General features: G+C 43.8%; 2 protein-coding genes across 2 annotated transcripts; one reads left to right on the top strand and one right to left on the bottom strand.

Annotated features, from left to right (window-relative positions):
- Positions 1-15,948: 15,948 nt before the first annotated feature.
- LYAR (Ly1 antibody reactive) lies at positions 15,949-129,372 on the bottom strand. Its single transcript, XM_069202889.1, has 9 exons — positions 129,270-129,372; positions 118,412-118,605; positions 117,479-117,593; positions 111,741-111,848; positions 105,812-105,895; positions 99,546-99,957; positions 83,869-83,958; positions 76,404-76,489; positions 15,949-16,766 (listed from the first exon to the last, which is right to left on the bottom strand). Exons 2-9 carry the CDS (start codon positions 118,531-118,533, stop codon positions 16,632-16,634), a joined length of 1,152 nt encoding a protein of 383 aa, XP_069058990.1. The 5' UTR covers positions 118,534-118,605; positions 129,270-129,372; the 3' UTR covers positions 15,949-16,631.
- Positions 129,321-212,886, top strand: ZBTB49 (zinc finger and BTB domain containing 49). Its single transcript, XM_069202878.1, has 8 exons — positions 129,321-129,431; positions 152,448-152,620; positions 152,850-153,940; positions 160,673-160,719; positions 171,813-171,886; positions 178,403-178,485; positions 186,480-186,641; positions 212,093-212,886. Exons 2-8 carry the CDS (start codon positions 152,469-152,471, stop codon positions 212,638-212,640), a joined length of 2,157 nt encoding a protein of 718 aa, XP_069058979.1. The 5' UTR covers positions 129,321-129,431; positions 152,448-152,468; the 3' UTR covers positions 212,641-212,886.
- The last annotated feature ends 75,472 nt before the right edge of the window (positions 212,887-288,358 follow it).

The following is a 288,358-nucleotide window of genomic DNA, read 5'->3' on the forward strand; positions in this document are numbered from 1 at the left end:
ACGGTGTAGAAGACCGCCATCATCCTCGCTGCCCAGGAGGCCACCGCCAGCCCAATCGTCACTGGCCAGGAGGCCACCGCCAGAGTCACTGCCCAGGAGGCCAGCCCAATCGTCACTGGCCAAGAGGCCACCGCCAGAGTCACTGCCCAGGAGGTCAGCCCAATCGTCACTGGCCAGGAGGCCACCGCCAGAGTCACTGCCCAGGAGGCCAGCCCAATCCGCATTGGCCAGGAGGCCACCGCCAGAGTCGCTGCCCAGGAGACCAGACCAAACGTCACTGGCCGGGGGGCCACCGCCAGCCATAGCCCAGCTGCCCAGGAGGGCCCCGGCAGCCACAGCCCAGCTGTCCAATGAAGGACCGCCAGCCCCAGCCTAGCTGGGCAATGAAGGTCTGCCTTGGCAAGCACCGCTGGACAGGCCAGGGACCGCTGAACAAGGCAAAGACTGCCATGGCAAGCACCGCTGAACAGGGCAAGCACCACTGAACAGGTCAGAAACTGCAAACTCAAGCACCGCTGAACAGGGCAAAGACCGCCATGGCAAGCACCGCAGAACAGGGCAAGCACCGCTGAACAGGTCAGAAACTGCAAACTCAAGCACCGCTGAACAGGGCAAAGACCTCAATGGCAAGCACCGCTGAACAGGGCAAGCACCGCTGAACAGGTCAGAAACTGCAAACTCAAGCACCGCTGAACAGGGCAAAGACCGCCAACTCAAGCACCGCTAGCCCATGAGCGGCAGGGGCAGTGACGCAACTGGGACCGTCACGGGGTGATGCACTCTGGGCACCAGTCCCCCTCCAGAAGCAGTGGAGACATACATCCACTCCGTCTGTCCTTAACAGGATGAAGCACTCTGGGCACCAGTCCCCCTCCAGAACCAGTGGAGACATGCATCCACTTGAGAGACTGTGGCTTTGCACTCCCCAGGACGGTACAGTGGGCAAACCACCCACTGTATAGACTTGAGAGACTGTGGTTTTGCACTCCCCAGGATGGTACAGTGGGCAAGCCACCCACTGTAGAGACTTGAGAGACTGTGGCTTTGCACTCCCCAGGATGGTACAGTGGGCAAGCCACCCACTGTAGAGACTTGAGAGACTGTGGCTTTGCACACCCCAGGATGGTACAGTGGGCAAGCCACCCACTGTAGAGACTTGAGAGACTGTGGCTTTGCACTCCCCAGGATGGTACAGTGGGCAAGCCACCCACTGTAGAGACTTGAGAGACTGTGGCTTTGCGCTCCCCAGGATACATCAATGGGCATGGAGCCCCCTCGTGGATCTGGCATGGTGCACTCATCCGGCTGAGGTGCCCCCCCCCTTCCCTTCCCCCTGAGGTGCCTGTTGTATTTCTATCTGATGCCCCTGCAGTGTTCTCTCCGTTTTGATCAGGTATGTAGTGTGGGCCTCGCCCATGCATTTTGGGCCCAGTGGTCCATGGACAATGAATGGTGCATTACCTGCAGTACTACTCGTGGTGTATATTTTGTTTAATGTGTGTATGTATATATATATATATATATATATGTATGTATGTATATATTTGGTTACTGTATTTTGATATATTACAGTGGTTCCACTCATTTCCTTTGGTCTTTGCATTCTTCCAGGGGGAGGGGGTGTTGGGGGTTGTTACTGTAATGTTTGGATATGCATTGGTGTGTGTGTTGTAGTGGGTGAGGGTCGGGTGGGGGTTGGGGTGTTGGTTGTGTGTGTCCCTGTGTTTTTCCCTCCCCTATGTCGTAGGTGCAGTACTCACCATTATCTTCGCCGCCAGCATTGATGATCCTCGTATAGGAGCAGGAAGACTAGTGCAGGAAGAATATGGAGTTCCGGCTCCATGGTGTCGTCGTTCCTCGTGTAGTGTGTAGAGGTGAGCGTTTTCCCTTTGAAATGGCTGTTTCTGCTGTGTTTTTATCTGCGGTGAATCCGCCCCGGAAAAGGTGGCCGATTGGTAGGTTGTGATACTGTGGGCGGTACTTTGTCTTCCGCCTGTCTGTTGGCGGTGACCGCCAAGCTGTTTGTCTGTACCGCCTTGGCGGTCGGCGTGTTAAAGTGGCTGTCTTTGTTGGCGGTTTCCGCCACGGTCGTAATTCCAATTCTTTTTACCGCCAGCCTGTTGGCGGTCTCACTGCCGCTTTAACACCGTCCGCCAGGGTTGTAATGACCCCCTTAGTCTATTCAGAAATCACACTGGTTATAATTTGGATTCCACTCATTTTAGTGCAAAACTCTAACGCAAATTGCAAAGGTTCAAAAAACATAAAAATTGCATATATAGGTAATTAAAAAGAGATTCAGTACATGGGATAAACCTCAAATCATTTCAGTGATAAATTGGACTATAATGATTGATTCTCTAATATCGCCTAAAAGACACGCAAGTGGGTTACAAATTGTTAAAGAGATGTATTTGTGATGATTCACTGTGTTGTCTCCTGAAACCTGTTTGGTATACGAGATGCGACACACAAACTTTGTAGGCATATATTCATTATCCCTACAATGTAAATAGCCTCACATCATTGTAGTTAAGTCGTATAACACCGTATTTTCACCATTCCCCATTGCAAGTAGGAGGAAAATGGTGTTTACATATGTGCTAGCAGACAGAGGTTAAACCCCCATTTTCCATTTCCACCTTGGGGTATAGCTACTGTTCAGTGCCCATGACTGTGGCCTGATGTAAAGACAGGCTGACGGCCACACAATTCCTCTTTATGAGAGCAATCCTCCCCACTACACATAGCCTTCATCCATGTGTAGTAAGGGTTGGCTGCAATCCCTGTGGTTAAAACTAATGCCCAACCCACCTTCTCGGTCTGCTTTGGGTTAAATGCAGTGGGAGTTGCGGGCACAGCGATCAACGCATCATGTCCTCAATGCAAATGCACAGTGGTTATTATCCACAGGACCTGATCTCAACTCACCATGCACTCAACCCCTACTGCCTACAGCATTTGACCATACACACTCATTTTAAGGCCAACCACTGCTATGCAAGGCCCTCAGCTATAAGTAAAATATATTGGTTGTACAGTATAATCTAGAGCCATGTCCTTCACCAAACCCCCATGCTGAACAGTTTTCAGCTGTGTACAGCAGTTGTTGGCAGTCTACTCTAGTCTGTGGCTCTCCAGCCATTTCAATGGGACCCGTCACAGGCTTGAAAGGCCTTTATCATGAACCCAAGTGCTGGAGGCATTTAACATAAATCCACTTATGGTTCTATGGATCGAAGGATTGAGACTTAGATCTGCAAATCCAAAAGAAAAAGGGCCTTTTATATTTTGGGGTGGGATCTGCCGATTTGGGACCCCACACCATCCCTAAGAATCCCTGCCTACGCATGAGCCCGAGTCACCTATTTTCAAGATGCAAACTTCAATGTCTGGCATTCTGGAATGTTCACAACTAAAATTGTGGTGAAAAAATGGGATATTGGTTGGAAGTGAGGGTGGTGGTGACCCCTGCTCAAGCAATAGCCACAATCCCTGTCATGGTGAACCACAAAATAAACTAAATTCACCTGTGCTTTGCTTCCATAAAAGCAGTCAGGCTTAACCTAGAGGAAATGTGTAAGTATTTGTGCAGTGCACAAAAAGTAATAAAGTCAAACCACAACACATGAAAAATCCCACATCAATTTAGAGAAATAGAGTAAACTTTAATGAGCTATTTGACACCAAAATGACAAAAATGCACTCAGTAAAACCAGAGATTTGCAATGTTAAAGATTTCAGGTAAGGACATTGCCTAAAAGCACTAAGCACCACTCCTGGCTATCAGGTTACACAAGACCAAATAAAAGTCAGGTCGGCTGCAATGAAGCACAGACCAGAGATCAGGTTATTCCCATTGAGTTACCTCCAAAGTCCAGCGGAAAGTTACATTTGTAGTGGAAGGGACCATGAGAAGCAGGGAGAGAACTGTGGATGGTTGTCAATATAGCATGAGCAACAGGTTGGGCATTGTAGACAGTCATCACTGTAGTGTGAAGATCTTGTCGGGTGTTGCAGACAGTCCTTGCTAGAGTTTTACATTGGTTGTCAAAGTGAGCTATCCATGCAGCACAGATCTAACACTGACAAGCATTGTTGGCAGTTGCTGTGGTGTGAAGGGTCAGGTTTACTGAAGCTTTGCGGTGGCATGTGGTGTGGGTGGCAAGAGCGTGCAAAGAGCCCAAAACTTCAGGATTTCTCCTTATTTTTGGAGAGGAGCTTAACTGATGCCACTTCAAGGGCCCAGGTCCAGAGGGGCACCTCATGGATTTCAGGACCTCACTCCAGCAGAGGCCAGCAGGGCTCAGGCAGGTCCAGTCGCAGGTGTAGGCAGCAGGTAAACTGGGCAGTTGCAAGGAGCCTCTGGACCTTGTTATGTCCCCGTAGCTCAAAACAGGTCAGTCAGCTGACCCTTGGTGCCACTTTAGCCTGGGATGAAGGGTGCAGGTCCAGTCTTCTCAGCAAGCAGAGGAGCAGCAGAATAGCAAAGTAGCAGGACAGCAGAGTGGCAGTCATTCTGTAGCAAAGCAGCACAGTAGACATCCTCTGTAGTATCCACAAGCCAATGAGTGTACTGAAGAGCTAGACTGACTGCCCTATTTTTAAACCTGGTGTCTCCTTTGAAGTAGAAGTTCCTAGAATATTCCCTTTAAAGTGCTTGAGGTTTTCTGCTTCTCCTGTCATGGCTCCAATCCGGCTGCATGAACAATGCAGGAATGACAAGTCTTGTGTGGAGGCAGAGCACAGCCTATGCATTGCATGTGGGGCTGCGCCCAGCACCGCCTCCACCATCCTGGGAGTTGATGGCCCATAAAGGAATACCTAATCCCTCTATTGTGTGGCTGTTTGGGAGGAATAAACAAAGTCCAACTTCCAACTACACCCAGTCATGTGACTCAGATGCCAAACATGACATGCTTTCCTGTTCCCAATCAAATGTTAGTGTTTATTATATGTAACAAGGCAACCCAATATTATCCTATGGAAGATGTAGGTCTCACAGTAGTGAAAAATTAATTTAGGAGTTTTTCACTTACAAGGCATATAAAACTTAAAAGTACATGTCCGATCTTTTACTTACAATGCATCCTGCCCTACGGGCTACATAAGGTCTACCGGGGTGACATATAAGCAAAAACAAAAAGATGTTTAAGGCATGGCAAGGGGGTTATATTGCCAAGTCAAATTGGCAGTTGAAAACTGCATTCAGGCTACAATGGCAGTCTTGGGACATATTGCAATGGGCTACTTAAGTGGGTGGCACAATAACTGCTGCAGGCCCAATAGCAGCATTTAATTTGTAGGCCCTGGGTATAATGTATACTACCACACAAGGGACTTATAAGTAAATTAAATATTTCAATCAGGTGTAAGACAATTTTACTATGTTTCAAGGAGAGTAAAAGCACTTTAGAACTGGATGGCACTGGCAAAATGCACAGATTCTTAAGGCTAACCAAAACAAATTCAGCAAAAGTAGGAGGGGTGAATGCAAAATATTTGCGGAAGACAACCCTAGGTCTGACAGGTCTCACAATCATGCTTACTTAAAGCTGAGGGGCAATCATAAGTAGCACTTGTGTAATGCTGTGAGTGCAGGACTTAACAGTGCCCTATGGAGCAAAAGCAATTAGTATCTTGTATGAGTTATGTACTGAAGAAACACGACAGAGTACACATTTCTAAGCATACTTGCCCAAACGTCAATTGCGTGCAATGTTTTACTTCATAGAAAAATGAAAACATTATTTGTGGGTAAAAAAAGACAAATTTACTTTTGGCCACAGCTTGTGCCAATTTTCATGTGTCACTAAAATTCCTTGAAAGGTCCGGTGGTGCTATTTTAGTTGATTGGACTTTGTGTGGAATCCTATGGTTTATTTTGCTGTGACAGATGTTTGAACCCACTCTAATAACCCCTTCATCCTGTGCATTATTTGCCATCTGTTCCATGCCACTGCCACTCAGGATGTTGTCCACACTATATGAAAGTAGACACACTGCCCAGGATTGTCACATGTGTGTTGCCACTCCTATCAATCACCAGCATAGTCAACCCTGTCTTTATGCTGGCTCCTCAAAAGCTGTGAGCATATGCACCATTTGAGTGGCAGGTTTCAGCAGGATGTGAGGATGGGATCAGGGATCTAGTGCAGGATTAGAGGAACTGCTGGATTCAAGGGTCGAGCAGCCTATAAAAAGGCTCACCAAGGGCATAGCCACGTGCTTTGCTTTTCTCCCTGTTGAAAAGACGGCTCAGCTCTTCACATCTATTCCTGGTTCCAGTCGAGATGGTCTTCAAGTCAGATGCTAAGAATGTCTTCCAAGAAGTTTTCTGTTTGTGGTGCTTCTTCAAATTCCTGCAGCAATGTCACCTCAAAATCTTTCCTTGCATCATTGGAATTATTCACCCTCTCCTAGCACTGTCCTAAGTGGCCTCAGGTTAGTCATAGTGATAGTGAGTTAGATATTGGGTGTTTGGTCTGCGGGACTCCTGTTGGGCCCTTGTGTTGTCCGTTCACCTAGATGCTGAGAATCTGTCATGCCCTCAAAGCTGTGCTGTAACAATTGTCTCTTGAGACTCTGCAATGACATGTTTCTGTTGAATCTCTAACATTTTGGAGTATTAACAAATGCTAATCTGGAAAAAGCCAGGTCTCATGACAAATCTTTTGGCTCTAACAAGATAAAAGCATTGTGCCATGGGTATGTTGAATGTTTACTAGAGTTTATCTAGAGCATGTCTCTTTTCTTGTATTTTCAAGGAGATGGTCATTTCCCACAGCAACATCTGGAGATCCAGATCAGTGGTGACTTGAGATTGCATTCCAACCCCGTTACATTCCACCTTTGTATCAATTATCTGGTAATTGGGTACCATGCAACTCAAAGACATTTAGTAACTCTTATCAACTTTTCATGTACAACAGTCTTTTGCGTTTGAAAGTTTATAGACTGATCCACTTGAACCTCTTTGCATCTCAAAGTGCTACTTTGTGTCAGCCTGAATCTAACTAACATTTGGTAAATCTGATCCTATTTTTATGGTGGAAAAATGGCTAAAATCTTGGTCTAAGCTAGTAGTGGAGCCTTTAGTTAATGAGCGCTTATGATGTGCATAAAATCCGACACAAAAATATGGATATTGTATCTGTTGTTGAAACACAGCAAAACCCTTGGTCTGGCCATGCTGTCCTTGAAGCATCTCCTTCTCACTTCGAACTAACTCAGCTATGCTACTTGCCGATAAAAGAGAACATGATTTAGCTTTTATGCCAAGGGTTGCTGTCAAAATACTTTGTCTTCCTTTAAGTAGGTGTAGAGCCTATTAGGTTGATAATTCAAGAGCTTGCAAAGGAATGGCTCTTTGGTAGGGATGAGACTAGGGCTCAGTACAGTACTCCTAGTTTTATTTTGTGGGAGACAAAAATCATATGAACGTTTATTTTATTTTCTGATTGTGAGTTGTATTTTCCATAGTGTATTTATCTATGACAGGCCTATATGTGTGTGTTATATTGGTGAATGTTTCAGCACCATTCAGAACTGAAGCTTCCTATAATGTCATAATTGTGATGTTGGAGCTGGTGCTTAGGTGAAGGAGAATGTTGATCATTTTAGGAAAGAGGTGAGAGAGTTGAAGAGAGAGGATGTTTGTCACATTCTAGTTTTTCTGTTTGACGTAGGTCCCACGTAGTGCCATTGAGTTATGAGAGACTAGAATGTTAGGGATGTCATGAAATGCAAGACACATGAAGCAAGAAAACAAGGTTACATGACGTGTGAGACATTCACTCCTGCATAGTGCCATTCATTCAGGATAGAGGGGGATTAGAATGAAATGGGATGTCACCATGCAATGTAAGGCTGCCAAGGCATGGGAATGAGAGAGTGACATTACCTCCTATACTGTCTCCCCCTGGTCCATTATTTCTCAATCCATTACTTGCAACAGTTCCATCTATTAACTCTTGGTCATGAATTAACATATAACCGTTACAAGTATCTCCATAAGCATCTCTACAATCTCTCCTCCCTCTTCAATGTCAATCAAACAAAATTTAGCCACCCTGAGCAAATTCCATTTCTGACCATTGGTCAAGACTATGTGCCAATTATATACTTCTTTAACATGCAACAGTCCACAACATTTGCTCAGGTAACTCCTGAAGCGCCCTGACTTTATTTCGAGCCAATCTTCTGGATTGATTTTTATTATTAGCATTCATGGTTTCAACATTATCATCTACTGTCCTTTCTGTACCATCAATCAATTCTCTTACCCAAGACGGTGTCAGCTTAGGAACAGGTTTTCTTTCCCACATGACATAAAATGGTACTCTCTTTGGGAAGTATTTTCTGTGGTGCGAGAGACCCACACCAAATCAGAAATCACATCTTCAATATCCAAATTATTGACAAAGGCTAATTCTAATGCACCCTTAACCATACGGTTGGCTCTTTCCACAATCCCACTGGCCTGAGGATTGTTGAGTGCCGTACAAGTATGTTTGATGCCAGTCATTTAAAAAAACTTCGCATTTCATGAGAAGATGAGTGCCAGTGTCAGTTATTAGTACAGCATGCTTTCTTCTTTAAAAACACTGCGTAAGATATGTATAGTCATGTTCGCAGTAATGTCTGAAATTAATTGCGCAGTTAACCACCTGGAAAGAACGTCAACTAACACCACACCAAACATATTGTCATTACTTATCCCTGCCATGGAACCAATTAAATCGAGACAAACAGTATGCCATGCTTGACCAGGATCACAAATACTGGTGAAACATTTTTGAGTCCCACTCTCAATCTCTTCTCACACTCTTTGCATTCTACACAACATTCAACCCAAATTTATATCTCACTATCCATGCCTAGCCACCAAAACTCCATTTGCAGCCTTTTCTTTGTTAGTATCTGACCGAGGTGTCCTTCGTAGGCAATATCAAACAATATCTTCAGAACAGGAAAGGGTGGGACAATCTTATCACCTCGCATTATGATCTTTCCGGCTACTATAGACATTTCATCTATCACTTTGTTGAATGACCTCAAAGGACCAGACAGAGTACTTTCTCTTCTTGCCCCTTTTTCTACTAAAACCTGTACTTTCTTTAAGACTTCATCCTTTTCCATGGCACAGGACCATTCTGACCTATCAATAGCTCCATGGCGCTAAAGAATCACCTCTTCAACACTAGCAACTGCTCCTTCTCTTCCACACTTATTTACCCCTTTCTCGTCTACATTCTTCCAATACAATGGCAGCCGTGATAAACAATCTGCTTGTGTATTTCTCCACCCTGGGATGTACTCAACTTTGTAAGTGTACTCTTGAAGTTTTGAAGCTAATCTCACAAGTCTTGCTGAGCCTTTTCCTGCTCTACCCAGAGGCAACATTTTTACCAAGGGTGTATGATCAGTACGAAGAGTAATTCTGTGTCCCCAAACATACGTTCTAAAATATTCCACGCTCCAAGTTGCTGCCAGAGTTTCTTTCTGTATTACAAAATAATGACGTTCAACAGCAGTTAAGGAACGCAAGGCGAATGCAAAGGTTCTTTCAGAGGAACCGATCCCTTGAGATAATGCAGCCAGATGCCAACATCACTGTCATCAACGGTTACAATTTTTTCTTTTTCTTTTACATCAAATGGTGCTAGTATGCCTGCTTCATATATGTCTTTCCTAATATTGTTAGAACACTTTTGTTGATCATCACCGCATGAATACATCATTCCCTTCCTTATAAGTACTTTAAGATTTTCAGTCTTGCTAGTAATATTTTCTACAAAGTTAGAGTAGTTCTCAATTAAATTAAAGAAAGATAGTTTTCGATCCTTATTTGGAGGTGTAGGTGCTGATTTAATTGCTTCAAGTAAATCTCTTTTAGGGCTTACTCCTTCTGAAGACAGTGTATGCCCTAAATACTCCACCTCTGTCACAATAAATTAACATTTTTCTTTACGCAATGTCAAACCAAACTCAGCTAATGTACTCAATGCCTCTTTCGAGGCCTTGTTGTGACTACTCACACTGTCTCCAAAACATCATCTTAGAAAAAAAAATACATTCTCTAAACCTTCAACTACCTCATTTACCATCCTCTGGAAGACACTGACCACAGATGGCAAACCAAATGGCATCCTTGTGAACTGGAAGGTGCCTTCCATGGTAATGAATGCTGTCAATGGTTTAGAGAAGAATCATCAAGCCGAATTTGGTGATACACATGCCCCAAGTCTAATTGGAAAAATACTTTCCTCCCTTCAACAACAAGACTAACTCATTGATATTTGGCAATGTGAATGTATCTGCAATTATATTTTGATTAGGACTTCTCAAGTCTACACAAAAACGTAACTTGCCATCTGCTTTCTCTGTGATCATAACTGGAGAGATCCATGCTGACATTTTTACGAGCTCAATAATCCAATTTGTCAGCATCTCCTCCAACATTTTTTATTAACCTTTCCTCTTATCTTAGTAGGAACCCTTCTGACTTTATGCTGAACAGATACTGCATCATGTTTTCATTTTATTTTGTGTACCTTCCCCCTCAGCTGTCCTAGTTCCTCTTTAAACACTTCATGGTCCCCTTTCAATATGTCTTCCACTGATAACTACTCCACTACCATTACTTGCTCTACTGCATGCAGATCGATTTTTATACACAAATCATACTGGTGAAACCACCTCAGTATTAGTGGTCCTGATTCTGCCACATAAACTTTACCTTTGACACATCTGTCTTTGAATTGGATGTCTGTGTTCATATACCCTAAGACATGTATCTGTTCTCCCTGATAGCCTCCTGGACTTATATCTTTAGGCAACAATCTTACATTTGGCCACTCTTTACTAAACATATTTTTGGGAATAATGGTGTACAATGACCATGAGTCCACCATTAAATCTATCTTCCTGCCTTTAACAATAAAATACGCACTGGGTCTCTTCCTTCTCTTATCCTCATTGTTAGCATACGTTATACTTTGTAGCTCAGTACTAAAACCATTGACATATAAAACTCTGTCAAGTCCTGGATCACTATCAAAAGATATTTCTTCTGTTATCGCTGCAACCTTGCTTTTGCCCACCTCTGTACACATCTTAGCAAAATGACATTTACGGCCACAATGTCTACATTCCTTTCCAATAGCACAACTTTTTTTTTTTGTCTGAAGTGTGATATATGCTCCCACACTTTCCATACATCCTACTGTTGGTTTTATTGTCATAGTTTCTATTTCCCTGGAAAGATCTTCCTCTGAAATTTCCTTTGTCAGTTGTTGCCATGTCTTCATCAACTTTGACCACAGTTGAGGTTTCATTATCTGCCTTGATATCTCTGTTACTATCTCTATGTTCCATCTCCTTCGTACAGTCTCCCGATTGCTCGACTATTTTTGCAATTACGATAATATCCCTGAGAGAAGGATTTTTTGCAGCCCACAAATATTCTTGTGTTTTCCTGCTTCTACATTGAACAATGAGCTGGTCTCCTGTCATAGCTCCAAATCTGCATTTAAGATATAGCTCTTGAAGTCTTGCTACAAAGTCATCTATAGATTCACTCACCTTCTGGGGTGGAGTATAAAATCTGTACCTCCTCATCACCACATTTGTCTCTTTAGCAAACCTCATTCCTAACCTTTTGCATGCTTCCAAATATACGTCCTCAATAGGTTGACTTTCACTGTCTTCAGAACTAGCAAAATATTTAATTATATGCTGACCCTCTTTTTACTAGGGCACTTAAAAGGATAGCTTGTTTCCTGCTTGGTCTAAAGCCTTAACCGTCCATAGCTTCCAAGTAATTATCAAATATTTCCACCCACTCATCCCATTCAATAGCTGGAACTCCTGTTTGAGATAGAAAACACAAAGGTGGTGAAATTGTGGTGATATCCATGTTAAGATGTTATGAAAAACCAGAATAAAAGAAATCTGTAATTTGTCCTTCCTCAGTTTTCTTCTTTAAAAAACAAAAAAATAAGAAATTAAACATTCACTGCGCAAACACGTTTTGTGGATATAACATACTGCTGAAATGGTTGAGGTCTTTTGTAATAAAAACACTATCTTTCCTTAAGGCCACACTTCACCATAAATAAAATGAACGGCTTCTACTTTAATGAGGCTCCTCGAGTGAAACTTGATGTGCTGTTCCTCTCTTTTAATATAAAATGTTTGCCAAGCAAGAAGTGTGCTGTTTGTTTCAAGGATGAACAGCTTTCCCTTTAATTGAGCCTGTCGAGTGATACTTTACCTTTAATACCATAAATGGCCTCCTCTTTAAATGAGGCTCATCAAGTGGAGAATGTGCCTCCTCCCCTTCAATCTCTGAAACGAGTGAAGAATGTGCTGATCATTCTGTCACAAACACATTGCTGGACACACTGCTTATAAGTATACAAAGGTAAATAAAATTTAACTTACCAATCTGCTTCATGCTTTTAACATGCTGCCTAGTGCTTCTGATGTTCGTGAGGGTGTGATAGCATTGGTTCACACCATCAGCTAACAGGAGGGAAATCTCAGTCAAATATGTAGCGCAAAGCACATTTAATATATAAACTTGCTGTGCAGAGTTTGAATCGTTATACGTTGCAGCCCTTATCTAATGATTGGCAATACTTAGGTTCTCCTCCACGAGTAAAGAGTCAATGTTTTCGCCTTGCTGTCGCTCATTGACAAATTTATGTTGTGAATTACAAGTTCCTTCACCATGCAATCAATAGAAATGTCTTTATTTAAAGACAACTCTTCACGTTGTGGTATCCCTCTCGACCAGCTGGCAGCAACTGCCACTTGGGCTAGAGCACAAGAGCAACGCCGCAACAGAACATTAAATGCACAACATTCTTGCCATAATGAATGGTCACTCTGAATAAGTGACTCAAGATTATAACAAAAATTCAGGTGTGTATAGAATATGACACACATCTAGAGGGCACATCTATTTAATATAAGGCAAGTAAGGATGATTTACTTACACCACTACTGTTTGACAGGCTGGAGACCAGGAGTTGCCGAGTGAAGACAAAGTTGCCACCATATTAGCAATGTAAGGGTATCTCATTGGAGTTACTCTCATTTGAGCGCTACCTCAAACCTCTCTTAGGCCTATCCTGAGATTGGTTCTTAGTAAGTCTCTAAAATACAAAATATTCTTCAGTTAACCACACTCCCTTCTTCAATATGAGTGTTGTGGGTTGAATGGTAGACCCAGCAATAAATTGTAAACATATGAACTAGCATATTTTGAAGCCCTGCAGTAACAGTTATTTCAGATCTTTCCAGATACACAGAGAACAATAAGGTAGAAGTGGGGAAAGTCGAATGAGGAATATATTGGATGACAGCTGGTTAAGAGTAGCCATAGCACCGCAGAGCCGAAAGGGGAGGTATCCAGTTATTTTGGTTGCTATCCAACCTTGTGGAAACAAGCTTGAATGTGCCTTCATTGGAGGCTTTTCGTAATGTCCTTACAACATATTTTATGGCTAAAATACACAATATCAGAGATCAGTTAGCAAACGTCATTCAAACAGCTTTCTCCTCATGTTTGCATAATCTAAACAATCTTTCCAAAAATAATTTGAAAGGGACAGTAAAAGTATCCTCTTCATTTAAATCATAATTACACCTGATCCCTACCCAGTACACTTATTTAAATCGAAAGGGAGCCACAGTGTGTCCATCATGCTAAAATGTTATTGAAGAAATTTATTTGGAGGAAGCACTCCAAAGTCTGATGTGGAGCAGATACAGTTCACTATAAAGTATTTCAAATTATAAGTAGTGTCACTTCAATCCAGTTCTTAAGATGCAAGAATTACCTCAAAACAATTTTCTAAAGTTGATAAATTGGTTTATTAAGTTGTTTTATCAGTCATAAAACCAATATTAGCCTGTCCAACACGTTTCGTTCCAATCAGAATCTCATCAGGGCTTAGTATTTTCTATGAAAGTCATGGTATTGGCTATCTAATGGCCCTTGTAATATGTTTCACTGACATTTAATATTCCTTCTTCAGTTTAATTATTCGTAAAGCTAAAAAAAAATGTGAAGTACTAGTTTCCCATTAAAGAAATGTATACTAGTGAATCTTGAGCAATCCAGATTAATGATGTGACCTATCTGACCTCTAGACACTGTCATAAGAGTAAACTGTTGGACTTCTTTGGAGGACTTGCTGAATATGAAAGGGGGCCCCATCACACAAATGTCCTAAGGAAATTGAAGTATAGATATGTAATAGACATGGAGAGTTTCAATCCATGCGGTCTAATTACGGAGGAGGAACTATGGATACCCTTGAAGTCAGTCTCTTATGTAAAGGTCTCTTCAGGGACACCTGACAGATGGACATCCCTTCCTCCTTCCATCTCCTCACATAAACTCCTCTCTTTCCCTCTAAGACGTAGATGAAAGAAAAACATTCTAATCAGGATGTTGCAGGGGTTGCACTAGGAGGTTAGACCACATGATGACATTCACTGTGCAAACATCCTCATTCGTACACATGGGACAATAATAATATAAAAGGCCACAGGCCTTCAGTAATTCCTATAAATAATGTCCTAACACTCAACCAAGAGTTAGAACCTCTGAATAAATGTTCAAAATTATATTTAGTCAAATTTATGGCTTTTCTCATAAGTACACCTACTTACTACACATGCAGTTTGAGGAGCAGACACATATCAAAATACCCTTGCTCTAAGGGACTCCGAGATTCTATTCATCAGTCCTACTGGGGGTTGGAAGGACCTGCTTTCACAAATACATGAATTTATCATTTTATTCAGTCCAACAAAGGAATTATTTTTATTTCACAGATATGAAGGGGGATTTCAAGTGCAATTATTTATTTTGCAATACTGCACACCTTCTATCATTCACTGTCTACAGACTACAAGAGACTATGGGCTGTCTAGTTGCTACACATATATCTTGAGTTCTATCACATGGGTTCATTATACTGTTTTATTCCTAATCTGATCAAAAGGAGAAAGCATACTTCAAATTCCAACCGATTCATTAGCATTTTTCTTTTTTCTCCATTTAATCGCATTAGTGCAGTGGAACAGAAATGTACGCAGAAGTGCCATCCTCCTAAAAATGTAAATAGTCTTACTGCTCTCCTTGGAGAGTGATTTGGGGATTTTCCCCCAGGCTGGCACCCAGAGTGTATTTATTTAGCCCAAGAGCACAGCACTGCAAACCCGTTCCTCAGAAAGAAATGTCCAGGAGAGGTCAAGCTAAGCACGTACACCGGTGGATGTCAAATTGCTGGCAAAAGAGGGCAGCTGGTTACAGAGTGTTGTTTTGTGGTGGAGGCGAAAGAGGGATTTCCTGGGTCTGACTTTTGCTCAGGTTTACCCAATTTTGGGGAGGGAGTGGGGTTATTTCTTTGGTCTGACCTGCACTCAGGTTTACCAGATGGCTATAAAAAAGCGTGTCCTTCCACATACCAAGGAGAGACATTCCCAGTTAGAAGATGGGAGTTGGGAAGGTGAGCATACAAGTACATACACTGGAATGGCTCAAGTGGCTGTGGTGTAGGAGGTGAAGAAGACTGATTACATGGCATAACACAACACAATAAGGTCCGAAATCAAGCTTAAGCATCACAACTTATGATTAGTTAACACACATACCCATGGTGTTTAAAACTGAAGATTACAACTTTGCATTTATTTTAAAATAAATGTATATGTGAAAGTGACTGTGTATATGGTGGTGACATGGATCATACGTGAACGGCACCAAAAATAAACCAGAAGAAACCCCAACTAGTCAAATGTGTCTGTTAAGTTTCCCATACAATTTTTAAAAATTGAATTATTCGGCTCTTGTGGTATTGAGTTTAATATAAAAATCTATTAGCCTACAGTATATGATGATCCAACATTAAAGGAAAACAAGACATCTTTTATAAACAACCATTTATTATTTTAAGTGTTCAAATGATTTGATGATTATGGTAACATAACTTCAAGCAACTTTGACTTACATAGAACACGGGATATGGGACATACCTTTTCCATTCACACGACAAATTGCCCCCAATTCTCATCCCAACCAACCTCCAGTTAAGATTAAAAAAAAAAATCTTTGTTTATGCAACAATGACCAAAGAGCTATCCAGTTGGTTTAATAAGAATGAAGGAATGGAGCGAGGTGTGAGAAACTGCTCAGTAGTATCTTTCTGCTCATATTTAAAACATTGATTTGTGTTACAGTAGCACTTTTGTCATTTGTCACATATGGAGGGACGAAAGCGCTTGAAGTCAAAGATAACCTCTCCACATGCTGCTAGTGCTGTACAAAGTATGAAAATTATATACTTAGTCATCTTCAGAAGAACTCTGATTACTAAAACAATGAGAAGAGAACCATGAGAAGTCCAGACTGATGATTTTAGGATGAACTGTGGTTTCTTTTAACAAGTTGTGTTGCATATGATTTTAGCAAATACAGTAATTTTAAGAAAAAATATAAAAGTCTCAAAAAACTGAGATACCCATGCCAGCTCACGTGCCTCCCTTCTATACAATAGAGTAATTTAAGCACTCTAGCACGGAGTAGAGTTCCTATTATTGCTTTATCATTTCTATCTTACAAGCTTTACTTTCTCCTTTAAAATCCTAAATTTAGGATTACAATTAATTTTCTTCTTGAATGTAACAAGAATATCATCTTCAGATTTATGATGTTCAGTAACGACGGAATAATACTCAGCCAGCACCTGGAAACAAACAGAGGGAGAGAGTGAATCAGCATCATTCAACTGCCTTTTGAAGCTCTTAGTTTCACAATATTGGCACAAATCTAGCCCTTCGTTCAGACAATTTTCTGTATCAGGTGTCCACATTCACACTTAGAATATAGTTACTGAAACAAAAGAACACTGGTAAGGAAAACAAGAACCAATTGCAGATAAAAAAAATAACCACAACCCCCCCGCACCAAAATTCTTGTTTTGCTCCTCTCGTTTCAATTGTTCCTCTTAAACAGCGCACACAGAAATCATTCAAAAACACATTTCCTTGTCCACATCTTTGTGTCAGCACAGTGACTGTTGGTTCTTTGACATCTACGGTAAGAGTTATGAATTTATAGAGTGCCTAATATAAGCACACTAGCACTCTAAGAACAAAGAGGATTGAGCACGTCTACAGCATCAAGAATACCAAATCATAATGGCCAAACACACAAGTTACTTTTCTATGTCTACATGTTGAAAGTTACGCAGACATTGTGCCAGAGAAGAGGGGACAGATGGGGAGACAGGGCTATTCTATTCACCAATTTTATAAAGTATATCTGACAAGTTAAGTGAGTGAATTGCTAAACCTTACTGGGAAAGTTTGGGAAACAGAATTTTTTTCTAAAACTCTAAAACATATGACATTAGCCACTTTTCTGAGGCATAAATGCAGCGTATTCCAAAGCTTAGGGGCGAGATAGGTAAAAGACCAACCTCCAAACCTGACTCTTTATTGTGGGGACAGCAAGCAATTCAAGGTTGTTTGATCTCCGGTCCCTACTGGCACAGAAGGTAATTGCCAAACGCTGCAGAATGGATGGACCAGCATTGTGCTTTGCCTTATGCAAAATGCATAATGCTTTAAAGTTTACTCTGTCACTTATTGGAAGCCAGTGGAGATTTATGAGCGCCGCCCCTGATGACTCTGACACGGGCCGCAGCATGGATGATTTGAAGCTTTTTTTTTTTTTTAAATCACAGCTTTTCGACTTACCAAATAAATGAAGTTGCCATAATCGAGGCGAGAAAGGGTCAGACCTTGAATTTGTGATTCCATCGGGAGCCATATTAATGCCTTTTTCAAAGATCTCAAGAGGCCCAAAGCAGCTACCAGCCACCTTTTTCGCATGTGAGGCCATGGTCAACTGTTTATCTAAGACCATCCCTAGGCTTTTTACTTCTACTTTTGGGGAGGTCTTCCTCCTAATAACAATGGGCAGGTAATCTGTTCCAAAAGTATTGGATTCTGCCCTAGTACCAGGGCCTCGGTTTCTGCAACGTTCAGCTTTATACGGCTGTCTTTCAACCACTTGGACACCTTCTTTAGGCATCTATTTAGACTTAGGGATGATGAAACTACCTCTGGTGACAATGTAACAACCAGCTGTGTGTCATTCGCATAATACACCATCTTGAAGCCATAAGAGCAGATATCATCTGCTAAAGGGCAGACATAAATGTTAAACAACATGGGGCTCAGGGACGAACCCTGTGGGACTCTACACTTCAGTTGATAGCTGGACGAAAGGAAAGGTCCTTCGCTAACCTGGAAGCTACGGTTTTCCAAGAATGAGGCCATCCATATGCACACCTTCCCTGTGATGCCTACCTCTTCCAGTCTCTCCAAACGAATAGCTTATAACTGCATAACTGAAGGGTCTGAATTATGAGGAAAACCAAAATGCCTACATTCCTTATGCTTATACTGCAGCAGCTTCTGTCATACACATAGGATGATGTCCATGTATGCTGAGTTAAGGCAGCTACAGTATCTAGCTCTTCGTGCTAGCCTTGGTGGGGATTTGTGTACCCAAAGCATCTGTTTTGTAGATAATGTTAAGAGAAATACAATTTTGTAAAACCAAAGTCACTATTCTATAGAACAAATTGTACAATCCTGTCTGGCAGACACCAAAGTAATGACAATCTTCTCTAGTCTTCTCCTGTCTTCCCGTGGGCTAGTGTGAATACCGTCAGTGTGGCCAGTATAGCTGTGAAAATTGAATGAATTAGCTAGAACTAGACTGTTTAGGTACTTAGTACGCACTTTAAAGTAAGGGTGACTTGCAAGAATCTTGAGGTACACCACTTTTCACTCATGGATAATTGACTATTCCAAATTATTGCACAACTGTACGATAGAAACGAAAAAAAAAAAGCAGAGTGCTGTCCATCCCCGACACTTCCATCCACTCTTCCAATAAAAGTAGAGTGGCTGAGCATGCTGAAATCAATGCCAACCCAAGGAGGTTAGCATAGAGAAACTTGTTTCTTTAATCATCTGAAGTCTACAGGTGCTAGTGAAAGCAGTTGTGCACAATTGTCTAGACTTTGCTTCCATCCTGTCACCTATTCAGTTGACCTTTAGTTCATTACATGGAACATAAACAGCTCCTTTAGTTTTCTAGGATAAGATGTGATATGGTGATAAAGAACCTGCATCACTCCTTATAATGCTGAATCTTTCTCTGGGCTTTGACACAGTTGACCATGGTATTTGTTTGCCCTGTTTGTTCACCATGATGGTGGGGCCTCAGATTAAACTATCAAATGAATTCAACACTTCTAAACAACAGGGGGCAGCAGGTAAAACTGGATCCTTTTTTTTTAATCTGTTCACAGTTTTTCTTGTATGCTTCGAAATACCAAAGGGGAAGCTTTGTCCCACACGGTCGTTATTGTAGACCCCTATTTGACTGAACTAGGTTTGCCAAGCTGTAATCAAATCACTAGCCAGATCTATCTTGGTTTATCTAAAAATATCTAGAATTGTGAGGAAATGGAGAATTTGTTTTGAGATGTAAAGCAAAGATTCCACCTCAAGCCATTGAAAATGCATTCCCCCATGATCCCAGCTGGTGAAGTTAGCTTGCGTAGTATTGGCATTTGGTGTTTGAAGGGCTCATTAAGAGGTTGTGATTGGGTTTCCCCCACTGAAAGAATATGTGGTGTACTATCTGCTGATCCAGCTCCCACTCATGACAGACTGATTTTAATCTACTTAGAGTGTCTACTATCTTGTTTTGCTTCCCTAGGACGTGTTCTGCTCGAAAATGCACCCTATGCGTTATAGCCCATTTCCAGATCTCTAGTGCTTCTCGGAAGAGGAGAAGGGACCTTGTGCCCCCCTGTTGAGGTAATGCACTGTGGTGGTAGATTCTCAGCTTTGAAGGGTAAATGACCTGCTTTTAGCTTTAAGAGGTGGTTATGTACACTCCGAAGAGGTGCTTGCCACTTGCCGTTGATCTGTAGGTCTTGTAGGAATGCTCCCCATCCTTCGAGTGAAGCATCTGTGATGATGACCCATGGAGATAACTGCAGTAGGAAGGAGAGGCCGACTGACTGATCTTGACCTGATCATCGAAGCTTCCTGTGGCTTGGATCCAATGGAGGTTTAATTGTTCTTGGAGGGGTCGCATTTTCTTTCTGCAGATGGGTACTAGAGGGATGCATGAAGACATCATCCCTAATAACTACTTTTAAAGGCATACTGAAATGTATTTTCTTTTTTTTAACTGATTTTGCCAAGGGAATTGGTTTCTGCTGTCTCTTTGTTGAGGGGCAAGCTATATTGGATGCAGTGACTAGACTTGCCCCCAAGAAGGTTATAGTCCACGAGGGTTGAGGATTCAACTTTTTAGTGATGGTTAGGCCCAATTTGTTGAGTAGGGTAATACACCTTCTTGCTGACTTCTGTACTGCTTGGAAGGAGTTTGCCTTGACCAGCCAATTGTCCAAATATGGAAAGACTTGGTGTTTCTTTTTTCTTTTTTTTTTTTAAGAATGCCGCCCAGGTGCTAGGCACTTGGTAAATATTCTGGGGTCTGATTTCAAACCGAATGGAAGAACTTGACATTGGTAGTAGCTGACGCCTACTGTAAACCCTGAGGAACTGTGTGTGGGAAGGGTGGATTGGGAAATGAAAATATGCACCCTGCAGATCTAGGGTGGAAAGATAATCTACATGGTTTACGCAAAGAAGGATGTTTTGTAGAGTTATCATTCGGAATGATTGTTTCTTCAGATGGATGTTTAAGTCTCTGAGATGGAGGATATGTCATCAGTCCTATTTTGTGTGAATGAGGAAGAATCTGGAGCAGAATCCTTTCTGCCACTGTGAAGGTGGAACTTTCTCTACCGCCCCTTTCAGAAGCATCTTGTTGACTTCTCATTTGAGGTAATGGAGAAATTTGGGAATAGATTTGTGAGGAGGATTGTGAGGTTGCTTCTGAACAATCTCTAAAGTGTATCTGAACTGTATCAGGTCCAAGACCACTGGTCTGATGTTATGGTTTGCCACTGCTGGAGAAACGAAGAAACCTTGCCCCTTCTAGTCTGAAGCATGAAGGAAAGAGGGTAGCCGGAGCATTAGATAGATCATGATCGGCAAGTTGATTCCTTTCCTTGACGAGCCTGTTGTACCCTAGGTGCCGGTCTGCCATACGCTGCTTGTGGAGGTTGTCTCTGACTGTATTGGGGACGAAACTGTAGGAAGGTGGACGTGTACGAAGAGCATCTGTACTGTTCAGAACCTCCCCTATATGATGGCATCCCACATCCTCTGGTACCATGAAAGGAAGCCTTTCTGAATTGTAGTGCCTGGAGGGGCCTCATCCACATGTTTCCTAAACAAAGCTTGTCTGTCAAAGGATAGATTTAAGATCTTATTCTGCACCTCTGGCCGAAAAGACGTGGCCTTTAACCAACCCTGTCTTCTAAGCAAGCTGTCGAAATGCAGTAGTGGCAATAGCCACTGCGTAGACGATAGCTTCTGCCGCTGCCTGCTCTCCTTCTTGCAAGATCTTTCTTGCTTCCAGTTTGTTTTTCTCTCATATGGGGGTGATGTCAGCCCATGACTGCCTGTCATATCTATCTAGTATCAATAAAGAGTTAGCTGCCCTGACAGTTAGACTTGACAGTGAGGAAAAGCGCTTGCCAATATTGTCAAACCATCACCTTATCGGGAGGCGCTGAAATCGGTGTGTTTTTTTTGGATCTTCCTTGGGCCGCTTGGGCGATAACTGAATCTGGGTGTGGATGACCAGTTAGGGAGGCTGGAGCATCTTCCAGGGCTATACATTTCTTATCAAGGCACGGAAGCAGTGCGGTGACTGTCGTCTGATTTTGTATGACTTTCAAATCTTCAGCCCATATATGACTAGCCATACGTATGGAGTGAACACTCTTTTGGAATGGTTCTTTAAAGTCATATAAAAACCAATCCATTTGTTTGGATTGCATTGGGAGTGCAAATCTTTTGAAGCTCTTTTTAGTAAATTATGAAAGCCTCTGATATCCTCAGGAGGCAAATTCACTTTCGTAGGCAAGGGAGATGACAGAGTGGTAATTACATAGTCTCATTCCGTATGATCATCCTGCACTTCACCTTCCTCATGCTCCTCATCTGAGGTGACTGTGCCATGTAGTAAAGTTGTCGCAGGTGTGTGAACTGCTGTTAGGGATAAGATTGTAGGCCTCTGCAGCTGCGTGGTTGGTTGAGGTGCTGGGGATCTAACAGGTGTGGTTGGCTCAGGTGCCGCCTCTTTGGTGGGTGGGAATCTCTTTCTTTAATCTGAAAGCATAACCTGTAGATCAGAGATTAGGGAGCTTGACATAAATACCATCCCCTTCTGGTACGGCTGTTCTTGGGAGATGAAATATTGTGGGTCATACTCATCATAAAATTCTTCATCATCATCATCCTGGCATTTGACATTTAACTGAGAGGGACTATGTGATGTGCCATATGGTCCTTCAACATTGGAGTTGTCACATGCTTTGAGTAGGTGAACTGGTATAAGGGGAGTTACCTTACTAGGAGAAGTATGTTCCGGGGTCAACGTCACCATTTCTTGCCCTTTTGGTCTTTTTGCAATCATCAACAGGGTCGTCGAAAGGGTAGAAATTGGCATCGTCGGCGGTATAGATTGAATTGTGCTCTTCGTCGGTGGAGTACCCGCCGTCGACAATGATGGGTAGACTCTTAACGATGATGGCTTAGTGTCTGACATTGTCGATGATGTCATCGTTGGAAATGAGGCAGACTTCGACTGGGAGGAAATAGTTACGGTCAGCTTTGACATTGATGGAGTTGTGTAAGTATTGGTTGACGACAACGCCTTCGATGGTAGAGAAGTCGTTAACGAAGGTATCGTCACGGGTGGGATTCTCGTAAACGGCTTGTCGACGAGTGGAGCTGAGGAAGGTTTCTTGAAGGTATGTGTAACCTTAATAGGTGGTGTAGGAGACTCAGAGGCTGATTTTGTTAGCCCTTTCAGAAGATGTACAATGCTCTTGCCTCTATTTAGATGTTTGAGAGGTGAATCCGTGAGGAGATGCATCAGGGCTGTGGCCTTTGTAAGACCCGAGTTGGTTTTTGAGGAGAATCTAGTACTTTGAGATATGTCACTCTTGAGATCTCCTGGAAGATGATGAGGTTCCTCACTATCAGAGTCCGAAAGTGGGTGTTTTCCAGATTTATTTTTTTGCAGCCAAAGCAGCAGCCTTCCTTCCCTGTCCTTTAAGGTTTTGGAGGAAAATTTACGACATACCTTGTAGTTGTTGGATGAATGATCCGGGTAGAGGAAGTATAGACAATTCTGGTGTGGGTCATCAGAATGTAACCTCTTTTTACCACAAGTTTTACAGGGTCTGAATCGACTCTTCTTTTCCTTGTCAGACTTGAAGGCAGCTGTCTGTTAAGATGTAGTTGTAAATCCTAAAGGTATAACCTTTATAAATAAAGGAGAAATGTGACTAAAGTCTTCTGAAGTTTCAAAATAGAGAAAAGCTGAGCAGAGCTCAGTGGAAACTCCCTAGCACGATGTGCGGTAGAAAATCTGAGGGACCGGAACCTCTTTCAGGAGCGTTCTAGAGGGTGATGTCACCTGAATGGTGGACTCTCCACATTAGTCCTTTTAAAAATAAAAATAAAACAAACTGATAGAATACTAAACTGATGGGCCTAGGGCCATTTAGGTTTAGCTCTATCTACACTACTTTGTAAAGGTATGTCAGGAACAAGGCTGTGCGCCGTCCAGGTCCCGCCCGAAACTCGCTGCGCGGATTTACGGCACTTCATGCGAACCACTTGTCATCCCTTCTTATTCTAAAAGTGGTCATCAGCGTCATCTGCCCTGTAGTAAAGCTCATGAAGCTGCAGGGTCAGGACATTGGTGGACAAGATGCACTTGCCAGTGCCATTCTATGAAGGGACTACAATTCCCATGTTTTTAGAGGCAGCAGCCATCTTGGGGTGTGGGAGGCCTATAAAGCTCAGCCACACCCAAGCACATTGCTCACTATTTTGAAGACTTTGATGCAGTCAGACCTCGTGGGGTTCCTCTGAAGAAGAGCAGATTTCCTGCATGGCAGATTGACAGCAACTCTGAGTATCCTTGTTTCCATGGTGAATTCAGATAAGAGTAGGTCGTACTCGTAGTGGTAAGGTCTTGATGAGTCCAATCTTGAAGGGAGTTGATACTTTCAAAGGTAAAGCGCCCATCAGCACAACGAGCAAAGCGTTTTCAGTTTAAAGAGTAAAGCGGCCAAGGCGCGACGATCAAAGCGATTCGGAGAACAGAAGTAAAGCGCTCCTTAGCACGGCAATCAAAGCGCTTCAGGCCACACACATGAGTAAAGCTCTCTTGGCACGGCAATCAAAACGCTTCAGTCCACATGAGTAAAGGGCCCTTGGCACGGCAATCAAAGCGCTTCAGTCCACAGGAGTAAAGCGCCCTTGGCACGGCAATCAAAGCGCTTCAGTCCACATGAGTAAAAACGCCCTTGGCACGGCAATCAAAGCGCTTCAGTCCACATGAGTAAAAACGCCCTTGGCACAACAATCAAAGTGATTCAGGTTACATGAGTAAAGCGCCCTTTAGCATAATGAGCGTAGCGCTTCAGACAAGTCAAGTAAAAGCGCTTTCTGGTATAATAATCAAAGTGCTTCATGAACAATAAACAAGGCGCTTCTGCCCAACGAATAAATCGCTTCAAGTTCAACATCCAGCCCATGCACCTGCACCCAAACACAGCAGACTGACACCTCTTACAACCACTCCCTCTTCCTCCACTCCCAAACCTTCACCCTCTTCCTGCCCCAGTGTTCCTAAGAAGCTTTTCCTCTCCGTCGTTGACCTCTTCCTTAACCCCCCCACCCCGTCCTTCACGTTGGGCCAGGATGGGCAGAACCCAGGCCAGCACCTCAGCCACCCAGTCCACAGCCACTGTAGTTTCGGTAGCTATGCAGGTGTGAGAGGCTCTAAGGAGACACCCATCATCACTGGCAGTGTGCCTGCACAAGCTGCCAAGGGCAAGGAGGCACCACCACATGGCAAGGAGGCACCACCACACGGCAAGGAGGCACCACCACACGGCAAGGAGGCACCACCACACGGCAAGGAGGCACCACCACACGGCAAGGGCAAAGGGCCTGCCCCTGCAGGCAGGAGGGACAGGAGGCCTGGTGCTGTGACAGAATCTGAGCCCACAAAACCAACCATGGCGCTTCATCTGTTGGAAGCTTCAGGGGAAGGGATGTAGCCTCCCCCACCACTGGCAGCACTGACACCAGCACCACAGCCAGCACCGCCATCAGCACCGCCACCCGCACCACTGCCAGCAGCAGCAGCCCCAGTGGGCAGCCGTCCGAGGCTACAGGGGACGGGCAGGATCTTCCCTCTACCACTGCTAGCACCGCCAGCAGCCCCTGTGGGCAGCCGTCCGAGGCTGCAGGGGATGGGCAGGAGCCTCCCCCCCACCACTGGCATCCCAGACACCAGCCCTGCCACTGCCACCACTGAGCAGCCGTCACCGCCGGCGGGCAGTGTTTAGTCCTGCCTCCATGGACTGTAGTGCATCCTGGCACCTGCAAATCCTATGGGTGTGACACACAGGTGAGAGACTGTGACCTGGCACTCCAAAAGATCTGCATCACAGGGCACCAGGCCGCCTCCAGAATCAGTGAAAGAAGGCATCTACTCACTGCATCCTTGCCAGGATGAAGCACACTGGGCACAAGGCCCCCTCCAGAACCAGTGGAAGAAGGCATCCACTCACCGCATCCTTGCCAGGATGAAGCACACTGAGCACAAGGCCCCCTCCAGAACCAGCGGAAGAAAGCATCCACTCACCGCATCCTTGCCAAGTTGAAGCACACTGGGCACAAGGCCCCCTCCAGAACCAGTGGAAGAAGGCATCCACTCACCGCATCCTTGCCAGGATGAAGCACACTGGGCACAAGGCCCCCTCCAGAACCAGTGGGCAAACCACCCACTAGAGAGACTGTGGCTTTGCACTCCCCAGGACCAAGCAGTGGGCAAACCACCCACTAAAAAGACTGTGGCTTTGCACTCCCCAGGACCAAGCAGTGGGCAAACCACTCACTAGAGAGACTGTGGCCTTCCACTCCCCAGGACCAAGCAGTGGGTATGTTGCCCCCTCCAGGACAAGTGGCGCTGTACCATCTTCCGGCTGAGGTGCCACCCCCCCCCCCCCCCATTCCCGGTCCCCCTGAGGTGCCTGTGTATTTTCGACCTGATGCCCCAGCAGTGTTCTCTCTGTGTTGATGCAGGAGTCAGATGGGGCCTTGGCCTATGTGATAAGGCCCTGTGGCCCACGGACATTATGGACTGGGAAGTGTCCCTCCATTTGTAGATCTGTAAATACTGTTTTGAATTTAGAGGATGTTTTTCTGGATTTTTATCTTATTACACTCATGTTATTCACTTCCTTTTGTCCTTGCATTATTCCTGAGGGGTAGGGATGAATATGTAATGTTACTGCATCTGTTTGTGTGTATGGTGTTGGGGGTGGGGTGTTGCATGTGTGTGTCACTCTCTTTTTCCTCCCCCCTGCACTGTGTGCTAGGCAGCAGTACTCACCGTGGCCATCGTCACCGGCGTTATATTCCTGGTGTAGGACGAGGTAGAAAAGCATGGGGAAGATCTGCAGTTCGGGCTCCATGGCATCGTGGTTGTTCCCCGAGTCTCCAGAGGTGAGTCCTTTGACTTCTGTGTTCTGTTTCCGCCTTGCTTCTGTTGTCGTTGGTACCGCCCCAGAAAAGGTGGCAGATAGGTCTCTTGTAATACAGTGGGGGGAACCTTGTCTTCTGCCTGACTGTTGGGGGTTACCGCCGCAGTGCTTGTTGCTACCGCTGTGGCGGTCGGTGTGTTAGAGTGGCTGTCTGTGTTGGCGGTTTCCGCCGTGGTCATAATTCCATTTCTTTTACCGCTGCTTTATCACCAACCACCAGGGTCGTAATGAGGGCCTTAATGTTTAATCCTCCGTTTTCAACGTTCCAAAATGTGCTGCTTATGGACTCTGTATTTGGACTTTGGGCAGGGTCCACAGAACAGTGCCATTTCTTTAACGAGAGTAGTTCCTGAGCCTCACCATTGGAACTACTCACCCCTCCAATTATGTAATTAACAAGACAAACTATGGAACTGAAAAGCATGTTTTTTAAATTAATCTCGGCCTCCTGCTTGTGACGAATTGTGAGATCTTGGTAAAGACTTTTGGAGCAAATTCCTTTGCTCTTTTTTTTTTTTAGATATAAAAAACTTCAATAATACAAAAATAGGCATGCAAGTCAACAGAACACCCAGTCTCAGAGTTCACTCACTAAAATATTGTATAGCGAGAAAGTTATGAATCTTGAAACAAGGAGTCCTGCACTGTGGTGTTAGTACTTCTGCTTCACCAAATTGTTTGAATATAAACAAATCATACCCTTCCTATGCCTTTGTCCCTTTAAATGCAATTATGTGATAAAGGTGGGCGAGCCACTGAAGGCACAAGCCAGATGCCTTGGTCCGAATCAGCTCTCTAGGATCTTTGAATCCAAAATGGGCTGAGCCTCTGTGTGGCTTTTGTCTATCGCCTAAGATCTAACATCTTGCACCAAGATTTAAAGAGAAATCATTAACTTGTGCTGTAAGGAGGGAGACGGAGAAAGAAAGAAAAAGGAAAATCCCATCTAGTGGCTCAATTGCACAATGTGAAACCAGAAAACCTGAGATAAATCCCGGACTCCCTACGTGCCCAAATTGTGTTATCCAAGGTAACAATTTTTTATACCCTTTTTCCTCCTTTTTCTTCATTATCACATAAGGCAAGCACCCTGAAACACATAGTGGCACCCATCTCCAGTACAAACCCAGTGTTGTGGAACTCATTCACTAAAGACAAAAGCTCTAAATCATTATTTTAAACTGTCAGGTAATTATTAGACCAGTGCCAACAAATGTGTTAGAAATGGTGAGCACTACATAAATGCTGCCAGTCAGTCAAAAGGGATGCCAGTTATTTGGGCAGTCATTTTTGGGTCATATTTTAACAGGGTTTTTCCCCATTTTTCCCCATTTTTTTTATAACAAGAGACCTTCCGGCACTTCTTGAGATCTTAAGAAAATATAACTGACCAGATGATGATAATATTAATGAACAGGGTCAGTTTACCAATATTTTCACAATAAACTTGTATAAGTAAAAAAAAAAAAGATGTTTCACTAATGATATCACTTTGTCTGTTGATATGCTGTAGAAGATGATGATGACTGGTGGTTTAAGCAGCGATTCTTTATCTTTTTTCGATATCCAGTTTATTTTTAAAATGTACCGTTTTCTTGGAGTAATAGTGCTGTTGAGTATTACACCAGTGGTTCCCAACCTGTGGTCCGTGAAGCCTCCTAAGGGGGCACGTGACTGCTTAGAAAATTTAATATTGTTAACAGGTTAGGTTCCCAGATTTCAGTAATGACTTGTTGGGGGGGGGGGGGGGGGGGGGGCGCGGGGTCGGGGGGTCCCTGGATTCCAACAATGATTCAGTCGAGGTCCCCGGGTTCCATTACTGGTAAAGTGGGGGTCTACAGAAGTCAAAAGGTTGGGAACCACTGTATTACACCATCAACCTTTTGCCCTCTATCAGGTGGGTGGCTAGAGCAACAAGCTGTTTATACCAGAGTAGGTCTTTGGTTGGGTTTTTCACATTCTCAATGTTGTCTGAAAGCAAATGCTTCTCTTATATAATCAGATTTCAGCTTATTTACCACCGCCAGGCTGTTCCAAGATTGTTCTTTTCATCATTAATTTTCTTGTTTTCCAACTACTCCTTTTCTGCCCATCAAAAACAAGTGATGTTGTTTCTATCCGTTGCTGTTCCTACTTATCTTTTATTTGAGCCTATTTTATGTTATGTATGTGCAGTGGATTTTCATGCTTCAAATTATTCTGTAGCAAGGCTTGCTTCAAAAGATATGGTTGTGAGATCCTGCCAATCAAATACTATAATTCAGGCTTTGCCAGAATCTAGGTTAAGTCAATATATCTGTTGGGGAGATTGATTTGCTTCGTGGAAACACCATCTTCTCCCTGAACTATAATGGGCCTCCTACATTGATACATTTGGGGATGGATCAGGGACCTATATCTTTTTTGCTGTGGAAGGGTAGTCGGCATTGTCCTGTACTGTTATTCCGTGTAGTACGACTTTGATGAATGAAAAGAAGGCACCATTTTTGAGTGTGTAAATGTTCTTAGTCTGGTCAATCTTGGGTCCAAACAAATGTTAATATTGAAAGAGCGTTGTCAGTGATGTTGACTTAGTGGCATCACTGGATATCCACCAGCAGGCCAGACCATGGATATAGGCCATGAGCCTTGTAGCAGATGATAATGTGAACTGGCCAACCAACAATTCTGAACCATCACCTGGCCTCTGATTGGGTCAGTTCTTGATCAGAAGCTGGAAGCACTCACCCTCAGCAAGACTAAAGTGTAACTGACTGGTTTATCTTTCTACAAGTTCCTGAGCATCTGACCTGAATCAATTGGCAGCTGCCTCAAACCCACCCCTTGCAGCAAGATGTTTTACTTTTAGAGCACATCAATTACTAAGACATAGTAAACAAAAACTGATGCTGGGTACCGGGGAACCAATCAGCAGAATAAAAAGGGTTTCTGAGCTTTCCTAGAGACCAGATAAGATCCAGACAATCAGAGTTCCAACTGTAGATCGTATGATAACTGTGGACACATCAACTTGATAGCCAAACGGTTCACACTTAATGTTTGGTATTTTGAAGAGGAGCAGGTTACCGTAGGAGAGGTTTGTGTTAGAACATAAGGTGTAAACCAGCAACTAAGCACAGACGAAGCAGGTTCATGAAAGGTCCAATACAACAAAAGCAAGCACTTAAATTCAATTCTCTGTTCTACAGTTTTCATTGTCTACAATTCAGGGTTGCCCTTTTTCAAACACAACTAGACATCTGCATCTTAAACCTGCTAGTACCTGCAAAAGCAGTGAGTTCCATGTATAGCCCTGTGCAGTAATCTATCCTGATTAACATGCATGCTTCCACAACAGTGGCATGTTAATCCTGATGAAGGAAATGTAATGCACTTTTGCAAAGGTACAGTACAAAAAAGACAAGTGATGCCGATAGCATTAATTTATGTAATCAGAGTGAAGTCCAGATAAAACTGGATATCCAGCTTCAGAGCCATTTGATGCTCAAGCTGATGTAGTCTCAATGCTTCTTTCAACGACACCTACTGAAACAAAATGTCCTCCTCAGCCTTACTACCCTACGCCACAGGTAGTCAATGCCTTTATCCGGTGTTGCCCTGACTGAGTGCACCAGGCCCAAAATACCTCCGCCTACCTGCACATTACAGGGTCTGCACAAATAAAACCAGCCTCTCAAACCATAGTTTCTCTGCTGGTGAGTATACCACTTCTGTTTTATGCGTTTAGTAACATTTTCTCCAAAAGTACCATTGTTTCCCATCAACTAAGCTTGGGGAAGATTAGCCTTCATGCAATACCATCAAGAATCGCAACCTAGCCAACTAAACAAGCAACTCTCTGTGAGACACGGTCAAGGAAGTCAAAACATAAGCCTTTTCTCAGCAGTGCAATAAAACTTGGCAGTATGCTCTAAAAATAAAATAGAACACAATACTTGCTAGCCATATCAGCAGTGCCCCTATCTCATTTGTACTTGTGGTGTATGATCAGAGGCACTGCCCACTTAATCCCACAAAGTATACTGGCAGCATATCACATTCTTGTCGAATGTACGGTCACATAAAGTATAACAGAAAGAAAATCTCATTATTATTTGGGGGTTGATGCCTTTCTAACTGCTCTTCATATTACCCATGCATCATGATCATGAACACAGTTACCAGATGTTGGTCACTAGAGCTTGGACTTTCTGTAATCAGACAACTTACACTGCTTGCAGCATTCTTCAGCTGCGCCAGTGCTCTTGAGACAATAAAACTGGTGGCTTACCTGCCATCAAAAGCAATGTGCTATCAAACTGCGGGCCTGCTCGACTATGAAAGAAGGTCCAGAATAACACCAGGCACCAATATTGTATTTAATTAAACTTACAAAAGCTACTCCTTTCTTCAGATGCAAGATCCTACTCATAACTTTCTTCTCAATCAGACAACGATTTTGTCACCATAGACTAAATATTTGTCAGTGCTGTTGGCATAGCACCTCTAGTGAAGTTCTAACAACAATAAGTAGAAGTGGAGGTGACAACTACCTTTTCATTCTTTGTACAGCAGGTATCACAAAGAACTCAGAAAGGAATCCTAGTATAATAAATAAATGTAAGAAATGGTGACTTAATGGAGGGCAACTACTTTTTGATTCCATAGCACAACTGGCCTTGGCCATGACAGTACCACCACAGCCACTAAAGCATCTATTGTAATGGTGACAATCTTTGCGCTTTTCTGTTTATATGCCCCATTACCTTTTATACATCCATTTATCTAAGTGCACCTTTTTTCATTGTAAATGTGCTGTATTTTGTACTGATTGCACATGTATAATACATAATATTTGCTTTATTACAATTTAATCACATCAATTATTCACACACAATATTCTATGGGTATTTTTAATGTATAGTAATTCACATGTGTGAGAATAGGTGTGAGAAGCTGTATCTCGGAGTGAGATTGGCTGTCAGAGTGTCTGGGTGTGAGAGTGCATTGCTTCAGCAAGCATGGAGCTGCTTTAACAGCAGCTCCATGCTTGCCGAAGTATTTCATAGTTGCCCCCTGCAAGCATATCAAACAGCAGAGTGTTTGCTGTGGCTATGGCTTGGTGGCAGCTGCAACGATGCAGCCAAGCCGCAGCAAACAGCTATGAACCTGGGGGTAGGCACCCCAGGGCTTAGCACGAGCTGGCCCTGAGGGGGAGTGGCGGTCCCCAGGGCCATCGGTGGCTCCACGAGGAGGCCACGCAGCCCGCCTCCAACATTATGGCCCGGGGGAGGTGGTGGTCCCCGGGACCCGCTTTCCATATTATTGTTTGCCCCAGGGAGGTGGAGATCCGCGGGGCTGCGGGAAATTAGCCCAGTGAAGTCATTTATTTTTTAACTGTGATGCAGTTAGACATTGCCCCGAGAAGTGGTGGTCACTATATGCTCCTGCTATATCCTATCAGTAAGGAAGTAAGGTTACGAGGTTAACCACATCATGGGGTACAATGGACGGGTTGTAAGGAATTTCGTAGCAGTATAGCAAGCAATTTGGACTAAATTGCGTTGATAAGCCCTGAAGAGACTGTTTCGAAACACGTGTTGGCTTTCCACATGTATGCAAGATCTGATGCTCTACAACTTTCGGATGTTCTTTGCTGTGTGTCTGTGGCATTGGATGTTCAACGAAACTTCAAGAAATATACAATAAAGAAAATTGGCATTTACATATGAACTAATGCATAAGGACTGATATTTTTTCCTCAGATGAACCGGAGTGTGCATAATTTATATAACCTATGCCGGTAGGGTACCAGCACATTATATATATATATATATATATATATATATATATATATATATATATATATATATAGCATTGGGCGGAGAGGAATCTCCAACGTTCTTGAAGATTTAGTTTGTGCGGGCTGGGCGGCATATATGCTCAGCAGTGTACGTATTTTCTGCACTAGATTAGGACACTGATTTGAACAGTATACATATGGAAAATGTCACTTACCCAGTGTACATCTGTTCATGGCATGTTCCGCTGCAGATTCACATGCTTTGCATATACTTCTGCAATCTAGTGTTGGGCTAGGAGTGTTACAAGTTGTTTTTCTTCGAAGACGTGTTTTCGAGTCACGGGATCGAGTGACTCCTCCTCTTCGGCTCCATTGTGCATGGGCATCGGCTCCATGTTAGATTGTTTTCCAGCAGAGGGTAAGGTAGGAGTGATAGAGTATAAAGAAAAGAGATGTCCATGCTAATGGAATGTTAAATATATATATATCTACATATGTACAAATGTTAACAAACGACTACAGGCTGCCGGGGAGGTTGGAGGGTGCATGTGAATCTGCAGCGGAATATGCCACGAACAGATGTACACTGGATAAGTGAAATTTTCAGTTCGATGGCATGTGTAGCTGCAGATACACATGCTGTGCATAGACTACAAAGCAGTTTGTCCTCCCTTAAAAGCGGTGGCTAGCCTGCAGGAGTTAAAGTTGTATGAAATAATGTTCTGAGTACAGCTTGACCTACTGTGGCTTGCCGTGTTGCTAAAACATCTAGTCAGTAGTGTTTAGTAAATGTATGTGGTGTCGACCAAGTAGCTGCTTTACATATTTCAGCCATTGGTATATTTCCCAAAAAAGCCATTGTAGCACCTTTTTTCCTTGTGGAATGCGCTTTAGGAGTAACTAAGAGTAGTCTTTTGGCTTTAACGTAGCATGTTTGGATGCATCTTACTATCCATCTTGCTATTCCTTGTTTTGAAATGGGGTTACGAGTATGAGGTTTTTGAAAGGCCACAAACAGCCGTTTAGTTTTTCTGAAAGGTGTGTTCTATCTATATAGTACATTAGTGCTCTTTTAATGTCTAAAGTATGTAGAGCTCCTTCTACCACAGAATCTGGCTGTGGGAAGAAGACTGGTAGTTCCACAGTTTGTTTAATCTGAAAAGGTGATACCACTTTTGGTAGAAATTTAGGGTTAGTTCGTAACACAACTTTATGTTTGTGTACTTGTATGAACGGATCTTCAATAGTGAAAGCTTGAATTTCACTGACTCTTCCCAATGATGTAATTGCGACTAGGAAGGCAACCTTCCATGTTAAGAGTTGCATTTGACATGAGTGCATAGGTTCAAATGGTGGGCCAATAAGTCTCGTAAGCACTATGTTTAAATTCCAATAAGGAACTGGAGATGTTCTGGGTGGAATGATGTGTTTTAAGGCTTCCATGAAGGCTTTGATAACAGGAACTTTAAATAAAGAGCTATGCTGTACATTTTGCAAATATGCTGAAATTGCAGTAAGGTGTATTTTTATAGAAGAGAATGCTAAATTTGATTTTTGTAAATGAAGTAAATAGCATACAATATCTTGTAATGATGCTTTAAGAGGGGCAATCTGCTTAGATTGACAGTAATATACAAATCTTTTCCATTTGTTAGCATAGCACTGTCTAGTAGTGGGTTTTCTTGCTTGCTTAATCACTTCCATACATTCTGATGGGAGCTGTAAATACCCAGATTCTATGACGTCAGGAGCCAAATCGCCAGATTGAGTGTGTTGGGATTTGGGTGCCTGATCTGCCCTTTGTTTTGTGTCAACAGGTCTGGTCTGTTTGGGAGCTTGGAGTGTGGTACTACTGAGAGTAGTAACAATGTTGTGTACCACGGTTGACGTGCCCACGTTGGTGCTATGAGTATCATATTGAGTGTGTTTTGACGCAATTTGTTTCACCCCACCACTGCTTGTCCATGTATTCTCTCCCCTACCCATGATACTAAGACCACTTCCGGTCCACTGAACAATCACGACAACGATGCTCCTTCCATCTTGCAGGCACATTGCCCACCAAACCAAGTGCTGCTGCCTAGGCCTGCAAGCACTTCCTGGATCAGGACCAGGCCAGTTCCAACAGAGGAACATCACCAACCACCGCAAGCCTCACGGGAAAACATTGGTATCACCCCATCTCTCCTCACTCAACCTCATCTGCCAGACCAACCCCCGACAGCCAACCTTACAAACCCCAGGCATTTAGACAGGATAATTCAGCCACAATCCGGGGTATGACTTGTTTCATGGAACGTGGCAGGTTTGAAATCTATTCTTCCCTTGCCATCCTTCTCCTCCTTTATTGACGAACATGACATATGTCTCCTCCAAGAAACATGGTCACTCGTCCCACTTTTCCGAACAGGCTACACAAATTTCCACATCCCCGCTGTGGCCAGCACGAGAGGCAGACCCTCAGGGGGTCTGACCATCTGGATCAAAACATCACTCAGCTGCCATATATCACAGCTACCTACTGTCTCTCCCGACCTGTTAGGCATTCGTCTATCCTTTGGGCCTGACTCTGTGGTGAACATCTTTAAAATCTACACTAGAGGGGTCAGGGGGGGGTCAAGTCTCCAAAACCCTCTGCGCCCTCTTACAAAATTATCCCCGCCACCACAAAACCATTGTGGCTGGGGACTTCAACGTCACATTCGAACCTCTTGACTGGGATGATCTCAGGTCCACCCACGAGGAAGATCAAGCCTGGTCTATCCCCGCCCTGTCAATCCCACCCATCAAGAGATGGACGCCGGTCGCTATTCAGGTCAAATCACTGACCATGGAGTTTGGGCTCAGGGCGCTAAATGGCAGAACCAATTCAGACACCAATGGCAGTCATACGTACAATAAAACCAACCACACCAGCAGAATCGACTATTGTCTATTCGATATAAGACTATGGCCTCTAGTCATCGACATGACGATCATCGAAAGGACTGAAAGTGATCACAACCCTCTCTCTGTCCACACATTAGCTCCAGGTAATCTCCCAGCCACGTCCAACTCCGCAGCTGTAGCACCCGAGGGCATTAGCCTGGCCAACAATAAAAGACACTTAAAATGGGACAAGGTCGTGGCTCGGCCCGCACTCATCAACGCTGCCAATAACACCCTAAAATCCACACTAATGGGCCTAGAGGCAGGTTCTGCAATTCCCCACCAGGAAATAAGTTCAATCCACACCTTCTGCTTTAAGGATATCGCAGCTCACTTCTCAGTACCTCCAGCCCACGACGACAAACGACCCATAGGTAGGCACCGCTGGTTCAACAAAACGTGTCGGTCCCTAAACAAGCGCCTAGTTCAAGCCATTAAATCCAAGGACCCCACCGCCATCCGTGTAGCTAGGAAGTCCTATAAATCTGCAATACGCGTAGCCAAGCGTGATCAAGATAACAAATGGTGGACAGCACTCAGCGATGCTGTGCGCGAGAGGAACCATAGTCTGTTCTGGTCCCTGGCAGAGCGAGGCCCAGAAACTAGTGGTTTGGACATCACAACCAACATTGCCCCAAGAGACTGGATAGTTCACTTTAGTAGTCTGTACTCCCCTGATCATGATAGCCCCATCCCTGTTCATACGGGCCCCCACCTAAATCTCTCATTAGCACCCACCACCGCAGCACCCCTGTTGTTTTCCCAAAGCGATATAACCTACTCTCTAAGCACCTTAAAATGCGGCAGGGCCCCTGGATCAGACTGCATCCCAGCAGACCTGTTCTCAACAGACCTAGCATCCTGGTCAAGATACCTCACCATTCTAGCTAACGCAATAGCATCTGGGGCGCCAATCCCCGAGTCTTGGAAAGTGGCTATTGTTATTCCAATCTTTAAAAAGGGCGACAGATCACTTCCCTGCAACTACAGACCTATTAGCCTAATTGACTGTGTCCAAAAAGTCTTCTGCCACTGCCTCCTAGGAAAGATCGAAGTATGGATGACTGACCGCGATATCCTTAGCCCCCTCCAAGCCGGTTTCCGAAAGAAGATTTCCACCACTGACCAAGCCCTCAGATTCCTATTATTATATTGGAAAATAGTGTACATTGGTAAAGGCAGCCTTTATGTAGCTTTTGTGGACCTCAAATCTGCTTTTGACCTAGTACCTTGCAATAAACTTTGGGCCACTCTCTCTCGGATGGGAATCCCAGAGCACATTCTTGCCATTTTGATACGACTCCACAACTACGCACAAGTTAGGTGGGGCAACAAGGGCCAACTAACTGATAGAATCCACGTTTCCCGGGGTGTGCGGCAAGGGTGCGTACTTGCCCCGACCCTCTTTTCCCTGTATATCAATGAAATTGTCCCCTCCCTCCTCAGACTGCAGGCTGACGCACCCTCACTTGGCACACAAAAAATCCCAGTCTTACTTTTTGCCGATGACACTCTTCTGATATCCAAGACCCCTAGTGGTCTAAGGAAACTCCTTGCGTGCTTCGAGCATTTCTGCTCATCACAGGGACTCGAAATCAACGCCTCGAAAACAAAACTAATGACCCTTAATCCCCACAGATCTTTTAAAGGGAAGTTTACTCTGGAGGGCTCCTCACTTGAGAAGGTGGGCATTTTCAGCTACCTGGGCATAACATTCACTGACAACATGTCCTGGAAGCCACACATAGGAAAACAAGCCCTAAAACTAAGACAAACAATAGGGACTCTACTAAAAAATTTCCACCTCTCACACACAAAACCAATTCGCCCAGCATTACAGTTATACGAGGCACAGGCCGTTTCCTCAGCGCTTTACGGGGCTGAACTTTGGGGCTATACCAAAACCCAAGACTTAACCACCGCTGAAAACAACTTCCTAAGAAACCTTGTGTCCCTTCCGCTAAGCACCCCACTGTTCCCTCTCTTCAAGGATCTCGGCATCAAACGCATTGGTCACAAAGCCCGCCTGCGACCCCTGCTGTACTGGCGGCGTCTCTGGACCATTCCGGAGCTCGACATCTTCACCGAAGCTCTACAGGTCATCCTAAAAGCCGACCATCTTCACAGAATCCCCTGGCTACGATGCATCAAGGATCAACTGTACTCACTCGGGCTCGATGATCTCTGGAACTCACCAGCCACGTCAGTCTTTCCCTCGAAAAGCAAACTAAAGGAACTATACTGGCAAATGGCCAACCACGAAGACACGAGGGCTGCACTGCACACTACACTATCTTGTGACTTTGCCAACCTAAAAGAGTCATGTAAGTACGAAGCTTTCTGGGACCTAATCACGGCCCCAAGGGAAAGGAAACTGTACTTCCAGCTCCGCATTGGAACACTCCCATTAAGACTTTTCACCAGTAGCTGGTCACACAATGAATCAACCGCATGCCCCGCCTGCAAAGCCCCCGTCGAGAATCTCCCTCACCTCTTTTTTGCTTGCCCCGCGTACACCGCCCCCCGTAGGAAATGGCTGGCCCCGGCATGCAGACTACTGGGAGTCCGCTGCTCTGCGCTAGCTCTGCGAATCCTTATATCAGACACCAGGCCAACGCTAGTGATCGCTATCGCCAAATTCCTCGGAGCTGGTTGGCTTGTCAGAGGGAAAACTCTTATGGATAAAGACTCTAAATAAGACTGTCTCAACATCCTGCGCAGCGCATTTTATTTTATTCCATTTTTATTCCACTTTTATTTCACTTTTTCCATTTTTCTCTCATCTTTTACTCCCTTTTTATCATTATATTTACCTGTAATTTTGATTATGTGTATTTATTTGTATTTATTACTGCTCGCGCTTTTTTGGCTCTTGTAGCCGCAATAAAGCTCTTTTGAATTGACTACAAATGGAATGAGTGGGAAAGCGTAAGCAAATATCCCTGACCAATTGATCCATAGAGCACTGCCCTTGGATAGGGGATGTGGGTGGATGCGAAGTGTTTGGCATTTTGCGTTTTTGCTTGTGGTGAACAGATCTATGTTTGGTGTTCCCCATTGGTGAAAGTATTTTTGAAGTACTTGAGGGTGAATCTCCCACTCGTGTGTTTGTTTATGATTTCTGCTGAGAACATCTGCCAATTCGTTGTGTATGCCTGGAATGTATTGTGCTACCAGGTGAATTTGGTTGTGTATTGCCCATTTCCACATTTTTTGAGCTAGAAGGGGGCTCCCTGCTTGTTTAGGTAATACATGGTGGTCATGTTGTCTGTTTTGATCAGGCCATTCTTCTGAGTGAGAAGAGGCTGAAAAGCTTTGAGTGCTAGGAAGACAGCTAACAACTCTAAGTGATTTATGTGTAGCTGTTTGTGTTGGGCATCCCACTGTCCTTGTATGTTGTGATTGGCTGGGGAGCTCACCTCAACAATCATTGATACATCTGTTGTAATTATGGTTTGAGGCATAGGGTCTTGAAATGGCCGCCCTTTGTTTAGATTTGTGGAATTCCACCACTGAAGGGACATGTATGTTTGGTGGTCTATCAAAACTATAGCGGTCATTATGAATATGGTGGTAAAGACCGCCGTGGCGGCGGCGAACAGAATCCCTCCGGCGCGGGCGAACGGAAACCCGCCATATAATGAACAAAAAAACCCAAGCCTGCCAAACATTCCCACACCACCACTCCCCGCCAGGACTCTGTCGGCGGGAATCCCGGCCCACCCCACCCCGCCACTGCCAAGCACACCCACAACCCGCCCTCCAAATAATGATGCACAAATCGACTCAGCGGACAGTGGAGGTCGGTCGACCATTGGCGGCTGCGACAGCCACAGGCGGCAAGTGGGCCCAACAGCAACCAGAGCACACATTGGCTAGGCTTAGCACCCACACACCTGACACACATCCAGAACACCATAAAACACCCCCAGACACACCCCACCATCCCTTGCAAGGAAACCACGACCAGAAGACAGGGAGCACCAGAGCCAGACAGAGAACGCCAGCAGACAGGACACACATCGAGAACCACACAGGAGCACCCAAACCCTGTACCCAGTCCCGACGCCATCCACCACCCTCACCATGCCCCCCCAAAAAAAATCCACGCTTCACCGAAAGGACCATGGTGGACGAGATCTTAAAAGTGGAGCCACAAATATTCGGCTCCGAGGTGCAGCACACACCCATCAACCGGAAAATGGAGCTGTGGCAGACCACTGTCAACAGGGTGAATGCAGTGGGACACCATCCACGCACCCGGGACGACATCCGGAAGAGATGGAACAACCTGTGGGGGAAGGTCCTGGCCATGGCATCCAGGCACCACATCGCCGTGCAGAAGACTGGGGGAGGGCCGCCACCCACACCACCCGACTACACAGACTGGGAGGAGAAGGTACTCGCCATCCTACACCCAGTGGGACTCACAGGAGGAATGGACTCGGGTAAGTCGTCTACATCTACCCCATATGCACCATACCTGTAATGCATGCACCACCCCACCATACCCACACCCACCTAGACCCACACCCCACCCAGCCATTACCCACAACATCCACCACCCTGCATCCCCCACAACTCACTACCAGGCCCACATCACTCCCGCTGTGCACGGCCACCCACCCCTGTACATACCAACAATGGAATAACCACCACCACAATGTAACCCCACCACTGACACTAAATGCAATGCCCAACTCACAGAGGCACCCTGGAAGGCCACTGAAAGGCCACTGAAAGGCACACCAGCACAAAATAGCACAGTTCTGTACACTTCAAACCCTCAGTAACATACATTTCTATGTTCCCCAACAGGCACCGCCACCCATGCAACCCTAATGGTGGGGACAAGGAGTGCCACAGCACCCCAGGGAGACAGAGGCACATCACAGGACACTGGTGAAATATACCTGGACAGTGATGAGCAGGCAGGCCCCTCACACAGCCCTAGATGCACACCAAGCAGCAGTCCCACCCAGGAAACCACGGTCACCACTCACACCCAGTAAAGAACAGCAGGCCAGGGGAGGCGTACCCACACCAGTGGACCCAGGGCACAAAAAGGTGTGACACAGCAACAGAGGCCACAGTCACCCACCCCCAACATGCAGGAAGACGAGGGCCCCAGTATTAGTGGCACATCCAGACCTGCGCAGGGGACACAGGCACAGGGGGCCAGGGCAATGTCAAGTACCCCAGTGGGTCAGGGGACAGGGCACCGGATAGATGCAGCAGCCCAGTACGTCATTGCAGAGGTATTGGGGGCCTACCAACATACCCAAGACAGGTTGGCACAGATTCTAACCACCCTGGAGCAAAGTCAGAGGATGCAGCTGGAACAACACCAACAGGCCATGGAGCAGTGGAAAGAACACAATGCCACAATGGCCACCATTGCTGGAGGACTGCTGCAGTTGGTAAACAAACCCTCAGACACCCACACCGGACAAGAGGCCCCCACAACAGCCCTGGACAACCAGCAACAGATGACCCAAGCAGCAGAAACTGCACAGGAAATACCCTCCCAGGAATCACGAGGCCCAACCATGCCACCCCAAGAAGCTGCACAGCAGGCGCCCAAACGGAGTCTCAGGCCAAGATATGGCACTGGAAACCCAGCAAAGAACTAGCCCCCCTCAAACAATTGACACTGCTACTACTGCCAATCAACCATCACACCCATTCACCAACTGCACTTAGCTGAGGGCTAAATAAAGTAGTCAACTACAAATAGGACCCACCTATGACAACAAACAGGCCTGCCACCAAGTCGGCTTTGAGGACACCCAACCATTACGACTTCCATCACTGTACATAGCACATTCCACTGTATTCCACCAATGAACAACTTATCTCACCTTTAACACTGCCCCCTGTCTTCATTGTTGAATAGAGTGGAGTAAGGATGCAACAGGCAGGGATCAACTTTATTAGCAAATTGTGCATGGTGGTGGTAAAGTGTATTCCAAAATAGTGAAGAAGGCAAAGCATTTATTGGCTGTCTGTACAATGCTGAAGAGGTCCATGTCTCACATATCATGTCCAATTCCCCTTAGAGGACATGGCACACTCACAGTATCATTCACTAACCACATAGACAGACTGAAGTCCCACACAGTTATTGGAAGTAGAGCTGTATCAGTTGGTTTCTGGAATTTACATCTTCCCCTTCCTCATCCTCATCCTCACCTCTCTGAGGTAACTGATCAGGACCTATAGCATCCTCCACCTCCAAAAGGGGGATTGAATGTCTCACTGCCACGCTGTGCAGCATGCAGCAGGCCACCACTATTCTACATACCTTATCAGGGCCATAGGCTAGGGAACCCCCAGAGATATGTAGGCACTGGAATCTAGCCTTCAGGACAGGAGACCTGTAGTACGCTCTAACACCCTCCTAGTATATCCATGGGCCTCATTGTATTTCCTCTCTGCATTCATCCTGAAATTCCTCACTGGTGTCAGGAGCCAACACAAGTTTGGATAGTCAGAATCATATAGAGAAATGGTCAATACAGAGTAGTCATGGGAATGTCCTTAGTCAGACAGGCTGGTTTTCTGCAATGTGTCAGTTAGTGGCAGGCACACTTACCTATGATACACCCTCTGTCCTTTTGTAGTTGTTCCATCTTTTGTGGCACACTACTGTTCCTCAAAACAAATGAATCATGGACAGAACCCGGAAACATGGCATTCATATGGGATATGTACTGGTCTGCAGTACATACCAATTGGATGTTCATGGAGTGAAAGTTCTTCCTGTTTCTGTACACCTGTTCACTCACTCTTGGGGGGATTATGGGAATGTGGGTTCCATTGATGGCACCAATAACATGGGGAATGTTTGCAAAGGCATAGAAGTCAGACTTGATGGCAGGGAGGTCAGCACTTTGGGGGAATCGCACATAGGATTGCAGATGTTGTACAAATGCATTCAGAAATCTGGTCAGTACCAGGCTGAACATTGGCTGTGAGAAACCAGCACCCATGCCCACTGTAAAGAAATGGCTCCCTGTTGCAGTTACCCCCCACTTTTTGCCTGATACTGATGCTGACTTGACTGAGAAGTGTGCTGGGACCCTGCTAACCAGGCCCCAGCACCAGTGTTCTTTCACCTAAAATGTACCATTGTCTCCACAATTGGCACAACCCTGGCACCCAGGTAAGTCCCTTGTAACTGGTACCCCTGGTACCAAGGGCCCTGATGCCAGGAAAGGTCTCTAAGGGCTGCAGCATATCTTATGCCACCCTGGGGACCCCTCACTCAGCACAGACACACTGCTTGCCAGCTTGTGTGTGCTAGTGGGGATAAAATGACTAAGTCGACATGGCACTCCCCTCAGGGTGCCATGCCAACTTCACACTGCCTGTGGCATAGGTAAGTCATCCCTCTAGCAGGCCTTACAGGCCTAAGGCAGGGTGCACTATACCACAGGTGAGGGCATAGGTGCATGAGCACTATGCCCCTACAGTGTCTAAGCAAAACATTAGACATTGTAAGTGCAGGGTAGCCATAAGAATAAATGGTCTGGGAGTCTGTCAAAAACGAACTCCACAGCTCCATAATGGCTACACTGAATACTGGGAAGTTTAGTATCAAACTTCTCAGAATAATAAACCCACACTGATGCCAGTGTTGGATTTATTACAAAATGCACACAGAGGGTATCTTAGAGATGCCCCCTGTATTTTACCCAATTGTTCAGTGCAGGACTGACTGGTCTGTGCCAGCCTGCTGCCGAGAGACGAGTTTCTGACCCCATGCGGTGAGAGCCTTTGTGCTCTCTGAGGACAGAAACAAAGCCTGCTCTGGGTGGAGGTGCTTCACACCTCCCCCCTGCAGGAACTGTAACACCTAGCAGTGAGCTTCAAAGGCTCAAGCTTCGTGTTACAATGCCCCAGGGCACTCCAGCTAGTGGAGATGCCTGCCCCCCTGGACACAGCCCCCACTTTTGGCGGCAAGTCCAGGAGTGATAATGAGAAAAACAAGGAGTCGTCACTGGCCAGTCAGGACAGTCCCTAAGGTGTCCTGAGCTGAGGTGACTCTGACTTTTAGAAATCCTCCATCTTGCAGATGGAGGATTCCCCCAATAGGATTAGGGATGTGCCCCCCTCCCCTCAGGGTGGAGGCACAAAGAGGGTGTAGCCACCCTCAAGGACAGTAGCCATTGGCTACTGCCCTCCCAGACCTAAACACACCCCTAAATTGAGTATTTAGGGGCTCCCCAGAACCTAGGAAATTAGATTCCTGCAGCTTAAAGAAGAAGTAGACTGCTGAGCTGAAAAACCCTGCAGAGAAGAAGAAGACACCAACTGCTTTGGCCCCAGCCCTACCGGCCTGTCTCCCTCCTTCAGAAGAAAACTGCTCCAGCGACGCTTTCCCCGGGACCAGCGACCTCTGAATCCTCAGAGGACTGCCCTGCTTCCAAAAGACCAAGAAACTCCTGAGAACAGCGGCCCTGTTCAACAAAGACTGCAACTTTGTATCCAGAGGAGCAGATTTAAAGACCCCTGCAATCCCCGCAAGAAGCGTGAGACTTGCAACACTGCACCCGGCGACCCCGACTCGACTGGTGAAGAAACAACACCTCAGGGAGGACCCTCCGGCGACTCCGAGACTGTGAGTAACCAAAGTTGTCCCCCCTGGGCCCCCACAGAGACGCCTGCAGAGGGAATCCCGAGGCTCCCCCTGACCGCGAATGCCTGACTCTGAAATCCCGACGACTGGAAAAGACCCTGCACCCGCAGCCCCCAGGACCTGAAGGATCGGAACTCCAGTGCACGAGTGACCCCCAGGAGGCCCTCTCCCTTGCCCAGGTGGTGGCTACCCCGAGGAGCCCCCCCCTTGCCTGCATCGCTGAAGAGACCCCTTGGTCTCTCATTGAAATCTATTGGAAACCCGACGCTTGTTTGCACACTGCACCCGGCCGCCCCCGCGCTGCTGACGGTGTACTTTTTGTGTGGACTTGTGTCCCCCCCGGTGCCCTACAAAACCCCCCTGGTCTGCCCTCCGAAGACGCGGGTACTTACCTGCTGGCAGACTGGAACCGGGGCACCCCCTTCTCCATTGAAGCCTATGTGTTTTGGGCACCACTTTGAACTCTGCACCTGACCGGCCCTGAGCTGCTGGTGTGGTAACTTTGGGGTTGCTCTGAACCCCCAACGGTGGGCTACCTTGGACCCAAACTTGAACCCCGTAGGTGATTTACTTACCTGCAAGAACTAACAAACTCTTACTCCCCCTAGGAACTGTGAAAATTGCACTGTGTCTAGTTTTAAAATAGCTATATGTGAATTATTTGAAAAGTATATATGCTATTGTGATTATTCAAAGTTCCTAAAGTACCTACCTGCAATACCTTTCATTTAAAGTATTACATGTAAAATTTGAACCAGTGGTTCTTAAAATAAACTAAGAAAATATATTTTTCTATAACAAAAACCTATTGGCCTGGAATTGTCTCCGAGTGTGTGTTCCTCATTTATTGCTTGTGTATGTACAACAAATGCTTAACACTACTCCTTTGATAAGCCTACTGCTCGACCACACTACCACAAAATAGAGCATTAGTATTATCTCTTTTTGCCACTATCTTACCTCTAAGGGGAACCCTTGGACTCTGTGCATACTATTCCTTACTTTGAAATAGTGCATACAGAGCCAACTTCCTACATTGGTGGATCAGCGGTGGGGTACAAGACTTTGCATTTGCCTGACTACTCAGCCAATACCTGATCACACGACAAATTCCAAAAATTGTCATTAGAAATTGATTTTTGCAATTTGAGCTATTTTTCTAAATTTTAAAAAGTCCTGCTAGGGCCTTGTGTTAGTCCCTGTTAGCATTTCGTTTAGAGTTTAAAAGTTTTGTGAAAGTTTGAATTAGGTTCTAGAAATAGTTTTAGATTCTTAAAAAGTATTCCAACTTTTAGAAACATAATGTCTGGTGCAGAAGAGAATGTGAGGGAACTCGACCTCACACCTTACCTCCATCTTAAGATGAGGGAGCTAAGGTCTCTCTGCAAAATAAAGAAAATCCCAGTTGGCTTAAGACCCTCCAAACAACAGCTCCAGGAGCTGCTGGCAGAGTTTGAAAAAGCCAACCCCTCCGAGAATGACCTCACAGAGGGGGAAGATAGTGACTTGGAGGAGAATTCCCCCCTTCCAGTCCTAATTAGGGAGATCAGGGACCCTCAATCCCTGACTCCAAACATAATAGTCAGAGATGCTGCTTCCCTCACAGGAGGGGCCAGCACCTCTGGAATCACTGAGGATAGCCTCAGTGAAGATGACCTCCTGCTAGTTAGGATGGCCAAAAGATTGGCTTTGGAGAGACAGCTCCTAGCCATAGAAAGGGAAAGACAAGAGATGGGTTTTGGTCCCATCCATGGTGGCAGCAACTTAAATAGGGTCAGAGATTCTCCTGACATGTTGAAAATCCCTAAAGGGATTGTGACTAAATATGAAGATGGTGACGACATCACCAAATGGTTCACAGCTTTTGAGAGGGCTTGTGCAACCAGAAAAGTAAACAGATCTCACTGGGGTGCTCTCCTTTGGAAAGTGTAGGGATAGACTACTCACACTCTCTGGAAAAGATGCAGAATCCTATGACCTCATGAAGGGTACCCTTATTGAGGGCTTTGGATTCTCCACTGAGGAGTACAGGATTAGGTTCAGGGGGGCTCAAAAATCCTCAAGCCAGACCTGGGTTGATTTTGTAGACTACTCAGTGAAAACACTGGATGGTTGGGTAACTGGAAATGAAGCGCATGACTATGTTGGGCTTTATAATTTGTTTATGAAAGAACACATTTTATGTAACTGCTTCAATGAAAAGTTGCATCAGTATCTGGTAGACCTAGGTCCAATTTCTCCCCAAGAATTGGGAAAGAAGGCAGACCACTGGGTCAAGACTAGGGTAACCAAAACTTCCACTGGGGGTTACCAAAAGAAAGGGGTTACAAAACCTCCTCAGGAGAAAGTGGGTGACACTAGAAACAAAGAAAAAGAGTCCTCTGTAGGCCCCCAAAAACCAGACCAGGTGAGTGGGCCCCGAGACACAACCCAAAACAAAGGTGGGTACCAGGGTAAGAACTGGGATGCCACTAAGGCATGGTGCCATAACTGTAGACAGACAGGGCACCACACCAAGGACACTTCTTGTCCCAAAAACAAACCCCCTAGCAAAATCCCAGGGGTGACCAGTGTAGACATTGGGGATGACTCCTCAGATGAGGAGGTCTTCATAGCCTTCAACTGGAAAAAGGGCCCAACAGGTGAGTTGGAGATTCCGGAGGGAAGTAGACACTTCCACCACCTACTGGTGAATGGAATCCCAGCCACTGCCCTGAGAGACACTTGTGCCAGTCACACTATTGTGCATGACAGGCTGGTGTTCTCAAACCAGTACATCCCAGGTGAGACTGCCAGAGTAAGAGTTAGCCCAGACAGGGTCACTGATAGGCCTGTGGCTTTTGTGCCCATAGAAGTGGGTGGTACTTTTAGCTGGAGAAGGGTGGTAGTCAGTACAGACCTCCCCCTTGATTGTCTCCTTGGAAATGACTACCCAGAGGTTAGTCAGAGCCCAAGAGAGGAACTGGTCCAGTGCCAGTCCTTTCCCAAGGATTCTGGAGGTCCTGCCCCTGCAGTAACTGCAAGTAGGCCCCAGAATAGAAAGAAAGGAAAACAGAGTAGGAAAGGTGGACAACCTTTAGCCAAGGTTCCAGCAAGCCAGGGAGATTCTGCTCCAGTAGGGGAGAACTCCAAAAATGGCACTGTTAAAGTCCAACCTGACCCACAAGAAGTCCTGGCTAGTCAGGCAACTGTTAAGCCTGAGTGGGTGGCTCCTCAGCTAACAGAAGAAAGAGTGGGAGAAGGGTGTTTACTACAAGATGTGGTAACCCCCCACTCTAATACAGCAGACAGGCACCCTGAACCCAAAGAAGCCTGTAACTTAGCCCCTTCCCTTGTAGGTGAAGAGCTAAAGGTGTGGTTCTAGGCACTGACAGCTGTCAGTGGCCTCTGCTGGGTGTTAGCCTTTATGGCTGCACTATCCTTGGCATGGTGGTCTGACCCGATGCCAAATAGCAAGTTAGGCCCCCTGACCCTGTTGGTCATGGTGGGGTTACTCCAGCTCTGGGTAACCTCTTTGGGTAAGCTAGGGGTGACCCTGGCTAAAATAAGATTAGCAGAGGTGGATACCTCTAACCCCAAAATAGAGAGAATGGGTGGAGACATTAAAAGCACAGACAAGAGGCAGTTAAGATTAGGTCCTATCACTGTGGAAGTAGGTCAGTTCCCCAGAGGGAATGACCTGAACAGGAGGATGTAAGGCAGAGTAGGCCCTGCAACAAACCAGCCTATTTCCTCTACTCTTCCTCGCCTGACAGACTAGGAAGACTCTCCCAGCTTTGGCTGAGTCTCCTGGCCTGTGGGCTGGGGGGGGGGGGCTTGTGTAAAGAAATGGCTCCCTGTTGCAGTTACCCCCCACTTTTTGCCTGATACTGATGCTGACTTGACTGAGAAGTGTGCTGGGACCCTGCTAACCAGGCCCCAGCACCAGTGTTCTTTCACCTAAAATGTACCATTGTCTCCACCTTGCCAGCTTGTGTGTGCTAGTGGGGATAAAATGACTAAGTCGACAAGGCACTCCCCTCAGGGTGCCATGCCAACCTCACACTGCCTGTGGCATAGGTAAGTCACCCCTCTAGCAGGCCTTACAGCCATAAGGCAGGGTGCACTATACCACAGGTGAGGGCATAGGTGCATGAGCACTATGCCCCTACAGAGTCTACAGGGAGTGCAGAATTATTAGGCAAGTTGTATTTTTGAGGATTAATTTTATTATTGAACAACAACCATGTTCTCAATGAACCCAAAAAACTCATTAATATCAAAGCTGAATATTTTTGGAAGTAGTTTTTAGTTTGTTTTTAGTTTTAGCTATGTTAGGGGGATATCTGTGTGTGCAGGTGACTATTACTGTGCATAATTATTAGGCAACTTAACAAAAAACAAATATATACCCATTTCAATTATTTATTATTACCAGTGAAACCAATATAACATCTCAACATTCACAAATATACATTTCTGACATTCAAAAACAAAACAAAAACAAATCAGTGACCAATATAGCCACCTTTCTTTGCAAGGACACTCAAAAGCCTGCCATCCATGGATTCTGTCAGTGTTTTGATCTGTTCACCATCAACATTGCGTGCAGCAGCAACCACAGCCTCCCAGACACTGTTCAGAGAGGTGTACTGTTTTCCCTCCTTGTAAATCTCACATTTGATGATGGACCACAGGTTCTCAATGGGGTTCAGATCAGGTGAACAAGGAGGCCATGTCATTAGATTTCCTTCTTTTATACCCTTTCTTGCCAGCCACGCTGTGGAGTACTTGGACGCGTGTGATGGAGCATTGCCCTGCATGAAAATCATGTTTTTCTTGAAGGATGCAGACTTCTTCCTGTACCACTGCTTGAAGAAGGTGTCTTCCAGGAACTGGCAGTAGGACTGGGAGTTGAGCTTGACTCCATCCTCAACCCGAAAAGGCCCCACAAGCTCATCTTTGATGATACCAGCCCAAACCAGTACTCCACCTCCACCTTGCTGGCGTCTGAGTCGGACTGGAGCTCTCTGCCCTTTACCAATCCAGCCACGGGCCCATCCATCTGGCCCATCAAGACTCACTCTCATTTCATCAGTCCATAAAACCTTTGAAAAATCAGTCTTGAGATATTTCTTGGCCCAGTCTTGACGTTTCAGCTTGTGTGTCTTGTTCAGTGGTGGTCGTCTTTCAGCCTTTCTTACCTTGGCCATGTCTCTGAGTATTGCACACCTTGTGCTTTTGGGCACTCCAGTGATGTTGCAGCTCTGAAATATGGCCAAACTGGTGGCAAGTGGCATCGTGGCAGCTGCACGCTTGACTTTTCTCAGTTCATGGGCAGTTATTTTGCGCCTTGGTTTTTCCACACGCTTCTTGCGACCCTGTTGACTATTTTGAATGAAACGCTTAATTGTTCGATGATCACGCTTCAGAAGCTTTGCAATTTGAAGAGTGCTGCATCCCTCTGCAATATATCTCACTATTTTTGACTTTTCTGAGCCTGTCAAGTCCTTCTTTTGACCCATTTTGCCAAAGGAAAGGAAGTTGCCTAATAATTATGCACACCTGATATAGGGTGTTGATGTCATTAGACCACACCCCTTCTCATTACAGAGATGCACATCACCTAATATGCTTAATTGGTAGTAGGCTTTCGAGCCTATACAGCTTGGAGTAAGACAACATGCATAAAGAGGATGATGTGGTCAAAATACTAATTTGCCTAATAATTCTGCACTCCCTGTAAGCAAAACATTAGACATTGTAAGTGCAGGGTAGCCATAAGAATATATGGTCTGGGAGTCTGTCAAAAACGAACTCCACAGCTCCATAATGGCTACACTGAATACTGGGAAGTTTAGTATCAAACTTCTCAGAATAATAAACCCACACTGATGCCAGTGTTGGATTTATTAACAAATGCACACAGAGGGTATCTTAGAGATGCCCCCTGTATTTTACCCAATTGTTCAGTGCAGGACTGACTGGTCTGTGCCAGCCTGCTGCCGAGAGACGAGTTTCTGACCCCATGCGGTGAGAGCCTTTGTGCTCTCTGAGGACAGAAACAAAGCCTGCTCTGGGTGGAGGTGCTTCACACCTCCCCCCTGCAGGAACTGTAACACCTAGCAGTGAGCTTCAAAGGCTCAAGCTTTGTGTTACAATTCCCCAGAGCACTCCAGCTAGTGGAGATGCCCGCCCCCTGGACACAGCCCCCACTTTTGGCGGCAAGTCCAGGAGAGATAATGAGAAAAACAAGGAGGAGTCACTGGCCAGTCAGGACAGCCCCTAAGGTGTCCTGAGCTGAGGTGACTCTGACTTTTAGAAATCCTCCATCTTGCAGATGGAGGATTCCCCCAATAGGATTAGGGATGTGCCCCCCTCCCCTCAGGGAGGAGGCACAAAGAGGGTGTAGCCACCCTCAAGGACAGTAGCTATTGGCTACTGCCCTCCCAGACCTAAACACACCCCTAAATTGAGTATTTAGGGGCTCCCCAGAACCTAGGAAATTAGATTCCTGCAACTTAAAGAAGAAGAGGACTGCTGAGCTGAAAAACCCTGCAGAGAAGAAGAAGACACCAACTGCTTTGGCCCCAGCCCTACCGGCCTGTCTCCCTCCTTCAGAAGAAAACTGCTCCAGCGACGCTTTCCCCGGGACCAGCGACCTCTGAATCCTCAGAGGACTGCCCTGCTTCCAAAAGACCAAGAAACTCCAGAGAACAGCAGCCCTGTTCAACAAAGACTGCAACTTTGTATCCAGAGGAGCAGATTTAAAGACCCCTGCAATCCCCGCAAGAAGCGTGAGGCTTACAACACTGCACCCGGCGACCCCGACTCGACTGGTGAAGAAACAACACCACAGGGAGGACCCTCCGGCGACTCTGAGACTGTGAGTAACCAAAGTTGTCCCCCCTGAGCCCCCACAGCGATGCCTGCAGAGGGAATCCTGAGGCTCCCCCTGACCGCGACTGCCTGAAATCCCGACGCCTGGAAAAGACCCTGCACCCGCAGCCCCCAGGACCTGAAGGATCGGAACTCCAGTGCAGGAGTGACCCCCAGGAGGCCCTCTCCCTTGCCCAGGTGGTGGCTACCCCGAGGAGCCCCCCCCTTGCCTGCCTGCATCGCTGAAGAGACCCCTTGGTCTCTCATTGAAATCTATTGGAAACCCGACGCTTGTTTGCACACTGCACCCGGCCGCCCCCGCGCTGCTGAGGGTGTACTTTTTGTGTGGACTTATGTCCCCCCCGGTGCCCTACAAAACCCCCCTGGTCTGCCCTCCGAAGACGCGGGTACTTACCTGCTGGCAGACTGGAACCGGGGCACCCCCTTCTCCATTGAAGCCTATGTGTTTTGGGCACCACTTTGAACTCTGCACCTGACCGGCCCTGAGCTGCTGGTGTGGTAACTTTGGGGTTGCTCTGAACCCCCAACGGTGGGCTACCTTGGACCCAAACTTGAACCCCGTAGGTGATTTACTTACCTGCAAGAACTAACAAACTCTTACTCCCCCTAGGAACTGTGAAAATTGCACTGTCTAGTTTTAAAATAGCTATATGTGAATTATTTGAAAAGTATATATGCTATTGTGATTATTCAAAGTTCCTAAAGTACCTACCTGCAATACCTTTCATTTAAAGTATTACATGTAAAATTTGAACCTGTGGTTCTTAAAATAAACTAAGAAAATATATTTTTCTATACAAAAACCTATTGGCCTGGAATTGTCTCCGAGTGTGTGTTCCTCATTTATTGCTTGTGTATGTACAACAAATGCTTAACACTACTCCTTTGATAAGCCTACTGCTCGACCACACTACCACAAAATAGAGCATTAGTATTATCTCTTTTTGCCACTATCTTACCTATAATGGGAACCCTTGGACTCTGTGCATACTATTCCTTACTTTGAAATAGTGCATACAGAGCCAACTTCCTACACCCACTGTCACTTGAAAAGAGCCTGTGGCCAGGAAATGGAGTGCGGAGCGTGCACCTCAGTTGGAATAGCATGCTGATTACGATTTCCGGGAGTCAGTGCAGGATCCAGTAATGCACATAGGTCCTGAATAGTTGCACATGTGAGTCTGTAAGTGATAATGATCTGACGCTCCACCATGGTCCCAATATCCACAAGTGGCCTGTACACAGATGGTGCTCTTCCTCGCCACAAGTGTCGGTACCTGTGAAGGTTAGGAACAAGGAGTCATGTGCACACATACACTGGCATATTTGCTAAACACATTCACTGCATTCTTCATAATTGTGTGTACAATAACTGCAACCTGACAGATGTACATTGACATCACTAAGAGGGAACGGAGTCAATCATGTGTGCTTATATACTCTATGGATAGAGACATAGGTGATTCATATGTCTAGTAGGCCCAGCATTGTGAGTAAATTGAATTTCAAGATGCGTAGGTGTTGGCAAAATGTCTGCCCAATGTAGTTCTGCCCCTTCGTTGTGGAAGTGACCTAAGACCGCTAGCGGTTGACGTCACAGCGTACGGCGGTGTTGACCGCTTTTCGCACCCTCATTGTATAACATGGATGCTAGTTAGAAATCCAGGCGTATCATGATCGCCGCCGGCAGTGACGGTGCATACCGCCGCGGAACGTACGCGCGTTCGTCTTCGTGTGCTCACTTGACTCCCTGATCCTGTGCAGACAAGTACTCCACTCTGTGTACTGCTGTGGCCTGCCTCTGGCTATGGATGTTCCACGTGGTGCAGGGGAAAGGGCCCCGGCCTTCACCCAGGAAGAACTGGAGAAACTGGTGGAAGGGGTCCTGCCCCTGTACGGCAGACTCTACGGCCGACCAGAGGTACAGGTGAGTCCGGGTTTGGGGGGCACTGTGTGTGTAATGGATGGAGTGGATGACTCAGATGTGTGTCCTGCGTGCCACTGTCCAGCCTATCTGGGAGTACTGTCTGTCCTATGTCTGACAATCTGGCAGCTGTTGCCATCGTGCAAGTGCCTGACCTTTGTGTTTCATTTCTGTGTCTCCCTACTAGGTCAGCGCCCACCAGAAGAGGGCACATTGGCATTCCATCGCCAAGGAGGTACGGACCCTGGGGGTCTACAACCGGCAGAGCACCCACTGTCGTAAGAGGTGGGAGGACCTGTGGCACTGGGTGCGGAAGATCACTGAGGCCCAGCTGGGGAAGTCCTCCCAACGTGGAAGGGGTTCCCATTGGGCACTGACCCCCCTCATGAGAAGGTTCCTGGCGGTGGCGTACCCAGACCTGGATGGGCGCTTGAAGGCTGCACAGCAGTCACAAGGGGGTGAGTACTCACAGCCCACACTTCAGCCTGGAAGGATGAGTGTGTGTGCGCGATAGGGCTCACGGTGCTTAGAGCAGGGTTTTTGATTGGTGTCCAGCTACTGTCTGCTCCCCAAAGGGTGTAGGGGTGCCCCTGTCAGGCTTCACCTACCTCAGCTCAAATACAAGTCCTGGATATGGGTGTGGGTCAGTACACTGCTCAGTAGTCAGGGCCATGGTCATGGGCCTAGTGCAGGGTGCTGCCTGTTGTGTGTGTCTGCTGGGTAGGTGTATGTCTGGCCATTGTGTATCAGCATTCAGCTATTTACAAGTGTCTCTCCTGTTTTGTCTCCCCATCCCTGTTCTCTTGTGTTTGTCTGGTACAGCATCAACATCAGGCGAGGGCGCTGAGGCACCAGCAAGTGGGGAGGCAGCGGCCCACGGATCCTCCGAGGCAGAGACAACGGACGCCCAGGGGACCAGTGGGTGGGAGGGCAAGGGGACTTCCACTGGGGAGGCTACTACCACAGGGGGGTAGTGACTCTGAAACCTCCTCCGATGGGGGTCCTCTGGCGGTGGCGGACACTAGTGGACAAACCACTACCATGGGATCTTCCGCCACACCCATACCATCAGCACCCTCCCTTCTGCTCCCCACCTAGTTGACTGTGCCCGCCCACCCCGGAAGGTGAGCGTCTCCTTCACCCCAGGCACCTCCTTCCCTGCCCCAGTCAGAACTGTTGCCCTCACAGAGGAGGCTATTGATTGCCTGAGAACCATGTCTGTAGGGCAGCCAACCATTGTCAATGCCATCCAGGGGCTAGCATCAGAGGTGCAGCAGACAAATGCCTGTCTGGATGGCATTCACGGTGCCCTGTCTGGCCTACAGAGATCTTTTCAGGCTCTGGCCTCCTCTTTGACGGCAGCCAGTTTCCATGGCCATTTCGTCCCCCCTCCAACCTCCTCTACCCCTTCCAGCACTCCACTCCCTTCACCCGTCCAAGGCACACATTTAGACACGCAGTCAAGCACGTCAACACACAAGAAGCACACTTCCAAACACAAGCACCACACATCCCTCCACAAGCATTCACACAGCAAACAGACACCTGCACACACAACGTCAACTACCCCCAGTGTTCCCGCCTCTTCCGCCTCCCTGTAGGTCCCCTGTATATGCACACCCTCATGCACTGCACCTTCACTCACTGTCACTGCTCCTCTACCTGCACTCACCACAATAGCAGACAGCCATACATGCACCCTGTAAAGAAATGGCTCCCTGTTGCAGTTACCCCCCACTTTTTGCCTGATACTGATGCTGACTTGACTGAGAAGTGTGCTGGGACCCTGCTAACCAGGCCCCAGCACCAGTGTTCCTTCACCTAAAATGTACCATTGTATCCACAATTGGCACACCCTGGCATTCAGATAAGTCCCTTGTAACTGGTACTTCTAGTACCAAGGGCCCTGATGCCAAGAAAGGTCTCTAAGGGCTGCAGCATGTCTTATGCCACCCTAGAGACCCCTCACTCAGCACAGACACACTGCTTACAAGCCTGTGTGTGCTGGTGAGAACAAAATGAGTAAGTCGACATGGCACTCCCCTCAGGGCGCCATGCCAGCCTCTCACTGCCTATGCAGTATAGGTAAGACACCCCTCTAGCAGGCCTTACAGCCCTAAGGCAGGGTGCACTATACCATAGGTGAGGGTACCAGTGCATGAGCACTGTGCCCCTACAGTGTCTAAGCAAAACCTTAGACATTGTAAGTGCAGGGTAGCCATAAGAGTATATGGTCTGGGAGTCTGTTTTACACGAACTCCACAGCACCATAATGGCTACACTGAAAACTGGGAAGTTTGGTATCAAACTTCTCAGCACAATAAATGCACACTGATGCCAGTGTACATCTTATTGTAAAATACACCCCAGAGGGCACCTTAGAGGTGCCCCCTGAAACTTAACCGACTATCTGTGTAGGCTGACTAGTTTTAGCAGCCTGCCACAAACCGAGACATGTTGCTGGCCCCATGGGGAGAGTGCCTTTGTCACTCTGAGGCCAGTAACAAAGCCTGCACTGGGTGGAGATGCTAACACCTCTCCCAGGCAGGAATTGTCACACCTGGCGGTGAGCCTCAAAGGCTCACCTCCTTTGTGCCAACCCAGCAGGACACTCCAGCTAGTGGAGTTGCCCGCCCCCTCCGGCCAGGCCCCACTTTTGGCGGCAAGGCCGGAGAAAATAATGAGAATAACAAGGAGGAGTCACTGGCCAGTCAGGACAGCCCCTAAGGTGTCCTGAGCTGAGGTGACTCTGACTTTTAGAAATCCTCCATCTTGCAGATGGAGGATTCCCCCAATAGGGTTAGGATTGTGACCCCCTCCCCTTGGGAGGAGGCACAAAGAGGGTGTACCCACCCTCAGGGCTAGTAGCCATTGGCTACTAACCCCCCAGACCTAAACACGCCCTTAAACTTAGTATTTAAGGGCTACCCTGAACCCTAGAAAGTTAGATTCCTGCAACAAGAAGAAGGACTGCCCAGCTGAAAACCCCTGCAGCGGAAGACCAGAAGACGACAACTGCCTTGGCTCCAGAAACTCACCGGCCTGTCTCCTGCCTTCCAAAGATCCTGCTCCAGCGACGCCTTCCAAAGGGACCAGCGACCTCGACATCCTCTGAGGACTGCCCCTGCTTCGAAAAGACAAGAAACTCCCGAGGACAGCGGACCTGCTCCAAGAAAAGCTGCAACTTTGTTTCCAGCAGCTTTAAAGAACCCTGCAAGCTCCCCGCAAGAAGCGTGAGACTTGCAACACTGCACCCGGCGACCCCGACTCGGCTGGTGGAGATCCGACACCTCAGGAGGGACCCCAGGACTACTCTGATACTGTGAGTACCAAAACCTGTCCCCCCTGAGCCCCCACAGCGCCGCCTGCAGAGGGAAACCCGAGGCTTCCCCTGACCGCGACTCTTTGAACCTAAAGTCCCGACGCCTGGGAGAGACCCTGCACCCGCAGCCCCCAGGACCTGAAGGACCGGACTTTCACTGGAGGAGTGACCCCCAGGAGTCCCTCTCCCTTGACCAAGTGGAGGTTTCCCCGAGGAACCCCCCCCTTGCCTGCCTGCAGCGCTGAAGAGATCCCGAGATCTCTCATAGACTAACATTGCGAACCCGACGCTTGTTTCTACACTGCACCCGGCCGCCCCCGCGCCGCTGAGGGTGAAATTTCTGTGTGGACCTGTGTCCCCCCCGGTGCCCTACAAAACCCCCCTGGTCTGCCCTCCGAAGACGCGGGTACTTACCTGCAAGCAGACCGGAACCGGGGCACCCCCTTCTCTCCATTCTAGCCTATGTGTTTTGGGCACCACTTTGAACTCTGCACCTGACCGGCCCTGAGCTGCTGGTGTGGTGACTTTGGGGTTGCTCTGAACCCCCAACGGTGGGCTACCTTGGACCAAGAACTGAACCCTGTAAGTGTCCTACTTACCTGGTAAAACTAACAAAAACTTACCTCCCCCAGGAACTGTGAAAATTGCACTAAGTGTCCACTTTTAAAACAGCTATTTGTCAACAACTTGAAAAGTATACATGCAATTTTGATGATTTGAAGTTCCTAAAGTACTTACCTGCAATACCTTTCGAATGAGATATTACATGTAGAATTTGAACCTGTGGTTCTTAAAATAAACTAAGAAAAGATATTTTTCTATATAAAAACCTATTGGCTGGATTTGTCTCTGAGTGTGTGTACCTCATTTATTGTCTTGTGTATGTACAACAAATGCTTAACACTACTCCTTGGATAAGCCTACTGCTCGACCACACTACCACAAAATAGAGCATTAGTATTATCTATTTTTACCACTATTTTACCTCTAAGGGGAACCCTTGGACTCTGTGCATGCTATTCCTTACTTTGAAATAGCACATACAGAGCCAACTTCCTACATTGGTGGATCAGCGGTGGGGTACAAGACTTTGCATTTGCTGGACTACTCAGCCAATACCTGATCACACGACAAATTCCAAAATTGTCATTAGAAATTCATTTTTGCAATTTGAAAAGTTTTCTAAATTCTTAAAAGACCTGCTAGGGCCTTGTGTTAGATCCTGGTTAGCATTTCTTTTAGAGTTTAAAAGTTTGTAAAAGTTTGAATTAGATTCTAGAACCAGTTGTAGATTCTTAAAAAGTATTCCAACTTTTAGAAGCAAAATGTCTAGCACAGATGTGACTGTGGTGGAACTCGACACCACACCTTACCTCCATCTTAAGATGAGGGAGCTAAGGTCACTCTGTAAAATAAAGAAAATAACAATGGGCCCCAAACCTACCAAAATACAGCTCCAGGAGCTTTTGGCAGAGTTTGAAAAGGCCAACCCCTCTGAGGGTGGCAACTCAGAGGAAGAGGATAGTGACTTGGAGGAAAATTCCCCCCTACCAGTCCTATCTAGGGAGAACAGGGTCCCTCAAACCCTGACTCCAAAAATAATAGTCAGAGATGCTGGTTCCCTCACAGGAGAGACCAACACCTCTGAAATCACTGAGGATAACTCCAGTGAAGATGACCCCCTGTTAGCCAGGATGGTCAAAAGATTGGCTTTGGAAAAGCAGCTCCTAGCCATAGAAAGGGAAAGAAAAGAGATGGGCCTAGGTCCCATCGATGGTGGCAGCAACTTAAATAGGGTCAGAGATTCTCCTGACATCCTAAAAATCCCCAAAGGGATTGTAACAAAATATGAAGATGGTGATGACATCACCAAATGGTTCACAGCTTTTGAGAGGGCTTGTGTAACCAGAAAAGTAAACAGATCTCACTGGGGTGCTCTCCTTTGGGAAATGTTCACTGGAAAGTGTAGGGATAGACTCCTCACACTCTCTGGAAAAGATGCAGAATCTTATGACCTCATGAAGGGTACCCTGATTGAGGGCTTTGGATTCTCCACTGAGGAGTATAGAATTAGATTCAGGGGGGCTCAAAAATCCTCGAGCCAGACCTGGGTTGATTTTGTAGACTACTCAGTAAAAACACTAGATGGTTGGTTAACTGGAAATGAAGTGTGTGACTATGTTGGGCTTTATAATTTGTTTATGAAAGAACACATTTTAAGTAACTGCTTCAATGAAAAATTGCATCAGTATCTGGTAGACCTAGGTCCAATTTCTCCCCAAGAATTGGGAAAGAAGGCAGACCACTGGGTCAAGACTAGGGTAACCAAAACTTCCACTGGGGGTGACCAAAAGAAAGGGGTTACAAAAACTCCCCAGGAGAAAGTGGGTGACACTAGAAACAAAGAAAAAGAGTCCTCTGTAGGCCCCCAAAAACCAGAACAGGTGGGTGGGCCCCAAGACACAACCCAAAACAAAGGTGGGTACCAGGGTAAGAACTGGGATGCCACTAAGGCATGGTGCCACAACTGTAAACAGTCTGGGCACCACACCAAGGACACTTCTTGTCCCAAAAACAAACCCCAGAACAAAATTCCAGGGGTAACCAGTGTAGCCATGGGAGATGACTCCTCAGATGAGGAGGTCTTCATAGCCTTCAACTGGAAACAGGGCCCAACAGGTGAGTTGGAGATTCCAGAGGGAAGTAGACACTTCCACCACCTACTGGTGAATGGAATCCCAACCACTGCCCTGAGAGACACTTGTGCCAGTCACACTATTGTGCATGACAGGCTGGTGCTCTCGAACCAGTACATCCCAGGTGAGACTGCCAGGGTAAGAGTTAGCCTAGACAGGGTCACTAAGAGGCCTGTGGCTTTAGTGCCCATAGAAGTGGGTGGCACTCTTAGCTGGAGAAGGGTAGTAGTCAGTACAGACCTCCCCCTTGATTGTCTCCTTGGAAATGACTACCCAGAGGTTAGTCAGAGCCCAAGAGAGGAACTGGTCCAGTGCCAGTCCTCTCCCAAGGATTCTGGAAATCCTGCCTCTGCAGTAAATGCAAGCAGGCCCCAGAAGAAGAAGAAAAGAAAACAGAGTAGGAGGGGTGGACAACCTTTAGCCAAGGTTACAGCAAGCCAGGGAGATTCTGCTCCAGTAGGGGAGAACTCCAAAAATGGCCCTGATAAAGTCCAACCTGACCCACAAGAAGTCCTGGCTAGTCAGGCAACTGTTAAACCTGAGTGGGTGGCTCCTCAGCCAACAGAAGAAAGAGTGGAAGAAGGGTGTTTACTACAAGATGTGGTAACCCCCCACTCCAATACAGCAGACAGGCAGCCTGAACCCAAAGAAGCCTGTAACTTAGCCCCTTCCCTTTTAGGTGAAGAGCTAAAGGTGTGGTTCTGGGCACTGACAGCTGTCAGTGGCCTCTGCTGGGTGTTAGCCTTTATGGCTGCACTATCCTTAGCATGGTGGTCTGACCCCATGCCAAATAGCAAGTTAGGCCCCCTGACCCTATTGGTCATGGTGGGGTTACTCCAGCTCTGGGTAACCTCTCTGGGTAAGCTAGGGGTGACCCTGGCCAAGATAAGGTTAGCAGAGGTGGACACCTCTAAGACCAAAATAGAAAGAATGGGTGGAGACATTGAAGAGGCAGACAAGAGGCAATTCAGACTAGGTCCTATCACTGTGGAAGTGGGTCAGTTCCCCAAAGGGAATGACCTGAACAGAAGGATGTAAGGCAGAGTAGGCCCTGCAACTAACCAGCCTATTTCTCCTACTCTTCCTCGCCTGACAGACTAGGAAGACTCTCCCAGCTTGGGCTGAGTCTCCTGGCCTGTAGGCTGGGGGGGGGCTTGTGTAAAGAAATGGCTCCCTGTTGCAGTTACCCCCCACTTTTTGCCTGATACTGATGCTGACTTGACTGAGAAGTGTGCTGGGACCCTGCTAACCAGGCCCCAGCACCAGTGTTCCTTCACCTAAAATGTACCATTGTATCCACAATTGGCACACCCTGGCATTCAGATAAGTCCCTTGTAACTGGTACTTCTAGTACCAAGGGCCCTGATGCCAAGAAAGGTCTCTAAGGGCTGCAGCATGTCGCCACCCTGGAGACCCCTCACTCAGCACAGACACACTGCTTACAAGCCTGTGTGTGCTGGTGAGAACAAAATGAGTAAGTCGACATGGCACTCCCCTCAGGGCGCCATGCCAGCCTCTCACTGCCTATGCAGTATAGGTAAGACACCCCTCTAGCAGGCCTTACAGCCCTAAGGCAGGGTGCACTATACCATAGGTGAGGGTACCAGTGCATGAGCACTGTGCCCCTACAGTGTCTAAGCAAAACCTTAGACATTGTAAGTGCAGGGTAGCCATAAGAGTATATGGTCTGGGAGTCTGTTTTACACGAACTCCACAGCACCATAATGGCTACACTGAAAACTGGGAAGTTTGGTATCAAACTTCTCAGCACAATAAATGCACACTGATGCCAGTGTACATCTTATTGTAAAATACACCCCAGAGGGCACCTTAGAGGTGCCCCCTGAAACTTAACCGACTATCTGTGTAGGCTGACTAGTTTTAGCAGCCTGCCACAAACCGAGACATGTTGCTGGCCCCATGGGGAGAGTGCCTTTGTCACTCTGAGGCCAGTAACAAAGCCTGCACTGGGTGGAGATGCTAACACCTCTCCCAGGCAGGAATTGTCACACCTGGCGGTGAGCCTCAAAGGCTCACCTCCTTTGTGCCAACCCAGCAGGACACTCCAGCTAGTGGAGTTGCCCGCCCCCTCCGGCCAGGCCCCACTTTTGGCGGCAAGGCCGGAGAAAATAATGAGAATAACAAGGAGGAGTCACTGGCCAGTCAGGACAGCCCCTAAGGTGTCCTGAGCTGAGGTGACTCTGACTTTTAGAAATCCTCCATCTTGCAGATGGAGGATTCCCCCAATAGGGTTAGGATTGTGACCCCCTCCCCTTGGGAGGAGGCACAAAGAGGGTGTACCCACCCTCAGGGCTAGTAGCCATTGGCTACTAACCCCCCAGACCTAAACACGCCCTTAAACTTAGTATTTAAGGGCTACCCTGAACCCTAGAAAGTTAGATTCCTGCAACAAGAAGAAGGACTGCCCAGCTGAAAACCCCTGCAGCGGAAGACCAGAAGACGACAACTGCCTTGGCTCCAGAAACTCACCGGCCTGTCTCCTGCCTTCCAAAGATCCTGCTCCAGCGACGCCTTCCAAAGGGACCAGCGACCTCGACATCCTCTGAGGACTGCCCCTGCTTCGAAAAGACAAGAAACTCCCGAGGACAGCGGACCTGCTCCAAGAAAAGCTGCAACTTTGTTTCCAGCAGCTTTAAAGAACCCTGCAAGCTCCCCGCAAGAAGCGTGAGACTTGCAACACTGCACCCGGCGACCCCGACTCGGCTGGTGGAGATCCGACACCTCAGGAGGGACCCCAGGACTACTCTGATACTGTGAGTACCAAAACCTGTCCCCCCTGAGCCCCCACAGCGCCGCCTGCAGAGGGAAACCCGAGGCTTCCCCTGACCGCGACTCTTTGAACCTAAAGTCCCGACGCCTGGGAGAGACCCTGCACCCGCAGCCCCCAGGACCTGAAGGACCGGACTTTCACTGGAGGAGTGACCCCCAGGAGTCCCTCTCCCTTGACCAAGTGGAGGTTTCCCCGAGGAACCCCCCCCTTGCCTGCCTGCAGCGCTGAAGAGATCCCGAGATCTCTCATAGACTAACATTGCGAACCCGACGCTTGTTTCTACACTGCACCCGGCCGCCCCCGCGCCGCTGAGGGTGAAATTTCTGTGTGGACCTGTGTCCCCCCCGGTGCCCTACAAAACCCCCCTGGTCTGCCCTCCGAAGACGCGGGTACTTACCTGCAAGCAGACCGGAACCGGGGCACCCCCTTCTCTCCATTCTAGCCTATGTGTTTTGGGCACCACTTTGAACTCTGCACCTGACCGGCCCTGAGCTGCTGGTGTGGTGACTTTGGGGTTGCTCTGAACCCCCAACGGTGGGCTACCTTGGACCAAGAACTGAACCCTGTAAGTGTCCTACTTACCTGGTAAAACTAACAAAAACTTACCTCCCCCAGGAACTGTGAAAATTGCACTAAGTGTCCACTTTTAAAACAGCTATTTGTCAACAACTTGAAAAGTATACATGCAATTTTGATGATTTGAAGTTCCTAAAGTACTTACCTGCAATACCTTTCGAATGAGATATTACATGTAGAATTTGAACCTGTGGTTCTTAAAATAAACTAAGAAAAGATATTTTTCTATATAAAAACCTATTGGCTGGATTTGTCTCTGAGTGTGTGTACCTCATTTATTGTCTTGTGTATGTACAACAAATGCTTAACACTACTCCTTGGATAAGCCTACTGCTCGACCACACTACCACAAAATAGAGCATTAGTATTATCTATTTTTACCACTATTTTACCTCTAAGGGGAACCCTTGGACTCTGTGCATGCTATTCCTTACTTTGAAATAGCACATACAGAGCCAACTTCCTACATTGGTGGATCAGCGGTGGGGTACAAGACTTTGCATTTGCTGGACTACTCAGCCAATACCTGATCACACGACAAATTCCAAAATTGTCATTAGAAATTCATTTTTGCAATTTGAAAAGTTTTCTAAATTCTTAAAAGACCTGCTAGGGCCTTGTGTTAGATCCTGGTTAGCATTTCTTTTAGAGTTTAAAAGTTTGTAAAAGTTTGAATTAGATTCTAGAACCAGTTGTAGATTCTTAAAAAGTATTCCAACTTTTAGAAGCAAAATGTCTAGCACAGATGTGACTGTGGTGGAACTCGACACCACACCTTACCTCCATCTTAAGATGAGGGAGCTAAGGTCACTCTGTAAAATAAAGAAAATAACAATGGGCCCCAAACCTACCAAAATACAGCTCCAGGAGCTTTTGGCAGAGTTTGAAAAGGCCAACCCCTCTGAGGGTGGCAACTCAGAGGAAGAGGATAGTGACTTGGAGGAAAATTCCCCCCTACCAGTCCTATCTAGGGAGAACAGGGTCCCTCAAACCCTGACTCCAAAAATAATAGTCAGAGATGCTGGTTCCCTCACAGGAGAGACCAACACCTCTGAAATCACTGAGGATAACTCCAGTGAAGATGACCCCCTGTTAGCCAGGATGGTCAAAAGATTGGCTTTGGAAAAGCAGCTCCTAGCCATAGAAAGGGAAAGAAAAGAGATGGGCCTAGGTCCCATCGATGGTGGCAGCAACTTAAATAGGGTCAGAGATTCTCCTGACATCCTAAAAATCCCCAAAGGGATTGTAACAAAATATGAAGATGGTGATGACATCACCAAATGGTTCACAGCTTTTGAGAGGGCTTGTGTAACCAGAAAAGTAAACAGATCTCACTGGGGTGCTCTCCTTTGGGAAATGTTCACTGGAAAGTGTAGGGATAGACTCCTCACACTCTCTGGAAAAGATGCAGAATCTTATGACCTCATGAAGGGTACCCTGATTGAGGGCTTTGGATTCTCCACTGAGGAGTATAGAATTAGATTCAGGGGGGCTCAAAAATCCTCGAGCCAGACCTGGGTTGATTTTGTAGACTACTCAGTAAAAACACTAGATGGTTGGTTAACTGGAAATGAAGTGTGTGACTATGTTGGGCTTTATAATTTGTTTATGAAAGAACACATTTTAAGTAACTGCTTCAATGAAAAATTGCATCAGTATCTGGTAGACCTAGGTCCAATTTCTCCCCAAGAATTGGGAAAGAAGGCAGACCACTGGGTCAAGACTAGGGTAACCAAAACTTCCACTGGGGGTGACCAAAAGAAAGGGGTTACAAAAACTCCCCAGGAGAAAGTGGGTGACACTAGAAACAAAGAAAAAGAGTCCTCTGTAGGCCCCCAAAAACCAGAACAGGTGGGTGGGCCCCAAGACACAACCCAAAACAAAGGTGGGTACCAGGGTAAGAACTGGGATGCCACTAAGGCATGGTGCCACAACTGTAAACAGTCTGGGCACCACACCAAGGACACTTCTTGTCCCAAAAACAAACCCCAGAACAAAATTCCAGGGGTAACCAGTGTAGCCATGGGAGATGACTCCTCAGATGAGGAGGTCTTCATAGCCTTCAACTGGAAACAGGGCCCAACAGGTGAGTTGGAGATTCCAGAGGGAAGTAGACACTTCCACCACCTACTGGTGAATGGAATCCCAACCACTGCCCTGAGAGACACTTGTGCCAGTCACACTATTGTGCATGACAGGCTGGTGCTCTCGAACCAGTACATCCCAGGTGAGACTGCCAGGGTAAGAGTTAGCCTAGACAGGGTCACTAAGAGGCCTGTGGCTTTAGTGCCCATAGAAGTGGGTGGCACTCTTAGCTGGAGAAGGGTAGTAGTCAGTACAGACCTCCCCCTTGATTGTCTCCTTGGAAATGACTACCCAGAGGTTAGTCAGAGCCCAAGAGAGGAACTGGTCCAGTGCCAGTCCTCTCCCAAGGATTCTGGAAATCCTGCCTCTGCAGTAAATGCAAGCAGGCCCCAGAAGAAGAAGAAAAGAAAACAGAGTAGGAGGGGTGGACAACCTTTAGCCAAGGTTACAGCAAGCCAGGGAGATTCTGCTCCAGTAGGGGAGAACTCCAAAAATGGCCCTGATAAAGTCCAACCTGACCCACAAGAAGTCCTGGCTAGTCAGGCAACTGTTAAACCTGAGTGGGTGGCTCCTCAGCCAACAGAAGAAAGAGTGGAAGAAGGGTGTTTACTACAAGATGTGGTAACCCCCCACTCCAATACAGCAGACAGGCAGCCTGAACCCAAAGAAGCCTGTAACTTAGCCCCTTCCCTTTTAGGTGAAGAGCTAAAGGTGTGGTTCTGGGCACTGACAGCTGTCAGTGGCCTCTGCTGGGTGTTAGCCTTTATGGCTGCACTATCCTTAGCATGGTGGTCTGACCCCATGCCAAATAGCAAGTTAGGCCCCCTGACCCTATTGGTCATGGTGGGGTTACTCCAGCTCTGGGTAACCTCTCTGGGTAAGCTAGGGGTGACCCTGGCCAAGATAAGGTTAGCAGAGGTGGACACCTCTAAGACCAAAATAGAAAGAATGGGTGGAGACATTGAAGAGGCAGACAAGAGGCAATTCAGACTAGGTCCTATCACTGTGGAAGTGGGTCAGTTCCCCAAAGGGAATGACCTGAACAGAAGGATGTAAGGCAGAGTAGGCCCTGCAACTAACCAGCCTATTTCTCCTACTCTTCCTCGCCTGACAGACTAGGAAGACTCTCCCAGCTTGGGCTGAGTCTCCTGGCCTGTAGGCTGGGGGGGGGCTTGTGTAAAGAAATGGCTCCCTGTTGCAGTTACCCCCCACTTTTTGCCTGATACTGATGCTGACTTGACTGAGAAGTGTGCTGGGACCCTGCTAACCAGGCCCCAGCACCAGTGTTCCTTCACCTAAAATGTACCATTGTATCCACAATTGGCACACCCTGGCATTCAGATAAGTCCCTTGTAACTGGTACTTCTAGTACCAAGGGCCCTGATGCCAAGAAAGGTCTCTAAGGGCTGCAGCATGTCGCCACCCTGGAGACCCCTCACTCAGCACAGACACACTGCTTACAAGCCTGTGTGTGCTGGTGAGAACAAAATGAGTAAGTCGACATGGCACTCCCCTCAGGGCGCCATGCCAGCCTCTCACTGCCTATGCAGTATAGGTAAGACACCCCTCTAGCAGGCCTTACAGCCCTAAGGCAGGGTGCACTATACCATAGGTGAGGGTACCAGTGCATGAGCACTGTGCCCCTACAGTGTCTAAGCAAAACCTTAGACATTGTAAGTGCAGGGTAGCCATAAGAGTATATGGTCTGGGAGTCTGTTTTACACGAACTCCACAGCACCATAATGGCTACACTGAAAACTGGGAAGTTTGGTATCAAACTTCTCAGCACAATAAATGCACACTGATGCCAGTGTACATCTTATTGTAAAATACACCCCAGAGGGCACCTTAGAGGTGCCCCCTGAAACTTAACCGACTATCTGTGTAGGCTGACTAGTTTTAGCAGCCTGCCACAAACCGAGACATGTTGCTGGCCCCATGGGGAGAGTGCCTTTGTCACTCTGAGGCCAGTAACAAAGCCTGCACTGGGTGGAGATGCTAACACCTCTCCCAGGCAGGAATTGTCACACCTGGCGGTGAGCCTCAAAGGCTCACCTCCTTTGTGCCAACCCAGCAGGACACTCCAGCTAGTGGAGTTGCCCGCCCCCTCCGGCCAGGCCCCACTTTTGGCGGCAAGGCCGGAGAAAATAATGAGAATAACAAGGAGGAGTCACTGGCCAGTCAGGACAGCCCCTAAGGTGTCCTGAGCTGAGGTGACTCTGACTTTTAGAAATCCTCCATCTTGCAGATGGAGGATTCCCCCAATAGGGTTAGGATTGTGACCCCCTCCCCTTGGGAGGAGGCACAAAGAGGGTGTACCCACCCTCAGGGCTAGTAGCCATTGGCTACTAACCCCCCAGACCTAAACACGCCCTTAAACTTAGTATTTAAGGGCTACCCTGAACCCTAGAAAGTTAGATTCCTGCAACAAGAAGAAGGACTGCCCAGCTGAAAACCCCTGCAGCGGAAGACCAGAAGACGACAACTGCCTTGGCTCCAGAAACTCACCGGCCTGTCTCCTGCCTTCCAAAGATCCTGCTCCAGCGACGCCTTCCAAAGGGACCAGCGACCTCGACATCCTCTGAGGACTGCCCCTGCTTCGAAAAGACAAGAAACTCCCGAGGACAGCGGACCTGCTCCAAGAAAAGCTGCAACTTTGTTTCCAGCAGCTTTAAAGAACCCTGCAAGCTCCCCGCAAGAAGCGTGAGACTTGCAACACTGCACCCGGCGACCCCGACTCGGCTGGTGGAGATCCGACACCTCAGGAGGGACCCCAGGACTACTCTGATACTGTGAGTACCAAAACCTGTCCCCCCTGAGCCCCCACAGCGCCGCCTGCAGAGGGAAACCCGAGGCTTCCCCTGACCGCGACTCTTTGAACCTAAAGTCCCGACGCCTGGGAGAGACCCTGCACCCGCAGCCCCCAGGACCTGAAGGACCGGACTTTCACTGGAGGAGTGACCCCCAGGAGTCCCTCTCCCTTGACCAAGTGGAGGTTTCCCCGAGGAACCCCCCCCTTGCCTGCCTGCAGCGCTGAAGAGATCCCGAGATCTCTCATAGACTAACATTGCGAACCCGACGCTTGTTTCTACACTGCACCCGGCCGCCCCCGCGCCGCTGAGGGTGAAATTTCTGTGTGGACCTGTGTCCCCCCCGGTGCCCTACAAAACCCCCCTGGTCTGCCCTCCGAAGACGCGGGTACTTACCTGCAAGCAGACCGGAACCGGGGCACCCCCTTCTCTCCATTCTAGCCTATGTGTTTTGGGCACCACTTTGAACTCTGCACCTGACCGGCCCTGAGCTGCTGGTGTGGTGACTTTGGGGTTGCTCTGAACCCCCAACGGTGGGCTACCTTGGACCAAGAACTGAACCCTGTAAGTGTCCTACTTACCTGGTAAAACTAACAAAAACTTACCTCCCCCAGGAACTGTGAAAATTGCACTAAGTGTCCACTTTTAAAACAGCTATTTGTCAACAACTTGAAAAGTATACATGCAATTTTGATGATTTGAAGTTCCTAAAGTACTTACCTGCAATACCTTTCGAATGAGATATTACATGTAGAATTTGAACCTGTGGTTCTTAAAATAAACTAAGAAAAGATATTTTTCTATATAAAATCCTATTGGCTGGATTTGTCTCTGAGTGTGTGTACCTCATTTATTGTCTTGTGTATGTACAACAAATGCTTAACACTACTCCTTGGATAAGCCTACTGCTCGACCACACTACCACAAAATAGAGCATTAGTATTATCTATTTTTACCACTATTTTACCTCTAAGGGGAACCCTTGGACTCTGTGCATGCTATTCCTTACTTTGAAATAGCACATACAGAGCCAACTTCCTACACACCCCCATTCACCACACCTGCACTCACCACCTCCTCTGTAGTTGACACATGTGACACACTCACCCGACTTGCTGACACCCACCCAACATACATCCACACTAGCTGTCTGTTTTCTCCCACTGTGTCCACACCCACACCTCCCAAAACACAAACGCAGCAAGACACCCACCCATCAGACATCCACCACAGCATACTGAGCAGTCACCGGCACCCACTACACGCACACCTACACCCCATACATCAACTCCCTCTGCCTCCACTCCCACGTCCACCCCAATTGCTCCCCAGAAAACGTTTCCTCTCCTGTGCAGACCCGTTGGAACCCACTGGCCCACCCAGTCTTGTCCCGAAACGTGTCCACCTCTTTGCCCTTTCCGCACCTTCCACCTCGCAGCCCACCCCAGTCCAGCCTTCCCATTCCTGTGTGCCTTCTCCAGTGAAGAAGAAGTCCCGCTCGGAGCCTAAGGAATCCACAGCTCCACCCGAGCCAAAAAGCCCCCACCCCCTTCAAATGAGAAGCCCACCCCCCCCAACCTCCTCCCGTATGTCAAGTCCCAAGATCACCCTCCCACCCCCCATAACGTGAGGTGCCTGGATCCCCCTATGGTGCCCCGTTTGTTGAGTACCCAGCACTTGTGGGAGTCAGGTGTGGCCAGTTGTGGCCAAGGACAATAGACTTTTTATGGACTGGCCATTAGCCCTGTTTGCATTATATAGCTCACTGAGTGAGTTAATAAAGTTTCTGTGTGGCCTGTGTTTGGGCTGCACGCAGTTCCACCCTGGTGTTTGTTTAAATGATTTATGTGTATGGGGCTATTGTATGTCCTATGGCCAAGTTGCAGTGGCCTCCGGTCGTGTACGTCCCTCTTGGTGTGGGATGTCTAACTAGTGCTGCTGGGAATGGTTGAGGGGGCGTAGCGGGGTGGGTGTAGTGGGTGGGTATGTAAGTTTGCCCTTTCCTCACTTGTGTCGTAGGTTGCGGTACTTACCGTCGTCTTCGTCGGCGGTCTCAGTTGTGTATTTATATGTCAAGGAACAAGGCGGGCATGATCTGCAGCTCTCTGTCCATGGCACGTTTTGTGGACCTCCGGTGAGTGTTTCCTTCTATTTGTTTCATTTCCGCCTGGCTTTGTGTGGCGGTGGTTCCCGCACCGGAACTGTCGGCGGAATGGTGGTTCATAATTTGATGGGCGGGTTGGGCCTTTCCGACGGCCTGTGGGCAGACTCTGCTGTCGTCAGCAGGACTCCTTTCCTGGCGGTGGGTGATGCAAGTGATGCGTGAGTTTCGTTTGGTTCATTATTTGGTGGTCCGGACCGCTCCTCTGTTGGGGGTTTCTACCACCACCGCTGGCGGTGCGGAACGGACCGCCATGTTCATAATAAGGGCCTATATCTTGAAGCTGACCCTGTGCCTGTGACCACTGTTGTGCAAGGCACTGTTGTAAGGGCTGCATGTTTAGTCTTGCATGTAGAACAACTGCAATACATGATGCCATCATTCCTAACATTTTCATGACAAATCTGACAGTGTACTGTATCTGTGTAATTATATTTTGGAATGCTTGTATTCTCTGAGTATTTGGACTTGCTAGCGCTTTTTGAGTGTTTAGCATTGCCCCTAAATACTGTTGTATTTGTGCAGGTTGTAGTTGCGACTTTAGGTAATTTGAGAACCCTAGAGTGTGCAGCGGTTGCATTACATAATGCGCATGGTTTTGACACTGCGTATGACTGTTTGATTTTAACAACTCATCATCTAGATATGGAACAACATGTATATGTTGTCTTCTTAGGTAGGTTGCGACTACCGCTAGGCACTTTGTGAATACCCATAGAGCTGTTGTTATTCTGAAGGGTAACACTTTGAACTGATAGTGCTTTGCTTGAATGACAAACCTGAGATATTTTCTGTGCGCCGGATGGATGAGTATATGAAAATACGCATCCTTGAGGTCTAGTGTTGCCATGAAATCGTGTTTTTGAAGTAGTGGGATAACATCCTGGAGAGTTACCATGTGAAAGTGTTCTGACAAGATGTAAAGATTGAGGGACCCGAGATCTAATATTGGACTTAAGGTGCCATCTTTTATGGGAATGAGGAAATACAGTGAGTAAACTCCTGTCGCTACTTGATTTTGTGGCATGGATTCTATTGCTTGTTTGAGTAATAGAGATTTGACTTCTTCCTGTAACAGCCTGATGTGTTTTGTGGATAGTTTGTGTGGCTTTGGTGGAATGTTTGGAAGAGTTTGTATCAATTCTAGGCAATAGCCATTGCAGATAATAGATAATACCAAATTGTCTGTGGTAATATTTTGCCAATTGGTGTGGAACTTTTCCAGTCTCCCTCCCACCGGGGTGTGGAGTGAAAGGGAATGAAACAAGTCACTGTATACTGTGTTGTGAGGAGTGTTTAGGTGTTTGATATTTCCCTCTACCTCTGGGGTACTGGCCTCTATATGTGCTTTTAAAACCACCTCGTTGGTATGGAAGTTGGTAGGCCGGTTTTGGCTGCAATTTGGATGCCTCTGCAGTTTGAGCCCTAAATCCACCTCTAAATTGGTGTTTCTGAAATGATCCCCTGTATTGTGTGGTGTATAGTGCACCAAATTGCTTTTGCGGTGTCTGAATCCTTACGCAATGTTTCAATTGCAGTGTCCACCTCTGGGTCGAAAAGCTGTTTTTTGTTGAACGTCATATTCAACACTGCTTTTGGATTTCGGGTTTGAACCCGGAGGACCTGAGCCATGCATGCCTCCTGATTGTTACAGCAGTGTTGACGCGCCTGGCAGTTGTGTCTGCTGAGTCTAGGGCAGACCTAATTTGGTTATTGGTGATGGCTTGCACTTCCTCCACTATCTGCTGTGCCCTCGTTTGGTGTTCCTTGGGGAGATGCTGAATTATATCTTTCATCTCATCCCAATGGGCCCTGTCGTATCTAGCCAACAACGCCTGTGAGTTGGCTATTTTCCATTGGTTAGCTGCCAGGGATGCCACTCTCTTCCCTGCAGCATTAACTTTTCTACTCTCTTTGTCTGGTGGGGGTGCATCAACTGACGACTGAGTTTGCCCTCTTCCTGGCAGCGTTTTACCACTACTGAGTCTGGAGGGAGTTGCTGAGTTATATAGACAGGATCAGAGGGAGGTGGCTTGTATTTTTTCCTCTACCCTGGGAGTTATTATTCTTGCTTTGACAGGCTTGCTAAATATTTGATCAGCATGTTTTAGCATGCCCGGGAGCATAGGGAGCGACTGGTATGTTGTGTAGCTAGTACTTGATTGTACCCTGTACTATCCTCAGGTGGTGAAGGCTTAGAGGGATAGCAGTCTGGGTCGTTATCGGGAATGGGATCTGGATCATAAAGATCCCATGGGTCTCAATTATCTTGCTGCGAGTCAAAGGAATGTGATGGTGACTGCATTGTTGTAGGACTGGTAGGAGGAGAGATATGCAGGTGTGGAGAGTGAGGAGGAGAATGAGAAGGAGAAAATTGAGGAGGTGGTGGTCTCTCCTTTGTCTTTGGCACTTTAACTAGAGGCTGTGCAGTGCCCAATTCCTCCTGAAAGGCTCATTTCCTCTTAGGTTTTAGAGGAGGTGCTGTTAAGATTCTGCCAGTTTCCTTATGGATATGAATCCTAGCTTGCCTTCCGTCCATTACTTCCAGTATTTGCTGTATTTGGGAGTCCTCCTCAGAAGTTTTATGGCTTTGAGTGTTTTAGAAAGTCCATGCTCCCCTGTGTAACCTGCTGTTTTTGGCTCCGAATCTGGCTTTTTCAGTATTGAAAAAGATGGCGTTGTGAATGGTCTCTGCTCCGAAAGAGATTTCCGACATTTCGACTCGGACGAGCGGTGTTTGTTGGAGTCGGAGACAGAGCTTTTGGTCGACTCCAATGGCTTCGGAGGAGTGGCCTTTTTTGGTGCTGAACTGGGGGTTTGGTCAACGGGTGTCTTCTTTCGGTTCGAGCCATGGCCTTCTGGCAGTGGCGTCCTCAAGGCCTTATATTTCGGTTTAGATGGTACAGGGGCAGGCGTCCTCACATGCTGTCCTGCCGTGACTGATCTATCTTCCTTGGATTCCTGGTCGGATCCTCGAACGGAGACTGCGGTCTGCATGATCTCTTCCTCCTCGACGTTGAGATGTTCAGAGCTCTTTGACGCCATCTCGAGCCCTCGTGCTCTTCTTTCCTAAAGTGTCTTTTTTGATTGGAAGGATCGGCAGGCCTCGCAATTTTCTCCCAATGTTCTGGGGAAAGGCAAAGATTACAGACGTGGTGAGGTGTTGGTCTGTATAATGGAATTTGGCGTGGCACCGAGGACAGAATCGGAATGGAGTCCGATCCATGAGGCTTCCACGCGGTCGGCCCGAAGGGCAAGTTGAGATGTCTGACGGTACCAAAGTATCGATAGAAGATGTAACGCAATCGATACAATACCGTCAAAAAATGAAGCGTTTTAAAAGCTTTCCCGAATCGAACTATTTGAGCGAAAGGAAACACGTCCGAACCAGATGGCGAAAAGAAAACAATCTAACATGGAGTCGATGCCCATGCGTAATGGAGCCGAACAGGAGGAGTCACTTGATCCTGTGACTCGAAAACACTTCTTTGAAGAAAAACAACTTGTAACACTGTAACAGCTGGGGACCTAATCTGTTATTATTTAAATTTCTAAGCACTCACGGACCCCCTGCAAAGGCTTCTCTGACCTCCAGGGGTCCCCGGACCACAGGTTGGGAACCACTGGCCTCGGGACATAAAACTGGGTGGTATTTGCACAAGTTGCAAAACAAGTTTCACCAAGTTCCCTTTCACCACATGCAGAGCCTGCAGGAATTTGTCACTGTCATCACTAAAAATGAAATTTTCACGAACACCATAGAATGACTACAAGTGTTAGGTCAATTAAAGGGCTGTGCTTTTGTTTGTGAGCTTGTCCCATTGAATACTATATTTTCCCATCTACTGTTGTTTACAGTGTGGCTAATGGTGGTGGGGTGGTGGGTGTTGGGAGGGTAGCGGGTGTGAGGTTAGGCATTTGGTGATATGCCTATATCAATGGTGTATGATGCTATATACTCTGAGGAGTGACTGAGCTGTCTGAAAGGGGTTGTTTTTCGAATGTTAACTGTAGGTCCAGAGATGTACCTAAGGTCACTCAAAGGGGTAGAGTTTCCCCTCGATAAATAGGAGCTTCAGAGACTACTTTGACAAGGTTTTAAGGGCCTTATATTTTTTCCTTTTTAGGGGTGGAAGCACTCTGATTCATTCACCATTTGTACCAACATAATAACAAGATATTAAGTTACAAGTCACTGTTAATTTAGTATATTTTGTCAGAACCACGTTCAGGGCAATATTTAAAGTCTGATGCCACATTTTTCAAGGACAGTACTTCAAGCTCAAATCCTGCGACATGAAAAAGGAACAAAGAACAGAGATGTGGCAATACCGTATGGGCAGCCAATGGAGTTATCAATTCTAGTTGACATGGTATACTGACACATTTGATGGCCTCTAGACTGGAGCGGCACGTAAAAAACATGTTTCTAGATTTCCAGATTGTGTCTAGCATGTCCATCCCATTAACTAAAGGTTGGTTAGAAACTGAAGGCATTCATATAACAATATAAAAATATATATAACCCCTCACACCTCCTAAACTTTGATTGCTCACTTTCTCTATCTGCATAGTCAAATGATCACAGTAAACATTTTAGTTACCCAACTGGAATGCAACAGTACAGGTGGTCCATCAGTGGTGAAATGAACAACAGTACCAACACAAGATACCCCTTAGTAAACACTGGCTGCCCCAAGACTTCATAGAATGTCCTAACAATGCCACTGTGGACACCAGATCAGAGGGGATTCTATTATAGCCTTACAGCCCGTCATAGTGGGCTGTACCGGTCAGTAAAGGCCCGCTCCAGCAGGTATAGCCAAACTACTGAGGGTTATAAAGCTACTAGAACATTCCGCCACTAGAGGGCAGAAGGTTCTAGCAAATAAAACAAAGATCTCACTGAGCCAAAGGGGGTTAAAATCCCCTCAGGCTCCGTGAGGTCTTTGATCAATGTTCTAATATTCCATAAAACCAGGAAAACATGAGGCATACATTTATGGAGGTGAGCTGGAAGAGAGATATAACATAATCGCAGCAGTTGTCTGTCTTAGGGAAGATGCATTCTTGTCAACATAAGGTAAAGATTGGGATGCCAGTTAGGAGGATATTTAGGTATGTGAAAAAGTTGTGGTTTTAGAAGGCATTGGTGTTGGTCTGTAAACTGCATACTAATTTCTTGTGAAATTTCCCATTTTCCCCATCCCACAGCTCCCGCCTGGTCTCTACAACAGTCTTTACAGATCCTGGCTCACATGTAAACTGTTATATTTGATATAAAGAATGACATGGTAGCAGGAATGTAATGATGACACTATGGGAATGCATAGGAGAGAGGTGGAAGAGGAGTGAAGCAATCCAGTGTTCAACTGGGTTCATCAATTGTTTAAATTGTGGAATGTAATAACCTTCTTCTGGCCATTTAATGTAGAAATACATTTGCCTTGTGATTAAAAGGAAACCTTGTTAGATGCTCTGTGTAACGCACGCTGTGCTATGTCCTGCTTGAGGGGTAATACACAATGAAACCATGATGCTTTTTAGATACAAAAAAAAATCTCTTTTGTTTCCAAATTAATATCAAGACAATTCAGTTGAGAACCAAAATTGCTGCTCAGAAATAGTGCCTCAATGTAGGAGCTCCTAATTACTCCATGAGAAAAAATATTTTACGACGAAGTCAGAAATAGAGGGAATTGAATAACAGGAATGAGAAGAGTATACTATTGAGCAATAATGAACCGCTGCACCAAAAGACCTATTGGTAGGTATCCATTTGCAAATGCCCTCCACCTGTCAAAGTGCTTTGGGTCATAAGTTTCTGGACCAAAGAGTTGATTCATGTGCAATTAATTGGCCTGACGTCTCTCTCCAACGTCTGAAGTAGCAGACTCTACCAAGGTGTCAGAGTCTGCTAGAGCTGAACCTCTGCGACCAACTCTGGCGCTGAAGCCAGCTTGGGAGTGAGTTGAGATAAGAAAAAGGATAGTTAAGTATGAATCCTGTACCAAGTGACATAGTTTAATGGAGTCAACAGTACAATGTCCCATAAGGTGAGGTGGCTGACGGAACGGTGTCAGGGAACAAAACCAGGTTCAACCAAGGTAAAGATAAATTCTTCTGAGATTTGCGCTCTGGGTTTTCCTCACTGTTGGACTGCTGTCTGCGTCTTCACTAAACAAAACAAACACCCAAGGTGAACTGTGTTCATCACCTTTCTCCTGCACTGAACATTGTTGCTTTAACTTGCCTCAGGGTGCCCCAAAGCGAAGGCAAGGTAATCAACAGGCCAATAAAGGAGGATTAGCCGTTTCTTTGGGAAGAAATACTGAAAGGTATATGGTGAAAGTGTTCCTTCTTAAGAAATTCCCCAGATGTTTGAAGCTTTGTGGAACCTATGGTTTTTCAATTAAACACATATCTATCTAGAATCAGATTTATCAAGTGCCGGTAAACATTTGAAAGCTAAGGAGAAAAATGCATTTCGTCAAAGCTGAAGTGTGTCAACAGACAATTACATGAAAATGAAAGCATACAAGCTACGTACATGTTTAAATCATGTGCAGTGAACACGTGGTAAGCCTAGAGACAAAAGCAGTAAGGATACAAAATGATGCCAGAACAGCCTATCTCCTTATTTTTATATATTTGTATGTATATGCAGAGCTACTTCTTATACGTATAGAAAGATACATCTTGAGCCCTGAAATTAGGATAAGGAAAATGTACCATGCAGAGATGCAGTAAAGTCTTAATTAGGTACAGGCATACTAACAGTAGTATGCTGTCAATATTAAGAAGCAAGCTCATTCGTCTCTACATTTCACTAGAAAGGCACAATCCTAGAGGCAGGGCGTTCAGAACTCTCACCTATGTATCTTTTACTGAGTATTTTCTATAAACAGAACATTAACAACCAACATAAAACAACCAGACCAGCTGCAGTTTCAAATATAATTAGAAACAGCACAAAAGAACCATACCTTTTTCCGGAGTTTTTTAATACTCATTTCATTTTCTGGAGCTTCTTTTAATAAAGCTTTGATAGTTCCCTTCCAGTTAAATTTAACTGAAATGCAAAAATACAAGACACAATGCTGTAATAACATTTCAGTGGAAAAATAAACCTTTTCGGAACATAATTGGAGGTGCAAACACAAAATGTATCATTTTAAAGGAGTAGCATAACTGCATAGGTATGGTCGATGTAAAGAAATGGCTCCCTGTTGCAGTTACCCCCCACTTTTTGCCTGATACTGATGCTGACTTGACTGAGAAGTGTGCTGGGACCCTGCTAACCAGGCCCCAGCACCAGTGTTCTTTCACCTAAAATGTACCATTGTCTCTGGTCCCTTGTAACTGGTACCCCTGGTACAAGGGCCCTGATGCCAGGGAAGGTCTCTAAGGGCTGCAGCATGTCTTATGCCACCCTAGGGACCCCTCACTCAGCACAGACGCAATGCTTGCCAGCTTGTGTGTGCTGGTGGGGAGAAAATGACTAAGTCGATATGGCACTCCCCTCAGGGTGCCATGCCAACCTCACATTGCCTATGGCATAGGTAAGTCACCCCTCTAGCAGGCCTTACAGCCCTAAGGCAGGGTGCACTATACCACAGGTGAGGGCATAGGTGCATGAGCACTATGCCCCTACAGTGTCTAAGCAAAACCTTAGACATTGTAAGTGCAGGGTAGCCATAAGACTATATGGTCTGGGAGTCTGTCAAAAACGAACTCCACAGCTCCATAATGGCTACACTGAATACTGGGAAGTTTAGTATCAAACTTCTCAGAATAATAAACCCACACTGATGCCAGTGTTGGATTTATTGAAAAATGCACACAGAGTGCATCTTAGAGATGCCCCCTGTATTTTACCCAATTGTTCAGTGCAGGACTGACTGGTCTGTGCCAGCCTGCTGCTGAGAGACGAGTTTCTGGCCCCATGTGGTGAGGGCCTTTGTGCTCTCTGAGGACAGAAACAAAAGCCTGCTCTGGGTGGAGGTGCTTCACACCTCCCCCCTGCAGGAACTGTAACACCTAGCAGTGAGCCTCAAAGGCTCAGGCTTCGTGTTACAATGCCCCAGGGCACTCCAGCTAGTGGAGATGCCCGCCCCCTGGACACAGCCCCCACTTTTGGCGGCAAGTCCAGGAGAGATAATGAGAAAAACAAGGAGAAGTCACTGGCCAGTCAGGACAGCCCCTAAGGTGTCCTCAGCTGAGGTGACTCTGACTTTTAGAAATCCTCCATCTTGCAGATGGAGGATTCCCCCAATAGGAATAGGGATGTGCCCCCCTCCCCTCAGGGAGGAGGCACAAAGAGGGTGTAGCCACCCTAAAGGACAGTAGCCATTGGCTACTGCCCTCCCAGACCTAAACACACCCCTAAATTCAGTATTTAGGGGCTCCCCAGAACCTAGGAACTCAGATTCCTGCAACCTAGGAAGAAGAGGACTGCTGAGCTGAAAAACCCTGCAGAGAAGACGGAGACACCAACTGCTTTGGCCCCAGCTCTACCGGCCTGTCTCCCACCTTTGGAAGAAAACTGCTCCAGCGACGCTTTCCCCAGGACCAGCGACCTCTGAATCCTCAGAGGACTGCCCTGCTCTAGAAGGACCAAGAAACTCCAGAGGACAGCGTCCCTGTTCACCCAAGACTGCAACTTTGTTTCAAAGGAGCAACTTTAAAACTGCATTTCCCGACAGAAGCGTGAGACTTGCAACTCTGCACCCGACGCCCCCGGCTCGACTTGTGGAGAAACAACACTTCAGGGAGGACTCCCCGGCGACTCCGAGACTGTGAGTAACCAAAGTTGTCCCCCCTGAACCCCCACAGCGACACCTGCAGAGGGAATCCCAAGGCTCCCCCTGACCGCGACTGCCTGACTCCCAGATCCCGACACCTGGAAAAGACCCTGCACCCGCAGCCCCCAGGACCTGAAAGATCGGAACTGCAGTGCAGGAGTGACCCCCAGGAGGCCCTCTCCCTTGCCCAGGTGGTGGCTACCCCGAGGAGCCCCCCCCCCCCCCCCCCAGCCTGCATCGCTGAAGAGACCCCCTGGTCTGCCATTGATTCCAATAGAAAACCCGACGTGTGTTTGCACACTGCACCCGGCCTCCCCCGTGCTGCTGAGGGTGTACTTCCTGTGCTAACTTGTGTGTCCCCCGGTGCCCTACAAAACCCCCCTGGTCTGCCCTCCGAAGACGCGGGTACTTACCTGCTGGCAGACTGGAACCGGGACACCCCCTTCTCCATTGAAGCCTATGCGTTTTGGGCACCACTTTGAACTCTGCACCTGACCGGCCCTGAGCTGCTGGTGAGGTAACTTTGGGGTTGCTCTGAACCCCCAACGGTGGGCTACCTTGGACCCAAACTTGAACCCCGTGGGTGGTTTACTTACCTGCAAGAACTAACAATTACTTACCTCCCCTAGGAACTGTGAAAATTGCACTGTGTCTAGTTTTAAAATAGCTATATGTGTTTTATTTGAAAAGTATATATGCTATTGGGATTATTCAAAGTTCCTAAAGTACTTACCTGCAATACCTTTCATGCAAAGTATTACATGTAGAATTTGAACCCGTGGTTCTTAAAATAAACTAAGAAAAGCTATTTTTCTATACAAAAACCTATTGGCCTGGAATTGTCTCTGAGTGCGTGTTCCTCATTTATTGCCTGTGTGTATGTACAACAAATGCTTAACACTACTCCTTGGATAAGCCTACTGCTCGACCACACTACCACAAAATAGAGCATTAGTATTATCTCTTTTTGCCACTATCTTACCTCTAAGGGGAACCCTTGGACTCTGTGCATACTATTCCTTACTTTGAAATAGTGCATACAGAGCCAACGTCCTACAGTCGAGATGCAGAATAACAAAACAAACCCAATTATGTACATTCTAGGGAACTACTATAGAGGGAACTGTTTAAATTGGCCTTGGACAAAGAATATTAAGGACCCTCCAAACCCAACTTAACCTCTAAGGTTCACTTATCAGCATCACTTTATGTGTTAGATAAATTATTTTTTCAGAGTCATTAAAGGTGGCGCAGCTCTGTAAATAGATCAATACGAAGTAGACCATGATTAATCTCTCATTTATCAGAATTATAGATGTTTTTCTTATTTATAGTCAGATGCGGTAAATCCACGTTTTAAGACACGTTACCTATATTTTTTGTTAATACACCACTAAAGAACAGAGCCATCAAAACACTTTTGTCTCTCTTGTGATGTTTAATAGTAACATGTCTGAATTAGAGTGGTCACATTAAAAGTTTTAGGTTTCAAGGCTGTTTAATGTGGTTCTATTCACATTTGCAAGAGAAATTGTTAAACGCATTTGGAGTAGGGTAGAAGGAACAACCGATTAGATGTGTTTTGGGCTCTGTGTGGTTCATGTGGTCATCAGAGTAAAGGATTCTTCCTAGTTTGAAGGGATTAATTTGTTTTTGGAATGGGCTGAGGTTTTTACATACTGTGCTCTGTGGACACAGTTAACAACGACTCATTAGGGTATGTTTCTGTTCAAAATTATTCTCTTTTGGACATGGTTCTCAGTTTATTTACAGACATTAGTTAAATGTGCAATGTGTAATGGGTCTTCTCAAGATACAGTGATTGCAGCACAAACAGCTGATTTCATATCAGGGTTTCTGAGTACACACACCAGACAGACTATCCCTAAATCTCACCAGAGAAATTACAAATACTCAGAATGTCTGCCTTGATATACACCCCTGCTGCCTACAACTTTAAAAAAGAGGAGCTGTCTGGAAACAGGAATGACTTCCAAAATGATGTCTTATACACATCCCTGTTGTCATTTGGTGATGCCACTCCTTTCAAGTGTGAAAAATATGCTGTCCACGCTATGGCTATTAATATAAGCCCTGAATATTGCATACTTTTCCCTACATAGTCCTCAAAACAATGTATTGTTTCTCTTAAAAAGTAAAGATGTTCTAAAGCTGCAACTCACAGAGATGTCTGACCAGGACAAGGACTTTTGAAGACCCAGGCCCCTTCCCAGACTCCCCTCTTAAAATAATAGTATGCAAAGACCTGCTCAGAAAGACAAGGAACCAAAGTCCATCCAGAAAAGAATAGTTTACCTGACCTGGAAGGCAGGAGCAAGGTCCAAAGACATTATATCTGTCTGGAGTATGACTTGAGTAACAGAATTAAGCCTTGAGCCTTGATGTGCTTAACTGTTCATGACCAAATGTGATATTTACTTCATCTATGGGAGGAAAAATGTGTTGGTACCTGTTGGAAATGGCTCTTTTTGCAGGGTTTTCCTCAAACCTATTGCAACTGACCACTTATTTTTTATCCTGTGCTGAATTTAGTTTTTGCTGGCTTTAGGAATCTAGGCACTTTACCATTGCTGACCAGTGCTAAAGTGAACGTACTCTCTGCCTAAATGGTATTGGTGATTGGCTTAACCATGATTTGCATATCTGATCTACCAGAAGGTCCCAATATAGTGCACAAGGAGAACCCAGGTCCTATAGAGCAAATGCTACTAGTGTGCCTGCAGCACTGATTGTGACACCCACAAGTGTAGCTCTGCAAACTTGTCTCAGGCCTGCCATTGCAATGTCTATGTGTGCAGCTTTAAACTGTCATTTCGACCTGGCAAGTGCACCAACTTGCCAGGCCCAAAAGCTTCCCTTTTACTATATGTACGTTGTTTTTTTCCTCACTCTCCTTGGCCACCAACTTCCTAAATCAGTGGTTCCCAACTGGTTTCCTTCTGTGGACCCCCATTTTATCAGTATTGGAACTCAGTTAATCTCCATTGAATCATTACTGCAATGTGGGAACCCCTCCCAACCAAGTCATTACTGGAAGCGGGGACTCCAGCCTAAGCACTGTCAATTATTTGAACCACAAAACAATACACAAAAAAAGACAAAAACAAGCATTCCATCAAACACATACACAAATGATTTCACATTTTATTTAATTTGTAAACAGTTATAAATAAAAATAATAATTTTAATAAGAAGGTTGGAGCTTTTTTCAATTCAATTGAAGCCACACACCGTTTATTCTATAATCTGTTTGATGCACCGCCAAAGTCTTCAACTTTTTACGGAAGGAAAGTTCAGAGTTCTCTAGGTGGAGTTCTAGTGGGAGGGAATTCCATAGATTACCTGCTTTAAAAGCAAAAGACCTGCCTCCCCATCTTGCTTTCTGACCACGACAGATGTTAATCAAGGAAGCAGATGAGGATCTAAGTGATCTTTGGGGAATTTATAGGGTTACAATCAGCCTAAGAAAGGCCGGACCCTTTTTATGAAGTGCCTGGTGAATGAAACAAATGGCTTTAAAGTTGATACTTTGTTCAATGGGAAGCCAATGGAGAGAGGCCAGGGCTTTTTTGGCAGAATAGCCCATCAGTAGGCGGGCAGCAGCATTTTGTGCCACCTGCAGTCTCTTTAAGACATAGGATGGAGAGCTCATAAATAAAAAAACATTCCCATAGTCCAGGCGTGACAATATGAGAGCCTGAACGATAAGCCTTTTAGCCATGAAGGGGAGGAATGTAAACATTTTCCAGAAAGTCCTCAAAAGATTGGAACAGGTGGTAGCACGTTTTTTCATGTGACATTCCATCGTAAGACAGAAGTCCAGCCAAAAGCCTAAACTTTTTATATTATCTTTCATTAAGCAGGCAAGGTATATACAATAAAAAGGGCTGACCTATGGTTTGCTGTGGAATTATATAGTTATGTACTTCCATGTGCAACAGTTATGGCTCACAAAAATACTAAAACCATAATACGCAGAGGTCAGCAACACATTGTAGCTTATACCTCTTATATTCACATAAGACAAATTTGCTATGAGGTTTGCCCATCACCAGCACTGTACAGCCAAAAAAACAAACATAACCAAATGAACAGACATAGAATACCTGAAGAGATCTGTCACACATTAATGGACAGTTTGCTAGATTTTAATATAGTTAATTTACCGCAGGTCCCAGATAGCTATACAATCTGTCTGTTTTATACATCTCTCAAAGAGAGTCCGATATGGGATGATAATAAAAAGTGTCCATCCCAACAGATCCAGCTAAGCAGACAATAGTATATGAAATACAAAAAGGGGACCTGCAAAGCTACCAACATGCTAAAACCAAAAAACTGTGCATCTGCCTCCTACAGTTCATCATCCAACACACTGCTCACACTGCTACGTGCTTTATTCCATAACACAATAACCGCATTTCGGTGGTCATTGCTCACGGCATGGAAACACTTCATATGTAGGATCAAAACTAAAAAAATAAAAACAAAATCCTTCCAACTACACACCCTACACTTGTAGTGTGCTGCTTGTGTAGGCAAGCACTGCAGCGTCCCATACAGGAGTAGTTAGATCACAAGTCAATTTTGTGGTATGAGGTCAACATTTCTGAATTATAAGGAACTAATCATTAGGGTTTGTTCTTTGAGGCAAATACATTTTTTGGTTGGGCTAGAAAAACTACTTATTTACTATGCTTGCTTCCTTTAAGTAACCACACCTCAAAATTAGGAGTATTGTGTATCTATCTGCCAATAATGAGAGATTTTAGTTTAAGTCGTCATCACTCACCAAGAGTCCTGCTACAATTGACAATACAGTTGAAAGTGATGGTTGGAGACACACTATTTAATAAAAGTAATTAGTAATTAATCCAAGTACAAATAGCTGATTCCATTCAGTCTTTTAGCCTGTCTATAAAATTACAGATAGGGTCTAACCAAATAATTATTCACCCCATGCATAAAAAGTAATAGTGCAGGCCAAACTGATTGGCCATCCACCTTCAGAAATGGAACACCAGCAACTACAGACACGTTTTAACCTTGCTGATCTTACATGTGTTCCTAATTAGAGGTAACATGGCCTAACAATTCATGCCCCACAAGCAATTTTATGTATCTGCACTACTCCAAAGGGTAATGATCATGTCACAAAAACAAGCACTAGAATTAACGAATGTTTAGTGGCTAATAGATATTTAATATTCACATGGGCACCTGTCTAACGTGCATTTTGTGTGCCCAATTCCATATTCTATAGACGCGAAAATATGTTGCACTCTCAATTCAAAAATTCAAAGTGTTATGTGCAACAGTTTCACAGACACAGGTGGACATGGAATAAAACTCTTTTTGGTTCTCGATGTACAATGTAATTAGTATTCACATCTGGATATTTCTTTGACAGTGGAAAACATCTCTGGTATGAAAAAACAATGCGCTGACAGAAAAACAAGACAGAATAGCATTCTGTGTGTCACTATTCCCAACTTCTTCATGCCATTTTACATTTAAAAATGCACACATCCAGATGTATTACTTAGATAGGGATGTGGTGTATTTGTTACTGAGAGTTGAACAATCACATTGAAGTAAGTTTCCCCAGTCAAATAGATGAAAGTACCTTTCACTGTGCTCTCATCTGCAACATCATTCTCCTCCACTTCGGGACTAAGGCCATTTTCATTTTTCTTTAGCTTGTTATGAGGCTCACCTAAGATTTTAAAAATATAATTCCATTTCTAACCATATCATAGATAAAAATTAGTTTTCAAACATCACATACAAAACAAAGAAATTATTGAAGACAAATGCTTTCACTAAAATGCTTTTTTTTTTTGGTCACACCTGTGGCTGCGCATGAGCTGCTAGCGCTCTCTCTTGCAAGAGATACTGGTTACTAGAAGGCACTGGAGCCCGCCCATAACTTGCCATTTGTGGGCTTCACTGTCGCGCTCATTTGCTGCTTCTTAATTGGGCAGTGTGTGGCGGCTTCACTTCCTCTTATTTAGTCGGGAGCATGGACCACATACTGATTACTTCATCTTGAATGGTGTCCTTCCACTGCTGACAGTATTATTGAAAAAATATTTTTCTTTCTAGCTAGCTAGCTGAGTAGGGCGCAGTGAAAGCTTAATCCAGCATGGTGGTACTGGATTTTGAACTCAAATTGACTATGATAATTTAAACATGAACAATAAACTCTAAAGTTCGATCAGAGTGGTATCTTAAAACAATAAAAGTATCTATTTACAAACAATCATGAAAATAATATCATCTTCTGTTGATATAAGACTTAATTATTGTCAGTTACACAGAATGGTAGTAATATGGATTCCTATGGTCAACATAATCCTATGGAGGCAGGTTGTTTTTATTTATTGTAAGAGGTTTTTTGTAGGGCACACAAGGCACAATGTGAAACATCCACCGAAGCAGCAATATTAACATTGTTGATAAATACTAGTTAAGCAATATCTTTGCATTTGAATGTCATGGATCAAATCCATAAAACTCAGGTAGACCCCTAGGTCATCAATATCTCTGACATGGGTGACATGAACTGAACATTATATAAACAGAGTTATCAGGACCAAAGGTCAATTTAAGAATATCCCAGGTTCCAGACTTGATCTGGTAAATTTTCTGAGCAATGTTCAACAAGTGCAGACACGCTGCTTGGTAAGGACTCCACACCTCCCCAGAAATGATGGAGCAGAGAAGCATTTAAGTGCCAAACCTGTGCACTGAATCCAGTTTCTGATTTTACTCCTTCTGCGACCTCAGATACTGAGCACCACAAACCAAGTGCAGCATGGCAAAATCTAACTTGGAACCTTATCATGATGTTAGGGAGTCCACTCCATAGAATGGGTGGGGAGATTGGAGGGAAGTTAGGTGTCTGCTTTTATTTCCCAAAGGTAAATAACTTGTTCTTCTGAAGGATACTTCTAACCACAGAATACTCACCTTAAGAATGTATACCATGGCAGTACCTCCCAAAGGTGGAGGGACTAGGGAGTGGGCTGCTGGAAATGGCCCCCATTCGGCAGGGTTTCCACTGTCCTTTTGGCCTCTTTCAATTCTATGATCCTGTGCTGAACTTTCTTTTTCCTGGCTTCAGGACTCTGGGAACTTTACCACTGCTGACCAGTGCTAAAGTGCAAGTGCTCTCCGTCTAAAATAGTACTGGTAATTGGTTCATCCATGATTGGCATATTTGATTTACTAGTAAGTACCTAGTACAGAGAATCATGTGCTCCCAAGGCCTGTAAATCAATTGCTACTAGTGAGCCTGTAGTATTGATTGTGACAGTCACATGAGTAGCCCTGTGAGCATGTCTCAGACTTGTCACTGTAATGTCTGTGTGGGCAGTGTGGAACTGCCAGCTCGACCTAGCAAATGTACCCACTTGCCAGGCCCAAACCTTTCCTTTTAATACAAGTTAGTAACCCCTAAGGTAGGTCAAAGGCAGCCGCATGGGCAGGGTGCAGTGAATTTTAAAGGTAGGACATGTAACGGGGTGTTTTATATGTACTGATAGTGAAATACTGCTGATTTTGATTTTCACTATTGCAAGGCCTATCTGTCCCATAGGTTAACATGGGGATTGCCTTGAAATATCTTTAAAAGTAAGCTCCCCTTGGGAGCAGATAGAGATGTGGAGTTTGGGATCTCTGAACTCACAATTTAAAAATATATCTTTTGGTGTAGTTGTCTTTTTAAATTGGAAGTTTTAAACTGCTACTTTTAGAAAGTGGGCATTTTCTTGCTTACCCATTCTGTGCCTCTGTCTGGCTGTGGAATACACATCTGGGTCAAGATGACAGTTGGGCTGTTTGTGAATTCACTCTAGACAGTCACACAAAGGGAGCTGAGATATGTCCTGTATGATGAGTCTTATTCAAAATGAGTGGTGGAAGGAACTGACACTTCCACCTGAATAGTGCTGTGCCTGTTCTTATACAAAGCAGACTCCAACCCCCACAAACAGCGTATGGGGCCAGTACAGAGAAAGGCAGGGTCTTGTGCACTACAACAACTTTTCTTTGAAGTTTGCCTACTTCAAAGGCAGAAACGAGTATTGGGCCTCAGAGACCACAACTTCCAAACACTTCTGGGCTGAGGACATTCTGCCAGGGAGAAGAGCTGGATGCTGTAGGAGAAATTGCCACTCTGCCTGTTGCTTTGCTGTGCTGGCGTCCTCGTCTGTCCTAGGAGTGAAAGGACTGGACTCTGCTTTCTACATCGTGCTTTCCAAGGGTCTCCGAGGGCTTGCACAGAGATTACCTCCTGTTAAGAAGTCTCAGTGACATCAAAGACTTCATCTGCCAGTGCCTAGGCTCATCTGCTGAGAGTCCTGAGACTTGCCAAGTGGTGCCAAATCCAGACCCTGGGGCCCTTGGATCTGGAAGCTGGTGACCTGAAGAAAAATCCACGCACTGGCTGTTGCGGCAGAAAAATCAACGCAGCGCCATTCTCGCGGGTGCAGATTAACTACATCTCCTGCTTCAGTATGGATTCATCTTTGGTGTGCATCTGCCTTTTCTATGCATCACTCCTGGGCGTCATTTTGTTAATCGACCTGCACCGCAGTATCGCCTTTCCTGCGAGGAAAAGAATCAATGCATCGCCAACCCAGTAGGAAAAGAATTGACGCATGCTTGCTTTTCTGATGCATCACATCCTCTGTGGCCCGCATCATCTTTGTTTTTGACGTATCCAAGGTACACTGTTAAAAGGATACAACCACTGTTTCTTCAGGATTAAGACTCTTTTAGTCCTTAAAAAGTGATATCTCTACTTGTGTATGTTGGATGGCAAAAGGATAATAGTTTGAAGATAAGTCAAGCTGATAAATTTATCATTGTAGTTATGAATTGCAGAGACTATGAACATGAGATTTATACGTAATTGGAGGATACCACTTGCTACGAGAAAGTGCTGCATAATCCTATTTTTGCACCTACAAGCATAGTGAATAAATGTTTGAAGATGTGGTATAATAAAAGCCTAATGGATGAAGATAAATATATGTATTTACAGGTGGAACGTCTTCTGTACCCCGGTTTATATACTCTGCCTAAATTTCATAAAGACTTGCCTTTCCATCTTTGTAGATCTATAGTATTTGGTACATGAGGACCAATTGAAAGAAAATCGGAGTTTGTTGATGTATTTTTACAACCCTTTGTATTGAACCTTCCATCATTTATAAAAGATACTAAACACATATTGAGTTTGTGGAGTGATGTCCAATAGAACCCCAGTATGATTATGGTCACATTAGATGTTGTTGAAATATATACCAGTATAAGACATGACTTAGGTTTGCATGCACTAAGACATTTCCTTCACAGAAGATAAGCTAGCTTATGGGAGCATACTGAAATGCTTCTAGCTATGGTGGATTTGATTTTGCAGAATACTTTTTTTCTGTTTAAGAAGGAGTGGTACAGACAAAAACAGGGGGTGGCTATGGGCTTGAGGTTCTCTCTTTCTTACGCAAACCTCTTAATGGTGTGGCTGGAGGAAAAGTGGCTCTGAGGTCCAGGATGTGCCTGGTGGAACAAGTCCATTTTATATTGGGGTCGATATATTGATGAATGTTTCATGATTTGGACAGGAAATATAAGTGAATTAATGGAATTTTGTGAATATCTCAACATGAATGATGCAAATATTAGATTTAATTACCAATACAGTCAAACGAGTATAGTTTTTTTGTATATGGAATTATTCACTGTAGATAGTTATACAAAGCAGATTATATTGTGAAGCAACTTCCCGTAATGCCATTCTGCATGCATCAAGTGCACACCAGAGACATCTGATTAGGTCAATACCATTTGGGGAGATGTTGCGTGCCAGGCGCAATTGTAATATGGACATAGATTTTCATACATGTATCATGGATATGGGTACCCATTTTGTTGAAAGAGATTATCGAGCACAAGATATAGAACTGGCACACAACAAAGCTCTTAAAATATCAAGGAATGACACATTAAAAGTTACCCAGAAGAGGGTAAAAGATAGGTACAATTCCCTGTTAGGCATACTTTATACCGGAGGTGAAAAAAAGCCATGTAGATCATGTGCCGATTCTGAAATATTTTTGGGGAGACTAAGGAGGATTACGATTCAAGTGAGAATGTGAGTCAAGGTCTTAGCCTCGAATTTTCTAGGGACTTTTTTCCTAATTGTGTCCATCAACTTGTAAGAGTGTACACATATGTATCATATTCTAGTCACTGTTCTATGTATTTTAGTTTATTGATTTTTACATGTCATGGATGTTTTCATTCACCTATCTTTGGATAATTCGGGTTCCCAGAAATTATTCACTATGTTTCATTTATTTCTCTACAAATGTTAGTTCAATTCAACACATTATCAATGTTTTCATTTACATATTTTTATAAAAATCTGGTTCCCACACAGGCATTGGTGCAGTAATGTAACAAGTTGGAGTTTTTTTTTTTAAAGAATTATCCTGTATAAGTAATGTTGCTGGACGTTCAATAGTAATTTTGCTTGTGCACTTTTAAGCTGAGGTACTTTTTTATTCATTTTGCAGAGGATATGAATTGTTGGTTTAAGCTAGGTCTAAGAAATTGTATTAGACCATACTAGCTCGTAGCAAGATAGTAATATGGGGACCATGAATGGTCTCGGTTCTTCACGGTCGAGGGATTGTCCCCCTTCTCTTTTCATAATTAACTTTGTAAGCTAAGTGATGGTGTCACGGCACCGGTTTGGGACGCCAGATACTGCGCTCCCAGAGAGCGTACTCGCTGTACTATATGCTACCTAATACGGTGAGTAGGGCTGAGATGATGTTTGATTTTGGGGGTAACATGCAAATATACTATATCAAGTTTTCATCTCTCCCATTCAGGATCTCATCCACCCAGTGGTGCTTTGCCACAGTAATGTGCCCGGTGGTGGAGATTCTCAGGGATCGAGGCGTCCGCCTCATCGTCTACCTGGACAATCTTCTCCTGATCGAGCAGTCCCTGCAGGTTCTGTTCTCACATCTCCAAATGGCGGTTTCTTGCCGAGTCTCTCAGCTTCATTATCAACTGGCCAAAGACTGTCCTCACACCTACCCAAACACTGGTGTTCTTAGGCTTTGTGGTGGACTCGATCCCAGTCACGCTCAGCATAACCTTGCGGAAAATGAACAAAATCAGACATGAGTTGCGACACTTGATGGTCAAAACTTTTTTGTCCTCAACCCAAGCCATTTTCCCAGGGCTGTTTCACTACCGTGCCCTGCAGCGCCTCATGGTTGTCAATTTGCGGAAAGGACTCAAGTATTCATAGGTGGTCCCCGTAACAGACGGCGCACAAAAGGACATACAGTGGTGGCTTGCTCACTTAGAGGCATGAGACGGCTGAGCGATATTTGGCTCCCTCCATGACCTGTCATAGAGCCTGATGCCAGTGGCTTAGGATGGGGGGCGGGGAGGGGTTCAAGGGCGATGTGGTGCCTTCTCCACCGGAGGACCATGGTCTGCTCAAGAAAAATACATGCATGTCAACTGCCTCGAACTCCTAGCAGGTTCGTTCTCGAAATGTTGGACCAAGAACAAGGAAAATGCTGGGCACTGCTCAAGGTGGACAATGTTCCGGCAGTACAATATATAAATCACCTGAGGGCACCTGCTCCAGGGCCCTTTCAGATCTGGCCAGATCCTTCTGGGATTATTGCCTCTCGAACCAGGTCTCGGTGAGGGTGGAACACCCCCCGGGGTATCCAACCAGGTCACTGATTGGCACTCCCGACACAAGGTCTCTGGCAGCTGCATCCGAAACTCTTTCAGGCTCTTCAATTCTGATGGGGCCCATGCTCAGTGGACCTGTTTCGTTGCGCCTGGATCACCAATTACCCAGGTACTTCAGCTGGAGGCCAGACCCCAAAGCGACTGCCACAGACACTTTTCAACAGAACTAGCCCCTGGAACAGGGGCATGCCTTTCCCCCATTTGCCAAGATAACTTGCCTCGGCCCAGGTGCAGAGACAACAGGCGGATCTGGTGATGATTACTCCAATCTGGAAATCACAAGTCTGGTATCCGGTTCTACTGCAACTTTCTTGGGATTTTCCAATCCCTTTATCCCCTCCTTCTGGATCTCCTCAGAGATCCCGATGGGAATCCCATCCTCTAGTGCAGGAGAAATCCCTATCGCTTATGGCTTGGAGCATTACAGGGAACACTCAAAAGTCCTAGGAATTTAGGGGCCTGCTGCAGGACTCCTCTCCAAGGTATGGGCGGACAGCATCATTAAACGCTATCGATCAGTGTGATCTCGATGACTGGGCTGGTGTCACCGGTGATACTCGAATCCGGTGAGGGCGGAAGTTGCCATATTGTGAATTTTCTGGCTAATATACCTTTGGAATTATCGCCTATGGAATGCTTAACACCTTCAGGTCTGCAATCTCGGTGGGACATATGCCGGTGGGTGATCATCGGGTAGGAGAACATCCTCTAGTGAGGAAACTTATGAGAGGTATCCTCTTAGCTCCTTCTCCAGGAACCTAGCTACTCAGCATTGTGGGATGTCAACCAGGTACTTTAGGCCTCATTCCGAGTGTGGAGGTCTGAGGCCTGCCACACTAGCGTTAATGTGTTAACTCAGTGCCGCCTGGCTGATTACAACCTTGTGCTCTGCCAGCCTTTTCATAGGATATACAACCACCCCTCCCTCCCCCCACCCTGCCCCTAACCTGTCGTAATGCACGCTGTCTGACCCACGGGAACGCGTATTGCAATGTTCTGTAGCACACCTGGGGAGGGGTTCTTGGACCGGGGGAGGGATAGAGAGAATGCCACCATGCCATGGCGGTGGTGTCCTCCCCTCGAGTTTGGTGGTACCAAGGTGGGGCAGCCAAACTCATAATGAGGGGCTTAATCTATTTGTGTTTATTTCTGGCCAATAAGTATCTTTCTCGCAAGAAACTTTCAGCCAAACTGGCCACCCTGCTGTGCCTCATCTCTTGCAGAAGAGTATTGGGTGTTCAGGCGCTAGACATTACCAGTAGAATATTCACTGTGGATGGGGTTACTTTCCACATTTTTAAAACAAACCAAATGTAATTCACAGGTGGTATCTTATCCTTTTTTTCCAGATTCCCAGAAGTTAAGATTGGTCAGATGTATTAAATGTTATGAAGCCATGATGGCAGATATCCGCCCCCATGGGGAGTGGAAATTGTTGGTCACCCTCAAGAAACCTTTTCATGCATTTCTCTCACTGAACATTGCTAGGTGGGTGATGCAAGAAGCGGGCTATGATACCATCTGTTTTTGGGGCCCATTGCCTCAAAGGCGTTCTCTCTTGGGGCTTGTCTGGAGGATATCCTCAGTGTGGTGGATTGGTCTTCAGACTCAAACCTCCAAGAGGCTTTAATTCAAACCAGTTCCTAATATGGCATCGTTCGTGGTGGGGAAACTCTTGACTCCGGCCCGACATAGAATTAAAAATTTACTAAGTATCGCAACGGAAAGTTTAAATTCTTTTAAGGACATTGAGGCGATGATTAACCCACCCATTCTGGCATGCCTAGACCCACCCTGGGGGACCACTTTCGTAAAGGTGAGGATAAATCGCATGACATTTTTTAAATAATAGTTATATATTTGCCTCTACTGGATTACTGTTTTATTTGTTGATGATTGTTACATTACTCAAATCCTATTATGTTGCTGCGGGTATTGAAAGTCATAGCAGTATGTTCTTTTCATTCAGAATCTGAAGAGTCCAAGCAAGAATGAAGACGTGGTTTGTTGATTTCGGTCACCGAAAGAAAGAGGGGGTGGCAACAGCGACAAAGGACTATCTGAGGGCCATGGACAATTGATTGGCTGTTTATTTACTGTTGATCTCTCCCAAGTGGTTATGAGAAATGTAGTTTGTTGTTTCATTGGCGTCTGGAATAAAGTGGTGAAGAAAGCAAAGCATAATCCTCGCTCCGTGTCCTTAATAGAATTGAAAGTTTCCCTTACTATGTCTAAGAAATGTTTCATTGTAGCCTAGATGTTTGCTCACAAAGATTGACAGCAAGGCACCAAAAGAAGAGTCAAAAGATCTTGAAGAGCAAAGTACAATGCCAGCTGTCTTAACCAGCTTTAGTAGGAAGATGTTTTTTGAGATTTTGAGGATAAATGTACATAACTTTTTTTCAGTTGAATACCTTATGTGCGGTTCAGGGTGTGGCTAAGCAATGTCATGTGTTAGAAATTCAATGATATGAACAAATCACTGGCATTGCCATGGTTTATTAATAGAATGAATCTCATGTAAGCCTTTCAACAAATTGACTACAGAATTAGCTGTGTGAATCCTAGATCACCCAGGGACATGAATAGCATTGGAGTAGCAGAGTCAGAAGTAATTTCCAACCAAAGGCTGAAGTCCAAAAGCAGTAGGGAGCCAGGGAACCAAAAGATAAATTCACTGAGGGGTTCCAAAAACTTGCAGATCTGCACAGATTTTATCCCAGGTGACAAGAACATATAATAACTGATGCTGTGCAAGTAAGACTACGATGTAAAATATGGGTCAAAACTTCTAACCCATCTTTGTTTGTCAAGTAATGATGGATATTTGATATATAATATAGTTGAGAAGCTACTTGTAAAGGGGAATACAGAAAAGTAAAAACGACACACCTCTCACTATCAGGCCTTAAATATATCAGAGCTATCCCCCAGGTTAGACACATTTTATGGGTTATGAAAGATTGAAAACCCACTGGAAGAATTAAAGTTTTTTTTCTATTGCAAATTCAAGCAAAGTTATCTGAGAGCCTTGAAGTCCATGGTTATTCATTGATGTCCATTTCAAACAAGGGTCGTGGATGTTTGAGACAATAAGACAAGGAGCCAACACGGGTTTCACCCCCTGTGGTGTGTCTACCTGGGGCTTTTTCAAGGCTAGTGAATGTAATCACAATAACTCCAATATTGGGTACACTTATTGTTGGTCATTATATTCAATCAGAAGCAAGAGCTGTAGTCTGGCGTTGCTGGCAGTTGAAAGAGATACTGCAAGCTTGTGTTACTGTCTCTTCAGTAGGGTTTTTTGGTCAGAAAGACGGTAGTACTAGTTTGTGAATGCTCTACAGAATGTGACGGATAGCCTACACCGAAGTCAAAGAGACACTGTAGAGGTACAGTTACGCTAAACCTCAAGACTGTTACACCCGCAGCTTCTGTAATACCAGCGGCAAAAATCCAATAGCAAATCCTTTTCTCCCTCCAACACAGAACCCTCTTCAACCAACCGGGCATCTGGTGATCAGGCAGAAGGAATGCCCACTAGACACTAGGGATTTTTTTTTTTTTGTTTATTTGGTTACGGGGAAGGGGCCCCTTAGGCAAGGGTCGCTTCCCTTAGGGGGGCATATTATCTATGGCCATTTCTAATATTTTTAGGATGATCTGGGGCAGAAACCACTGGAACGCAAGGGATGTGTGTGCCCAAGGGGGCGCCTATTTTCTTTTTAGGCCCATCTGCCCCAAGTGGTGCAGAAGTCAGTTAGGCACCAGGGATAGTGTGCGTGTGTTATTTGTTTGGGGGGGAGGGTGTGGCCCCTTGGGCAAGGGTCACGGTCCCTTGGGGAACATATTATATATGGCCATTTCGGGGGGGTCGTCGGCATAGAACTGTTGCCAATGTCTGAGATCAGCCTATTTTTGTTTAGGCCCATCTGCATATATATATATATTTATTTTGTTTGGGGGGGGGGTAGCCCCGTGGGCAATGGTAATATTATTTATGGGCATTTCTGCCCCCCTTGCAGACAGATCGGCCTATTATTTTTCGGCTGAGGGGGCAGAAGCCACGAAGACACCAGGGATTGTTTTAGTTTTGGTGTGGTGTGGGCTGCCGCTTGGGCAAGAGTTGGGGCACAGAACTGGTGGCCATTTCTGCCCACCCCCAACCCCCCTATTTTATGAAGGTCCATCTGCCCCCAAGGGGGGGGGGGGTTTAGGGGGGAGGGAGCAGAATCCACTTAGGCACCAGGGAACATTTCTAAATGCTTGGGGGTGTTTGTCAACTGGCGAAGTATTGCATTTGTGATTATAACAGTTTATTTCTCCTTTTTGTTCTAGTTCAAAGCTTTTGCTTCCTTTGTTGTGGCTCCTTGCAGTTTTGGCAGTGGTTGACCTGCTGTTTATATAGTTGCATATTTTAGGTAAGTAAAACAATTTACTCCAAAGGGGTATTGTTGCCATGCATGAATGACATGTTTGTAGGTGATATACTAAATGCAGGATTGTGTGTGAAATTGACCTTAGATTGGTGCACAAGAATATTTGTCTTGCCTTATGCCTAATTTGTTTTTCTTTTTAGTGGAATATCATTGGTGATTGCTGTGTCTGTGCTGAGAAGTTGCTGATGAGTCTAGCTTTTTCAGGCAAGTGAGTGGTATAGTTTTTGAGTACATAACTCTTTGTGATAAAGACACACTTTGTTTATGACTTATCTTACACAGTGGTGGTTTTTGGTGGTGCATTTGTCCAGTTACTTTTAGTATGAAGGATCATGGCTGGCCGCATGATGACCGCTCAGCAGGTTGTTGGTATGCTTTTTGAATCATTGTCTGATCATCATTATGAGACTGACTGCATCTGAGGCAGAGAAGGAAGTGAGAAATTCTGCCAGTGAAGGAATCTTGGATGATGAAGCCACTCTCAGTGCAGATAAATGGACTGTTTTAGAGGACGACACTGATGTGCCAATAGTGCAGCAACCTGGAACTGAAAGGATTTCCATTGGAAGACCTGAACTCTGGGTTGCCCCAAACATGGAGCAGACAGATTTGCTTGCCTTTACTGATCTCCCGGGGTGGGGAGTCAATACGGAAAACGTTTTGCCCTTCAATTTCTTTCAGTTATTTATAGACAATGTATTTTAGGAAGAGATTGTTGAGCAGACTAAATTGTATGCGAAGCAGTATGTGAGGGACAATGCTGCCAGACTTAGGCCACACTCTAGAGCTACCCAGTGGATTCCCACAAATTTGGACGAGATGAAAAAGTTCTTGGGTTTGACTTTTTTGATGGGGTTGATAAGGAAGCCGTCACTGGCTTCTTATTGGTCTACTAGCCCCTTAATGGCAACGGCTATATTTCCTGCAACCATGAGTTGTAATCGGTATTTGCTTCTTCTTCGGATGTTGCATTTTGTTGACAATGCTTTAGCCTGGCCACGAGATCACCCTGATTTCTGACAGCCTTTTTAAGATTTGGCCTGTTCTAGATTATTTTGTAGATCAGTTTTCAGAGGTCTATGTTCCAGGCAAAGAAATAGCTGTGGACGTGTCTTTGGTCCTGTTCAAGGGGCACTTGGTTTTTAGGCCGTACATTCTTAGCAAGATTGGACGGGATAGAATTAAAATGTATATGCTGTCTGAAAGTAGTACAGGATGTGTGTATAATTTACGGGTCTACACTGGCAGGGATTCCAATATTGACCCCCCCCGTTTCCACCCACTTTTTGAGTTAGTGAGAAAATTGTGTGGGAACTTGGAAGACGACTGTTTAACAAAGGTCACTATTTGTACGTAGATAACTTCTACACTGGAGTGCAGTTGTTCAAGGAATTATTTAGAGTGGACACTGTTGCTTGTGGCACAATCCGTTCAAACCGAAAAGGCTATCCAAGGGAGCTTGTCTGTAAAAGACTCGATAGGGGACAGTGAAGTGCCTTGCAGAATGATGAGTTGCTGGCTCTGAAATTTACAGCCAGGAGGGATGTCTACATGCTAACTACCATCCATGATGAGAGTACTTCCCCCGTGATTGTTTGGGGTCAGATTGCCGAAGTGCGCAAACCTGTGTGCATTTTAGATTATAATAATTACATGGCCGGTGTAGATAGAGTTGATCAGAGGTTAGAACCTTACACTGCTGTTCTTAAGTCTTACGTATGGGAAAAGAAGTTAGCGATTTACCTGTTCCACTTGGCAACTTTAAATGCTTTTATTGTGTTCAAGGAAAGTTCTCCAGAGTCAAAGATTTGTGAAATTTCATGAGTCAGTGATAGAGAGCCTTATTGTGGTGGAACTGGCATGAGTTCCTAGAGAAGCAGTGGTGGAGGATGTGGCTAGATTGAAAGATCGCCACTTTGCTGAGCACATTACTCCCAAGACCAAAAAAGACTTTCCAGCTAAGAAATGTATAGACTGCTCAAAGGGGTATCTGGAGGGAGACTCGTATATACTGCCCAGATTGTCCTTCAAATCCTGGGCTATGTGTGGGTGGCTTTTTTAGGAGTTACCCACTCAAAAAAATTATTGGAAACTACCATGAGCGTAAACTGCCTGTTTGATATTTTCATATGTTCAGTTTCATGGTTGGCATTACGGTCATGTATTGTTAGTTTTTTTCATTGTAGTGTTGCACTTATTTTTTATTAGTTAGTGGTTTCTTTGTTGTTTAAAAAACAAAACAAAAAGTGATGGCGGTGTGCGTGGAGTGGTGCTTTGCTGGCGGTGTGTATGGAGTGGCGCTAGGCTGGCGGTGTGCGTGGAGTGGCGCTTGGCCAGTCCACACACTCCCATCAGCTGGTGTGATTGCTGTATCAGGCATGTGGGCGTATGAACGTGATGAGCCCTTGAATGGCGCTGTATGTCGATGCAAGTGTTATAATGTGCTGGGCCCGCATCTGGAGGCGTGAATGGTCTTGTGCATGTCATGTATGAAAGGTGTGGGAATGGACTGTAAAGCGGTTGGTGCCTTGTCGCGGCTTAACAGCTCACAAGCTGTGAGTCATTGGTTCCGTTTTTTGGCCTTTCAGTTGTTAACAGTGCATTTCATTTTAGTGAAATCTCTTGTTAATAACATTTGATCTACTGAACCATCACTCACCCTCATGCCAAATCCATTCAGTATGTGTGGTAAAATTACAAAACCTGCTCCGCTGTAATCAGGCGTCGCAGCACACCAACTTGGTTGGTGAGTGGGTGAAGGGTCTTTTTAACCTAACCTAAGTGCGTTTCTTTTCACAATTTAGTGTTGTGAACATCACAGAAGGATGTGGATACTTCAAAATGGTCTATTACAAAACCACCTGTTTCTGCGGGGTGAGGCTACCCAGCTGCAGCAGTCATCTAGAAAAACCTACCAAACCCAGACACTTAAAAAAAAAAAAAAGTCACCTGGTGGAGCCCAGGGAGGTGTGGCCTGCGTGGATCACTCAACATTTTCTTACCCATACTCCATGCAAACCTCAAAATCTGCTTAAAAGAGCGTATTTTCCTCACTTTTCTTTGTAGGGTCACCGTGCTGGCACAAATGTCCTACCACCCAGTGTTCCCCTCAGTTTTCCAAGTGAAATGATACCTCACTTGTGTGGGTACCCAAAGCAGAGTCAGCCTAAAAATGTATTTAAAACAAATTGGGCTCATCAACTTGCTGTGCTATCCCCTCAATCTCTACACGTCTTTGGCCTTTTCCTGTTGCAGGCGCCTGGGCCACCCACACAAGTGAGGTATAATTTTTTATAGGAAGACCTGGGGTAACCCTGGCTAGAAGGAAGTTAGTGTCTCCCCTCAGACTCCAGAACTTTCCATCACCAAAATCTGAGGAAAAAGGTTTTTTTTGTGCTAAATTTCGAGGTTTGCAAAAGATCTGGGTAACAGAACCTGGTGATAGCCCCACAAGTCACCCCATCCTGGATTCCCCTAGGTGTCTATCTTTGAAAAATGCACAGGTTTGTTAGGTTTTCCTAGGTGCCGGCTGAGCTAGAGGCCAAAATCCACAGCTAGACACTTTTCCAAAAACATGCCAGATTTCAATGTAAAAATGTGATGTGTCCATGTTGCGTTTCCTGTCGCGGGCATTAGACCTACCCACAAAAGTGAGCTACCATTTTTAATCGGGGGGACCTGCGGAAACACTGAATAGAAGAACAGTGTTATTGCACCTTGTCTTTCTCTAAACTTTGTCCTTCCAAATGTAAGACAGTGTGTAAAAAAAGACAGCTTTTTGAGAACTGCCCTGCAATTTACATGCTAGTATGGGGACCCCGGAATTCAGAGATGTGCAAATAACCACTGTTTCTCAACACCTTATCTTGTGCTCATTTTGGAAATACAAAGGTTTCCTTGATATCTATTTTTTTACTCTTTATATTTTTACCAAATAAATTGCTATATACCCAGTATACAAAGAAAACCCATTGAAGGGTGCACCTCATTTATTGGCTCTGGCTACCTAGGGTTCTTGATGAACCCACAAGCCCTATATGCCCCCACACAAATTAGAGTCTAGCAGACATAACTGTATATTGCTTTTGAAAATCTGAGACGGAAGGAAAAACCTAATAAAATGAGGGGAGAAATGGCTGGGTTTTTTTCACCTCAATTTCAATATTATTTTTATTTCAACTGTTATTTTCTGTAGGAAAACCTGTAGGATCTACCCAAATGCCCCCTTTCTGAATTCAGAATTTTGTCTACTTTTCAGAAATGGTTAACTGGCTAGGATCCGGCATTGGTTTCACACCCATTTTTGTCACAAACTGGAAGGAGGCTAAAAGCACAAAAAATAGTGAAAATGGGGTATGTCCCAGTAAAATGCCACAATTATGTTGAAAAATGTGCTTTTCAGATTCTGAAAGCTAGGAAGATGGTGATTTCAGCACCGAAACCCTTTGTTGATGCACTTTTCAGGGGAAAAAACCACAAGCCTTGTTCTGCAGCCCTTTTTTCACATTGTAAAAAAAAAAAAAGAAAGTGCTGTAGTTTGGCTAATTCCTTGGTCTCCTCCAGGGGAACCCACAAACTCTGGATACCTCTAGAATCCCTAGGATGTTGGAAAAATAGAACGCAAATTTGGCATGGGTAGCTTATGTGAACAAAAGGTTATGAGGGCCTAAACACGAACTGCTCCAAATAGCCAAAAAAAGGCTCGGCACAGGAGGGGAAGAGGCCTGGCAGTGAAGGGGTTAAGATAAGGGAAGGGACTGCAGACATAAACAGGGCTCTCCCTAGAGATTAAAACATTTTACCTGCATATCGCCAGTAACTGCATGTACACAGAGCTTGTGAAGGAGAAAATGTCTTCATGTACAGATGCGCAGCGTGCATGTTCGCGGACAAAGGTGATCACATGAAAGACAAAAATTTACTCCAGATTGTCTTCTTATGGATTACTTACTGCAGTGGTGGCTGGAATAAGCGGTGGTGCAACATGTGACATGAAGAAATTATACAAAATGGGTTGGTTTCACAACAAGCTTGTACTAAAGCCTCTTACAAACAATAGCAAATACAATACCTTCAGACGTGCAGTGTATTCTTTTCTTGAGATTGTCCTTGGTCTTCTTATACTCTGTTGTTTCAATGTTATGGCCATTCTCAGTCACTTCCACATTCAGACTGCTCTCCTTGCCATGCTTTCTTTTCTTTTTTTTGTTTTCCTTTCGATTGCACTCAGTAACTTCTTGCGGTTCCTCTTCTTCAACAGTTTCTTCAATTTCATGCCTACGCCTTTTGTCTTTTTTAATTTGAACATTATCCTGCAAAATGTCTCCTTTTAATTCTTTTTTCTCTTTCTTATTGTTTTTCTGCCTTTCTTCTTTGCGTTCCCTCTTACTCTTCTTCTCAGGACCTTCAGAAGTCTCTTCATTCAGTTCAACAGGGGGTGGTTCTATTTTAGTGGGCTGTTGTTCCTGGGGATTTACATTGTTCTTTGGAAGGAAAGCATCAAGTTACATGTTATTAAACTACTAGAAGATGTTTGTCAAATCACAATATGTAAACTATCTGTTATATGTTACTGTGACCATTTTTAAATGTTCTCATTTTTCAGAGAAATTAAACTTAAAGGTGATGGACTACTGAAACTTATCAATTTAGCAACTTTGTCTTTGCTTACCTGACAAAGCCGTCCTGGCTATACAATCTCTTTGATCAGATTGAAGGAAAATAAATACATAACAAAATTAAAAGGAAGAAGATACCAAGAAAGGACCCACTACATCAAGGTCATGCCACCCATGCTTGCTTAGCCTCGCCTATGTCGGTTCCTATTCTCCCTTAAAGGCAATCAAAAGGAGCAGAGATATACATTAGCTATCCTCTTCGTAATCCACTCAATGGACAACTGCTAAGCATAAATCATGGTGCGTTTAGATATCTCCTGTGTACAAAGGAACTAGCCAAAAATAAAATCTTAGCACGAGGAGACCAAACTAGACATCAATTCCCGAAGCAACATTTAAACACCTTATCTCTGACATTTAACTGTGTCGGTAACGCCACTGATGCAACCATAAAACATCACTCCAATAACATTAGAATTAAATTCCAAACAGGCAAGTGTATAAGCCTCAAAAACAAGCTCCAGGATCCTTAATAGAGCACACAATCTGGTGCAGCGATACCATATTTGCAAAAAAAAAACTACTGTCTAATTACAATGAATGTTAATTCCACCTTAACTATTGTTCACCTAAACGTATGCCACACCACAATGTGTCCTTCATGTCTGAGCTGACCAGGTAGGATAGGATAAAAACATACTCTGATCCCACACACTGCTATCCTTCCATTAGTAACCATTTCATGTTGCTGGCCCAACAACATTGTATACATATGATCAATCTATTAATGTGGATCATATTAAGGAAGAGGTATAATTTAAGGAGTAGTAATTGTCATGAAAAATATGATATTCTTTCATCATCCTAGATTCAACACTAGACCATAATGGAGGATTCTCCAGCACTAAAATGCGGGGCTAGGAGGGGTGAATTAGGACTATATCACAAGGTTCAATCAAATAATCTGCGCTGCAGTCAGATTAAACTATACAGAACTTCCAAGGTTCATGTGTGCCTTGAATGATCATCCTGCAGATTTCCTTAGTATGATTGCTATATGAGGTTAAACGAACTTCCAATGTTAAAAGCTGCCCAGTACCTTCGAGGTTTGAGAGTCCAAGCATACAAATATCAATGTAAAACTAGATGAGACACAATATACAAGTTAAACGGGTGCAAGAACTGGGTGGGAGAAGAAAGGGGCGTGAGGGATTGTATGTGGTAATGGGGTAAAGGATGTGTGTACAGATTACTGGGTAGTTTCATAACAAAGGAATTTTTTTTCCCCTTTAATTTGTGATGTGCTATCCTAGTCTTCAAGGTTAATGTATATCATTTTCAATTACAGTCATCTTAGAGAAGCAAGGCTTTCAAGACAGAACACACAAGGCAGTAGCTGTGAAGGAGATGGTGCATACTCAATTGTTAGAAAGTGAGCACATAAACATGAGGTGAAGGAGATAAATCAAAGCTTAATCTATTGAGGATGTCAAATACTGAATGCCTGGAATGAAACAAATGGGATTTTTTTAGGTTACTTTGGGTTGAAGGGAACTTTAGGTTAAGAAGAAAATTAAATGCTGAAGGAAACTTGTTTTCATATTTCTTCTCTCACTTCTTTATAAATTTACAGGTTCAACTGTATGCTATATTTTAATTCTGAAACAAAGTGATCACTTCTTACTCTTCATGAAGGACCTACTCAGAAGCTGTATGGTTGTGATAAGATATCGTTCAATCAAGCAATTAGTTAAGGAGTAGGTATATTTCCATAATCTGCTGCTCAGCAGAATTAACAGTGCTTTGGGAGGCCTGTAAGAAAAGGAGTGCACGGTTCAAAGTGTGACGTTTTGACTTAGTCAACATTTCTCTGGTGTGACAGCTGATCTCTGTATAGACAACACCTTTGTGTTTGAGCCTACTAATTGGTCTGGATACAAATTCAGTATTTCAACATACAGGAACCACAAGTATTTTTTCCTTTATTCACCTGGCATTGCAGTGCATAGCAGTAACCTAAAACACATTTATACCAAATTTATGAAGAAACAGCATACAATTATTCAAAAGAAACCTTGATCCTACAAATTTAGCACAGCACTGCAGTGACTCAATTACTGTTTACAAAATACAACAGTAGAGCAAGTCATCTTATGTATTAAGAGAAGCATCACTGATTGGCAAGAAAAAGCTGAATACTAGCACTTCAAAGCAACTGCTCACAATATCACTGAAGCGCCATAACCTAAAGATTCAAGTAGCACTCCAGAGACAGCTGCTTCTAAAGTGTCAGTCATAGAGCCGCTCCTTCACATGCAGTCCCAATACTTCGTAAGTAGAGGCAGTCATAAATTATTTGAACAACAAAACTCAAGCTTCAGATAAAAAGACCTAGATTTTATATAGTGTTTAATGTCAAATGTATCTGTGTAACTACAGTAAGTAACTCAATTTGATGGTGGTAAATTAATCAACCTTGAAAGAATGAAAGGATGAGTTTGCATTGCTGGTATTCAAACTTATTATCTGCACATCACACCAGATGTTAGCAGAGGGATCTTGCTGGCAGAATAGTCTACATTCACAAGGAGTGAAGCCTTCATGTACATTCTTTAAAAAAGTGAACATTTCTATCCCTCAAGACAGTTCACTGAGTGCTGAAAAGAAAAGATTTAATTAGCAGTCAGTAGACAGATTTGTTTTTTTTAAATAACATCTATTTCTACCTCCCTGAATCAGGTCATACTAAAACCCCTATAATAACTACACTCAAAAGTCATTATTAACTTTTGGTATATAGCCTTCTAAACCAGGATTCCTAATCTATCTGCTGCATCTTTAATTAATTGCACATAGCTAAATAAAATCAACACTTTTTCAATCATGGTGTATGGTGCATACCTCTTTTTTTTTTTAGTCCTCATTCAACCCCGCTTACTGAGCCACCTCTTAGTTCCTGTAACCTTCTGACCCTCTAACTAAGAGAGAGACTCTAGCCAGGGGATGCACCCTTGTATCTCCCAGTCTGCCTAGGCAAACCTGCCGGAGCATCAAACGGTGACTAATCATTGGACAAAAGAGAGAAAATAACCAGATCAATTTCACATAGTCTCAAAGTAGCAGATATTAACAGAAAAACAGATTCAAACTACTCCCTCCCATTTTAATAATGATGACCACAGTTCTGCGTTTCTCTTATAGCCCTGCGTATTTAAATCCATATTCGCCGCCCGGAGAGCTGCATTAAGCCAATCTGTATAGCTGAGGGAGCGCCTTCATCCAATTTTTGCAAATTTCGTTCCTGCCCAGCACAATTACGTAAAACAAAAATGTACGATCAGCTTTATTCACCCTGCTCCATATACCCTTCTTCCTGTAACTGCCCAAATATAATCAGTGGGAGTGATACATTAATTTTCCAGCCTAGCATAGATAATATTGCCACAAAAACCTCCTCCCAAAACAACCGAATAGCAGGGCAATCCAAGAACATATGTATATCCGTTGCTCCTAGCCTGCCACATTTTGGGCATTTAGTCACCTCCACCTTCTTAAACTTGGCAAGTTTTGCCGGTGATATATACGCTCTGTGTAGAGTATAAAGATGGTTTTTCCTTAATGGGGCAGGCTTCACTACTTCATACAGAGTCACAAACAACTTCTTCCACCATAACCCAATCTTGTCGCCTGACATCGTCTTGCCCCATAAATTGTTTGGTAGGACAAAATTCTCATCCAGAGTTTCTAATATTTCCCAATACCAAACCGCCAACCTCTTCACAGGTACCGAGCCCGTCAGCTCTAAAAAAGAATCCTCCAAAACATTTACCACTCCCAATCCCCCCTTAATTTCTTTTTCCCACTCTCTTATCTGTAAATATTTTAACCTGGACAGAGATCCATCCGTTATCCTTACCAATTCATACCATAAAAGTAAAGTACCCTCTCGCGAAAGCTCACCCCACCTTTCCACACCTGCCCTTTTGAGTGGTAATGCTAAGATATCTTGACAGCATTCTGGGGTGCCAGGGGAATCCCAGATAGGGGCCTGATAGCTGTAATAGTGTGCACCCAACCGTCATCTCAACTGATACCAGCTCCTTGCCAATCCTTGCAACACTTTTAATGTAACTTTTTTGAAAGATTTAGGGTCGCCGAATTTGAATAGAAAAGACTTTGAGGCCCCTTTCACAGATGAAACCATTGCATTATACATTCTGCCCACTGCTGAACCGTCTGGGCACAGAAACAACATCCTTGAGTTCTTAAACAAGAAAGCCCACGCATAATATGTCAAATCAGGTAGAGCCAGTCCTCCCTTTTCCCTTCTTCTGCATAGTTTTTTCCATGATATCCTCGGACCCTTTGAATTCCAAATAAAACTACTAATCGCCTGCTGCATTTTATCCAGGTATCCCTTATGCATTGCCAAAGGTATAGGTGCAAACACAAAATTCCATTTGGGGAGAATAAACATCTTAATTAAATTTATCCTCCCGAGAATCGTCAAAGGGAGATATGCCCATTTTTGTAGCATAGCTTTACATTCACCTAATAACTTTCGTGCATTCCTTTCCACTAAATCCTTCAGATTTTGGGTCACTAAAATGCCCAGGTACCGTATTTCCTGCTTATTTGATATTGACCCTACTTCCATATTCCACTGCATAGTTTCTGTTTTCCCCACATTAATCCGATACCCTGATATCCTTCCAAATTGTTCGGCGAGATCTTTAACTGTGTTAAAAGCTAAAGGCAGGTTATTAGTATATATCAGTAAATCGTCAGCATATAAAGAGATTTTCTTTTCCCAACCCTTGCAGCAAAAGGGGGAGATAAGAGGGTTTTGTCTGATTTTTCTAGCAAACGGTTCAATATACAAATTAAACAATATAGGCGACACGTGGCAACCCTGCCTAGTACCTCTTGAAATTGTAATGGGGTCGGTAAGTTTCCCATTCACCAGAATCTTGGCACGTGGTGATGTATAGATCTGGTCAATAACCCCACAAAACTTGGATCCTAAGTTGGCGGTGCATACCTCTTTTGTTAAAATATAGAATGCTAACTCATTAAAGATATTTCACTTTAAACAAAACAGGCTTCTTTTATAATCCACATACATTTGGAAGCCTGACAGAGGGAAATATCACTGACACATTTATTTCCATGCTAGATTAACTTAAAGCCACACAAAGAGGTTCAGTGACTTCAAAACAACTATCACCATACCTGGAAGGAAAGTGGGTTTTTTAGTTGTTTAAGGCTGCAAAAAACTCAAATAACAGAAACCTAGACTCCAGCTCAGAGGATCAAAGCTGGGGCCAAATTTAGTAGCACAAGTCCCAATTTACTACTAGTACTGTTAGGGTAATTTAAGCACCTTTATCTTTATTCCACATTAGATAAAACACAAAACATCTGTGTACTTTAAGAGACTTTTGTATCGCCTTTGTAAAGTCTGGGTAACACAACTAAGATAATGAGTGTAGCCATAAGCCATTTTTGGTCACTTAATTCTCCCTACCATCAACCCTGTGGTGGATTTCAAACAACAAAGATAAAGTGGTGCACTGTTTCTTTTATATAGAGGACAAACTAGAAAATAGTTTACTATAAAGCAGCATTAAGCATTTTATGCTTAACATTAATTACATCTCAGTTGAGGAGTGCCTCTGAACATTTCTGCACAATATAGAGAATTCAAACAATTACTTACACTGCTGTTTGCTTCTGAAAAAATCTCCCACACCTTCTCCTGTGTGGCTTGATCATAAATTTTCAAACTGTTCTTCATCCAGTTCTGCCAAAAGAAAATACGTCTGTGAAGCTGACACTGCACACTGGCTTATATTGACTACATAACAGAAAACAATATACCAAAATGAATATACCTGCACTTGGCATAAAGATACAAAACATTTCCAGACTTCCAGGATTATATGACCAGATTGTCTTCATAAATAGTTTTCTTTGGGTACATTTTATTTAAAGTTTTCCCTCTAAAATAAAAACACTATTCTTTCAAGTCCACTGATCTATGTTTCATTATTTTATTTCCTTCTAAAGTGTCAATGCACCCATCAGTATTACAGTGATTTACATAGAACTAATGCTAACATATACTAGGATATGTGTACAACAGCAACAGTGGAGAGTTAGAAAAAACCCTTAATCTTGAAAGATTATGTGGGATCGAACTGTTTAGCAAGAACTTGCATCACCCACAATAAAGATAATGTCACAGCAATGTTATTCCTTGTAGGAAGAGAAATGTACCTTTATTGCTGTTTAGGAAACTATGCTTAACGTCACTTAAGTGTCAATGTTAGCTCTACGATAAGAAATGCAATTACTCTGCAGCTAGTTCAGTCTCTTCTCAGGAACACCGTAGATTCGAGAGAGGTCCACATCTGAATGAAATGCTGCAGTCAAAGTGCAGCATCTGATACTTCTGGTCATGATCGTGATTCGAATTCTAACTCATCTGCTGATGGAAGTAGCGCACAGGACTAAAAGTAGGTAAAGTTTTGGGTAGGGACTGCACAGACCTCATCCGAATCAGGCAGCAGTCACTAATAGCCTTCTTCCATACCAGTCAGGGAAACAGTGCCAGGTGTTAAGGTGGTGAAAATCCCCAGTAAATGATGCGCATGGGTCCTTACGTCCTAAGGGCTACACTAAATGATATAAAGTCAAAGTAATGCAGCATGGGCAGAGACAGACAAGCTCTTACAACAGGAAGTAGTGCTGCCTGCAGGACACACCGATGCAACAATTAAGTGTGGAAATACACAGATTTCTCACTAAGGATCAGACTGCTCACCAGTAGAAGAAAGATGAAGCTGGTCAACAGTGCTGCTAAACAACACAGGCCCTCAGGCCTTCATAGCACTACTAAACAAAATAAAGTCAACATACTGAAGCATGAGCAGAGGCCATATGGGCCCCCACAAATGGGACGGTTTTGCTTCCAGGAGTCAGGCACAACAATGAAGGGAAGAGGCCACCATGACCTCTAGCTAGGGATCAGTGCACTCACCAGAGTAACACAGATGCAGCGGTAAGTGTGAAGGCACAAAGGCTCTCACACATTAGTGATTCTCACTTGCTGAACTCAGTGCAACTGCACCCTCTCAGGACTCTAAGTCTCTAATTTATGTCTCTGAACTTCCACCTCATACTAGTGCACAGAGATGCTGGACTTAAATCTCTAGTGTATATTAGGCTAGGTCTGCACATACCAGGTGCAACATCAGCAAGTCTTGTTCTCAGACCTGGTGTATAGTTCCTAACCTAATACAGGAGATTTTCTAAGATGTTGCCTCTAGTTCCAGCCTGCTAATTTAGAGGTGTACCAAGCTTTTTCAGGCAATATGGTAAACAATATTTAGAACAAAAGTTTCCGTTTGCATGCAGTACAGGGCAGCAGGCCTCCACCTGACTGGCCACTCAGATTCGAAGTGGTAGGAGACTACAAGACTAGACAAATTCAAGGTTCAAGGGCTCTCTTGTGTTGATTCGAAAACATCACATTAAAAGAATGAATAAATAGATCAAACATTAATTAAAGAAATAAATAAACATACAAATTAAAATCTGACCCTAGAGAACAGTTATTCTCTGAGCTAAATAAAGTGTGTGCATAAAATGATCAATTACATACATAATCACATACATGCTGAACTTACCAACTAACAGAAACTGTGTCCTTAAGGATAGGTTATGATTTATTCTGGGTGAGCCCACTGCACCTCTGGAGGCATCTATGTGCCAATGGGGACAGCCTTACTGAAGATAGATGTAAGTGAACTGATCTGAGGTGTATATACGGGGGGGTTGAGTTGCTCCACACCGGGGGACCTGAGAAGTGAAATGAGCAATCTGCATGGCTGTGCTGGGTCCTTATGACCCTGCCTAACTGGAGAGTGTCAGACTGTAAAGACCCGTTGATACTATACTGCCTAAAGTGCTCTCAAACACAAGGCTTTGCTATTTCATAGAACACAGTCTGCACTAGACACAGTGCTTTTGAGCTGTTCCTCTGCTGGAAAGGCATCCCATAGAAGGTATGTGTGGCTTAAGAGAAGTGATCTTTCTTAAGGTGCTAAAAGGCTTCACATAGCCAAGTTATAATGTTGCAACAGTCAATTCTTGAAACAACACAGGCCCAAACTACTTTGTCATGAGGTTCTTATTAAAGAAAGTCTACAATTTTTTCAGGGCACTTTAAGGCGTAAAAAGCACGATGTAAAAACTGCATTCACTTGTATTTTCAAGACAAGCTCCCTCTCGAGGATAACTCCCAGCCCAAGAGATTTGATCTTAGTTGTGCCAGAGGAGAATCACCAAGGGAGGAGTGAGGCGAGGTGGCGAGGGAGCCACAGTCAAATACAGTTTTTCCTTGGGTATTGTCCTTGCCTACTAACATAAGGTCTCTTTTATTAGTGTTTAGACCCAAGTCTGAACCACTAACCGGAATTCTGTTAAATTAGTGGATGATCAGGGTACTTGGTGATCAAGCAACAGAATCAGTTATGTGTAATCTGCATAACACAATACAAAATAGACATGATTAGTGATGATTATGATTAGTTGAATCAAAGCATGCAGATGTACTTTGAAAGCATTATTGAGGTATGGATCCCTGCAAAACTCCAATTCTTGGACCGATAAGGTAGAAGAGCCAACGTAAGAACTGCCTTAGAAAAAGGAGGTACACCGTGATTCTACCAGTCCTCTGATTCCTAGCTCTCTAAGGCAGGTCAGAAGAACAGGATGATCTACTGTGGTCAAAAGAAAGAAATAAACAACTGACACAAAGACTGTTAAGCCATGCCTCTATCCCTCAAGCTTTTTTTTTTTTTTTTTAACAGACCAAATTACTTATCATTTCATTAATTTATTTTTCCACTATTGAAGTGGGAGAACCAAGAACCTGACATTAGGGATATCTACACACTACGATCAAATATGAAGCACAACAACAAGTAAGACATGGAATCAACTTTAAGCCAATTCATGCATCTACTACAGCTATAATTGTGGCTCTAGCAATCATCTTAACAGGAGATCAGAGAGGCACAAAAAAATAATAATAATAAACACAACCGAAAAAAAGCGAGCCATGGTTGCCTAGTGACTTCATCTCCCTATTTGTAAAGAAAGATTTAAACTGGTCAAGCAGAGAAAAATTCCAGAAATGATCTTTTCTGATAAATACAACGGACAATTCCTCATCATTCTGTAAGCCTCAGCTTAGTTCTGATAATGGGAGACTTTAAATTGAGGGTAGGTTAGCCCAACTCTAAATATGTTCTTGGAATCTTGGGAAAAAAATTCTACATTTGGGTTTCGGCCACGTTGTAAATGTCCCAAAGCACACACAAAGGAGGGTCACAAACACACACACACACACACTATTCTATCACTTTGTGGAAAGTGCAAAACTAAGAGTACATCTACACAGATGGCCTGATCATTCCTTAATATTTTTTCAGGTAACAACCAACAATGCACCAATCTAGCTCTCAAAGGAAGTTGAACAAACATCCATCTAAATTGGCACTCTCTCAGTAAACCAAAAATCAGGAATTACACTACCCGATAAGTAGTTCAACACAAAATGAACTGAACTAAAAAGAAGAACCTGACAGCTGGTGCAAGGAAAGTGAAAGGCATCAACTACGGAGGACAAGACAATCTGCAAGAAGTTCAGGAGGGGCTTCCATTTAAAGGTATGTCAGATGAAATACACCAATAAGCCATCACAAGCATCTTCAAAGAATTAACAACACCAGAAGTGTGCAAAATAAACCCCTGTCCCTCCTTAAACTAAAGTAATGACCTACGGTCAATCTTAGAACGTAAGCCTCTAAAATTAAGGAGAACATCAGGTCTACACTGTCCCATCCCTTTCACACTACTGTCAAGACATGTCACTCCCACTATTTAAACTTGTGGATTAGGAAGAGGTATTGAGAATAGCATTGAAACCCCCCCCACAGATGTAAGCAAGTCATCAGACCCTTACGCATAAGCCTGTAAGCAACAATTCACCACAACTTTCAACCAGGATTTCCAGAATGTTTTGTCCCTAAATTAAACAGGCTATTATTGCAGTTTGAAAGAGTCGTCAATAGCAGACCCAAAGCTTTGGTCATCTACCACCTCATTCAACAGCTTGCATTTGGGCAGCAGAAACTGTGAAAAAGAAGTTAAAAACAACAACAACAAAAAAGTGAAGCAAAACCATCTTCTGCTTGATCATTAACAAGAGTTCAGAACCTCAAGATTCAAAAAAATCTGTTAATTTATTAACACTACAGTGGAAATCCTTATACAAAAGGATGACAATCTATGTCTGTTCTGATAAGTTCAGCCTCACAGCTGCATCTGACACAACTGATCATATAATCTCTTTCCACAGGCATCATTAGGAGAACTCCAGATTGGAATAGTCCCTTCCTCCTTTAATGTGGTCACAGAGTACAAACTGGGGGTCACATCATCTCCTACGAAGAATAAGATGGCTCAGAATTCTATTACTCTTCACCTTATACATGCAACCATTGGCCCACCTCCTAGAAAAACAAGGAGTACAATTGCAAATGCATGCTATTAGACCAAGATAAGTATTAAATTACAGGAGAGCAAGTAAAAATGCCCACCACTAAAATTACTAAGCTTCCATCAATCCTTTGGGTGTGTCACTGCATGATCACAGTGGAAGTAGTCAGTAATGGGAAGAGTCTTGAGCTTTGTTCAGCAGTAGACTCAAAAACATGTAGAGTATCTGCTATATGACATGGATCTACTGCACATATAAACACACAGGGTAAGTCAGAATCGGGAGCAGGATGTCAAATGGGCACTACCAAATTACTGATATTAGTATCTTAATAAAACACCCTTTAGTGTATGATGTTTTCAGTGAATGTTTTTGGTTATGATGTTTTCAGTGAATGTGTTTTTGGGATAATTTAGTTTAAAGGTTTCAGTACAGGGGTACACCATTGTATATGGACGTTGGTGATTACTGGAGGCAGGGTATGGCCAAATGCCACATCGTGCCTACAATCCTCAAACTCCAAGTACTCACAAAGCATCAGGTACAGGACACAATGCATGGCATTGGGTCTATACACTTTCATTAATGACTTGCCTTTAGCCATGACTTGTAGACACTGGGAGCAGGGCTACCACTTGCATGTACTTGCCCAACCTCCATAATGTAGGTTATGGTATGTGGCCCCTTGCCATGCTGTGATCCTAGCATCCCACAATCAATATACACAACCTTCTGATATGCCCTTTGCTAATTTCCACCCCTAGGCCCCCACCCAAACAACCCATCACCTCCAAAAAAAAAAAAAAAAACAGGATGTTATGCCAAAGGCTGTTACCCATTTCTTCTAAACTGATATTTCTTTTAATTCCCCCTGGCAGTGATTTGGTCTTTGTCACAATTTCATAATCCCCTACAGAACAGTAGGGGATTGGGGGGGGGGGGGGGGGCGGTGTTGGGAGGAGAATGTTGAGGGGAGAACTGAGCCTTGCACTTAAGCCTAATATGGTTTTAATTAGCTTTGCTGAATTTGAAAATGATCAGAAAAGTAACAAGTTTTAAATGCAATGAGATAGCATACCTGAAATTTTGTTCTCTTCCTGGGAATATTGTCATAAGTACTCATTTGATTTAAAATGTCCCTCAGCTTTGGACTAATGTTAGACTTTTTCATGAGTTCATGGACTTTCTACAGGATAAACAACAAAAAATAGTTAGTTTAGTGGTTCAAGAAAATGCAATTCACAACAAAAACAGGATGTTTATAGAGGTATTTCAAGTACGAGGAGGCACTTTGGCCACTTTCTTTCAGTGGTTTATCATCACTGCCTTAAGCAAGCGACCCAAAGTAGTCATGGTGCTATTAATAAATCATCAAGATCAGTCAGTGACTCCGCCTCCCTACTCAGACACTACTCTCAAGAATTCAAAAGGCCTTCTGGCTCATCGCACATTGCAGATCTCTGGTTTATAGTGTGTCAGAAATGGTTTAAACATGGTCTTTAATTAAACACCTTGCCCCTATTGCAGGGTACAATATCATATATGTGACTCAGAGAACAGTCTCCAATGTATTTGATGGTGGTATGGGGCTCCTCATTTTACATATAAGGTATGGCACAAACCAGGACATTTGAAACACCAACGCACCACTCTAGTCAGGGCAAGTAAGTTACATACCAAATATAACCTGCGCTCACCCCGGGTAACTTGGCACAGAGCAGTCAGGCTTATCCTCAGAGGTCATGTGTCAAGCGTTTGTGCAGCACACTATCACCTGTGACACAATAAATACACCACACAGGATTTTATATATATATATATATATATATATATATATATATATATATATATATATATATATATATATATATATATACACACACACAGAGAGAGAGAGAGAGAGAGAGAGATCTCACACAACCCAAGACATCACAGAACATACATTTTGTGCAAGGAGTAGCAAGCTATTCATCATACTGATAATGAGAGAATGGCGATGATGTACATTAGACAGTACCTTGCAACTTAAGGGCAAGGTCATATAACCAAACTGTGTGAATCTTAGGCACTAAGCGTATGAAGTAACTGCTATAATAGGAGCCTGGACCCTAATAGTGCAAGAATCTACACAAACTGCACTGCACATCAGGAACTACTAAGGCCAGGCAATGCATCATGCTATGGAAGTCACAGGAACACAGACCATAACATTGGCATATGGGATGCATCACACAAATCACCATAAACATTTACGGGGTGCCAGGACACCTGCCCTTCTACCAGGTACAATTCAGTAATATTTGTTTGCAACCCTTCTGGGCAACGATCTGGCTGTAACAACTGAACAAAGTTGAGCACACAATAACTGGTGCTGTTGACTGGGTTATGGCAGCAGCAATGGAATAAGTGGCCCTCACCAAAACTAGGCCAAATGGCAGCAGGGACCCTGGGGCCGCACAAACAAGGGCTGGCGCATCCTTCAGGACAAGTGTGGTAGTTGAATTTGTGGCGTCATGTATAAATGTACCTGTTAGGGAGCAGACGGCGCTGTGCATCTTTTATAGGGATTACGGTACTTCTGTGCAAGTCTTCACAGAGACAACCCCCCTCGTTCCCTTGAGGGTGTTGATGTGGTGGGCTACTATTCAAATATGAAGTGACCCATGGGCCCAGCCCAAGGTGAGGAAATGCAGGGGAGAGGAAATGCGCTGCCAGTGGTAGTGGGAGGACCTCTTCTCAAAGGTTTGCGGCCCGGGCTGCAGCTGCGATAATTCCTATGGGCAGGGAGCTCAGAGTGCGATGGTTCCTGGAGGCAGAGAGCCTCCACGTCATCCAGGACACCAAGTGACGCAGGCAGGGTTCCTGATCCGGGGCACAGATTCCCCCATCGGGAGGAGTCCAGCCATGCGAACAAGGTAAGCTCCTAACCCTGTCTAACTCTGTGCCTGGGCTAATGGAGTGGGCCCCGCAATTCTATGAACACAGGCGGATCTGGGGCACAGAGCAAGCTCTTGATAGCAATTCTGGCGAGGGGTTCCCGGCTCAGAAAAATGGCCCATCAGCTGAAAGGGAAGGGCACACTTAGCTAAGGTGGACACGGCACTAGTAGTGGGTGAGGCCGCACTTGCGAGCCTGATAGCTTAAAGTTGACCAGCGCTGCTCACGTGCTGAGGAAAAGATGACGACGAATCACCAGATTGTTAATGTCACAAGCCAGGCATCCAAGCCCTGGGAGAGCACTTGAGATTGGAGACACAAGAGGTGCAGAAAGCAGGTAGACCAGCAGTCTTTGTGGGTGATCTCTCCTGGTAGTTCCACAGGGCCTAGTGCAAGCCAAGTCGGGGGAAGGGCCAGGGCAAGCAATCCTAGTGAGTCCTTTAAGCCACCCAGCAGCAGCAGGTGGCAGGTCAACAAGAAAAGAACAGTCCAGATGAGTCCTTTGTGAAGTCAAGCAGTCCCTCTGGCAGGGGTTCGGTCCCACTTTCTAAAGTGCTCTCCTTGTCGGGGGCAGAGCCCCTTTTACTTATACTCAAAAATGCATTTGTTCGGGGGAGGGGGGGTGGGGGTGGTAACTTTTTCAAGCCAAACACAACACCCTTTCAAACCCAGCCCTGTCTCCAGACATCAGTAGGGGGTAATCAGTCCATTGTGTGAGGGCAGGACACAGCCTATTCACATGTAATGTGTGAACAACCCTCCCTCTCCCCAGCCCAGGAAGACTATTGATATGCAGATGCCTCTTCTGTCACACCCAGCCCTTTTTTGTGTGATGGCTGTCTGGAAAGAATGCACCAAGTGGAGCCGTCAGTCTGCCCCAGGCATGGATTGGAGTCAGGCTGCAAAAGCACTAGAGTTATAAGCACAGAGAAATGCCCACTTTCTAAAAGTGGCATTTCTTCAATAGTAATAACAATTCCACCTACACTAATAAACAGGATTTTTCACTACCATTTTAAACATACTAAACATGTCCCGCTATTCCTCATAGATCAGAAGATACCCCTTAGACATATGTCAGGGCATTTTCAATGCAATACTATGAGAGAAGCAGTACTCACAAAAGTGAGAAACTAAATAGGCTGTTTGTCACTACTAGGGCATGTAGTACATAAAGACGTATGTCCTGCCTTTTACATAGACAGTACCCTGCTCATAGGGCTATCTAAGGTCTACCTTAGAAGTGTAGGAAAAGGGGAGTTTAGGCCTTGGCAAGTAGTTTGACTTGCAAAGTCAGTGGCAGTAAACTGCGCATGCAGGCCCCGCTGTGGCAGGCCTGAGACATGTTTGAAAGACTACTGTGGGTGGCGCAATCCGCCCTGCAGGCCCACTAGTAGCAATTAATTTACAGGCCCTAGGTATACGTTATACTATTTTACAAGGGACTTATAGGTAAATTTATTAAGCCAAACATGGGTAAACCAATTTTACCAAGTTGTAGGGTGGTAAAGTGCCCAGAGTACTAAAGCCAAAAAAAGAGGGTCAGAAAAATAGAAAGGAAAAAGGCAAAGGGTTTGGGTATAAACCTACAGAAAGGGCCATTTTTTTAACACCAAACTTGATAACCTTTTTCACAATCATAATATTTATATTTTGTGTAGTGAAGGATTTTACCAGCCTTTAACAGCAGCGTACAGTGGAAAGAAGCTGTGAAAAGCTCACTCACAAAAATAACATACAACTATAGGAGCATCAATACAACCCTCCATTTACCCACACAGAAAATGCCCTGCAGTCAGTCAAAAAGCAGACATGAAACTTACACTGAACAGTTGCAACAAAAGCAGCAACAGTGGAAATATCCCTTGTTCAATTCTGAACTCGCATAAGGGATATCAAAGTGAGTAAACAACATGGCTTAGTCATGTAGAAAGTTAAAGCAATTTTAGTGTAGACATGCAGGGGTGTAAAATTCCAACAGCCCGACGCCCAGGATACATTGTTTGGGGTCAAGGACAACAAGTTCTCAGATTTATTTTGTCCTTGGGACAAGAGGGCCCAACCCCTTGCAGCACACACCTTTTGGCTGCCAATTTACAGTACCACCTTATGGAGCAGGGTAGTGAATTATTTGTAGTTGAGGTAATATTTGGGTCCATATATAATGCTGTTGGAACGTGTAGTTATGGTTTATTAATGCTAAGACTTTATTAATAGTGTGAGCACTCTAACTAAATGTTGTAAACTCGAAGTGCACTACTGACAGTGGCTACATATAATGCTCCCAGAATGTTCTCTGATTAAATGCAAATATATGCAAAAGCTTGAAAAAACGATTGACAATTCTTTGCTTAAAAAATAAAATGTTCACAAAAAATGCAATTAAGGGAAAAAAAAACATTTTGCTCAACTACTGTGAATTTTTAGGTACCATTTCTTTGGAGCATCGTTTGGTAAAATGCGTTGATGCATGCTATTGTTTCAAAAAATTATAATGGAAAGTTAGTGTAAACAGTTTCAACAAGATTATGGGACACTGGTGGTCAGTCTTTCAGCTTTGTCAATGCGTGTCTTGTTTTGACATGGCATTAGTAAAACTTTATTGTTGTGGGAGCTGCTGTCCCCTCACCATTGTAACGAATATTAGCAAAAATCAAAAATATTTTTTGGTTTAAAAACGGACACATTGTCATAGTAGTTCCTGACACTGAACAAACCTACTTTATGTGCCTATATGCTCCTTGTGAAAGAGCAGATTAGGATCCTTCACAGTGAAGCCAGCGGACAGATGGAAAGAGAGAACATTTTAATAAAAACAAAAGGCCTTGGTTAACACCAGACCTATCCAGGGGCCCAATTCTTAAATAAAGTCACAAAAGTGCACCCATGGTGTAGGTCTTTGCATTAGTGCAGATTTACGTATTTATGAATTTACAAGAATTTGCAGAAGTAGACCATGAAATCGTACTCCTAGGAATATTTGTGAACTCTATCTTAGCACGAGCGAACATGGATGTGTAGATGTATTCATGAGAAAAACTGTTCAGCATTTACAAGTTCACCTTCCCTCCAACCACTTTTTTTCCCGAACCCTGGAAGAAGTTTTACTTATGACCCTTGACAGGAGTCAGTTTCCAGCCTTTCTCAGTATGGGAAATTAGAGAAGAGCTGATGAAAATCTTTAAAACATGCAAGTTAGTCGACTTGCATAGACTCAAAGGGGCATTCCAACCCTGGAACTATTGCTTACCACTGGCAGTTTGATGGAAAGGTGGCAAAATAAGGGCATTTCTAGTGTTCAAGCCCTACTATAGTATTAGCCCTGCATAATCAGAGGTGATTATCAGAGCTCTTTTACAATGAGATTGTTGCCATAATTTGTCACTGCACTACATGTCACCAAAGGGACAAGTAGATTTATGAAGCAATTTTTCCCATTGACAAGTAGATATTTTATTAAATTCCATACCCCTGACGTGAAGAGATACAAACCTGTAGAAAAGAAAATGTTACAAATGTACTTTGTATACATCGCTACTAAGGCTTCACCTAGAACAGTGTGTATATTTAGGAAGTGCTCTGCTGCAGCCTTGTATCGTGCTTGTTTCTGAACCTGCATATGCAGGCTAGTTTCAAGGCAAAATAAATATCTGTCTGATTGACAGAGACCTGCTGTCATGGTCGTGAAGTTACGAAAACCTGAAATGCAGGATCACAATCATTTTGCAAGATTGTAGTGTGGCAGGGTTCATGACACGATTAAGTCACAACTTGCCTGGCGTCAACCAGGTGTAAGTTTAATGTTGGAATGTGCAAATATTTGGCCTGCTATTTATATGTATATTACAATACCTATTGTTATGAACCACACTGTCTCACCTCAATCCATTGCAGCTGTTTCACCTCCCCTTTGTTAGCTTTTGCTTCGAAGCCCTTACCACCATATTTCTGATCTTCACTTATGCATTTTAAATGAAGCTTAAAATCATCACCCCTTGAAAAAGAAAAAAAGAAAAATACACAAGTTACATAATTATTAGAAACTAAAATCGGAAAACTAACAGCCAAGAAAACAGGGCAGAATAACACCCCAGATTAAAGGTCGAGGAGCTACATTTAACTGTTCACTGATTAGTGCTTTTTAGGATTAAAAGAAAAAAAGGGAGGTCACTATGTCATCAGGGATGTGCTGCTTAAATCAGTGGGCAACAACAGCTCTGAGCAACAAGGATGAGCTCTATCGTCTAAATAAGCTTTAAAGCGGGCTTCGAAAACTAATTACCTTTATATTTAAATTAATTAAAACAATCATATTTAAAGAAGTGGTTTGAAAATGAGGAACAGACATGAAAACGACATTTATAGCCCTCTAACAACTACATTTAAATAAAATACAGACAAAATTAGTAGAAAAGTGCCTGTAGCGTAGAATGTTTAAATTTTATACTGCTGGCTATCCGAATATCACAAGATTTTGAAATTTCTCAAGGAGTCTGGGGAATTTATTTGGCTGGAAAAGTCTTCATTCTCCAGGACCCTGGGACAAATCTAGCTTTACAAGCTTTTGTGCTGCAGAGGAAAAAATTAGTTCATAAACACCATACTTGGAGCTATGCCCCTGAAGGATGGACCTGTGATGAATGAGAGTATTACATCTATAAACAGCGTACCTCACACCCATGAGTAATTTTTAGATGATCGAACTAGGAGAAAAAAATGTACTGAGCTTTGGATCCTATCAGTCTAGATAAAGTTGTCTGGGGCTCTACATAGCTTCATTTTTAACAACAAAAGAACGTTGTAAGCACTTACCAAAAGTCTTTGCCACAATCAATACAAGAAACGGATGTACTTCTTCGGCATACATTTAAGTGCTTTTCCATTTGCACTTTCTTCAAAGATTCCCCGCAGGCATTGCAAGTGAAAAACACCATTTTGGAGATGTACTCAAACTAGAAGATTCTCCTGAAAAACAGCTGCCTATCTACAATCATTTAGCATTATTCCTGTAAGAGAAAGGAAAGTTTTGGTTTGCCCTGCTTTAGTCATAGAATGTCATTAATAAAAACGATGTATGACAGGATTATTTAAAATCAAGGAGGAAGGATTCACAGGACCAAAAGTGTGACCATGCAATGTTAACCATCTGAGTTACATGTTACGGTAAATAAATGTCACATGAATACGACGTACAATAGAAGTAAAAGCAGAGGTAATGCAAAAAGCTTAAGGGAATCACATATGAAATCAGGGGACCTACAAAGAAGCAAGAACCATCACAGTGGCTGAACAACTACCTACCTAAGACAGCCCGTGCAAGGCGTCAAGGCAAAGTCACTCTATAAATCACCAGTGGAAAAGGAGTAAATCAGAGAGTAAACCTTCTTCACTTTGCATAAAAATCCGAAACATCCCAACTCACAACAGGCTAGCACCATTAGCTTTTCAAGAAGTATCTTATTGACTTAACAAGGGCATCCTCCTAATTCCTGCTTTCCCTGGCCCAACATAATTTTCCCACTTTCCTATTACTATTTTACTCTAAGTGATTTGTTTTTTCTCAGTCTAGGGTTTAGTTACAGATGCCATTTTGCTATGCACAACACTATTTTCTTTCCTGGATCAGAAATAGCACAAATTCTTAGCACACGTTGCACAAGAAAATGCCACATTATTTAATCAGCTAATACTAAAACAATTAAGTAACAGGTCAAGTCAAGAAAAACTTTATTTCGGCCAGACAGGCCATACAAGTCAGCATACATTACTACAAAATAATACAGATAAAATTAAAACGTCAACAAATATAATTTAAATTCATTTGTCAATATATCACACATATCCACAAATAACTTAAAAATAGCAACCTAAAACATTATTTCATAAAATTGCTATAATAGGTAAAAGACAGAATTGCAGCGCTATAAGCCTAGAGACATATAAATAAATTATTGAATGTCAGATACAACACAAATCACAAAAGTGCAAGTGCGATCAACAGGTTTCCCCCAGAAACAGTTTATTTATCAAGACTTTTTCTGGCTTTTACAGCAGAGCAAGTAAAACAGTAGATAGCGGCACTGACTAGATCTGTTTGCAGCAGCCGATGGTAAGTCATTGCATCCTTACAATGCCTAATATTTAAGGCCACAAGGAGTGGAATTCATATACTCCTTCTCTGCTCATGATATAGTTCACAGAAGAAAACCATGTGTAGCTGTGATTGAGGCATATAGGAATCACATGGACATAGTATTAGCTCTTTAGAAGAATACACATTTGACGGATAAGCCACCAAAGATAAGCCAAACATAACTGAAACCTAACTAAATAATATCTATGGTGCTGTGGCACCCTTAGTAGGTATGGCTCAACTTTGGGGGTCGCACAGAGATGGAGGTAAGCCACCACCATCCCCTTACCTTGTTCATAATTCCACCTTTCTTCCTTTAGCCAAACTGCTAATTCACCCTTAACCCCTGAGCTGACCAGTTAGTTCACGGACCGTGTGTTTGTAATTAATTAGGATCAGCTGATGATACCAAGAGTTTCCCTCACAATTATAAGCCATTTACATATGTATATCCCATCAAGATGTAAACAATCTAGGATCAGGGATTGGGTTAATGCTACTTTGGGCCTATTCCACACTGAAAGCCACAGTGCTATATGGGCCAGCTTTACCTTGTCCTCCAGAAATGGGAGACCTAATTCCTTGTGAACTATGGCGGCAGGTATACCGCCAGGGAGTGACAACAGTTTTTTAAGAGATTTGTTCTCACTTACCTGTAGAGAGAACATATCAATATACCCCCACACACCCGCACCACATGTGAAAATAGGAGTGGGCCTGGCTTGATAAATAGTAATAAATGTTTCAAGTGGAATAGATCCTATCCTAATCTAAAGGCAAACCTTTGTAAGGATGCCACCCCCTTCTCATACTGTGTAATCGGAACAGATTTGAGGTGGCCATATTTACCTCTATTGCCGAAAGGCACCCCTGAGTAAGAAAATGTGGACACACATTTAAGGTGAGTGTCCCCGATATGGAAAGGGGGCAATTCTGCTTTTTGGACATCTGCAGACCATTGCACCGGATTTCCCCCTAATTAAGGGAGATGCCCAGGGTGGACTTCAAATCGACAAAATTACCTATAAATTTCCGGAGGCTCCTACCAGTCCATGCCATAAGGACACAATCACCAGCGTAGAGAAGAACAGGTTGATGACATGTTCTTATCTTTTGTTTTGCTATGGAGAGAGAGTATGTCTCAACTGTCACTAAACAATCCTCCAAATCATTGATATAAAAACTAAAAAGAAAGAGAACCAAAACGCAGTCCTGCCTGACCCCCTTTCCAATCTCAGTGTAAGGAGTACACTCCCCATTGGGCCCATATCTAACCCTAGCTTCAACTTCACAATGCAATTGTGCCGAAAGATGAACTACTAAAGCATTTGCCCCTCAGTTAACCAACATCTCCCATAGTTTGCTCCTAATAACATTGTTGAATACTTCACTGAGGTCCATAAACACTAGGTAGAGACATCCCTCCCTGGCGCTTACAAACTTCACCACCAGCAGATGAGTATCCTCGTATGATAACGAACCGCCTTACAGAAAGTAGTTTAGAAGCACTCAATGAATTGATAGTAAATTATCCAAACCTTACAATGGAGGAAGATCCAAAAGATATATTTAAAGGTTATAATAGGGGTATTGCGTTAATGGTGGACTGCCTAAAAACTAAATTAAAAATACTGCAAGAGGGAAAGATGAAGGGAGAATTATATAAGATTAATAGCAGCAAAGTATGGTATAACTGGGAATGTAGGTGTAAAAAGCAAAAGATGTGAAGATTAGAAAGGGAATATAGGAAAAGACCCTCTACTGACACATAAGTGAAGCTCTGTTAGGCAAAACAAAGTTATAAAACTTTTAGAAGACAGAGGAAACGGGAATATATTAGCAAAAATTAGGATACAATGATTGAAATGATAAGAACACGGAATATCAGGGGCGTCTGGCAGTTAGTAAGGGAGGGGAAAATGTCAGAAACCATGCGGTGTTTGGTTGGAGAAGAGGATTGGTATAAATATTTGTCTATTGTATATAAAGGCACAGATGCTGAGGAAGGATGTGGTGTCACTAGGAAGACTGGTGAAAACACAAGATTAGCTTTTGCCCCACAAAAAATAAAAGAAACTATCGTAGCACTTAAATTAACTAAAGCGGCTGGCCCAGACAATCTCCCAGCAGTAATAATCCTTGATAACGGCTGTTTCCCAGAAAACTGGAAGGGTGCCATGATAAGACTGATTCATAAAAAGGAGGACCCAATACAACCAAAAAATTATCGGCAGATAAGCCTATTAGACGTAGGTGAAAAGGTATTCACAAAGATACTGCTGGGGCTAATCAAAGAATGGGCAGAGGAAAATGATCTGATACCAGTAGAAAAAGGCGGATTTAAGGAAGTGCACTCGACAATTGACCACTGCTTTAGTCTGTGGTCATTAGCAAAAAAAAAAAATCAATTGAAATGCGCAGAAGCCTGTTTTGCTGCTTTGTGGACTTTCGCGCCGCATTTGATTTGGTAGATAGGAAATTGCTATGGGACATGCTAAGACAGTTAGGGATTGATTTAGACTTGTTATTTCTCCTTCAGGGTCTGCATTCACAAAATTGGGCCCAAGTAATTTTAGACACGAGTGGTTCACTTTCAAAAAAGATCCCCATAAAGACTGGCCTGCGCCAAGGTTGTGTGTTGGCGCCAATATTATTTACATTATTTCTGTCAGACTTGCCTGGGGTGTTGCAGGGAGTTAAAGGCTTAAGTCCAAAAATGGATGGCGTACATGTTTCCTGCCTATTATATGCTGACAATCTAGTGATAATGGATATGACGGAGTTAAGGCTACAAAGGAAATTAGAGGTGTTCCACTCCTATTGGCAAAGGGAAAAAAATGGTAGTAAACATGGATAAAACGAAAATAATGTCTATAGGGAAAGAGAAGAGCGAATTTACTTATCTGTTGGGAGGAGAAAAAATAGAGAAGGTAAAAAAGTATAAATATCTAGGCATGTGGTTTGATTCACATTTGAGATGGAAAGATCATATTGAAGCCCTAAAAAATAAAGCTTTATCATCAGTCTGGGGATTGAAACAATTTAGTAGCAAATATGGGGGTCCTTCCCTCCAGCCGGTTATTTCTGCTTTTAATGCCATGGTACGTCCCCAGTTTCAATACGGGGTGGAAGTTCTAAAACTCTCAGGGAAACTAAATTGGGAGACAGAAGAAAGCATTTGCGTAAAGCATATGCTATTGTTACCTCCCTCAAGTATGTTACAAGCTATAAGAGCAGAATGTCAAATGACGGCGTGGACTTACCAGGGACTGCAAGCTGCGCTGAAGTTTTGGTTAAGCATAAGAGATGAGGGAACTTGTAAGATTGCGAGATTGTGTAAAAAAGAAATAATAACAAGCAAGTTGTATTTGGCGTTACAAGTGAAAGGACGGTTAGAGAAGATCTGCGTTCTCTTAGGCCTACCCGGTAAGCAGTGGCATGGTGTACAAATTCCGAAACAAATTTTCCGAACAATAGTGAAGGTAAGGGCAAGAGAAATAGATCCAAAGTATTTGGAGGGTGAAATTTCAACTCAGGCTATGGTAGGGGGATGGAGGAACCCGGAAACTTTCCCCTATTTAGAGGCTCTACCTAACCAAAGACTAAGGGACACAGTGTTACAGTTCCGAATTGGGTTGAACCCAGTCGATAGGGACCCCAAAGCAAAAGCAATTTTCAAGGATACCCAGGGCCTATGTACATGTGGCTTACAACAGACATTTAGCAGACAAAACCTACTTTTGGATTGTTATTGATTTTTAAGAGGTGCCTAAGAAGTTTTTAAAACAAATTTTTAAAGAATATAATATTATTAATCTGGATCAAGCACTTCGGTTACTAATAGATATGAGATTTTTTAAGATAACCTGTGCGCTAGGCCAATTTCTAATAGGTTTAAGAGGGGTTTTAACTGAACTTAGAGGGCCTGGTGTAATGTAGGGAGTAAAGGCCAATAAAGAGTTTGAAATGGTTTAAACTGATTATTTTAAAATTACATTGGTTGATGGTAATATTGAAAATTTGCCACATTTTAAAGAGACGTGAAGCAAAATGTAGAGCACTTTATATTGGAAAATTGCACTTTATGTCACTGTAAGGATCTGAGTCTCATTAGAATTGTATGTGGGATAATTTGGATGACACGCTGCACTTTAAAGGATTGGTAGGAAATGAAATTGGTGAATAGTTGAAATAATTTAATGAATTATGTAAGTAGAGTTGGTTAATAAGAATCAATTAATTATGATTATAATTATTGCACAAAGAGTGATAGGTGTGATCTTGTTTACAGAACAGAAAGAAGTCGACATGTTGGTCTCTGTGGTGGTTAGTGAGACCATCTTCAGGACAATGCTTAGAAAAACAATGAAAAAGCCCCCAATAAATCTGAGTTTTTTTTTATGTATGCCTCAAAATAGCATTGAGAATATGAAGTCTTATCAATACTGCAAATATGGAAACACATATAGTAGTTGTCCAATTCTACGTTCTCAGCATAGTCAATCAGACTACATTTTCTTGATTCATTAACATACAGATTCAAGAAGAACTTATGTATGAAATCCAAAGATTCATGTTGTTTTGGGCAATATAGAAAAAGCTGTGAACGTATGTTATTTAGAGCATTTTTCTATATCTACTTTAAGTGCAGAAAAGTCTCAAAAAGGAGTGCAGTAGCTTGGTCCAAGAGGTTCATAGCTGTACAGGAAACGGAAAGATAGGGAAATGGGGGTTCAGTAGAACCATGGGTTGGGGGCTCAACTGAATCTTTATGATAATATTTTTGAAAGTGGTAACAGATACTAGGTCAAAGAGAAAAAAAAAAAAAGGTGGACAAGTTAACTAAAAGTAAACAAAAGAGTGTAAAAAACAATGCTAAACAGGGAAGAGCAACCTAGTTTACCTCAGTTCCCAAATCGTGTTAATCAGAAAAGGGCAGCTGTGGCCTGCAGTTCTCGGATAGCGGAGGAAAAATGCACAATCTGAATGCATCTTTGGTGGCTAATAATGCTGCACAGTGAGCTTTAGTACACGTAGTGTACTTAGGCCATACAAGAAGATAGTGTGCCAAGTCCACATGCACTTATGGCCAAGGTGGACATACTGAAATTGGGCAGTATACCCTTGAAAGAGTGGAAGGACATGATTCAGCATGAAATGAGGAATACACTGAAAACCCATTCCACAAACTAAGTGCAGCTTCTGTATGCAGAGACAGCATATTAAGTTTAGATATACTGCAAGTAGTGAAGTAAAACATTTAGGTAATGAATAATCAACATGTTTGTGCTGGTGTTTATTAGAGTTGTGCTGGGGTTTATTTGAGGTGTGCAATGTACAATTAATATCTAAGCATTACAATTAGTGCTAGTTGGCGGCCATAAGAAGAACTATTTACACAGTTTAGGTTCATTTAGGACCATGGTGGTCATATTAAATGACGATAGAACACCCATTGGAAAACTTGAGAGATGTTATTTACTATGAAATTTGAAAGTAAATGGCATACCTTCCAAACAGATGCAAAACTGAAATAAAATAATAATAAGGCATCAAACAAGACAACCCATGATAATACCATGTTTAAGCAAGTTATACTAAAAGCAATGAAGCTAAGCAATGTATTTATACTAGAAGCAACGAAGTTAAACAATGTGCACAGAGTAACAAATACATTTAAAGTATTACATTTAAGTAACCTGTACTAAATGTAATAAAGTAATACAATTTACACAGTGAACATTTAATTCATTAAACACAAAGTGTTAATTAACTGAAGACATGCTCTATGTTTTATAGGTGTAGCTAGTCAGATTGGTACGTAGAAATTGTATTAACTCCCCACAGTAGTAAACAGGATAAAGTAAGGTTGTCTCATTATGGCTCAATTGAGTAAGCACATAGACAAATATTGCTTCTACCTCTTACTGTGAGTAACAGTAATATAGATTAATCACTAATAATGGAATATGCTGCTCCCTCCAGACAGAAGCTTATCAGTGCGGACAGGGAAACAGAATTCAAGTCTGCATTAGTGGGAGCATTTCGAAGCTTCCATCCGCTGGGAGCAGACTTGGGCCCTCATTATGACTTTGTCAGATGGAAATGCCCGTCCGCCAAAGCTGTGCGGTCAGAAAACTGCCAGTGCAAGGACTTGACCGCGAGGGCTATTAAGAGATCCTCGCTGGATCGGCGGGTAGAAACAGAGTTTAATAGAGACGGCGGCCATGTTGAGGTGCATTTGGTGCAGCAGCCAAGCAGACAGTGAAAAGTGCGACTGGGCTACACATGGGGCCCCCTGCACTGCCCATGCCAAGTGCATGGGCAGTGCAGGGGCCCCCATGGGGCCTCCAGCACCTCATCTCGGCTAACTTTTACATGGCGGCTGCCATGTAAAAGTCGGCGGAGAGGGGACTTGTAATCCTCAGTGCAGCGCTGCCCTGGCAGATTAAGCCTGCCGGTTCCGCCAGGCCATCGAAAAGTGGCAGTGCTGGTGGTCCAACCTTGGTGCATTCGCCACATTCGTAATGTGGAGGCCTGACTGCTGCATTGGCAGCAGTCCAACTGCCACTGAGAGTTTGGCTGCCCCAGACCACCAGACTCATAGTGAGGGGCTTGGTGTTTTCTGCCTGATCCGTTTTGGGCACAGAAAATACTGTGGCCCACTGGCGGGCTCCCTGAGACACAGTATGTGAGCCAGTCCTGGGAGATAGGGTCCCCAGGACCATTAAAGGCTCAGGGAGTATGTTGCGTCCCCAACCCCCTAACAAATACAGTGGGCCCTGGGGGTGGGGTCCCAGGGTCTGAAACGGCCTTTGGTGGAGTCGCTTCCCCCCATAAAATAAAACAAAGATGTTTTTGGCCACAGGTGGGGTCCCTAAGTGACCCCACAATCAAGGCCTAGGGGTCAAGGTATCATGCCCCCTTATGTCTGTTTTTTTTAGGGTTTTTTTGTGTTAAGGGCTAGGGACGCAAGCTGCCACCACTTCCAGGTTGAGGTGGTGGCAGCCAGCCAGATCAGTTTGAGATCTGTCAGCTCTGCAGATCCTCTGCGGCATGATATATACATTTTGTTATAACTTTAATTTCTCAAAAACAACAGATTTAAACCAAAAACAAAAAGCGCTTTTTCTGGACCTGGATCTAGCCTTCTGTTAAGTTTGGTATAAATCCGTTCAGCCATTTTGACTATAGCGGTGCCTAAGTTCCTATGATAAATATAAAAGAAAAAAAGCATTTCGGTGAGCCCCCCCCCCGTGATGGATCACGCTTGATAGTTTGCCATGTGCAAACTAGTCAAAAAGTAGCCTTTTTTGGAACGTTTTTTGGGGGCCAAAGTTACTAGCAACACAAAAAATGCAATTCCTCGAAACACATTATCCAGTGGCAATAACCATTGGGTGAAAAAAAATATGTAAATACATATTTGGATTTTAAGCGATCAACCAGGCTACTCTTCACTACACGAGCAACACTGATGGCTTGAGAGGGAGCAATGACACCTCCTCCCCTGTTACAAACATACCAAAATATATTTCAGTAGTTATGAAAGTGCATTTTGTAATTTTGTGTGATGAAAAAAGATTTCAACAGGATGAAAACAAACAAGAACACTTTACCTGGCAATATGCAAATAACAAATATATTTGCTGAGACCAAATTTCCACAGATTGTTTATATGCCTTATATGCACACCTGCCTTCCAAATCGAGATATGCAAGTTAATCATCGCTCAATGGGCTTTATCGAAATTGTACAATATCATTAATTGCCACCAAATGAAGTCAGAGCTAAAAGAACAATTGTGAAAATAGGCAGAAAGTAATTGCACCACATTATGGAGTTTGGCAAGTCAGACATATATAAAGAAAGCAATACAATTCTGCTTAAGGCGGGTAACTGACAATCTGATGAACGTATTTATTGATTGAACCCGCAAAGGTACCCAGTCGTTTGTGAATGCAATTTTACTAATATTTCTGAAATTCTATAAAATATGCCACAAATACAGAGGTTAGCCCAGGTCGAAGAACGATTTTCATGCATAAAAGGTATAGAAAGATCAATAAATGATTCATACAGTTCGTGGTGCTCTAAGGATACACATCAATCAGCTATCAATTTTAATACCAAGGCTTTACCAAGTGACGAAATTATTAGTACGATAACACTACAAAAAATATTCATGCCCAGCAAGTAGAGAAATCTAATATACAGAACCTAGAACGCATCCAGGGCCTGGAACTTTTGAGGTTTTACGTTCTAGTTTAAGTTTGGGGATTTATAAAGCCCACGGCTACTCGTGAATGTGTCCCGGCGGTTCGCGAATGGCATATTATATCAATTATTATATTATATGGGGAGTTGAACGACAACAATGCATATAGAGTAAGTAACAGCTCAAATTTCTTTTGCATAGAACATAAAGGATGCTTATATAAATCAGCAACAAAAAAAAAGCCTTCAGCTCTTCAACAGTAGGTATTTCTTAGAAATCATTTTAGCCGTAGAACAGGCGTCAGTATGCCAAGACAGCACCATAACCCAATTAAGGTCTTAGGAGTTGTAGATCAACTTTACTCTTCTTCAGTTATTTTCCAAAGCCCCTTTTACTGGTAGCCTAAAGTACAGAACGTTAGTGTTTTTTAAAATGTTATTACTAGGCAGTTATTCCCAAAGACCACCCGTGATGTAATCAGCGAAAGAATGTATACCATTTTGGATTCAAACCACCACCGGCCACTTTTACTGTTTAATTCTAAGTGAACAATGGCTTCTAGAAGACGTTAACTCAACCTTATGAAAACATACTGTACACGACTGTTAGTGACACCCGAGTACCACTACAATCTGGAAAACACGGAGTTGATTGGGCTCCAAAGAAAATAAAAACAAGTTTATTCTGATCGTTAAGATACGTGGTCCCGTTCGCCATATTGCTGGTAACTTCAAATATATAATATGCTACAAACCCATAATCGATCACAGAATTACTATCGCTATAAGGCCGAACAATTCAACTGTAGAACTGTTCGACAGCGCCGCGCAAACATCTCCCTGGTACACTTTTGAAAAGTTGGCAGACATAAAGCAGTGGCACTGCACCTACAGCACGCAAAGAGCGTGCGGAGTTCGTGCTCTGTTCTGGGACATTTTCGCACAAGTATCGATAAGTATCAAGCCACAGAGAGGAAGCAAGCGAACAGCTGACTTTATAGGGACGGTGGTTTGGCGACTGGGTGTCTCCATGCCACCGGGACTCAAATTTTCATTCTGGACTAGGCTTCCCCAATATCGTATTCTGGGAGTTGTAGTCAATTGAGCCTCAGACTAACGCGCATAGGAATGGCGAACTTTAAAAAGCAAAGTCCAGAAATTGAAAACTGGGTCATCCGGCCATGCTATTCCCCGAAGCTCCAAGTTGGGGAGGCTGGGGGTCGCAGCATGCTTCAGTAGATTCCTATGGGCAGCAAAGCACGGGGCTCCTTTTGAGCTGTGATATGCCATGTCTTTCTTCCGGGATAAGTTAATACTCACACGCGTGTCTCTTCACGAGCTGCACACAGACCAAAGCATTTCAAACGCTACGTTGGCAGAAAGCGGAAGTGACATTTTGGAGACACCGGAAGTAAACAGTGATGGGACTGAAGCCGAACTGTACGTAGTAGCGGATCCGGAGTTGAGGTGAAACTAGGAAATGTGAGTTGGGGGGATGGTTGGCTCCTGCGAGAAACGGAACTAATACTCGCGCATGTCTCAGTGTACACTGTTTTGTGTTATCCAGTGTGTATCAGAAAACTGGGTTTTATTGGTTTGCGTTATGTGACTGTACATGCTGTCATTTTGGATTTTGAAAGATTTATGTGGTAAAGGGAGATGCTTGCTCACACAGTCAACAAAATGTATGGTTGCGTATAATGGACATATGGTGTGTTGGAACTGCAGGAGGATGTACATTAGCATAATAAAAAGGCAGATGGAGTCCAGCGTACATGACACATTTTCTAATATCAACCGTTCCACTTGAAGTCCCAGTGTATCAGTTTGGCTAAAGTAATGTAATTCTTCGTAACTAAAACCCTGCCCAGGGTCGGGCAGTTAATTATTTTAACATGAATACACGCTATGTGAGGTGGGGGTGGTTCTAAAACCGGTTGTTAACACAACAGTTTTATATTCTAAGCTTCTCTTTTGGGAACCAAGCACGAGAACACTTTTCTATAGGGGCACGTTCAGCTCCTGCAAATTAATATCACAAAGGATGGGATTTAAAGGTAATTAACATTATAAAGGCCACATATCGCTTGATGGGTGCCCTCGTGCTGGGCAACGAGATGTTTAGGCATCCCCCATTGTTTTAAAAAACTGTTACTTTCCGTTTATTGGCACTGGACTCCGAATATCTGATGCCCCCTCTCCACACCGCCCCCCCCCGCCTTATTTGACTGATAACATTTGAACTATTGCATGGAAAGAAAGTAGCACATTATTTTTTGTCTATTCGCCAGGCTGATTTTTCTGTTTGCTTCAAGCTACCTTCAATGACTTGAAGTCCTCTCATAAAACTTCAAGCACTGTCACATAAACCCGAGCCTGCGAAGGGGTTTTGGTATAGCGGAGTTACGGCATTTGTTGCACAAATGTATGCGGTCACGCGACAGTAATGTTATACCATTGTGTAAAGTGGTGTAGTTCGTTTCTTAAACCGTGTTGTGTGTTACGTATAAGCGTGAAAAGTAAATTACACATTTCGAGGAGTGCCCTCTGTCATTCAAATAGCGTATGATAACATAATTGACAGTTGAATTTGTTAAGTCTTTTTAAGGTGAAGAAGTTTAATTACAGGCATTGATTAACAGCGCATGTACAGAGCGCTGGTAGCTTCATCAGCACAAAGAATAAGTACTAGACATGGGACAGTAGCAGGGGGAACAGAACACTGTTCTTTCAGAAGCATAGAAGAGACAAAACGCAGGCATCACTAGTGAATGCTTCCATTATTCACAGAACTGGTACGCTGGAACAGGGCCACTGGAATTATGCACTGCTGACGTTTATTTCAAACAATTACGGATTTACCGCATAATCCATCATCTGCATAAACTGCTCATTTTAATCAAAACATGTTTCTAGTTTATACTGATCAAAAGTTACTATAAACGTTGTAACGTGTTCACATGCAGTGAAAGGCCATTCATAAAGTTTAAATGGTCATTTTTCATTAGCTAATTTCTATATTTAGTTGTTAAATTGACACTAATGAGGTGAAATCTTTGACCAGGCAGTATTACCATGTGTAAAAATAACAAAACAATAAATTATTATTATCTAAAAATGTGCCGTATTATGTAACATAATTTGTAATTTCTTGTTGCATAATTTAGTCAATCTTGCTAGATAATTTGGTGCTCCCCTGCCACGTAATTCAAGTGGCCCTGTGCTCAAGCAGCAGCAGCAGAAATAAACACTTCTCTCTCACTGAACAGGTACAGCTGAGACTGCAGTAGTGGAAGTTTCCCTTCTTCATAGGCAGGTGCAGGGAAGGCGGTCAATGTAAGCTTTCCTTCCTTACAGAGCATGCATTACTTGATGTACGTTTCACTACCTCTCTGGATACTAATATATTTGACACTAATAGTGCAAACATCCGTTCATCACGGAACAGGTACTGCTTTACAGCACCAAAACAAGCTTTCCTACGTCACAGAAATCCCTCAAAGTTGGGGTTAAGGATTGGCAGAGGTAGTTGCACTCCTGTGACTTACCGTCCTCTGTAGCATCTGGTTAATTTTTTTGAAGCCTATAATGATTGAGCCAAACTGAATGAATGAATAAAATAAATCTTTATTTGAATGATTATTTAAAACCTTTGCAAAACACAATACATGAAAATTATTAAGACTGCTACAAATCTTAAAATTACAATTCATCATAAAAAGCTATGTCCGTCTCGACATCTATCATCACACCTTTACCTGAAGCTCTCTTAGACTAGAATAAACTTAAATCACAGAGCATGGTGCTTGTTATAAGATGCTATGTGGCATGAAGATCATCTTTAAAAACTATAAAATGCAGACTCCTTACTGTACATGTTAATAACGCATTGCCTAAAATTCCATGAGTCTTCTGAGATTATAGAATCAGGGTTCAATTCAAAAAGCTTGTTAGAAAGTGTTGTATGGGTGGAAGCCGCTATGTGTATGAAATGTAAGATGCCTGTGAAACATAAGTGAAAATTGTTTGTTGCATGAATGCTGAAAATTATTACCTAAAACGAAGTCTAATAACTATACAGGAAAGTATAGAGTGAGGAAGTATATAACAATATATATAAAAAAATCTCTAAGACTTTAAAATGGGAACACAGGTGCCCTACAATGCAATATCTGCCTCCGTTCGGCTTCTCCATTTAATGGCAGTGTCCAGATGTTCAGGCACTACCTCCGGTCTCATGAGTAAGTGCTAGTAGAGCGAGCAGTTGTCCTCCTTGAAACTAATCTGGGGCAACATTTGGTGGGATACGTCAGCCACTTCGTTACTAACGTTGCTTCATGTGCTTCCTCCCCCTTTTTGATTTCTGTACATTTGTGGACATGTGCTAGCAGTAGATTTTTTTCTCATGATGATGAAAAATTTCCTGAAGCGGGCTAGCTCTATGGGAATCTCAGCAGTAATATGTATTTAGCGGCTTCTTTACATGTCCTTAGGCCATGTTTCAGAAAAAGAGATTTTAAAAGTCGGCACCTCTCTGAGACCAATCCTGTGCTGCATCATATTAAATGACTAATGGATTCGATATGATAGTTGCATAGAATACATTCCCGAGAGTGACCCCACATGACTTACAACTGCATCTAAATTCCCAGGCAGTTAGTGTTACGAGCTGCATATGTAAAATGCTCTGAAAAGTCTGAACTCCCAGGGCTGCGTTCATATACGGCTGGAGGTTGGCAGAGCTATACGACTCAACTAAGCCCCCTACCCTCCCTAATTTCCCGGAATATGGCAATGTCCCTTTCTCTGAAGATTTGCATGCCATGATCTTTCAATATCTTTTTCAGGTTGACTTTCGATATTCAGGGATCCGATGAATACGTGGGGACTAGAAAACAAAAAAAAAATCCTCGGCTTGCCTGAGGTAGATGGCCCAGCTACTAGAAGGCAGTAGATGGCCTTGTGGTCTTAACATGTGATGATCTCAGTTGGTATTCTGTGAAGAAAGTTTCTAGGGCGCATCTCAAGAAATCTCTGGGGAGACTCGCAACCTGTCCAAGATGTCGGGTGTTGAAATCTCCAGCAAATAAAAGTTCATGATCCGGGTACTCGTATACATATTCCTTTAGTGTAGACAAGATTGACTTAAGCTTTGTCGGTTTGGTTTCTCAGTTTGGATTTATTTATAAATTTATAATCACTATGGATATTAGTTTTTTGATCAGGGCAAAACCGTATATGGTTATTGCATGGACATCGCTGGTTGATTTCTCCCAGGGGACTAATTTCACCGCTTGATCTAATTTGACTTATGTTGCGAGACCACCCATGTGTCTTCCGAACAAGTTTTTCTTTTTTGTGGGAGTTTGAGTGTTTGCGAAACCTGCTACGGTTTGTGGTTCCTTCATCCAGGTTTCCTCGAAGCACAGAATATCTGAGTTTTTTAAAGAAATCCTAAATTTTAGGGCTTGCAATAGTAGAGGCCAGCCCTGCCACATTCCAACTGATAACCTTGATCACTTTGTCTGAGTTAGTGTGTGGGGGTCCCAGTCTTCCAGGAGTCCCTCAAATTCAAAGATTTTATTAAACATGCCCTGGTTAGTCCAAGATGTTAATGTAGATTCTCCTGGGCAAATCCATAGATATTTGTTGAAATTTACTGTTAGAAGGTCCCCTGAAGTAAGGATCGGTAGTGATGGTATGTGGTGCAATAATCTCAAGATGTTTGACCTGTTAAGTATATCCCAGGGGCCCTGTGATGCATATGAGGAGAGAATATTTTTGTTGGCTGTTCACCAGTTTCCTTACTGTTTGTACTGTTTGTGTTTGAGGTCCCCTGGTACACCCACTATATGTAGTGGGATGTTCTGGTTGGGGTGGTGTGTGCAGATATTTGCTGTCTGTGCCCTCTGCTTCAAGCATCCACCTGAGCAAACTCTGTTGCTTCTGTACGTGCAGAGATTTCTTAATTGGACTTCCACTCAACTCTTTTTTCACTTAGGCTAGCTTCCCGGAGATATTCCTCTTGTCTCCCTTCCTGTTCCAGTCTATTTGTTTGATTGCTGGGACCTTGTGTGGATACTTCCTGGAGTTGATGACAAGTTGCAGACTCGTCATGACCTTTCTAATATATATTTCATACAATTTGGGAGCATCATCTTTTACATATAAGAGAGTCTCTGCTCCTTAATCCATGAGATGTTCCTCCTGTCGTCTAGGGCCAGCTGATGGATCGGGGGCTGCTTCTTGTTGACATCCCCTTCTGTGGAGACCTCACCTCCCTCAACCATGGCCAATTGCTCTAGGCCCATCTCAACTTCTATCTCGCAGGTCAATGGAGCTGCTTGTTCTCCTATTGAAGTTGAGTTGTCCTTTACTGTTTTGTGAGCGTTTGGTCAGTGTCCACTTTGTATTTTTTCGGCCCTGCATTAGAGCGATCTTCCATGTTTATGTCCTTATGAGACTTTTCCTTCTCTTCCCCAGCCTGATTGGTTACTATACTAGTGTGTTCCTGGGCAACGGTTTCATGTGTCACGTTTGATTGCGGTCTCTGCAGGAAGATTGGATGGGTCTCAATCTGCCCAGATACCTGCTGGTGATTCCCAATACCGCTCTGTCTATTATTTCTTTTTTATTTTGTGACTTTAAGTGTTTTTTTCAACTTCTTTTTTCTGTCGTCTTGTTAGTTGTGATTGATGCTTGGTCCTGAGATAATGCTTGCACGGTAACTTGTGGTTTGCGTCAAAGTCTTGCTCTTCTATACTGTTTACAGGCGCATTGGTAACTACAGAAGGCTGCACTTCTAGGGGTTTCGCTGTTTGTTGCATATTGTTTGGTTCCATCTTCCTCTTCTGTAAGCGCGGTTGGACCTTTGAAGGGTGACTCAAAAGGCCCAATCTCTTGCTGGTTTTCCTCTGCTCCTTTGCCAGGTATTTTGTTGTAGTTTCCGGCAGCTGCTTTGCAGTGCTGAATAATACTAGTTAGTAAATCTGGCAGGGTCGCTAGTTTATCTATTATTTCGTCATTTCATGACCCCACTGCCACCTTGTCCTCTCTCCAGCTATGATCCCAGTTATCTAGTTTCCCACAAAGCGCATTCAGTTTGCACTCTAAGGTTAATACGCTTTGGACTAGCATGTGGGTTAATGTTAGATGGATCTCCATTTTGTGTGACTGCCAAGTTAAGGCTTTGACTGCAGCTAAAAAGAAAGCATTAATGGTCTCTATGATGTTATCTGATCTGACCACATCTTCCCTTTCCTTGTTGGGGAGATATTGGGGTGAATTTTCCTCCTGGGGACTCTTGGTCCCTTTCCAGGTACTTGATGCACCCATGTTTGTTTCTCGCAGTGGCCAATCATCTTGCTATATTATGGTTGGCCATTCCAGTGGCCATTCCCATGAAGCTTTAAAAAAAACCTTGTAGTGGGGTGGAGCAAGCTTGTCCATTGTCTGTGGGTTCATTTGCCTGAACCACCTCTATTTGTGGTTGCGTCTGCTGGTGGAGCTTAACCACTATTTCCCTGTTGTTTTCACTTGGAGGTTCCATCTTCCTTTGTCCTGGTTCTGGATTGACTCTCCCTCTGATAGATGCTGGTCCTGATGTCTCAAGCTCGTACTCAAAGCTCACCGGGTGCATATTGCCTCCTTTAGCTCCCATGCAAATCACGTTTTTACTATTGTTTTTGTCGTTGTTTTTACCGTTAGGGCTATTCCAGCTCTCTCTCAAGGCAGTGTCTACCAATTCAACCAGCTCTCCAATTATTGAGGAGCCCATACCAAAGCTTGCCGCACAGATGACGAAGTCCTGCTCTTGCTCCTGCTCCTGTTATTGTTTGTGCTCAGTTCGTTTTGGCCTTGGTACTGGGCAATACTCCAGTAATGGGGATGGAAGAATAACTGGTGCCTGTGGAGCGGGGACATCCATGGATGACACGGGTTCCCCCTCTTCATCTCCCTCTTCGTCTCCTTATCCTACCCAGCTTCTTGCTCTTGTAAGGTAGTTATGGATGTAGATTATCTTAGAGCTAGAAGCCTTCCACTCAAGGACAGTCTTGCGGACCATTAGAGTTTTGTTTTCATCTACTAGCAGCTGCCTGCCATAGCACTCAGTTCGTTTTCATCTCCTTCATGGTGCTTCATTCCTATTGGTTCTACTGTGCTCACAGTGCGCCTAGTAGAGCTCAGGAACTGAAGAGGGGGATATCACTTTATCAAACTGCGTGAACTGCACTGGACGTTTGCTGGAGTGGGTTGAGCGCCGCCACACCCAACCTGGGGGAGGGGGAAGGGTGGGAGCATAAGCACACTACCCACTGTAACCTGTTGTTGCTTGCTGTTTTCCCCAATTTTTTGTGCCCTTCGCCCTTTGCCTAGGCCGCAGTCTCAGCCACATATTTGACGTTGATCGTAGGTTTCTTGGTTTTCTGTTATCGCTAATAATTACTGCCCTTGCCTGCGCTCCTTGTAATTCAATGTTGTTATTGGCAGGGGGCTGTACAGGGTCCCTTCCCCGGCTCAGTAGGTCTCACTGAGCTAGTGAAGTGTATTGAGGTCAGTCTGGCTAACTGACAGACTCCTGCTTGTCAATGTTTCAATCTCTTTTCAGCCTTTCAGAGTCTTTTTCCGAGGGTCTTTCCCAGAAACAGACAAGTGGGCAAGCAGGCAGGCAAGGCAAGGCAAGGCAAGAGAGACTGGCAGGAAGGGATACGCGGGAATAAGCAGAGATAAATGTACACGCGGGGAACTCACTGCATCTCATCAGGTCTTTGATATCTTTCTGATGTAACTGTTGCTCACACCATTATGACCTCTGTGCCTCCATGCTGCCCCTGCACTGCTCCTCTCTGATCTCTCCAGATCTCCCCCCCGCCTCGAGCCCAGCGTGACACCGGCCTATTCGGCGATGGTGCTGGGGCTTTAGTCAGCTGCGGTTGGCGGTCGGAGGTTGGCAGTTGGTAGTCGCGGAATGCGCTCCGGCATTTCCTGGCGTTGGGAGCCATGCATACTCGCTGCTGAGTGCTTGCTCTTGCTGCTTGCTTGCTCGCCCCACCCCAAACTACGTCTGCTACGTCCGACTGATAGTCTGTGAATGCAACCAAGTGTCTGTCGTCCAAGGGACTAATTGTGTCTACTGATGTGCTCAGAGTATGGAGCCAAACTGAAAAACTAGGTATAATAAGATTTAATGTGGAAAACAGAAGCTTCAGGGTGGGGCATGCTGTAAGTATGATCCACACAGGTCACTATTTCTAAGCACCACAGGTCACTATTTCTAAGCACTAAAACATCACTCCCATAATTCCCACCCCTTACTACCTTTAGTGATTGTCTTTCCTACGAATGATTAGCATTCATTGTATTTTCACGAATAAAATACTAAGACCCATATAATGCCAGTTAATAGAACTAATCTTCCAGCCTTAGGCTTATTTTCGTTCGGGTGACTCACTGAAAGTGAATCATGGCTACAATTTTCCAAGGGTATTGGGTTGGTAACCTAAGTCACAAGAGAGCATCACTGCCTCCTTGGGAACAATCATCTGGTATCAGGAAGGTTGTCCCATTTGAGATGTAAGTTGCTTTGCACACAACAACACTTACATTTGTGAAGTGCCTGGAAAGGTTTATTTGTGAGTTCTGGTTCTTAGGATCAGAGGGATGCAGCACTTTTAAAAGGGTGAGAGTGATAAACAATTGGTCTGACCACACATTCAAGTGTATTGATGTGCCATTGGCATCAGTGTTATGTGTAAAGATTAAATTGCAAGTTATGCCCATCTGGATGAGTTGGATTTAGGACTACTTGTTTTGGAGAAAGACGGAAGCACGTTTGATTGTGGTCTGATCATAGGCTGAAGTCACTCATGATAAAAATTTTCTTCTTTACTGTATGGAAACGTACTGTTTGAGTTTGAATCTCTTGAGAGGAGCACCGTGCTGTGGCCAGAGCTTTCGCCATAGAGCACTGCAGCAATGAAAGAAATGCTTTGGTCGATTGCAAAGCTTGTAACAATGCTTCCAAAGGAGGGTAACTCCATAGGTCATGGTTTAGCAAGGTGAGATTTGCACTAGAATAAGACTACCCTCCCCTTTCAATTTCTTCCTTTTGTTTCTGTAGATGATCCTAAAACTCACAAGAAGGATATGTTGATGTAGGTGACAACTGTCACCATATGTCAGTGGGCTTCATTTATTAGGTCAAGAATGTCTATGGCATGCCTATGAGCAGAATGATGAACCCCATCTTTAGAGTGCTTCCTGATCTCATTAAGGCAATTGGATTTTTTGGGAGTGGCCTTGTGAGTCTGGTTGGAGTATTCCACTATATCAAGTCTCTCAAGATGGGTGTACAGGGCACTAGTAATTTTCTCAGAATAAGATTGAGATTGGCAAGAGTTTTTACTGCAAGAGGCACTTTGGATGTTAATGTGTAGGGTTGGTTGTGGCAGTTGACTTGCATAGATTGTGTGCAGTGACGGTATCTGGGGAATGTAGGTTGTGGGTTAGCAGTATGGGAGACGGGAGTTCGTCCTCAACCACTCAGACAATCTTAGATAGGGTTCAACTCTGATGATACTTCTGAGTTTCCTGCTTAAAGTGTCAAAGGGTGAGAGTTTTTTTTAGTTTTAGCTTGCATCATAACTGTTCTTGTTGAGTAAACGTTGATTGTAATTTTTTCCACGATAATGGAAAGAAGCTGCACATCAAGCTGTCTTAGATATTTTTATTTCTCCCAATGAGGATTACAGTGTGCAATACTAATGACCACACTTCAGATCACCATGCATGGAATAGAAAGCACATCTTTGTTATTCTAGGATTTATGCTTTTATATTAGATAATAAGCAGTTTTCCTGAAAGGATCTCATGATGGCATTTGTATGAAACCTTTTTTTGGGCATTTTGGGACAGCGTAGTTTGGAAACAGATGATGGTGAACCTTTATGGACAATTCTTTTGTGTGAGCTAACTGGTTTCCACATTGTTCTGTCAGTGGGGTTTTAACTGATGCTCTGTGGTTGTTTTGTAGGAAAGTGTGCTGAGGCAGGTGGGTGTGTGAGGTGTTGAACAGTAGTGTTTCTGTTGTGTGACACTGAACCTTCATTTTGTTGTGTTTATTCTCTGGCCTACTCGCAAGGTCGACTTATAAACTAGCAGTGGTAACTTGGGTGTGTTGAGCACTCTAAGTAGCATGTGTTACTACTGATTATAGTTGTGGCATTCAGATTTTCAGACTTAATGGATAGAAACATGAGATTACTTGCAAACGTATTTTTACATATAGCATTTGGTTGTCTGTTTTGCTGTGAAGTTCAATCATTTTATTTATTTGTATGTGTTGTTTATGGTACCCTCTCCTTTTGGAGTCAGTGATCATACTGCCTGTTGCTGTGGAGATCCAATACGCCTCTCATTAGTATGTAAGATGGAAATGGCATTTCAAATATGGCTGTCGCTGTGATGAGATGGGGGAAAAAAAGTAATCCGAACGGTGAATGGTAATTAGGTCCAGGGCAAACAGTTTCAGCTGCATAGTTGACGTCTCTTGCAATTTCCTTCAGAGAAACCAATGGACTGCAAACGTTTTTGTCTGATTTTGAAAATGAAAGCAAAATGAAATTAAAAAACATATTTTTCAAGCATGGAGAGAATTTTGGCTCTTGGCATCGTCTTAACAGTAGAGGGCAGTAAAGTTAGCACTCCCAAATTGTCTTACAAGTGAATGCTGCTTAATGCGTCTGACATTTTGACTTCTATTCTACTAACTAAGAACTGTTGCACATAATCTGAGGCTCCTTGGTTTGATGCATCTACATGGGGCATTTTAAACCTTTTTTGTCTCTCCTCCGTTTCTGAAAATGTGTTACACCTGTGTTTGATTTCTAACATATTAAACTTGCCAAATCAGCGCATCACTCCTTGATTTTTGCTTTATGGTAACTGTAGGAAGTGTGTTGCTATCTTGTATAAACTGCTATCTTGTAATTCCTCATGGTGATGAAATATTTTGCTCCTAGGTTTCAGCATACTGTATAATAATTGCTGAAGGTGAACCCTGTGTGCCTCTTTCTTTTTGTGGAATCTTTAAAAGCTATATCATTCTGTTTCTCCTAGGTCTCTGCTTTATGATTGCTGTAGAAAATGACTTACTCCTCAGTGTCCATCTCTAACTTCTAAATCCCAGTTATTGAAATCTTGTTTTTCTTTTTCGCATCACATACTGTATTGCTTTTCATTGCCTCGCTCGTCATGTGACATTGGAATGCGTGAAACACAAACTCCTTCAAAACATTCGTACTAGCCTTTGTGTTCATTCTTTCTCTTACAGTACTGCCAAGTTGGGATGATCTTTTTTTAAAGTCTTTTTACCTTAAAGAAATGTATTATCGATTCCCAGTGTGCAAAGCTTAGGGTTTCGGAGAAGACCCTAACAGGGATGACTTTTTCCAGTCTTCGGATTCATTGCACATTTTACACAGTATTTGTACCCAGTCATTGCACATCTTCTTTTATATTATTTCTGTACCTTTCAAATCTTTTCAAATAATATTTCCACGTCTAAAGCCTGCTTTTATTTAGCTAATCACAAAGAGTTGATTCTTATCCACCCACATTATTCTTGCAGCTGGCACGGAGTCTTGTCTCATGCAGTAATTTTATGTGTTCGAATACTCTGTGCTCCCTTGTAATCTTCTGTTCTCTCTTTTCATTTGATTTCAACTTCCTAATGACACACTACAGAGTTATCTGAGTTGAAACTGTATTCTGTAAGCGTATCAATTCACTTTCTACAGAGCATTGTTTGTATCCGAGTCTAGACGTTATTTTGAAGCAATATAAATAGCGATGAACTATACATAAATATTAGTTTTGTGTTAACATAATTTTAACTGAAATTAAATAGGTGCACTATATACTTACTGACCAACAACAATAAAAGCATTGTTAAAAATGAAGGTTGTTTTATATTTTACATTAGTTCTACAGTTGTTGCCATTTCTAAGCTTTGAAAATCACAATTTTTACTACTACCCAATATAACCGGAGCCCACTTGATTGACTACAGAAGAATGGAAGGCTTACTGGAATTCGAGTTTGAGACATTCATACCATCCAGTTGTTACCAGTGAGCAATTCATTCTTTGAACCAGCTTTCTGTTTTCAATTGAACAGAAATTTATCGCTGCAAGTCCTTAGGTGGCAATGGGTAAACCAAAACATATATAAAAAACAGAAAAAAACAAAGGTTAAAGCAATGTCATAGTTAAATGAATTTGTCAGTGTCAACATTAACACTTTGAACTAAAAAAAAAAAAAACACAGAAATTGACCAGGTATACGTAGCAGTGCTAACTATAACTTGCACCCCGCCATGCACTGCTTATGACCTCACATAGAAATAGTTCATAAAACATTACTTTTGTTTATACAGACCAAACTTAAATGACACACATTAGACATTCTAAAGTTAGAGTTATACCTTAACTTTCTAATGTTCCACCACATTTAAACTACTATAACTTTTTTCTGTTCAAACCAAACTTAAAGTACACAAAAATTTAAGAATTACATAAAAAAAAAAACCTTTGTTTCAGTTTTACTAAACACAGCAGTTATTGTATGATCATGATTAACGTCACACCTTAAGCAATACATGGGAAAGTACACACCCAAACATTCAGCATTCACCTGCAATGACAGTTTCCCTCCACGGTGTGGGTTATCCTCCCACACATGATGCTTGTACCGTTCTCTAGAGATGGGACAGAGTTGCACCCTGCTTGGGGTCAGTATTGGTGTCCACATTGTCAGCTGAGTTGTCACTTTTCTTTGTCTCTGTGGCGGCATGGTGATCTAAACAATCTATCATGTAGATCTCACCAGATAATGTGCTTCTCATCTACTTTGTCGTCCCCCCTGCTGACTTTATATGGACCTCCTCTGCTAGTGACCATTCCGCTATGTTCCTGTGCCATTGTTCTATCTCAGGGGCCTGCTGACCCATCCAAGTGATATCCACCTTACTCCTGGTCAGCGCATCCCTTTGTCCTTTTAACGTTGCCAAGCAAGTAGCAGTGGGACATGTGCTCAATATTTAGGTGTATAACCTGTACTAATTCGTCCACCACTTGAGTCCAGATTTTCCACACTGCCCAGCAGTTCCAGGCCAAATGTAGGAAGCCCGCCCTCCCTGTGCCACAACGTGGGCAGTTAACCGGTCAAGCATGTGTCATGCGATGAAACTCTCTAGGGGTCAAATAAGTTCTGTGTAGGAAGTTATAATGTACCAGCTTGAAGTGAGCATTGCTGAAGACTAATTAAGTAACTTCGCAGACGCGTGCCCAGTCTCAGTAATGTGATCAGATGCCTACCTGTCCTGCAAGACAGCAGGATCCCCAGAGTGTGGGTGGTCCCTGGCATGGCGGAGTAGGATGGGCAGGTCTGCCTGGCCACCTCGGCCAAACCTGCGTGATGTAGGAAATGCCCTGGGCCCAGAGTGAATTTGGCACAATTTTCTTCAAACGTAATAACGTTTTCTCCAGGGTTTGCGTCCCCGAGTTGATCACAACCACTGTCCCTCCAGACCTGGAAGAACATATTTGCCATCCTTTTTCTGATCGGCATTAACGTCCATACCATTAGATCTCGATGCAATGGAGCACGTTTTAGTACTGCCACAACAAATAGTTGCCATAGTATTTCTGTCTGTCGCACTACATAGGGTATGTCTTTTGAAATCCTGCACCCTACATCAACTATTCTGGGAGACGGTCTACTTCCAACATTCCTGCCTGCAGGCACCTTTCCCACCTGTCTTCCACGACCATCCATCGTGCTCCGTGCTGCAGGCGCGCAGCGTAATAGTATAGGACCAGTCGTGGCACCTCCAGGCCCACTCTCCATAGGGCCTAGTTAGCATTGCAAAGGCCACCCTACTGTGTCTGCCCGCCCACTGTCAGATTGGGACCAGTTGTCGGAACACTCTTGCTGGGAGGAGGCATAGCAAGAGTGTATTGATATCTGATTGTATTTAGAGTGGTGTGCCATGAGTGGAGTGTTGTTGAGTATAGTGTCATAGAGTGGAGTACAGTCAGTCAGTCAAAGTTTCTCTATTTAGGCTCTTCGGCCATTAAAGAGCATAATAGAAACACAATACATAAAACTGTGACAATAAAACAATACAATTTAGTGAAAATAATTCTGAAGTAAAATTCATTCAAAATCCTAAGATAAAATTCTAGTATATACAATTAATAAACAGAAACAATCAATTAAAGAAACAGATTCCTAATAATTCATAATAGTAGTGCCCTCCTTCATTACAGTATACAATGGGCAGGCCATTCTGTCTCAAAATTAATCCTATAAATACCTTACTGTTTAGTGATAACAGGCAGCTCTTAATAAAGTGACAGTGCTTTGCTTTAGAACCTAGCAATGAGGGTATGCTGAAGAACCCTTCCCCCCTCTTACTCCTGTGTATAGCATCTTTAACAATTAGGTAATAATAAGAACAAGATTTAATCTAGGTTAATCTTTCCATCTCTACTTAAAATACAATTGTAACATTTTAAATATTTAAAAAATATTTTTATAACCCGCCCTGCTAAATCATGCAATGCTACATTATATCATAGGACAATCGTTCTCACCCTTCCCCCAGGTTCCGCTAGCTATAATTTGATGTGTCGGGCCTGCCTAGCTCTGAGGTCATTTATATTTATTATGAGCATGTCTTATCACATAAGCAGTTTGTAGAGTGTTGTTGATTGAAGGAGAGTTTTGTGGAATGAAGCGTTGTTCAGTGGGGTAGAGAAGAGTGGCCTAGCGTACAATTGATTAAGTTTCATAGAGTAGAGTGATGTGTAGTGAAGTGGAGTTGTGTGCCACAGAGTGGAGTACAGAGCTGTAGGGTGGAGTAGGATGTTATGGAGTGCGGTGTCCTATGGTACATTGGAGTGGCGTGTCATAGAGTGGCGTGCCTTACAGTGCATCTGCATAGAGTGGAGTAACTTTTCCTACAGTGGAGTGTCATGCAGTGGCATGTCATAGAGTGGAGTAGCATGTTGTAGAGTGTCTTAGAGTGGAGTGGTGTATCTTGGATTGGTGGGTCATACAATGGTGTGTCGTAGAGTATCTTAGAGTGGAGGTACGTAGAGTGGAGTGATATGTTGTGGAGAGGCATGTCATTGAGTGTCATAGAGTAGAATGGAGTATTAGAGCAGATTAGTGTGTCATTGAGTCAAGTAGAGTGTTATTGAGTGGAGAAGAGTGTTATCGACTAGTATGTCGTACAGTTGAGTGGCATATGGTGGATTAAAATGTGATGGAGTAGCATAAAGTGTCCGAGTGGAGGGTGGTGTTTAGAGTCACAGAGAGGAGTGAAGGGGCATTGAGTGGAGCAGAACGTTGTAGATTTGATTGTCGTGAAGTGGTGTACAGTAGAGTGAAGTGGTGGGCTGTAAAGTGATGTGCTCTAGTGTTTTAGAGTGCAGTAGGATGTAGTGGAGTAAAATGGCGTAGAGTGGAATAGTGTGCCATAGAGTGGAATAGAGTGTCGTACAGTGCAGTAGAGTGACCTAGAATGGCATACAGTGGAGTAGAATGTTGTAGAGGGGCATATAGTGTAGTAGAGTGCTGTGGAGTGGTATAGACTGGAATAGAGTGTCATAGAGTGGAGTGGTGTGTCATAGAGAGGAGTATAATGGAATCAAGGTCATGGATTGGAGTAGAATTGTTGTGGAGTGGCATGTTGGAGAGTGCCTTAGAGTATCATGTTGTATAGTGGATGAGAGTAGACTGGCTTGGAGCAGAGAAGAGTGCTGTAGAGTAGATTGGTGTGTTGTGAAGTAGAGTGGAGGGTCATAAAGTAGGTAGAAAGTTGTATAGTGGAGAGGCGTAGAGAGGAGTGGCGTGTCATGTAGTGCCGTGTGTTTGAGGGGAGTGGCATGTCATAGGGTGGAAGAGCATAGTGGAATGGCGTGTCCTAGAGTGGTGTGTCCTAGATGGAGTGGCATAGGGTGGCTTGTTGTAGAGTAGAAGGGAATATAGTGGAGAGTGACATGTTGAGGAGCGACATGACATAGAGTGGAGTACAGTGGCCTAGTGTGGAGTACAGTGTTGTGGGTTGTCGTGGAGTGGTGTGTTCTAAAGTGTGGAGTGGTGTAGAGTGAAGTGGCATAGAGTGGAGTAATGTGTCATATAAAGTACAGTGGAGTAAATTGCCATAGAGTGGAGTGGCGTGTTGTACGGTTATACAGAATTGGGATTTTTAATTCTTAAGATCTAAAACTGGATTGTAACTGTTGGAAAATTCTTATCCCAATTGCTAAATCACACAGTCAGAAATTGGCTTATCATTTGGGAGGGTGTACCCCTGCAATCTCAATAAACATACACAGGTTCAGTCTGCCCTCTATTCAAGCAGGGACCCTCACTCTAGTCAGGGCAAGGTAGATGCACGCTTAGATAACCCCACACACACCTTGGTAGCTTGGCACAAGCAGTCAGGCTTATCTCAAAGGCAATGTGTAAAGTATTTGTACCAAAACACACAATAATACAGTGAAAGTACTAAAAAATGGACACCACACCAGTTTAGAAAAATAGCAGGGGCGGCTCCTCCGTTAGCGCGGAGGAGCGTCAGCACCCCGCCAGCAGCAGCAACTGCTAACCTTTTCAAGAAAACAATACTAAACAGTGTTTATTGTTTTATTGAAAAGTGGCAGGGCCACAGGCTGTGACAAGCACTTGAGGGAAGTGCACAGAGCACTCCTCTCAGAGAGCATGTGTGTTTGGCTGGCCGTCTCAGGCCAGCCAAACACACATGCACAGTGGGCTCTCTCTCGCCCAGCAACAGAGTTGCTGGGCTGGAGCAAGCCCACACAGGCTCCCAGTCTTCCTGGGATCACCCTGGCTGGGCGCTCCCAGCCAGTCATGACGCTGCTTTGAGCAGCGTCAGGATTGGCGAAGGGCAGGCTGGGAGCCTGTGCCTGCAGAGGAGCAGATGGTGCAGCGGCAACGACAGCGAGTGTTTTTTTTAAGTTACGTTTTATAGTTTTATTCCCGACTACGCCCCCCCCGTCCTGCACGCCGACCCACCCCTTCTGCTGGTCGCAAGCCGCGACTGAAAAATAGGCAATATTTATCTAAATCAAACAAGACCAAAATGATAAAAATTCAACATACACAAGTCAAGAGATGAATTTTTAAAAGAATAAGAGTCTTACTCCATAGTAAACAATGGAAACATTGATTTTACACAAAGTACCTGGTTTGCGCCAAAAATAAAGCCGCACAGGGAGCGTGCGTCAAAAAAGTCAGCAATGCGTCAATGCCTTACCCATGATTGAGGCCGTGCGTCATTTATTCTCCGGTCGGATCGGTGATGCACTGTTTTTCTCTCTCCCACCCCCACCCCCAAGAGAGCGACGTGTCGATTTTTGGACGGGCACCTTGGATCCGCCCAGGCCTGCGTTGATTTTTGACACCCAGAGATGATGCGTGAGAAATCCGGTTGCACAATGTTGGAAAACCGCACTGCGTGAGGTTTGTGTCGTTATCAGCAGCCGCGATGCGTAGATCTCCCAGCCGCGATGCAGATGGAGTGTAGATTTTATCCGCAAAGCAGGTGTTGCATCGTTTTTCAGCCCCGTTGCTGGTGGTGCATCAAAAATGTTCCCGCACTGTGTTCTGTGCGGGTATTTCAATCCTTGTTCTGCCAACTTCACCTCTCAGGGGCCCAGGAACTGGATAGAGGACCACTTGGCAGGGGAGGAGTCTCAGCAGAGAGTCCAGGTTTTGGCAGAAGAAGTGTTTGATGGCCCTGGACTGGATGGATGGACTTACAAACAGAAGGCAAGCTCAGTCCAAGCCCTTGGAGAGTCTTCACAAGCAGGAATATACCACAAAGTCCTGTCTCCGTCCTCTTTCAGGCAGAAGCAGCACCTGCAGGCCAACCCAGAAAAACACAGTCACAGGCAAAGGGGCAGTACTCTTCCTCCAGGTCTTCAGCTCTTCACCTTGACAGAGGTTCCTCTTGAATCCAGAAGTAATCTTGAAGTAATCTAAAAAGCTGGGGTTTTGGGTCCACTACTTATACCCCTTTCTGCTTTTGAAGTAGGCAAATTCAAAGGAACGTCTCTGTTGTTCACAAGACCCAGCCTTGCGAAGGCCTGGCCCCAGACACCCACCAGGTGGTTGGAGACTGCATTGTGTGAGGGCAGGCACAGCTCATTCAGGTGTAAGTGACCACTCCTCCCTCGACTCTAGCTCAGATCACTCTCAGGATATGCAGGCTACACCCCAGCTACCTTTGCGTTAATGTCTAGAGGGGATTCACAAACAGCCCAACTGTCAGTCTGACCCAGACAGGGAACACACAAGCAGGTAGTCACAGAATGGTATAAGCAAGAAAATGCCCACTTTCTAAAAGTGACATTTTCAAACAGACAATTTAAAAATCAACTTTACCAAAAGACGTATTTTTAAATTGTGAGTTTAGAGACCCCAAACTCCAAATCTCTATCTGCTCTCAAAGGGAAACTTCACTTTAAGAAAATTTAAAGGCAGCCCCATGTTAATCTATGTGAGAGATAGGCCTTGCAGCAGTGAAAACCGAATTTGGCAGTATTTTACTGTTAGGACATGTAAAAAGCATCTGTACATGTCCCAACTTTAACATACACTGCACCCTGCCCATGGGGTTACCTAGGGCCTACCTTAGGGGTGCCTTACATGTATGAAAAGGGAAGGTTTGGGCCTGGCAAGTGGGTACAGTAGCCAGGTCGAATTGTCAGGTTAAAACTGCACACACATACACTGCAGTGGCAGGTCTGGCCCATGTTTACAGGGCTACTCATGTGGGTGGCACAACCAGTGCTGCAGGCCCACTAGTAGCCTTAGATTTACATGCCCTAAGAACCTCTAGTGCACTTTATTCGGGACTTACTAGTAAATCAAAAATGCCAATCGTGACAAAGCCAATTACACATACAATTTACACATAGGGAACACTTGCACTTTAGCACTGATCAGCAGTTGTAAAATGCCCAGAGTAACAAAAACAGCAAAAACAGAGTCCAGCACACAGCATCAGACTGGGAAGCAGAGGCAAACAGTTAGAGGAGACCATGCCAAGGATGCCAGGTCGAACAGTAAAAATGCCACTAACAACAGGAAATGCCTAGGTAAGTGCTTGCTTAGTTCAAGTAGTAACAACAATTTTAAATTAAAGAGCACAACACAATACATTTCCCAAACTAATCTAGGAAAATAGAGAGAAATTTGGTTAGCAAAAAGACGCTAAGATCATCAAAATAGGTTAAAGAAAACCAGAGATATGGATTGTAAAGCTTTAGGGCAAAAAGTGTCAATCAAACTCACTGAAGGCTGGTTTGATCCTTTAATTGAAAAGTCACATATCCATACCAGGAACAAGACTAACTTTCCCAAACCTTTTATCCTTTTCAAGAGGATCATGCAGTTTCTCTGGGATGCACTTTATACGTGAAACCACAACGCAAATCGCCACCTATGTAATATTACCATTCTCTCAAACAGTGCATTGTGGGAAGTTGGGGTAGCTAATCTAACATAAGTGCTCTCCTTTTACCGTAACATTCAACATCATCTGTGATTGGAGGTTTCAATATGAAAATATTCCCTATTTCAGACAATCTGTTCAATCCTTTCTTTTTTTTGTCCTTAATCACAGGATTATCTGGGCTTACAAAATGACCTCAACATTATTGCTCCTTTAAAACTTTAACATTTTAGGACAGTCCATTTTAGATCTGAGTTCGTATGATTCTCCTCCAGGAAATCTTTCATCATGGTTGCGCTCAGTGTTTTGCACCTTATTCTCGAGTTATGTTGGCCATTTAGTTTTCTGACCCCCTGATTTGTTTACCTATGCTTTCCCGCACTGGCATAACACACAGTACACACCATTTTTAGTTTTGCATGTGGTGAATTTAGAGTGTTTTATACTCTTATTGTATTAGAATTCTTCCCCTTCCACTGCACCTGCAAAGGTAGAACAGTTTCCACTTTTGTGATGTCATCTAACTGTTGGGATTCCAAGGAAATTCCACTTTTCACCTTTTGTACCCTTCTAGTTTTGTTGGACCAAACTAGGCTATGTTTGATATTATGATTCCTTCTTAATGCAAACAATGGTTGATTCTTGAAGTGTTCTAGTCTTGAGACAGTGTTCCAGGTTTTTGTCGATGATGGTCTTAATTTATTGCCCTATTAAAAGGTGTAACACATCCCAAGCAGTTATATCTTTATTGACTTCAAGAATGAGAATCTGTTAATGAGAGGTGTACCAAGTGCATTTCATTGTCCATTCAAGTAACTTTATGGGCTATTGGGGCTCTTTTGGGGCTTTGACAAGTCTACTTGCATTACTGAAATAGTCTTCAACACAACTAGGCATGTGTGTATATGTATGCTAACATGGGGTAATAATACTCACTAGGATTTGTATCCTTTTATGTCGCACTTGTAGTATCATACAACCTAGAACACAGCCCTGACGTAGACCTTCAGTATAATTAGAGGCCCTCATAAGAAAGGTCAGAACGTGTCGGCATACACACAAAGTTGAGAAGAGTGTGGCAGTGTGTTGGATGGTCCCTGAATGGTAGCACTCCTGCCAAAGCAAGGAAGGGACTATAAGAAATTGCACTACCAAACTAAAAGGACCACTTTTTTCTGTTGTAAAAGGGATTTGAACTACTGGACTACATGGATTTCTGTGTTAAACACTTTTTTATGTCATAATTGATTTATATGTGGGACACAGACAATTTGATCAATCCATTCTCTTTTGTACTTAATCACAGGATTAACTGGGCTTCCAGTCTCAACAAAATGTTCTCAAAAATATTGCTTCCTGAAACATGCCTCAGGAAAGTCCATATTAAATTTGAGTTTGTATGATTGACCTCCTGGAAATGTTCAAACATGGGTGCTCTCGGTATTTTGCATCTGATTCTGGATTTATGCTGCCCTTTTAGTTTTCTGACCTCCTAGTTTGTTTACCTATATATGCTTTCTGGCACTGGCATAACACACAGTATATAACATTGTTTGTTTTGCATGTGGTGAATTCAGATTATTTTATAATCTTGTTATTGTATCTGAATTCGTCCCCTTCCTTTGTACCTGCACAAATAGAACAGTTCCCATTTTTGTGATGTCATCTAACTGGTGGGAGTCCAAGGAAATTCCACCTGTTCAGCTTTTGTGCCCTTCTAGTTCTGTTGGACAAAGCTGGGTTATTTTTGATATTACGATTCCTTCTAAATGCAAACAGTGGTTGATTCTGGAAGTGCTCTAGTCCTGAGACAGTGTTCCAGATTTGTATGATGATAATCTTAATTTGTTGCACCATTTAAAGTTGTAACACAACCCAAGCAGTCCATACTTTTGTTATCTTTAAGAATATGAAGCTTTTCATGAGGTGTGTACCAAGTGTGTTTCATTGCCCATTTGAGTAGCTTCCTGGGATATTGGCACTCTCACGGGGCTTTGACAAGTCTATTTGCGTTACAGAAACAGGAAAAGTCTGTTGTTTAGGTTGCTGTTGACGAGGGGCTTGCGTATGAAGGTCTGCGTCACGCAGTGGTGGTTCCGAGGAGACTGTGGGCTGCAGTATGAGATTCGACCTCAGGGATGCATTACGCTACAGTGGTTCCTAAGCGAGGTTGTGAGGAGCTGAATCGTGCTGCGTCAGCTCTGACGACAGCTGAGCTGACAGAGCAAATTGAGGCCCACTTCCAAGAGCCCAGGACTGATGTGGCACCAAATAAGGGGGTAGGACTCATAGCATAAAGGTGGTAGGTTCAAGATGGTAGGAGCCTTTTCTGCCCATGAGGCCTTGATCAGGAGGCCAGCAAGCTAGCCCTTGGAGTCACTCTGGTGGTCCTTGGATCAGATGATGTTCCAGTCATTTTCACACAATGACTGAAGGCTTTGTGTACTCTTGACTTATGGTCAGCGAGGTGACATTTATGACAGTGCCAGCCGGTGTGTCGTGGAAACTCCTGCCCTCTCTCTTTTACAGCGCTTCTTGTGTGTATTGCTATCAAAAATGAAAAATGACTTCTGAGGTTTTCTCTGCCAGGACGTGTAAAACAGTAAATATATGTCTTATTTTTCAAATACACTGCACCCTGCCCTATGGGCTTTTAGGGCCTACCTTAAGAGTGAAGTATAAGTATTAAAAAGTAAGGTTTAGGCCTGGCAAATGGCTTATTTTTCCAGGTCGAAATGACACTTCAGGCCTGGAAACATGTTTTGCAGTGCTACTTTAATGGGTGTCACAATGTGTGCTGCAGCCAAATTTACAATCCCTGGGCACATGTACCACATTTTAGGGCCTTATAAGTAAATTAATTCAGGTATATGCCAATGTTACCAAGTTTAAAATGGAAAGCACAAACACTGTACCAGTAGTTAGCTGGAGTAAAGTGTGCAGAGTCCTATGGCCAACAAAAATGCGATCAGCAAAAGAAGGCAAAAATCTAGGGAAAACCACACAACATATGGTCATTTCCAACTATCATTCTATCCTCCTGCTCAAACTTCTATCTCAAGTTAAAGTTTTTCACCACAATAACCTCTTATCTACCAAAACCCATTTATTGAACAAGCCAGATCAATCCATCACACCGATCGGCATAACTTTTTGAACCCTTCTTTCAGCATGTTTGACCTGTCCTCCAGCCTCAATACGTTTTGGCTGTTGCAAATAATTTTTCACCCTTATCACAGACTTTCAGTTTTCAAATACATTGCAGTGTATCTTTTCCTATACTGTTGTGCATTTTCCCTTCTCGCTCACAGCCTTGTAATGATCGCAGATATTTCACTGTGTTTGTTTTCTCTTTAAATGGGTTTTCTCCGATCCCTCTTATCGTTTCAATTATTAGCATATTTTAGAATAATAATCTTTTGGACATCAATTGCTCAATTATGGCTCAAAATTATTTTCAGCACGTATGTTTGCAGCAAGTTGTTTGTGGGGTTTTGTGTCTACATATCAGAATTTGGAGTCCAGTAGTCTCGCATCAAATCGGCTACAGAATAGATTTTGCTAAATACTAACAGATTTGCTCCTGCAGAACAGCTAGGAGAAGGTGGGGCATTCTGTTAGTCACATGGAAGTTCAAGCAGCCATGTTCTCATGACATGGATCCTTACAGATATTATTTGCTCCAGTTTCTTTGTACTGTGGCTTATGAGCAGGAGCGTGGTATATAAACTGTGTGATGGTTCACGCAGCCAGTATTTAATGCATAATGTATGTGTAAGCATTCAAGAGAAATAAATGACAGCTGCTTAATTAGGGCTTACCTGGCTCCCACGTATGCTCTTTGGATTTTTGGATTGGTAGGACAGTGTGCAGACTTTGTGGTTTCAACGCCTTTCTATGTTGTATTGTCACTTTCAGTGTATCAGTATAACTCTGTGTTTTATTTGCAGCCACAAATATGTATTGTTAGGATGGACTCCGTAGCGAGCCACAGCTTGCACCTCCTTCAGCAGCTTCACGAGCAGCGCATCCAAGGCCTTCTATGTGACTGCATGTTGGTGGTAAAAGGCGTCTGCTTCAAGGCCCATAAGAATGTTTTAGCAGCTTTCAGCCAGTATTTCCGGTAGGTTATGAATTATTTCTTTTCTATCTTGTTTACAGCCCGTGGCTCTGCAGCTTGTTTTTAAGGCTGCCAAACAAGTGGGGTGTTAGTAATGACATTTGTACTAATTTGTTTATTAGGCCACTTCTTGTTTTCACATTTTCTTAAAAGCATTGTTAATTTTCTAGCATTATGTACACAAACATTTGTTAAGGTGATGTTCTGAAATTATGTTTATTTCACTTTGCAGGTGTTTGTTTCAGAATTCACCCTCTCAAAAGAATGATGTGTTCAATCTGGATATTAAAAATGTCGGCGGCATAGGCCAGATATTGGATTTTATGTACACCTCGCATCTTGACTTAAACCAGGACAACGTGCACGCTCTGCTGGACATTGCACAATGCCTTCAGGTGCAAATAGTACTTACCATGTGCCACTCCTTTTTAAACCCATCTACTTCTGTGGAGTCCTGCAGCACATCGACTCACGGCGCCTTTCCGCACCTTGGTTCGTCACCAATAGCTTCTGATTCTATTTTGGATGGAACGACTCACTCATTAAAACCCGCTGCGATCCAAGCTGAGGCAGTAAGTAGTAAAGTTTCTGTTAACCAACAGTCGGAAGGCACCCAAGGTGACAAGCCGCATGATTCTTCAGGCATAGCACACAACCAGACTTCTGGAAGAATGGAAAGCACAGTGCTGACAAGCCACCATTACAAACTACGAAACTTTTTTAGCAAGCAAAAGAAACTAAATCATGATGCTAAACAAGAAAGCAAAGCAGGTGAACAGGTGCCACTCAGCGAGCGAGCGGAACCGGATCTGGCGGACAATCATGCCTGGACTGTGACCGGTTCTCAGAGGATTTCAGAATCCACTGAAGCCTTGCCAGCCACCCGTTTTGGTGAGTCCTCGAATTTATATGCTGCCGGCAATAACTCCGGAAGCGTATATTTACAGTCTAATAGAATGATGTGCCTGAAGAAGTCAGTGCACCTCAAAAAGTTCAACTTCCTAAGATCTCAAAAAGCAACAGATCTGCTGCCTTTTGAGTCTGAAGCAAATGACCGTAGCATGATTGTGGAACATCACACCGGTGACAATGGGCCTATGCCTGACAATTCGGCCATATCGGGCAAGGAGAAAGAAATAGCTGGACATCCATGTGCTCTCGACAATCATAAGCAGCTTGTCGAAAAGGAAACGTGTCAGAGAATGTCTGCATTAGAAAAACATCCGCCCACAACACAACTGCAAAAAACCTTTCCTTGTGATTTGTGTGGAAAGAATTTCAAACATCCGAGCAATTTGGAGCTTCACAAACGTTCCCATACTGGTATGATCTTCGGTGTGGTTGAAATGATGGTAACAGTACAGAACGTTACAAATTTAAATGTTGCCTTCTGTGGTTGTGACTGTTGGTGGTTACACAACAGCAGGTAGATAATAAAGTCTAAAGGTGCAAAAACCATAAAGCTACGAAATATACACTTGACCCATGAAGTTTAAATGTATAAATCTATTTGCAGTTTTACGTAGCGCATGCCACACCAGAGGGCTGTCTGAGCATTAATCGGCAGGGATAAATTCCAAGTAATCCGGGATAGAAATCAGGTACACTAATGCACAGGTTATCATTAAAACAAAGTACGTTTTCAGAGTTCTAGTAGGAATGTCGATTGCGGTTTCACTCACACTGTGCACCAAACTTTAAAAAACAGATAGAAACAATATACACGTGTATATGTCATTTTTATGAATAGCATGATAGAAACTTTGTAGACAAGAAACATCCGCTCATGTTTTGCGAATTCTCCCTTTGTGTTGGGAGCGTAGGTATGTCAGGCTTTAGTTGACCATATGCCTGCTGTCTTCTCAGGTCCACTGGAATTATGCGGCAGGATAGCACCAAATTATGCAGCACCGTTGAGTAAATTATACGGCAAGATAAGGAGATTTATGCGGCATAATGCAGCACATTTTGTAATAGTATTCCTTAATTATTTTGTCATTTTTACACATAGTAATATTGGCTGGGCAACGATTTCATCTCATTAGTACCAGTATAGCAGCCAAGTACATAAATAAGCAACTGAGAGATGACCAGTTAGCCTTAGCAAATGATCTCCCAACGCGCGTGAACATGTGTTGCCCCGTTTTCAGTAAACTCTTGATCCGTTTAAACTACAAACTTTTTTCATTAAATTCTGGTTATGCAGCAGGTGGTGGAGTATGTGGTAAATGCGGCAAACCCTTAATGATGCAAAAAAAGACACATACACAGAATCAATTATTTCCAGTGACCCTCTATGTGCAGTATACTATCCTGACGTGATTTATTAAAAAACATCTTTCCCATCTTCACCGGTATGCCAAAAAACCCAGCTAGGAAACACTACCCTAGCTAAACAGATTTAATGTTACTCCATAATTCTCCAAAGCATTGTTATGGTTTGTTTCCTTTTTTGCCAGTTAGTGATCATTGATGATAATAAAGTAGAACGACTACGTCATATATTTAACATCGAAGTGCTTAAATGTTGTTGCCATATTAGTTTGAATTTACTGGAGCTGGTGTGACATGATAGTTATTTTTTATCAGATGTTATAGAAATACATTACGACCTGTGCATTTGGCTGACAGCCGCCTGATTTACGGCAATACAAGTTAATCGAAATTACATGTTTAAACTGGGATTTGATTTGTGTTTTCCATCTGTGATAAACATGCTGCTTTGTGAACGCAAAAGCTACTCGTCGCCTTGCGAATCTTATTGTTTTATCAACAGTGCCATCCGGTGGCTAGAACTAAAACAACATTTATTGAGCTATGAAGGAGAGGTCTATTTATCCCTGCAGAGGCTCACCTATTGTTGTGTCTGCCCAAATGTTAAGGGGCTGAAACACAGCACCGTGTAAGGCATCTGCAGATAACTATACATGTCCTGTTTCTTTGAAGTGCATCACTAGCATGTGCATGATACCACCAGCCTGTGCAATTGTATTTTTATATTTTGGTTCTTTTATTTATTTAGTTTAGGTAATAGGTGCTGGACTCATCAGGGAGCAAGGGGCCAAGTTGCTCTTGATTCTGCTCGGTAAGGACACTCCTAAACAGCCCCCCTTTGAGATAAGACTCTTTACAGGGAGGTGGCCCCTAAAGGTTCCTCCTACGAGAGAGCAAACACCACCAAGGGAAGGAGTAGTCATTTTCTTCCTCGAGAAAAATGTTCCTGCTCCCAGGACCCCTGGAACATTCGGCGGTGCCATTCCTTGATGCCAGTCTCTTTCTATCCTCTTTGAAGCCCTTACCACTTCACAGACAAGCTGTCTACCAACCGTTCTCAGGTCGCGGCCTTTCAAAGTGCTGTGTTGGGTATACTTAGGACTCCCATTCACCTTTCTGGGCCAATCACCTAAAGGGGCACCACCTGACTCCGTGACTCCACACAGCCTTGTTGCTGCTTTCAGAAACTGTACTGCTCGTGAAGGCGCTGGCCCTATTGCCTTCAATCCTAGTTCTAATGGCGCCCTGATGCCTTTGAAGTCTGTAGAAACTCTTAAAGAAACGTTAGAGCTCCCTTCGAGGAGCAGCCCTGTTGAACTTCTCTCTAGAGTCCCTCCTTACAGCCCAGAGATTCGCTTGACTGTAGAAAGTCTCCTGCTCAGATTCTGATAGCCTAGACGTGCGTCACCAGGATCATGGGTGTACAGAGGAAGAAGACTTGGAGGTGACAGCCTCTTCACTCTTTACAACAATGACGGTGGAGTCTGCCGTGCCATCCAAATTGCTAGTGGTCTTGATATATCCCCAAAAGTTGATGTCTGATAGCTTCTCAACTTCCGTCTGAGGAAGTTTGTTCATTTACATCACTAGCAGACAACGAACCTAAGTTTAGTTTCTTTACCGAAAATCTTTCTGCTGTTTTTGGAGTCGATAGTGGCTTCCTGGAAAAAAACACTTTTTCAGGCCTGGCAGATCACTCGACATCACAGGCCTGCATCTTCGGATTCTATTTTTTTTGTGAGTGCATCCTTCCCCAGCGAGCTTGGTTGTTCAGGCATCATTAGCTAATATGAACTCCCAAATCTTTTGCCACTAATCTTCCATACCATGAGTCCAGAATACAGTACTCCATGGGCTGAAAAGTTTTTACTTCAGGCTTTCTAGGGATGTGCATAACCAACATGTGCTTTCATGGACGCTTTGTCCGTACTGCGTGAAAATTGAATATAATAACTCTTCCAGACCACATGAAGAAACAGTTTTGTGATTTAGTCAGCAACAGGATGCTTCCAAACAGAAAATTAAAGGTGGCCTAGATTAGGCTGACATGATGGCCCAGTCATTGACTACAGCGTTCACACTTCGCAGGCACACTTGGAAATGTTCCACATTCGTCTCACGAGAAAATCACCTTGGATTGTTGGGTGCTTCCACTTTTCTTTGAGGACTATTTCATTCCTTGTCTGTCCTCTCTCATTGACCGCTTACTTTCTGCAAGGAAGTGTTCCCTGGCACATTTCTCAATTTTGCATGTGGACGTTCTCATCCTGAAGCACACAGCAGGGACCATAAAAGTCATGCCATTGAAGGGGAGGGGTATTGGATTTGACTCCTTTTACCAATTACATACAAAGAAGGAAAAGGGTCTCACACCCATTTTATATTTGAAGCTCTTGAGCCTTTTTGGTCAGATGGACAAGTTTAAAACGCTGGCCTTGTAAGGTCTTCTTGGCCCTCAGAAGGCAGAATCCAAACGCAAAGTAGACATAGAGTTATGTGACTATAAAGTGGCGTGACTTTAAAGTGGCGTCACTCCTCTCCCGCTTGTCGCCATTGTGGAGAAAAGAACGTGCCACCAAGACAAATTTGTTTCCAGCTCAATTTAATAAAAACAAGGTTCGTCGTAAGGGAGCAACGCCAACTCAACATCCTCCAGCAACCACCCGCAGCAACTGCCGCCCACAACATTCTTCTTGCCCGACCATTCCATCCCCACATTCTACTCCCATTGTAGCTATCCACCATTCCGATCACCAAACATTACCTCAACTTCACTGTGGGATCCCAGCATTACAAGCTAACAGCACTACCATTTGGTAATACGATTGCTCCCAGAGTCTTCACCAAACTACAGGCTGTGGTGGCATCTTCACTCAGGAGGTCAAGATTCCTTGTATTTCTGGTCTTGGGTCATTGGCTAGTGAAGGGTGGTTCATCTGCGCTGGTCTTGCACAATCTATACTATAAATCTTCTTCATTTGTGGATTTCTCTGAATTTTTAGGAGTCCTACTTACTTCTTCCTGGAGTCTGAGCTTCAATGACATAGTGCTAGACACAACATATAAAAGTGCTTTTCTTTTGTCTCAAAGGATTTTGTCTATTTGGCATGTAATTTCGATATTTTTGAAACCCAATCATATCCCGATTTCTGCATGTCGTTTGTCTGTTGGGCATGAGGACCTTGTGCATACAGTTGGTTCTGCCTGCCATGTGGTAAACGAGGGCCCTTTGTTTGTGAGTGTGACTTCAGCATCTGGAGAATATCTTTATTTTTCATACAACAGCGAGTGGATGTGCCCCTCAAATCTCACAGTAGGTCAGCCTGTCAGTCCTCTGCCGTGCTAGGCCACCAGTGTTATGGACACCTCCTTATTGGGTTGAAGTGCTCACATATGAGAGATGACATCATAAGGTGTTTAGGCCACATCAGAACAACAAATGAACATCAATGTGTTGGAGTTGCAGGCAGTCTGGCTTGCCCTGACAGTCTTTCTTCCCTCCATTTCAATGCGAGTTGCACATATGTTTACAGACAACACCATTACCATCTACTATCACTAAAGGACGGATGGTGTGGATTTGTGGTCCCTTTGTTGAGATGCTTTGTGTTTGTGACAGTGGGCTCTGCACTGGGGTATTTTCCTGGTGACAGCCAAAACTTCAGGCACTCTGAATGTGAAGATGGAGGCCTGGAGTCACTTGTCCCTGGAGGGACATAGTGGGAGCTTTTTCCTAAAGTGACCAACTTGATTTTTTGGCAGTTGGGATTTGCGTACGTGGACTTCGGACTTCGTCACAGCTCTGTACAGGAAGTGCCCTTTGTTCTGTGTCTTGCATTTCCCTCTAAACGGTCACTAGGGAACACCGTCAGATTCAACTGGTCACATTGTTTGCTCTTCTCATTCCCTCTAATTCCTCTACTTTCCATAGGTCTTACAGAAGGTGAAAAAGGTCTTACACAGTCTCAGTTATTGTTCCAGTTTGGGTTAGGAAGATTTGGTATGCAGATCTGCATTTTCCCGGCCTCCTCTGCACCTCCCGCACAGAATAGATCTGCTTTTGCAATACAATGGTTCAGTCTTCCACTCCAGTGATCAGATGCTCCAACGGCAGATGTGGAGATACAGCGGTGTCAAGAAAAGGCTTTATGATGGACATCAGAGGTAGTGAGTATCATCTTACCTGCCAAAACACCTGCTACCAAGTTGGTCTGTGCAGGCTGCTGAACTAAGTTTGTTTCTCTGAGCAAGTCTGCAGGCTTAAAGTCCTTCGTGGCTCAAGTGTTTTATCTTCTGTGCATTTGTTCTTTCCCTTGCTCAAATAAGTGTGGCAGTCACTACTTTCACTGGGGTATTTGCCTGCCCTATCTGGATTTATATGGCTTTCTGACCTCCTTTCTTTAAGGAGGTCACATCTGTTGGCACAATTCTTAAAAGACTTAGGGCCAGATGTAGGAAGGCTTTTGCGCCTCGCAAATGGTGAAAAACGCCATTTGTGAGGCGCAAAAGCCCTTACGCGATGCAGAATCACATTTTGCGAGTCGGTGCCGACTCGCAAAATGTGATTCCGACTCGCAAATAGGAAGGGGTGTTCCCTTCCTATTTGCGACCGCATCGCGATGTAGAGCGCGGTCGCAAACCAACTCGCAGTTACCATCCACTTGAAGTGGATGGTAACTCATTTGCAAAAGGGAAGGGGTCCCCATGGGACCCCTTCCCCTTTGTGAATGCAAAAAAAAAAATTTTTCTGAGCAGGCAGTGGTCCTATGGATCACTGCCTACTCTGAAAAAAACGAAACTAAATGGTTTCGGTATTTTTTCTTTTTGCAACTCGTTTTCCTTTAAGGAAAACGGGCTGCAAAAAGAAAAAAAAAAAAATGCTGTATTTAAAAGCAGTCACAGACATGGTGGTCTGCTGTCTCCAGCAGGCCACCATCCCTGTGAGTGTCTAGACTCGCTATGGGGTCGCAAAATGCGACCCACCTCATGAATATTGATGAGGTGGGTCTTTGCGACCCCATAGCGAGTCGCAGAAGGTGTCTGAAACACCTTTCTGCATAACATTTTGCGAGGTGCAAATTGCGAGTCGCTAGTACTCGCACTTTGCACCTCGCAAAATGTTTTCTTCCTACATCTGGCCCTAACTGTATTCCTCCCATGCTGTTTACTTTGCAGTGGGATTTGAATTTTGTTTTGTCTTTTCTCATGACATCACCATTTGAACAAATGCACGGTTGTTGCTTTTGCCTACAGGCTGCTTATTCTGTATTAATGGTAGCTACCACTTTTGGAGTAGCCTTAGTGAATTTACAGGCACCCTTAGTCCAGCCGCCATTCACTGTTTTCTCCTCTCAGGATTCCAAAGTATGCATTGGTGTTCTTTCTGTTATTTTTCACTGTTGGTAAGCTTTCAGATCCTCTCTTCATACCTTATGGTGTGTGAAAAAAATGTGAAAAGCCAATGTGAGTGCAACAGACAGTTTCACATCCTGGCTGGAAAGAGACATAACTGGAGTCAGGTAGCACCATCCAGACCCTGGAGTCCTGTTGCTGGTGAAAAGTTTTCTGTATCCGGCCTGGCTACTTGAGGATATTTATTAGATGAGCAATGCCGTGGAATATACAGTATTTTCCAGAAATATTTCTTAAAGGTAACATTTTATTTACAACTAACTAGCAAAACTTTAAATCGGACCTCCACAGTTTGGTAATTTTGTAAATATACTTTTAAGTGAAATTGGTAAGTTTTTAATAGAACACAAATATGACTTTTTTTTGTAGGTGAGAAACCTTTTGAATGTGTCATTTGCGGAAAACGATTCTCACAGGTACGATCTTCATCTGTTAATACATGTTATTTTACATGGTGTACTAGACCTATTTTTAAAAATAATGTGATGAATGCTTCTCTTAAAACAAATTGATTTGGAAACCTTGGTGTCCATTTCTTTTTGAGGGGCAAAACTTCTGTCTTAAAGAACGCTGATTACTCTATCACATTATTCCTAGAATGGCTGTTGTTACAAATCCTTCATTATTTCTATGAAAAGGCAGTTTTTCTTTGAAAAAATAATTGTAACGTCAACCAAAAATACCATTGAATCCAATTTCTCTGTATGAAATTAGCTGCACAGGGTATGCTGTTGTAGGTTTATTATGGAGGTAATAGAAAATTAAGATTAGCTTGGGATATATTTTTCTATCCCCTGCTCTCAAAGATTAATCATCGTGAAATGTTGGTGGCATTGCTTCCACCTATATTAATTGTAATTTGGTACATTTCTATTTGAATCACCTTTGTTCTTGTTTTGAAAGAGACCAATCCATCAAATATCCTGCCCTGGCCAGCCAAATATAATATTTTGGAAAAACACAATACCTCACAAAACATTAAAACACCCTATTTGGCTCATAGTGGCCCACTAAAAAGACTTTTAATTTACAACTAACTAGCAACATTTTAAATGGGACGTCTGCAGTTTGGTAATATTTGCAGAAGCAGTTTCCTCTTATGCACAGAGACAGCAGATTATCCCACACAACCTGTATTTCTTCTCCAACAGCCTAAAGTACAAGACCCAGAATAAGATCCAACAGTTTGTCCATAGTACATTTTCATCTTTTTTATTTTTTTAAATCATTGTATTTCATTGATATACATGTTTTTTCTTTTTACTTTTTTCAATATATTTTCAAAACATTCTATACATTTCTGCAAATCTTCGAGTCACCACTTTTTCATTTGTCCTGAATATGTGTACAGTGCTTACAAGCTTATGTTTGCATTTTACATAAAATCCTTGAATATTACACCATTTTACAGCGTTATTACATACATCTTTATTGCCCCCCAACCACTCATTTACTCTCACTACACATCCTCTGACATGCAACATTCATACACATCCTAGCCACATTCTACATACACCACAGATTACAACGGGAAAAGATCTTCAGTTTCAACCGCTGTTGTGTTGCGGACTAGGATCTCTCCTAAAAGCAGTTGACACATGTTTCGTTGGCTGAAACAAAGCTTATACAACCACCTTCTTCCGGACCCAACTGTAATTGGCATTTTTGCACTGGTTGCCAAATGGGAGATTTTTTCCAGTGTTGAAGATCTTTATATTCTATTACTTAGAGATTTGACTTTTTTACATTTGTAATCCATGTAGAAATAATCAAGGGCAAAATTGCCTCATCTCATGGGCAGATCCAACATATCAGTAAACTATATAGTTCTTCTTTATTAACCCCTTTGCTGCCAGGCCTTTTCCACCTCAGGCGCCAGGCCTTTTTTTTGGTATTTGGGGCAGTTCGCGCTTAGGCCCTCATAACGTTTTGTCCACATAAGATACCCATGCCAAATTTGCGTCCTTTTTTCTCCAACATCCTAGGGATTCTAGGGGTACCCAAAGTTTGTGAGTTCCCTTGGAGGACACCAAGAAATTAGCCAAAATACAGCGAAAAGTTTGTTAAAAAAAAAATGGGCTGCAGAAGAAGGTTTGTGTTTTTTTCCCTGAAAATGACATCAACAAAGGGTTTGCGGTGCTAAAATCACCATCTTTCCAGCATACAGGGACAGGCAGACGTCAATCAGAAAACCACATTTTTCAACACAATTTTGGCATTTTACTGGGACATACCCCATTTAAAAAAAAATTGTGCTTTTAGCCTCCTTCAAGTTAGTGACAGAAATGGGTGTGAAACCGATGCTGGATCCCGGACAGCTAAACATTTCTGAAAAGTAGACAACATTCTGAATTCAGCAAGGGGTCATTGTGTAGATCCTAGAAGGTTTTCCTACAGAACATTACAGCTAAAATAAACAAATATTGAAAATGAGGTGAAAAAAACAGTCATTTCTCTCCACGTTTTACTCTGTAACTTTTTCCTGCAATGTCAGATTTTCAAGAGCAATATACTTTTACATCTGTTCGACTCTTCTGGTTGCGGGGATATATATTGCTTGTAGGTTCATCAAGACCCCTAGGTACCTAGAGCCAAAAAAGGAGCTGCACCGTGCAATGTGTTTTCATTGTATACCGGGTATACAGCAGTTCATTTGCTGAAATATAAAGAGTGAAAAATAGGGATCAAGGAAACAGTGGTTATTTGCAAATCTCTGAATTCCTCTAGCATGTGAATTACAGGGCATTTCTCAAAGAGACATCTTTTTTACACACTGTTTTACATTTGGAAGGACAAAATGTAGAGTAATACAAGGGGCGATAACACTTGTTCTTCTATTCTGTGTTCCCCCAAGTCTCCCGATAAAAATGGTATCTCACTTGCGTGGGTAGGCCTAATGCTTGCAACAGGGAATGCCCAAAAACACAATGTGGACACATCACATTTTCCCAAAGAAAACTGACCCGTTTTTTGCAAAGAGTCTAGCTGTGGATTTTGGCCTCTAGCTCATCTGGCCCCTAGGAAAACCTAGCAAACCTGGACATATCTGAAAACTAGACACCTAGGGGAACTCAGGATGGGGTAACTTGTGGTGCTCTCACCAGGTTCTGTTACACAGAATCCTTAGCAAATGTCAAAATGTGGCCAAAAAAACACTTTTCCCTCACATTTTGGTGCTGCAAAGTTCTGGAATCCGAGGGCAGCCATATAAATGTCCTTCTACTCCCCAAGGTCTCCTGATAAAAATGGTACCTCACTTGTGTGGGTAAGCCTAGTGACCGTGACAGGAAATACCCCAAAACTCTATGTGGACACATCAGAATTATCAAATACAAAACTACCCGTTTTTGCTTTGGGGGGGGGCTGCGTTTTTGGTCCTGGGCTCAGCAGCCATCTAGGGAAACCTACCAAACCCAAACATCTCTGAAAACTAGACGCCCGAGGGTATCCAGGGAGGTGTGACTTGAGTGGATCCCCCAATGTTTTCTTACTCAGAATCCTCAGCAACTCAAATTTTGCTAAAAAAAAACACATTTCTGTGTTGGATCACCGGACGGCACAAATTTCCTGCCACCCAACGTTCCCCTCAGCCTCCCAGTAAAAATGATGCCTCACTTGTGTAGGTGGGCCAAGTGCCTGTGGCAGGGAAGAGCCAAAAACAAGTCGAAAATGAAGGGGAACCAAAGCGGGTGCAAAAGGGCAGTTTGGGGAAAAAAAGTTTTTAGGCTGACAAGTGGGGCAGAATTTTTATTGGTATAGATGCAACAATGCTGGGTGATGGGAATTTTGTGGATTCCTGTAGATTCCGGAAGGTTCCATCACAAAAATATAGGGAAACGTGTGATTTCAAGCAAAGTTGGAGGTTTGCAGGGCATTGTGGGTAAGCAAATGGTGCAGGTGCATGTGAAGCACACCACCCTGGACTCACCCAGATGTTTAGTTTTCAGATGTGTCTAGGTCTCGTAGATTTTTCTACATGGCAGCGTCCAAATAGTGCAGCCCTCACCATTCCAAGTGGGATCTATTTTGAGAGTTAGACAAGCTCTCATGGCCCAAATGTAAAACCAAAACCCAAAATAATCAAATGTCCTCTTGCTTGCTGTGGGATAAGATGTTTTAGGCATAACCATGCCCATACTGTTTGGTAGCCACCACCCCACTATTTATTTTTTATTTTTTATTCCCTGGCATCTAGTAGGCTTTCTGCCCGCACTGGGGAGTGGATCGGGGGTAATTGCCCCATCTGCCCACCAGTGGGTAAAACAACTTTGTCCCCATTTATTTGAAAAAAAATCTCCTCTGGTCTCTTGTGGGCTTTCTGCCCCCCTTGGGGGCAGATGGGCCCTACAAAAATAGGCTGATCCGCCCTCAAGGGGGGCAGAAATGGGCAACAGTAATGTGCACCCATGGGGAGCGATCTTTGCCCAAGGGGCTGCCTCCCCAAACAAAACACACACACCAATCCCTGGTGCCTATGTGGTTTCTGCCCCCCCTAGGGGCAGATTGGCCTAATAGAAATAGGCCGATCTGCCCCCAAGGGTGGTAGAAATGGCCTAAAATAACTTTGTCCCTCACGGGGCCTAAAGGGTCGCTCCCCATCTGTAAAAACAATTAAACAAAAAAATCCCTTGTGCCAAGTGTTTCGGCTTAATAAAAATAGGCTGATCTAAAGGGGGCAGAAATAGCCTAAATTAAATTTGCCCCCCAGGAGGGCGACCCTTGCCTAAGGGGTCACTCCCCTTGCGTGAAATTGGCACAAAAATAAAACCCAGCTGTCTAGTGGTTTCTGCCCCCCCTTGGGGACAGACTGGCCCAAGTAAAATAGGCTGATCTGCCCCCAAGGTGGGCAGAAATGGTCTAAAATAAAATTCACTCCCCTTGCGTGAAATTGGCACAAAAAAAAATCCCTGCTGTCTAGTGGCTTCTGCCCCCTTGGGGGCAGATTGGCCTAAGAAAAATAGGCCAATCTGCCCCCAAGGTGGGCAGAAATGGCCTAAAATAAAAATGCCCCAGAGGGGAGCGACTCTTGCCAAAGAGGTCGCTCCCCTTTATTTTGTAAATATATAAAAAAAAAAAACCTCCCTGGTGTCTAGTGGGCATTTCTGCAGCCCAATCGCTTCACGATCGGGCTGCAGAAATGCTAAGAAAGACATCAAAGGAAAGGAAAGGCTTTCCTCTTTCTTTGATGTCTCCCTGCCCGCCCCCACACCCTGATGGGAAGAGAAATGCAAGCATTTCTAGCTTCCAGCGCGATGGGGGTGGTCTCTGATAAGGTCTGCGTGCAATTGCACGCTTTCGTCATCCGACGTCACGGGGGGGGGTAAAGTGGGTGTAGGGGTGGAAGGGGAAGCCATTCCCCTTCTATCCCTGCCCATGGTAGGAGGGTGGGTGGCTCAAGGGGGGAGCGCTATGAGCCAGGTCCAGGATGAGGTGGTTACGTCCCTGGTGCCTGAGCGCCACGGCAGCAGACGTAACCACCTCATCCTCGGCCCCCGAGGGGTTAACTAGGCCCTCAAGACTATTTACAAAACAAACTGTGAGCCATCAAATCATGTCTTTATGATACTGACATGCATCTTTTAGCTAAATTGCTGATTAATGAAGCACTGTAATGTCCGATGTAAGACAATATTGTTGAGAGTACATAAAGCATAGTGACTCCCATAATGAGCCAGCTCATTTTATTAATCAGTGTCCAACATTTGCCCATAATTCTATCAGCTCTGCAGTATGAGACTCCATAGTACATGCAGACCTATGGTTATTATTATACAAGTTTAAGCTTGACTGGTTCTTGACGGCAGACATGCTCCAGTTAATTGAAGAGGTTTAATCAGGTAGTGTAAGCACCAGCCATGTTCCACTGTTACATACTAGAAGTCTAAATGTACATTAGAGGCCTACTAATCAACTTTTGCTGGATTATTTGGGTGAGATACGTTGTGAAAGAGTTGCCAAAAAATAAACTGAGTATGACTGTAATAAAACTTTGAGAGGTAGGTGTTGGTGGTTACCAAGCAGGATGGACCTGTTAGAAGCGTTGGCCTTCTGTCTTGCACTGTATTAGGCCTTTTTCTGACTTGAAAATTGATTAGCAGAGTTATTGGCTCATTGCTACGATTACCAAATGCAAAATGTCTTTTAATATTTGTGCAGTTTATACTTCTGTTTAGGAGGGACCTAAATTGTTTTATAATCTCCTTGGGGAATTTTTGGGATGGTCCACTAATTTCCTTTGGTGATATCTCCTCCAGTACCACCTATTGATCATTTATAGGAACTTGTTAGCTGCTCTGTTAGCCAAGGGGCCCTGACGGTATAATAAATACAGAAACCAAATTACTTAGAGAGCATATAGCAATATTTTCAGTACCTTCCTGAAATGTAGCACATTTTGAAATAGAGTGAAGCATACAAAGTAGAGTGTTCAACAATTTAGGTGCCAAGACAGAGAAAGAGTGACCACTCAATCTAGCACGTCAGAACTTTGGAACAACAAGTAGACGACTGTTAAGAGTGTAGTTACTGAACAGTGCCATAGCACCTTATTTTATATTGGAGATATGATAGACATGCAAAATTAAACACGCTGTCTTAAGCAAAATACACTTATACACAGGGAGCTAATTAAGTTTGCTAAGTTCAGCAGATGCAGAAGCTCTTATAGGTAATTGGTGAGCTAATTTAACTGCCAAGTTTTGAATCTGTTGCAACCTACTCAAAAGATACAAAGGTAAACCCAGAAACAATACACTCCAGTAGTCCTGGTAGCCTGGTATGGTGGTCTGGACCTCTGGAGCTTGCTTTGCTGTTAGTAACAAAGGTAGAGTTGGTACAGAATACGTCAGCGTGCCATGCAGGAATCAGAAAGATGTTTGACATTTGCTTCAAGAGTTAAATTAGTGTCGATATGGACATCAGAATGCCTCTCTTCTGAAAGGCTCAGTGACTTGACCTTGGAAGGATCATCATAAACATATGCCACTGCTGTACCTAACATACATACATTGCAGTGAAGTTTAGTAAGTCTCTCTTCAGAGAACATCATTTACATTGAGCCTTCTGTTGTTTGTAGAATAGATTCGCTCCCTTCATGAGTCTGCCCAGTACCAATGGTGGCTGGTGACATTTGAAAGTGGTGGGGCATAAAAGTTGATGATGACCTTTATGTAGCGAGTGAAGCAAGCAAGCTTAATGGACAAACGTGAGGTCCAAGGTGAGTTCTCCTCCCAAGAAAAAAATTGAAAAAAGTTTGTCTAATGGTGCATTTGAAAGCAAACGAATTTAGTGAGAAAACAAGGTTTATAAAGCTAAACACATTAAAAACTGCCCCATGTCTTACTACAGTAATACGTTCAACAGTTGCTTTAATGTGCAAATTGTACAGAGCAACAACTTCAGTGTGTGCTTGCCCAGTCTCTTGCACTGCATGCAGCATCAACTTTGGAAAACAAATGCTCTAACCAGGCATCAGGAAGCGCCTACAGCTGCAGGCTGCAATCAGTCATACAGAAATATGTTCAGGCAGATCTTTAAGTGGGATGAAAAAAGTGGTGGCTCTTCAAATGGGAGCATGTAAATACATTTCTGTGATTCCCATAGTGTGCCACCTGGCCTGTATTTTGGTTTCTCTCTTAGATGTTACTACATCCAGAAATATAACACACCAAACTTAAAAACCTGTCAGTACTATTGGCTTTCACAGCGGTTGCTAGCTGTTTAAGATAAATTAGTAACAGTGGTTATTCTGAAATTGTCAGACTGTGAATTAAATATAATTGATGCCTATGGGAGGACTATAGCCTTCAGTTGTGTGCTTTACGTTAGATATGTATGCTCTTTTTCTCTTCACATCTCATCCATCTGCACATTTTCAAACTTCTCTCATTCCTCTTCAGCATCCTTTTTTTCACTCTCCCCTGAATGCACTCCCCCCTCATCTCCCTCATTTTACCACCCCAAAACATACGCTGCACTCATTCACATTTAAGCACTTTATTTCATTTTGCTTTTGCCTTCTAAATATTTTGACCTCTACGCACCCCTTCACACACATTTACACTGAATTTTATTTGCAGCTGGAATACATGACCATTTTTCTGTGTGCTATGCAGAGAGACCAACCCACTGTCGGGCACTGTGCTTTGCCTTCAGCCTCAGCACCAGTGCTCTCAACCAAAGCCCCTCATAAACACCTAGCACAAGTCAAAGTATGCAGTGCGCAAGAGTAATACAATGCACAGAAACACAGCATGATGAAACGGCTATTTTTCTTGGGGAATGCAACATTAAGTAAAACAGGAATGCAACATTGAGGAAGACATGTGAAATAAGAGGAACTAAATGGCCAACACATGTTACCCACATTTTAACATTCATTGTTCCCATATCAATCAATGTTTGTGACATTAGCATTAAGGGCATGAAGATAGGGGCCAGTTTTAATGCCATATACCAGGTAACTGCCTTTACTGTAAGCACATATCTCTCCCCTTTCGCTTGACTCAAATATTTGGATCCATTTCACAAGAGAGCAAAAACCCTGTTCGTCTTTTGGAACAGTTGCACAAGGAACAAATACAGCAGCTCCGCTTCTAAAGGAGCCTGCAATCTGCAGCCAGGCCCTGGGGTGTCACAATGGAGGAGGCTAGTGTGACAAGGGTTCTCAGTACAATAAAATAACACAAGATTAGCATTATAACACTTACCGTTACCGAAGACAAGGTACTAAATCAGACATGCTTGCATCCACTCCTACTGCATGACGAATGGGGAAAGGGTGGGATCTACGCCATGAATGACGGATGGTTGCCCTCATGCAGGGATGAAGACTCCGACAGCCAAAATCATGATGCTAAACGCGTCACTGGCCTATAGTGGATACTGCCATAGAACACAATGGAAATGAAGGGCTTTAGAGCAGTCAACCCTGCGTCATGCGTCACAGTATAGAAAGGTGATTTACTGTCTGGCTTCGATCTCGTGCTTCAAAGCGAGGTGGGGTAGGCAGCCTAGGACTGGCAGCACAGACTTAAATGCATCAATTTGTTTAGAGATACAACTGTATCTCTAAACAAATTGATCAATTTAATATTTTTTATATTAATGTGTAGGAATTTCAGAGGGGCACCGCCCCTCAGCTCTAAAAGAGAAACCGCCCCTGCTAACTATATCAATTGTGAAGCTGGGCCCCTAGTTTAGAGCTCTGTTTTCAGGAATAACATCAGTGAAAACAGATCCGCTGTGCCAGACCTGCTATCACGGACTTTAAATAATGTGGATTTTCAACAGCGATACCGCAGAAACTACTGGACAGATGGATGGAATTACACCAAATTTGGCAGGAAGGTAGGTCCTGCTCCAGAAAGAGTGCTTTTTTTGTTTTGGTGCAATTCCGTTCATTAGTTTTTGAGAAATTAAGGGAAAACACATCTGTATATCTAGGGACGCGAGGGATTTGCGACCCCTAATGATCTCAAGCTGTTAAAGTGTTGGCATCCATCTTGGGACCATCTTTAAAAAAAAAAAAAAAAAAAAAGGGGCCAGGGCATGAACACCCTGACTCCTTAGCTCTGATGTTGAGGTCCCAAAAGGACCCCACCCCCCAGCTAAAAAAGCATTTTAAAAACTTTTTTCGAGCAGAGGCACGGTGGATCCACAAATCCACTCATAATTTTTTTAAAAAGCCTCCTAGCCCCCAGTGCTCATTTCTTTGGTATGCAGGTGGGGCCTGTACACCTTCCCCACCGCTCCACCCCAGCTACCATCACCTCCCCTGGACGATCTTGTAATTAATGCAGGGAGGACTCTGTGGTGCTCCCCCTTTCCGCTACCCCAGGGACCACCACCTCCTCGAGGCTTGTTTTTTTTTTTGGATGCGGGTGGGGGGCCCTGTGGCCTCCCCCCGCTGCCCTGGGGCCCACCACTCCCTCCGGGGCTCATGTTTTGGGTGCGGGGGCCGCTCCCTCCCGCCACCTCCCCAGGCTTTATTTTAATATGCGGGAGGGACCCCTGCTGCCTTGGGGACCACCACCCACCAGGGGCGACCGTGTAATTATTGCAGGGAGGGCCCTGTGCCCCCGCTTCCCTTGGGACCACTACCCTCCTGGGGCTAAGTTCTCATTGGAGCAGCTGCAGCTGAGCCACAGCAAACACTTTGGGTTTTCACAGCGGGACGGGACTTTTAAAGTAGTGCAGATGACAGAGATGAAATGCTTCAGCAAACAGGGAGCTGCTTTCAAAGCAGCTCTGTGCTCGCTGAAGCATTGGCACTGCAAGGGAAGCCTTAAGGCTTCCACCACAGTGCTAGGTAGCCTGTAAAGGCATTATTTAAAAAAAAAAAAAAAGTAGGGACTGCGAGAGAGCCTTTGAGGGCTTCCACTGCGGTCCCTACATTTATATATATATATATATGTTTTTTTACTACAAAGCCCACAAAGCGCTAACAAAAAAATAGGAAAAAGAGGAAAACCCCCAAAGCTCAGTGTGAAGTTTTTTGTTTTTTTTAGTTTAAAAAAAAATTATTCTTTTTAAATATATCAAATACATTTTTTTTTTATTAAATCCAACAAAAATATCTCATTCTAAGTATGAGATATTAAAAGCCTTAAAAAACTCTCTCTCTCACTTTGTTTCTCTTTATCTCCCTTTCAATCAATTTCTCCCACTCACACAACCACTTAGACACTTACGCACCCACTCAGACACTCACGCACCCACTCACAGAACCACAGACACCCTCATGCAGCCACTCACAGACCTGTGCACAGACTGATACACCTACTAAAACACTGATGTACTCACTCTCTCACACACACAATCTGCCAGCCACTCCCACCCCCATATACACCCTCACACCTATACTCACACCCAGAGAAGCTGCGGCGAACTCCCAGCGCGCGCAGCGAAAGGGCTGTGCACAGCGTGGGTTTGGGTGGTGTTTGCCGCAGGGTTTGGCTACATGCCAGATCTTGCAGGCAACCTCCCCTGCACGTGGGTGAAGGACGTGCACTGTTGGATGCTTATAGGGGGTCGGCCTAAGGGCATGGCCAGAGGTTGTGTTAACGTACAGTAAATAAAATTACTATACAGTAAAAGAAATATAGAAATTCACTGAAAAAAACAAAGGTCTATGGTTTTGTACAAATAAATTCAAAACCTAACTATAAGGTCCCTGTAACCTTTGTTTTTTTCAGTGAAACACACACACATATATATATATATATATATATATATAGAGAGAGAGAGAGATGCCAGGCACTCAGATCATATGGGTAGACAATTGTTTATTGGTTCTATTAAGACAGACTTGACTTTTCTGTATATTTCTACAGACTTGACTTTTCTGTATATTTCTATTGCATTAAAGTAATACTTTTGTAGTCAGATTCATAAGGCTCCTGCTTTACATTAGTCATACTGCCTGGCTTAGACTTTCTTATATTTTCATGGATACATTTGTATGAATACATTACTTAAATGATACTAAAATATTTGCTTTTTGTTTCAGGCTGGTAATCTTCAAACTCATTTACGCCGACATTCCGGTGATAAACCATACATCTGTGAAATCTGTGGGAAACGGTTGGTATTGTAAATTATGCATATACATTACTAGGAGTGCTAAGTTAGAAGCATGAACAGTTGGCCCATCAAACATAACCCAAGATTGAGAAGATTAATTACTATGTTCTTTGTAAAGTGTCCACTGTGAGGTGAATCATTTATATGTTTTGTGTGCCCAACATAAGAATCCCCAGACTCATCCTCCATAATGTGCGAAGAATTTTAATTTTTCATTCATCTGTATGGTGTATCTTTTTAAATAAGGTATGCACTTTTTACTTTTGCTACAGTTGAAACTCCTCTATGTAGGAGAATGTATATGCATCATGGGGTGCTCTAATACTGCTGCAGGACAGCATCACGAAAACACGTTCAAAGCATTCATGAAGATCTTACTAGATTTTATTGCTACACTTCCTGTAAAAGGTGTTTTTATAACTACCTTTTACTTCAGGTTAGTGATCTAATAATAACTATAGATTTGACTTGCATTGTGACCTGAGTATTGGGAGCCCTGAGCTTTGCGTATTTTTAATAGTATTACAATAATATTTTCTGGTCAGCACATCACGAACATTAATGTATCTTTTTTAGTGGACATGTGTCCTGCTCAGTGAAGATTTGAATATACATTGCCTGTGGTCTGCAGCAAAGACGTGGAACAGATTAGGAAAGACTTGGTTTGACTACCAATGGAAGTTAAGTTGTGAACAATTATGCATTACAAACATGATGTCATGCACATAAAAGATATCTCTCACCCTACACGCCATGTCTTTTCTAAACACCATAACCAGGCTTTATCAGTCAAACTGGAGATATGTATTTTTAAAGATTTCAAATAAGTGAAGTGCCTAAAAGCACAAAAAGCCCCACTCCTATCTTGTCGTGCAAGACCAGGTAAAGCCACAAGTTCAGACGGACTGCAATGGAGCGTGGGATGAATACAGGGACCAGGTTAGTCTGACTGAAAGAGTTACTGTCAAAAGTCCAAAGCAAAGACCACCATTCACAGTGGAAGGTGCTGCAAAAGGCAGGGAGAGCATCGCAGGTGGTCGGCAGTGCAGCACAAAGAGGTGACTGGGCGTCTCGGATCCTTTTGGGCGTTGCGGACTGTTGTTGCTGGAGCTTTGCATTGGTGGTCACTGCGAACTGTCGATGTGGTACGAGAAAGTGCAGACATTGTGCTGCTGGGCGTTGTTGGGGTCAAATTTCAGGTTCACCAGGGCTTCGCATTGGCAGGCGGTGAGGATATCTTGTCACAAACGGGCCCATTCACAAACAGCCTAAAACTTAAGATTTTTTTCTTCTCTTTGGAGAGGAGCTTAACAGAGGCGCTGAGGGGCATCAAGGTTCCAGTCCCTAAGAGCACCTCTTGGGGGTCAGGAACTCACTCCAGCAGAGGTTAGCAGGGCTCAGGCTGGTCAAGTTGCAGGTACAGCCAGTAGGTCAGCTAGGCAGTTGCAGGGAGCCACTGAAACAATGTATGTATTTTCGAAAATAGATGGTCGAGACAAAATATCTTAACATATTTTTTCTTTCCTTAAGGATTGGCATTCAATTAACATTATCATTAAACTCTAACAGTTTATTTCCCCAATTTTGGTGAAAATACATATTAGAAAATAATGAGTATGTGGGACTCAAATCCACCATAAACTCTGCTGGTTTTCCATCAGTCTGGATTGTGCAACCTGATGGGTTGTATGGTTCCTCATCAATTCCTAAAGCACTACTTTCCAATAAACAAGACTCTCTGTTTTCATGTCACTACCCGGCCTCTGTATGATTGGGTGACTTCTGGCTCACTAATTCTATATGGGTTACATACAGTAGCCATTACTAAGGTGTTCTTGCAATTCAGTTGGGTATCTACTACTTGTATGAAATAAACCACATTGTTAACTTCAGACCTCATGCATACACTTGGAAAATGCTCCAGCCCCCAAAACTTTCCTTTCCTGGAAAGGTTTGTTGCTCATGCTTGCTTCACCTTAAAATATTTTTTCTCATAATTAAAAAAAAAATCAAAATTAATACAAATATTATAGGATTAGCCACAGAAGATAAATCCTCTGTTTTATGGTCAGATCACTACATAGTTCCCTTCTCGCTAGACATTCCTAGGAGAGCATAGAATCAGTCCCTCCCCTTGAAATCTAGATGGGTATGGTCAAAATTTTATGTGGTTAAATGGACGAGTAGTCTTAATGATTCCGCCCTATCACAAAGGGAGATTCCACGGAAATGTAGGAAAACTTTGAAAGCCGACTGTGTTTCTGAATCCTTTAGTCCCATGTAAATCACAAAAGTCCAAGCAGACTAGTGGCTGGGCTCTGTGGTATATTCCCGAGCTTATGGAACTTAAGAAAGAGGCTAAAAAAAAGGAAAGAATCTGGAGGAAATCGTACCACAATGTAAAGAAAGGAATTTACAGAAAATCAACAATAAAAATATCAATATGCAATAAGACAGACTGAAATTTACCAATTAAATACTAAAATTAAAAATGCTAACAATTCCTTTAAGAAACTGTATCGGATAGTAAACGGCCTAATGAAGACAACAATGTGCACAACAGGCCCCCTCCTTCTGTTACTCGCTGTGTTGTTTGCAAATGCTTTTATTAATAAAGTAATCCATATCTTGAAACTCTTTGCCAAAAATGACAGTACAAAGCTCCACCGTTTTTAGAGTTTCAATAACCACAGCCCAAGTAAAGTAATCACAACATGTACTTTTGTTTTTTGACATTTGTACTCTAAAGCAGATTATGTTGATTCCAATCCTGAAACTTCTCTACCTGGGTTTTGTCTTGAAAATTCTTGCCAGAAATGTCCGCCATTAGGCTTGGAAAGACGCAATTGACCGTTTAACACTTTTGGTTATGTAAGTCATCTCCAAAAGTGAAGGATTCTGGTGTCCTAATAATGGGTTCTGAAACAGCTACGTTCCACAGCTTGCTCCTCAAACCTGCCACAGATGGTCAGTTGGCATGTCGAAATCAGGAGTTCCAGCCCAGAACCAGGAATCAAGCAGCAAACCCACGCGCAATAACCATGGGTCATGAATTCGGACGTGCAGCAAACACTTAGATAGGTAGTCACCAAATTATTTAAGCCAGCAGCCAGTATGGCTGACTGAATCAAAACTGTTTTTAAAAGGAAATCAAGACGTGAAACATAGAACGTTTTAAGAACCTGATGAGAAGATAAATGAATTAGAGTTAAACTCGCAGAATAAGTACATAGTACTGCACAGATGACAGGGAAACTACATGAGGTTCAAATCTGATATAAACAAAACCAATAATGAAAACAACTCTAGCTTCATTGAGGGGAAGACTCGGGCACTCCTATATTATAAAATGGAGTATACACTACTGCATAGTAATCAACTATTCTTCCAGGGAAACTGATCAAGGAGGTAGGTTCCTAGCTATGAAACTAAAAGCACAGCAAAGAAGGGTGGTCATAAAGAATCTTAAATCTTGGGAAGCCACACTAATAACTACCTGGTTAACAAGTCATCTGGTTTTAGATGATTACTTAGGTCCGCAAGAGCGTATATCCCTGTGAGCAAGTGCCCTTTTTTTTGTGTGTCAACTTCCCTTTTATTTTTAATCAATTGATGCTTCAGGTTTTTTTTTTAACTCTGTGCATTGGGATACAGCTGTCCAGTCCTAAGTATATGTGCACTGACCCCCAAAACATGTTAACTTTTACTTTCTAGAAAGGCTATAGTGTATGGTATAAGAAAATACACTGATGTCATAGAAAATTAAATGTCACCTTTGAACAACTGCATCTATTGTGCCATTCACTAGGCTGACAAGGAAAACATAGCTTTAGGCCTGCATGTATAGCCCAACCCCTACAGTTTTTGAAAATGCAGGCAGACCTGTCAAAATAAACTGTCTGACAGGGGGAAAACTTTACTTTTAAATATTAAGTATGTCACCTCAAATAAGCCTTGTAGTACACAAGGTAGGCTGCCTAACATTTAAAAGTGGTATAAATAAGAATTCAACATTTGGATGTTACTACAGTGACTAGCTCCCAAAAGCTAGTTTGACTGTTAGGGCTGTAGCTGGTCCTATAAAGGACAAACTAAAGCCCATTGAATGTGTTAATTCTGTATCTCTGGCTAAGAATAAGGTGTAAAAATGGTTTAACCACTAGTTTATATATTTATAAAAAAATCCAATACAATGGTAACGTTCAATATGTGATAAATATACAGGAAAAGTAACTTTTAAAGCGTTATACTGTTCCTTGCTAAAGACAGGTTAATGCTAATTAATGGGGCTAATTAGCACTAACCTGTCCGCACTTGGCCTCTCACTGTTGCTTTGATGAGGTGTAGAGCAGAGACAATAGCTTGGGCCTTGAAGGATGGCTCAGATGAATGTGACCCTGCTTAACTCAAGCACAGCAGTTCAGGAGTGTTGAAGAACTTTACTAACTTAAAAGGGACTGGAGGAGTGGGGGGAATCCTTTACATTTAGAGTTTAGTGGAAAGGGAAGCGTGGAGAAGAGGTGTTTCATCGTAAAACACAGTTTGACATCCTGGCATTCGTCTCATTGGTGGAGGGAGCTACCCCCAGAAACAATTTGCTTTGATTGAGGGAGAGTGAACTGTTCACTGCCTTAAATGTACCTGTAGGTGTGCCACAAACTCCCTTCAGGAGCAGAAAGATTTTGCCATGGTGGATTTTACTGAGTATGGTGAATTACGGGATAGTTTGCAGTGAAACTCACAGCATGTGCTGCAAAAGTAGGAACGTTTGCCCTTTGTTCATGGAGTGTCTGAGTTGCCCCACCCACTCTCTAGTGAATGGAACAAAAAGTAGCACTTCACCCACTGTTTCTTAGAACACTTCATTGACCTGTGCCAGAACAGAAAAGAACTGGACATTCTCTGTGATCTGTGTGGAGACCTGAAGGGGTGGACCATGCTGGTGGCCTCTACTAGAGTGAGTCCGAGCCCGTAAGTTCTGTCCCTGAGCTCCTGGGAGCCTCAGGAGTAGCTAAGATGTACTTCTTCAGAAAGTCTGAAAAGTTGGGATATAGAAAAGTTTTGTATCTTCAAGCCCTTCGGAGTTTCAGCAGGACCTTGCAGCAAAGGCGTCCCAATTTCTGAAGGACTTCATCGGATACAGCTTAATTTTGAACTTCATAAAAGAGACTAAGGGCCTGATTTAGATTTCGGTGGACAGGTTACTCCATCACAACAGTATCCTGTCCCCCAAAATATAAATCCAGTAGCACCTAATGGGATTTATGTTTCGGTAGATGGGATATGCGTCACCTTTGTGACAGAGTAACCCGTCTGCCGAAATCTAAATCAGGCCCTAAGTCCAAAAGTAGATATCGTTACAGAACATATGTGGGAGAAGTAAACAGGATTTTTGGCACTGTAATGTAATTTTTCTTTTTTCTTTTCAATTTTTTTTCCGTTTAGGAAATTGGTTGTGGAGTTTTTATTGAGTAGTGTTTTGACTTTTTGACAGTTTTAGTATTGATAAATTTAAGCCTATGCAATAGCTACAAAGGAGTGAGTCCAGCTTTAAATTGTTGAAACTGTGTTTGACTTTATCTTCCCCAGCTAATAACCCATTTTCTTACATTCTCCCAAATGTATGATAATTTAAAAAAGCCCTGCTACTGGATGATTACATCAATATTTGCTTCTCCTGTGTATACATGAAATAGGAGCCTATAGTGAGAAACATTTTGTTGTCACACAGAAAATTACTACTAACCATTCCATAGCAAAATTATTTTATTATGTTTCTGCTACTTTTGCTAGCTGAAGGAGTTTTAGCATCTGTGTTGATATAAGCCAGTTAAATTTTCTATGAAATAATATAACTCAGCTATTGTTTTGAACTTTACCCTCATACCGTGTCCCTCACTTTCTGACACACGATTTAACTCATTGGTCTTCCCTTATGCTACTTGTAAATGCCATGCGTTCCATTGTTTCCAAAGAGGTCTTCTATTTATTTTGCAGCAATCATAGATAATTAAAATGAAAAGTGAAACAGTTACATATCTCCAGGTTTTGGTTAAGCGCACAATGTACATTTGGGAACTATATGGCAAACCTACTGCTTGTATAAGATTGTGATTTTCTTTTTTTGTTGCATGATGTTCTGGATGCTTCCAAAGAGCTCTTCTATTTATTTTGCAGCAATCATAGATAATTAAAATGAAAAGTGAAACAGTTACATATCTCCAGGCTTTGGTTAAGCGCACAATGTACATTTGGGAACTATATGGCAAACCTACTGCTTGTATGAGATTGTGATTTGTTTTGTTGAATGATGTTCTGGATGCTTCCAAACCTTGCCCTCAGCAATTAATTATAATAGTATTGATCATGGTCAGGATAACGTATTTTAGTATGATGTTGATACTTTTTCATTTTTCAGTTATTCTGTAAAAACAGCTTTATCATCGCTAGCATGCTAACCAGTATTGGTGAAGCATACACCTTTGGCACTATGTAACTTGTCACTTTTTGTTGTAGATTTGCAGCTTCTGGAGATGTACAACGTCACATTGTTATCCATACTGGAGAGAAGCCTCATTTATGTGATACCTGTGGCAGAGGTAAGTAAACCAATGTTTTATGTTTTCTTCTTTTTATGTTTTATTTCTTATACATGCAGACAATTAATACAAATTAAAACCAAAAAGTGTAAAACAATCGTTATGTCCCAGTCCACATAATTTCTGGCCTCACCCCTCATAGAGACATTTATCATTCTTTTCTTATCCTCCTTTTCTTACATTATGTTAATGATTTGCTGTGCCTTTTGTTTGTGGAAATCACGGGTGCATATTTTTTGCATTTGCTTTTCTTTTTTTGTTCTGATCGCCTGATTTCTGTTTTGGAACTACAAACGTTTAGTCTATACTGATCGTGCTGTAGTTTGTACTCCTGGAGCCTTAGCAATTAGGTGTCTTATATTGTCCACAAAGATAGACATTTATAGATACAAACTTTATCACAGAGTTTTAGCATTAGATATGATGCCAGCTTTGAGTTGTCATGATATTTGATGGCTGCAACATAAGGCATTTTGGTTCAGACTCCAGAGATGCCTCATACACCATCAATGATAAAGTCTACTGTACCAGTGAACTAATCCTCCTTCACAATTGCCCATAAGGAAACACTTGGGAGGTCTGTTTGGAATGAATTGTATGGTAAAGCTGAAGCACCAAATAGTTGCCACACCTATTGCTGCTTAAAGCTCCTAATGTTCTCAGATGCATGTGTGACTGCAGTGCCTGCAATCCCCATTTTTCTTTTTCCTTATTCTCTCTGAGGTTTTCTTACATTTAAAGCTGATAGAGGATTTGCACTGTAAAAAGGGAGACCCTTCCATCCTACCAAGACCTAAGATGCCTAGCTCTAGCTAGAAACCAATTTTATAAATAAAATACACACCACAGGCCAGCCCTGACTTGGTGCTATAAATAACCCTTCCACATTACATTTCAATGGCAGTATTTTACAATCCATGAGAGAATCATGCAAAATATATTTGGGCTTGCAAACCAAAATGCCGATTTAGGCTTTCACTATTCCTCCATTTCATTTTGCTTGGTCTCCACAATCCTCTTCATATTTATTAAATGTTCAAAAGATAATTCTCTTGGTAGCTTTTGAGTAGATGATAGAACATCATCAAGTTTAGGTGTTCTTTGCTTGTTCTTTCATTGACAATAAAAAGAGGTGTTTAAAACCTATTTAGATGTGTCTCGTTTAGCTAGCAACTTTCACTCAGATTGTCTTGCACGTATGAGACTATCACCATTAGATTATCAAGATGATTATTTTACCGATCGGCATCTGGTGGGGCTGGAATGTCCAATTCTTGGTATATGGTTGTGTACCCCTGCCTGACAGCATGTATATGTGGCCCCATGACTTTTATTTTTGCCCTTCTGTCACACGTAGTCAGGCCTGTCCCTGACTTTGAGGTCTTGGATCTGTCATATGGGTGCACCAAGCATGCCCAGAAGAGAATCCCATGCTCAGTGTGCCTCTGAAATCCAGTTATTCTTGGCTTATGATCCAAAATGAGGATCATAAGACAAGTATAACTGGATTTCCCATCTAGGGTTCCAGTTCAGGGAGGATCTGGCCTAGCAGTTCAGGCTAGATTGCTACCATTGGAGCAGAGTCGAGACTGATTTTTGCATATGGTGTGGTCCAATCTGAGGTGGCATGGTGGACGGAAAATGATGGATTTAGATGCGGCACGGCAATCACCAGTGACGGAGATTAATACAAGCTTTCCATCCATGACTTTGTGTTTTGATTTCCTAAGTGTGACCGATATGCCAAGGTGTAGGACCCGTGCTCACTGTGCCAGTGACATCAAGCTGTATCTGGCTGATGAGTCCATAATAAGGGTAAAACCGGTCCTGGGTTGCTTATTTCTAGTTCAGGGAGGATCTGGCCTTGCAGTTCGGGCTGGACTGTTCTAATTGAAACAGAGTCAAGGCTGATTTGCATATGGCTGGGTCCAAACTGAAGTGGCATGGTGGGTGAAAGACAGTGGATTGGGATGCGGCCTAGCCAACATCAGTGATGAGATTGTTTGAAGCATTCCATCCATCACTTTCTGCTTTGATCCCCTTTGTTTGACAGGTATGTCGAAACGTGGGTACTGTGCTACTGAAATCAAGCTATACATGGCTGATAAGCCCATAATAAGAGCAAAACCGGGCATGGATTGCTTGTTTTCCAGTTTAGAGAGGACCTGGCCTAGCAGTTCGGGTTGGACTGTTGCCATTGGAGCAGGGTCAAGGATGATTTGCATATGGCTGAGTCCAAACTGAGGTGGCATTGGGGGGGGAACAATCAATTGGGATGCGACCCCGAGGGATTCAAGCATTCCATCCATCACTTTTTGTTTGATTACCACTAAGCAAATAGAAATAACATCCTGAGGGAGGCTTCTGTGCTGCACAATCTTATACTTGCTCTGATAGATAGTATCATTTATTTCTAAGAACAGACTTTCGAAAGACAGTGTTTTGAGTTTATAGCTGTCCTTTTTAGGTTTTGTCTACAGACAGCTTAAACTGTAAACAAAAAAATCGGCATAAACAGAGCAATTTTTATCAACAATCTGAAAAGTCATATATTCGTCTAGAGCATGGGTACTCACAAACTTTTTTTCGGGGGCCAAAATTGCAGTATGGTTTGCGGCCGAGGGCCGCACTGAAGTGACAGCGGGGCGAGGGCGGGGCTTAGAGGGGGCGGGGCTTAGAGGGGGTACAACCACCCGCCCCCTTTTTCAAAACATTGTAACACACACAGCGCCATCTGCACACAGCGCCATCAGCACTCACCCCTACCCCAGTAACACACACAGCGCCATCTGCTCTCACCCCTACCCCAGTAACACACACAGCGCCATCTGCACACAGCGCCATCAGCACTCACCCCTACCCCAGTAACACACACAGCGCCATCTGCACACAGCGCCATCTGCTCTCACCCCTACCCCAGTAACACACACACAGCGCACACACACAGCGCCATCAGCACTCACCCCTACCCCAGTAACACACACAGTGCCATCTGCACACAGCGCCATCTGCTCTCACCCCTACCCCAGTAACACACACAGCGCCATCTGCACACCCCCCTACCCCAGTAACACACACACAGCGCACACACACAGCGCCATCTGCTCTCACCCCTACCCCAGTAACACACACAGCGCCATCTGCACACAGCGCCAACAGCTTGACACAAATGTCAGTCAGCACCTATGTTCCTTAACTAATGTTATGCTTAATTTATTAATTTCATGATTTGGAACTCCTAGGAGGTCCACATTAAAAACAAACGAAAAATAAGATCACAATGAGGAAAATCAATAACGGACGAGACAAGATACAATAAAATGTAAGAATTATTACAAAGTGCAACACTATTAAAACTTCAAATATTCACTAAAATGGTCAATATACATTTAAAAATGCTCTAAATAAGTTAAAAATCTGAAATCAAACCATTTCATTTGGGTTGTTATATAGCCACGTTACTCAAAGTACGGCTCGCGGGCCGCCAAGGCAGGTCCGTGGGGCCGCTGGCGGCCCGCGGGCCGTACTTTGAGTAACGTCGGTCTAGAGGAAGAAAAAGGAGGTAAACAAATTATTCACATTTTTTTTCCGCAAAAATATAGAAGAATGCAGTCAAATATTTTTATACCTGAGCAGAGTCAGTGAGATAAAAAAAAAACTTACATTCCTGATGAATTTAGGTATCATGTGCTTTTAATATAATTATTTACAACAGCGATGCCTGTTGGAAAAATCCACATGTCAAAAATCCATCATTTTCAACATTTTCATATGATGAAGTTATTAAGTCACATTAGGACCTTGTCCAGCCTCTTCATTTTGTTTGCAATCAATTTTTTTTATATCGAGTCAGGCCAATATATGGCGTAATACTACTTCCTCAGGTCTATTGCATGTAATTCAGAAGCCCAAATCGGGCATCTCATCTAGCTTTTGTAATCAGTTTGTTTCCATAAATTATCACTTCTTCATTACAACAAGGATGCCTCTGATAATCTCTACGAGATTCTAAATTATAGCCAAAATCTCATTGTTGTCCATATGCTTCTTTCGTCTTACAAACTTGTTTACAGGTGTGACCTTCAGGCTCATCCTCAATTGGAATCCAACATATTATACATGGACATATGTCAGAACGGTTAATGACCTAATAGGGTTGAAGCTGGGGACAGGATTGAGTGACCAATTGAGCTTTTAAGTATTGTTGAGCAGCTTCAGCTGGATGTTGTTAATGGCCACTTACCTATAATATTGTAATATATAGAGCAGGGATTGGATTAGCTCCTTGCTCATGATTGCATAGCTTTTTGTTTATCTCAGTTCTACTGATTTGTTTGCCCGCCTCCCTATTCTTGTTTTTGACTAATGCCTAGAGCATACCTTCAATCATTTTGATGCATGAGTTTTATCCTTTCACGGATGACATCAATAACTTCTTTTTTCTATTTGGCTTTTACCATTCCTTGGGAGACATGTTTTCTCTCTCTCTCTTTTTTCTTTCTCTCTCTCTCTCTCACTCTCTTTTTCTCTCTCTCTCGAACTCTTCTCTCCCTTTTTGTCTCTCTCCTCCTCCTTCACCCTCTCTTTCTCTCCCTCCTTCCCCTCTCGCTCCTCTTTCTCTCGCTCTCTCTACCTCTCTCTTCTCTCTCTGTCCCTCAACTTGCTCCCCATGAATCCTCAGTCTCCATTACATTGCTTTTTTAATAACTATTTGAATAATTCAACAATTGTGTGTGAGGAATAAAGAGCTGGTCTTTGCTCTTGAGCTACTTGCTTGTTTTGCTTTGCACCTAATCAAGCATGTACTTAGTTTTTTGTGTTGTTTTTTTTATTATTTTTTTTATTTGTTAATTTACCATGCTACAATGGTCTTTAATCTTAAAAAGCTAAAATGAAAATGGCCCCAATGGTTTGCAATGCATGCTCACACAGGCACCAAGGTGTATCTTGGAATGCTTTTTCTTTCTCACAAAAACCATTTTAGGTTTGTTGCTCATGCTTGCTTCACCTTAAAATATTTTTTCTCATAATTAAAAAAAAAATCAAAATGAATACAAATATTATAGGATTAGCCACAGAAGATAAATCCTCTGTTTTATGGTCAGATCACTACATAGTTCCCTTCTCGCTAGACATTCCTAGGAGAGCATAGAATCAGTCCCTCCCCTTGAAATCTAGATGGGTATGGTCAAAATTTTATGTGGTTAAATGGACGAGTAGTCTTAATGATTCCGCCCTATCACAAAGGGAGATTCTACGGAAATGTAGGAAAACTTTGAAAGCCGACTGTGTTTCTGAATCCTTTAGTCCCATGTAAATCACAAAAGTCCAAGCAGACTAGTGGCTGGGGTCTGTGGTATATTCCCGAGTTTATGGAACTTAAGAAAGAGGCTAAAAAAAAGGAAAGAATCTGGAGGAAATCGTACCACAATGTAAAGAAAGGAATTTACAGAAAATCAACAATAAAAATATCAATATGCAATAAGACAGACTGAATTTTACCAATTAAATACTAAAATTAAAAATGCTAGCAATTCCTTTAAGAAACTGTATCAGATAGAAAACGGCCTAATGAAGACAACAATGTGCACAACAGGCCCCCTCCTTCTGTTACTCGCTGTGTTGTTTGCAAATGCTTTTATTAATAAAGTAATCCATATCTTGAAACTCTTTGCCAAAAATGACAGTACAAAGCTCCACCGTTTTTAGAGTTTCAATAACCACAGCCCAATTAAATAATTTCCCCAGTATAAACAAGGAGGATACAGAAGGAAGTCTAACTTCTATAAAATCAGGCTCACCACTAGATCCAACTCCACCAGACATTTTGATAAAAGGCGGCAACGCTATCCTACCAATACTTAGACATCCTTAACAATTCCCTGATCAGTGGCAATGTTTTTCCTTCATTGAATCATGCCATAGTGAAACCCTTACTAAAGAAGCCTTTCTATCAGAAGGATCCACTTCTGATAGAAAATTATATACTGATCTCCCTACTTCCCATTGTAAGTAAAGTATTGGAGAAACATGTCAATAAGCACCTTTCCAGCTCCCTCACAGACAGGCTTCACATAAGGGAGCAGCACAGAGACCACTCTGCTAAAAGCCACAGCAGAACTCCTGGCCATTTTGGACCAAGGTGGCTCAGCAGCTATGATTATGCTTGATCTCAGCGTAGCTTTTGACACTGTATCACACCCTACTCTCATTCAAAGGATGAAGGAAGCTGGAATTATAGGCTCCTCCCACATTTGGCTTGCAACTTTTCTGGAAAAGAGAAGCTTCCCTGTCTGTGAAGAATCACTCTTTTCTGCCACTTACTCCATTGATTGTGGCATTCCACAGGTCTGTTCCCTGAGTCACACACGTTTTAATGTATCTGTCCTTCCTATGGCAGAGATAGTGCAGGCACACAACCTTGCACTCATGTCATATACTGATGACATGCAGCTTATTATAGCTCTCACTCCAGAAACAGGGCAGGCATCCTTACAACTAAATCAATGCCTAAAGCAGGTTAGGGAAAGGATGTCAGACTGCAGTCTTAAGCTCAACGAGGGAAAAACAGAGGTGCTGGTTGTTGGTAACAACCTCTCTAGGTGGGAGAAACTAACATGGCCAGATTCCTTTGGAGAACTCCCACAACCCTCCCAGGCAGGGAAAAGTTACGTTTTTTGCTGGACAATAATTTTTCGATGGAAATTCAAACCCAGGAAATTGTCAGCAATGTGTTTTGGACTTTTGAGAACCCTAAGGAAAGTCATTCAGTGGCTTCTCCTAACATCGAGGTTAGTGGTCATACAGGGATTGATCAACTCTTGTCTTGGTTACGATAACTCCCTCTTTTTGGGAAGCCTCAAGTATGTCATAAGACGACTGCAGTTCGTCAAAAATGGTGCTGCACAGACTCCCTGAAATATCATTCAGCCGCCCAAGCCTTAGTCACCATGCACTGGCTTCCAGTGCAAAAAAGGATCTATTTTAAAGCTCTATCCATGGTCCATCAGGCAATACAAGGAAAAGGTTCTTTATTTGTTCAGCAACTTCTTATCCCCCACATTCCTAGTAGGCCTGTATGATATGGAAGTTTAATGTTTGTGACAGAACCTAAGATCAGAAAGGTGAAGATGTGGGGGACGCTCCTTTCATATTTGGCTCCCAAGTTATGGAATAATCTCCTCACTAGCCTTAGATTGGAGCAACCGGAAACCACCTTCAGGAAACTCCTGAAGACTCATCTATTAAATGTTTTTAAGTGTCAGCTTTGTCAGATCCTCTAAATGAGTCAAGGAACCAGTGGGTGTGTCTGTCTTGGCTCTGGGAGGCCCTGCGCTATACAGAAACACCTGAACTGAACTGCACATGGCCGTTGTTGCATCACAACCCCTTTGCACGCATCAGCAGCCATCTTGGAATGGTTTATCTTTATCAGTGAAAACCTTCCAAGATGGCCTCTCATGCATTATTATGTTTCATTGCACATTGGCGTCCATTTTTGCTTTTTTGCTTTTTTCTCATGCCATTGCAAACAAGTATTGTCAAAGCAAATAGCTCTGCACTCTCCTTTTAAGGGAAATACCTATTGACATTGCCATTGAATGTTTCAGAGTGGTGACTGGGTATTTGTAACTGCATAATTCAATACATATTTCTCTTTAATGCACTTATAGTTCATCTTACTTATGTGAAGCATTTTATGATTGACGTGCTAAAATGTTTGTTAAAACGAAGTGGGCTAAGTGTATGACTTTTGTTTCAGAGACTAACTCAACTTTGTAGTATAAGTGCTGTAATGTGGAAGAAGTGACTAAATACTACATTTTGGCTAACATAACTAAGTATCAAACAGGCAGTAGAATTACTGGAAGTATCTGTTGAGCTTCAGCTCTACCATAATATATTTCATGATCTCATGTCTCTTAGCTGTGTGGTTGCTAAAGAAATTGGCACAGTGTATTCATGAGAGACTAATATGTGATATCTTCTTTTAGGATTTAGTAATTTCAGCAATTTAACGGAACATAAAAAGACTCATACAACTGATAAAGTGTTTGTTTGTGATGAATGTGGAAAATCCTTCAATATGCATCAAAAGTTATTAAAGCATGGGATCAGACACAAGGGGGAGAGACCCTACAGCTGTTCATCATGTGGTGAGTAGTAATATTTTCATGCATGAGTAAACCTAGAAAGATAGCAATCCCTCATCATTTTCATGTACTTTAAAGTTGTTACCATTAAACAACTAAGGAACCATTTTAGAGTTTGTCCGACAGGGTACTCAGCCACATACCTGGTGGAGTACCCTGTCTGCCAAACAACAGGCGCTCATGCTATTTAGAATCAGCGATGGTGTCCTGGCTCCAGCTCTCAGAAAGCTTCAGAGTAAGGACATCGGAGTGGCCAAATTATTTACAGCAGATGGATTGATATATCTGTGTTCCTTTTCCTGCACCATCATGAAAATCCTTGCAGTCTCAAACGGGAAAAATAGAACAATCCTCTTCAGAAAACACAAAGAGTGTGGTGGGGTTCATTGTGTTTTTTGTATTCCAATTTTTGAAAAGCAAAAAAGTTTGTGATCGCCTGAAAACAGGAGCAGGCACCAAACTTGCAGTGCCTTCAAAAGAAGCGCTGTGAAATGACAAAGATCACCTGCGCCGGCGATGGTCTTTACAAATGGGAGTCTTCTGTCCACCAGGGTGGCAGACATAATACCCTCTCCCACCCTGATGTGCAGATAACCGCCAAACTGTAAAAGATTTTCACTTAACAATATAAGTAGATAAGTGCAGCTTATGCTATAATACAAACACAATGCAAATTGCCCAAAAGTTCATCCCTTGCTTGTCGAATTCACTTGAAAACAAGACAACAAGAAAAAAATATTTAAAAAATCTATTTTGTAGGGGGATGGTGGTTCAGTGCGCTTATTTTTATCTCTTTCAAATGCAATTATCTGGGGTTCATCAATTTGAATCCCGAGAAGGCCTTCTATCCTTCAGAGATGAGTAAATTGAGTACTAGAAATTGATTAATATTGGCATATGTTATTTATAGTGTAGAAATGGCAGAAGTGTGCTATTTTGTGGTAAATAAATAAAAAAAATTATAATAGAATTATTATTATAATTGGTGTTGTAATGATTTGGTAAAAGAAATAAAAACAGAGGCATTGAATATTTGAAAAATACTTGGAGAACACAAAAAATGTTGCAAAACGAAAGTATTTGCAGAGAAACTGGAGCTCCAAATTAATGATATACATGAAGGAGGAAAATATAACATTTAACAAATGTAAGAGTAAGACCAAGTTTGGAATTGTGAGGCAGATGACGATTTAAAGGTTGTAACTCCGAGACTGAAGGGTGAAAGGCAGAAATTTGAGGAGGAGGGCTAAGAATAAAATAGATTATTGTCAAAATCCGTAAGTAGTATAATTCACGAGCAACACATACAACTCATACCTTTTTGTGAATGTGTACTTCCGCATTTAAATGATAAAGTACAGTGAAAGATTGGTAATTAGAAGTCAATTTATGGTTAAAAGAATTTTGGTGACGCTGGAGGACCCACTTCAATACTTCATGGTAAATGAGGGTCCTTAGGAAGATATTGCAAGTGTTTGCTGCATATATGTAATGCTGGTGGGCCAGCGCTGAACGTGTGAAGTTCTGCTTCACATAAATTGGAAGAGACTGACAACTGAAAGCTAGCGAGGCAGTGAGACATCTGTGGTGGCACAAGTAATGCAAATCATGAGACAGGATATCTTCTGAATTACATAATCCACAGCATTATGTTTTCATTAGGGGCTGGGATGCCAGACATATCTTACGAAAGTACACAGCAAAGCAATTATGGTGTCTATTACCATATGTCTCGATGAGTGATGAGCAAACTATTTATTTTGGACTCTTGGTTGCAGGGAGGTGAATTGTGTTATGATAAGACAGCAAAAGTGCTTTGTTCATTGAGCTCTTTCTAATGCAGTAGTTTACAAAATTACACTCTGCAATCACAGAAGCACAAGTTGCAATCTATTAAATGTAATTTGGGAGTCAGAAAATGTTTTTCGACTTTCAGTGTCTTTTTTGACTCATTCCAGATCACAGAGAGGAGAGGGCATGAGAGGAATATCCACTTTCTCATTGTGAGTCACAGCGATTTGCATCATTGAATTGTGGTCACAATCTAGTGATAGGTTGCCAACAACTGAGGTGGAATATTAACCAATTCGTAAAATTAAAACTGCTCTCCTGCAGCAGCTTCCACCTTGTGAATAGTAGCTTTGACCTTGTGAAGAACGGCAGTGGTCCAGGGATTCTCCTGATTTTTTGCATTATATTGCTACAGTTCAGAATCGCTTCCTACCTCTTGTCGAGATCTCAAAGCACTTTACAGACCACGGGTCCGCGGAACTTGGGTCACATTAAAAAAAAAGACAACAATAAGGTTAATGCAAATGCAGGGATTGTATGTGTGCTGTCCATCGCAGGCTTCCAGTCCTGCATTTGTAGGCATTCTCAGGCAATAGCTAAATGGCTCAAATGATTAATACTGATTAGTACTTCGGTTTTGACATAATGTGGACAATTGGAGCATGTCAAAATTGGACTAAAACATGTGCAGTATTTACGTATCCCCAAAACTAATGTTTGGAATGAAACGCAGGATCCAATTTACAGAACTCGGGCAATGTTATTAAAATATCTTTCAGCGTAAAATGAATCAGTCTGATAATCTGCATTAGCGTGTCAACTGCTATCAAAAAAACAGAATGGGCAAACACATTCGACGGAATTACTCTTTGGGTGTTTGTTCTCAACCTCAACAAGGGATCTTTATTATGGAAACCAGTAAACGCAATACTGTTGTAGAGACATCTGTGATGCTGCTGCCTGTCACTGATGTTCTTTGCCAGCAGGCCTGAGACTATGCTCAACATGGGCCCTGCATCCCTGCTAGGTAATAGAGCAGTCTCCCTGCATATCTCGCAAGACTCGCCCATCTCTCAATATGAATAGAGTTTGAATTTCCCAAGGATACGTTGACTTTGAGCATGACTCCTTTTACATCACTGAATGGAGCCTCTATGGATGATTTATCCTCTTAGACATTTGGCTGCAGGGGAGTAGTAGCATCCATGTATTCCCAAGGGGCCCGTTCCTGCAAGTAGGAGCGTAAGAGTATGCTCAAAATGCCTCAGCATAACACTTACTTTGCCTCGTTTTTTTCACTGCTCTTCCACTCACCACGTGTTGTTGAGAGGAGTTTGGTCTCACTACTTCACCAATATATGTGCATGTGGACACCATTTGTCAATAAACAAGGTTTGTCCACATTTTTCTGAAATGTTCATGTTTCATGTTTTCATCTTTTCAGGTCATCACCATCAAGGGTAACTAATTTTCAATTTATTAGTCAGACATAAACTATATACTTGAGCACTTCCACCTTCTTAGTAAAGACTAGGTTTCTTAGGTCCTGAAGAATCGCCACCAGATCCGTAGGGACTGGTAGAGCGAGAAACATGTTGACCGTGATTCCTGTAGTGTAGATTATGGCTCTTGCACAGGTTTGAGTTTCCCGTCTCTAAGAGTTATTAGTTGGAGAGCCCTTAATCTTTTCCTTTCTTTTCCACTTTACCGAGGAACATTTGAACTTTATACCATATATTTTCCCCAATGGTTTTAATCTTAACATAGGTCCCCAGCTGTTTGTCCTTATTAAAATAGTCCAGTCCAGAGCCTATAGTCAATTTTAATTGCACTCCTTCTAGTCCTTTTCACTCTGCACTCACCCTGGCAATCTTGATCAAAAGATCTCTGACAAAGAGCCCCTCTGGTGCTTATTAGGCATTGCAGTGCCGGCCTGACGAGAAGCATTGCCCAGTGATGAAGCATGTCACCAATTGGTGAGCGAGGGCACTTGCTTCTGACTCTCTGTGATGTTTGTTGACCTGTGGGCATGCCTCCTAATTGGTTGTGTGGTCACTCTTCTCGGATGTGTGTAGCTTGAGTAGTTATACGTTATACCTCCATGCATCATCTGACCCCAGTTGAGTGGTGACCATACTGGGTCCCTGACTAGTTCTTGTTTGCACGTCCAGTCTTTCTCACTGCAAGGAACAGGTGTAGAAGCACACGTGATTGATATTTAAGGTGGATGGTGGTTCAACAACACAGTGGGCTTGCCAGTGGTATGCCAAAGGCAGGCCGATCTGCATCCATCCACAACCTAAAATGTGGCCAAGGCCAGATCGTTGATCCAATCTCTTCAACTAATATATGTTATTTTGGTAAGCAACAGTTTGCTTTTACCACACAAAGAATTCTATTACACACTTTGTGGTTCTAACTCATTATGTTGAGCTGATACAACCAATTCTTCCCCATTTATACCTAGGCAACAAGTGGCTTTGATTAACATGAGATTTTTGGCGAAGAACCATGATTAGTTTTCCAAATGTATTTTTGCTGGGAATTTATGGGATTTATTGTTTCTAACTGAATCCTGGTTAAAAAAGACACCACTACCCAATGCTTCTAGTAGTTCTTCTAACTTATATAATTTCCTGTGTTGACTGCAGTGGACAGACAGTGGCTGGGGTAACAATAATACATTGGGAGGGTCCACAAAGTTCTCCAAAAAAGAACCTATGGGCACAATAATGCAGAATATCTAACTTTCAGTGATTAACTTAATGCCATTACTACATATTCTGTAAATTTAGTTTGTTGACCTGGTGCAGTTTGAAACGTAATTTTCCAGTCTTATTGCACCTCTGACACTTACATTATTAACCATGGGTGATTTTAGTATCTGAGGAGCATTAGCTACTTTTCACACTTTTAGTAAGATAACTGAACCATGTACTGCTCTAGGCTTGCAATAACTGGTGATGGGAAGTTCCCAGAGTGCAGGCCACTGTCTTCATCTGAATTTTTAATTTAATGAATCAGTTACAGATTTGAGGTCTTTATCCATCACTTGATCTTATCATTATACTGTTATCCTTTCCATGCAGTCCTACATTAGACAAAAGCAAACATAAGCACACAAATTGAACCAGTCTAAAATCAGTACCAGTAGCATAACAGCTGTTCTTCAGATTAGTTCAAGTGAACAGCAACCTCTTTACTTAAGCTTTTAATGAATAATCACCCTTAAAGTGTCACTCCCTCAATGCTTCAAGCCTTCGGCACCTTGACTGGGTTTATAAACAGCTGGAGCATGTCTGCTGTTGGAGCAATGCTCTTTAGGCTAAAATAGGAATACTCAATAGCTCTAAAGAGCGATTAAAAAGAGCTTAAGAAATGTTAATCTTTTTGTCTGCTCCTCTCGCTCAATCTAACAACTGTCCTCAATACTATACAGTTGTCACGTGGGACTGATTTTGGTTGAGCTGTATGCCAAATGGTCTCAGTGCTCAATAATTAATTTGCATCAACTACAGTGTTCAAATAAATTGTCAACAGTCTTATGGATGCTCAAAAATAATTGCAAAAAGGAATAATGCTGGTTTTAGACATCAGTTTCATCATGCATTCGTCGTAATTTATAACATTTGCCATGATACAAAATGTTAAGGTGTGATAGGGTGAATTAAACAGTGCAGGTGACACAGTGCTCACATATAAACAAAAATACAAAATCCAAACTGTACATATCTGTAATAAACTGTAGGTTTCCCAATGGTAATGCCAAGCAGTGACTGTCTAGGGTACTCCATAAATGGGGGCTCTACCTTTTTTCCTGAATCAAAGCTTAGATTTTATGGGAAAACAAGTCAGCGTTTCGACCTCGGATAACTCAAGAGGTTTCCTCAGAACGCAGTTGTCTATCACGCACACCTATGGGAATTGTAAAAGTCAATATAAAAACAAGCATACTCAAGTCTAATAATTACTCACCTCGGGACAGTCCCAACACCATAGAGAGAAATGTAACATGCATTTCTACTTAGCTCACCAAACATCTACTATGTATGGTGCTGTCACATTGGTTTCCACCACAACCAATGTGACAGGAACGAGGAATATACAAATCACCCTCAGACGATTGAATGACTTCATCCCTGCATACCCATCCACACCAGGAAAAGTCACCCAGACCCTTATCATCAGTCGCCTTGACTAGGGCAACGCTCTATTTGCCATAATCTTGAAACAACTTCTCAACCACCTCTAGACCATCCAGAAAACCTCAGCCAGACTCGTCCTCGGCCTCCCCAGAAGTACCAGGATCACCCCCCACCTCAAAGGCTCTCCACTGGCTCCCTGTACAGCATGCTGCCTCTCCAAACTCTTCACCCACACATACAAGGCCCTTCCCAACACATGACCCGCCTGCCTCTCCTTCAACTGACTGACGCGAGTGCTCCGCTCAGCCACCCTCACTCAGGCATACGTCCCTCGCATCCGTCGCAGACTGGCGGACGTCCTTCTCCCACCTCATGCGAAGACCTGGAACAGCCTTCCCCTCCATCTTCGCACCGCTTCCTCTCTTACTGTGGTCTGAAAACAACTCATGGCCTGGTTCTTCGACCACCACGGCCAGGGGGACGAGACTTGCAGCTCTACTACAGCGTGTGGGGCGCCCCCCTGGGATGACAAACTTCTGCTCTACATGAACCGAATGAATGAATGAGTGATTGATTGATTGATTGATTGATTGACTGACTAAAAATAGTTGTCGAAAAAACAAACTTTCCCTGCCCATCCCAGAAATACTTACTTCAAACCATCCTCCTAATTACTCCACCATATCCCTTTAGTGTGGTTTCCAGGCTCATTCATTTAACTGCAACAGCCCAGTGAGTGAAGCACCATCACACCAGGATGCTTCCAGGCTCAACAAGGCCTTCTAATCACCTCAGCGTCGATCTTTACAATCCCTCTGTAACTGTAACGTTTAGGAAGATGCGGCTGATGCACCTAGATTATCTAACATCAAGTGGTCTGGCTACTAAACCATCAACCTACCGCTGCCATATTGCAGGTATCGCAAGCCCACGGTATCTCACTATAAGTGGGGCCAGCTACTAGAACTACAACCACACGACTATTAATTCAAGTGCTCCTGCTACTTTACAACTCAAACCAATGTCGCATATGTCAGTAACCTCCAGACACAGGTACTATAAATCGCTCCTTATGCAAACCTTTATAAAAATGGAAGCATTACAATTATAGTACAGGAAATATATACCCACTTGCAGTGCAGGGCACCTAATGGCTGCAAGTCCCCCATTTATACAGACTGAATCCCCACAGAGTGTAAAGGGTCAGTATGAGCCCATTCACCCTAAGATTCAGGAGGTCGTACTAATCTTGCTTACCTAGAGTATTATTGAAACCTATCCTATGGTATGCTTAAACATAGGCAGTCCTGCGTATTGCTATCATTTAACAACTGGTAACTGTTTAAATTCAACATGTATGAAACACAGTTATTAAATGTGAAATACATCATTGCCATTGTAAAAATTAAAAACTCAAAAAATGCCCTATGTTTCATCCTCTGTATCATAAGAGTCAGGTTTCATGTGATCAGGCAGGACATCTACCAATACTCAATTACAAAATGTTCAAAATTGTGCAACTGATAGACATCTCATTTCATCAACATCGTTAAGTCCATTTTAGGAGGTGCTTTTCAAAATGTCCATCCATTTCCACTCTTTAATCCTCAGTAGATTTGTCATGTTACCTCCTCTCTTCGGCATGTAAACAACTTCCAAGACTTGCCAGTATATGTCATTCTCAAAATGGCCATGCTCTTTAAAATGTTTTATCAATAGGCCCCTTCAACCCCACATCTTATTCTGCCCCTATGCTGCACAATCTGTTGACGAATCATCTGGGATGTTTGACCCCTGTGTACAAGCGTGCAAGGACACTGAATCACATTGATTACATTGCAGGTATTTCAATTTGAAAATCATTTTAAGATAAACGTTCTATCATTCATTTTCCATTTTTCTGTATCTCCTTTGAATTTACAAACTGAATAATTACCACACCTGAAGTGACCCACAACCACAGGTAGACCCCACAATGTGCCTGTGTTCTTTGTTCATGTTCCCTGTATGCCTTAACTACATAGTCTTTGATATTTTTATTTCTTTTGAATGCAAACAGTGGGGGTTCGGAACAGATGTCATTCAACATGGGCTCAAATGTAAGATAATGTTTTTGACCTCATTGCAGACGGAAGAGAATGTAATTACCTCTCTTTTGTTCCTCATTCCTACGTCTGGCCATCAGTAATTCTTTCCAAGGAAAGCACACACTCTTTTTAGTGCCCTTGAGATTATTTTCTTGGGATAGCCTTTCTTCAATAATTTCTGTTTCAGTATATTGGCCTCCTGGAAGTAATCTTCCTTATACGCGCAACCCCTCCGTATATAGAGAAATTGTCCGTATGGTAGATTGTCTCTCAGGTGGTGACTGTTGTACAGAAGTGAGTTGGTATCTGTGGGCGTCCTATATAGGGTAGTGTATAATTTACCATCCAAATGCCTAACTAACAGGTCAAGAAAGTTAATTTACTTTTTTGTCTTATTGCATGGTGAAATGTAGGTCCTGACTTTAATTGTTGAGCCACATGTTAAAGTTCTTTAGTTTAACCTCACTACCTTGTCAAATGCAGAAGACATTGTCTATGTATCTCCTCCAGTGCAAGGTTTAGATATGGATTGGACGGATACACTGTTTCTTCTTCAAATTCATTTACAAAGAGATTCAGCGCGTCCGGAGCAAAGCTAGCCCCGTCGCGACTACCTTTTGCATATAAAAGCCTTTTTTTTAAAGAAAATAATTCTTATTCAGTGCTACATCAGCCAGCTTAATTATCAATTCTCTTTTACTCTCTTTGATTCCATTTTGTCTCAGACATCTATCAATCACCCCTGTGGCCTTATTTTTGCAGGATATTCGTGTATGACGACCGTTACTAGCCAACTCTCCTCTTGGTTGTTAACTGAGTCAGCGACCAGATTAATGAATTGCATACTATCCCTAATATACGCTTACGTTTTTGGAACTTCTACCTGTTTGTATTGGTCAATGAACTTGCATAGAGGTTCTAGGACCGAACCACACCCAAAAACAATTGGCTGACCTGGAGGTTTATCCAGATAATCATATTCCTTATCCAGAATTGTGCCTTGGTCCAGAGCCTCAGAGGTAATTTTATTTCTTCCTGTATCTTTTTTAGGAGCCTGTGGCTATTCTTTGATAGTGTCTCTGATCTTGTAATTGTCTTTCAAGTTCCTCATCATAACTCTTGGTGCTTTGAATAACTATAGCACCACCTTTATTGACTGGTTTGATTTTTATATCCATATTGTTAGGCAGGTCTGTCAAAGTCCCTCCCTCCTCCTTAGTGATATTGCAGAGAATAAGACTCTTTTTCTTTTCCAACTGGTTAACTTGTTTGATAACCAGATTCTCAAATGCAGTGATTCCAGCACTCATCATATGTGCAGGGGGATCGAACTAAGAAGATTGCTGAAAATCCTTTGTTTCTGTCTGTTGTACCTCTGGTCAGTCTCATAAAAAATATTAGAGTCTAATAGTTCTGAAGAATATAAACAGTTCACCTCTAAGGCAAAACAAAACAGTAAGAATGACCTGTCGCAACAAAACCCAGCCCTTGATTTAACACTGTCTCAAGTGGGGAGAGGCTGTATTCCCAAATGTTAATGATGGAAAATGTAGATGTCGACGGGGCCTTTAGCAGCTGTAAAATTGGTTCCTGGTTTGTTTCTCCCCTGGTTGGTAATTGCAGCACGCTTGCCCCTGCCATGACCCCTGCCACACCCACTCAGTCTGTAAGTTATCTGCTCTCCAGGTGTATTTGTATCACTTTGTGAGGGGGTGACGCGAGTTGTCCTGTGTACTTGGACCTGGTAAATCTTGTTCGTCTGAACTGATGGAGGAATCAGAGAAAGTCACCATTATAGGAGGACTGACTACTATAAAAATCATAGAAACTGACTCCAGGATATAGGTAGTCCTGTTCATTGTGAAACCTGGTGTATTTTATTTATTTTCTTACCCACTTGAATGGTATGAAACTCCACAGTAGTTTTTTGTAGATTGCCAAGAATGGCTTTAGCATTTTCAAAAGCAGTATTATTTTTAATTTTATCCTGGCGTTCAGTGATCTGACGTCTCAATATACTAAGTTTTTCCAAGGCTGTCTCAATCCCTAGCACCATCCAGTGCCGGGAGCAGTTATTCCCAATAAAGCTAAAATTTTTAAAGAATTTCTTATTGCCAGTGAAGATTACAGGTATATTCTCAATTTATATTCCTATAGGGATTATGTCCACCTTTAGGTACTCTGTCAATAGTTTGCTATGCAGTTCAGTTCTGATCGCCTTCTTTTTCAATCTCTCAAATTCTATAATATCACCCCCATTGCTGTTATTATGTGCCATAGTAATATTACTTAACAATAAGGATCCTACTAGGATCCTAGCAATGTATTCTTCTGATTATGCCTAAGTGTCTTTTTCCATAGCATCCACTGTTGCTCAGTGGATGAAAGATTCCTTGCAGAAAACCGTCAGCACTCAAGTTTAGTATATACCACAAGGACAATACAATACGCCCATGGATGGGGGTAAATATTATCAATATTATACTATTGTCACATGGGACTGATTTTGGTTGCGCTGTATGCCAAACGGACTCAAAGCTCAATAATTAATTTCCATCAACTATATTGTTCAAATCAATTATCACCAGTCTAATTGATGCTCCAAAGGAATTGCAAAAAGGAATAATGGTGATTTCAGACATTCATTTCTTCATACGTTTATTCTTCATAAATACACTGTGTATTTGTGTAGTGACCGCAAGGTTATATTTAAATGAATAACTCTTAATTGCCTAAAATTAAACTCTCCTAAAATGAAGGTGCGGGTACTGGGTGGACCCCCTTAGGTCTGGTCTTCTCTGTTTGTAGCCTAATAACCTAAGTCATTGCTGTACCCCTAAGAGATCTATGAAAAACATAGGGAGAATAAGAACTATCCATCAAAGTCCACATCTCTGAGATCTTATCCTAGTATTTTTTTCACTTCAAAGCTCTGAAAAAGAGTCTCCCCTTCCTTCTGGTGAGTCTGCATTTTGACATCCTACAGACACTATACTTACATACATACTCCACCATCTGCAGCATGTTCAAAATGCTACACCACGCCTGGGTCTTAAACTGTCTAGGACATCCACTGTTTATGGCTACTTGAGGAAACTCAACTGGTTGCCTGGCCACAAATGTCAAGTTTAAGAGCCTTTGACTCTGTTTTAAAACACTGCATTTCAACAGCAATATTTTTTATTTACCACCTTTATACATGGTACACACCCCTACACCATCACAGCTCCTTAGCAGCTCACCTTTTCTTGATCCCCAGGAGGAAAATGCTTCAATAAGTTGTGGGGGGCAGTGGGTGGGGAAGTGATGATATGGTGCTTATGCTGTTCAGGTAGCTAATCTTTGGAATCCTTTTCCACTTTATCTGTGCGCAGCCAGGGGTTATTTATTGAGGTTTTTAGCAAAAAAACTCAATACATGACTGTTTTCAGTTTGGTTGATAAAGGAACTTGAAGAGTCATGCCATTCTAAAGGAAGGAGGGAGCCTGGCTATGGAGTGTCTTGCATGCAAGATATAATATTTTGAATTTAACCCATTACTTTATTGGGAGTCAGTTGCGAAACTTCTAAGATGATGAGTTATTGCTAGTCTACTAAAGGCCAAAGATGCAGAGGCACCTGCTGTTTTTCTGAATCACAAGGAGTTTCTCTGTTAATGTTGCTGTTCCCTTTTCCCCTGGTCCTTTATTGGCATCCTTTGATGTTACATGTCGAGAGTCCTTTAGGTGAGGTATCGAGATTCAGTTGCACAGGACTGTGTGTGTGGCATCACTGTTGCCCCTGTGGTGACCATTGAGCTCTTTCTTGGTTAAAATTACGAAGATGATTCATGCAGCATTATATATGCTTTGCCCTAAGCAGAAAGTCTGCAACCTTGGTATGTGGTATTGAAAGGTGCCACTGCCTTTGGTCGGCCACAATTCTCCTCATTGTATTTTACCCTGTGTATTCGGGGGGAACGTGTGTGTGTGTGTGTGTGTGTGTGTGTGTTTGTGCTGCTCATTACATACTTATGTTGCACAATAACATGGGTTTAATCAAAGCCCATTCAACAGCTGCATCTACAATATCATTGTTATGGAGAATTTGTTTTCTCCACATGTTTGTGCTGATTATTTCAGGGCAAAACAGAAGAAAAGCTTCACAAAAGCAGACATTCTATCAATAGAATACAAGGGACATGGATTTGCAGTGAATTACGGGGAATGGTAACTGGAACTGAAGGTGTATGCAGTCCTGCATGTGAACCCCTTTTAGCATACATAGCAATAAAACTTCAAAAGACTGAAATGCATACATAGACCTAATTTCCCAAATATCATCCCATCTTTGCCCAAGAGCCACAAATGATGTAGGCATTTCCAAATGCATTTAAAATATGATCTTGCGTATGATCTGAATTGTGATGTATTTAAACATCCCACTATTGTCATTCGGAGGATACCAGCACTCTCGATTTCTACCGTTATTTATTACAGGTAATTCTTGTGGTTTAGATTATATAAAATAACTTTAATTGATAAACATGTTCGTGAACATTTCACTTTATTTTTAAAGGTCTAACTGGAATAGTGTCCGCTCCTGTGTAGTTAATTGCTAACTTCCCTATTTTATATTTGTTCATATAGATATCTAGAGTATTGAGTTCGTTTTGCTTGCATTATATCAAAAGGTTGTTCCAGCAATCAAGTGGAAATGTAAAAAAAATCAGTGCATAGGTAAAAGGGTGGTTTACATACATTTAATTTAGTCTCAATATTTCTTTATCATTTCTTACTCTATTTGCTAGGGACTCTACACATTTTGCAAAAAGAGAAGGACTTGATAGGCAATGTGGTTTTTGTACATCAAGTGGGTCTGTGGGATGAATATTATCTATAACTGGTTTATGTTAAAGGGCTTCAGTTTGCCATATAAGGGGTACAAGATAGCCCATAGTCTCATTACAGTCCATAAGAAACTCCAGCTGACATCATCTAAAGACTTTCTCCAGATCAACTAATATAACAGGCCTATCAGGGTTAAAGTATGTCTATAGGTTCAATACTACAACATGCATGTTTATTTCCTTACCTTTTTTTTTTTAAACACATTTTATTGCATGTTCCTCAGCGCATTAATGAGTCTCATAATGTTACATATATGTACAGCTTGTTAGTAAACAACATATATCATCCTACCCATGCCCAACCTATCGTGCATAACTGAAGGTATAAAGCTGCATATTGTTTTCAAAGGTGAGATACGATTTTATCAAAGAGGAAGAGCATAATATAAGTGTCTCGAGACTGCTTATGTTTAGCAGCCAAACCAACACTAAACAATTTCCCTCCTACCTCCTGCAACTTGACATCTATACTCTATGATAATTATCTTGTGGTTGTAAGCTCAAATCCCCGTAACATGCAGTGTATCAATCGGTTACTGGATAGATCTAATACAAAATGGCCTTGAGCATCCACCCTCAACTAGCGGCTCATGCGTACTATGAGAGACCCACCGTCCCGCCACTCTTTTTTCAACAACTTCAGAAGCGCAGCAGAAGCAGCATTACCCAGTCTGTCTCGCTATCAGCAAAAGTTTTAAAGGATTCTAAAAGAGTGTTGCATTCTAATGCTATTGGGTGTCTCCACAGACCTCTGTATGCTTCCCTACGAAGTGCTGTACTTTCAGCTAGGCACCACTCCTCCACTTCTGCCATCCACTGTACTACTGAAGATGCTGTGGTGGTTTTCCAGCGTTTAGTTCCTAAGCGCTTCCCTAATATTAAGGCTAGATCAGAAAATCGTGATGTGACCTTGCTTCTTTTAGCATAGGAGAAAAGTCCTAAAAGGCGAGATTCTAGCGTTCGCCATTCATCTCTCTCAGTTACCCCCGCAAGTATTGTTCCAATGTGGGACCACTAAGAGACTATATTAGGGCAATTCCAAACCATATGCAAAGCTTTGCTTCATCTTTTTTGTACCTAGGGCATGGCGGTGATGCTGTTAGGTATAAGATGTGTAATCTGTGTGGCGTAAGATATGCTCTGTGCAGTATTGAGTATTGTATAAATATAAATCTGGAGTTTTGTGGTACTCTCTTAGGATATGCTAGTATGGAGGTCCATTCTTTATCTAGAATGTCTCTTCCTATGTCTCCCTCCCATTTGATCCTCAGGGGCGTCAAGGACAGTGACAGGTGTGCCTGGAGACCTTAATAGAGCCATCTGGTTGAAAGCTTCCCATGCCCCATGGTATAGACTGCCTGAATAAATTTGTGTGTTGGGGTTCAGTTCCTTCGGGTGACCAATAACTTTTGATGTACTACGATATATTGGCATGTAATAGAAACAGTAAGTTGGGCAAGTTGTGTCCATGGGCAAAGTCAGCATGCATGAGCAACGGTCGATCCTGAAATAGCGATCCAATATCTACCACCCCTTCCTGTGCCCACAAACGTATCCTAGTTTGTGTCAGGATCCATACGTTTGGAGTAGCAGTATATTCGATGCGTAATGCACCATAGCAGAGAGATATCGCAAGGTCATCTTCCAGTAGTGGAGGGCCACCCGCAACAGGAGCGGTAGGTTGTCCCGGGGGCGAGACCCCAGGCAAATTAAATAATGGAGTTGGCCCATACATACCATGGATTGTGTATATTCTATTTCTGTTTAGTCCAGCCAGCAGAATGCTAGCCACTGTATCTGTCCTGATATGCAGTAGGCCTTAAAAACAGGCGCTCCCATTCCCCCTTCATCTGCTGGCATCTGCAGTTTCACTAAACTTACCCAGCATCTACCGCCACCCCATATCAAGTCATTCAGGAGAGAGTGCAGTGTTTTAAAATAAGCAGGTGGAACCATTTTTGGCAGGTTTACAAAACAGTACAGTATGCGTGGCAACATTATCTTGGCGAGTGCCAACCTGCCAGCAATGGATAACGGTAGGGAGAACCAAAAGCAGATCTGTTATATGAGTGAAGTAATTGCTCTCTGTAAGTTTCCACCTAGGAGATCCAAGGGAGTCCTGTATATATGTATTCCTAGATATTAGAAAGTGTCAGATGCGACTTGCAAAGTCATGTTACCTCATAAAATGATGCTTCCAATATTGGCCCTCCTGAACGAGAATGCAATCGATTTACAATGATTTATTTCAAGTCCAGATAAGGATGTAAAGTCCATAAATATCTGGGCTGCCTCCGTCAGGTTTTGCCCCAGGTCATGTGATGTCATCAGAATAAAAGGAAATTGATTGGGTCATAGTTCCTATCGTGATACCCCAACTCGCAGCACAATGCCGAAGGCGTTGCGCCATGGTTTCCATTGCTAATACAAACAACAAGGGAGAAAGTGGGCATCCCTCTCTAGTGCCACAAAATATGGGGTTCGAGTCTGATATATATTGTCCAGTGTGTGTCCTCGCTGTGGGGAAGGCATGAAGTAGCTGCACCCAACATATTTAGGCTGGGAGGAGTCCAAAACGCTCAAGGACCGCAAACATGTAGTCCCAGTGTAGTGTATTGAATGCCTGACGGAGATCTAGGGAAAGACAAGTGGCCCTGGGGTACTTGACGCCCACATGATCCATAATATGGTATAGTCGGCGAATATTAAGGGATGTATTTTGGTTTGGTACAAACCCACATTGATCAGTGTGTATCAGATTTTGTAGCAGCAGGAGGCGTCTCTGCACCAAGATCTTGCCCAGTGTTTTGTATTTGTTGTTTGATAGTGACAGCGGTCTATACAAAGACATATCAGTTGGGGCTTTTCCAGGTTTTAATAACGAGGTCTCCAGTGCCTGCTTTGTAGTACAGGTAAGAGGGCCAGTAGCTAGGGAGGCTTTATATAGTTTTTCCATCTGGGGAACTAGTTTTGCACTATAAGTGGAGTAAAATTCAGCTGGGATACCATCTGTCCCCCACATTTTGTTGCGAGCCAAGTCTTTTGTGGCCCCTCGTATTTCATTCATTGGTTTCGTGGAAAGGCAGAGTAAGTTTATGGAAGAATTGTCAAAACCTCAGTCAGCTCAGTGGTGTGGGAGCAGAATAGAGGTCTGTATAGAAGTCACGGAATGCTGTATTAATATCAGGCTGTGTCGGCACTGGTAAGTTGAGGGGTGGGTCTGTGGAGAATGGGAGTGGGAGTAGGCATGTCCTTTATCATCTGTGCCAATAGTGTTCCCGCCGTATCCCCTTCACTGTGAATTTGTTGCTTGTATGATCTATAATCTACAGCACACAGATGCTCCAAGAGTTCCGCATACTTGATACAGGTCACCTTTAAGTCTAAGGTCTGTGAGGTATTGAGCGTTGCATCTGTTTCTAGCTGGCCTAGGCCAGCTTCTACCGGCAAGATCCTTTGCTATCATTTGTCGGGCACCCACCGTGGCCCTAATAACTGCACCTCTAACCACCACCTTAAATGCCTCCCACTCCACTAATGGGGAGGAAGCTGTACTTGCATTTTCTATAAAGTAATTATCAATTACTGTGGCCAAGGTGTCTTTATGCCCTGCATCTTCCAGGAGCTGTGGTTGCACCCGCCCCATAGGAATCATAGTGGGCACCCTCCCCCAAGACATCATCCATTCGAGTAGTTGTGATCAGACAGTGTTTTTCCTAAGTAAGTGGTGTGGGTGATGTGAGTCTGTAGTGTAGTAGTGCACAGTATATGATCAAGGCAGATGTGTAAATTGTGTGGAGGGGAGTAAAATTAGCATTCGCATTTCCTTGCATTCCTAGTGCGCCATATGTATATCTTGATGTTCAGCCTTGCATCCATTCTCTCAGTGCCTCAGCTTGCCTATGGGCATTGATGACAGGTAATGGGGGTGCGATTGGTCAAGGTTTATTTCTTTACTTATTATAAAACTGTTTTTCTCACATCAGGCACTGTAATATTTACACATTTTGATTGTTAGTGCTTTCAGTCAACATACCTAATTTGAGGAATATTTAAATATTTCTAAGAGTCTAAGAATTTTTTGCTATGCTGGATGTGATTGGATAGTTGCACTAAGTGCATACATGGTTTGCATGTTTGACCTATAAAAGTTGTTAATGAAACCATCAGAGACAGGATGTTTATGGGTTGCCAAACTCTTTATATAATCATTCATTTATAGAAATAGTATATCCTATACTAACAAACTTAGATGTACTTTCAGTCTCCTGGAATTTTATTTCATCCATGTTTCAGACCACCTCTTTTTCTGTTACATTAGTGGATTGCTAGAAAAATCCTGAAAATACCCAAGAACAATTTGAGAAATCTCCTCCTGGCTAGTGACTTAATAATGGTCTTATTTTATTTTTGCCTCGTTTTTAGCTCTGTGATCTACCCAGGCCCTTGTAATTATAACCCTACATAACACAAGTATTGAGACTCGCCCCATAGTAATAGTAGGGGTTGCACCCTACTCCAGTATTAAAATTACCCTTTCTTTCTAAAGGCACTACAATTGTGTCTTGGTGGGTGTCAGACATTATCTATTATAAAGCGCTCCTCCTCACTTCCCTGCCAAGGTTTCACAGTCACTTCTGCCATTGTGTTTTCACTTGAGCTTCTAGCAGCATACTACATATACTAGTTTCTGTTGTAACAAAAATGACCACTTTACCTGCTGGACTACTTCCCCAGTTGATGGACACTTATCCGCGGAATGCTCAGATCAGTGTATCTTATCGGGCTCAGCGAGCCTTGTCTCCTAGAATGCAGGGATGATAAGGACATATAACAAGCATTCACAAAGCCAATAGGTTGCACCTATGCAAGAGCTATTGGCTTTACCAATGCGTTTTAGCCATGTTGTACATCATCGTGGCTGCAGTTCAGCATAACTAAAAGTTAGTGGCATAGAGGAGAGTGGTGTGGAGTGTTGTGTAGAGTGGAGTGGTGTAGAATGGAGTTATCTATAGTGATGTAGAGTAGAGAGGCACAGGGTGAAAGGACATAGAGTAGAGTATTGTGGCATAGAGTGGAAGAGCATAGAGTGGAGTAGTGTGTCATACAGTAGAGTGAAATAGGGTTGAGGGTTTCAGAGTAGAGTGAAGTTAAGTGTCATAGAACAGAGTGCTGTAAAGTGGGGTAGAGTAGCGTAGAGAGGAGTAAAATCAGAATCGAGCAAAGTGGCCTAGTGTGTTATAGAGTGGCTGGCATAGAGTGTAATGCACAGTCACCTAGAGTGAAGTAATGTAAAGTAGAGTGCAGTAGAATTCCATAGAGTCAGAGTGGCGGTGTGGCGTAGCATAAAGGGTAGTAGAGTGTCATAGAGTAGAGGGTGTGGCAGACCACTCTGCCCTTGCAGACAACACCTTTTTAGTTGAAATGACTATTACATTTCCACAGGCATACAGTTTTACTGATAAAACTATACAGCGCACAAACAATAATATGTGAAAATAGCATCACCTAGTGTATTGATTTGTTTTGATCGTATTAATATATTTGTTTCCAGCACACTTCAGAATTACAAAAAATGTGCTTCATTAGTGCTTTCCTAATTCTAATATATTCCGAAATATTTGCATAGTTAATTTACAAACATTTAAATGTTGTGTACGTGCTAGAAGAAAATAACATTATAAAGCCTTCTTGCAGCACATTCCCCACTACCCTGTATGATTGTCACATAAATCCTCTCACTTTGAAGTCAGAGAATGTAAACACCAAGCTCCCTCGGAAGATGGCGTATGTCACTTGACCTCTATCTTTGAATGCACCGCAAATGAGACAAAATAATAACAAAATTTAAAAGCCTGTTTACAGAAAGCGAGAACTCATTGAAGAATACAGTAGGCAGGTTATTGCTCCATGGCGGGGACAAAGACATAGTGGACAACCTAAAACAAATAAAGCCAGCAAATGGAAAGCAAGGAACTGTGAGTTACAAACCACAGAGTCAATGATAAGCAATGGGCAGAAGCTTTCTGAATGTCCCCAAGAAGTCTTTGTAAACCAGAAGGCTGCTCTGTCTGTTGGGCTTTGAACTAAAAAGTATGTTTGAAAATAGGAGCACTCATGAACTGAAGCCATGTATTTTCCTGGAGACTATAGCACATATGTGATCCCATGTTCTATGCTTTGGAATAGACATAGAACCTGAAAATTGCATCCCACTTTGATAGTTGTAGCCTCTGTGTTGGTAGTGACATAGAGCCAATAAACCAACATGTTGGAATGTTACCTCACTTTTTAGAATAGTGATATTCAGCCTGCACTTCTTGACTTATAGAGATATTGTGCCACCTTAATGACCAAACACTTGGTGTGATACAACCCCTGGTCAGTCGATAAGAAAACCTGGAGTTGTACCCATTTCTTTCAAGGGTGAGCCATCAGCACATTTAGCCCTTTGGAGGGAAGTGTTTACTGAATAGTAGAATTTCCCTTATTAATTAATGGTGCAGCCCTCATGCGAGTAGCAGCCACCTCCTCTGCAGTCACTGGAGGTTTAGCTCATGTGCTCATTCCAAAGATGCCTCAAAGGCCTTGGGTAAAATCCAGCTCATCGTTTAAGAGGTTTAGGCCAGATTATGCTTTGTGTCTACATAATTCTTAATATTTCATTTTACTTGAATTTGGAGCCATATGTTTCAGTGTAACCTATACAAGACAAATTGGCTGACTCTGCAGCTCAGAGTTCTTTAATTACTCACAGCTGATTATAAGTAATAGATTGTTTAATAGTGTTCACCATTCTCATAATTTCTTTTTCTTGGACAAAAGTTACTATGAGCAATGTTCTTGCTCTGTTTTCTTTCTCTTGTCTTCTTTTGGGGGTGGGGGAAACCGTTGCCCTAACTGAGAATAAAAATGACTCCTAAGATCAGCGGGCTAATTAAGTTATGTATTCCTCCTTGCTGCTGCTGTGAGAGTTTAGTTGAAACATGTTACACAAAAGTTAGGTAAGAGACAATATAGTGCAGCTATAACCTGGAAAATGGGCAGTTTCCAGCCCATGTTTCCTCTGTCAAGACTTCCATTTCTACCTCACTTCTTCTTTACACTTAAGATGCATTGCATATCTGGCACTTCACATCCAGCATGCTCTTTTTTGTTGAGTATGACTTGTAAGGGGCAGGATGTGCCTAGGGGCATAGGTATCTGGTCCAGTGGACACACGAAGTCATTTGCAAAGCCACTGTTAATCATCACAGACCCATCACAGTCATTGGCATTATGTAGATTGACAAAAGCTGTAGCAGAATGTGAACACAGTGTGTGCTGACACAGAAATTCCCACTAGTGGGATGAAATGGAGGAGGTTCTGCAATGTATGTTGAGCCATGCAATAAAAGTGCATGGATATTAGTGCAACAAAAGGCATCCAATTTTCCTTGTATACAGCAGACAGCTTGCAACCAGATAAATGCCAGTCTGCTACTCAGATGTCATACCCACTTTCAGTGTTCAGACCAGCGCTTTTATAAAATCTTTTAAACATGATGATGAACATCTATTTGGACCCATCCCAAACAGGATGAGACAGAGAGCAGAAGGTAGAGTAGAGAACCTAGAGCAGGAGAAATATTGGCCTTCTAAATGTTAGATGAAATGCACATTGTATGTAAAATGTTTACTGCAACTGAGAAGAATTACCCATAGCCTGACAGGTGCGAGGGGAATGGACAAAGACCAGACAGCAGAATAAAGACAGCCCCAGCATGAAAGTGCTCAGAGTCTGATATATGAGGCCCCAGTGCCCACACTGTGAGATGATGCCCACTAGGCTTAGGACGATCCTTTGCCCCTCATCCATGTTTGGGAGGCTGTAAGTGAAAAGGATTAGTGCTTTGCTGTGAGATATTGTTTTCTAGCACTAATATTGGTTCATTTCCACTGGCCAAGTCTGTATCTATCGAGAAATAGTGCACCAGATGTAGATCCCTATGAAGGACTACACTCTGTACAAGATGTCTGGGAACTCATGCCCCCAATGCTGGCAAAGTCAAGTAGAACAAAACACAAAGCCAATTTCAGCAGCCTTTTCCAGTGATCATCTGTAAAGCCTCATCCTGTTTAACAGTGATACCATGGCAACTCATGACACACCTGGAGCTGAACCAGCTACTCAACACCTCCCGATCTGGGTTCTGCAGCAGACACAGCACCAAACCTACAATGATCACGGGCCACCAGCGACATCTGAACCTTCCTTGACCAAGGAGAAAAAGCAGCACTGATCCACTTCATTCTCTCAGCAGCCTTCAACACGTGTCCCACCACAGGCTGAACGAAAGTCTCCACCATGTTGGCATTCAAGGGAACGCACTCAGATGAATCACCTTTTTCCTCATCGGAAGAACCAAGGGCATCCACCTCCAACCTTTCACCTCCGAACTCCAGGATATTGCCTGCAGTGTCTCCCAGGACTCATCCCTTAGTCCCATGCTCTTCAACACATACGTTTCCCTGCTGGCCAACATCGTCAGATCCAATGGTCTCAACATAATTTCGGCATCCAACTCATCCTCTCACTCACCGACGACCCCACCACCACAAGAACCAAGTTCCACAGATGGATGACAAGGGTGGCTGACTGGATGATGAACAACTGCCTGCAACTGAACACACACAAGAAGGAAGTCCTGATCTTCTGCAGCAATAGCAACACATGGAATGACTCCTGGTGGCCATCAGACCTAGGACCTGCACCCACTCCCTCCGACCACGCCAGCAACCTCAGATTCATCATTGACAACAAACAATCCCAGATCAGCGCCATCTCCTCCGCCTGCTTCCCCACTCTGTGCATGCTAATTGAGATCTTCAAATGGCTACCCCTTCCACATGAGACGCACTGTGACACAGACCTGCATCATCGGCTGTCTGGACTGCTGAAACACTGTCTACGTAGAAATCGCCGCACACCTCCTACAGAGGCTCCAGACCAAATAGAATGCAGCAGATAGACTCATCCACGATCTTCCCGGACAAACCCACATCATACCCCACCTCAGGCAACTCCTTTAGCTCCCCATACAGAAGAGATGCCAATTCAAGCTGCTGACCCATACACAACCAACCATCGAGAAGACTACGCTAGGCCTCCTTACCACTCACCGGTGCTCTTGTGTCTACCAAAGCAGAAGTAGAGGTTAATACCTCTACATCACAGCAAAGACCTGGAGCAGCCTTTCCACTCAACTCTGGACAATTACCTCACTTCTGGAATTGGCCCTCAAGACCTGGCTGTTCGAATGAGCCTAAGGCACCTGCTAGCGCCTGGATACCCTTTCGTGTGACTAGCTGCTATTTCTAAATCTTGATTGATTGATGGCATCTGAAGATTTAGAGCCACTGGCCAAAGGGGATATGAAGACATAAAGAAATCTCAAACATAAAGGAGGGCACACAAAGTCTTTGTTAACTCCTTAATGAAGTCAACTGTTAGTTTGGGCCGTGGCTGGCAATGAACAACAAATTACAGCAGCTATCTTATTGCAGGAGGACAGAAAATGCAATGGTATATTACAGTGTGTACAAGATCTATTCAGGGGGATCCCCAAGGAACCAGGATTTCAATAAGATAGAAAGCACACAGAGATGAAAGATCCTCAGCCATGAATGCAAACAGGCCAAGAGACTCGATAGTCAAGGTGTCCTCCTATGAACATCTGGTGAGAATTTTAAGAGAGGCAAGGAATCAAATATATTATCTTGACAAAGGTGTTTCTGTATGCCAGGAGTTATCGTATGACACTTTACTGAAAAGGAGACCATTTCAACCCATCATCACTGAATTAAATGGAAAACAGATCCACTACAGATAGATTTATCCAACCAATACACTTTTAGTAAAAGTGACAAAAAGAGGTTTCTATCACAGCAGCAGAAACAGATGAAGATAAGTCAGTGTAGAAAAAAACAGAAAAGGACCACGGATCCAGAGATCAAGTCATGAAGCATGAGAGCAAGATGAAATACGACCTTGAACGTTTTGACCTTGGCTACAGGTCACTGACCTTGTGGGGGGGAGTGGGGTTAGGCAAGTAGATAGTAAATAGAACTGCACAGACCCTGCAGCATTTTCATGTCTTACATGATAAGAGTGACGTTCACTGCAGTTAGCTGAAGCACATGGTGCTGTTGGAAATGGCCCTTCCTGCAGGGTTATTCCCAAACTTTTGCCTTCCGCCTCCTATTTTTCAGACCACCTTTTTGTTGGCTTTAGGACTCTGGGCACTTTACCATTGCTAATCAGTGCTAAAGTGCATGTGCTCTCTTCCCTAAAACATGGTATGATTGACTTGTATCTATTTGACGTATTTTATTTACCTGTAAGTCCCTTGTAAAGTGGTATCCCATATACTCCGGGACTGTAAATTAAATGTTACCAGTGAGCCTGCAGCACTGACTGTGCCACCCACAGACATAGCCACTCAAACCTGTGTCAGGTCTGCCACTGCAGTGTCTGGGTGCACAGTTCACTGCCACCTTGACTTGGCATTTCAAACTACTTGGTAAAGCCTAAACTCCCATTTTATTACACTTAAGTCACCTCTAAGATAGGCCCTAGGTAGCCCTATGGGCAGGGTGCTCTGTATGTAAAAGTTCTGCACTGCTTAAATGATTTAATGGACTGCTCGTCTAATGTTGCCCTGATGGCTGCTTCTTGCTGGGTTACCTAACAGAGTCACTGGATTGCTTTTCTGTTTGTTGCCCTGCTGTCAACTGTCCCCTGACTCTTTGTTGCCAAAGAACAGCTGTTTTGCCAGGAGGAACCACCATTTGGTTTACCTGCCTTATGTGCTGGCCTGCTGATTAGTATTCCCCTTTGTGCCCCACACCTAGCTGGCCCCTGCTTCCTCAGAGCCTCAAAGCCAGTGGGATCCTTGCAGAGTGCAGAGGTTGACAAGTCTGGCCTTCCATGAAACAGCAAGTGTTGATAGCTCCCTTGACTGCTTGAGCTGAGCTCTGCACCTTTTTCCTGACCAGCACAAGGCAACACTTTTCATGTCCGTGCGGGGCAGGCCTCTGTGTGGTAAGGAGCCCTAAGGCTAGTACCTTGGGGCATTTTGTTCTTGGGAGACATTTGGTTGTCATTGCAGTGCAAGCAATGGTTCTGCTTCTGTTGGAGATTGGAGTAAATCTGTTCCTCTGTCAGACACATTTGCTATGCCACAAACCAAAGTCTAATCACAATTTTGCCACAGTAAAAAAAAAAGTATATATTTTGATGTAGGTAGATACATTTTCACTGACAATAATGACGAATGGCAGATAATATGAGATGCTAGGCAAGAGCTGATAGTACGAATGAGAACATTTGAAAGAAAGTAATTGCTTCATACGTGGATTAACAGTGTCTCTGATGGTACAAATACTGAGTTGAACAAGTGAAATGAAATGTGATATAGTCATTAGCAATACATTGTGATCCATTAAAATGTGATGGCCAATTGAAATGACACGTTTCACGTTTTTTGAAAGTTTATATTGAAACCTTAACTTTAGCTGCTTGTTTTTGGAAAAAAGTGTTTAGTATTAATAATTAGAGATTTAGGGCTTTTATTTCGTCGTGCATTCAGAACTGTACTGCAACACAAAGAAGATCGAACTTGTAGAGTGCAGTGCTGTTACTCTTCTTTTACTCTGTTTGCTGGTCCTGCACCTCCATGCCTAATGGATATAATTCCTGCAGAGTCCATGTTGTTTGTGATGTTGAAATTTGCTGGTTCCTCAAATCTTCTTTCCAAGAAGCAGGATGCAACAAACCTTGCTTAACTTGATTCATGTTTTTAATTACCAAGTTGGTTGTATCACTTACAATCTACTGCACATATATGTTTCACCAAAAACATATATTTAGGCTCCCTTTTAGTCTTTTTCTCCTTTTTTTTATATAAAACTCGTATAACCTCTGGTCAGTATCTCCTGTATTACCCTCTCCCTACACTGATAAAATGCCCCCTTTTCTCTGCTCATCCGTTTTTATGGATAACAATTGCTCTTCGGTTTCCTTGCTTTTCTCCCTTTTTACCTCTGACCTTTGCCTTCCTCCATTCTCCTCCACCCCTAGTCAATACTTCTGGATCGCATAGTGGTAGACACAGGATGTAAGCTTCCTCGACTCAGTTTTTATTTTTTTTATTTTTGTATTTTGCACCCAGTAGTGCAGTGTCCCTGGCACAAAAGTGAAGGACCCAGTTCTAATGAGTCCACGCTTGGGTGAATGTTTTATCTACTCCTGGTGTCCATCTTTACCTTTTCCTTCTTTGTCCTAGAAGTTGAACTGCCATTTCTTTGTTTCTGTTCTGGTGACAAGTTACTGTCAGTTTAATAATTATGTTTAGATGGTTTCTAATTATAAATGTTTCCTTTTGATTTGTGCAACAGTCATTAGATGTTCGAAATACTGTTATCTGTTAACAATTATTTGATCTAATAGAAAGAGTTGCCTTTGTTCAGAATAAGCATCTAATGTCACTTGTTATCCCGTAGGAAAACGGTTTGGAGGGTCTGGTGATTTACGCCGACATATAAGGACACACACCGGAGAAAGGCCATACACCTGTGATACATGCAATAAGTGCTTCTCTCGTTCTGCTGTACTAAGACGACACCAAAGAACGCACTTTAAGAATAATGGGAGTTACTCTCCTGTTGAATTGGAGGAATTTTCTCAAGTAATGGGAAATTCTGACCAGGAGAGGTCTCAGAATGGTGATTCATTCACACACGATGTTTCTGTTACATTGCTACCAGTATCAGGTAAAATGCCTGAAGATTCAAGAATTGAATTTGATAGAAATCCTACAGAATCCACTTCTAAAATCCAATCCATGATTGTACACCATAATATCTCAGAAGCTGAAAAACTGACGTTTAAAAGTAATAAGGTTACTAAGCCTTCTATACAGCAAATGCCACCTCCTCAACCGTATGTTTATGAAGAAGTTGAAGTGCAGTCTTCAGATGAACCTTATCAATCTGACAGTATGTCTATTGTTCGTTCAACCATGGCAATTATAAATTGTAATGAATTGTAATGCTCTATTAAGCATCGTCCAGCTACAATGGCTTTTAGGAACTTTAAAGGGCCTTCTTCCTGCAGCAAGGTACTTGTGGTTGGACGGTGCAGAGTGGAACAGAGTAAAACCACCAAGCATTTCAAAACTGTAAATGACAGGAGGTACAGAGCACAATGAAAGCACGTGATATATTTTTAAAAGTTGGACTCGGTCAGTATTTATTTATGTATATTATAATAAAAATATTCTTGCCTTTAGAATGTACTGCTTGTGAAGCTTTGTATCATGTTAATTTGAAACTCACTGTATTGTCTTCAGTATACACCGTTGCCTATTTAGGGTTTCTTTCCTTTGTGTTATGTGTTTCATGTATTGCATTACTTTTATGAAAGAATGCCTGTGAAATGTGTTTGAATGATGCTGATGCTTCATTGTATTTCTAGTGTTCAGGGTGTCCGGTACGTATTGACTGCGTTGATCGTTTTGATGTCGTGTTTGGTAAACTTTTTTGGGCTCTTGTTTTTCACAATTAAAGATACAATTCCAAAATGAAATTGCTGTGCAAGGTCAGTGCACCGAGAAACATGATATTATTGTTATTATAGTAATTGTCATTATAGAATGATATGCTATTGATATGTTTCCCACAGATTTGTTTAAGTGTAGCCAGGACAGCAAGCAATGTGCCGACTTGTGTGCAACTTTAATTCTGCTAGCAAATATTGTGTAAGACAAGTGTCTCAGCACGAAAACATCAGTCGGTTTCACCTGTGAGAAGTGTACCAAAAATCTCTTGTGTTTGCAGCCTGGTTCTTGGACTTGAAGTCTAAGTCGCAGTGTCCATCAGAGGCTGCAGATGGAACTGGATTGGGTGATCAGAACAACAACTTCTGACAACTAGTTTGTGTAGGTACGTATAACAGCTCCAGAGTGTACATGCTCAGTGTTGGAAAATGGGTTCTTGGTAGGGCAGGTAGGTACCTACACCTAGCAACAAGCCACTAACCTCCACGTAGATACAGTTAGGTCTCAGTAAATTAATCCCAGCTCAACCCTTGGTAGCTTGGCAACGAGCGTCAAGGCTTAACTTAGGAGACAAAGTGTAAAGCATTCAAATATCACAAAACAGTATTCAAATAAAACACAGGAAACAGTTTAAAAATCCAAAACCAATTTATAAAAATAGTTTATATTTTTATCTTTATAATGACACAAAAACGATTAAAATCGGTTCAGGGGAACCGGAGATATGAATTTTTAAAGAATTATTACTTTTCTAGCGCTTAGAAACAAAAAGCGCCAATCGGGTCATCTGGTTGCACCTCGACCGGGGCAAAGTCAAACTTTCAGGCCGACCGCGATGGAGCCCTGCTCGGCTACAGGTCGCGGGAGGCCTCGGTTAAAAAGTTACCTTCTGACTTAGTCTTTATTTTGAAGTTTTTCTTCACCGGGACGAACCTGCCAGTTGAATCCGACCTCCTGGAGCCCTTGTCCGGATACGCGATGTGGGTTTCCTCGGTGGAGACTTTTACCTTCGGACTTAGTCGTTTTTTCGAGATGAAAATCCTTCGACCGGGGTAAACCTGGATCTTGATCCGACGTCCATGGAGCCCTTCTCGGATACGATGGCTGGGAGGTCCTGGTCAACTTTTTACGTTCGGACTTAGTCTCTTTTTTGGATGTTTTTCTTTACCGGGACGAACCACGAAGTCAGGCCGGGTCGCGGTTGAGGCAAGCCGGCTAGAATTTCCGCGGCGGGTCGGTCCCTCTCTGGAGCTTTTTTCCAAAAATTCTCAAATCTTTTCCAAACTTCTAGGGCTTCACCCAGATGTTCTTTTAAGGTTCTTTTGGGGTCCACAGCTCACCCCAAGGGTCCAGAAGTTCTGTGATGGTCCTTGGGGGGTGCGGACTCCCAGAATGCACCTGGCGCAAACTCCTTTTTGGCCACTGGACAGTGGTCAGCTGGTCGCTTTCTTCAGGAGTTGGTGCAGGGGACTCTGGTTAGCAATTTTTCACCTGTAGCAAACAGGGAGTCCCTCCTTGAACCAGTTGAAGCCAGGCAAAGTCCTTCTTGTGGTGAAGCCCAAGTGTGCAGCTGGTGCAGTCCTTCTGAGTGCAGGTTCCAGGTGCAGGCCAGGGGTCCAGCAGGGCAGTCCTTCTTCTTCTTTAGTTCCTTTCTTGTTGAATTCTGGAGGGGATCTGAGGCGTGGGTGCAGGTCTGCCAGTTTTATCCTTGCTCCTGGGTGAAAAGCAGGGGGGCCCTGGTTCTCCAATCAGGGACAGGGTCGTCCCCCTGTGATGACCACTTCCTGGGAAGTGTGGCAAAAATCCATCCCAGAAGGCAACAGTCTCTAAAAATCCAACATGGATGAATCTGATTTTTGGAGGTTACATCTGGCTGAGCCCACCCACTGGTGTGGCTAAAAATCATAAACACACCCCTCTCCTGCCCTCTCCTAATCTAATCAAGGGGGCACCTAATTGTCTGGGGTTGCAGGATGTGGGGGTGTTGCTGGGTGCTGCAAATGTCCTTCTCTGCCTTTGAAGACCAGTTTGGCAGCCCTCCCCCTTCCTGCCTCACCATCTGCTGAGGGGAGATTCTCTCCCCCAAGCACATTCCTTTGTGTGAAGCCTGGCCACTTCACACCTCATCAAGGCAGCCTGGCAGAAGCTGCTGCAGGCTGGCCAATCAGAGCACAGCAGCAAAAACAATGCAGAGCTGAAATTGGCAACTTTTTAGGTAAAGTCTAAACTTTTTACCTGAACTAGTTATATTAAATCCAACAACTGGAAGTTGTAGGATTTATTACAACAATTAATTTGATACCAAATTCTTGGTATGCAACATTTAAGGAGACTTTAAAATTTAAAATAAAGTCTGCCCATTCTAGCCTATGAAGGCCATTTACTTCAATGAGGGAAAAACGAATTTGGCTGTTTTTACCTCACCAGGGCTTATAAATCTATTTTTATAAAGTCCCTGCTTATAGTTACATGGCACCCAGCCCTAGGGGCACATAGGTCACACCTTAGGGGTGACTTATATGTAAAAATAAGGTAGTTTAAGACTTTGGAAGTACCTTTAATTCCAAAGTCGAATTTGCATATAACTTTAATTTAAAAGCAGCCAGCAAGGCAGGCTTGCTTTTAAAATGACACTGGGCACCTCAGCAATGCACCTAGGTGTGCACCACCTATGCTGTGGTCCCTAAACCTACATGCCCTACCATATACTATGGACTTATAGGTAGGTTAACTTAGCCAATTATAATTAGCCTAATTTGCATATCCATTTTACACAGAGCACAGGCCCTGGGACTGGTTAGCAGTACCCAGGGCACCATCAAAGTCAGGAAAACACCAGCAAAAAGAGGAAAATGGGGGCAAAAAGTTATGGGGCCTCTGCAATCAGCCCTGTTTTCTCACACTCAGAAGACCCTCACTCTTCCTATGCAAACCTCAGAGGAAGAATAAAACCTTGGCATGCCATGTCTCTTCACTAGCCTAAACCACACCATTCCTAAAGTCTTCCCTTTCTCACATGGCAACTGAGCATAACAATTGCATATTCCATTCCTCAAAGAGATGGGGAAAGGTTGTAGAAATTCAGTATGTGGACTAGAATACTAGGCTCATTGTCAGCAACAGGAACTTCCTTGTGTAGATACCCTGCATCTTCATGAAAACCGGTATCCATTAAGCACAGTTACTCCATTGAGAGGAGGGCATCACATAATGCATGTATCGAAAATTTTCCCATAACCAGTCATTGACTGTTTCTATGCTTACATATAAAAGTAGTTCATCTCCTTTGCTGAGGTGTTTGGAAATATATTTACTTAATCCAGGGAATGTGAGCACAACAAATTCATACTGCTTCGGCTTCTGATTTCAGAACCGGAACAAAAACTACCAGCTTACAGTGGCAATGGCAATGTCTGTTGCAAGAAGAAGAGAAACTCTGCAGATTGACGTGCAGATAAGGAGAGATCGCTTACTTTCTGATCTACACCATCCAAACCTCAAGCTGCAAATGTGCAAGTAAATCAGAACACTGGACAATCCTACCCTTTATTTACACAGACAGTCCTCACACATATGGGGGAAAAAGGAGACCCACTCATTAAACTAAATATGGATTTGATAAGGAAAGGCTATTGGTAATATTCCCCTTCTTGTATACATTGTTACTTGTGACTTGGCCTGGATTTTGGGCGGACATGTACAGTCCAGAAGAACATGGTGTTCTTGTAGGGAGCGAGAAAAATAACATACCCTGATTCAGGATCACTTGTGCAAAAAAATATATAGGGTCTGTCAAAATGTATTTATTAACACAACAACGCCTACTTAGTACACTGGTGACCTTTGACCCTGTACCAATGTCCCCTTGCCAGTTCTGTCTTTCCCTATGGGATCCAGACTTGGGGATTGCCCACATAATGTGATCTGAACAGGGATCCACATCACTAGGCACCAGGGAGTTCTTTTTTGCAGGGGAAAGCCCCTTGGGAATGGGCCAGTGCTTCCTCAATCCTGGGAAAAACAGTCTTAGATTGTATTTATATGACTTACTCCCACCTCCCAGAGGCAGGGGCCAGTGGGTAGTTGTACTTTGGACCATGTTTCTATAGGAAATGCATTTTTAGTTTCCTAATAACTATGAAGCCATTTGACAAATCGTCAAAAAACTTTCCAGGAAAAAGTCTCATTCACCTCAGATTTTTCCTGGAAAGTTTCAGAGTGATCCGTCAAGTGGTGAGCCAAGAAAAAGGGGGGGGGGGAGGGGAGGGAGTCCCAAAACACTTATTCCCCATGCAGTTTTCCATAGGAACATGGAACCAGGGGTATCACAAAAAGAGCTGAACAGAATTACACCAAATGTGTCAGAAATCTAGATCTTGATTCAGAAAGTGGGCATGTTGGTGTAAATCTATTAATTATTTTTTAAGAAATTAAGGTTCAAAATTCATAGATATTGCATGCTGTGGAGAATCCATTGGTTTCAAAATGTCTCTGTTTTTTGTAGTTCCAAGAAGCACAAAAAGATCCTGCCTTTCTTCAAGACAGCAAAAAAGATATAAGAAGCTTACATAGGTACTCCTGCAAAAGTCCACAAAAAACAACAAACACTTGTTTAGGGACTCTTAACTAGTTAAATGTTTCCTCAACGACAGATGCAGCTATCATTGAGAGGAATCCAGAGCCTTGCCTCCACCAATTGAGGACCTGTGAGGGATCCATTGGCTATAGACGGAGGGTGTGATTCCCTAAATTGATCTAAATTTGAGGTGATCATTTAATGAATTATCATCATCCTGGACAATGTGATGGTAATGGTGAATTGTTGCTTCATTTCAAAGATCGCTGCTTGATGGATGTGGCTGAGGGGCAATAGTTAAGTATCGAACAAATAGAGAAATGACAGCCAGACAAAACTGGTGCTTTCCACAAAGTAATCTGGAAATGTGTACAAATATCAAATCAGCACAAGGTGCTCAAGGGAAAGGGTTGGCTGCCTAAGAACCTAAATATAATTAAAAAATAAAGGGTTAAAGTCAATGTAATAGATAATCCTGAACACTCCACAGTGTTTAATAAAATAAATACGTCCACCAAGGAGTAGTGATGTTTCTGTTGTCTTGTTTATTTGATCCGCAAATGCTTCCTTCACTTCCTTCTTAACAGTGACATATGTAAAGACAAAGGGTAGGTGTGTCAATAATTGAGCCCACTTACTATGAAAAAAACAGATAATGTGCATGTAGCGTCATGCCGACCGTCACCCAGTGAACCTTTATACTTGAAGCACTGTTAAGAAAGAAAAAGTGAAGGAAGCGTTTGTGGATCAAATAAACAGAACAACAGAAACATCATGACTTTTTTTTGGATGTATTTAATTTGCTTTACGTTCTGGAGTACTCAGGACTATCTATTACGTTGACAATAGTTAGGTAATCGGGGGCTGTAGGATTCGTCGTTTAGCTGTTTTTATCTACACTTCCAAGTTCTGGACTAGCAATCGCACCTGCATCTTAAATGCAATTCAGACAGCATCTGAAAACGTACTTCTTGAGAGATGGCTAAATGTCAGGTGTAAGAAATTGGGTTGTTGGTTGACTGGGATGTCCTGGTCAAGGAGCAACCACAGTCCTTGTCAGGGTAAGGCACCAGCAAATCCCAAATTAACCTGTGCTCAACCCCCTGGCAGCCTGGCACAGAGCAGTCCAACTTTACTTAGAGGCAATGTGTAAAGTGTTTGTGCACAGTGAAAACACACCACAAACTAGTGATTTTTAATAAATAAAACAGGACCAAAACAACAAAAATCAAGTTAGAAAAACTGGCGATACTGAATTTTAAAGTTGTTAAGGAAAATAGCGCAAAAAGGTGTAAACTGGCAACTGTGGATATCATGTTGTGCTGGATCAGGACACAGTCACAAGTTCAGGCCTGATGTTCAGAGTACTTTAAATCCTGGCTTGCGGAGCGTTGTGTGCATTTGCATCAAAGATGCACTGCGCAGCTGAGTCTATATGTCGGATTCTGAGGTGTGACGAGGCTGCGGTGCGACATCCTGTTTTGTCAAAGTCGAGGACCCCGGCAATGGGGCTTGTGATGCAAAATCCGGCGTCGAAGATGTGGCGTGCAGTTGGAGTGATGCGTCAGTTCCAAAGAGTTGTCTGTCTGTGATGTGGAGTCCGGCATCATTGAGACTGCCATTGATTAGAGATGCGAGGGCCTGCGGTGACGATCTGTCGCTCAGTGGCGCTTCTGAAGGCAATGCAGGCTGCTGCAGCGATGCAAGTCTTTGTGACGGGTCCAATACACACTGTAGCAGAGATGTGTTGGTTCTGCTCAGGGTTGCGCCTTGCAGCAGATGTGATGCGTTAGTTCTGCAGGATCCACAGAGGCTGGCAAAGCAACTTAAGCCCACTTCCAAGAGTCCAGGACTAGTGTGACAGGGTAGACTCACAGATGGCAGAGTCCAGGTGCAGATGCAAGGTTGTTAGAACGCTATTGTGTCCCTGAGGCTTCAGATCAAGAGGCCAGCCAACTAGCTCTTGGAGTCACTCTGAGTTCAGGAGATGCAGGTCCAGTCCTTGTCGCTCATGCAAGAGGGTAGCAGGTCTGCACAGCAAAGAAGGAGTCCAGCAGTATGGCAGTCCTTCTTTCTGGCATAGTATCCACAGGTCCAGAAGTGTACTGAAGATTTGGTGTCTGAGGTTTGGTATGTATACCTAGTTGTGCCTTCAAAGTGGGGAGAAGCTTCTAAAGGTATGCCTTTGAAGTGCACAGATGCTCTGCCTTCCTGATCCTGATCCTGACTCCAGACTATCTAGAGGGAGTATGCGGCCCTTTGTATGGGAACAGGACACAGCCTGTTCAGGTATAAGTGAAGCTGTACTCAGCTACTTCCTCCTATCCTGCCAGTGATGGTCAATCCAGTCACACATTAGTTCCCATTGCATGTGGCTGTCTAGGAGGAATTCACAAAACCCAGCTGCCATCTACACCCAGTCATGTGACCAGAGACAGGCATCAAAAGGCTAAGGCAAGAAATACCAACTTTCATAAAGTGGAATTTTCAGAAATGTAATTTAAAATCCAACTTCACTGAAAGTTAGGATTTTAGATTAGGGTTTCAGAGACACCAAACATGAACTAGTAATCTCTTCATATTTGGAAATTATACTTATAAAATGTACTAGGGCAAATTCATTGTTATCCCATAGGACAGATGGGCCTTGCAGTAGTGAAAAATGAATTTGCACTTTTCACTACCAGACATGTAAAACTGAAAATATATGTCCTACTTTTTAAATATATTGCACCCTTCCTTTTGGGCTGTCCAGGGCTTTCCCTGGGCATAACTTATATATATTTAAAATGGAGGTTTGGGGCCTGGCAAAAGGTTTACTTAGCCAGGTTGAAATAGCAGTTTAAAACTGCACAAACAGGCTTTATAATAACAGGCCTGAGACATGTTTAAGGAGCTACTTAGTGGGTGGCACTACTGGGGACGTAAAAGTAAAGTAAATATGCCAATAGGGGGTAAGCCAGTATTAATATGTTTAGGGGAGACAGCACAAGCACTTTAGCACTGGTTATCATGGGTAAGGCGTGGAGAGTTCTAATTCCAGAAAAATAGTTGAAAGCAAATAGAGGGACGCAAAATATTGTAGGGAAGACCACCTTAAGGCTAACAGGTCTATCATCTACCCATTAGTATTCGTCCTCTTGTGAATGATCCTGAATTGTATCTCTAGACTCCAGCCCACGCTCAGCGCTCTATTACTTTTCAGTAAGTTAGAAGCCCTATACCTACATGTAAAACCCATAGTTTGTATTGCTTCATTTCAACATTCATAAAGCTATTTTTGTTATTTCTTTCTATTTGTTTGTATTATGTTTGTGAAAATCACAGCCCGAGAATACGAACACCACTCTGCTTGTAATGATATTTGGTAGGGATGTTACATAGGCATGCTTTCTGGTAGAGGAAGGCAGGTGCTACTGTGAGGGGATAACATTTCTAAATTCAAAATGGAGCAATGACCTATTAGACGAGGCATTTCGTAACTAAGGCCCTCATTATGAACAAGGCAGTCCAAACCGCGCCACATAATGAACCAACTGAATCACAGGCATACTAAAACCACCCACCGCCAGAAGAAGAGTGCCGCCGACGACGGCAGAGTCTGCCCACAGGCCGATGGAAAGGCCCAACCTGCCCATCAAATAATGAACCACTAGACTGCCGTCAGTTCCTGGGTGGGAACCACCGCCACGCAAAGCCAGGTGGAAACAAACCTAATATAAGGAAACACTCACCGGAGGCCCACACAACGCGCCGAAGCAGACATGGCTAGAGAGCTGCAGATCATACCAGCCCAGCTCCTTGCCATATACCTCCACGACTGAGAATGCTGACGATGACGGTAAGTACCGCAACCTACGACACAAGGGAGGAAAGGGCACAGTTAAGTACCTACCCACTCGACCCACCCTGCAACGCTCCCACAACCCTTCACAGCAGCACAACCCATACACCCTACAGCAAGAGGTACTTACCCGACCCAAGGCAAATCCAACCTGACCATAGTACATACAAATGCCCCACACCCACAAACAATAAAACGAGAGACCACGGTTCAAGAGTGTGCCGCCAAAACACAGGCCACACATAAATATTTATTGCATCTCACAGAGCTAACTATTCCCAACAAGGCCAATGGCCAGTCCATAGTGCCAGACATGTTTGGGCTACAATGGCCCCAACCTGACTCCCAAAAGTGCACGGTACTCCACTTAATGGAGCAACAATGGGGCATCCAGGCGCAACAGGGGCAGGGGGTGGGGATTTGCGATGTGGGTGGGGCTTGGACTTGCATTCGGAAGGTGGAGGGGGTTTGGGTTTTGCCTTGGAAGGTGGGGGTGTGTGCTTCGACTGGGTGGAGCCAGATGGACTTGGCTCTGCACGGGGCTTCTTCCTCTCTGGGGAAGGGGCACGGGAATGTGAAGTGCGGACAGGGTCGGGCTGTGAAGTGGAAGGAGTGGAAAGGGCAAGGAGGTGCGCATGCTTAGGGACAAGACTGGGTGGGCCAGTGGGTTGGAAGAGGTCAGCACTAGAGAGGAAATGTTTTTTCGGAGCAATTGGGTTGGGCCTGGAGGAGGGCGTGGGAGTGGAGGCAGAGGGTGTGGACGTAAGTGGTGTAGGGGTGCGTGTTGTGAGTGCAGGTGACTGGACAGCATGCTGAGGTGTGGTGGATGTGTGATGGGTGGGTGTCTTGGTGCGTGTGTGTGTTTTTGGAGGACGGTGGGTGGACACAGTGGGAGAAGACAGGCTGCCAGTGTGGATGTATGTTGTGTAGGTGTCTGCAAGTCTGGTGAGTGTGCTGCATGTGTCAACAGTAGTTGTGAGTGCAGGTGTGGTGTCTGGGGTGCATGTATGGATGTCTGCTATTGTGGTGAGTGCAGGAATAGGCTCAGCAACAGTGACTGAAGGTGCAGTGCCTGGGGGTGTGCATTTAGAGGGGACAGACAGGGTGGCGGAAGAGATGGGCACACTAGGGGAAGTGGATGTTGCTGTGTTTGTGCATGTGTATGTTGGCTGTGTGAATGCTTGTGGTGGGAGGTGTGGTGCTTGTGTTTAGAAGTGTGCTTTTTGTGTGTTGAGGTGCTAGACTGCATGTCAGATTGTGTGCTTTGGACGGGTGAAGGGAGTGGGGTGCTGGAAGGGATAGAGGAGGTGGGAGGGGGGACGGAATGCCCATGGAAACTGGCTGCCGTCAAAGAGGAGGCTAGAGCCTGAAAAGATCTCTGTAGGCCAGACACAGCACCGTGAATGCCATCCAGATAGGCATTGGTCTGCTGCATCTCTGATGCTAGCCCCTGGATGGCATTGACAATGGTTGTCTGCCCTAAAGAGATGTTTCTCAGTAGGTCAATAGCCTCCTCTGTGAGGGCAGCAGGGCTGACGGGGCAGGGGAGGAGGTGCTTGGGGCGAAGGAGACGCCCACCCTTCTGGGTGAGTGGGCACGGGCAACTCGGTGGGGAGCAAATGGGAGGGCGGTGATGTCATGGGGGTTGGCGGAAGATGATACTGTAGGGGTGTACCCACTAGGGTGAGCCCCCATCGGAGGAGGTATCGGAGTCACTCCCTCCAGTGGTAGTTGCCTCCCCCGTGGTACTCCCCTCGCCCTCCAACCCACTGGTCCCCTTGGCATCAGATGACTCTGCCTCCGAGGATCTGTGAGCCGCTGCATCCCCAGTCGCCTGTGCCTCAGGTCCCTCGCCAGATGATACTGATGTACACAAACAACAGAAGAGAACAGAGATGGTGAGACAAAACAGGAGAGGCACTTGTAAATAGCTGAAAAGAGTGAACATAGTGGTCAGACATACACCCACCCAGAAGACCCCCCCCCCCCCAACAGGCAGCCCCTTCCACTATGCCCATGGCCATGCCCCTGACTAGTGACCAGAACCCTGCTCTACACCCATCCCCTGAACTACCTAAGGACCCGACGTGTAGGAGACCTGACCCAAGCACCCCTACACCCTACGGGGGCCATCATGTAGATGGACTTCAGTCAGAGTCCCTTCAACTAAGCAACATAAACCCTAATTCACACACACACACACACATCCATCAAGGGTTAAGATTGTGATATGTGTCCTAACCCCCTTGTGACTGCTGTTCAGCCTTCAAGCGCCCATCCAGGTCTGGGTACGCCACTGCCAGTATGCATAGCATGAGGGAGGTCAGTGCCCGACGGGCACCACTTCCACGTTGAGAGGACTTCCCCAGCTGGGCCTCACAGATTTTTCACACCCAGCGCCGCAGGTCCTCCCACTTCCTGCAGTGGGTGGTCCGCCGGTTGTAGACCCCCAGGGTCCGCACCTCCTTGGCGATGGCATGCCAAAGTGCCCCCTTCTGGTGGGCGCTGACCTAAAAGGGAGACACAGAAATGTAACACAGAGGTCAGGCACTTGGAAATTATGTACAGCTGGCTATACGTCCACTATGGGACGGACAGTACTAACAGACTTACTGGACGTACACACGCAGCATGGCATGAACCATGGCCCATGCAGGGTCAGAGGTGCACACATATGTACTTCCAACACCATCCATTACACAAAACCATTGCCCCCAAACCCCGACTCACCTGTACCTCTGGCCGTCCACAGAGCTTGGCCTACAGGGGCAGGGCCCCATCCATAAGCCTCTCCAATTCCTCTTGGGTGAAGGCCGGGGTCCTTTCCCCTGCAACACGAGCCACTTCCATGACCATATGCAGGACACAGCAGTACACTCAGTGGAGTACCTGCTCGCACGAGATCAGGGAGTCAAGTTAAGTTGTGGTGAATAATTCATGTACGTACCTCAGCGGTGTGCACCGTCACCGCCGGCGGCGATCATGATACAACAGGATTCCCCATTGGCATCCAAGTATACCAATGACTGTGCGTACGGCGGTAAACACCGCCTTACGCTGTTACGTCAACTGCTAGAGGTATGAAGTCACTTCCACAACGACAGTGCTGGATTACAGGGGGCAGACATTTTGGCCTTAACCGCATTAATAAAAATGATATCTGCACAATGCAGGCCTGTTGTTCACCTAACACACCTATGCATGTGACCATTAACAATGTGTAAGGAAATGCCTCCTTGGCATGGTTACCCCCTGACTTTTTGCCTTTGCTGATGCTATGTTTTGAATTGAAAGTGTGCTGAGGCCTGCTAACCAGGCCCCAGCACCAGTGTTCTTTCCCTAACCTGTACTTTTGATTCCACAATTGGCCCACCCTGGCATCCAGGTAAGTCCCTTGTAACTGGTACCCCTGGTACCAAGGGCCCTGATGCCAGGGAAGGTCTCTAAGGGCTGCAGCATATCTTATGCCACCCTGGGGACCCCTCACTCAGCACAGACACACTGCTTGCCAGCTTGTGTGTGCTGGTGAGAACAAAACGAGTAAGTCGACATGGCACTCCCCTCAGGGTGCCATGCCAACCTCACACTGCCTATGCAGTATAGATAAGTCACCCCTCTAGTAGGCCTTACAGCCCTAAGGCAGGGTGCACTATACCATAGGTGAGGGCACCAGTGCATGAGTACTGTGCCCCTACAGTGTCTAAGCCAAACCTTAGACATTGTAAGTGCAGGGTAGCCATAGGAGTATATGGTCTGGGAGTCTGTCATACACGGACTCCACAGCACCATAATGGCTACACTGAAAACTGGGAAGTTTGGTATCAAACTTCTCAGCACAATAAATGCACACTGATGCCAGTGTACATTTTATTGTGAAATACACCCCAGAGGGCACCTTAGAGGTGCCCCCTGAAACCTTAACCGACTATCTGTGTAGGCTGACTGGTTCCAGCAGCCTACCACAACCGAGACATGTTGCTGGCCCCATGGGGAGAGTGCCTTTGTCACTCTGAGGCCAGTAACAAAGCCTGCACTGGGTGGAGATGCTATCACCTCCCCCAGGCAGGAGCTGTAACACCTGGCGGTGAGCCTCAAAGGCTTACCCCCTTTGTTCCAGCACCGCAGGGCACTCCAGCTAGTGGAGTTGCCCGCCCCCTCCGGCCACGACCCCACTTTTGGCGGCAAGGCCGGAGGAGATAATGAGAATAACAAGGAGGAGTCACTGGCCAGTCAGGACAGCCCCTAAGGTGTCCTGAGCTGAAGTGACTCTAACTTTTCGAAATCCTCCATCTTGCAGATGGAGGATTCCCCCAATAGGGATAGGAATGTGACCCCCTCCCCTTGTGAGGAGGCACAAAGAGGGTGTACCCACCCTCAGGGCTAGTAGCCATTGGCTACTAACCCCCCAGACCTAAACACGCCCTTAAATTTAGTATTTAAGGGCTTCCCTGAACCTTAGAATTTAGATTCCTGAAACTACAAGAAGAAGAGGACTGCTGAGCTGGAAAACCCCTGCAGAAGAAGAACAGAAGACATCAACTGCTTTGGCCCCAGTCCTACCGGCCTGTCTCCTGCCTTCCAAAGAAACCTGCCCCAGCGACGCTTTCCAAAGGACCAGCGACCTCTGAATCTTCAGAGGACTGCCCTGCTTCAAGAAAGACAAGAAACTCCTGAGGACAGCGGCCCTGCTCCAAAAAGACTGCAACTTTGTTACAGAGGAGCAGATTTAAAGACCCCTGCAATCCCCGCAAGAAGCGTGAGACTTGCAACACTGCACCCGGCGACCCCGACTCGACTGGTGGAGAACCAACACCTCAGGGAGGACCCTCCGGCGACTCCGAGACTGTGAGTAACCAAAGTTGTCCCCCCTGAGCCCCCACAGTGACGCCTGCAGAGGGAATCCCCAGGCTCCCCCGGACCGCGACTGCCTGACTCTAAAATCCCGACGGCTGGAAAAGACCCTGCACCCACAGCCCCCAGCACCTGAAGGATCGGAACTTCAGTGCAGGAGTGACCCCCAGGAGGCCCTCTCCCTTGCCCAGGTGGTGGCTACCCCGAGGAGCCACCCCCCCCTTGCCTGCCTGCATCGCTGAAGAGACCCCTTGGCTCCCATTGATTTACATTGGAAACCCGACGCTTGTTTCTACACTGCACCCGGCCGCCCCAGTGCCGCTGAGGGTGTACTTTTGGTGTGAACTTGTGTCCCCCCTGGTGCCCTACAAAACCCCCCTGGTCTGCCCTCCGAAGACGTGGGTACTTACCTGCTGGCAGACTGGAACCGGGGCACCCCCTTCTCTCCATTGAAGCCTATGCGTTTTGGGAACCACTTTGAACTCTGCACCTGACCGGCCCTGAGCTGCTGGTGTGGTAACTTTGGGGTTGCTCTGAACCCCCAACGGTGGGCTACCTTGGACCCCAATCTTAACCCCGTAGGTGGTTTACTTACCTGCAAAAACTAACATTACTTTACCTCCCCCAGGAACTGTGAAAATTGCACTGTGTCCACTTTTAAAACAGCTTATTGTGTTTTATGTAAAAAGTATATATGCTACTGTGATTATTCAAAGTTCCTAAAGTACTTACCTGCAATACCTTTCAAATGAGATATTACATGTAGAATTTGAACCTGTGGTTCTTAAAATAAACTAAGAAAATATATTTTTCTATAACAAAACCTATTGGCCTGGATTTGTCTCTGAGTGTGTGTTCCTCATTTATTGCCTGTGTGTATGTACAACAAATGCTTAACACTACTCCTTTGATAAGCCTACTGCTCGACCACACTGCCACAAAATAGAGCATTAGTATTATCTCTTTTGCCACTATCTTACCTCTAAGGGGAACCCTTGGACTCTGTGCATACTATTCCTTACTTTGAAATAGTACATACAGAGCCAACTTCCTACACAATACCACACATAACAACCCCTGTTCACTCATGATGGTCTAGATGAAATACTGTCAAACAGATTTTACTTTAGAGTCCCCAAATCAAGACAGCAGTGCACAATGAATGACAATGTGTGCCTATGTATGTGTGTTCCTCACACGTGTTTAAAATCCCTCCTAGGTACCGACCCTTGTGGCAAGGAAGGGCCCCATCGGTGTACAGACCACTTGTTGATTTGCGGACCATGGTGGAGCGTCACATCATAATCAATTACAGACTTACCTGTGCAACTATTCCCGAACTTTGTGCTTTTCTGGATCCTGCACTGACTCCGGCAAATCGTAATCAGCATGCCATCCCTACTTCAGTGCAGGTGCTCTCTGCACTCCATTTCCTGGCCACGGGCTCCTTTCAAGTGTCAGTGGGCATGGGTGCAGGATTTTCACAGCCAATGTTCAGCATGATACTGACAAAATTTCTAAATGCATTTGTACAACACCTGCAGTCCTATGTGATGTTTTCCCAAAGTACTGACCTCCCTGTCATCAAATCTGACTTCTATGCTTTTGCAAACATACCCCATGTGATAGGTGCCATCGATGACACCCACATACCTATAATATCCCCAAGAGTCAGTGTACAGAAAAAGAAAGAACTTTCACTCCATGAACATCCAATTGGTATGTACTGCAGACCAGTACATGTCACATGTGAATGCCATGTTCCCCGGTTCAGTCCATCATTCCTTTGTGCTGAGGAACAGTAGTGTGCCACGCAAAATGGAACAACTACAAGAGGACAGAGGGTGGATCATAGGTAGGTTTTTCTGTCAGTAACTGCCACCTAGCAGACAGCTAGGCTGTCTGACTCAGAGGCTTGACAATGACTGCTGTATTTTGCACATTTTTCTAGGTGATTCTGGCTATCCCAACTTGCGTTGGCTCCTGACACCAGTGAGGAATCCTGGGACAGATGCAGAGCGGAATCACAGTGAGGCCCATGGACGTACTAGGAGGGTGATAGAGTGCACAATAGATCTCCTGAAGGCTAGATTTTGTTGTCTACATATCTCTGGTGGTTCCCTGGCCTATGGACCTGAAAAGGTGTGTAGAATAGTGGTGGCCTGCTGCATGCTGCACAACGTGGCAGTGAGAAATTCTATCCCCCTCTTGGAGGTGGATGGTGCTGTATAACCTGACCAGCTCCCTCAGAGAAGGGAGGAGACGGATGGTGATGATGAGGAAGGGTAAGATGTCAATTCCAGGACCCAACTGATACAACTCTACTTCCAGTGACTATGTGGGACTAAGGGCTGACCTTGGTGTTTGTGAAACATACTGTCAGTGTGGTTTGTCATCTAGGGGGGGTTTGAATCTACTGTTTGCAACTGGATCCAGGTCTGCATGGTACCAAATACAATTTGGTGGTTCATTTTTTACAACATTTAGGCACACAGGTGTACTTTCATGCTACACATTACAAATAAAGTAGTTATCAGCCAGTTGCATCCATACTTCACTTTGTTCACACATTATGACAGGGGGCAGTGTTACAGGTGTGTTTTATTTGGGGGCAGGGATTGAATAGTGCAAATTACAGTGATGGCAGTTGGTCATGGGTGGTTGTCCTCAATACCAACGTGGTGGGAGCCTTGTTTAAGTATTGATGGGTCCATCAATGCTTACATGAGTTCTTATTGATTATTAGCACTGTTTGGTGGTTGACTGTGTGGGAGGGTTGGTGGGCAGTTGCAGAGTCACTTCTTTGAGGGGGCCTTGTTTTTGACAGGGGTTCCAGTCCCATATCTTGGCCTGAGGGTCCGTTTGGGCGCCTGCTGTTTGACCTAGAGGGGATGACATGCTTGTTCCTTGTGTTTCCTCTGAGGGTAGTTTGTGGAATGTTGCTGCTGATGCTGTCATCGTCCGGTCTGTCTCCTGTGCTGTAGTGGCGGCCTCCTGTCCTGTGTGGGTCTCAGACTGGGTTTGTACCAGCTGCAGCAGTGCTCCTGTTATGCTGGCCATTGTGGCGCTGTGCAGTTTTCATTGCTCCATGGCCTCTTGGTGGTGTTCCTGCTGCATCCTCTGACTTTGCTCCAGGGTGGATACTATCTGGGCCAATCTGTCAAGGGTATGCTTGTAGGCCCCCAGGACCTCAGAGATCACATCCTGGGCTGCAGCATCCATCCTATGGCCTCCCCCCTGGGCCAGTGATGCCCTCCCACTGGGCCTAGCCCACTGTGCCTGTGTGCCCTGCACAGGTCTGGCGGTCCCACTTGTATTGGGGCCATCATCTTCCTGCCTGTTAGTAGGGGGTAACTGTGGCCTCTGTACCTGTGTTCCACCAGTCTGTGGCCTGGAAACACTGGTGTGGGGATGGTTGCCCTGGGCTGATGTTCTTGCCAGGGCGGTAGGGGTGTCAGTGGTATCCTGGGTGGGGCTGCTGGATGGTGACAGTCCAGGACTGTGTGAGGGGCCAGCCTGCTCATCAGTGTCCAGGGATCCATCCCCAGTGTCCTGTGAGGTGCCTCTGTCTCCCTGGGGGGCACTGCCACTCCTTGTCCTGTCCGTCAGGGTGGCATGGGTGGTGGTGCCTGTTGGGGGAAATGGACATGTCTGTTACAAATGCATGATCGGATGGGGTGCACGGGGCTGGGCTGTTTTGTGCAGGCGTTACATTTTGGGGCCATGCAGGGTGCCTTTGTGAGGATTGCACTGCATTTTGCCTAGGATGTGGAGTTGCATTGTGGGTGGTGTAGTGCCATTGTGAATCCTTGCAGGGGTAGGTGGCTGTGCACAGGGGGAGGGATGTGGCCCTGTTAGTGGGTTTGTGGGCATGCAGGGGGACTGGATGTGGTGATTGTGGCCTGGGTGGGGTAGTGGACCTGGTGGGTGTTGGAGGGGTGGGGTGGTACATGCATTCCAGGTGTGATGTATATGGGGTAAATGTAGACGACTTACCCGAGTCCATTCCTCCAGTGAGTCCCTCAGTGTGCAGGATGGCCAGTACCTTTTCCTCCCAGTCTTTGTATACGGGTGGTATTGGTGGTGGTCCTCCCCCAGTCTTCTGGACTGCAATGTGGTGCCTGGATGCCATGGCCCTGACCTTCCCCCGCAGGTCGTTCCATCTCTTGCGGATGACGTCCCTGGTGCGTGGATGATGTCCCACTGCATTGACCCTGTTGACAATGGTCTACCGTAGCACCATCTTCCTGCCGATGGGTGTGCTGCACCTGAGCCCCGAATATTTGTGGCTCCACCTTCAGGATCTCGTCCGCCATGGTCCTTAGCTCCCTTTCTGTGAAGTGTGGATGTTTGGGGGGTGACATGGTGGGTGTGGTGAATGGTTTTGGGGCTGGAATCGCAGTGAGGGTGCTCTTCTGTGGGTCGGTGTGAGTCTCGTGTATAGTGGCGTCCAGTGTCTGCTTCTGGTGCTCTGTCTTTGTTGGCCTAGTTTTGTTGCAAAGGATTGTGGGGTATGTCTGTGAGTGTTTTATGGTGTTGTGGATTTGTGTCAGGTGTGTGGGTTTCTAGCTTATCCAATGTGTGCACTTCTTGCTGTTGGGTCCACTTGCTGCCCTTGGCGGTCGGCACCGTCAATGGTCGTTCGACTTCCACTGACCGCCAAGGTGATTTGTGCATCATTATTTGGAGGGCGGGATGTGGGTGTGCTCAGCGGTTGCTGGGTGGAAGGTCCAGCATTTCCACCGACAGGGTCCTGGCGGTGACTGGTGGACTGGTGATTTTTGGCGGGTTTGGGATTTTGGTTCATTATATGGCGAGTTCCTATTCACCGCCAACAGCGGTCTTCTGTTCACCGCCCCCACGGCGGTCGGCGGTGTTTACCGCGGTGTTCATAATGACCCACTAAGTTTCAGTTGTCATTCTGGCAATTTGACAAATTTATATAATAGATAATTAAAGCCAGTTCAATATGGAAATGATTTTCAGCAAGTGTAAAAAAAAAAAAAAAATGTCCGCTATAAACAGCTCTCATAAGTGTCATACATGACAAAATCATAGACGACTCTGAAATAGTGACCAATACCTTACTGACCGTTCTGGATTGTCTCACAATTTGTTGTGCTGATTCTGCTAGTGGACTAGTCGTCTATGATTGATCATTATTCCTGCTTATTAATACACGATATGTATGTATTGTGATATGTTACTTTTTTCCAGCTTTGATCTGCCTCGCTGAAATCATAAGTCCAAATCTCAACTTAAGATAGTTAATTTACTGGAGCCTCACATTGAAAGTGCTGACTATGACTGTGTGCAAGTGTTTTTGTTCGCTTCCCCACTCAGCTGGGCATTTTTAAACTATTAAATGTTAAAATGACTGTCGTTCAGTAAAGATATTTTATCTCTCTTTTTAGCTCTTGAATTGGTTATGCTACGAAGTTGAATTCCAATATGGCATCCTGCCGAAATTTAAAAAAATTGCCTTGTTTAGCTTTCGAGTCCAATTCATTTTGTTCAGAGTGCCCAGCTTTTCTTAAAAGACCGCTTTTAGATAGCATTGCTTGGCATGTGTATTCCTGTACCAATAACTTAATAGTGTTCCTTCCCCGTCCTGTGCTTGATTTAACAAACCGAATTCTAGTCTAATTTTCGCTTGTAGAAACATACAGTTAGGTATTTTGCATTGTGCGGTGTTAAACAAACTAGATAGCCTGGCCCGAAATTCCTCGTTGCTGTAGCTTAGCATAGACAAATATTTCATCTTTAAGACTTCCAGCAGAGGATTCAAAAAAGTGCCTGTTAATATTTTCGAAAGTGGAATATTGCATCTGTAAGCGATATTGATTTAGTTGTGGTTAAATATGGTCTGTGAGCGCCTCTCTTGTGCAGCCATGGTCTAAGATACTTTATATGTTGTGGACCTGGTGATGGTGGATCCTTTGAAGGAGCACTTTTCATTGTTATTGTGTGTTTTGGTTAATATCACTATTTTTCCTTTGGAGATATCTACAGTCAGAAAATTAGTATCACAATAGGCTGCTGGGGCCGTTATCAAGCGTTGAAGTCTAGTACTGTCAGCGTATTAGATCAAGTGGACGGACTACTCATCTAGCCTTGAAGGGCAATACCTGTAATTTCTAAGAGCTATTCCAAGGTCTACCACATACAGATTAAATAAGTAAGGGGCTAACTTGCACGCCTGCTTTAGTGTTCTGTTTGTTTTTATTCGATCTGAAATGCCTGCTCTTTGACACACACTCACATTTCCTTATACAATGGGTGTATAGCCCTTAATAATGTATGTGGCATCCCCCAACAATGCAGGTTGCTGCAAGGACTATTTCTGTCAAAGCTGTCAAAAGCCATTTGAAATGCTACAAAACATGCATACAAGGTGGTGTTTCAGATAGTGTTAAATTAAAGTCAACTAGCATATATAAAGGTCAAAGTAAACCCCGCAGTACATTATAAGGATATTGCAAGCCACAGAGGAGTTCTATAAACATATGGAGCAACGAGGCCGAGGGCCGAGTTCCCTTATAAGGTTATGGAACCCTGAGGGGGTACTTTATCCCATATAATGCCTGGCCACACCATCACTTTTCCCTCAAACCACTTTAAACCTTGGTGCATAGCTGTTTCATAGGAAAGAGCGAGCATGTTTGCAAACATAAAGAATAAAAATAAAACCTCTAGTACAAAATTAAAAACATCACCAACCTGTTAGATATTTGTTGCAAACAGATATTAGAAACAGTTCAATTCAAGTCAATTAAAAAAACAATTAAAAAAAAAAAATGTTGTAGCTTGAAATGTGTAGAAACCTGCAGAAATATTCTTGATGTTTCTATCAAAGGACTGCAAAAAATGAACACGTTCTGTGCGTGTTTTTCTATGGTAGAAAAATAAAGCAGAAGTAAGAAAAGCGACCTTTGTTTTTGTTGCTATAAATAGCTGCTTCAATAATGCTCTTGACCTTCTTTAATTTTGGCAGCTGGGTCTGGCAGAAGGCATTGTGACTTCAGAACTCTACTGTAATAATTTATTATAGAGTTCTGATTTCATTTCTGTATAATCGGTAACTGAGTGCGTCACAAGTTGCAGATTATAAAGAAAATAGATAATTATGTTTACACAGGGATTTCAGAATCTCATTTATAATTTAGTGTTACTGTGTTATCATTTGTTCCTCTCTCTTTACGAAAACCTGTCCGGTAACTAGGGATGAGAAGTTTTAATGTCATCAAGTAAGAGGGAGAAATAGGTATTTGCATCTTCAATCAATGCTATCATTGCTTTCTTTTTTTGGCTCTAATCGGCAGCCTTTTCTTGAATATGGTGCAAAAAAGGAGCCCAACAATGAGTCTGATATAACTGAAGTATAACTGCTATCAAAGTCAAACAATTTACCACAAAACGTGTTTTGTTTGAAAAGTGCAGCAGAAAAACCATTGGGCCCTGGGGCACTATTTAATGAGCCCTGCAACCATTTTTGAAGTTGCCCATGTGATGGATTCTGAGTGCGCTGTTATAGATAAAGCAGTTGCCCTTTCCTGGCAGAAATAATGATACATTTAATGTGCTTTTGCCATTGTGCTATTATGACAATATTATCTGTAACAGCTTTCAGGATCCAGGTGTAACCAATGTCATTGATGCCTTTTCCCTCTATGGTTTAGTAAAGGAAAAATCAACTGTCTACCCCCAGTTGGTGACACCATAATCACTCATATTGTTGCGCAATAGGTTTTACAGCTTTTGCCACTGCATTTCGCTAGAGCTTGAGGGGCTTTTCATTGTGTGGAAGCAGATATCTTGAGCAAGGGATGCTCAAGGCCTCGGTTTGGCCTTTTACATTTCTTTAGTTGGAGCAGTAGACTACTAATGTCTTGAACAACCTTTTTCCTGCTTGTTGTGTATGGGCAGGCAATACTGCAAGATCTCGCAACCATCTTGGGTGGAGCTGGTGCATGAAAGGTGGCCCACTCTTTTGCAGTTGCTAGTGATTGAGGTTTCCTTCACTGGAGAAGAGCATAGCAATGTGATGTTGACCCAAGATCTTTACCTCAGCATCTGAGAGTCACATCAGCCTACTTTTCCACACTCTGTAGGTGATATCTTGAACATTTGTGTTTTTTCCTGATAAAAGAAGTGATTGTTGAGTGTTTGATCTGGAATTCTTTATTTAATTTGTTGACTGAGAACCAGAGAATTGAGATGTTCTATTAATTTAGAAATTTAGAGTGGAAGCTAGAGAATGATCAGGACATAATTTTTATTCTCTTGCCTAATGTTAGTTTTTTTTATTTTGAAATTTATTGTTGAGTTATATTCTTGATCACTAACCTAAGTAAAGGATTACTAGACCAAAGAGATATTAGAAAAGCAATTTTCTGAGATGGTCAGAAACCACCAATTAATCTTCACTTCAGTTGGAACTACAATATGTGGAGAGAGCAATCCTCTAGATTTGGGTGTGTTTTTTGATGGGCGAAGGTTGTAGCATTTATAGACATTTGGTCAGGTATGTATTGTTAAATAGTATTTGAGTTAACTTATGCCTTCCTATCTAGAAGGGCCGATTACCCCCTTAAATATAACCTACCAATGCATAATTCACTTCAGGAAGCAGACCTCTGGTGATTGTAACTCATACTGCATTGCCAGTTTTGGTGGTTTTCTCAGGTATAAGGTGTAATGGGTCCCTCATTTATCAGATGGGAAACTTAAGTTTGGCATACAAGCTAATATTTTCTAAAAGATTTTAGTCACAATAAAAGTCATAAGACTGACATTGTCCCCACTCCTCAGCAGAATCCACTACTTTTTGCCCCTTTCCTAACCCCTCCCCTACATTTTGCCATAGGCTATTGGTGTAGCTGTACAATCAATGACTGCATCAAAGTGCGGCCGGCGATTGGTTGCATTCTGCTCCCCCTTAACTATTCAATTCCGAACAACAGCTGAGCTCATTCTAATCTATTGACGTATTTCAGAATTTCCTTGTATCCCTGGAAGTCATTTTTTTATGTAGCTCTATCCATTGTATATTACAGAAAACCCTTTCAGGTTCCCAAACTGAGCTGATAAGAATGCAGATTACTGAAATGAGCAGACACAGAAAGGCAAAGTCTCCTTTCTAGTTTTTTAAGGCCTTCCTTTTAGTTTTTAATTCTTTGCTAAACAAGATAATTGCTTGTTTTGCTGGTCACATGGTCCCTCGATAATGCAGGTTGGTTGAGTGTGTTAATTAGGTCGTTCATGATGGCTGACCAGAGTGTTGCTGTCAAAACCGTATTGTCATCTGTGGCTGGATGGAATACCAACTGTTTTGCCAGTGGCGTTTCGTGCGAGAGACAATTTTTGGTGACTGTTTGAACATCACATTTGATCCTCTGCAACCATGGGGAGCACAACAGATCCTCACACACCGTAATTTATTAGGCTTAATGCCTGGGAAATTTCGGTCAGAAGTTTGAGGAAAGTGGTCATTTTCCATTCTTATAGATAACTTATATCTGTAAGTGGCCTGAAACAGCTGAACAAAAGCAAATGTATTCAAGAATAGAAAATTTGTATTAGAAGGTGTCTCATTTGCATGAGGTCTACTTTAGCCTGCCTAGTTTAAGGAGTACCTGCTTATGTAAGGATTCCCCAGAAACTATCATGTGCTTCTGTAAGTTCATCCTCAATTGAATGTTGTGAGAAATTTGAATTGATTTCTCATACGACCAGCAGTGCAGTCTCCGTAAAGTAACCCTTCAGAGCTTATAATGTTCCCAATAATTGGCTTAGTGATTGCAATTACATTGCATTATTTGATTGATATAACCAGGTTTCAATTGTCATTCTGGTGACGTGATATTATGCCTGGAACACTAAACACTGGAGGTCAAATTAGCTTAGATGCTTCACAATTTGTCAAGAACAGTCAAGATTATGCTTGCCAACGTTAAAAGGCATCCAGTCTCGACGGTGATTGAGATTTTGCCTGTAAATGTTACACAGCAATCTGGCTCAGAGTAAAAGGCAGGCAACCCTCTTGTGCATTAGAGAATTGGAGTCCATCTGTTGTAATCTCCCGAGGCCCTATTCTACTACCACAGAGCTTTCAGATTTCAAGGTAAACTAATTAAACTCCCCTTTTATGTCAAATAAGTCACACTATGTCATATATGTCATTTATGTCAATAAGTAGGCCCCAGGTAGCCCATAGGGCAGGGTGCATTATAATTGAAAGGTTGGACATGTACTGTGAGGCCTACCCGTCCCATGGGATAACAGTGGGTTGCTGTATTATATTTAACAAGTGCTGACGACAGGTAAGTATTTAATGTTTGGTATCTTTGGGATTTTAATTAAAAATCCTCTTTGAATCATAAAGCTGGATTTTAAATTACAATTTTGAGAATGACACTTTTAGAAAGTTGCATTTTCCTGTCCTTAGCCATTTGGTGTCTGCAGCCTTTCCTGGATCACATGGCTGGGTATAACCTGACAGACTTTCTGAATCCATCCCAGATGGTCAGACAATAGAGGGAATAGGTGTGCCTGAATGGGCCATCTGCTGGCAGCATGGTGCGAGCAGCTGAGCACAGTCCCACATACCACTGAATAGGCTGTGCTCTGCCTTCACACAAAACGCTTGTCACCTCTACATTCTCCCTGCAACCAGCTTGGAGCCAGCGGGAGTCAGGAAATTCTAGGCACTTCAAAGATAACCGTCTAAAAATGTCTCCCAACTTCAAAGAAGGCACCAGGTATAAAAATAGGGTCCGCTCTTCAGTTCACTTTCTGGACTGGGAAAGGGCTCTCAGAGGACTGCATGCTGCTGTGGCCTGCTGTGTACCCCACATCAATGCTTGCTGTACCTGGAAGGACTGCTTTGCAGCTTGAAGCCGCATTCAACCATCAGAGGTCAGCCCTGCACCCTTGTAGGAAGTTGGCTCTGTATGCACTATTTCAAAGTAAGGAATAGTATGCACAGAGTCCAAGGGTTCCCCTTAGAGGTAAGATAGTGGCAAAAAGAGATAATACTAATGCTCTATTTTGTGGTAGTGTGGTCGAGCAGTAGGCTTATCAAAGGAGTAGTGTTAAGCATTTGTTGTACATACACACAGGCAATAAATGAGGAACACACACCGTTGGGGGTTCAGAGCAACCCCAAAGTTACCACACAGCAGCTCAGGGCCGGTCAGGTGCAGAGGTCAAAGAGGTGCCCAAAACGCATAGGCTTCAATGGAGAGAAGGGGGTGTCCCGGTTCCGGTCTGCCAACAGGTAAGTACCCGCGTCTTCGGAGGGCAGACCAGGGGGGTTTTGTAGGGCACTGGGGGGGACACAAGTTCACACAAAAAGTACACCCTCAGCGGCACTGGGGCGGCCGGGTGCAGTGTAGAAACAAGCGTCGGGTTTTCAATGTAAATCAGTGGGAGATCAAGGGATCTCTTCAGCGTTGCAGGCAGGCAAGGGGGGGGCTCCTCGGGGTAGCCACCACCTGGGCAAGGGAGAGGGCCTCCTGGGGGTCACTCCTGCACAGGAGTTCCGTTCCTTTCGGTGCTGGGGGCTGCGGGTGCAGAGTCTTTTCCAGCCGTCGGGAAATGGAGTTCAGGCAGTCGCGGTCAGGGGGAGCCTCGGGATTCCCTCTGCAGGCGTCGCTGTGGGGGCTCAGGGGGGACAACTTTGGTTACTCACGGTCTCGGAGTCGCCGGAGGGTCCTCCCTGAGGTGTTGGTTCTCCACCAGTCGAGTCGGGGTCGCCGGGTGCAGTGTTGCAAGTCTCACGCTTCTTGCGGGGAGTTGCAGGGGTCTTTAAGTCTGCTCCTTGAAACAAAGTTGCAGTTCTTTTGGAGCAGTGCCGCTGTCCTCGGGAGTTTCTTGTCTTTCTTGAAGCAGGGCAGTCCTCAGAGGATTCAGAGGTCGCTGGTCCCTTGGAAAGCGTCGCTGGAGCAGGGTTCTTTGGAAGGCAGGAGACAGGCCGGTAGGACTGGGGCCAAAGCAGTTGGTGTCTTCTGTTCTTCCTCTGCAGGGGTTTTTCAGCTCAGCAGTCTTCTTCTTCTTGCAGTTTCAGGAATCTAAATTCTTAGGTTCAGGGAAGCCCTTAAATACTAAATTTAAGGGCGTGTTTAGGTCTGGGGGGTTAGTAGCCAATGGCTACTAGCCCTGAGGGTGGGTACACCCTCTTTGTGCCTCCTCCCAAGGGGAGGGGGTCACAATCCTATCCCTATTGGGGGAATCCTCCTTCTACAAGATGGAGGATTTCTAAAAGTCAGAGTCACCTCAGCTCAGGACACCTTAGGGGCTGTCCTGACTGGCCAGTGACTCCTCCTTGTTTTTCTCATTATCTCTCCTGGACTTGCCGCCAAAAGTGGGGGCTGGGTCCAGGGGGCGGGCATCTCCACTAGCTGGAGTGCCCTGGGGCATTGTAACACGAAGCTAGAGCCTTTGAAGCTCACTGCTAGGTGTTACAGTTCCTGCAGGGGGGAGGTGTGAAGCACCTCCACCCAGAGCAGGCTTTGTTTCTGTCCTCAGAGAGCACAAAGGCTCTCACCGCATGGGGTCAGAAACTCGTCTCTCAGCAGCAGTCTGGCAGAGACCAGTCAGTCCTGCACTGAACAATTGGGTAAAATACAGGGGGTATCTCTAAGATGCCCTCTGTGTGCATTTTTTAATAAATCCAACACTGGCATCAGTGTGGGTTTATTATTCTGAGAAGTTTGATACTAAACTTCCCAGTATTCAGTGTAGCCATTATGGAGCTGTGGAGTTCATTTTTGACAGACTCCCAGACCATATACTCTTATGGCTACCCTGCACTTACAATGTCTAAGGTTTTGCTTAGACACTGTAGGGGCATAGTGCTCATGCACTGGTGCCCTCACCTATGGTATAGTGCACCCTGCCTTAGGGCTGTAAGGCCTACTAGAGGGGTGACTTATCTATACTGCATAGGCAGTGTGAGGTTGGCATGGCACCCTGAGGGGAGTGCCATGTCGACTTACTCGTTTTGTTCTCATCAGCACACACAAGCTGGCAAGCAGTGTGTCTGTGCTGAGTGAGGGGTCCCCAGGGTGGCATAAGATATGCTGGAGCCCTTAGAGACCTTCCCTGGCATCAGGGCCCTTGGTACCAGGGGTACCAGTTACAAGGGACTTACCTGGATGCCAGGGTGTGCCAATTGTGGAATCAAAAGTACATTTTAGGTGAAAGAACACTGGTGCTGGGGCCTGGTTAGCAGGGTCCCAGCACACTTCTCAGTCAAGTCAGCATCAGTATCAGGCAAAAAGTGGGGGGTAACTGCAACAGGGAGCCATTTCTTTACACAAGCCCCCCCCCAGCCCACAGGCCAGGAGACTCAGCCAAAGCTGGGAAAGTCTTCCTAGTCTGTCAGGCGAGGAAGAGTAGAGGAAATAGGCTGGTTTGTTGCAGGGCCTACTCTGCCTTACATCCTCCTGTCCAGGTCATTCCCTCTGGGGAACTGACCCACTTCCACAGTGATAGGACCTAATCTGAACTGCCTCTTGTCTGTGCTTTTAATGTCTTCACCCATTCTCTCTATTTTGGGGTTAGAGGTATCCACCTCTGCTAATCTTATCTTAGCCAGGGTCACCCCTAGCTTACCCAAAGAGGTTACCCAGAGCTGGAGTAACCCCACCATGACCAACAGGGTCAGGGGGCCTAACTTGCTATTTGGCATGGGGTCTGACCACCATGCCAAGGATAGTGCAGCCATAAAGGCTAACACCCAGCAGAGGCCACTGACAGCTGTCAGTGCCCAGAACCACACCTTTAGCTCTTCACCTACAAGGGAAGGGGCTAAGTTACAGGCTTCTTTGGGTTTAGGGTACCTGTCTGCTGTATTAGAGTGGGGGGTTACCACATCTTGTAGTAAACAGCCTTCTTCCACTCTTTCTTCTGTTAGCTGGGGGGCCACCCACTCAGACTTAACAGTTGCCTGACTAGCCAGGACTTCTTGTGGGTCAGGTTGGACTTTATCAGAGCCACTTTTGGAGCTCTCCCCTGCTGGAGCAGAATCTCCTTGGCTTGCTGGAACCTTGGCTAAAGGTTGTCCACCTTTCCTACTCTGTTTTCTTTTCTTTTTCTTCTGGGGCCTACTTGCAGTTACTGCAGGGGTAGCACCTCCAGAATCCTTGGGAGAGGACTGGCACTGGACCAGTTCCTCTCTTGGGCTCTGACTAACCTCTGGGTAGTCATTTCCAAGGAGACAATCAAGGGGGAGGTCTGTACTGACTACCACCCTTCTCCAGCTAAAAGTCCCACCCACTTCTATGGGCACAAAAGCCACAGGCCTATCAGTGACCCTGTCTGGGCTAACTCTTACTCTGGATATCTCACCTGGGATGTACTGGTTTGAGAACACCAGCCTGTCATGCACAATAGTGTGACTGGCACAAGTGTCTCTCAGGGCAGTGGCTGGGATTCCATTCACCAGTAGGTGGTGGAAGTGTCTACTTCCCTCTGGAATCTCCAACTCACCTGTTGGGCCCTTTTTCCAGTTGAAGGCTATGAAGACCTCCTCATCTGAGGAGTCATCCCCAATGGCTACACTGGTCACCCCTGGGATTTTGCTAGGGGGGTTGTTTTTGGGACAAGAAGTGTCCTTGGTGTGGTGCCCTGTCTGTCTACAGTTATGGCACCATGCCTTAGTGGCATCCCAGTTCTTACCCTGGTACCCACCTTTGTTTTGGGTTGTGTCTCGGGGCCCACCCACCTGGTCTGGTTTTTGGGGGCCTACAGAGGACTCTTTTTCTTTGTTTCTAGTGTCACCCACTTTGTCCTGAGGAGGTTTTGTAACCCCTTTCTTTTGGTCACCCCCAGTGGAAGTTTTGGTTACCCTAGTCTTGACCCAGTGGTCTGCCTTCTTTCCCAATTCTTGGGGAGAAATTGGACCTAGGTCTACCAGATACTGATGCAACTTTTCATTGAAGCAGTTACTTAAAATGTGTTCTTTCATAAACAAATTATAAAGCCCAACATAGTCATGCAGTTCATTTCCAGTTACCCAACCCTCCAGTGTTTTCACTGAGTAGTCTACAAAATCGACCCAGGTCTGGCTCGAGGATTTTTGAGCCCCCCTGAACCTAATTCTATACTCCTCAGTGGAGAATCCAAAGCCCTCAATCAGGGTTCCCTTCATGAGGTCATAAGATTCTGCATCTTTTCCAGAGAGTGTGAGGAGTCTATCCCTACACTTTCCAGTGAACATTTCCCAAAGGAGAGCACCCCAGTGAGATCTGTTTACTTTTCTGTTTACACAAGCCCTCTCAAAAGCTGTGAACCATTTGGTAATGTCATCACCATCTTCATATTTAGTTACAATCCCTTTAGGGATTTTCAACATGTCAGGAGAATCTCTGACCCTATTTATGTTGCTGCCACCATTGATGGGTCCTAGGCCCATCTCTTGTCTTTCCCTTTCTATGGCTAGGATCTGTCTTTCCAAAGCCAATCTTTTGGCCATCCTGGCTAACTGGATGTCCTCTTCACTGGAGTTATCCTCAGGGATTTCAGAGAGGTTGGTCCCTCCTGTGAGGGAACCAGCATCTCTGACTATGATTTGTGGAGTCAGGGCTTGAGAGGCCCTGTCTTCCCTAGATAGGACTGGTAGGGGGGAATCACCCTACAAGTCACTATCATCATCCTCTGTGTTGCCATCCTCAGAGGGGTTGGCCTTTTCAAACTCTGCCAACAGCTCCTGGAGCTGTAGTTTGGAAGGTCTGGGGCCCATTGTTATTTTTTTTTATTTTACAGAGTGACCTTAGCTCCCTCATCTTAAGATGGAGGTAAGGTGTGGTGTCGAGTTCCACCACATTCATCTCTGTACTAGACATTATGCTTCTAAAAGTTGGAATACTTTTTAAGAATCTAAAAACTAGTTCTAGAATCTAATTCAAACTTTTACCAAACTTTTAAACTCTAAAAGGAAATGCTAACAGGGACTAACACAAGGCCCTAGCAGGACTTTTAAGAATTTAGAAAAATTTCAAATTGCAAAAAATCAAGTTCTAATGACAATTTTTGGAATTTGTCGTGTGATCAGGTATTGGCTGAGTAGTCCAGCAAATGCAAAGTCTTGTACCCCACCGCTGATCCACCAATGTAAGAAGTTGGCTCTGTATGCATTATTTCAAAGTAAGGAATAGTATGCACAGAGTCCAAGGGTTCCCCTTAGAGGTAAGATAGTGGCAAAAAGAGATAATACTAATGCTCTATTTTGTGGTAGTGTGGTCGAGCAGTAGGCTTATCAAAGGAGTAGTGTTAAGCATTTGTTGTACATACACACAGGCAATAAATGAGGAACACACACTCAGAGACAAATCCAGGCCAATAGGTTTTGTTATAGAAAAATATCTTTTCTTAGTTTATTTTAAGAACCACAGGTTCAAATTCTACATGTAATATCTCATTTGAAAGGTATTGCAGGTAAGTACTTCAGGAACTTTAAATCATTACATTAGCATGTATACTTTTTACATAAAACACAATAAGCTGTTTTAAAAGTGGACACAGTGCAATTTTCACAGTTCCTGGGGGAGGTAAGTTTTTGTTAGTTTTGTCAGGTAAGTAAATCACTTACAAGTCTCAGGTTTGGGTCCAAGGTAGCCCACCGTTGGGGGTTCAGAGCAACCCCAAAGTTACCACACCAGCAGCTCAGGGCCGGTCAGGTGCAGAGGTCAAAGAGGTGCCCAAAACGCATAGGCTTCAATGGAGAGAAGGGGGTGTCCCGGTTCCGGTCTGCCAACAGGTAAGTACCCGTGTCTTCGGAGGGCAGACCAGGGGGGTTTTGTAGGGCACCGGGGGGGACACAAGTTCACACAAAAAGTACACCCTCAGCGGCACTGGGGCGGCCGGGTGCAGTGTAGAAACAAGCATCGGGTTTTCAATGTAAATCAATGAGAGATCAAGGGATCTCTTCAGCGTTGCAGGCAGGCAAGGGGGGGGCTCCTCGGGGTAGCCACCACCTGGGCAAGGGAGAGGGCCTCCTGGGGGTCACTCCTGCACAGGAGTTCCGTTCCTTTCGGTGCTGGGGGCTGCGGGTGCAGAGTCTTTTCCAGCCGTCGGGAAATGGAGTTCAGGCAGTCGCGGTCAGGGGGAGCCTCGGGATTCCCTCTGCAGGCGTCGCTGTGGGGGCTCAGGGGGGACAACTTTGGTTACTCACGGTCTCGGAGTCGCCGGAGGGTCCTCCCTGAGGTGTTGGTTCTCCACCAGTCGAGTCGGGGTCGCCGGGTGCAGTGTTGCAAGTCTCACGCTTCTTGCAGGGAGTTGCAGGGGTCTTTAAGTCTGCTCCTTGAAACAAAGTTGCAGTTCTTTTGGAGCAGTGCCGCTGTCCTCGGGAGTTTCTTGTCTTTCTTGAAGCAGGGCAGTCCTCAGAGGATTCAGAGGTCGCTGGTCCCTTGGAAAGCGTAGCTGGAGCAGGGTTCTTTGGAAGACAGGAGACAGGCCGGTAGGACTGGGGCCAAAGCAGTTGGTGTCTTCTGTTCTTCCTCTGCAGGGGTTTTTCAGCTCAGCAGTCTTCTTCTTCTTCTTGTAGTTTCAGGAATCTAAATTCTTAGGTTCAGGGAAGCCCTTAAATACTAAATTTAAGGGCGTGTTTAGGTCTGGGGGGTTAGTAGCCAATGGCTACTAGCCCTGAGGGTGGGTACACCCTCTTTGTGCCTCCTCCCAAGGGGAGGGGGTCACAATCCTATCCCTATTGGGGGAATCCTCCTTCTACAAGATGGAGGATTTCTAAAAGTCAGAGTCACCTCAGCTCAGGACACCTTAGGGGCTGTCCTGACTGGCCAGTGACTCCTCCTTGTTTTTCTCATTATCTCTCCTGGACTTGCCGCCAAAAGTGGGGGCTGGGTCCAGGGGGCGGGCATCTCCACTAGCTGGAGTGCCCTGGGGCATTGTAACACGAAGCTTGAGCCTTTGAAGCTCACTGCTAGGTGTTACAGTTCCTGCAGGGGGGAGGTGTGAAGCACCTCCACCCAGAGCAGGCTTTGTTTCTGTCCTCAGAGAGCACAAAGGCTCTCACTGCATGGGGTCAGAAACTCGTCTCTCAGCAGCAGTCTGGCAGAGACCAGTCAGTCCTGCACTGAACAATTGGGTAAAATACAGGGGGTATCTCTAAGATGCCCTCTGTGTGCATTTTTTAATAAATCCAACACTGGCATCAGTGTGGGCTTATTATTCTGAGAAGTTTGATACTAAACTTCCCAGTATTCAGTGTAGCCATTATGGAGCTGTGGAGTTCGTTTTTGACAGACTCCCAGACCATATACTCTTATGGCTACCCTGCACTTACAATGTCTAAGGTTTTGTTTAGACACTGTAGGGGCATAGTGCTCATGCACTTGTGCCCTCACCTATGGTATAGTGCACCCTGCCTTAGGGCTGTAAGGCCTACTAGAGGGGTGACTTATCTATACTGCATAGGCAGTGTGAGGTTGGCATGGCACCCTGAGGGGAGTGCCATGTCGACTTACTCGTTTTGTTCTCATCAGCACACACAAGCTGGCAAGCAGTGTGTCTGTGCTGAGTGAGGGGTCCCCAGGGTGGCATAAGATATGCTGAAGCCCTTAGAGACCTTCCCTGGCATCAGGGCCCTTGGTACCAGGGGTACCAGTTACAAGGGACTTACCTGGATGCCAGGGTGTGCCAATTGTGGAATCAAAAGTACATTTTAGGTGAAAGAACACTGGTGCTGGGGCCTGGTTAGCAGGGTCCCAGCACACTTCTCAGTCAAGTCAGCATCAGTATCAGGCAAAAAGTGGGGGGTAACTGCAACAGGGAGCCATTTCTTTACATCCCTGAATCCAGGACTTACCAGAGTGACTCCCAGGGCTAGTTTGCTGGCCTCCTCTAGAGAGCCACAGGGACATAAAAGGCTTCCACCATCTTGAACCCACACCTGATCCCAGCCTGAGTGAGTCCAGAACCCCCAAGTTGTGCCTGGCCAGACCTGGACCCTTAGTTGTGGTACCAAATGTGCCCAGATAGCCAAAATCCAAAACATGGCACTTAACATTTGTTTGGATAAAAACTGCTGGGACTGAGGGAAGACTGGGACCAACCTCCTCTCCAATCCACCCAAAATGCATCGCTGATCGGCCTAATTTTGCTGCTGCTACATTTTTCTCCACAGCAGCAAATCCTGGACCTACATCTCTTGAACCCAGAGTAACTCCAAGGGCTAATTGACTGCCCTCCTGATCTGAAGCCTCAGGGACACAACAGCCTTCCAACAGCTTTACACCTGGCTTCTGCCATCTGTGAGTCTACCCTTCCAAGCGGAGCCACCCCAAACCTATACCCTTAGAAGTGAGGTTAAAGTGCTTTGTCAGCCTCTATGGACCCAGCGGAACTGATGCATCTACTGCTGTGGTGCGCAAACCCGAGCAGAACCAGTGCATTGATGCTGCTGCATGGATTGGACCCGTTGCAAGGACCCACATCTCATTGTAGCCTATCAGGACTGCCACTTTGTGACGCATCCTTTGCGCAGGCCCTCGCATCACTCGTCATCAGCAGCCCCAACAATGACGACGCCGGACTCTGTTTCACATCCTTGCAAGCTCTTCGGCACTGACTCATCGCCCCAACTGTGTGCCTCATCCTCTACACCAGACTTCTCATCGCAAGCCCCGTCAGTAGGCTCCTTGATTGCGATGCAGGCCGTTGTATTGCTGTCTCACTACATCTCAGGACCTATGCATCATTAAAGCTCTGCAATGCTTCTTCAACGTGGATCCTCGCAATGCTCTGCAAACCAGAATTTAAGGTACTTTGTTCAGCTGGCCTAACTGGGTCCCTGTAGCCAGCCAATGCTCCATTGCAATTGATCTGAACTTGTGACTTTGTCCAGGTCCCGCGCAATCAGATGTTCACAGTTGATGCTTTGTACTTTTTGGCACTATTTTCACTAAAATATTTAAGATTGCATAACTCTGTTTCTACTGATTGGATTTTTGTCCTTTTGGTCTTGTTTTATTTATTAAAGAAAAAGAAAGTTCTATGTTTCTAACTTGATGTGCGGTCCTTTTTTGTGTGGTGTTATCAATTTATTACCATTTGAAGGGTTGCACTAATATTTTGCGCATTGGCTCTAAGTTAAGCCTGACTGCTGTGTGCCAAGCTACCAGAGGGTTGAGCACAGGATAATTTAGGGTTGGCTTGTGCCTCACCCTGACAAGGATTGTGGTTGCTGTTTGACCAGGGCACACCACAGTCAGTCAACAACCCAATTTCTTACAGGCACCTATCGGAAGTTCATGGTAGAAGGAAAACAGATCTGCTGTTTCTGTTTATTATCATTTATTTTCAAAGAAGAATTACTGCAGAGGCAAATGTTATAGCCAGCATTCAGGCCACTAGGTAAGACATTATTATACTACAACATCCTACTTTGATGCTGAGGAAACCATGGGCCCTGTGATAGCAGTTCCTGAGAGTGACACTTAATAGATTTGACATTTTTGCACTTCTTGACAGTAACATCTTGCCCTTGAGTAAGAAAGATCACACTAATTTGGAAATCAGTAGAACAGGGTGTTGGAGGTGGGCATCTGCCCTTGGCTACTCCTCTTTTAGTCCCCTTCAGAGCTATACCCAAAGCAATTACCAACCATCCCAGTAATGACCCTACCATATGAGCTTCAAAGAATACTCTGAAGACTCAGTACCTCAAGCCGAGGACATATACCTACTGTCACTGACTTTGGGTAATCCTAACTTAGCTTCATTGCTGACAGATCAATGCCTTTGTAAGTGGATAAAGAGGGAATTAAAATGGGCATTGCTCTTGACAAATATATATGTTTTCTTTTATAACCAAGTTTATTATTTCATAGCAATATAACACCAAAAGCGAAAACAGCATTATTACAGACATATCAGCAAGCGCACCATCAGTTTACTAAGAAACCTCTCCATATAAACATTACAGCAGTCCCAACCCAAGACAGTCCCACCACCTCCGGACAAATATCAACAATCCAGAGGCATTCAAGGCTACCTCACCCCTAATGGAGATTGACTTGTCTAGGTAAGGGGCTGCTGGGCATGTATGCCTTTTCAATAGCATCCTTAGGAATTTCCCTTATCTCACATAATCTAGTCCATACACTGTTGTTTGCAGTCCACTTTTTGATTCTATAGAATTGGAAGAAAAACGTTACTAGTGTGTGGCTAGTGCTGAATCACTGTCATTTGAAACCAGCTAAAAGAAGTTTAATTCTCATAGACTGGATTAAGCAAATGTTTGTGAAATGATTGATGGAACATATCGACTGAGATCTCAAGCCACTGGGACCATTGAGCAGAGTTGAATGGGATGGCTTTGCCCTCAAAAGCCTATATGACAGGCTATGTCAAGTCTTCAAATCCATCGGGGCTTTCATGTGTACATGACATAATTCATGAATGAAACATATGACATGTCTCAGCTAGAGCTGGCTTAATTTAGTTTAAGGGTCGACGTGCAGTTTTTGTGGGCCAGTAACTGTTGGCCAAAGGCAAAGAATTCCTACACCAACTAAAACCTCATTTTTGTCAAGATTAGTGTAATTAGAGTGAACAAATCTATCATATTTAATGCCGGAGGCTTTCTTTCTCTTAGTTAGCGCCCTAGACATGCACCCCCTTTTTTGCCCCTTTGTTAGAGAAGACTTATATATATGTTTAGCTAAAGTTTATTTCCATATAGATGGATGGAGTTAGCATTCAGTTTGCATCATGGTCCCAAGCCTAGCTCTGTCTGTCGCTGGTAGACCCCGATCAGCCAGATCCTTGCCCTCCTGTGCTTTGTTCTTCCCTTCTTTTGTTCTTTGCCTTTTGTGCCTTTTTTCCCTTGCCTTAGTGCCTGTCCCTTTTGTGCCTGTCTGTGCCTCATTTTTCCCTCCTTCTCCTGCTTGCTTTGCTACTGCCTCTATTCCCCTTCCTGCTAGCCTCATCCACCACCACCAAGTATCCCTCCCAGGACCTATTTAATGGAGATTGCAGTGCAGCGTCACACAGCGGGTGCACCGCTGGCACGCCAAAGCAAGCCCCTCTAAGTCCGCCAACACCTGGACTGCGCCCAGTGCCAGGAATCCCGATTCTCCTACACCCTACAACTACACTGCTGCCAAACTCCAAGCCCTGAACCACGGACTCCATGACAACCGCTGCTGACGCACCTCCCCTCAATCCCTTCAGTCCAGGTCATTTCTTTTGAATCCACTTCACCTGCATTAGCAGATCACCCACCACCACACCATCTACCACCACATGAACTAACCAACACAAAACCCCTACTTCACAGCAACTTGCCTACCCCTTCCTCAACACACGCTCACTTTGCAAACACTCCACCGACATCTGGGACCTCGGCACCACCCTCAACCCCCACGTTGTCTACCTCACTGAGACCTGTCTCACACCCATGTCCGCTCCTGACATGACCATAGCATCACCCGACTGACACAAGATCGCACCAACAAACCAGGAGAAGGGATTGCTATCATCCACGAAGAAAATATCCACTCCGCCACAGAGACAAAAGATACCAGCCAGACCATGTAACACCTCAACTTCAAACAGATGGAAAAACCACCATCAGAGGCACCCTCGCGTACAGACCACCTGGACCACGCCCCATCTTCTGCACCTTCATCCCTGACTTCATGGTCCCTCTCGCCATTGACTCCAAAGACTAAATATTCATGATAGAGCTGAATTTCCACCCTGACAACACCAACACTGTCAGCCTCCTCAACAGCATGAATAACATCATACTCAACCAACTGGTCACCGACCCTACCCACAATGCAGGACACACACTGGATCCCATCTTCCACTCCAGCAACAGGGTCAAGTACGACCACGCCACCGAACTCACCTGGACAGACACTCCCTCGTACACCTCAACATATCCAGCCCCAGCACCTCCACCACTGAGCCATCCAGCACCTCCTACCACAGCTGGACCAAAGCATCAAAGCATCAGATAGCCAATGGGCAATGCCCTCAATACATCATGCCCTAAAACTGCATCAAATCTGGACCAAATTGTCAAAATCTTCAACTCCTGGATCACTAACTGCGCTAACATCATCTCTCCCATCAAGACCAGCAGACACAGGAGATTCACCAAGCAGGCACGATGGTCAGTCAAGGAGCTGGGAACAGCAAAATGCCACTGCTTGCAACTGGAAACAAGATGGTGCACAAGCAAGGACACGTCAGACAGGACCACCTTCAATATATTTTCCTCAACGTCTACCACCAGCTACTGAGAGAGACAGAGGAAAGCCCTAGCCAACAAAAGCAAAGAGCTCTTCAACATTGTCAGAGTTTGCCAACCCCACAACCACAGAAAACAGCATCACCCCCTCCCAAGATCACCACTATCCATAGGAACTTCAAACCCAAGCCCAAGACCTCAGACTTCCTTCACCTTTATGCACTCACTGAAATCAACATGGACAACTGGCTTACCTCATGGGTCCAGCTCAGCCCACAGGACACCCCCACAGTCATGAACTCCATTCACACAGGAGCCTCCATGGACCCCTGCCCACACCACATTTTCAATCTTGGGAGCTGCAGGACCAGCAGTGTGTTTACCACCTTATTTAACCACTCACTTGTCAAGTCCATCTTTCCCAAAAACTGGAAACATGCAGAAGTCAGACCACTACTCAAAAAACCATCTGCTGACCCAAGTGAACTTAAAAACTACAGCCTCATCTCCCTTTCCCCGCCAAAGTCCTGGAAGAACAAAAACTCACAAAATATTGGAGCAGAACCTTCTCCTAGACACCTCCCAATCTGGATTCCACACCAACCATAGCACTGAGACTGCCTTGATCACAGCCACTGATAACATCAGAACCCTCTTTGATCGGGAATAAACATCGGCTCTGGTCCTTTGACACTGTGTCTCATCACACCTTGAGCAGAAGAATGCATCACATCGGAATCCAAGGAAACGCTCTGAAGTCCATTGCTTCCTTCCTTCCAGAAGAATGCAGAAGGTCTGCCTACCTCCATTCACCTCCAAACTCAAGGACATCAGACCTTGGCAATGTGCTCTATGCTGGGATCAACACACAGCTTATTTAGAGATTTCAGACCATACAGAACTCTACTGCCAGACTCATCCTTGCTCTTCCCAGACACCCCCACCTCAGAAAACTCTACCGACCTATCAATATCAATTGAAGCTGATGATCCACTCCTACAAAGCACTACAAACCAAGGACCAGCCTACATCAACCGTCATCTGAACTTTCACCACCCTTCCATACAATTGCTCTTCGCCTACTTCTCACTTGCCCGCAGCCCCCTCATCCACTGAAGCAATAGCAGAGGGTGCTCCTCCTTCCTCACAGTGAAATCCTGGAACAGCATCCCTCTGCAGCTAAGGACCTCCACCTCTCTAGTGGAACTCTGGAGTCACCTGAAACATCATGACCCTCCAGCGCCTGGATACCCTCCCGTGTGATTAACCGTGCTATATAAACCCAGTTGATTGATTGATTGATTGACTGATTCACTGCTTTTAGTGTTATCACCGCCAATGTTATCAATGTTTTGTTTGTGAATATCTTTATTGTCACAGTTCTCAAGCTTGTGATGTTGTGCTGTTGAACTGCCTACAAATACTAAACATAATTTAAGAATAATAAAAAAGGAGAAATCTGGATTTTCAGGGCAGTTTCTCAAAGTGATATTCACTTTAATAAAGTTGAAATAGAGCTGTAGTGATTACCAATGTCTTTGATTTCTGCATATGCCCATTCTAGGCAATTAGTTTGCATCATGTGGTTTGAAATTTTATTGCAAAGACTATTTATTATTAAAGCATTTATTTTAGCAAAAAAAGTTTTAAATTCTAACTTTCTCAATTACCTCATTATGGCATCTCCATGACTTGGGTGTAGGGCCAAAATGGCTAGGATTGGGGATAGAATAGTAACTGTGCCCGAGGTAATGGTAAGCAAAGGTAGTGGCCAGGTTCAAAGATGTAACTAGATAAAGTTTATAAAAAACAATTTTATTTATCCCTTAAAAACACTTTTACCTATTTCAAAATAAATGATTCTTACTACATCTCTTCCCCCATCACCAAAGGAAGTGACATCACTATATCTCCCATCATCGACCTACACAGAAAGTAAAAATCACTGAATTTCCCATCATCCATGTGAACAGGAAGTGATATTAAAGTTTTTCCCACCAAAACCTTTAAAGGAAGAAGCCAAGCAAGAGGACCTCATTTCCCATGACCTATCAGCACAGGAAGTGACAACACAGATTCTCCCATCATCCACCTGCACAGGAAGTGCCATCACTGAATTTCCCATTATACATCTGCACAGGAAGTGACATTATTGGTTTTCCCACCAAAACCGTCTTCAAAAGAAGATGCCAAGCAAGAGGACTTCTTTTCCCATCACCCATTAGCACAGGAAGTACCATCATTGGTTCACCCATCATCCACCTGCACGGGAAGTGTCATCACTGAGTTTTCCATCAACCAACTGCAGAGGAAGTGACGTTATTGGTTACAAGCCCTCCCCAGCTGTCTTTCCTAAGGTTATATAAGTCACATACGTCACACCCAGAACTTCCTACCAAAAGCCCTAAGCCCATGTTTCTGCTTTAGGAGCAATTTTAGCACCTTGTTAAGGGGAAGCACAGGCAGGGGCCTAATGGTACATGCAGAGAAAGTATAACTTTTTAAAAGAAACGTTTCCTAAATATTTATGTAAAATCCAACTTCATCATTGAATTGGATTTGTAATAAACATTAAGAATAGTGTTAGAATTATATTAGTAGCTTGTCCCAAACCAAAGTTAGCAGAGTTACGTTGTTATTTTAAACTGTAGTTGTTCCTCATAGGAAAGCTGCAGCCCTTCACAGTGAAACAAGGTTTTGGTGATTAGTCACTGTGGCTACATGCCCCAAAAAATTCTTTGCGTACCACTTTTTCATACAAGGCAACCTACCTTGTGACCTACAAAGCCTACGTAGGGGGTGCCTTATCTAATATTTAAAAGTAGGGCTCTTGTCTGTCAAAAAGGCTTATTTTGACAGGCTTGCCTGTAGGTGTAAAAGCTTCAGTAGTCCACCCACACAGGGAGCCTGAAGCCACGTTTTTCCTTGCTACTCTAGTGGATAGCACAATAAGTGTTAAAGTACACAGGTGAGATTTCACTTTCCATTCAATTAGTGTAATCTTCTGCACCGTATACTACTGTATGGTCTTGATGTGAACCTAATTATGTACATGCAGGAATAGCCAGCTGCACTATGTTTTAGGGGGTCAAGGTACATACACTTGGGTCTAGTCAACAGTGCCGTAGTGTGCTGATTTAAAAACACAGAAATATTAGTCATCATCAAATGAGGGTGGCCCCGTAAAAATGCACTTTCGCACAGCAATTAGTCTAATTTCTAGTTAAATAGATTATTGATTATTGAGAAAAATAATATGTAAAACGAATGCCTTGTGGAACTTATTTGACTAAATGCATTTCCAAAATGTTTTAGTATTGCATTTGCCAGTCTGTTGATCCCAATGTAAAAAATGACCAATGTGACAGTAGTTTCAGTAAAAGTAATTAGTTTCTATCATGATTATCACCTTCTGAAACTTATCTTGCTTATTTTTCTTGTCTTTTCCATTCCTGTGCCTCTCTCTTTATAATTGATTTAATTTCTTAATATAAAGAACACTCATATACGAACCTGTGTATGGCCCTTCTGCTTTTTATTTTCTATTCCCATCTTCCACCATCTCTATTCCTCCATTTTCTGTGGTTCTTTCTCCTTGGTGTGTTTTTCGGATGTGTCGATCCTCTACTCCTCCATTCTCATGCTTCCACTGCTCCCTTCTTTGATCACGACAATGTGAGCAATTCTGTCCTGTAGAAAACGACCAAATGAGGAGTGAGGAATTAAATAGACCAACCACTCCCTAAACCTAGCCACAATCCTTTTGAGACAAGCACTCCCACCTAAGGCTTGGCTTCACCGGATAAGTATAGAGGAAATTCAATGTTATATACTCGTTCTGCCTGTCACAGTGCCAGTTGCATTTCTTGTCAAGACCAATGCATTTTCCAGCTGGCACCAGGAACGTGGCCTTTATTTTATCCAAGAATGCTTTGGCGTGGGCTAGACTCGTTTTATTGAATTAAACTCTATGGCTATCTAGTTATCACCTGTTTTTATCCAATTGAATGGTATCTTTGGCAAACAAGAGGCTACCTGCTTAGGTTAACACAGGGAAGTCAGAAATTAGTCTCTTACATTAGCTTATTTCCAGCTACCGCGGACTAATGAAATCACTGCTGCAGCTTTAAGAGAACAATTAAAAGACACATTGACCTTGGTGGAGAATGCGACCAGCTCCTGATACACAGTTAATTGATTTAACATAACAGTTCATAACAATGGACAGAAAGATGAGGAATACAGCATTGAATTTTTTATTACTCTCCTTTCGATGTTATGAAGGTCACACCTATCACAGAAGAACCCATGCAATTAGGAGGTGTAAGAAAGACATTGACTGCAGAGAAGGACAGGAGGCAAAAGGCTTGTCTCTTTTTTATTGTAGAAAAGTGAGGTATTATGTCAGGCAATGCTCAGATGTGTCAAGAAATGAGAAACTCAACTTTAAAGGACAGACTGAGGCCAAGCTGACATGTTTACAGTTTGTCTGTCAGAAACAAGTCACATTTCTCGATCCAGATAACATTAACAATAGGTAAAGATCCATTAACAATGTTTGCATTAGTTGACTTAGGGGCAACATAGTACTTCATGGAGCATGCACTTGAAGTTTTGATACAGATTCCTGTACAAAAGATAGTGCAGCAAAAATAGATCAAATGCATAGCTGGAGCCTCTATTGTGTCAAGTAGTACTCACAGAAACTCAACCCACAACTATGGTTTCACCGGAAGGACATATCAAATACTTTCAATTTGACATTATTGATGCTGCATCATTCTCCATTATATTAGGTACTATCTAGTTACATTCACACCTCAGCCAGAGTAACTGATATGTGCCATACTTTACGTTCTTGTCCCTTTGTTAAGAACGTTGTCAACCTTGAAAAGATAAAACACAATGTTAGACCTGACAGCCTTGGGGTGGTCACTTTTTGACACTGTTTTTGCTGATTTTAGGACTCTGCACACTTTACCACTGCCAACCCCTGATAAAGTGCATATGCTCTCTCCCTTAAAACATGGTGATATTGGCTCATACCCAATTGGCTTGTTTAATTTACTTATAAGTCGCTAGTAAAGTGCACTATATGTGCCCAGGGCCTGTAGATTAAATGATACTAGTGGGCCTTCAGCACTGATTGTGCCACCCCATAAGTAGCCCCTAAACCATGTTTCTGGCCTGCCATTGCAAGACCTGTGTGTGCCGTTTCACTGCCAATTTGACTTGTCATTTAAAAGTACTTGCCAAGCCTCAAACTCCCCTTTTTCTACATATGTCACCCTTAAGGTAGGCCCTAGGCAACTCATAGGGCAGGGTGCTATGTAGGGAAAAGGCAGGACATGTACCTGTCTAGTTTATATGTCCTGGTTTTGTAAAATTCCTAAATTTGTTTTACACTGCTGTGAGTCCCGCTCCTTTCATAAGCTAGCATTAGGGCTACCCTTGTATACTGTTTGAGTGGCAGATTCTGATCTGAAAGGAGTAACAAGGTCATGTTTAGTATGGCCAGAATGGTAATACAAAATCCTGCTAACTGGTGACGTTGGATTTAATATTACAATTTATTTATATTACTATTTTAAAAATGCCACTTTTAGAAAGTGAACATTTTTCTGCACTTAAATCCTTCTGAGCCTTACAATCCACGTCTTGCTAGGTTAGTTAACAGCTCCCTTGTTCATTTCACTCAGACAACCACAAACACAGGCTGCTCAGTCACACCGGCACACATCTGCATACTGAAGGCGTCTTACTGGGCTGGGAGAGTGGAGAGGCTGACACTTACATACCCTCACACAATGGACTGCATAACCCCTTACTGGGACCCTGGCAGACAGAATGGAACTGAAAGGGGACCTTGTGCACTTCTATGCCACTCTTTGAAGTCGCCACCACTTCAGAGGCACATTTGGGTATATAAACTGGGTCCCTGGCCCTACCAACTCAGACACTTCTTGACAAGATGCCTGCTGGGAAAGGAACTCTGAACCAGAACCTGCAACCTGCTAAGAGAAGCTGCGTTGCTGCCCAAAGGACTCACCCGACTGCTTTGCTGTAAAGGATTGCTGCCTTGCTGTTGCCCTGCTGCCTTGCTGCCCTCTGGCTCTGCTGAGAAGTGCTCTCCAAGGGCTTGGATTGAGCTTGCCCCCTATTTCGCGAAGTCTCAGGGCCAAAAAGACTTAATCTCTGCAAAGAACTCCTTGTGCAGTGAAAATCATCCCACAGCCTGCCCTGTGGTGAGAAAATCACTGCGTCGCCGAACCCGGCTCCCCGAGTGGAGATCGATGCAGCGGCAGCATTGCGACCAGAACTTCGAAGAACAGGCCACTGGATCGGCGCATCACCGAGCCGGAACGACGAGCCCGACTTCCTGCAAGAGGAATCGACGCAGCAGAAATTTCCCCGCATCACCCAGAGGATCGACACAGCTCCTGTGACTTCGTCCTGCACACCCAGGATTTCTCTGCATCGCCCCCTGGACATCCAAATACCCGCCAACCCAAAGTTGATCCAAGTCTGTGTGCCAGAAATCGACGTAAAGCCCTTGTTGCGTGGAAAAGCATTGACACATCGTCCGCGTGTGCCCAGAGAAACCGACGGACACTTCCCATTTTCCACGCATCTCCTCTGCGGTTCCGTGCGAACAATTTAAACGCAAACCAGGTACTTTGCTCTTGCAAGGGACCATTATTGTTTTTAAGAAATAAAAGACTCTATTTATCATTACAAAAGTCATATTTCAACCTGTATTTATCAAATCCTGATCGTTTTGACCTTAATCTCTCAGATAAATATTCTATATTTTTCTAAACATGTGTGGTGTATGTATGTGGTGTTATACTGTTTGATTGCATGATTTATTGCACAAATACTTTATACATTCCCTTTGAAGTTAAGCCTGACTGCTCAGTGCCAAGCTACCAGAGGGTGGACACAGGATAATTTGGATTGTGTCTGACTTACCCTGAGTAGAGAGAGCGGGTAACCTGACTGCCAACCAAAGACCCCATTTCTAACACACAACCATAAACATGATTGGTACCTGAAAGACGAATTTGAGAAGAATTATCTAAATGAGAAAACAGATGGGGAAGATTCACCTTCCTATCATGAATTCAGAATGTTTTTGTTTGGAAAATAGGGTGCAGATTCTTTTTCCCCTCATAATGATTATGACTGCTTAAGTGATCTATTTACCTGATACCCCATGTGAAGTTCTACTTTAAAAAAATAAAGGAGGAGGATATTTTGTGGTAATAAATCCAATAGAATTTGGAAAAAAAAGCTTTCATTAGGTTGTCAACATCACCAAGAGAAGCCCCTATTTTCTTTATCCCAAAGCAAATGCACCATACCGGCCTAGTATAGACTATCACAAACTTAATTCCATTACTATCAGAAATTGTATCTTGTTCCTCTCATTTCTGGTTTATTGAATCCTGCTAAACAAGACAAGATATTCTCCATATTAGATCTTTGAAGAACTAATATTCTGGTGAGTATTAGTGAAGAGGTGGTTGGAAGACATCATTCATTACCTGTCACAGCCATTATGAATATCTAGTCCTCATTTAGTCAATCTGGTCTATGATAGGGTCTTGCAGTCTTTCATTGTTTTGTCATTAACCTCTTCACAGACTTATTATGTGCCCTAGGGTAGTTTATTTGAATGACACACCCATATACACTGACAATTTGGTAGAAACATGGTTACATATAAAGGGAGTTTTCATTTCATTATGCAAGCACAACTGTTATGCAGATCTGAGAAATGTGGTTTTGAGCAGTTACACCTTACCTGAGGGTTTCAAATGGACACTTGTAAAGCTAGTGGAGAAGTGTGGCTCAATGGTTAGAGCGGCAGACCCTGAAGCAGAGATCTGGCTCAAGACCAGGGTTCAAGTCCCGCTTCGGCAGGTCTTGGGCTCAATTCCCCTTGACCAGATAATTCTCGCCTCGGTGCCTAATCTAATTCATGGGTCCCACTCTGCAACTCTGGGCAATAGCTTGCTTAATCTCCACAATGGCCCCAACAGCGCTTGGATGCCTGGCTTCACCCTGGGGGTGCTCAGGAGTGGGCGCCTCACAGGGAAAAGCCAGGAGGGGTTCCATAGCGGTATGAGTACAGCGCCTTGAGACCCTAACGGGTGAGTAGTGCGCTATACAAGTGCTAATTTACATTTTTAAAGCAAAAATAGATATCGACTGGACATGCCCTTCATCTTTTAAAGAGACTCAGCAATTCCTTTGCTCCTCCACCTTTTACAGACACTTTGACAAAGATTTCTCCAACATCATACAGCATTTCACTCTGTTAACCAAGAAGGAACATCCTTTTCAATGTGCTAAAGCGCAAAAAGAGGCATTCAAATTGTTAAAAACGGCATACACCATTGCTCCCATGTAAGGCACCCAGATCCTCAACTACACTGTACCATAGAGACAGATGCATCTTTGTATGCTATGGAAGCAGTATTGCGAAAGAGAGATCCGGAGACTGAAGCAGCAACCTAGTATCTCTCCCTTCAAAAGAAAATAATTTACAGTTTTGGATATATTTTTGCAATCCCTTCAAAAGAAAATGTACAGTTTGGGATATATTTTGCAATAAAAGAGGTCTTTGCACAGTGGCAAAATTACCTGCAGGGAGTGTTGAACATCATAACTGTTTTTACAAACCCTAAGAATTTGCATTACTTTAAATCCATGAACTGTTTTAATGCCAGGCCTTCAATTTTTTCTGTTTGTCCAAAATTCTATAGCTTCCAGTGTCCGTTTATCTACAGACCACATCGTAGAAATCAAAAGGGAGATGCCTTTCCACAACAAAACAATGATTCAGAGGATTTACCACCACCTCCCAAGATTCTGTCCCTAGTCACAAAAGTCAATGGAATCCAAAATTGACAAAGTTAGAAATGACCAACAAGAAATCAACCCAGAGCTATAGATACAAGAAGACTCTCAGAGATGGGAGAAACTGGGATCCTTGTTTTAATAAATCAATCTATCCCCTGAAACAAAGGGTTGCAAAAATAGAGTGTGCTATGGTCTCAGGATTTTCCACTAGAAGGACATCCAGGAAATCAAGTAGATGGAGGAGTTAGTGAAGCGACATTTCTGGTGGCTCAAGATGGCCAAGACCAATTTAGAGTATGTTCAACAGTGTTCTGTGTGTTCCCCAGCTGAAATGTCAACTTTGAAACCTGCAGGATTGCTTCAGACACTACATACTCAAAGATAAATGTGGTCTATTATTTGTATATATTTTACATTGGAACTACCTACGTTGCAGGGAAATGACATAATAATAGTATTGGTTGTTGGTTATTCCACAAACCTACGTCATTGCATTCTACTAAAAAGGCTTCCCTCAGCAGTTGAATTGGCATATATTTCTAGCAACTATGTATTTAAACATCACAGATTTCCCAGACAATAATATCATGGTTAGAGGAGCCCAGTCCATTGCACATTTTTGGACAGAAATGAGCAACAAAACAAGAATGACACATTTTCCATCTAACAATTACCACCACAAAACAAAAGGACTGAAAGAGAGACTGAAGCAGTCCTGAGAACAGTATTTACAATGTTTTTGATGGATTATCAGGCAGAGTGGAACCCGTGGATCTCCTTGGTGGAGTTTATTTAAAATAACTCTCTTCATTCTTCTCTGCTCACTTACTCTTTCTACTGGTCCTATGGTATACTCCCACATATGTTTCCTTCTATCTTTTCCTCCCCTGCAATAAACCTTTATTGAAACAATTGAGAATCGTTAGGCAGTCAGCAGCTCAGCAGCTCTTACAGACCAATGCAGATTCTTAGAAACAGGCTGACAAATATAACTGACCAGCACATTTATAAGTTGAGGGACATGTCTACCTGTCCACTAAACATTTGCATTTGGCAGGTTCCAATCCCAGGTTTTCACCTAGCTTGGTAGGTCGTTTTCTGATCCAAGTTATAGTAGTCTCAGCTGCTGTATGCCTTCAGATAGTGTATTAATGTATCTCAAATCAAGTCTGCAGTAATCCAAACAGAAAATACCCTTCCTGTAATTCGAGTTGATGTCTCTTCACAATACGAGATTGATTTTATTTTGGATACATGATCCATCATGGCCATTTGCAGTATTCAGTAGGATAGGATGAAGCTGAACAAACATGGGAAACTACTTTGTTGGTACATGCTCATCTGAAAGTGCCCTTGTCTCACAGACATTTTTCACAGAAACCTGGGATAGGAATGGACCCCCAGGGGAGGTTATCTTCAGAGGAGGTACTTTTAGGTATTACAGGAAAGGATTTTCAGACATTCCTTAATTCAGAAAAGGTCAGGAATGGAGAGTGCAGAAAATGAACAGCCGGAGATTAGGTCAGTAAGATTTATTGGAATCACTCTTGTGTTGTAAGGTGTGACTTGCAGGACCAGAGTGTAAGTGGCAATATAAAACCTCAACCTACTCTAGCTCAGGTGCTTGGCAATATTACTTGTTGTTTCAGCTAACCCTTTGTGTGTCACCACCTTTATCCCTGCACATTTGTTGTGTTTCCTTTTTTGGTTGCCTTCCATTTTCTTTCTGTCCCACCTTGATTCTCTGTTTCTTTGGACTTGCTTACTAAAATTTGAACTTTGGCCTTTTTCAAGCTTGGCTACCCTCTCTCAGCATAGTACATACAGTCATAGTTCCGGTTGAACATGGAGCTCATCACCTGCCCTGGGAAAGGGGTAAATTTAAGGGCTAAATGCAAAATATTGCAGTTATTCGTGTTCTGATTATACTGATGTTCTTATGCAGTTGTTCACTTCAAAGAGCATCAAGTAATGGTTCTGTGATGGTCCCAATGTGATATCCAGTGCTTGTCCTTGTAGTATTTTAGTAGAATAGTAGTTTGCTTGTGTAGTGTTTCTTTAGCATTGATGTCATTTCATGACATGGTGGCGTTCTGGAGGGTTGGGGTTGTCATGGTGAGGAATTTCCTGGGTGCTTTTCAATAGACAAACCTGACCTCCTGTGTGGCTCTGTGTTGTGGGTTTATTTACATAAATAAACTTATCTCTGACACCAACTTCATTCCTCTGAGTGTTAGATGAACCCTGTTAGAAATGGGGTTTCTGGTTGGCTAGGGTATGCACCTAAGCCAGGCAGAACCTACCCACTCTAGTCAGGGCAAGGGAGTTACACGTCCAAGATAACCCCTGCTCACCCCCTTGGTAGCTTGGCACGAGCAGTCAGGCCTAACCTGGAGGCAATGTGTAGAGCGTTTGCACAACAAACACAACACACGTGACGCAAAATGTACACCACAAAGTGAACACAACACTGAGCTACGTAAAAATAAACTGTATTGCACAAAACATAATTAGACCAACATTACACGTTAGTAATACCGTGCTACCATAGCAGTTGTCAGAACATTACACAAGTTACTAGTACTCTGCAAGAATACGCAGTTGTCACATTAGAACACTTAAGTACTCAGGATTCTGCAACATAAGCAGTAGTCAGGAATTACAGTAAGAATTCTATGCACTTGTCATGAATACCTTGTAAATACCCATAAAACAAACATTAGAGAACATATCACAAGTCATAAAAAATACACATCAGCCTGTCATCCCCATAAAAGGAACATCAGCACATATATGTAATGTCAGGGAAGCAGGTAGAAACATATAACCACCCCCCCAAGGTTCATATGAGGCTCACTGAGGCAATATTTCCTAGAAAGTACCTGGATTCCTGAAGAAGAGGCACTCGCAGTGCCTAGAAGCGGAGCATGGGGGGCCCCTGGCACTCCTGTGTGCACAACGGGGGCCACGGGGTGCTCCTGGGGAAGAGGGGCTGTCGGCACCCTCTCCTCATGAAAAACAGGCCCCTCCAGGGGCCCGCGATTTTACCCTGTCTGCGGGGTGGTGGCCAGGCAAGGCCCAACAAGCAATTATGGGGCGAGTGGAAGGGGGCCTCCGTCGAGGTCTCCCTTTCCCGTGTTTCAAGAAAAAGGTGACCGGTGTGAAGAAAGGAGCGTTCTGCTCCTACGGCAGAGACCCGGGAAGGGGACGCTCCCCTCACCTTCCCCCGAGTCCTGCTGGTGAGGTTCTGAAGATCGGACCCCCCCTGGGGCCCAAGAAGACACTCGCTCGCACCCGATGTGGCACGAGTGTGTAAAGAGGTTCCTGGGCTGCCACGGTGATCCCTTCAGATTCAAAGGCGGCTGGTGCCCCGGGGGTGCTCCAAAGAGCGGACTGTGCCCCGGGTGCGCCGACAGGAACACGCTTGCTCCGCTTTCCATCTTCTCATGCCCCCGGGGGCACTAGGAAGTGCGCGATCCTCGCGCTAAACGATAATCGGACGTCCGGGCTGCGGCAGTGATTCTGGGGGCAATTAAGAGGCACTTTTCAAAGTGCAACGGCCTGATTTGCAGCCCGGGTGGCATCTGTGATTTTCCTTGGCACAAATAGCGCTCCAACAGCGCTCCTACAACACCCTGCCTCTGGAGACAACAAAAATAAGGGGCCCATGGCTGGCGAACCCAGCTACAGGCCAGCACACAAGTGGATGCCAGCAGTGGCAGTTTCTCCTAGTGACCAAGCAGGTCACAGGTCAGCACAGCAGCAGCAGTCCAAGGTGGTCCTGGTGAGTCCTCCCAACAGCATCCTGTCCAGCTCCAGGTAAGGTTCCTGTAGTCCCAAGAATGTCCAAAATGATGTCTAAATTGTGGGGAAAATTCCCCTGTACTTATACTTGGTTTACAGTGTGTTTTGCAATGGGGAGGAGAGGGGGTTCCAACCAGTTACAACTGGTTTTGGGAGTGCCCTTTCTCTCCTCCAGCGTAGGCTCCAAACATCAGTGGAGGGTAAATGACCCTATTGTGCGAGGCCAGGGCACAGCCTTTACAAATGCAGGTGTGCCCCACCTCTCCCTTCTCTCAGCCCAGGAAGGCTTGACAATATGTAGATGCACCTCTGTGACACCTCCACCCTCCCTGTGTTCAGGCTGTCTGAAATGTATGCACAAAGCCCCAGCTGTCAGTCTGCCTACACATGGATTGGAGGCAAGCTGCAAAAAATCAGTCATAAGCACAGATAAATGCGCACCTTCTAGAAGTGGCATTTCTGTGATAGTAATAAAAAATACACCCACACCAGTAAGCAGCACTTCTAATCACTACCACAACCATACCAAACATGCCTACGCTACCCCTCATAAATCAGACAATACCCCATACACATAAGGCAGGGCATTTCCAATGCAATCCTATGAGAAGGCAGCACTCACAGCAGTGAAACACCAAGTTAAGCTGTTTGTCACTACCAGGACAGGCCACGAAACCTGACACATGTCCTGCCTTCTACATACATGGCACCCTGCCCATAGGGCTAGCTAGGACATACCTTAGGGGTGACTTGCATGTAGTAAAAGGGGAATTCTGGGCCTGGCAAGTAAATTTAGATGCCAGGTCCCTGTGGCAGAAAACTGCCCACACAGGCCCTGCACTAGCAGGCCTGAGATAGGGTTGACAGGCTACTTCAGTGGGTGGCGCAAGCAAAGCTGCAGGCCCACTAGTAGCATTTAATTTACAGGCCCTGGGTATAGGGATACCACTTTACAAGGTTCTTATAGGTAAATTAAATATGCCAATTAGGTATAAGCCAATCATACCAATTTTGTAAGGGAGAGCACATGCACTTTAGCACTGGTTAGCAGTGCTAAAGTGCACAGAGTCAAAACGTCAGCCAACAAAGGTCAGAAAAATAAGGAGGCAAAAAGCAAAAAGTGTGGGGAATGACCCTGTAAAAGGGCCAGGTCCAACAAACCTATTCTACATTATTGGTACCAGGAGTGGGGTACAGAGACAGCGTGATTTTATAGAACATCTCCTGAAGAAAACGGAGGGGCAAACCCACTGACACTGCAGTCGGATTAATCGAAAAAGACAAGAGTCAGTATTTATTTTTATGTCAGAGGTCGAGAGCAAGAAGAATTGTATATTTGAAACTTACATTCGTTGTTGGTTTTAAATGATAATTCAATCAACGGTCAGTATCCGATGTTCGAAGGTGAAGGAGTGCCTCTGAAGAATCCATGGTTATGCAGCATAAACATAGGTTACGCGGCATAAACGGAGACGCTGGAGCTTTCCTTCACGTGGAGCATTATGGGATTGTTCACATCAAGGTCAGACATATCACGTAGTGTGTGTTCTCGTTGTTAGGGGCAACGACGAGTGCTTCTTTATATAGAGGCAGACGCATCGTGCAGCATGAACTCTCGTTGTCAGAGGCAACAACAAGTGCTTCTTTGTACAGAAAGGTCTCTTCTTCCGAGCGCTCATTAAGAGTGATGTCTTTGTCGCTAAGGGCAACGAGATTGCTTGGTTAGTGAAACGTAAAATGTACAATTTATTTTATTATCTAAAGTTGCAGTTTTTATACCAGTCTTGGTGCAAATGGTATTGGCTGACATATCTGTACATGATTTAAGAGCCATTGTTTGTGAGTGATTCTAAAAATAAAAAATAAAAAAAAGAAGTAGGAAGTAATAATTTTCTGCTTTGATAATGGCTTTTAACAACAATGTTATTCAACCACCACCATTTTTATAATAAACTGGAAGACCCACAATAAAATGGAGACAGTGGTTGTGTATGTTCGAGAATTATTTGGTGGCTATTGGAGCGGCAAGATAAGAATCAGATCGTAAAACTGCATTACTGTTTAACCATGTAGGTGTGGCTGGTCAAAAGGTCTTTGACAATTTACCAGTTGTGCCGTCACGTGCTGCAGAAGGTGTCAGGTGGGATATATATGAAGAAGCAAAAGAAAGAATGCGAAAACAGTATTCTGAAGAGACTTGTGTACTATTGAGAGACACAATTTTGCTAGAAAGAAACATGGAAGTGATGAGTCAGTAGAGGAATAAATTGCTGATCTTCGTGTGTTGGTTTCAAAGTGCGAATTTAAAAACAATGTGGACATTGATATCCGTGATCAGTCTTCAATTGTTTTTTGAAAAACAATTCAGCAAAGATTGCTGACTTGTAGAAATCCTACTCTTTCTGAAGTTAATGATGTTTCAAAGAGCATTGAACGTTCAATTGTTTCCTCAAGAGCTTTAGCAGTTTGTGAGAATAATTCTTCTATTGCTTCAGTAGAAGAGGAAGTTGTTTGTGCTATGAACTCAAAATCCAAACAGAAAGGGGAGAGCCAAAGTGTGTGTTTTCGATGTGGGTCTCAAACACATTTTAGTAATTCAACGTTTTGTCCTGCTATTAATAAAAGGTGTAATGTGTTCAGAAAGTTGGGACACTTTGAGGCCATGTGCAGGGTAGGAAAACAGTCATAAAAAAGGGCTAACAATAGAGTCAAAATTAGTAGTGTGGAAATGGGTGATGAAGATCTATGTGTACAGAAGTTTGAGAATGTTTTATTGACAGTTGATGATAATAGAGATTGTTAAAGATTAAAGGCCCTCTGGTTCAAGCAAACGTAGACAACAGGCGTATTTTAGTCATGGTTGATTTGGGTGCACCTGTTACCATCTTAGCAGATCATACGTTTATGAAATTGTGGCCACAGTATTCTAAATTAGAATGCATAGACATCAATCCTAAGGCTTTTAGGGAGTTCGACATTGAAATGTTGGGCTACTTTGATGGTGATGTAGAGTGTTTAGGTAGGAAGATTTCAACAAAAATTTACATTGCTGTCAGGGGACGTGACATTGTGGATTGAAAGGATCTGGCTAAGCTTGGCTTAGTATTGAGACCAGGTCATGATGAACTAGTGGCGTTAGGTGAATTGCCCGTAAACTTCATTGAGGATAGTGAAGATGTGTTGGGACAGATCATGAATAAGTTTCCAGAGGTATTTAACAAAGATATAGGGAGTGTAATAGGTTTTGAACATCATATCAAATTGAAGTCTAAAGTATGTCCTGTAGTACACAAGGTGCGCCCAATACTATTAAGTCCTCACTCTGATTTGAAATTGTTATTGGACAATTTGTGTAAGTAAGGAGTGATACAACCGGCTGGAGCTTCAGAATGGGTTTCTCCTATTGTTATCACAAAGAAGAAATCAGGTCATTTGAGGTTGTGTGTTGATTTAAGGTCACTCGATAAGAACTTAGCTGTGGATTGTCATCCTCTACCACACATACCAGACATGTTAGCAAATATTAGTGGGGCAAAATATTTATTCTTAATTGACTTACATTCAGCGTATCATCAGATTCCGTTAGATGAATGTTCACAGGAGCTTACCACATTGGAGCCTACAAAGATTTATGGTTGACATTTGGGCTTGCATCAGCAGCTAGTATTTGCTAAAGGATGATGGATTATTTGTTTGGTGACTTAGACTGTGTACAAGCTTTCCAAGATGATATTCAGATTTTCACCGTTGTTCCACCTTTAAGAGAGGTGCTTCATAAAGGGGTGACATTTGTCTGTTCTCAGAAAGTTAATGATGCTTTTGAAAAAGTTAAAGGGTTAATAATAAGAGCTCCACCTTTGAAACCGTTTAATCCTAGAGGTGATTGTTTTATCACTGTTGATGCCGGTCTCACAGGACGAGGCGCGGTCTTCGGACAGTTTGTGGATGGTTGTGAGACAACTGTAGCCTTTGCGTCAAGGACGTTATCTAATGCAGAAAAAAAACATAGCACTATTGAGCAGGAGGCTTTGGCTTGTGTCTGGGTGGTGCAAAAATGTTAAGTATATGTGTGGGGCAAACCATTTGATCTGTTTACTGATCATAAGTCATTAATATTCTTACTTTCAGGGGATGGTCTGGGTAAAGCTTCTGCTCACCTGGTTTGTATTTTATCCAAATTGCAGGAATATGACATGCATGTAAAATATGCTCAAGGTGGGAATAATTTTAGAGCGGACTATCTCTTGCGTTTGCCGGTAAATACAGAATATTTCTCAGATGATGAGGATACTGAGTGTGTGATAGGACTGGTGGATGCCTTACAAGGTGTGGTGGAGCAGCTTTCTGTAAATGATTGCACTAGGAAAAGTGTTGAAATGTATAAGAGAAGGGTGGCCAGAGAGAGTGGAAGGAGAGTTGCAGAGTTTTGAACAAGTGTCATTAGAACTAACTTGTGAAGGAAATATCTGCATGAGGGGTGGATTATTCGTTCTTCCAATAAGTATTAGGTCCAAGATTGTGGAAATTGCACATTTGGGTCATCGAGGGGTTTCAGCCACTTGTAAGAGGTTGAGACAATTTTATTGGTGGCCTAAAATGGATTCAGAAGTGAGATCTTTTATTGATGTTTGTCCTAAATGTGTAGTGTCAGACAAACGTTGGGTGACCAGAGAGAAACCATTGACACCTGTTACATTACCAAAAAGTCCTGGCACAAAGTAGCAATGGATTTCTCAGGGCCCTTTCAATTGTTGAAGTCAATATATGCTGTTTTAATCGATTATTTTACAAAATTGATTTATTCTGATTTTGTGGATTCCACACAATCCAGAAATGTGACTAACTTTCTTTAAAAGGTATTTTCTGTGGAAGGTGCACCAAAAGAATTAGTCACAGACAACGGCTCATATTTTTTGTTGAAAGAGGTAACAATTTCTGCATTTACATGATGTTAAACATTTTCAAGTAGCTCTGTATAGTCCTGCAGCTAATGGACTTGTAGAAAGGGCAAATAGTTTTTAAAGGAAGGAACTCAGACTGCTTTATCATCTGGTATGGATGTTGAGAGTTATTTCAATTAAAAAGTGTGGGCTTATCATACCACTCCTCACACAACTACAGATGTTTTGCCGTTTTCGCTACTCAGAGGTCGTAAGCCAAATGTGAAATTTGTTCCAAATTGGTTATGTAAAGAAAAGGAAAGTAAATTTGTGTCTAGGGAAAATGGGGTGAGGATAAGCAGCTGTTACAAAAGCAATACTTTGACAAGGCAAGACATGTGAAGGAAATTAAATTTCAAGGAGGTGATTGGGTTATATCAAGAAAACCCACAAAGGTCTTGAAAGGAGAATCAACATTTCCTAAGCCTACCAGAGTTCTGAAAGTTGGGAAGAGTGTTGTGTTACTTTCTGGTAAGGGGTGGTGGAATAAGAACAGAGTTATACCAATTACTGCTCAGCAAGCAAGGATTTCCCTGGAAACGTGCTCAAAGGACATAGAAGAAGATGATTCTATGTTAAGCACAGATGTAAATATCTCTTTGTCAGATGGGAAGATGTGTGTTCGTGGTAATGAATGTGTTGCTTCACAAGAAGATTCAACAGTGCGTAATCCTTCAACAGTGGATGCAACAAAAACTGTCAATCTTTCTTGTTTCCAAAGGCCCATTATGTTGCCATCAAGGTTGTCGTGTTGTTGTAATTTAGCAGTGATTAGATTAAGCATTAGCAGAAGACATCTTGTATTTAGTAACTATTGTGAACATTTTGCGGAATCCATTTTGTATTCATGGCAGCCATTTTCTCTGCTACATGCTGCCATGTGCTCACCATGTGCTCTGTCCTACCTTTCTGTTAACTGCTCTTGAAATCTGCCTAGTGACAAGTTATATTTAGCATCTCTTACTTTCGCACATGCTCAGTAAGGTCTGCATCTGTTAGTCCTTGGAAACTGTTAGCTCCTCCTACCTGTCGACTGTGCATTTTCCACATGACCTTACATGTATACAAGTCTTGTTTCCATAATTGTACCATCTCCTTTTAGCCCCTGTGTGGGTATAAAAGGACCATGCTCTCTCAGTTCAGTGTGCTACTTCAGACATTACCCTAGGGTGCTGTTTGAACTGTAGTACCACCTCATGAGGTTAATAAACCTTTGTCTTTTATTCCAGTTTCTGTGCCAACTTCTTCCTACATGGTCTGAGGACTTTGTGCAGAGAAAGGTGAACCCCTTGCACTAGTAGGTCTTGCTGAGGCTTACTTCAACAAATTGGCGCCCGAACAGGGACTCATCGGCGACTCGGATGCCCAACGGATTGGTCGCGACGAAGGATTGGAATCTCGCTGCGGACGATCAATGCCTGAGGAGACCTGAGTCTTGGCACCCACGGCATTTTTCCCTTCTTTCTGATTTGACCATCCAGGTGGCGCCGGTCCTCGACTGAGATCCTTTTTGTTCATTCGTCATGCAGTGACCATTTGGTCGATTTTAGAACTTGGCAGTTGGATCCTGGACACCCTGTGATTGGTAAGAGCCGTTTTACGGCACTTGCTGTGGGTTTTGATGCCTGTGTTTGGTAATGTAGTTTAGCACTACTTACTGTGGCTCTCGTGATTTGGGTGACTAGTCAATTTGTATTCTTTGGATTTGATATATAAATTGCAATTTATATAGGCAGGTAATGAGGAGAATTTTCTCCAATTTAATTTTGATTTGAACGGCACCTTAAGTGCTACTTTGATTATAATATTGCATATTCTGCACTATTTTTGGCATGCCTGTTTTTAGCGCACTTCGTAGGATGTGTTGCTTTTGTAATGGTACCAATTTGAGATTGGAAGAATCGCAACCGGCACCCCCAGAGGGGACGCCAAATAGAGATATGTATGTTAAACATGGTCTTTCTTCTATAATGTACAGCACATTATGGAATAAATACACCCGCGCGGATCCTGAGTTACGTTGGCCTATGCATGGGTCATTTGATTTGCGAAAGATTGAGTATGTGGAACAATGTATGTGTAAGCGAAAGTCTAGGCAAGATATGTTTGACTGTGTACGAATGTGGGAGAAAGAAGCGCGTGGACGAGTGAAGCGTGAGCAAGCCTTGCTTGAGAAAGAGCAGTGGAAGAATGTATATGTGAAAGCATTGGAAATGAGAAAGAAAGAAATAAATGACTTAAAGGAGCTAGAAGAGAAAGAACATAAGCTACAGGTAACTGGCCAATACACTGTTAGGCAACCTCTCTATCCTATCCTTAATAAACCACATGATGATTTATTCTTACTAGATCGCCCTCCACCTCCGTATGTCGTCCCTTCTGCCCCTCATGAGTTACCTAAAGTCTCCAGTTCGGAGCAACAGAAGATGCGGGACAGTCGCTCTATGCTACCTGCTGACCGTGCGTCTGAGCTTAGATCTATTGCTCGTAAAACAATTCGTAGCGTTGTTTCTGCTTCTGAACTTTTAGACAACATGAAAGGGTGGACGGAAAAGGAGCAGCTATATTTTACTGAGGCATTTGGCTCAGAAGTTATTGAACTATATCGGAAATATTCTGATGAATTAGAGCCCGATGATGTAGCAGCTGATCATAAGCAAATGCGTGATGGTCTTTTTGTTTTCTCCCAGGTGGCTGATGCAATCAGGCGTTTAATGAAATTACGTATTGTGGCAGTCCGTTTGCAAGAAGAGAAAAGGGCTGCGGACGCAGTTGCACGATCATCTCAGACCGAAGGGGCGCAAGCTTCCATCTTTGAAACAGATAAGACTATGATAGTTCACGCGAAACCAATGCGGGAGGCCGCGCCTTTGTATGTTCCTCCTAAAGGATTGGGTACAAATGATGATAAAACTTCTGTTGATGCTAAGGGTTATTTTATTTATAATTGGGTGTATACTCCTTGGAATAGGGCAGATGTAATGGCACTTAAAACAGCATTACCTGACCCGCGGAAAAATCCAGCCGCCTTTTATGAGGAAGTTGAGGGAGCAATTAGTTCTTGTACTATGACTTTGGCTGACATTGATTTATTTTTCGGATTGATATTACCGCCAGATATGTGGAGAATTGTTCGTAAAATTGATGATCGTACAGTTTTTGGGGCATCATGGAAAGAAATAGAACAGATGGACGGGGATAGGGAACCTGCGAAAAAGCCATATCAGTTGATTCTAGATCTTCCTGCAGCCATATTAGTTAAGTTGAAAACGATTATTCCCCCTAAAAAGATAGATTGGACTGTTTTAGCGTCTTGTAAACAAAAGGCAGATGAATCGGTCTCTGATTTCTTTACACGCTTTGAAGAAGCATTTCATGATTTTAGCGGTCAGTCATTGTCAGATGATACGGGCATATATTTGTTCGTCGATAAATATGTTGCAAATCTGTTACCAGGAATAGCTAGTCGTCTAAAAGCTAGTGAAAGTTCATGGACTACCTCTACTCCGGTTTCTCTTTTGACTATGGCTCAGTATTATGAACGACAGGAATTAGAAGCAAAAGGTAGCGAGGAGAAAAAGATTAAAGAATTAAAGACGAAGGTTATGTTGGCTCAAGCTTATGGTCCGCCTTTTAGAGGTAGTGAGAGAGGTGGACGTGGATCTTATGGTTCTTCTTACACTCGTTCGAATTTGTCTGATGATCAGTGTGCGTATTGTAAGAAATTTGGGCACTGGGCTGCCGATTGTCCAGCACTACGTGTTCAGCAGTGTTCACGTGGTCGGGGACAAATGAGAAATCGCTCAGGATATTCAGGACCTAGAAGAAGCACAAATGATCATGCTAGGGTTGATGCTAATACACGAGGGCAGGATGGGTTTAACACTTTTGATAGACGGAACCAATACCAGATGTCTGATCATGTGCAGCCTGATTTGCAAGATTCTGCTTATGCATAGGATTGCCTAGGATGGGGTAAGGAATCAGTTGAAGTTCCAGTAGATCAGAGGGGTCCCTATGTTACAGCACATGTTTTGGGTCTTACTGATCAGTTTCTGGTTGATACAGGAGCTACTCGTAGCGCCTTGTCTAAACAATTGATTCCAAGGGCTCCCCTGTCTGGCTTAACCATTACATCGATAGGTTTTGATGGAACACCTTCCCCTAGCCCATTGCCACAACCACTTGCATTCCATGTTGATAAATGTACTGCTCCATGTCCATTTTTGCTTTCTCCAAATACACCAGACAATATTGTGGGTCTTGATATGCTCAAGTATTTCAGGGCTACAATACCATGCTCTCCTGAAGGGGTGCGTGTTATTTTAAATGATAATCATCCTGTGATGTCTTGTTAAAGAGGATGTTGCATTAGCTTCACTCCCTAGTACTTTGTGGGCTACTTCAGATACTGATGTGGGACAAATGATTATTCCACCGGTACATATTAGTGTCAAGGAGGGAGCTGTATTGCCACGTTTGCCTCAATACAAAATTTCACAGGAGGGCGAAGAAGCACTCATACGAATTGTGCATGATCTTATTGCAGTTGGAGTTGTCGAGGAAGTTCTGTATAATGTTTGTAACAGTCCGATTCTTCCCATTCTGAAAAAGGATACTGATACTAGGATTTACAGATTCATTATTGATTTACGAGAAGTCAATAAGATTGTGATACCACAATATCCTGTGGTATCTGACATCACGATACTCCTTACTTTGGTTCCCCCAACAGCAACTACGTTCTCTGTGATAGACTTGAAGAATGCTTTCTTTTCGATCCCTATTGATCCTGACAGCCGATATTTGTTTGGTTTTACTTTGAATAAACGATCATATAGATTTTGCAGAGTTCCTCAAGGCTATACGGAGAGTCCAAGTATTTATAGTCAGGCGTTAAAACGACAACTTGATTCTTTTGTTTTGCCTGAAGGTGTGGCTCTCATACAATATGTTGATGATATTTTGTTGGCAGCTGATACCCCGGAGCAATTCTTGCTTCACACCATCATAAAGTGTCACGAAAGAAATTGCAATATTGTAGACCAAAGGTAACCTATTTAGGTCACCTTTTGTCTAAGGAGGGCCGTGCACTTACATCAGATCGTATTCAAGCAATTTTAGACACACCAGTACCCTCTACTCAGAAAGATGTTTGTGCATTCCTTGGTCTTACTTCTTTTTGTAGGCAATGGATATTAGGGTTTTCACACATTGCCAAACCTTTGCTAGCATTTTTGACTAAAGATACTCCAATGCCCCTCCCATGGACAGATGAATGTGAGACTGCTTTACGGCAGCTGCGACAAGCCCTTTGTTCTGCACCAGTGTTAGGTACTCCAGATTACATGAAGCCTTTTGCACTTTACGTACACGAGAAAGATGGATGTGCATTGTCAGTTTTAGTACAGACACATGGCGATAAGCAGCGTCCCTGTGCATATTTTTCAGCAGTACTTGATCCTGTCGCTCGAGCGTTGCCCGGGTGTTTTCGTTCAGTTGCCGCAACAGCTGTCTCAATACGTCAGAGTGAAGGGATAGTTTTGTCACATAAGCTGTTGGTGCTAGTACCCCATGCGGTTGATGCTCTTTTAAATCAAACAAAGACACAACATTTAACTAGAGCCCGTATGACAGGTTATGAGTTGACATTGTTGGCTCCTCACATTATACTGAAGAGATGTGCGACACTAAATCCAGCTACTTTGTTGCCATATCCGGTGACTCAGCCTCAGTCACAAGAAACACATGATTGTATATTCCTTACCAAAGAACAGACAAAGGGTCGTGTTGATTTACAAGATACGCCCCTTTTAGATGTAGACGGGGAACTGTGGGTTGATGGGTCTTGTTTGAAGTTGCCAGATGGTACGACCTCAGCTGCATATGCAATCACCACAATACACACGGTAGTGGAGACAGCTCGTATACCACAGAAGTCAGCTCAAGCAGCTGAACTAATAGCTTTGACACGAGCATGTGAGCTTAGTACTGATTTAAGTGTGAACATTTACACAGACAGCCGCTATGCTTTTGGAGTGGCTCATGATTTTGGTTTGCTTTGGAAGGAGAGAGGTTTTCTCACATCCCACGGGATGCAGATAATGCATGGAGAATTAGTGCATAACCTCTTGACTGCATTGACATATCCAAATAAACTAGCTATTGTGAAATGTAGTGCACATAAGAAAGTGACCGATAAGATAGGGCAAGGTAATGCTCTTGCAGGCCGTGTAGCACGTGAGACTGCGATGCAGCGAGGTACTACTTCTATGTATGTAGTGAAGTCACAAGCTGAACGTTGGCATAATGCTAGACAAGACGTATTAGATATACAGAAATCTGCTTCTGTGAAAGAACGTGACCAATGGTCTAAAGATGGAGAATTGGATGATGAGGGCTGTTGGCGGAATAAGCAGATGGATAACTGGAAATTGCCTATAGCTTTTGTACAACCTATGGTTCAGATGGCACATGGGCTGGCATATGTTGGAGCTTCAACAATAACGAAGTTGCTTACGCAAGTTTGGGAGCATCCAGAAATTTCCAGTACAGCTAAGAGAGTAGTACAGTCTTGTTTGATCTGCTTACAATACAATCCTGGAAAAGGGACACGTACTCCTGCAGGAGGGTTTGCTACACCAGCTGCACCTTTTGAAGTTCTACAAATGGATTATATTCAGCTTGAACGCTGCAACAATTTAAAGTATGTCTTGGTGGTGGTTTGTGCCCTCAGTAAATGGATAGAGGCATACCCCACAAAGGATAATACTGCCATTACCACAGCAAAGGTGCTTTTGAAAGAATTTTTCTCTAGGTTTGGTGTTTGCAGACTTTTATGGAGTGATAACGGACCTCATTTTGTTGGGGAAGTTATTAAGTATGTCCTGAAAGGATTAGGGATCAAACAGAAGTTCCATGCGGTTTTCCACCCACAATCAGCAGGGTTGGTGGAAAGGTATAATGCTACATTGAAGCTGAAATTAGCGAAGATACAGGCTTCCACATCCTTAACTTGGCCGGATGCATTACCATTGGCATTATTGTCTATTAGGTCAGTGCCACACTCCCGACTTGGCCTTAGCCCCTATAAAGTAGTATTTGGGAGACCAATGAATATTTGGGGAGTTCCTAAACCAAAATATGTATATGATGTACCTTGTGTCCTGATGAATGATTATTTGGCACAGTTAACCGACAATTTGGTTTCTATTCATCAACAGGTTCGAGAAGCACTTCCTGAGTGATCTACAGGTGAAGGCCATGAACTCCGACCTGGTGACCAGGTGATGATTAAGTCTTTTGAAAGATCAAGCAGCTTGGAACCAAGGTGGCGAGGCCCAGAACAGGTGCTCCTTGCGACAAGGACAGCAGTTCGAGTGACGAACCGAAAGAATTGGGTCCATAGTACTCACTGCAAGAGAGTGCTACCTACCTTGGTGGAACCTGCTGTGCTGACCGATCATCAAGAGATTTTGACTACGGAGAAAGGCCGTGCTATATCACCTGACGAATCTGCAGAGGTCTTCCCGGACCATACGACTTCTGGAGTGTCACAATATAATTTGAGACCAAGGAAAGAATCTGAAAATTGTTTTGAAAAGACTGGTTGAGCTACCGCCCTGGGTTAGTGAAACGGAGAGCCAATGTGGCAAGGGGGGTGGATCAGCCGTGCATTAGAGTAGTGACACCCGTCTTGGCCCGTGGTGAAGAAATCAGCGGCTGCCCAGGGATAAGAGCTCCAACGATTGTTTTTAATTCATTTCTGAAAGGGTCGATTATCACTGTTGCTAAAATGAATAACAAATTGATCATTAGTATTATGGGGTTTGTTGTTGTTTTGGTGGTTACAGCAACAATCACCTGGTTTATTGAAAAGAAGTCTCCTGCTCGTGAGTTTTTTGTTGCCACTACTCCAGTACCAGAGGATCACTATTACTTTACACTTCCCTATCAGGAGCAGAAGCACCGTCAATCGTACTTCAATAATACTTTCATTCAGATGTTGCATCATACTCATAATGCTACAAATACTACTAACTGTTGGGTATGTGGAATGATACCTGCGCATCAAAAGAAAGGAGGAACACCTTTCATTCCTCTTCCTTTTTCACACAATGGTTCTTGTCAAGCTTGGTACATGCTTTTGTTTGCTTCTGGAAAACGTACAGAGGGCGGACTTCTTTTTCGCCTTAATAAAGTGTGCTACCAAGACAAAGATGGGTATCCCCAAGCTAAAGGAACTAAATGGGAATTGGAAGAGTATCAACCGGACAATGTTTCAATACCACATGTCTTCACAAATATACGAGACTCTGACAAGAAAGAACAATTTGTGATTTCTGTTACAAAAACTAAAGCAGATTTATGTATACGAAGCATTGGACGAATTCCAGTAGGGATAAGCGATTGTACCTTGATTTTAACTATTGAGAGTGTAAATAATAGTAGTTTTACAGCTTCACATAATACATATTTTGTTTGTGGTAACTATGGATATTACCAACTACCTGTTGGGTGGTCAGGTGTGTGTTATGTATCTTTTCTATTACCCCCTGTGTTTTTGGCTCCTGCATCATATCACCGAGATTTAAAACTGTTCAATGACATCATTAACAATAGATATAAAAGGGAAATAAGTACAAATGAGGTAGACCAAACGGATACTAGCCTGCAACAATATGTTGATTTTAATTTAGGATTGTTCCCCTTTGTAGGTGTTGCGTTAAACAGTAGGAAAGTGAGACAATTGACTAGGGTTGTGGAAGCTGTTACCAATCAGGCAGCTCTGGCACTTGGGAATATTACTGAGGAGCTCCAAGTTGCGAGGATTGTAGCGCTCCAAAATCGTATGGTACTAGATGTGATATTAGCTGATCGAGGTGGTGCATGTCGAATCATCGGTAGTAGTTGTTGTGTTTTTATCCCAGATCACTCACCTTCAGTATTTGATGCAATATCTAAATTGCATAAAATTGCTGCAGAAATCCATACAGAGACTGGTACTTGGACTTTTTCTGGATGGTTTTGGGCTCTTGTTTCCGCCTGGGGCTGGAAACTACTGACTATCCTGTGTGTAATAATTGCAATATTTTTTACATGCTGTATCTGTATTCAGTGTGCTCCAATGTTCTGCTCCATGTGTATTACTGCTTGTATGCCTATCAAAAGAAATATTACAGAAATGAAGGCACAACATATGTTAGATAAGGAAATAGCTGAAATGATGAGCATAAATATACAGGATGAATATTTAGATTATCCCAGAAAGACGAATGTCTTCAGCTAATGCTGAAAGGGTCGTCTGTTGTAATTTAGCAGTGATTAGATTAAGCATTAGCAGAAGACATCTTGTATTTAGTAACTATTGTGAACATTTTGCGGAATCCATTTTGTATTCATGGCAGCCATTTTCTCTGCTACATGCTGCCATGTGCTCACCATGTGCTCTGTCCTACCTTTCTGTTAACTGCTCTTGAAATCTGCCTAGTGACAAGTTATATTTAGCATCTCTTACTTTCGCACATGCTCAGTAAGGTCTGCAGCTGTTAGTCCTTGGAAACTGTTAGCTCCTTCTACCTGTCGACTGTGCATTTTCCACATGACCTTACATGTATACAAGTCTTGTTTCCATAATTGTACCATCTCCTTTTAGCCCCTGTGTGGGTATAAAAGGACCATGCTCTCTCAGTTCAGTGTGCTACTTCAGACATTACCCTAGGGTGCTGTTTGAACTGTAGTACCACCTCATGAGGTTAATAAACTTTTGTCTTTTATTCCAGTTTCTGTGCCAACTTCTTCCTACATGGTCTGAGGACTTTGTGCAGAGAAAGGTGAACCCCTTGCACTAGTAGGCCTTGCTGAGGCTTACTTCAACAGTGTTATGATCTAACTTAGTGTGTATTTAGGGGAGTTTCTTTTAATTTTGTTTTTGTGAAAAGAGGAAGATGTGTAGCATTGTATTAGAATATTAGTTTGCTTGTGTAGTGGTTCTTTAACATTGATGTTATTCTATGAAATGGTAGCGTTCTGGATGGTTGGCGTTGTCATGGTGAGCCATTTCCTGGGAGCTGTTCACAGGACAAGCCTGACCACCTGTGCGGCTCTGTGTCGTGGGTTTATTTACATAAATAAACTTATCTCTGACACCAACTTCGTTCCTCTGAGTGTTGGATGAACCCATTCTACAGTCCTTCACCAGTAACTTTGGTGTCTCTCTGTTCCCCCATTATTTTTGTAGACGCTAATTGAGATATTGTCTTTCTATTTTCATTGGACCTGGACTTTTGTTGGGCCCCATTTGGTTGAATTAGGATGTTCCCTAAAACCTGACACTCATGGACCTGGCTGTTAGATATCTCATATCTGTAAACTCACAACTGGATTTCTTTTTAGTCTCAATTCACATTGCTTCCACCACCTCTATTCTCCCCTGACATTTCTGCATCCAGAAAGGGCATAAATCTTATGCAATTCCACTTCCCCTCATCAACTCAGAAGACATCTTCCTTGTAGTAATATGAGGTGAACTTTGATGTGGCAACAACAAAACTCTCAAATGCTTAGCAACATACACTTTACTTTGTTGTGCCTGAACATACTGTGCAAGAATTTTATTTAATCTCGCTACCATGCTATTCCTCTATGCATGATAGAAGGGAAGACTGGAATGTTTAATAGCACAAATGTCTAAAATATTTCCAACCAAACCAAATATAAACAGTTTCTGCTGGGTACTTTCCTCATAAAAATATCTACTGAAAACATCTTAACGCAGTCTTTGTAGCAGGTTTGACCAAGCATTCATCTTTTACACCCACTTGGACACACAATCAGTTAGCACAATATTGTACCTGTGTTGCCTAAAGAATCAACCCCTACTTACTGCCTTGCTCTCTCTGAGCATTACACCAGCCTCACAGGTGGAGATTTAGGGCCTGATTTAGAACTTGATGAATGGGTTACTCTGTCACAATGGTGATGGATGTCCCTTCCACCAAAACCTAAATTCCATTATATCCTATGGAACTTAATAGGCAGACGGAAAATCTGGCACCGTTGTGATGGAGTAGCTCGTCTGCTTAGTTCTAAATTAGGCCCTTAGTCACTGATGTATTACATAGTTTACTTGCAACACACTTACAGACCATTCTCTTAACATAAGCATCAACACCAGGCCACTATAATTCACTCCACCTGTTAATATTTATTCCTGGATGGCCACATGTGCAATGTTTAATATCTTGTGCCTGAAACAGATGAGACGTTACAGTGTATTCCATCTAACTAATAAATCTCTTTCCACTGACAGTTCTTCAACAATCTTCTATGAGGTTTGCACAACCGACTTCAGCATCACCTCTCTTAGCCACCCTTCTACATTGTTTTTCAACACCTCCTTCAAAATGTCATTCTTTCTGACCTGGGCTATCAACCTTAGCAATGATACTTCTTGACCTTATCTGTCATCTTTCCTTTTTGTCACCCTTCAATTCCACTGGTATCCTGGTATGCAAACCACTTAGAAACTGAACTTTAGCTAATCAAACTAACTGAGCAGTGGACTTCATGGTTGTGCTGCCTGATAGAATATTGATTAATGTCAATTGATCAGTTCAAAACACCAAATGCCTTCTCCCCAAGTATGTATTGAACTTTTGAATACACCACACACATGCCACTGTTGTCTTTTCAGTTACATAATATCTTTACCCACAGGTCTCAGAATCCCTGAAACAAATCCAACAATCACTTCCTTGTTCTTATCTCTCTGACTGAGCACAGCTCTGAGCCTATACTAATGTGTATCAACAGTCACACCACTGTACTAAAGACTGAAGTGCTGGACCGATAGCAATTTCTTCTTTATTTTGACCGGAGCTCAAATAACACCGTTCAAACCAGCTATGACTGGCTCATTGTTTAGGAAGAGATTAAAACACTCCGCTTTTTAAGCAAACCCTTTAAAGAGTTTCACATAAAAATCACACATACATTAAAAAGAGACCAACTGGTCCCTATCCTCTGGTGATGGTGCCTTGTTGATGTTCTTCAACAGACATAATTTAGGTTTGACACCTTTATTAGTCAACACATGGTCTAAAGAATGCATCTTATTGATCTTGAATGCACACTTGCCTTTCCTGGGCATGACACCTTGTTCCACAGAATAGCCAATACTTCTGTTGTAGCACCATCTTCCAATGTAGTATTGGCAAACACTAATATGTTGTCCTGAAAAGATGTGACTGACATTAAATTACCATTTGAAAAAGCAAGGCATTGACTTTGAGGTCAAATGGCATCCTACGTAATTGGTAGGTACCATCAGGTGTAACTAATGCTGTGACATGATGTGAATTGATGTCCAATTTGCCTGATGATATGGTGCTGCCTGATCTAGTTTTGTAAACCACTTGGCCTGTCCTACCATATTCATAAGATCTATCCTGGGTAGTGGATAATCTTGAATCCATATGACTTTGTTGAGTCAGGTGTGTGTTCAAACACAGCTCACTTGCTTTTCCATGTTTAGTAGAGTTTTCCATGCTTAGAAAAGCTACTGTGTGGCATTCACAGCTTCAACGATACCCTTGGTACATATGTGTCCAGGTTTGGATGCTGAGAAGGTCTGTTGAGTACCCTACTAGAGTGCCACCCTGCAAAAATGAATACATTTGAAAGGTGACAAATGTCTCCTTGAACAGGTCAGTCAGGAGGAAGAACCCACTGAGTGGGAAAAAGCTCCTTTGGCAACCTTCAATTCAATGCTGAAGATGTAAGTAGAGCCAAAGATATTCGCAAGACACGATACAGGGAGGGAGAAAAGAGCCAGGCTATGCCAAGAGAAGATTACAAAAGAGATCAGTCAAACTTGCTTGAAGCAAAAACCAAGGTCAAAAGTATAGTAGGAAAGGGTGAATAGCACAACAAAAGTTATGTAATGAAATGCATTCTCAGGCAGCCTCTTTTATGTATGCATCAAATGGGAATTAACATCACAGAAAGAAACTTTGCAACATCTTGGATTGGGGGATTCATACATGCACCAAAAACCAAACCACACTCATGAAAAGGGGTATTTATAACATTTAATTCTTCCCCTTTCTGAGAATACATGGCATTCACTTGTTCATGAAGAAGCCCATGTTTGACATCCGGCACACTGCACAGAATTATGTTGTCCTTCTGTTACCATTTGCCCACCATACGACTTGTGGGAAACCACTCAATGGCACTGTGAGTGTGGAATCACATGAACAGCCCCGGTGGTGATGACACTCTGCCCCCAGTCTTAGTGCAACATCTAGCAACACATAGATGGTACCTGAAAAATGTCTTCAACTTCTGAAGCTAGGTGGCCTCAGATAAGCTCTTGGTACTGACCTGTGCACCAATCCTGGAACAAATGTAACAGCTTGTCATTCAATAAATTGCTCAAATCCCCTCCCACTCCTTACCTTACATGGTGTAATTTTTTGTTGAGCCTTGATTTTACTAAAGTTTTATTCAAAAAAATTCTTGAATTTCACCACCCAAGGATTCTCACTACCCTCTTCAACCACTGGAATTGGTCTAAGTCCCATCTTAAGTTTCACCTAACAACACTAACACAGCACATTTTTTTACTTTTTCTCTCTGTAAACTTTACAACTCTGCCACACATGTTCCTATCTTCCCATAAAATGACTACTCAGAAATAATCACTTAAGTTTATTCTTCTTCCTTCAAATGCCACTGTGTTACCATCAGGTGGTAGTCAATTATTACTGACCCACAATTCCTTATATTTATCATTTGACACAATGGTGATGCTCGTATACCACCAAAGTCAGTTTAGATTTTTTTTTTGCCTGATTCACCACACATCTCATGACAACACCCTTAACTCCTCTACAGTCTGATGAATCTTTGCAATCTGCATAGGTATACCTGAGCCACATCTATAGCAACCCACCTTGCACACTTGCTTAATTTTCTGCGTTAAAAATCATGGTCCAAAAAGTGATAACAAGGATCTTAGTTGTGGACTAGCTTGAGCAACTGGAAGATGTTGTCTTGGTGACTCGCCAGGGCATATAGGCATAATGGTAGGTACAGTAGCCTGATAGACTGCATGTTCATCTTGTGTGGCCTTTGTAGCAACTGTTTAGTTTTTCACATTGATGAAAGGTTGGAGAGCAATCACCAACTGAAGGCTTTATGCTGGCTCTTCTACTCCAAATTACTACATCTGTAATCTGAGACAATGCGTTGAAGTGGATTTGAACCAGTCATGCTTTTGAAAGGTTACAAATGCACCTTTCTTATGAACTTTCAACTATTCTGTGAGTTTGTACACACAGCTACCTCCACTGCTCCAACACCAGCAAGCTTAGATCACATGAGAGAGTCCAACACACTGTATTAGGTACATTTATCTACCACAAATTGCACTATGCACCAGAATGTTTTTCAGTTTTTTTTGAAGGGCACTTAGATGGCATCTATTAAACTATATGTCTATTACTCTGAGGATGAAAAATCAAAAATGCCTGTAAAAATGTAATTAAAATAAAAAGGGTTTTGGAATATTGTTAGAGCAAAATGCAGGGAGAATTTATGGGCTACATAGTTAATCTGGTAATTGATTAAGAAAAGCTCCCTGTCTATCAATGAGCATGATTGGGAAGCTCAGTGCAAAGTGGAGAGAGAGATGAAAAAAGTGCTCAGAAAGGCGGGCAAAAAACTCTGACAAGTCAGTGAAGCTACACATAGTGATGCCTTATTTATTGTTTGGAGCACATTGACTATAAGGCCACTCTGTGAAGATGTAAGGCAGAGTAAACCTGATGGTGGTGAAGTATTCCAAAGCAGTGCCTTAAATGGGATGATAATGTTCAGTACTGAGTACCAGCACGTTTTTATTTTGAGAGGGAAAGTACCTGCACTTTTCAAGGAAAATGTAATACTTTTATTTGGAGAGTACTGACACTTCTCAGAAGCAAGCAGGAAATCTGGTACAGAGTACCTGCATTTTTATTTTTCCATTTCAAGCACTGCTCCAAAGCACCCATTGAAGTGCATTAAAACAAGCATTTGCTTGAGTTAGAGCTTTGTAACGTTGTAAACTCCTAACCGGACTTTTCTTGCCACATAAATTGAAAATGAAAAGTGAAACACATAAGCGAGCCTATTCAAAGCACCACGGCATCAACATGAAGGAGCACATGGAACACTTGCAGTCAAACGTATCAGCAAAAGTGCAATTAGCCATGTAACAGGGGCAATGTCCAAGGTGGTAACTAAACCGCCCCAAGGAGGGACAAACGTAAAGCATTTACCAATGAAAATAAAGGATTTTGAAGGGCAAGGCCATGAACGAGTTATAGTGATGGGCGTGCGGTGGCCGTGGTTTAAAGCCTAGATGCATACCAATATATAGGAAAAACAGCGCTTGCGCGCCTCTATGCTCGACCTAAAATGGAATACGAATGTTCCCTATTGGCAAAAGGACTATCGCGTGATGTAAAATGTATGTTAGTCTTTGCTTTATCGTAAGGTGATTTATTGTATGATATAAGTCTATGTTGGTCTTTGTATTATCGTAAGTAAATGTGTTATTATCTTTCCCACACCCAAATTTACTGGTGGTCTATCCCACATTATCTCCCATGTTATCTCCCCTTGGTTCCTCTATGTGAGCAAGGTGATGATTAAATAAATAATAATTTTACTTACCTGAAAATCATGGCGTCATTCTTTGTGTTTTTGTATGGATGGACCAAGTGTGAACTGATGTTTATTTCTGTTTCTGAACATGGAGCGTGATTAATATCAACACATAGCGACAACTAGTTAGACTATGCCACCTTTTTTGTAACATTATCTTTTGACACTGGGTGTGATGTACATTTTTTGTTTTTATTTTGGTCATTTCTACAAATTGCTTGTTGGTATGTTAGATATTTTTTTTAAATCTGTTTTTTATAACTGTCATTGAAAATAAATGATTCAATTTTAACGACTCTCTTAAGCGGTTAATGTTTAAACCTTTGCAGATTTCATTCTGATTGGAGGAACAGTGTGATTCTACCAGAATGGTGTGTGAAAAAATTGATGACGAAACGATCACTCTCGAGAATTGTTTTTTGTACTTAAAAATTTAATGAAATGGATTTTCCAGTGTGTGGAAAATCCAGCTCAGTAATTATGCTGAAATAGGCATTTGCACATGAGCTTAATTTTTAAGAGAAATTTATTCTTTTTGAGATGCCTCTTCTCCTCATTTACAGGAAATAAAGGTGTGCTCCATTTCTTTTTACACCCAGAAAAGATATTTGTTCCTGCCTTTTGACGGAGCTAATTGCAAACTGTGGCCCTCATTACAACATTGGCGGTAAAAGGCGTTTACCGCCGTGCAGAAGACCGCCAACACACCGCCGCGGCCGCAGAAATCCACCACGGTCATTATGACCCACTGCCCGGAACCCGCCAAAATTCAGACACCCACACAAGTCCGCCACACCAAAGGTCAGTGATAAACTGGTGAAAACAAAACCGACACCATCACGCCAACAGAAATACGCCCACACTATCACGACACACGAATCCACGTGACGGTCTTTCAACCGCGGTATTCCGTTGGCGGTACACACCGCCACGCTCAAAATACACACACTCTTACAAAATACAGTCACATTGGACAATTCGAAATACACACACCTGATACACATACACACACCACTCCCACACACCCAATACTATATAAAACACACACCCACATCACCCACAAACCCCTACGACCAAAATTCACGAACGAAGGCCAGAGAGAGACACCACCATCAACAAACTAGCATCCACAGACACACAACACCATCACCCACACAACTTCCACACACCTCACACAACACACCACTACATATCACCACACTTATCACCACACACTCCACCCCACACATCACCTACACCACCCCATGGCACGGCAAAGACACCCCAGGTTCTCGGAGGAGGAGCTCAGGGTCATGGTGGAGGAAATCATCCGGGTAGAGCCACAGCTATTCGGAGCACAGGTGCAGCACACCTCGATTGCAAGGAAGATGGAGCTATGGCGAAGAATAGTCGACAGGGTCAACGCAGTGGGACAACACCCAAGAAATCGGGAGGACATCAGGAAAAGGTGGAACGACCTACGGGGGAAGGTGCGTTCCGTGGTCTCAAGACACCAACTGGCGGTTCAGCAGACTGGCGGCGGACCCCCACCTCCTCCCTCACAACTAACAACATGGGAGGAGCAGGTCTTGGCGATTCTGCATCCTGAGGGCCTCGCAGGAGTTGGTGGAGGAATGGACTCTGGTAAGTCAAATCTTAACTATTACATCCCCCACCCTACATCACTCCAACACCTCACATATGCCCCACTATCACAAACCACACATCCCAACACCAAGCCCTGCATGCAACAAGAACGCATGGACACCCATCACTAAAGCATGCCCACTGCACATACCCATACACCCCCCTAAACCATCATCACACAAGCTCCCACACAGGAATGTCAGCACTGGGGTACACGGTCACCCACCCATTGCACACCATTACACACACAGATGCAATAATCATGCCTTTACACCCCTGCAGGACCACTACCCAACGTCACCAGACAGGAGGGTCCAGACATGTCCACTCCACCCACAGAAGAGGCCCACAGTGATGACAGCACCTCTGTCCAACTGGATCTAGATGTACAGCCCGGACCACCGTGGGCCTCGGGACAGTCGCTTCCCCTCACACTGGCACAGGCCACCACAGACCTTCCCCCTTCTGAAAACACCAGCACAGCACCCACCCAGCTGGCCCATACCTCCGTCCCCAGGACACGTCAATCAGCTGTGTGTCCACCACTACAGGGAACCCAGGATAACCCACCACCCCAACAACAACAGGGACCTGGGGGCAGTGGCAGTGGGCACACGGTCCAGGGGACGGAGGCACAGGAACACAGGGGAACTGGGAGGGCTGCCGTGTGACAGGGGGCGGACCCACTCTCCACAAGGGCCTCTCCTCCATCATGGGAGCATACCACCACTCCCAGGAGACTATGGCAACGGTCCTGGCCAAGTTTCAGGAGACCCAGCGCATGCAGGAGGAACAGTATTAGGGCTTCAGGGATGAACTCAGAACCACCAGCTCCACCCTGGGCACCATCGTAGGGGTGCTGAAGGAAGTACTCAACACCAGGAGGGACACTGTGGCACTCCAAGGGGCCCCTGACACTAGCATGGACGATGAACTGCCCACCACCCCCGCCGGCGCTAGTGGACAGGACGCCCCGCCACAGGACCACCACACCAGCACCCCACCCCCTGCAGACGGAGAACCACCCCACAAACGGTCCCTGAGATCCAGGAACAAGACAGAGCATGATGCCAAGACCCCGCCAAGAAATGAGACCACCCTGATTGTCATCCCACTGTCCCACTTTGTCACCCTGTCCATATTTAAACTGCCCCAGCTCCACTTCCTGTGCCCATATGGGCAATGCACCTGTGAGACTAATAGACTGGTCTCTGCCATGGACACTCCTCGCCATCACCCCTCACCATTTAACTTCCCCCTCCAATTATTTTGCATTTAAATAAACACACCTAAAGCACAAAATGATCTGGAGTCTGTCTGTGATTTCGAAATTGTGTATTTGCAATTACAGTGTCATAATGTTCTTGAAATAGTAATGTCAACATACCTATGTCACACAGCTCTAGTCCATGAGGAATCTAAGCAGATGACACACGTTGGGACCCACATCTGTGAAACCGTAAGGGAAAGTGACAACTCAGTGACCATACACTGGGTGAAAACGACACACAGTAGAGAGGTAGTAGTGTTAAAGTACATGTAGTAGGCAGGAATGTATTCTCACCTGTGTTTCACTGGAAATATTGCTGGATCACTGAGTCCCTGTTCTGCATGTCTTCTTCCTCTGCTTCTTCCTCATCACTGTCCACAGGCTCCACAGCTGCCACAACACCGCCATCTGGACCATCCTCCTGCAGAAAAGGCACCTGTCGTCGCAAAGCCAAGTTGTGAAGCATACAGCAGGCCACGATGATCTGGCACACCTTCTTTGGTGAGTAGAATAGGGATCCACCTGTCATATGGAGGCACCTGAACCTGGCCTTCAGGAGGCCAAAGGTTCGCTCGATCACCCTCCTAGTTCGTACATGGGCCTCATTGTAGCGTTCCTCTGCCCTTCTCCTGGGATTCCTCACTGGGGTCAGTAGCCATGACAGGTTGGGGTAACCAGAGTCACCTGTAAATGGCGAGGGACAACTGTTAGACACACACTAACTCTTAGGGACATCCCCAGACAACCATTCCCACTGTCTTGCTTCCAGGGGCTCACCTAATAGCCACACACGGTGGCTCTGGAGTTGACCCATCACATAAGGGATGCTGCTATTCCGCAGGATGTAGGCGTCATGCACTGAGCCAGGGAACATGGCATTCAGATGGGAGATGTACTGGTCGGCCAAACATACCATCTGTACATTCATGGAATGATACCTCTTCCGGTTTCTGTACACCTGTTCACTCCTGTGGGGGGGACCAAAGCCACATGGGTCCCATCAATGGCACCTATGATGTTGGGGATATGTCCAAGGGCATAGAAGTCACCTTTCACTGTAGGCAAATAATCCACCTGACGGAAAACAATGTAGCTCCGCATGTGTTTCAGCAGGGCAGACAACACTCGGGACTATGCGTTGGAAAACATAGGCTGGGACATCCCTGATGCTATGGCCACTGTTGTTTGAAAAGACCCATTTGCAAGGAAATGGAGTACTGACAGCACCTGCACTTGAGGGGGGATTCCTGTGGGATGGCGGATAGCTGAAATCAGGTCTGGCTCCAACTGGGTACACAGTTCCTGGATTGTGGCACGGTCAAACCTGTAGGTGATTATCAAATGTCGCTCCTCCATTGTCGACAGGTCCACCAGCGGTCAGTACACCGGAGGATTCCGCCATCTCCTCACATGTCCCAGCGGACGGTGCCTAGGAAGGACAACAGCGACCACAGAGTCAATCAACTCAGAGGTACGTACCCACAGTTTATACAGAACACCAATCTTACACAAAATGTGGCCTGTATGTGTGTTGAGACTAGGCCTAGGTATGTGTGACGCAGTTGGAAATTAGGCCATGTGGGCCCCTGAAATGGTGGCTGTCTGACCCCTAAAGTGGGACAATGGGATGTGAGGTAACTGCGCTGGCGTTGTACACCGTCGCGGTAGGCGGTCGAAGACCGCGGCGCAATGCTGCATTGGTTAACATTGGACCCTATGGGTCCCAGAAGCCAATGACGATGTACGCCGGCGGTGATGGTACGCACCGCCGCGGACGTGACTGCCGCGGACGTGACAGCCATTTTCTATCACTTCAATCACTCGATACCTGATCTTCGACAGGAGAGGACCTACACTGCAAGTGCTGCTGTGACCTCGGTCTGGAAGAGACAATGGCTTGTGCGTCTGGGGAAAGGGCCCCTGCCTTCACATCGGAGGAGTTGGAGAAGCTCGTCGATGGGGTCCTCCCCCAGTACACGCTACTCTACGGTCCTCCAGACAAACAGGTAAGTACACAGGGAGCATGTTGTATGGGCTATGCCTGTGTGGAGAGGGCTGGTTGTAAGAAGGAAGTGGGCAGAGTTCAGCGTGCATGAAAGACGGTGGGTGCATGTGACCCACATGGCAAGGGTAGGGATGGGGGCCACTCACTTTGACGGTGCAGTTGGTAATGACTTCTCTTCTTTCCCTGTACATTTCATGTAGGTCAGCGCCCACCAGAAGAAAGATATTTGGCGTGCCATCGCCAAGGACGTCCGGACCCTGGGGGTCTACCACAGACGGAGCACCCACTGCTGGAAAAGATGGGAGGACATTCGCCGCTGTAGTAAGAAGACGGCGGAGGCTCAGCTGGGGACGGCCTCCCAACGTGGGAGGGGTGCCCGTCGAACCATGACCCCCCTGATGTTCAGGATCCTGGCGGTGGCCTACCCGGAGTTGGATGGGCACTTGAGAGCATCACAGCAGACACAAGGGGGTGAGTACACTATCATTCAGCTGC

Source organism: Pleurodeles waltl, chromosome 1_2 (assembly GCF_031143425.1).
Source record: "Pleurodeles waltl isolate 20211129_DDA chromosome 1_2, aPleWal1.hap1.20221129, whole genome shotgun sequence".
Lineage (NCBI taxonomy): Eukaryota > Metazoa > Chordata > Amphibia > Caudata > Salamandridae > Pleurodeles > Pleurodeles waltl.

What these genes read in the sequence shown, in the direction of transcription:
- ZBTB49 (XM_069202878.1), top strand. Translation starts at nt 152,469, where the DNA reads ATGGACTCCGTAGCGAGCCACAGCTTGCACCTCCTTCAGCAGCTTCAC. An exon ending in TGTGAAATCTGTGGGAAACG is followed by an intron (nt 171,887 to 178,402) that starts GTTGGTATTGTA and finishes TTTTTGTTGTAG; the next exon opens with ATTTGCAGCTTCTGGAGATG. An exon ending in CTACAGCTGTTCATCATGTG is followed by an intron (nt 186,642 to 212,092) that starts GTGAGTAGTAAT and finishes GTTATCCCGTAG; the next exon opens with GAAAACGGTTTGGAGGGTCT.
- LYAR (XM_069202889.1), bottom strand. Translation starts at nt 118,533, where the DNA reads ATGGTGTTTTTCACTTGCAATGCCTGCGGGGAATCTTTGAAGAAAGTG. An exon ending in GGAAGAGAACAAAATTTCAG is followed by an intron (nt 105,896 to 111,740) that starts GTATGCTATCTC and finishes TTCTTTTGGCAG; the next exon opens with AACTGGATGAAGAACAGTTT. An exon ending in AGATGAGAGCACAGTGAAAG is followed by an intron (nt 76,490 to 83,868) that starts GTACTTTCATCT and finishes TTTGCATTTCAG; the next exon opens with TTAAATTTAACTGGAAGGGA.